Raw genomic sequence first — 232,593 nt, 5'->3', positions numbered from 1 at the left:
GGTTGGGCCACTTTTCATTAGAGTTTAGGAGAATGAGGGGTGATCTTATTAAAACGTACAAGATTCTGAGGGGGCTTGACAGGGTAGATGTTGAGATGGGTGATGTTTCTGCTAGTCGGGGGGAGTCTTGGACATAGTTACAGAATAAGGGGACACTCATTTAAAACTGAGATGTGAGGCAATTTCTTCTGAGGGTAGTGAATGTCTGGAATTCTCTATCCCAGAGAGTTGTGGAGGCTAGATCAATGAAAGTATTTAAAGAGTAGGTAGATAGATTTTTGAAATATCAGAGAGTTGGGGGCCAAGAGGAGCTGACACAAAAGAGGAGTTGAGGCCTGGGGCAGATCAGCCAGGATCTGACTGAATGGCAGGGCAGGCTTGAGGGGCCGAATGTCCTGCTCCTATTTCTTATGTTCTTGTATAAAAGCAAAAAATTGCGGATGCTGGAAATCCAAAACAAAAGCAAAAATTCCTGGAAAAACTCAGCAGGTCTGACAGCATCTGCGGAGAGGAACACAGTTAACATTTCGAGTCCATATGACTCTTCAATAGAACTAAGGAAAAATAGAAAAGAGGTGAAATATAAGCTGGTTTAAGGGGGGGTGGGGGTGGGGGCGGCGGTGGGACAGGTAGAGCTGGATAGAGGGCCAGTGATATGTGGAGATAACCAAAAGATGTCATAGACAAAAGGACAAAGAGGTGTTGAAGGTGGTGATATTATCTAAGGAATGCGATAATAGGTGACATTAAGGTGTTGCACCTTCTGCATGATGCCACCACCAAACACATCTTCCCTTCACCCCACCCCCCCCCACCGGCAGCATTCTGCAGGGATCGTTCCCTCCGGGACACCCTGGTCCACTCCTCCATCACCCCCTACACCTCAACCCCCTCCCATGGCACCTTCCCATGCAACCGCAGAAGGTGCAACACCTGCCCCTTTACTTCCCCTCTCCTCACTGTCCAAGGACCCAAACACTCCTTTCAAGTGAAGCAGCATTTCACTTGCACTTCCCTCAATTTAGTCTACTGCATTCGTTGCTCCCAATGTGGTTTCCTCTACATTGGAGAGACCAAACGCAGACTGGGTGACATCTTTGCGGAATACCTTCGGTCTGTCCACAAAAATGACCCAGACTTCCCTGTCACTTGCCATTTCAACACTCCACCCTGCTCTCATGCCCACATGTCCGTCCCTGGCCTGCTGCATTGTTCCAGTGAAGCTCAACGCAAACTGGAGGAACAGCACCTCATCTTCCAAATAGGCACTTTACAGCCTTCTGGACTGAATATTGAGTTCAACAATTTTAGATCATGAACTCTCTCCTCCATCCTCACCCGCTTTCCGATCCCCTTTTTTCCAATAATTTATATAGATTTTTCTTTTCCCACCTTTTCCCGTTATTTTTAAATGTATTTCCATCCATTGTTTTATCTCTACCTTCTAGCCTTTTTCAATCCCTTCCCCCCACCCGACCCCCACTAGGGCTATCTGTACCTTGCTCGTCCTGCTTTCTACCCTTAATGTCACCCATTTCCTTAGATAATATCACCACCTTCAACACCTCTTTGTCCTTTTGTCTGTGACATCTTTTGGTTATCTCCACCTATCACTGGCCCTCTATCCAGCTCTACCTGTCCCACCCCCCCTCTTAAACCAGCTTATATTTCACCTCTTTTCTATTTTTCCTTAGTTCTGTTGAAGAGTCATACGGACTCGAAACGTTAACTGTATCCCTTTCCGCAGATGCTGTCAGACCTGCTGAGTTTTTCCAGGTTTTTTTTTGTCTTATGTTCTTATGATGTTTTTATCATGTGGAATGAATCGAATTGGCTGAAGACTGGCACCTGTGACACTGGGGACCTTTGGAGGAGGCCAAGTTGGACATCCATTTGGCACTTCTGGCTGAAGATTGTTGCAAATGCTTCAGCCTTATTTACAAGAGGCTCACCTCCAATCTCCCAAAGCTTGCCTACCTACCTCTAGCATGTGACAAGATGGAATACCCCTCATTTGCGTGGATGTATGTAGCTCCAACAAGGCTCAAGTAATTCAACACCATCCAGTATAAAGTAGCTCCTTTAATGGACACCACATCCACTCTCATTCCCCCCACCATAGGTGCAACATGACTTTAGTGTACCATCTACAAGATTCACTGCAGCAAGGCTTTGGTAAGACCAGCTGGAGTACTGTGCAGTTCTGGTCTCCATGTATAAGGAACAATATATTTGCCTTGGAGGTAGTACAGCAAACGTTCACTAGATGGGGTTGCGAGGTTGAGTAAATTGCGTCTATACTTAGAATGAGAGGTGATCTCATTGAAACATACAAGGTTCTGGGGGCTTGATAGGTAGACACACAGGTTGTTTCTACTGACAGGGAATCTAGAATGACGGGGGGGCCAGTGGTGGTATGTCTCAGGATAAGGGGATGATCATTTAGGACTGAGATGAGGAGAAATTTTTTCACTCAACAGGTTGTAATTTTTGGAATTGTCTGCCCCAGAGGGTTGTGGATGCTCCATCATTCAAGGTCAGGATAGAAGTTTTGAGATCTGTGAATCATGGAATATGGGGAACAGATGGGAAAATGGAGTTGAAGCAGATCTGTCATGATCACATTGAATGATAGAGCAGGCTTGAGGAGTCAAATGGTTTACTCATACATACATACATATATACAAACATGCAATCTAGGAGCAGGAGTAAAACAAAAACAGCTGGAAAAACTCAGCAGGTCTGACAGCATCTGTGGAGAGGAACACAGTTAACGTTTCGAGTCTGGATAACTCTTCATCAGAACTAAAGAAATATAGAAATGTGAAATATAAGCTGGTAGAGGGGAGTGAGACAGGTAGAGCTGGATAGAGGGCCAGTGATAGGTCTAGGCAAAGAGATTGCCAAGGATGTCGTAGACAAAAGGACAAAAGGGTGTTGACGGTGGTGATATTATCTAAGGAGTGTGCTAATGGTGACATTAAGGGTAGAAAGCAGGACAAACAAGTGGCAGATGGCCTTAGTGGGCATGGGCTGGGGGGAAGGGATCGAAATGGACTAAAAGATGGAGATAAAGCGATAGATTAAAAAATAGGTGGGAAAAGAAAAATATATTTAAAAGATATAAATTATTGGAAAAAGGGAGATCAGAAAGGGGGTGGGGATGGAGGAGAGAGTTCATGATCTGAAGTTGTTGAACTCAATGTTAAGTCCGGAAGGCTGTACACTGCCTAGTAAGAAGATTAGGTGCTGTTCCTTCAGTGTGCGTTGAGCTTCACTGGAACATTGCAGCAGGCCAAGGATGGACATATGGGCATGAGAGCAGGGTGGAGTGTTGAAATGGCAAGCGACAGGGAGGTCTAGGTGATGCATGCGGTCAGACCGAAGGTGTTCTGCTAAGCGGTCACCCAGTCTGTGTTTGGTCTCTCCAAGGTAGGGGAGACTGCATTGGGAGCAGCGAATGCAATAGACTAAATTGAGGGACGTGCAAGTGAAGTGCTGCTTCACTTGAAAGGAATGTTTGGGCCCTTGGATGATGAGGGGGGAACCTAAAGGGGCAGGTGTTGCACCTTCTGCGGTTACATGGGAAGGTGCCGTGGGAGGGGGTTGAGGTATAGGGGGTGATGGAGGAGTGGACCAGGGTGTCCCGGAGGGAACGATCCCTGTGGAATGCCGCTGTGGGGGTGAAGGGAAGATGTGTTTGGTGGTGGCATCATGCTGGAAATGGTGGAGGATGATCCTTTGAATGTGGAGGCTGGTGGGGTGATAAGTGAGGACAAGGGGGACCCTATCTTGGTTCTGGGAGGGAGAGGAATGAGTGAGGACGGATGTGCGGGAGATGGACCAGACATGGTTGAGGGCCCTGTCAACCACTGTGGGTGGAAAACCTCGGTTAAGGAAGAAGGAGGACATATCAGAGGAACTGTTTTGGAAAGTGGCATCATCAGAACATATGCAATGGAGGCGAGAATGGGATGGAGTCCTTACTGGAAGCAGGGTGTGAGAGCTGTAGTCAAGGTAGCTGTGGGAGTCGGTAGGCTTGTAATGAATATTGGTGGACAGTCTATCACCAGAATTTGAGACAGAAAGGTCAAGGAAGGGGAGGGAAGTGTCAGTGATGAACCATGTGAAAATGATGGAGGGGTGGAAATTGGAAGCAAAATTAATAAATTTTTCCAGGTCCAGACGAGAGCATGCAGCAGCACTGAAGCAATCATCGATGTACCGGAGAAAGAGTTGTGGGAGGGGGCCTGAGTAGGACTGGAACAAGGAATGTTCCACATACCCCATAAAGAGGCAGGCATAACTGGGACCCATACGGGTACCCATAGCCACACCTTTTATTTGGAAGAAGTGAGATGAGTTTAAGGAGAAATTGTTCAGTGAGAGAATATGTTCAGCCAGATGGAGGAGAGTAGTGGTGGATGGGGATTGTTCAGGCCTCTGTTCGAGGAAGAAGTGGAGAGCCCTCAGACTCGGTGGGGGATGGAGGTGTAGAGGGATTGGACGTCCATGGTGAAGAGGAGGCGGTTGGGGCCAGGGAACTGAAAATTGTTGATAGGATGTAGGGCGTCAGAGGAGTCGCGGATGAAGGTGGGAAGAGACTGGACCAGGGGAGAGAGAATTGAGTCAAGATAGCAAGAAATATGAATTCCATGGGGCAGGGACACGCTGACACAATTGGTCTGCCAGGACAGTCCTGTTTGTGGATTTTGGGTAGGAGGTAGAAGTGGGCCATCTGAGGTTGGGAGACTGAGGTTGGAAGTTGTGGAGGGAAGATGAGGTCAGTGACAGTCCTGGAAACAATGGCTTGATGTTCAGTGGTGGGGTCATGATCCAGAGGGAGGTAGGAGAAAGTGTGTGAGTTGGCACTCAGCCTCTGCGAGGTAGAGATTGTCTGGCGCACTGACAACAGCACCACCTTGTCAGCAGGTTTGATGACAAAGTCAGGGTTGGACCTGAGAGAATGGAGTGCAGCAAGTTCAGAGACAGGTTAGAGTGGGTGAGAGGCGCAGAGAAATTGAGACGACTGATGTCACACCGACAGTTCTCAATGAAAAGATCAAGAGGGAGGGGTCGAGGTGGAGGAAGAATATTGGAGGCGGGTTAAAAGGATCTGTTGAACGGGGAGAGGGCTCCTGCCCAAAGAAGTGAGCACAGAGACGAAGGCGGTAGAAGAGACGAGGCACTCTACAGCCTTCCGCACTTAACATTGAGTTCAACAACCTTAGATCATGAACTCATTCCTCCATCCCCATCCCTTTCTGATCCCCTTTTCCCAATAATTTATATTTTTTTAAAATATTTTTCTTTTCCCATCTATTTTTAAATCTATCGTTTTATCTCCACCTTTTAGCCCATTTTGATTCCTTACTCCCACCCCACCCCCACTAGGGCAATCTGCCACTTATTTGACCTGCTTTCTACCCTTAATGTCACCATTAGCACATTCCTTAGATAATATCACCACTGTCAACACCCCTTTGTCCACGACATCTTTGGCACTCTCTTCTTTGCCTCCACCTATCACTGGCCCTCTATCCAGCTCTACCTGTCCCACCCCCCTCAACCAGCTTATATTTCACCACATTTCTATATTTCTTTACTTCTGATGAAGTCATCCAGACTCGAAACTTTTAACTGTGTTCCTCTCCGTTTTTGTTTTTGTTCTTGTTTCAGATTTCCAGCATCCACAGTATTTTGCTTTTATCTAGGAGGAGGAGTGGCCCTTCAAGCTTGATCTGCCATTTAATAAGATCATGGCTGTTGTGATTGTAACCTCCCACCTACCCCGATAACCTTTACCCCCTTGTTAATCAAGAATCTATCTAGCTCTGCCTTAAAAATATTCAAAGACTCTCTTCCTCAAAAGGCAGTGGAAGCAGAGTTCCAAAGACTCTCAACCCTCAGAAAAAAATTCTCCTCATCTCTGTCTTAAATGAGCAACCTCTTATTTTTAAAAAGTGACCCCTAATTCTAGATTCTTCCACAAGAGGAAATATCTTCTCCACATAAGACCATAAGACATTGGAGCAGAAATTAGGCCATTCGGCCCATCGAGTCTGCTCCACCATTCGATCATGGCTGATAAGTTTTTCAACCCCATTCTCCCGCCTTCTCCCCGTAACCTTTGATCCCCTTACCAATCAAGAACCTATCTATCTCCGTCTTAAATACACTCAGTGACCTGGCAACCACAGCCTTCTGTGGCAATGAATTCCATAGATTCACCACTCTCTGGCTAAAGAAGTTTCTCCTCATCTCTGTTCTAAAAGGTCTTCCCTTTACTCTGAGGCTGTGCCCTCGGGTCCTAGTCTCTCCTACTAATGGAAACATCTTCCCCACGCCCACTCTATCCAGGCCTTTCAGTATTCTGTAAGTTTCAATCAGATCCCTCCTTATCCTTCTAAACTCCATCGAGTATAGACCCAGAGTCCTCAAACGTTCCTCATATGTTAAGCCTTTCATTCCTGGGATCATTCTCGTGAACCTCCTCTGGACCCTCTCCAGGGCCAGCACATCCTTCCTGAGATACGGGGCCTGAAATTGCTCACAATATTCTAAATGTGGTCTAACCAGAGCCTTATAAAGCCTCAGCAGCACATCCCTGCCTTTATATTCTAGTCCTCTCGAAATAAATGCCAACATTGTCTTCCTAACTATCGACTCAACCTGCAAGTTAACCTTAAGAGAATCCTGGACTAGGACTCCCAAGTCCCTTTGCATTCCAGATTTCTGAATTCTCTCTCCATGTAGAAAATAGTCTATGCCTCTATTCTTCCTACCAAAGTGCATGACCTCACACTTCCCCATGTTATATTCCATCTGCCACTTCTTTGCCCATTCTCCTAACCTGTCCAAATCCTTCTGCAGCCTCCCCGCCTCCTCAATACTACCTGTCCCTCCAACTATCTGTGTATCATCTGCAAACTTAGCCAGGATGCCCTCAGTTCCTTCATCTAGATCATTAATGTATAAAGTGAAAAGTTGTGGTCCCAACACTGACCCCTGCACAACTCCACTAGTCACCTCTGCCCCCCGACTCTCGAACTTTGGGGATGTCACTTGTCTTCCACTGTGAAGACTGACACAAAGTACCTATTCAGCTCCTCTGCCATTTCTTTGTTCCCCACTACTACTTCTCCAGCATCATTTTCCAACGGCCCAATGTCCACTTTTGCCTCTCTCTTACCCTTTATATATCTAAAAAAAACTCTTGCAATCTTCTTTCATATTACTGGCTAGTTTACCCTCATATTTAATCTTCTCCCTCCTTATTTCTTTTTTAGTTGTCCTCTGTTGATATTTGTAGGTTTCCCAATCCCCTAGTTTCCCACTGCTCTTTGCACTCTGTCAAGACCCCTCAGTATCTTAAAAGTTTTGAGCCAAATTCCAGTGGATACAAACTTAATCTGAACAACCTGCCATTCCTGGTATTAGTCTAATAAACCTTTTTTGAACTGTTTCTAACATTTACATCTTTCCTTAAATAAGGAGACCAGTACTGTACAATGTGGTCTCACCACTGCCCTGTACAAATAAAACATAACCTCCCTACTTTTGTATCCAATTCCCCTTACAATAAACAATAACATTCTATTAGCTTTCCTAATTACCTGCTGTACCTGCATAATAGCCTTTTGTGATTCATGCATTAGGACACCCAGATCCCTATGCATCTCCGAGCTTTATAATCTCTCATTTAGATATGCTTTTTTATTCTTCCTGCCAAAATGGACAATTTCACATATGCCCACATTATATTCCATTTGCCAGATCTTTGCCCACTTAACCAATGTAGCCTCCTTATGTCCTCTTCACAATTTGCTTTCCTACCTATCTTTGTGTCATCAGCAAATTTAGCAACAATACCATCTGTCCTGTCATCCAAGTCATTTATATAAATTATAAAAAGTTGAGGCCCCAGCATTGATCCCTGTGGCACACCATTCATCACATCCCACTAACCAGAAAAAGACCTATTTATGGCTACCTTCTACTTCTTGTTAGCTAGCCAATCTTCTTTCCATGCCAATATATTATGCCATGAGCTTTTATTTTCTGTAATGACCTTTGATGTGGCACCTTATCAAACGTCTTTTAGTGCAGCACATCTACCGGCTCCCCTTTATCCACAGCATGTGGCTTCTTCAAAGAGCTCCAATAAATTGGTTAAACATGATTTCCCTTTCACGAAACCATGCTGACTCTGCCTGATTGCTGTAAACTTTTCGAAGTGCCCTGCAATAACATCTTTAATAACAACTTCTAACATTTTCCCTATGACAAATGTTAGGCTAACTGGCCCGTTGTCTCCTCCTTTCTGTATTCCTCCCTTTTTGAACAACATTTGCTCTCTTCCAATCTAACGGAACCTTCCCCAAATTTAGGGAATTTTGGAAAATTAAAACCAACTATTTCACTAGTCACTTCTTTCAAGACCCTAGGATGAAGTCCACTAGGACCTGAGGCTGTGTCAGCCCACAGCTCCAACAATTTGCTCAATACCACTTCCTTGGCGATTGTAATTTTCCGGAGTTCCTCCCTTCCTTCCATTTCCTGATTGAACAGCTATTTCTGGGATGTTACTTATATCCTCTATCGTGAAAATCAACGCAAAATTCTTGTTCAATTCATTTGCCATCTCCTTACTTTGCATTAATTCCTCAGACTCACTTCATATAGGACCAACGCGCACTTTAACTTTTTAAAAAATATCCATAGAAACTCTTACTGTCTTTACATTTCCAGCTAGCTTTGTCTCATACTTTAATTTTACCTAATTAATTTGTCATTCTCTGCTGCTCTTTATATTCTGTCCAATCTTCTGACCCGTCACCCCTCTTAGCATAATTTTTCTTTAAGTTTGATACTGTCTTTAGCTTTTTTAGTTAACCACGGATGGTGGGTCCTCCTCTTGGAAGTTCTCTCTCATTGGAATGTACCTATTCTGCGTATCCTGAAATATCCCTTTAAAAGTCTGCCAATCCTGTTCCTATTTATTTCTAAATTTTATTCCCTCCATAGGTAAGAAATTAAAAGATAAACTTTTGCATGGGGATCCAATTTTAAAATTGTTTTTGTGAAATGTTAACTCCTATTCTCCTCACACCTGCTCCGACTTTCTCAGTTTTTCCAAGGATTTATCACACAGTTGTCTACTTCTGATATGTGTATCAAATGATGGAATTTTGACCCAGATTTTTAGGATGCAGTTATCTTGCAATTAGCTTCTAGAGTTGGCTTTACAGAAATGTGGTGACAGTTCATTGGAGACAGTCTTCCACCACTTTGTTTTGACACCATGTGGAATGCAGCTCCAGTGCCAAAGCCAATTTAAACAGAATGCCAAGGACTTTCCAGGCACTCAAAGGAACTGCTTGACAATGATGATCAAGGTCTATCTGGTTCACCTTCTACCATCCTGGCAGTCATGTGATACAACAATAATGGAACTGCTGACTACTCCAATAATCAAAATCTATCACTTGGTCTACAACAGACCCAAACATGACATGAGGAATACCCCAGTGGTGTACCAGCTTTGGAAACCATAGGCCTGAAGTCACCAATACACGAATGTAAGAATATTACATTATTCTAATACAGAACAGTATATGTAGACAATTGAATTAACTTCTGCAAATTCGCTCTTTTGATCACAATGGCACTAACAATGTTGGAGAGGATGAATTTCAGGGCATCGTTCTGCAAGGATAGGCACATTTGGATTATTAAATGAATGAGCTAGTTGTCATTACTAATATAGAGCTAAATGGGATGTTAGGCTTTTGATTATCGGCAGCACAGAATTTAATCTGAAACTTCTAAGCTTTCAGTGTTACAATGGCACTGGTCATCTGATGTGCCTGTGAAGAAGTTGGGAATTACATAAAACAGATAGCTAAATATCTTTGACTTTCAACATGTCATCAACAGAATTATAGCAGCAACTGAGAGTGTCAATTTTGTCATTTTTTTAATATTCCATATACTTAAAACTTACATTATGTAGAATGGCATTAATAATACAGAAGATAAAACTGTAAAAGGTGGAAGATTATTTCAATGCATCAATATCTGTGCCACACTCAGTCCAGTGCAGAGGTTACATGTTGTGAACAAATACCAAGGTCAATCCTTAAGCAATCATTCTTGTGTTTAACAGAACATTTGATAAACCCAGGTTGCTCAAAATGTTATTCTTGGTCACTATCACTGCTGTCACTGCTGTCACTGCTGGTGGCATTGCTGTCGCTGCTGGTGGCATTCAACACTTCCAGTGATCCTCTGTTTATTTGTTTAAAAAAAAAGGAAAACAAATTAAAGCTTCACAAAATCCACAATCTTGCTTTGCAACAAATCTCAATTCTTTGCCATTTAAAAAAAATCATCCATGGAACGTGGGCATTGCTGGCTCGGCCAACATTTTTTTTTTTATATTGCCCATTCCTAGTTTTCCTTGAGAAGGTGATCGTGAATTGCCTTCGTGAACAGCTGCAGTCCATGTGGTGTTAAGAAGGGAGTTCCAGGATATTGACCCAGCGACAGTGAAGAAACAGCGATATATTTCCGAGTCAGAATGGTGAGTGACTTGGAGGGGAACTTCCAGGTAGCGGTGTTCCCATCCATCTGCTGCCCTTGTCCCTCTATATGGTAGTAGTCATGGGTTTGGAAGGCGCTAAGGAGGCTTGGTGAGTTGCTGCAGTGCATCTTGTAGATGGTACACACTGCTGCTACTGTGCGTCGGTGGTGGAGGGAGTGAATGTTTGTGGGTGGGGTGCTTTGTCCTGGATGGTGTCAAGCTTCTTGGGTGTTTTGGAGCTGCATTCATCCAGCCAAGTGGAGAGCATTCCATCATTCTACATACACCCAATGCAGAATAGGCACAGAATGTGGATTGGTGCAAGTGAGGTAGAACATGCACTTTTCCCTCTGTCACATTAAAAAAGAAAATTATGCTGAAAACACTGGTTACAAGCAGACAGACTTACTTCTCTTCATCAGTCAGCTCGAAATCCTTCATCACCCGGTCAAACAACTCTGATGTTGCGGGTAAACTGAACGCACCGGCCAGCTTCACCAAGTCAAGAGCCAGGGCCTTGTTACAGCTTTCCTTAGCGTGGTCCAAAAACTCATCCAGTAGTGCTTTACTGAATTAAAAAAAGATAGAGACACTTCAGAAAAGCACCTCTGTGGAATTTCAAAAACACAATAGCAATCGCTAAGGGAGTTTTCCTCCCTTCATTTTGAACTTTACAGATCCAAGTGGCATTAATTTGAATTGTTGAACATTGACAAGAGACAACTTACCCAGGAACCCTGTTGTTAGTTTTAAAAAGTTGCAGCATCCCCCTGGCAATAAAGACAAGAAGTTATTGCACACACATCATTGACTATTTAAAGTCAAAAAATTGCCTTTTTTGGGGTTGAAATTGTCACTGGATGAGATTGCAGGTGATCCACAAATATCAAGAGTTACGGAGCATGGGAAATGCTGTAGTTATTCAGTCGGATCTCCTGTCCACCCTGCACTCACTAAATTTAGAGCAGAGAGAGAAGTTATTTGGGATTTTGTGCCTTTGCCAGCTCTATGGCAGAGCTATCCAATTAATCCCACCCTCAGTGCCCCTGTCATTTTTTTTTCCCTTTCAGGTATTTGTCCAATTCCCTTTTGAAAGCAACCATTGAATCAGCTCCCATCATCCTTTCTCAGGCAGTCCACTCCAGATCACAATAGTCACAGTTCATTAAAAAAATTCTTATGTCACCTCTGGTCTGTCTGCCAATTACTTTAAATATGAGCCCTATGATTACCAACCCTTCTACCACTGAAAAATTTTTTCCTTAACTGCTCTTTCAAAACCCTTCATGAGTAAATTCATTTTGGGGTACCATGGGGAGATGAAACAAGTGCCCACAGCAGCTCAGGAAAAAAAATGATCTGTAGCCCTGGTCCAAAAAGAGGCTGGATAGAGGTTTTCAAAATTACAAAGGGGTTTAACAGAATTGATGTGGAGAACCAGTTTCTGCTTGTGAGCGAGTCAAGAGCAAAGGAGACCTAATTAAAAGATAGGCACTAACAGATCAAATAATTAATTTAGGACAAAAGTCTTTACATGAATAATGAGAAAATGAAGCTTGTTACCACATGGAATGGTTGAAGCTGGCATTGATACATTTAAGCAGATGTTGATACGAGTGAGGAGGAAATAGAGGGTCATGGGAGTAGGATGGAAGAATGGGAAGAGTATAAACCTTGGATCAATTGGACCGAGTGGATTCTATTTCATTCTACAGAAAGTTTCCATCATACACATTTTCAAAGGCAATTGTCCATGAGCAAGGAATGGTGGGGGAATGGAACATTTTCCGGTTTGATACCTATTGTTATGAGATCAGTTTGGATGAGAAATCACTCCACCACTAAGCATTTCCAGGACAGCCAGTGAAGCACAGGCAACGACTGAATTTAGCTCCCTCCACTTTTCCTCAAAGAAAGCTTAATTCCAAATATCTGAAGAGCATCTGCTATTGCACTGATCCCTGAGTGAGACTATCACTTGGGTATCTAGGGCAAATTTGATGTCCTAGAACTTGTGTGTTGAGTTTCCAAACTTTTAAGAGAACCCTTACAGAGAGGTGACATGATTTCCAATAGCTGATGCCGAATCCAGGCACCTGACAGAAGTGAAGGAACGGTGTTAGCCCACCAGTCAAAGACTCATTAATCTAGTCTTCTCCTCCTTTATATTATTGATATATAATTTGTGACCCTCAATTCTCACTTTCAGAACATAGCATTTTAATAGCTAATCATTCAATTCTTTCTTCTGCATTAACATATAGTCTATTAAAGTAGGTTTCAGTCAGCCATAAATTAATCTCCAGAATACTCACCATGCATCTTGAGTTCGACTTCCTCTTAAGAGCAGAGCAGTCATACTTCCCAAAGAGTTAGCTGTCCATTGTACGTTACGGAATTGGTCCCGTTTATAGGCAGCCTTTATATCCAGAGCACAGTCAGCAAATACAACTTGCAACTGTAAAGAAATCCACAGGCTAATTTAAATATCTGTATGTAGAACCTCAATGTATACTGGGGATCTCATCTCTCTTCCAGGAATGATGGAATTGGAAAAAACAGGCAGAGTTTTGACAAGATCGGAATGAGATGCCATTGATCTTTCCAATGTTAAATTCCAGAAAGGTTTGGCTCATCCACGACTTGATATCAGATAAACAACCTTTCGTACCAGAAGGATTATTTTAAGCTGGAATGTCCTATCCAAGTGGGTACAAGGTAACATTACTAAACACAATTACATTCCTGATTCTAATTGAGCAGATATGGGGCGAGACCTTCAAATTGGGTTCTACCAATTGCTCCAATTGCAAACAGTCTAGTTCAGCCTGTTTTTTAGACTCATGCCAGTCTGTAATTCCCTCCGGTTAATTGTTCCTCGTGGCACCGATACTTCAAAAACCGATAAATGTGCCCAAGACTTTTCCTATTGTAAATTATATAACGCAAGTGCCCCTGTCAAAAATCCAGCCTCATGTCCTTCACTGGTTAGTCCTCATCAACACTCATTCTAATAAAACTTTAGACTTTGTTGATACAACTGTTGGATGTTACCATTAATCACTTTATTTTCGCTTCAACTGTTGGACTATAATCATCTTGCATTTAAATTTAGTATCACAGGATAGATACAGATAAGGACCATTTGGCCCATTTAAGATCATCCAACTGGAATGAATTCATAGCATGCACTCTGCCTGGAAGTCTAATCCTCATTCTGTGAGGGGTTGAAATCAGCCATTGCTCAAACTGCACACCTTTGCAATGGACTCCATCCCTTCCTCTGTTATTGGTCAGGCTGAACCAGACTGTTTGCAAACAGAGCAACTGACAGAACCCGATTTGAAGGTCTATCCTATATCTGTTCAATTAGAGAAAAAAAATTCAAAACTTCCAAAATTGATAACGTCATCACCTCTGCCTCTGGTCATCTGCAGTGGCTACCTCCTAAGTCAAATTGCTCTTCCTTGGCTAGCCTCCCATCTTTCATCCTCTGCTCAGTTAAAACTCTGCCACCCATATCCCATCCCACACCAAGTCCTATTTTCCCCATTTTCCCAGGCCGTACTGATCAACACAGCATTCTGGCTCCCCAAGAATCCAAATTCTCCTGGTGAGGCCACCCCGACAGCTATGCCCTTCCTAAACCCGAAACCCCGTTTTACAAGCCTCAGCCCCAAACTCTCCTTTGCTCTAACTTGGTTCTTTCCAACACCACCACACCCTCATTTTTTCACCCAGCCATTGGCAGCCATGCCTTCAGTGCCCAGGTGCCAGGCTCTGGGCTCCTCCACCCTTTTCCAAATCCCTCATCCTTCATCCCCTCTCTCCTCCTCTTTGATCAATTGGTAGCCCCTTTTAAATCATGCCTTCTTTAGCCTGGCGCCCATTTTTCCTTATGGCCCTGTAGGGGATGTTTTATCCTTTAAATAGCACAAATGCAAGTGGTTAATGTTGTTGAACACAATTCTAAGTTTGCCTTTTGCATCCTTAATCCTATTCAAATGAAGAGAGCAAAGGAATGGTTGTTAAATTTGCTGATGACAAAAATAGATAGGAAAGTAAATTGTGAAGAGGGCATAAGGAGCTACAAAGGGACATAGGTTAAGTGAGTGGATAAAGATCTGGCAAGGGGAGTATAATATGGTCAAATGTGAAATTGTTCATTTTGGCAGGAAGAATAAAAAATGCTTATTATCTAAATGGTGAGAGATTGCAGAGCTCTGAGATTCAGAGTGGTCTGGATGTCCTAGTGCATGAATTACAAAAGGCTAGTATGCCGGTACAGCAGGTAATTAGGAAAGCTAATAGAATGTTTCATTTATTGTGAGGGGATTGGATTACTAAAGTTATGCTTCAGTTGTACAGGGCATTGGTGAGACCACATCTGGAGTATTGCGTACAGTACTGGTCTCCTATTTTAAAAAAGAGGTAAATGCATAAGAAACATTTCAGAGAAGGTTTACTAGACTAATATCAGGAATGGGCAGGTTGTCTTATGAGGAAAAGTTGGACAGGTTACGCTTGTATCCACTGGAATTTGGAAGAGGAGGCGGCGACTTGCTTGAAACCTTTAAGATCCTGAGTGATTTGGATAGAGTGGATGTGGAGAGGATGTTTCCTCTTGTGGGAGAATCTAGAACTAAGGGTTACTGTTTAAAAATAAGGAGTCGCTCAATTAAGACAGAGATGAGGAGAAATTTTCTATCTCGTAGGGTAGAGTCTTTTGGAAATCTTCCTCAAAAGGCAGTGGAAGCAGAGCCTTTGAATATTTTTAAGACAGAGCTAGATAGGTTCTTGATTAACAAGGGAGTGAAAGGTTATTGGGGTAGGCAGGAATATGGGGTTGAGATTAAATTCAGGTTGGCCACAATCCTATTGAATGGCGGAGTAGGCTTGAGGGGCCATCTCCTGCTCCTAAATTGTACGTTTGTTCCTACAAAATGTACTGCAGCAACTCACCAAGGCTCCTTCAATAGCACCTTCCAACCCTGTGACCTCTACCAGCTAGAAGGACAGGGGCAGCAGATGCATGGGAACACCACCATCCACAAATTCCCCTCCAAGCCACACACCCCATCACCATCCCTTCAGTGTCGCTGGAACTCCCTCCCTAACTGCACTGTGGGTGTACTTACACCACAGGGACAGCAGCAGCTGAAGATGACGGCTCACCATCACCTTCTCAAGGGGAATTGGGGCTGAGCAATAAATGCTGGCCCAGCCAGAGATATCCACACCCGTAAAAGGCCAAATTTTAAAAAATGCACCAACAATCAACAAATTCGTTCCAAGGAATCTTTCTTACCTCTGGACTATGTTTGTCACGAACCATCAGTTCAAGCACCTCCTCCACAAGATCCTGCTTGTTACTGTGACCAAGTTGCTTAATGTCTGTGTGAAAGAATCAAAATACCAACACCTCAACCTTGATTTAAGGGTTGTAAACTTTAAGTTTTCTTCATTCCTTCAAATGGTCAAACAGGCTACACTGACCTTTCCAGACACGTGGAATCAGGTGCAAATGATTCTCTGTATCCAATGCCTGGAGCAGATCCTTCATACCTTGTATGTTAGGATAATAGAGCTGTAAAAAAAAAAATTGCACTTCAGTATTTCTCAAATGAAATGTTTCCTGCAGTTTTATCAAATGTAACATTCACTAAAATATTAAAACATTGGAAACACGCAGTCAAGTAGATTCAGAAAAGACAATATCCTACGCCAAGGCTACAAACTGGAGGCTACATATCCCCCATGAACAAAATTGACACTTATATAGATCCTCTTCCCATCTCCCACATTATTGAACATAAGCCATAGCTTATTAACTCACTCCTTGCCCCCTCCACTAACAGCCTCTGATCTCCTGCTCTTTATCTACACAATGCCATTTTTTAACTCCTTCCCCAAGGTTTATAAACCTGCTGGTCCGTTCGTATCCTACCAAGCCCTTTTCTTCTTAAGAACATACACAGGAGGAGTAGGCCATTTGGTCTCGAGTCTGCTCTGTCACCCAATAAGATCTGAATGTGGCTTTAACTCCACTTTCCTGCCTGCCCCCATAACCAATCATTCCCCTGTAGATCAAAAATCTAATTAGGCCTTGAATATAGTCAATGACCAGCCTCCACTGCTCTCTGGGCTAAAGAATTCCAAAGGCTAACAGCCCCCTGAAATTGTGTTCCCTAGTTCTAGATTCCCCACAAGAGGAAACATCCTCTCAACATCTACCCTGTCAAGTCCCCATAGAATCTTATATATGTTCACCTGTCATTCTTCTAAACTCGAATGAGTATAGGCCCAAGCTGCTCTACCTTCCCTCTAAAGAAAATCCCTTCATCCTAGGAATCAACCAAGTGAATCTTCTTTGAACGGCTTCCAATGCGAGTATATCCCCCCCTTAATTAAAAGGGACCAAAACTGTTACATAATGCTCTTGGTATGGTCTCACCAATGCCCTGTTCAACTATAGCAAGAGTTTCATACTTTTAAACTCCACCCCTTGCAATAAAGGCCAACATTCCATTTGTCTTTGTAATTACTTGCTGTACCTGCATGCTAACTTTTTGTGATTCATGTGCAAGGACACCCAGGTCCCTCTGTACTGCAGCATTCTACAGTCTTTCTCCAATTAAATAATATTCTGCTTTTTTATTCTTCCTGCCAAAGTGGACAACTTCACATTTTACACATTATATTCCATCTGCCAAATTTTTGCCCACTCAATTAACATATATATATATATATATATATATATACATAAAGCTTTGCAGACTCTTGTGGGCTCCCCACAACTAGCTTTCCCTCCTATCTTTGTGTCATCAGCAAAAGTGGCTACAATACACAGTCCCTTCATTCAAGCCATTAACATAGATAGTAAATGGTTGAGACTCCAGCACTGATCCCTGTGGCACTCCAGTAGTTGCAGTTTGTCAACCTGTAATGACTCATTTATTCTGACCTTGTTTCCTGTTAGTTGTTCAATCCACTATTCATCCCAATATCTTGCCACAAATACCACGAGCTCTTATCTTATGTAGTAATCTTTTATACGGCACCTTAACGCAAGCCTTTAAGAAATCCAAATATATCATATCCACTGGCTCCCTTTTATCCACCCTGCTTGTTACATCCTCAAAGCACAAATAAATTTGTCAAACACAATTTCCTTTTCATAAACCATGTTGACTCTGCCAGTTTTTGTCTAAATGTCCTGCTACCACTTCCTTAGTAATTGATGCCAGCATTTTTCCAATGACAGATATTAGGCTAACTGGCCTACAGTTTCCTGCTTTCTGCCTCCCTCCTTTCTTAAACATTTAATGGTTTTCCAATTTGCTGGGAACTTTCTAGAAACTAGGAAATTTTGGAAGATTACAACAATGCATCCACTACCTCTGTAGCAACTTTCTTTGGATGCAGGCTATCAGTTCATGGGGAATTGTCAGTTTTTAGTCCCAATAGTATTCCTAATATGATTTCTTTAGTGATCTTTATCCCTTGTCCATTTTCTACACCCGCCCCATGCCCGCTCCGATTTTCCCAGTCACCGGGACAAAGCCCTCGCTCTGATCCTAGGAGAAGAATTCACCCAAACTTTTCTCTTTCAGACACTTAAGTGTATGTGTTCTGAGCATTTTCAGGTTTCAAAACCAGCTTCCAAATTAAAAAAAATTTAATTTATCTTCAGAACCAAAAATCAGTACTTCAGTTGCTTATCAGCTGGGAGTTGTTAACTATTAATAGGGTTGTAAAACAGACTTACCGATGGAACGAGAGCTTTATACCACTTGAGAACCACGTCAATGCTCTCCATCATGCACAAGATGTTAAAGAATCTCCCACTGAGAATTAAATTTAATAAGCATTTTAATGTTTATCAGCAACAACTACCTGCATTCATATAGCACCTTTACCACAGAATTGTTACAGCACAGGAGGCCATTCAGTCCATCATGTCTTCACTGGCTCTCTGAATGAGCGACTCACTTAGTGCCTTCTTTATCTCCTTTTCTCCTGCCTTCTCCCCATAACCCTGCATATATTCTTCCTTTTCAGATAACACTCTAATTACTTCTTGAATATACTTTGGTTGAACCTGCCCCCACCACACACTCAGGCAGACCATTCGAGGCCTTAACCACTTGCTTAATGAAAGAGCTTTTCCTCACATTGCTTTTGCTTCCTTTACCTCAATTACTTTAAATCTGTGTCCTCTGGTTCTCTATCCTTTTGAGTGAGAACAGTTTCTCCCTACCTATTCTGTCCAGACCCCTCATGATTTTGAATGCCTCTATCAAATGTCCTCTCAGCCTCCTTTTCTCCAAGGAAAACAGTCCCAACCTCCCCAATCTACCTTCATTAACTATTGTAGTAAACTGTCCAAGGCGCATCACAGGAATTATAAAATAGCTGTAATTCTTTTTTTGATTTAAAAAAAATTAATTGACGGAATGTGGATATCGCTGTAAAGGCCAATATTTATTGTCCATCTCCAACTGCCCACGTGAAGGCGGTGGTGAGCCACCTTCTTGAACTACTGCAGACTCTCTGGTGAAGGTAAACCCACAGTGCTGAAGGGAGTGAGTTCCAGTGATGAAGGAACGGCAATATAGTTCCGAGTCAAGAATGTGTGTGGCTTAGAAGTGGTGGAGTTTCCATGCACCTGCTGTCCTCGTTCTTCAAGGCAGTCAAGGTCACAGGTTCAGAAGGTGCTATCAAAGAAGCCTAGGCAAGTTGCTGCAGTTCATCTTGTAGATGGTACACAATGCCGCCACTGTGTGCCAGTGGTGAGGAAGTGAAGGTTGAAGGGGGCGGATGGGGTGCCAAACAAGCAGGCTGCTTTGTCATGGATGGTATCGAGCTCAATTGTTGTTGGAGTTGAACTCATTCAGGTAAGTGGAGAGTATTCCATCACTAAAGCCTTGCAAATGGTGGACAGGTTTGGGGAGTCAGGAGATGAGCTGCTCATTGCAGCATAACCAGCCTCTGACCTGTTTTCTGCAGCCACAGTTTTTATGTAGTTGGTTCAGTTCAGTCTCTGGTCTCCCCCAGGACGCTGATGGTGGGGAATTCAGCGATGGCACTGCCATCAAATGTCAAGGGGAGATGGTTGGGTTCTGACTTGGAAATGATCATTGCTTGGCACTTGTGTAGCACAACTGTTAGTTACCACTTAACAGCTCAAACTTTAATGTTGTCCAGCTCTTGCTGCATATGGACATGGGACCGCTTCTGACCTTATCATGGAGGGAAGGTCATTGATGAAGCAGTTGAAGATGGTTGGGCCCAGGACACTACCCTGAGGAACTCCTGCAGTCATGTCCTGGGGCTGAGATGATTGACCTCCAACAACCACTTTTTCCTCTGTGGGTGGTATGATTCCACCCAGTGAAGTATTTTTCCCCTGAACTCCACTGGCTTCAATTTTACTAGGGCTCTTTCATGCCACACTCAGTCAAATGCTGCCTTGATGTCAAGGACAGTCACTCTCACCTCACCATCAGTTCAGTTCAGCTCTTTTGTCCAGGTTTGGACCAAGGCTGTAATGAGGTCAGGAGCTGAGTTGTCCTAGCAGACCCCAAACTGAATCTCTGTGAGCAGGTTATTGCTGAGTAATTGCTTTTTGATAGCACTATCGATGACCTCTTCCAACACTTTGTTCTGGATAGAGAGTTGGTTGATCAGGCAGTAATTGACCAGGTTAGATTTGTCCTGCTATTTGTTGACATGACATAGCTGGGCAATTTTCCACATTGTCCCAGATGTCAGTGCTGCAGCTGTACTGGAACAGCCTGACCAGAGGTATCATTAGTTCTGAAGCGAGAATAAAGTGCTTGACGAACAAACTCTAATGCAAAAAATGAAAATGTTGGAATTCAGTCTGTGCACTAGAATTCTCCAACTTAATATACAAGATTGATGCACAAGAATGGGATTATCTCAGTGCGAAGCCTTCAGATCCTAATTTTAAAGTGGGTACCAAAATTAAATTGGTCTTATTCAGGATTCCTTTCTCTGATACCTAACATCCTCTTCTGTGTGCTCCTCCTATTCTGGCCTCCTGCACATTTCCGATTTCCTTTGTCCCACCAATGGTGGTCATGCGTCCAGCTGCCTTGGTCTTGAACCTTGGAAATTCTCTACCCCTCTTTTCTCTTTTTATGACCCTAAAAAGGGTGCTACTATATATAAATAGTCACTAACTATCCCTGAGGTTAAGGATTTCCTCACTCAAATTTCACTTCCTCATAACACACCCACAACATTTAAAAACAAAAATTCTTTCATGGGATGTGGGCATTGCTGGCAAGACCAACATTTGTTGCCCACCCCCAACTGCCCATGAACTGAGTGGGCCATTTCAGAGGGCTGTGGAGTCACATGTAGGCCAGACTGGGTAAGGTAATTTCCTGCGCTTTCCCAGCATTTTCTCTTTTTATTTTGGATTTCCAGCATTCGCAGTATTTTTCTTTTAAGGTAATTTCCTTCCCTAAAGGACCTTTCAAATCCAGTTCGACAGAATGACCATGTGATTCAAAACACTGTCTGGCCTTTAATTAGATTTAACCTCTGGGACTAGGATGGCCAAACTGAAGTTGATATAAAAGCAAAATACTGTGGGTGCTGGAAACCTAAAATAAAAATAGAAAATGCTGGAAAAAACCCAGCAGATCTGGTAGCATCTGTGGAGGCAGAAACAGAGTTAATGTTTCGAGTCCCTATGACTTTTCTTCAAAGCTAAAGAGAAGTAGAACGTGATGGATTTTATACTGCTTAGGAGTGTATAGAGCAAAATGGAAGGTGCATTTGATGTGGTCTACATGGACTTTAGCAAGGCTTTTGATAAGGACCCGCATGGCAGACTGATCAAGAAAGTCAGAGTCCATGGGATCCGAGGCAAAGTGGCATGTTGAATCCAAAGGTGGCTGAGTGGCAGGGAGCAAAGGGTGATGGTAGAGGGATGTTTCTGTGACTGGAAGTCTGTTTCCAGTGGGTTCCGCAGGGCTTGGTGCTGGGCCCCTTCCTGCTTGTGGTGTACATAAATGATCTGGACTTAAATGAAGGGGGTATGATCAAGAAGTTCGCAGATGACATGAAAATTGGTAGGGTGGTAAATAGTGAGGAGGATAGCCGTAAACTGCAGGATTTCAATGGACTGGTCAGGTGGGCAGAGCAGTGGCCAATGGAATTCAACCCGGATAAGTGCAAGATAATGCACTTGGGGAAGGCTAACAAGGCAAGGGATTACAATATGAATGGCAGGACCCTGAAAAGTACTGAAGATCAGAGGGACCTTGGTGTGCATATCCACAGATCCTTGAAGGTAGCAGGGCAGGTAGATAAGGTGGTTAAGAAGGAATATGGGATACTTGCCTTTATTAGCAGAGGCATAGAATACACGAGCAGGGAGGTTATGCTGGAACCGAATAAAACACTGTTAGGCCACAACTGGAGTACTGCGTGCAGTTCTGGTCGCCACATTATAGGAAGGATGTGATTGTACTGGAAAGGATGCAAAGGAGATTTACCAGGATGTTGCCTGGGCTGGAGGGTCTGAGCTATGAGGAAAGATTGTATAGGCTGGGCTTGTTTTCCTTGGAACAGCGAAGGTTGAGAGGTATAAGATAGAGACGTATAAGGTTATGAGGGACATAGATAGGGTGGATAGGAAGGCACTTTTTCCATTAGCAGAGGGGTCAATAACCAGGGGGACATAGATTTAAGGTAAGGGGTAGAAGGCTAAGAGGGGAGTTGAGGAGCACTTTTTTCACCCAGAGGGTGGTTGGAGTCTGGAACTCACTGCCTGAAAGGGTGCTTGAGTCAGAAATTCTTATAACACTTTAGTATTTAGATATTCAATTGCATTGCCAAAGCCTCCAGGGTTATGGGCCAAGCGCTGGAAAATGGGATTAGTGTAGTCAGATCTTTGTTGACCGGCACAGACATGATGGTACGACTGCCTCCTTCTGTGCTGTAAATGTCTATGAGGTGGGAACTCAGGAGAGGCTGACAAAATTGTCATGGACACAAGAAAAGGAAGTGTTAAAGACTAAAGAAGGTCCTGATAGTGGCATAAAAGGTAAGATAGTAGAATGTGTTAATTGACGAACAAAGATCAGTGAAAGCACAACACGGAAACAAGTGAGATAGCCCTGTGTGTGTGTGTGTGTGTGTGTGTGTGTGTGTGTGTGTGTGTGTGTGGGGGTGGTGGTTGGGGGAAAAAGGATAACAAAGTATATAAATAAATAAAAATGAATAAATTAAAAATTAAAAGGATTAAAAAAAACTATTAAAAACGGTGCCAGATGACCAAATAGGGGCATTGTGGCAAAGTCACTGGATGACTGAACCAGAAGCCCAAACTAATGCCCAAAGGATGTGGGTTCAAATCCCACCACAGCAGCTGGTAGAATTTAAATTCAATTAATGAATAAATCTGGAATTAAAAGCTAACATCATTGATTGTCATAAAAATCGTTCTGGTTTATTAATATCCTTTAGGGAAGGAAATCTGCCATCCTCAACCAGTCTGGTATACATGCGACTGCAGACCTACAGCAATGTGGTTGACTCTTCACTGTCCGCCGAAATGGCTAAGCAAGCCACTCAGTTCAAGGGCAATTAGGGATGGGTGACAAATTGCCAGCGATGCCCACATCCCATGAAGGAATTTTTAAAAAAGCCTGCAAACTTTAAAAACAATCTGGTGAACAAATGTCAAACGCTCTTACTAATAAATACTTTGTTGATAAGAATCACCCAATAACATCCAGTTGTTTCCAGTTTCAAGAACCTTGTGTAATCTGTAGGCCAAGTCGAGGTCTTTCAAATCAAAACACTGCAGGAAGGAAACGAAAGAAAAGAAAATGTGTCAGACTTTGCAACATTTAAATATACCTCAGTGCTCACAAAGATTTTTGCAAAAACATCATTTGCTGGAATTTGAACAGGTGGCTTGCACGCAATGGCCATCCCATCCCCTCAGTTGATGCATTTTCAAATTTGATAAGCATACAGAGCTGGTTGACTTACTGTCTCACCATCCCTCCTTATCTCCCCCCGCCCAACCCTGTCCACTGGCCTTTTCAAAGAGTCACTAAAATGAGAAACCGATCCAATTTCCCGCTTGGTGGCAGTGTGTTCCAGAAATCACCTACAAGCACGGTGCAATTCTTAAATGAAATTTTAATTAACGTCATGATACTCGGTTCTCCCATTTCAAGTTTGCACAATTATTCTTCATTCACATCAGCTTCCTTCACTTCAATGCCTAATCACGATTTTCTATTGAATAGATTCAGCTGCCTCAGCCTCAAGTTCTTGAAATGATTTCTGTAGCCCTTTTCTAAACCCTTCACAGATGTCCGTATCTCTTCATTTGGTTACAATAATCTCCACATTGCCTCAAAGCTTTAGGAAGTGTCCAACACTTGTATACCATGGATGCACTCAGGCAACCCAACATGGCTCAATTTTCATATGCTGCAATGCCTGGGCCAGCTATTATACTTCATATTTTCTGTCGATCACAAAGTATATTTTAATGACAACTACAGTGGGATGCACCTGAACAAATGCAAATGCAGGAAAGCTACTGTTAATTTTTCAGGCTATTTTGATGGCAGGAGTTGGCATGGGGAGGTGGGGTCGGGGGGGGGGGGGGGTGGTGGTTGTTGGGGAAAAGGAGTGAAAAAGTAGTTCAATAAAGTTCAATAAAGTTTCTGCAACTGCACCATCTCTTTAAACACCAATCGCATTTAGCTTCAGTTACAGAAAAACTTCAGGGCTGCTTGAAATTAGGCTGCACCAAGTCGGAAGACCATTTGAAAGGTTGAGCAATGCGGTCAACAGAGCCAGCTGTAGAGAGAAGGATTAGTTTCCCCCACTGCTCAGGATAGTATGACCCCACCCCCCCAAACTCTGGTACTACAGATAAATATATAGTATTTCATTCTTCACAAGTCTGTACGCTGGAAGCAGTTAAGAGTCACACTAAGAGCAGCCTAAACTAGCAAGTCCAATTGGAGGAGGAAGAAACAGCTGCTTCATTTATGAAAGTACAGATATACCAGAAAGAGTTAAATACTTACCAGCCTCATAGCACTGATAAAGAAGTTCACTGCAGAGAAAGAAAACAAGACCAGTTAATCATTTATTTTTAGTGAGGTCAATAGAGGAAGGCATGGTGGAAAGGCTCAAACAATGTCTTGAGATCTTTTGTGCTCATTTGGGAATTGGTTCAAATGTCTCATACACAATGCAGCACGATCTCAGTATTGTATCATTCCAATTTCCTCATGAGACTCAACTCCACAGCCCCCTTACTCACAGACGAGAATGCTACTAACTGAGTCAAGCTATCACTTCAGCAGCACTCCTTGTACAATTTACCTTATATAATTTCACCTCAATGCTACGACACAAGAAGTATTTTCGATAGCCAATGGTAATGTTGCTGCCATGCGTTGAAAGCTTTTCAACCAATGCAATCCCTGCCCCTCCTCTAGCTTTTAACTCTACATTTTCCATGACATTTTCTCACTCACTGTTACTGATCAGTGCACATGAATGTCTCTCTTTCTTTCCATTTGCGGTTCAAATACACAATCCTACTCACCCTTTCTTCTTGGAGATCCTCGCCTCATTAATTTTTTTCATGGGATATGGACATCACTGGCAAGGCCAGCATTTGTTGCCCAATCCTAATTGCCCTTGAACGGAGTGGCTTACTAGGCCATCTCAGAGGGCAGTTAAGAGTCAAGCACAATACTGTGGGCCTAGGGTCACATATGGGCCAGACCAGGTAAGGGTAGCAGATTTCTTTCCCAAGAGAACATTAATGAAGCAGATGGCGGTTGTAATGGTGGTCACCACTACTGAGACTAGCTTTCAATTCCAGATTTTTTTTTATTACTTGAATTTAAATTCCACCAGCTTCTGTAGTGGCATTTGAATCCATGTCCCCAGAGCATTAGCCTGGGCCCCTGGATTACTAGTCCAATAACATTACCACTACACCACCGTCTCCCAATGAAAATCGCAAGGAGCTGCAGTTCCCTCCCACCCTAGATCCTTATAACTACAAGTGCCTCATTCCTCTTGGAAAATTGTGAACCGTGAGGAGGATAGTGATAGACTTGAAAGGGTGTAGGCCGGTGGAATGGGTGGAAGTGTGGCAGATGAAATTTAACGTAGACAAGTGTGAAGTAGGAAGAATGAGAAGAGGCAGTATACAATAAAGGGTACAATTCTAAGGTGGTGCAGGAGCAAAAGGACTTGGGGGGCATATGTGCACAAGTCACTGAAGGTGGCAGGACAGATTGAGAAAGCAGTTAATAAGGCATACAAAATCCTGGGCTTTATAAATAGGAGCATAGAGTACAAAAACAAGGAAGTTATGAAGAACCTGTATAAAACTCTGGTTTGGCCTCAACTGTTGTATTTTGTGTCCAATCCTGGGCACCAGATGAATTAGAGAGTGTGCCGAAAAGATTCCCAAAATTTAAAAAATATATACTCGTTCAGGGGATGTGGGCATCGCTGGCTAGGCCAGCATTTATTGCCCATCCCTTATTGCTCTTGTTTAGAGGGCATTTAAGGGTTAACTGCATTGCTGTGGGTCTGGAATCTCACGCAGGCCAGGCTAAGTAAAGACGACAGATTTCCTTCCCTAAAGGACATTTGAGGGATGAGGAAATTCAGTTACCGTGGATAGGTTTAAGGTGTTGAGGCTGTCCTCCTCAGAGAAGACTGAGAAGAGATATGATAGAGGTGTTTGAGGGACAGAGTAGATAGGAAGAAACTATTCCCATTGAGGGTAGGATTGAGAGGCAGAGGATACTGACTTAAGGTGATTTTTATGCAAGTGGATAGGAGCTGGAATGCTCTGCCTGACAGTGTGAGCAGGCATATTCAATCATGTCTTTCAAAAGGGAATTGGATCATTATCTAAAGAAAAAGAATTTGCAAGGCCATGGAGGAAAAGGTAGGCTAATGGGACTAGCAGAGTTGCTCTTGCAGAGAGCCAGCACTGACATGATGGGCTGAATGGCTTCCTTTTGTGCTACGATTCCATGAATCAGCCAATTATCACTTCCTGATTCACCTGATCATTATTCTTTTCAACCTGTGACCTCATCACTGTCAACGGCAAGGATCCTTTGCGAAATGAGTTTGGGTGGTATTGAACCAATTCCATTGCAGTGCAGACTGAGGCACCTTACAGACAACGAGGGCTTGGCCTAAATAGCCAAGTGGTTATGGTACTGGGTTTATAACCCCATGGTCAAGAGTTCAGATCTCACAAGGGTAAATTATGAAACAATATAATTTTTAGGCTTGGCCGAAATAGCCAAGTGGTTATGGTACTGGGTTTGTAACCCCAAGATCAAGAGTTCAAATCTCACAATGGCAAACTATGAAACAATGTAAATTCATCTGAAACAGATGGAAATGGGTTTGTACTCGAAAGAGTTACAGACAACGAGGGCTTGGCCTAAATAGCCAAGTGGTTATGGTACTGGGTTTGTAACCCCAAGATCAAGAGTTCAAATCTCACAATGGCAAACTATGAAACAATGTAACTTCATCTGAAATAGGTGGAAATGGGTTTGTACTCGAAAGAGTTACAGACAACGAGTGACACTGATGTGGCACCAAAAAAAAAATACATTGCTAAATGTGACTATGCAAAAACCCAAAAGAAGGTTTCACTGCATTTAAAAAGGGCCACAGCCCCCAGATTTGCAAATTATAACAACATCTTGCGACAGGGACCAGATTTTATGATGCATGGATAGAAAAGGGAATGAGCATAGAAAAAGCAAGAAAGATAAAAAAAATCCTTTAACGTTAACCAAGTGGATAAACTTTGCTTACAGTGTAATTTGCTTCACAGCTCAATCTATTAGCAATTCTAAAACAAACCAGACGATGCAATAATCGAACACTGATGGATGAGTCCAACAGATTTACTTGGGGAAAAAAAGAGTCATGTTTGAATAATTCCAATTCAACCACAAGTTGTACAAGTGTTGCTTACTTTACTCCCTTACGTACCGTCATCAGGATCCTGTGGCTCAAAGTGCTTCCCTTCTATTTCATCGAGCACCTCAAAGATAATATCAGCGTGTGGTCGGTTAGCTGCGGCTGTGTGGATAAAAGGGAAAGCGTTGACACGTTGTAGCGGGGGGGGAAGTGTCTGGGTGTCATTTGTGCACAGACAGATCTTCACAATATGTTCCACTGCCTGGATCTCCAATGAAAAAGTGAAACTCTGAATCTGCTGACACAGATCAATTTGCCAAGAAACACGAAGTTAGAATCAGGAACTTGCCCGTACATCAGATCTGAATGGGACAGTACCCTAAGCTGTTTTAATTTATATTTAAGAGAACTGAAATCAGCACTGATGAAAGGCTGCAGCAAGAAAACATTCAACACGCTTTCCCTTTCAAACACTGTTCATATGTTCCCAATGATCTTCTCCCAATTTGCACAAATGTTTGAAACTGCGACTACTCATCGTGTCTAAGAGATCCAGCTTTTAAAAAACGGCAGCAGCCACGGCTCAGACATAGGCGATGTTTTTCCATGCAGGTGCTTCTTAAAGCCCACTACATGCAGGCTGAAGAAAGACCACCCACACACAGCTCCCATTATCCAGCTGAGGTCTGTACCCCTGCGCCACTCATCATTGCCAGCTGCTCCACACTAGCCACGATGCACAACAGCCACTTTAGGATTTCTCCAGCAAACGATTCATTTAGTAAAAGATAGTTAGCAAGGTGGGTCTCAGCCTGGACATCATTAATGAGGGAAATCATCTCTATTCAGGCCCAGACTTGTGGTGACGCTCTATGCTGTCTTTAATATTTAGGTTGCTTAATAGGATTAATTCTTGACATAAAGAAAGGTTTCAGTGCTGTTACACACACAACTCAATGGCACAAGCCTCGTAGCTAATCAAGGATCCTCTTAGGAACAGGAATGCTGACAAAGTCTACTTTGGAGTATATGCGGAGTGATTGTTTATTGAGTTGGTTATAAGGTTCTGACATGTGTGACCCCAGAAATTGATTTTGAAAAAAAGTGGCTGAGGGGTGACCTAATAGAGTTCTTTAAAATTATGAAAGTTTCCTCATGTGGGGAAGAGCATAATTGGAAGCTATTAAGATAGCCATAAAAAAAATCCAATAGGGAATTCAGAATGAACTTCTTTACCCAGAGTGATGAGAGCTTGGTACCTGCTAGCACAGGAAGTGGTTGAAGCGAATTGTATAGATGCACTTACGGGGAGACTGGGATTAAAGGGTTGTAATGATAGATTTTGATATGCCATGAAGCCATTAATGTATATAACATTATTGGAAAATATCTTTCTTTTAAAATAGAGGTTTAGTCTGTGGGTGTCTTAATTAGATTAAAACCAGCTAGTCTGGGTGCTTTGACGTTTACTAGTTTTGAGATGTAAACAGAGAAGTTGTTGAATAAAGCATTCAAGAAGTGGGGTGAAATCTGGTCCCTAGCTAGCAGAGACCAAGCAATATGTTTATATTACTAATAAAATTGGTACTATGACAGGGGTTTTATTGTTAGAAAAGGTGGAGTTCAAAGAGGCTGGTGATACAATGAAAATTTACATTCACTGAGCTGTGTTGATATAACAGACACCAGTTGTGTGTGTGCAGGGCAGAGGCAATGTAAAATCAAAGCAGCTGTAAGCCTCCAATTGTCTCCACAGGAACCAAAGTGAAAAGAACCTCATTTTGAATTTACACTGTGAAAATGTTTTGCCTGTTGTCTGGTTGAGTCAATGGGTGCTTTTGCCTTAATGGAGGTTAGTTTAGGAATCTGTTAAAGATTATGATAGTAGTAATTTGTAGCCATGTGTATATACTCAACTTGTGTAAATTAATAAAATGTTTCATTTAGTTTAATATAAAACCACTTGAGAACTGGTGGTCTGATTCCTGAATTTAGAGTTGCATCTCAAACATACCACTTAAAATATAGGTTATTACAGTTGTTTAAAGTTTCCCTCTGGGATTTTTAAATAACTCAGTTTTACCTACTGCTGGGTCATAACAAATAGAAAAGATGGGAGGTGACTCAACTGGACCATGGACTGGTTGGGCTGAATGGACTGTTCCTGTGACATTAACCCTATGCAATCCTATATAATCCTGTGCAATTCTATGTATGATTGCAGTTAGGTTATTCCGCACAGTGCAGGTCCCTAAAGTATTCTGTGGACAATTTAGGACGTGTTACTGTTTTTCTGAGCTGCAGCGGAAACCTCAGTTAAAAAGGTCACACTATATAAACGAAAAAAGAGCATACTTTAAAAAAACCAAATTCCACTTTCCCCAATTTATGGTTGTGGCTTTATGATTCCCAAAGATCCCAGCTTCTGCCTATACTTGTGTTTACTTACCAGGTTTATAGAATATAGCAAGAAGGTGATCGAAAGTAGCCAAACTTGGTTCTAAAAATGGGACATTTTTAAAAAAAAGGACAGGGTTAGAACTTTCATGCACTGGAATATATTTCATGCTTAGAGAATGAAACACCCGGAATGAGAGCATCCGGATATGTTGAAACTTTCAGCTAAAATACAAACGGGCCACAATACAACCCAAGACACCAAAACAGTTTATTTTCATTCACTGGATGTGGGCGTCGCTGGCTAGGCCAGCATTTATAGCCCATCCCTATTTGCCCTTGCTCAGAAGGCATTTAAGAGTCAACCACATTGCTGTGGGTCTGGAGTCACATGTAGGCCAGGTAAGGATGGCAGATTTCCTTCCCTAAAGGACATTAGTGAACCAGATGGGTTTTTACGGCAATCGACAATGGTTTTGTGCTCATCATAGACTTTTAATTCCAGATTTTTATTGAATTCAAATTCCACCATCTGCTGTGGCAGGATTCGAACCAGGTCCCCAGAGTGTTACCCTGGGTCTCTGGACTACTAGTCCAGTGACAATACCACTACGCCATTGTCTTCCCAAAACAGTTCAAAATGATGGTAATAGTCATCATGATCACGAATTCAGGACAGCCTATCTTTTGGCTTAAGTCACACTTCAAACATGTGGAGCGCTGGCTCAGACCTTGGCGTTTTTCTCGTGTGGATGCTTCTCAAACAACCCACCACATGTAAGCTGAGCAAGTAACATCCACACTCAGCTCCCATTATCCAGCTGAGGTCCGTACCCCTGCGCCAATCATCATTGCCAGCAGCTAGACGTATTTAGATTGAACACACACACATCTACCTCCAATAAATAAAAATACTGGCCTGCCTACAAAACCTCACTTCCTGTTGACATGTTTGGTCATACCTTTCCCCTTTCTAAATTCCTACATCAATTTATAATGGAAATTGCCTATGTAAACTTCTCATGGTGTAATTCCACCTTTCCACCAGTGGTGATGCTTTAGTACTCCGAGTCACATCTCTCCACTCAGTTCATAATGCAGAGAAACTCCTGTGCTCTGACCAACATTTACTACTGGGCTGTTCAAACTGCTGCAAGTTTTGTTTTAATTTACTAATATAAAATAAAAATATACAACTTTGAAACAGGTACTGAATTATACCCATGTTCCTTCATCCAATCATTCCCTGCCCTCTAAACCCTACTTCACCTCAAATTACAATTCAGCTTGACTATGGGAGTTCAACTAAGACATACAATTTTACAAGCATTTCACAAGAATGGCTGTGATTCACTTTGTGATCCTGCTCTCATTCTGCCCAAACCACCCCCCTTGCCCACATTCCTAATACCATTCACTTTCCTGAAGATGTGAACAAAAGTGATCACGTATCTACACAGTGATACGGTCAGGTGTTTTTTCCCCTTTAGTTTTCACTTCCAAGGCTCTTCTGAGGTCTGTTGAGGTCCCAAGGGAATCGTGCCCAGGTGGCCAATCTTCAAGTATGAATCTATGGCAGCACGCCAAGTCTGACGCTGTTAATATACACACCCACCAATAGCATTCAGTAGCTGGAACAGGGGCTGATTCACTCTCCCCTCTCTCCAACCTTGGGGAAGGGTGGGCCAGCAATGCTATTTGCAGTGTTCAGTTGCTATGTCAGCTCAGATAAAGTAACAGACCAGGAATCCTACAAAATATTCATTTTTGCTCCATATGCATTGCTGGCAAGGCCAGCATTTACTGCCCATCCAATGGTTACTCTCGAGAAGGTGGGGGCAAGGTACTTTCTTACACCATGTGGACTGTAGTAGTTCACGGTGCTCCCAGTGCCATTGCCAGGATTTTGACCTTGTGACGATGAATATATGGCCAAGTTGCCACTTAGTATAGATTGAGTCATGCTTTTTTACAATTAAAGTAACATCAACATACAAGATAAACACCAATAATACTGAGATACATGGCTAATACAAATATAAAAAAGGAAAAGGCTCAGTTACATACCAATATTTAGGTATTTCATTTCATTCATTATTTGGAGGGAAAGTCCTTTAGCGATTGAGCCACACTTTCGGAGACTCTTCAATGCAGAATTAAAGGTTAACAAGTTCGGCTGCACCTTTTGTTCAGCCATTTGCTTCAGCAGCTCCTGTTTTCAGAAGGCAAAAATGATAATTAAAGCCTGATATCACAACTCAAGATCTGATGGCAGTAGATTCAACAGTAATTTTCAAAAGAGAATTGGATATATACTGAAAGTAAAAAGAAAACTACAGGCATAAGAAATGAGTAGGGGAGTGAGATTAATTGGCTAGCTCCTTTAAAGAGCAGGCACAGGCATGGTGGGTTGAATGGCTTCCTTTTTTGTTTTAAACAAATGCTGGTCTTGCCAGCGACGCTCACATCCCAGGAATGAAAGATTCTATGAAAGGAAATGAAGCCATAAACACACAGATCAAGAAATGATTACATATTGTTTGGAAACCACCTTATAACGCAAAACAACCAGAAACTCAGCCTACATGTGGCAAGCATAGAAACGTGCACGATTTGCTTCATTTGCACGCAAAATTCTCTCTCATTTGAGTCCAGGGAATTGTCCACGGTGCCCAAGCAGTGGGATTGAAGAACACAGTATGCAATATTAACCTTAAGGTCCTCAGATTTTATTTCGTCGGGTCAGGATGAGAAAAGGGTTGATAAATTCACCTGACAGGTTCTAAAATTTCAGTACCCTTAGGATTAGAGGGAGTGAGCTTGTGTTTTTAGGGCCTTTTTTGAAGTCTCGATTTCCCTGTTACTGAACTGGAGTCTGTGACAATACAAATTAAGCCAAGTGGGTTTAATTGGTTCTCTTATTTCCAAGGTTGCCTCTTATTTTGGGGACATCAGGGTTGGGGAGTGAATAATTTGGCATCAGGCACTCAGCGTAAAAAGGCCAGACACTTGACATTCTGCCGACAACCTTAGAACCACTGTGACAAGTCCCATCTGTCTAAAAGACACAGAAAGCTCAAAATACAGAGTACATCGACTAATACTCAATGGGGAAAGACAGATTCATGTTCCAATTACTACTCACCACAATTAAATCCGCTTTCTCATTGTACATCTCCTTTAATTCTGGCACTGCTGATATTAGTGCATTAAAAGTATAAACATCCGCTGTAAAACAGATAGCTTATTAATAATTAAGTAACCCACTTATATATTATATAGCACCTTTAACCTAGTAAATTATCCCAAGGCATTTCATAGGAGCATTAACAAAATGTGTTACCGAGTCACATAAGGAGTTATTAAGGCAGATCCAAAAGTTTGGTCAAAAACGTGGGTTTAAAAGAGCATCTTAAAGGAGAGAGAGGCAGAGAGGTTTAGGGGGGGAATTCCAGATCTTCAGGTCTTGGCAGCTAGAGGCAACAATCAATGGCGGAGTGATTAAAAATTGGGGTTACACGAGAGGCCAGAATTAGAGGAGCACAGAGGACAAGCTTCCTGCAAGTCTGGTGGCCGCCCAGTGATCAGAAACAGGACAAACAGGTTGCACATAAACCGTGGGCTCTAAGATGTAGGTGCGGCAACCTTACAGACCATGCAGTTCAAGAAGCAAGCATTGCACAGCCAAGGGAAATTACAGAGAACATTGTGCAGCTGGAAGAGATTAAAGATAGGGAGAGGTGAGGCTGTGGAGCGATTTGAAAGCAAGGACGAGAATCTAAACATTGAAGTATTAACTGGGAGCCAATGTACGTCAGCAAGTACGAGGAAATGGGTGAACGGGAATGAGAGAGAATTAGGACACAGGCTGCAGCTTTGGATGACCTCAAGTGTACGGAGGGTAGAACGCATGAGGCAGACCAGGAGTGCATTGGAATAGTCAAGTCCTAGAGGTAACAAAAGCTTGAATGAGGGTTTCAATGGCAGATAAGCTGAGGCAGGGGAGGAATTGGGTAATGTTACAGAGGAGGAAGTAGGTGGTCTTTGCGGTTATGCGGCTGGAAGCTCATCTCAGTTCAAATACTACGCCAAAGTTGAAAGCAGTCTGGTTCAGCAATAGGTGCCAAGGAAAGGGAAGGAACTGGTGGTTAGGGAACAGAGTTCTGTGGTGGGGTCTGAAGACAATGACTTTGGGCATTACAAAATTCAGATGAAGAAAATTGCTGCTCACCCAGTACCAAATATCGGGTAAACAATCCGACAATTTTGACACAGCGAAAGAGACAAGTGAGGCAGTGGTCAGGCTGAGCTGGGTGTCATCAGGGCAACTGTGGAAACTGGTGTGTTTTCTGAAGATGATGCTGAGGGGTAGCACACAGATGAGAAATAGGAGGGAGCCAAGCAGAGGTCCAGGGGATGGGGGGAGGGGGACATCAGAAGTAACAGTGTGGGAGCAAGTAGATAAGCCACTGCAAGGTGATGCTTTGACTATAACGAGGTAGATGAGATTGGAGTGTAATCCCACCCAGGAGGAAAAAAGAGTGGAGGCATGAAGGATGGTATGAACCATTATTCATAAATATAGTAACCAGGAGGAGTAGGCCATTTGGCCCTTCGAGCCTGCTCCGCCATTCAATATCATGGTTGATCCTCTATTTCAATGCCATATTCTCGTTTTCTCTCCATACCCCTAATATCCAAAAAATTATTAATTTCTTTCTTGAATATACTCAGTGACCCAGCCTCCACAGCCTTCTGTGGTAGAGAATTCCACAGGTTGACCAGCCTCTGCGTGAAGAAATTTTTTCTCATCTCAGTCCTAAATAGCCTGCCCTGTATCCTGAGACTTTGGCCCCTGGTTCTAGACTTCCCAAACAAGGGAAACATCCTCCTTCTGTCTAGGCCTGTTAGAATTTTATACATTTCAATCAGATCCCCTCTCAGTCTTCTAAGCTCTAGTGAATACAGTCCCAGTCGAACCAATCTCTCATTATACGACAGTCCTGCCATCCCCAGTATCAGCCTAGTGAACCTTGTCTACACTCCCCCTATGGCAAGTATATCCTTTGTTAGGTAAGGAGACCAAACCTGCACACACGCACAGTCTAAATTGCCCTGACGCCTCCTTGCATTCTCCTCACAACCCTGCCCGGTTTTGTGTCAGCAAACTTGGAAGAACATAAGAAGTAGGACTGGGAATAGACCATTTGGCCCCTCGAGCCTGTTCTTCCATTCAATAAGATTTTCCTGTGTTTCAATTTCCACATTCCCATCTAACCCTGAACCTTTGAAGGATACTCATATAGAAGAAATTCGTGACTTCAGTATGAGCCATTTCAATACTGCAGGCAGGATGGGGAACATGGAGAGGTGCAAACAGAGTTCCAGGACTGATGTTACAGGTGCCCAACAGACCAGTTAACCATGGTAGTGGGGAAGATTTGAAACGATAATTCAGAACAAAATTAATAGTCACTTGGGCAAATGCAGGTTAATTTAGGAAAGCCAGCATGAACTGAAGGGAAGCTAACTAGCTGGAGTTTTTGATGAGACAACAGAGACAGTCGATAAGGGTAATTCTGTTGATGTGGTGCACATGGACTTCCAAAAGCATTTGATACAGTGCTGCAGAACAGACTTGTGAGAAAAGTTAGAGCTCATGCAATAAAAGGGACAGCTGCAACATGGATATAGAATTGGCTGTGTGAGAGGAAACAAGAGTAATGGTGAACGGTTGTTTGCGGACTGGAAGAAGATTCATTGTACAGTTTCCCAGGGATTGGTGTTAGGACCCCTGCTCTTGCTGAAATATATTAATGACCTAGACCTGTGTGTGCAGGGCACAATTTCAAAATCTGTGGATATGATAGGATACTTGGAAGCATTGTGGACGTTGTGGAGGACAGTGTAGAACTTCAAAAGGGCATAGACTGGTTGGTGGAACGGGTGGACAAGTGGCAGATGAAATTTAATGCAGAAAAGTGTGAAGTGGCTCACTTTGGTAGGAAGTCACAGAAGCACAATTCTAAAGCAGGAGCAGAAAGAACTGTGTACATGTACATAATTCATTGAAGGTGATAGGACTGGTTGAGAATGCAATTACTAAAGCATACAGTATCCTAGGCTTTGTTAACAGAGGCTTAGAGTACAAAAGCAAGGATGTTATGTTAAACTTTAAAAAAAAAAAGACTTGGTTCCATCTCAGCTGGAGTATTGTGTCAGTTCTGGGCACCACAATTTAGGAAAGATGTGAAGGCATTGGAGAGGATGCAGGAAAGATTCACGAGAATGGTTCCAGGGATGAGCAACTTCAGTTACTTAGATAGATTGGAGAAGTTGGGACTGTTCTCCCTGGAGAAGAGAAGGTTGAGGAGATTCGATATAGGTATTCAAAATCAGGAGGGGTCAGTAGAGTTGATAGGGAGAAACCGTTCCCATTGGTGGAAGAATAGAGGACCAGGTAATGGAAAAACTAATGGTGACATGAGGAAAACTTTTTTTAGGTAGCAGATGGTTGGGGCCTGGAATGCACAGCCTGAGAGTGTGGTGGATGCGGGTTCAATTGAGGCATTCAAAAGGGTCATTATCTGAAAAGGGAAAACTTGCAGGGCTACAAGGAAAAGGCAGACGAGTGGCATGAGGTGAACTGCTCCTTTGGAGAGCCAGCACAGACATGACGGGTCGAATGGCTTCCTTCTGTGCCATAATGATTCCGTGATTCAGGAGACATTAGCACGTTGAAAGTGTTGAAAGAGAAGGGAGGTTGGAGTTGGGACGGTAGTTTGCACGAACAGAGGGTGGAGCCAAGGGTTGGTATTTTGAGGAGAGGAGTGCAGGCAGTGGATTTGAAGCAGCGAAGGACAGTACCCGAGGAGAGAGAATTATTATTATTTTATTCATTCACGGAATGTGCGCTTCGCTGGCTGGGCCAGCATTTATTGCCCATCCCTAGTTGCCCTTGAGGTGGTCGTGAGCTGCCTTCTTGCACTGCTGTAGTCCATGTGCTGTTAGGAAGGGAGTTCCAGAATTTTGACCCAGCGACAGTGAAGGAATAGTGATATATTTCCAAGTCATGTTGTTGAGTGACTTGGAGGGGAACTTCTAGATGGTGGTGTTCCCATCCATCTGCTGCCCTTGTCCTTCTAGATGGTAGTGGTCATGGATTTGGAAGGTGCTGTCTAAGGAGCCTTGGCGAATTCCTGTAGTGGATCTTGTAGGTGGTACACACTGTGTGTCGGTGATGGAGGGAGTGAATGTTTGTGGCTGTGGTGTCAATCAAGTGGGCTGCTTTGTCCTGGATGGTGTCAAGAATTCCTTGAGCCCCTTCCACATGTTGGAGTTGAGGGTGGAGGAGATGAGAGAGGGGTTTAAGGAGATAGTTTTCAGTACAGAAAAGAAGCCAAAAGGGAAGTTTGGATGATTATGAATGCTCAGAGTGAGCAAGAGTACAGTGAACTGAGATGGAGATTGAAATCACTGAGGGTGAGCAGGGGTTGAGGGAGGAAAGCAGCGAAGCTGAGAATTTTTTTTAAAATTATGAGTTTTTTTTTCTTAAAAAGGATGAGTGGTACAAAACAATTGAAAGACCACTGAAACAAGGCAAGAAAGTGCCAGAGGAGTAGGGGACAAACCAAGGTGTGATGAAGACCAAGCAAGTTAATTAAACTGCACTCCATCAGCATTCAAGAAACGATATCATCACATTTAAGCCATGATTTTTCCTCTTTTGTTATTACCAAATCTTATTTCAAAAATTAGATACAGATCAGAAACAGATTTAATTTCAGCCTACCTAGTTGCTCCATGTTAAATAAAAGCAGAAATTTAAGACAAAATAGCTGCTCCCAGTCTGCTTCTCATCCCAGTTAAAACAAGGCAACAAAACAAAAAAGAGCAAAGTTCCATATATATCTGGCCTCATAACATGGAATGATTATGCAACCATTCAACAGGATTACATCTATCACATACCTCTATAAATTAGAGTATGTCAATATGCACTCAAAATTTAGGGAGCATGCGCAATCATCAAAAGCAGCTTTTTTTCAACATTCACCTTTCATTCGATTGTTCAGCAGGTCGGTGTACAAGTTCATGGCCTTTGTATAAGCACCATGCTAAACAAACAAAACAGAAGTTAACGAAAGCTCAAATCAAATGTGTGACATAAAAGTGAACGAGCACATTGGATCACTCGCAATACCTTAATCATTCCTCGAATCATTGCACAGAAGGAATGCTCATTCTGCTCAGGCATCAGGCTGAATATTCTCTCTGCATTATTGTTCTCCCTAGGAAGAAGGAAAAATATAAAGTTTCAGCTTAAACTATTTCCCAAATTTATATGGGCTTTGGTGGGGTTTTAGATGCAATAACCGGACAACCAGCAAACTGGGATAGGATTTCAAATAGTTGTAATGAATACACTTCATGAGTAGAAGCAATGATCTGGATTGTATTCTAGTACCAACAGTGAGGCCATCAGTACTTTTATTATGGGGAAAATGACAGCAACGTCTGGTGCTGCACATACACACTTAAACCACAAAGTGGCTGTCAGTAAGTCCCAGTTCCTCCACAGGGTGTGCTGTTGCAGCCCATGCCAATAGGCTTGGCACTGAAACCACTGCAAGGGCATGAACTTGGGCTAATTAGTACAAAGAGCAGCTGGAAAAGTTAGTGGTGGCATATTTAGGAATAAAGTAAGTTTTTAAATGGTGTAATAAATGATTAGTCAACAATTTACTGGCCCTAAAAAATAATGGACTTGCATTTCAAGAAAATTAATGTTGCAGATATTTTTTAAAATTAGCACTTTTTTTTTAGTACTTTTCCTGTTTTCTCTCAGCTCTCTCCCTCAATTCCATCTGTATTTCCCAATCCTCATTTCACTTTCTGTACATGATTTAAAAGTAATTTGTGCTTCCCATTTTAGACTCTGGGTGTCTCAGTGAGGATACTTCAATCTGATTGGTGGAATAGCCTTATTGTCACTTTCCCTGTGCTAATACCACAGGTCCCTTGGTAGAGGGTGTGACGTTGAGACAGATGCCAGGTAAAAATCCCCACTGACAGGTCTGCAATAAGTCTGTGGGCATTTGTACACCAGGCAAAAAATAAAAGCTGTTCCTTTGGCTACTGAGAGTTGAGAAAATTCAGGTGAATAAATTTAATTTGTCAATCGATATGATAAAATGAAGGATGAAATGTTATACCTCACTGGCACCTGAAGGCAGTCACCTCCTGCAGTCATAAACCACATGAATTTTTGCCTCCCAAAGAATTTTAAAAGAGGAAAAAAGAGGTGGGTAAACACCTCAACTGTCAGTAAAGCTCAGCTAGGTTGTCACCAACATCATTCCATCTACATATGATGATGGACATGCAGCAAATCAAATCCATTGGGAATGGGGTAGTTTTGTATGGTGGGGCTACGGTGCCTGTTTTGTTGATAGCTGAATAAACCAGTAAGAAGCATGAGTGGTTAGATGTTGTCATGTTGCAGTGATCATCATGACGATGCACACTAGACCACAGGTAAAGCTCAGCTAGGTAAACGTTTTATCGTGCCCTGGCGACCTGCACCCCTTCCACCATTTTTTTCCTCTGCCTGGCCTGAGGGGCAAACTCATATTACAGCCTGGTGATCAGGACAAAATGGGTCTCTTCTTGTCTGGAATTAATGATGACCATGAAACCGTTGTTGATTGTTGTAAAGACCCATCTGGTTTACTAATGTCCTTTAGAGAAGGAAATCTACCGTCCTTACCTGGTCTGGTCTACATGTGACTCCAGACTCACAGCAATGTGGTTGACTCTTAAAATGCCCTCTGAACAAGGGCAATTAGAAATTGGCAACAAATGCGGGCCTGACTAGCGATGCACACATGACATGAATGAATTAAAAAAAAAACTCTTCTGTGTGCTAAGATATTGCTCCAACTGTCTTCCAGGACCTCATCCAAGTGGTCATGGAGACCCTAGATATCAATTAGTGATAGGTTTTTGAATATCAGTCTGAAAGTTAATTGATTTATTCATACCTGGAGGAAAGAAACCTGTCAGCACTGCACTTGACCAACAGATAATTTTCGTCCCACAGTATGTGGTTGACAATTTTTTTTTGCCATAACTTGGTCTCAGGTTTCTCCCCAGCACTAGTTTTGACTTTAATGTTCACACTGGAACACAGATTGAGTAGTGGGCCAGTTGTCATCTGCAAGTGCAGGCAGCCCCTTGAAAAAAACCCACAGAATCCCCACCCCCAACAATTCACTTATTCCCCTGCCATAACAAACAACGATAAAGTCTCTCACAAACTATAGCTGAATTACAAAAATAAAAAACACTCAAATGGAATATAGATTAAAGAAAGCAATGAAATAAAAAAAAAACACTATTCAGAAAGACTTGGCGAAAAACTCATGAGTCCATCTTTTCAGTCAAGGAGAGAATAAAGATGCTGCCACACTGGCCGACTATTTCCAGCACTTTCTGTTTTTATTTCAGCTGATTCAATCCAGACTGGGGATTCAACTTTGGCTTGTGAAGCTGAACACTGCGCCTTTGCCAGGTGAGCCACTGTTACCAGCTACTTCTGGTTTAATTTTTGTACTAGTAGCTCAGCTGGCTTGAGGCTCGCTACTAATGTAAATGTCAGAAATTGTAAAGCCAAACAGAACTCCCTGGGCACTCTGCATTTCACTACTTCAGAGTTTAAAATTTGAACAGCTGTGAAAACCAGGTTTCACAACAATCTTACTTGTCGACAGGTGACCAAAATTAAACTCGACAGGGTGTAGCAACCCCACCAAGGGATTGCTTAAATGGCAAGTTTACAAAAGCACTAGCCCTTTACCTCCAGGTGATGCTAAGCAAATCCGAAGCTTTGCGTGGACGACCTCTTTGCTTTTTCTGCAAGACCCCAGTCTCCTCACCCTAAAGGGGATACCCATGAAATTAGTACACAAATACTTGGTAAAAAGAAAGCAGAGGTACAATTTTAAAACCAGAACACCACTCTTCAAACACCAATCACGTACCGTATGGAAAGAACTTGAACTGTACTGCGTGTTCAGTAAATGTCTAATATGAACTGTTACAGAATGTGACTTTGCAAATTTTTATGAAAACAAGTGATCAACACCTGCTCCCAAAACACCTGGCGGAAATGGCATTCTTAACTGGAGAGATGGATCAAGGAGGAAAAATGCCTTCACCCTGTTTTAAAATGAATGGTAAATGTATCAGGAACAAGGTGACAAGCTAAGCCTTTGGTGCGCAAAAGTATTTTTGAAGGAAGCACCAACAACTGGATCTTTATAGCACCTTTAATATAGCAAAACATTCCTAGGTGCTTTGTTCAAGCATAATCAGCCAAACCAATTGACACCAAGGCAAAGGAGGGAACAGTTGAACAAGTGACCAATTGGTCAAAAAGGTTATTTTGAAGGAGTGCTTAAAAGACAGAGGTTTAGGGAAGGGGTTCTAAAGCTGGGGCCTTGGCAGTTGAAGGCACAGTCACCAATGGTACCATGCAATAATGGTGTGAAGTTTTGTTTCTATGAACACTGCTGCATTCTTTTTGTTGCGAGCAGTCACAATGTGGCATCCTTCATACCTTAGCTTCAGCTTCTCTTGGCTCAAGCTGATCTTCTCTAGGTGGCTCTTTGTCTCCATAAACACATAGCAGATCTAGCAAGGTATTGGTGATTTCAAGAGACACAGGAGTCCCTGTTAAGGCAAAACAAAAATACAAACTATGATTCCCAGCAGTCTCTGCTATTATTTAATCATCAAAGCATTTACATCGATGACTTTGCTCAGCAGCAATGTTAAGTCAGTAGGCTGAAGGGAAACCTGCAGCCACAGCTGATATTCAGATTCAACACATAATGCTGCTCAGTTTTCTGCTAGGTTGCTAAGTGCCTTTAAATTTGGGAAGGAGGAAGCTACGTCACACACCATCTTTAGGTGTTTGAGGTGAAAATATCTAAATCATAACCATCACTGAATCCCCCACTATCAACATCCTGGTGGTTATAGAAACTGAACTGGACTAGCCATGAAAATACAGTGGCTGCAAGAGCAGGTCAGAGGCTAGGAATTGTGTGATGAGTAACTCACCTCCTAACTCCCCAAAGCCTGTCCACCATCTACAAGGCACAAATCAGCAGTGTGATGGAATACTCCCCACCTGTCTGGATGAGTGCAGCTCTCACAACACTCAAGAAGCTTGACATTGTCCAGGACAAAGCAACCCGCTCGATCGTAACCACATCCAAAAACATTCACACCCTCCATCACCAATGCACAGTAGCAGCAGTGTGTACCATCTACAAGATGCATGGCAGGAAAACACCAAGCCTCCTTAGACGGTACCTTCCAAACTCATGACCACTACCACCTAGAAGGACAAGGGCAGCAGACAGATGGGACACCACCACCTCCAAGTACCCCTTCAAGCCGCTCAACATCCTGACTTGGAAATATATCGCCGTTATTTCACTGTTGCTGGGTCAAAATCCTGGAACTCCCTCGCTAATGGCACTGTGGGTGTACATATACCACATGGACTGTAGCGGTTCAAGAAGGCAGCTCACCACCACCTTCTCAAGGGTAATTAGGGATGGGTAATAAATGCTGGCCCAGCCAGCGATACTCAAATCCCGTGAACAAATAAAAAAAAACATTTAACAGAGAAAGGTACAGAAAGCCTCATGTTGTGGAATAATTGATATAATTATAATTATAAAGTAATTCACAAGAGACTGATCTTATATATTGGACTGAGAACTCATCATAGAAGTTTCTGGGCCTTCAATATTTGTAGAAAAAATATTTTGAACGTATAAAAATCACAAACTACAAGTGAAAAGAGCCACCATTTCAAGCCTCCCTCTAAGGGATGTAGAGGGTCATTGGCCTCATTCATTCACTTCAGTAGAGGCCAGAAATTTCAGAAGATGCGGAAGCACCAAATCTCAGAAAAATCACATTGTTAACACATCTAAAAAGCATGCTCCCAAGAATGTCCTTCCCTTCTTAAGTACAGGAGAAAGCACATTCACATACTTTATGTAGCGAGTGGCAACAGATTACACGTGATGGAAATCAAGGATTACCTGCTTGCACAAGCTGGTCATACAGATCCACAGAAGCTGTCACTTTCCTGAGCTGAATGCGTTCTTTCAGGGCAGCCACGCTCACTTCATTTACCAGAGGCTCTAATTGCTCTGGCATTAAACACTACAAATGAAAAGATTTCAGTAAGTCACTTCGGCCAAAGGCTTGAATTTCTAAAGAGCCTTTAGCATTCCAAGATTCTTCATGGGATGGGAGAGTGGCATATACAGTGAGTCAAAGAGAGCAGGAACACGAGATTAGGAGAGATTATGAAAAGCTGTATGAAAAATATGGATTTTAAGGCGCCTTTTGGGGAAAGAAGTGGAGAGTTCAGCGAAGGAGTCCCACAAAGTAAGGCTGAAGTGACCGAAGGCTCTGCAACTAACTCGCATGATGAACGGCCACGAGCAAAATGAGGGGTATCTCCTCCTCATGAACAATAGCTCAGGATTTTGGTTAATTCTTTCATGGGATGTGGGTGCCACTGAGCATGTTGCTCAACCCTAACTGCCCTTGAACTGAGTGGCTTGCTAGACTATTTCAGAGGGATTTAAGAGTCAACCACATTGCTGTGGATCTGAAGTCATATGTAAGCCAGACCAGGTGAGGATGGCAGATTTCCTTCCCTAAAGGGCTTTAGTGGACCAGATGGGTTTTTACAACAATCAAAGATAAGTTTCTTGGCCACCATTACTGAGACCAGATTTATATTCCAGGTTTGTTAACTGCATTCATATTCCTCCAGCTGCCATGGTGGGATTTGAACCTGTGTCCTCAGAGCATTAGCCTGGGCTTCTGGATTGCTAGTCCAGTGTCTTACCACTATATCACTGTCTTCTCTTAAATGGGATGATTTAACACCTTCAGCAGAGGTTAGTGCATTGGAGCAGGGAAAGAAAGTTAAGATAAAACTGGCCAACAAGTTGCAACAGAGCAGGCTGAGATTCCAGTTTATGACCCTTAAGACAGGAATCCGATATAATACAGCACTTGAAACTAGCTACGTTGAGACAACATAATAAGGTCAAGGCCAGGCTTTATAATGGAGAGTTCATTAGTTACACTACAGTGCTTTGATTGTTTTTACAAAGGAAGGAGAAAACTTACAGGTATAGAAGGTTCAGCAATGTCCTTCTGGAAAAGGTGGGGATAGGTGTTAACAATATACTTTGCGGCATTACACCCCGACTCCTGCGACAGTGAGTAGAGACGCTGCAAGAAAGAAAAGATATTCAGATTTACAGAGTCATGCACCGTGGCCAAGGTCATCCCAAGGACACCTTTGAAAAGTAACAATAATCAAAATCATTTCCCATCAGGCCTGACCTATAGGACCCATCACTAGAACTTGAAAAAGCACGGGGACAAAGTGTGAAAACACTAAGCTGTGCTAATATTTCAATGTGTTTTTCACTTAAAACCTTGAATCTCCTCTTTTCATGAACACTCCAGCCTTTGACAAGGAGCCGCATAAAAGGTTACTACATAAGGTTCATGGTGTCAGGGTAATACTTTAGCATGGATAGAGGCTTGGCTACCCAACAGGAAATGACAGTCAGGGTAAATGGGTTATTTTAAGGTTGACAAACTGCTGTGGTGCTCCAGGATGAGTGCTGGGGCTTCCACTATTTGCAATCTACATTAATGTCTTGTGTGTCCAACAGGTCAATGTGATGTGTCTAGTGTATGGGTGAAGAAAGTTAGCTTGCTTTCCACTTCTGTGTGCCAGTTTGTTTCTCCTTTTCAACTTACACTGCTTGTAGGCAGCAATGCGAAAGATAGCACCAAGGGTGCAAGTATCTCCCTATCAATACACATCTCCATTAGCAAAGATAAAAGCAAAATACTGCGGATGCTAGAAATCTGAAACAAAAACAGAAAATGCTGGAAAAACGCAGCAGGTCTGACAGCATCTGTGGAGGGAAAAACAGAGTTAATGTTTTGAGTCCGTATAACTGGCTCTGAAGGGTCATACAGACTCGAAACATTAACTTTGTTTTTCTCTCTCCACAGAAGCTTATCAGACCTGCTGAGTTTTTCCAGCATTTTCTGTTTCTGATCTCCATTAACAAGTTCTTAGCTGTTAAAACACAGAAACTGGGCCTCACGGCCCCACAAAAAAGCTCAGAGGAGGTTTGCCCCCAAGCATGCAGTGTGTAGGCCCACTGGCAGGTGAACACGCACTGGCACTCATAAACCAAACTCCCAGCAATGGGCAAATATAGCTCCGCTGGCTTGTGGATACCTCGGGAGAAGTGAAGGCTAAGGGAGTAAACCCTGACCAAAAAATCTGGAGTGGAGCTCAAAGGTGGATAGGGTCATGACCTCCTGGGTATCCATAGATCTGCAACAAGAACACCTGCAAGTGAGATGTGACGATGGCAGACATTGACACTGACAACTGGGAGACAGTGGCAACCTCTGACTGTTTAGATGGGTATTGGAAGAGGCAATCTGAAACCAAAAGCTCAGCTGGCCAAGTAGAGGGCGTAGAGAAAACTGAGGCTGGCAAATAGTGCACCTTCTCAGCCCATTGTCTTCCTCTGCAGCAAATGCGGCAGAGACTGCCATTGCCAGAGTGGGGCTCCTGAGCCACAACAGGTAATGCTTAACACAGTTGACCACCACGGTACAAACCATCATCTCACGAGATGGAAAGCTGCCACTACTGAATGAAGGGACCAAATGTACGATAGCCAAATTTACTGGTGATTTGAAAAATCTACAAAGGATATAGAAAGATTAAGTGAGTGGGCTATAAGCTGGCAGAAAGGAAGATGGGAAAATGTCAACTTTAGTCAAAAGAATAGAAAAGCAGGTTATTTAGATAGAGAAATGGGATTGGATGCTGCGGTATTGAGGTTGTCCTTGTATATGACTCACAAAAGGTTAGCATGCCGATAGAGCAAGTAATTAGGAAGGCAAATAGAATGTTGACCTATACTGCAAGAGGAAGGAGTATACAAGTCAGGAAGTCTTGCTATAAATGTGTAGGGCAGTGAGACCCCACCGAGAGTACTGTGTAGAGTTTTGGTCTCCTTAAGGAGGGATATACTTGCATTGGAAGTTCAGGTAAGGTTCACTAGGCTGATTTTATACTGTTGAAGAGTGGGTGGGTAGGGCTCTACCACTGTGTCCCCACTGTTCAACAGTATAAAATGCATCACATTTTTACCTCTCTTCAGCTCTGAAGAGTCACGTGGACTCGAAACGTTAACTCTGTTTTTCTCTCCACAGATGCAACTGGACTTGCTGTGTTTTTCCAGCATTTTCTGTTTTTATTTCAGATTTCCGGCATCTGCAGCATTTTGCTTTTATCGCTAGGCAGATTCCTGGGATGAAGGGGGTGTCTTATGAGGAAAGGTTGAGCAGGTTGTGCACTCCTTGGGAGTTTAGAAGAATGAGACTTGATCTTATTGAAACATAGAACTCTGAGGGGGCATGACAGGGTAGATGCTGAGATGATGTTTCCTCTTGTGGGGCAATCTAGAATGGAGGGGGCACAGTTTCAAAATAAGAGGCCTCCATTTAAGACAGAGAGATGAGGCAGAATTTACTTTCTCGGAGGATCGCTAGTCTGTGGAATTGTCTACCCTAGACTGTGAACTGGGGCACTGATTATATTCAAGGCTGAGTTAGACAGATTTAAGGGAGTCAGGCAGGAAAGGGGAGTCGAGACCACAATCAGTTCAGCCATGACCTTATTGAATGGCAGAGCAGGTTCAAGATGCCTAATGTTAACATATTGCATAGCTTCTTTAGAAGCCAAAACAACATTATGTAATTTGTTTCTGTAACATAAGTTACACAAATCTCCACTCAGACTTTACAATATAAAAAGTCTGTTTATATCAAAGGGTCAAAAAAAAAAAGGCTAGTAGGTTAACTGTTTAAAAGGAGTGAGCTGGGAAATGGATATGTTTACAAAAGTGACTACGTAAGAATTATACAAAAGTTTTCTTTTGGCTTCTTTATTTCTGTTTAATTTTTACTGATATACTCAACTTTTGCATTTCATTTACCTTTTGCTCAACTATTTGCTATTAGATGGCAACAAAACCATAAATCAAATGTGTCGTTATAACAAGGGCAGTGACTTTGATGTAAGAGAAAGATGATCAGATTGTCAGTCATAGAATTACAGGCAACAGTTGCAAAAGTAAAAGTAAAGGGACTTAGAAAAAGAATTAATCGTCCGATCAGCCCAAAGTTTTTTAACAAGACTGCTACCCTGCAGTTGATTGCCACTCAGTCCATATGCAATACTCAATTCAAAGCACCCTATGTTGTTGGATCTCTGACAGGGGCCTACTCATGAAAAACAAGCAGGCACAAACAAAGTGCCAGAGCACTCACAAACTCAGGTGATGTCCTGGGAATGAGGTATGGGTCATCCTGGAACCTGTAATGTACAGCTGTGTGGTCCTGCAAAACAAAGCCAACATATATTGAACATGTGCAGCCTATACAGAGTAATTTTTTTTTCTGTAGACTATTTACTAAAATTAAATACTTACTCTGTTCACTGTGGCAGCAAGAGCTTGAAGGACTGCTAATTTGTCCCTTAAAAAACAAAAAAAAACCTGACAGCGTCAGCTGAATTCAATTCAACATTCGTTCAATATTTCAAGAATCTAGTCGTAATTCCCTCTTTACATGGGAATTACAGGCTACCCAGCCCAAATGGCCTATGTTGCACACAAGCCTCTTCCCACTTTACTTAATCTCACCCCTATCAGCATAAACTTCTATGTCTTTCGCCCTAACGCATTTATCTAGCTTCCCCATAACTATGTTTATGTTATTTACCGCCTTTTCCCTTTCAGGTAGGAAATTTCACACTCTAATGCAGCAGTCGCGACCTTAATTATATTATATACAGAATGCTGCTGTGTTGCTGTTCTGTTTTTATTGGAGTCTGGGGTCACATTGGAAAATAGTTTGTGAAGCACTGATCTAATCATTTAGGAACATTTCAACATGGTTAAGGTGTTTACAGGAATGAATGTTATTCTTCTGTTGAGATTCTTAGTGCATTGGGTTAAACAGCACACACATCAGGGAAACATTTGTATTTCACCCTACAAATACGCATCTCAAAATGCAATTTGCCAAGCAATCCATCTACAACAAGCATTCATTCCACCAGTGCGCAGTGGTAGTGATGTTTACTTTACTTCCAGAAGGCATTTGATAAGGTGTCAGATCAAAGATTATTATGGAAAATAGAAGCGCATGGTGTAGTGGGTGACATTTTAACATGGATAGAAGATTGGCTGGCCGGCAGAAAGCAGAGAGTGTGCACAAATGGGTCTTTTTCTGATTGGCAGGATGTGACAAGTGGAGTCTCAAAGGGGCCTCAACTTTTTATGATTTACATCAATGACTTAGATGAGGGGAGTGAAGACATGCAGCTAAATTTGCAGATGACACAAAGATAGATAGGAAAGTATGTTGTGAAGAGGACATGAGGAGGTTGCACTTGGATATAGATAGGTTGATTGAGGGGGCAAAGATCTGGCAAGTGAAGTTTAATGTGGGAAAATGTGAAGTTGTTCACTTTGACAGGAAGAACAAAAAAGCAGAATATTACTTAAATGGAGAACGGATGCATAGTCCTGAGGTTCAGAGGGATCTAAGTGTTCCAGTTCATGAGTCACAAAAAGTTAGAATGCAGGTACGGCAAGTAATTAAGGCGGCTAATGGAATGCTATCCTTTATCATGAGAGGGATTGAACAAAAAAGTAAGGATGTTATGCTTAAGTTATACAGGGCATTGGTGAGACTGCACCTCGAATACTGTGTGCAGCTTTGGTCTCCTTATTTAATGAAGGATGTAAATGCATTGGAGGCGGTTCAAAGGAGGTTTACTAGATTAATGCCTGAAATGAGTGAGTTGTCTTATCAGGAAAGGTTGGACAGACTGGGCTTATTTCCACTAGAGTTTAGAAGAGTGAGGGGTGATTTGATTCAAGTATGTAAGATCCTGAACGGTCTTGACAAGGTGGATGTTGAAAGGATGCTTCCTCTTGTGGGAGAGGCCAGAACTAGGGGACACTGTTTTAAAATTAGGGGTCGCCCTTTTAGGACAGGGATGAGGAGTTTTTTTTTCCTTTCAGAGGGTTGTGCGACTTTGGAAATCTCTGCCTCAGAAGGTGGTGGAGGTGGGGCCATTGAATATTTTTAAGGCAGAGGTAGATTGATTCTCTTGCCTAACAAGAACCTAAGGTTATCGGGGTTAGATGAGAATGTGGAAATTGAAACACAAGATCATTAGCCATGATCTTATTGAATGGCGGAGCAGGCTCAAGGGGCCAAATGGTCTACTCCTGTTCCTATTTCTTGTATTATGTTCCAAACCTGCAACCTTTACCACCTAGAAGGGCAAGGGCATGGGAACACTACCACCAGGAAGTTCCCCTCCAAGTCACTCACCATTCACTGTCGCTGGGTCAAGATCCTGGAACTCCCTCCCTAACAGCACTGTGGGTGCACCTACACCACATGGACTGCAGTGGTTCAAGAAGGCATCTCACCATCATCTGCTCAAGTGCAATTTGGGACATGCAACAAATGCTGGCCTAGCCAGCAATGCTCACATTCCAGGGGCGAATAAAAAAAGAAATCTGGCTGACATTTCAGTGGCAGCACTGAAGAGATACCTCCTGAAGCATCATTAGCGATTAGTTCTTTGGTGGATGTTGCAATCATCTACTATTGAAGTGTAATAAATGAATTGATTTTATTAAGATTGATATTAAAAATGTATTAATAGCTTTCGAATAGACAAATGTAGTTATGAGGGGTCTTTCTAGGTATGATGGGAAATTTAGCCAATACTATAGGTATGATGGGGTCCTTGGCCAAGGATAGTTCCAGAGGTGGCTAGCCCTACAGTCGTAACAATAATAGCTTTCACACACATTCATTGCTGAATGGGACAAGGAGGAGATAAGGGGGAAGTGAAGGCCATACCCGAGGCTGAGGGGTGAGATAATGGGAACATCTGCTGATAGAATAGTATAGTTAGTTAAGAAATTAATGAGATACATTATAATGAAAACTAGGAAGATAATTATAAATTTGTGCTACAAAGCCTGTATCATCGAGACAGGCACCAGAGCTGGATGTGGTTCTCTCTCTCCGACATAAGCTTGAATAAAACCTTTGTTTACAGGAAACTCAGATTTGAGTGCTCCCTCACACCACAACACTATACTCTAATTATATTATCATAATTCATGTAGATTAATTCTGCTGAGCAAAGTACAAAGTGACATGAGAAAATAAAAATACTTACCATGTTTTCTTTCTTGGAATGACTATTTCTTCTGCAGAATCTTAAAAAGCACAAACACAACATTGAATCTTCCAGCAAGGTTTGGCAGCTGAGTACATGACCAGAAACGTTCTGTTGGCCCAAACAACGAGGGCCTACGTCAACACCATCAGGAATGACAAAAATAAGTTACCTGTCTGTTTGGATGCTGCAGACTGACAGAGGCAAGGACTTGTGGAATATTTCCTGTCAAACAAAATTCATCAAATTAAGAATGATAAGTAGAGTGCTACCATTAAACCACCCTTTCTTGACCAATGCTTCAGGTCACTGCCTAGGTAGAACCACAAGAGCTGACATTTACATAGCACCTTTAACCTAATAAAATGTCCTAAGGTGCTTCACAGGCGCATTATAAACAAAATATGTCACCAAGCCACACAAGGAAACATTGGGTCAGAAAGCTTGGTCAAAGTAGTAGGCTTTAATTATCGTAAAGAAGGAAAGAGAGATGGTGAGGTGGAGGGAGGGAATTCCAGAATTCAGGGCCATGGCAGCTGAAGGCACAGCCACCAAAGGCAGAGTGGTCAAAATCAAAGGTGTTCAAAATTCCAGAATTAGGGGAGGGTAGATATCTTGGAGGGCTTTGGGGTTGGAGATTACAGAGACAGGGAGCGGCAAGGCCATAGGGGGACTGGAAAACAAGGATAGTGAGAATTTTAAAATCAAAACTGGGAGCAGTAGTCAGTGAGCACAGGGCGAATGGGACTCTATATATGAGTTAAGACGTGGGCAGCAGAATTTTGGGTGACCTCAAGTTTAAAGAGGGTAGAATGTGGGAGGCCAGTCAGGAGTGCACTGGAATAGTCAAGTCTAAAGGTAACAAAGGCATGAATGAGGATTTCGGCTGAGACAGGAGCGAAGTTGCGCGATGTTACAGAGGTGGAAATAGACTGCCTCAGTGATGGCATGAAGTCAGAAGCTCACCACAGGGTCAAATATGACATCAAGATTGCAAACAAAATGGTTTAATCTCAAACTATTGCAAGGGAGAGAAATTGAATCAGTAGCTAGGGAACAGGGGTTTAAAAAAAATGACTTCAGTCTTCCCAATATTTAATTGGAGTAAGTTTCTGCTTATCCGGTACTGGGTATTGGATAAACAGTCTGATAAGTTAGCAACAAGTGGAGGGGTCGAGAGAGGTGGTGGGGAGGTAGGTCGGGGTGGCGCACATGTGAAAACTAACACTGGGCTTCTGCATGATATTGCCAAGAGGCAGTATTTAGATGAGAATTAGAAGGGGGCTGATTCTTGGGGAACACCAGAGGTAATGGCGTGGGAGTGGGAAAAGAAACCATTGCAAGCGATTCCTAGGCTAAGATTAGACAGATAAGAATGGAAACAGGCGAGTGCAGTCCCACTCAGTGGGACAGAGGCGTTGGAGGAAGATAGTATGGTCACCCAGGTCAAAGGCCACAGGCAGGATGAAATGTTTAAGGAGGGACGGTTTACTTATTTCACAGTCACATAAGATATTATCTCACTTCGATAAGAGCTGTTTCGGGACTGTGGCAGGTATGGAAACCTGATTGGAGGGATTCAGAGAGTTCCAGGAAAGATGGGAATGGATTTGGGAGGTGACGTCACTTTCAAGAACTTTGGAGAGGAAATAGATGGGACGGTAGTTTGCAAGGATGTGAAGTCAAAGGTTGCTTTTTTTGAGGAGGGGGTGACGACGGCAGGTTTAAAGGAGAGAGAGAAAAAGCCTGAGGAGAATCATTTACATTATCAGCCAAACTGGGGACCAGGAGGAAAAGCTGGGTGATCAGGGCAAAAAGCTAGGTGATCAGTAGTTTAGTGGGAACAGGATCAAGGGAACAGGAGAACATAAGAAAGAGGAGTACGCCATTCAGCCCTTCGAACCTGCTCTGCCATTCAGTGAGATCATGGCTGATCTTCTACTTCAACGCCATTTTCCTACAATAGCCCTGTATCCCTCCACAGCCTCCTGGGGCAGAGAATTTCAAAGATTCACCAGCCTCTAAGTGAAGAAATTCCTCCTCATCAGAGTCCTAAATGGCCTGCCCCTTATCCTGAGACTGCGTCCCCTGGTTCTAGACTCACCAGGGGAAACATCCTTCTAGTATCTATCTTGTTGAGATCTGTAAGAATTTTGCATGTTTGTATGGACAAGATGAGCTCAGAGAGAGCATGAGGAGAGAAACTAGAGGAACATGAAAGTTCAAGGCTAGGGCAAGTAGGGGCTTTTAGAGGAAGTTTGGTCTGGTGAGCTAGTGGAAGGGGGCAGGGATGTAGCAGAAGCAGCTGATTGGGTTGCCTCGATCTTAGTGCCAAAGAAGTCCATGAGCTCCTCGCAGTTTTTGCTGGGGTGAGGAGACAGGGGAAAAGGGTAAAGGGTTTAAGAAGATGATATACAGTACAGAAGAGAAATTGGGGGTAGGTGGGAGTTGTCTTTGGATTCCTTAGCAGGCAACAGCAGGACCCAATAGTCCTTTATGTGGTCTAGCCAGATCTGGTGATGGATGGCAAAACTATTTGTATGTCCTGTCCTTTGTATGATCTATCCTTTCAAATCCCTTGGCCCTGAGGCGGAAAGATGAGGGCCATATTGGGGAACAGCCAGGGCAAGAGAGAATAATGGTTTTACTAGGGGCTGAGGCAACAAAGCTGGAGGTAAGGGAACAGTTGAGCAAGTCAGTAGCTGCAGAAATGTTAAGGCGGAGAGGGGGCCAAAGGCTAGATAGTTGGGATTTTGAAATTGCAGTTGTGAGTGAATTGTGGAATAGAGTTTTTCCCAGCTCTTAGAAAATGGTAAGGGTGGGGGAAGGACTCTGGGTGAACAGTGATCCAAGGTAAATGATCAGCAATGGCTTTACCTGTGCTCCTCTCTGTAGATGCTGCCAGACCTGCTGAGTTTTTCCAGGTATTTTTGTTTTTGTTTTGGATTGTCAGCATCCGCAGTTTTTTGCTTTTATGGCTTTACCTGTGATTGATACAATGGGACTAGCAAGACCGCGTGAGAAGGCAAGGTCAAGTGGCTGGCTATCAGTAATGGCTTGAGGAGTTCACATGGAAGGAGAGATTTAGGGAGGATAAGAGGCCTGTGAGCCCACAAGAAAGAGAACATGACAAGTTAAGATGGAGGTTGAAATCAAGGAGGATGAGAAGTGGAGAAGGTGAAGAGGCTGAGGAAGGGAAGCAGTGAAGATATCTCAAGAACGTTTATCATACTTGGGAGGGCAGTACAGAATAATGATTTTGAATGAGAGGTGAGAGGGGTGGAACTGTGCAAAGGAGGGGAAGGTGCCAGGGGACTAGCAAGTCAGGCCAAGGTGAGATTTGTGATAAGAAACACATTGCCATAGCGAGTCTTGATGGGGCAAATGATGGGAGATGTCGCCAGGCCGTGAGAATTCAATTAGGAGAAAAGCATCCCTCAGACAGGTTTCTGTTAAGGCCACAATGTCAGTGTGATCATCCACCATAAGTTCATAGAGGGCAAGGGCCTTGTACAGTGAACAGACTTTCTTGAGGAAGATGCACTGAGGGACAGAGAGAGCTGAGTTGCTGGCAGACTCCATGAGGTCAGCAGTGGGAAGGGTGAGTTGCACAGGGAGGAGATTGGCAGAATTAGCCCCCTGCTAATGCACTGGCGGGGGGAAGGCCGGTGAGAGTATGAATGGGGCTCCTATTCATGACGAACCAGCGCCAAGTGCCTCGACAAGGCTCTCGGATGATGCCGGCTGCAGGCTTATTTAACAGGCAATTAAGCCTGGGACAGTGGAAGAGAGCAGGAAGAAGGTCAAGGAATACTGAAGGGTTGGGATAGGGAATTGGAAGGACAGAGGACCTGAGAGTGAAGAAGTGAAAGGAGGCCTGATTATAAAAGAGGGATCTTTGAGGGATAGACAGAAAATAAATGTAAAAAGTGCAAGTGGCAATAACGCAACAGGCTGAGGTCCAGAGCAGCAACCAAAACAGACAAATACCCACTTAGAGGCAAGTTACATAAACGTTTTGATACATAGTTTTGTTTACTATCCGGTTTCTAAGAAATGTATAGGAGGTAACAGGATTGGGTCTCCAAGCAAGATCAGAGGTCCTCTGCCGTGATTACGATGCCGTGGGCAGGGTGGAGCATTGACAAACTGTCGTTCAAATTCAGGGACCGGTTGAGCAAGTGAAGTCCAGAAGCTAAGGCACAGCAAAAGGCTGCTTGGTCCATCATATCCATGTCAGTCCTTTGCTCCTCACAACTATAGCTTGTCATGCCTAATGAATAAGCTGAATACTCTCTCTGGCTCATAGGGGCTCAAATATATGATTAGTCTGAGACTTTGAACTATGAATGTCTTGGCCAAAATCTCAAGAATACATTACTGAGAATAGGTCATGGCAAATCCCCACATCTGGTTTTGGGCCACCATTTCTTCAAAAGCATAAGGAGGGTAGGAAAAGTTGTGCGTTCATGCAAAAAAAAACTACATTGCAGTAACTATTGAAGCAAAGTTGATGCTATTTGAGAGGGAATTTGATAATCACAAGAAAAATACAAAACTGACATAGGAATAACGGGCTAAATGACTGCATCCAGGAATGGAATAAAATTAAAAATGGCATTCGTATATAGGATTCAAAGGATGACAAAGCTAATACAAAAATAAACCCAGAACTATATGTTTTTAAAATTCCAAGAAGCACAGATAACATAAATGACTAATACATGGCAGATGCAGTTTAACGTGGATAAGTGCGAAGTTATCCACTTTGGTAGGAAAAACAGAATGGCAGAGTATTATTTAAATGGTGATAGATTGGGAAATGTTGATGTACAAAGGGACCTGGGTGTCCTTGTACACCAATTACTGAAAGCAAACATGTAGGTGCACAAGCAGTTGAGAAGGCAAATGGTATATTGGCCTTCATTGCAAGAGGACTTGTGTGTACAGGAGCAAGGCTGTCTTACTGCAGCTGTACAGGGCCTTGGTGAGACCTCACCTGGTGTACTGTGTGCAGTTTTGGTCTCCTTACCTAAGAAGGATATACTTGCTATAGAGGGAGTGCAGTGAAGGTTCACCAGAGTGATTTCTGGGATGGCAGGATTGTCTGAGGAGTATGAGGAGAGATTAGGCTGACCAGGCCTGTATTTGCTGCAGTTTAGAAGAACGATTGGGGATCTATTTGAAACGTACAAAAGTCTGACAGGGCTGGACAGACTGGATGCAGGGATGATGTTTCCCCTGGCTGGGGTGTCGAGAACAAAGGGTCATAGTCTCAGCAGGATATGGGGTAGACCCATTTTAGGCTGAGATGAGGAGAAATTCTTCAGTCAGAGGGCGTTGAACCTGTGGAATTCTCTACCACAGTGGTAAAGGCCAAGTCACTGAATATATTTAAGAAGGAAATAGATTTCTAGGCTTTAAAGGCATCGAGGGGTATGGGGAGAGGGCAGGAGTGTGGTGTTGAAATAGATCAGCCATAATCATAAAAACAAAAACAAAAAAACTGCGGATGCTGGAAATCCAAAACAAAAACAGAATTAACTGGAAAAACTCAGCAGGTCTGGCAGCATTGGTGGAGAAGAAAAGAGTTGACGTTTCGAGTCCTCATGACCCTTCGACAGAACTAGGTGAATCCCCATAATCATAATGAATGGTGGAGCAGGCTCGAAGGGCCACATGAAAAAAACTCTCTCCCCCCCAGAAAACACTGCAGAATGGGTCATTGCATTTATTCAAAGCAGAGCTAGACAGGTTTTCATATAGATAAGGGGAGGGAGGGCAGCAGACAGGAAAGTGGAGTCGAGACCACAACCAGATCAGCCATGATCGTATCGAAGAGCCGAGTGCTCCTTCCTGCAGTGGGTGCAATGGGTATGTGGGGGAGGGGGAAGAGAGAGTGTCGGGTGCAGGTCGCCGTCCTTTCACTGATGGAACGCCGCCCCGCGTGAGGACAACGGCCCAGCGTTCTAGAACCCCCGAGCGTTCCGGAGTCTAACGTCCAGGACTGAACATTCCGAGCCCACTAATTATAAAAAAAAACGCATGAACGGCTTTTGACCGACACCCAAAGCCCACCATCCAACACTCCAAATAAAATACCCTTGGACAGTCAGATATCCAGCTTGCTCTTACCAATGCGCCCCGCCGCCTCTCTGTAGCCGCTGTGCCCCGGCCGGGCCGCTCCTGCCCACCAGCCGGCGACACAAGCGGACACAGGGCGCCGCCATCTTACTCTGCAGCGCACTGCATTGTGGGAGGTGGAAGGTGGCACCTACCAACGCCGAGCGCCGTGGTGGGCGGGGGGGGGGAGCCTGCACATTACATTCCACCCGATTGAAGAAAAGCAAAGGCCCCGACTGACTCAGGTCGTGTTAAAACACTTGGCCCTCGTTGTGATTCGTAATCCCCCTTCGCTCCTCATCCTGCAGCTTGTTACTTTGGATGAGTGCTCTGGTATATTTTGTGCGACTCCCCTCCCCCACTTGTTGTTCAGAGATTCCCCCTCCATGCGGCTGGAGTGTGGAGGTTTCTCGTTTCATGTGAAATTTCTTCCTTCATCGCAGCAAAATGCTCTTTGGGAAGGAGATCCCCTGGAGACGCCTGGAGAGGATCTCCTTCAGCGTTTATTCCACCGAAGAAATCAGGTAAAAAAAAAGGGAAAAGGGGAGGAGGCAATGTGAGCAGGCAGGTCACCTGCAGCTATCTGGCCTCCACTCCTCCCCTTAACTGTAAAGTTAACCTTTCAGGTTATTCGCCAAATTGGGGCCGCTGACCTTCAACGTTCCTCTCATATTCTTTTTCTTCAGTGTGAAATGTCTAATCTTTAAAATAACTGTCCTTCAGTCCATGAACTGGTGGGCACTCAGGAAGCTGAAAGATGTATGTAAAATATAAACAGGACAAGCTGGGACTGCTACAGGATGTGTGTGTGTGTGTGTTTTTAAACACAGCAACAAAAATTAAGTTTTAAGAAAAAACCCATAAAAATCCTGAACCTCAGCAGGTCTGGCAGCACCTGTGGAGAGAGAGAAACAGAGTTAGGGTTCCGAGTTCTGCCCTCTCTCCACAGATGCTGTCAGATCTATTGAGTTTTTCCAGCATTTTCTGTTTTTTTATTTCAGATTTCCAGCATCGGCAGTATATTTTGCTTTTTATTAACATTCTGATTCTGATGTCTTAGACTGGATGCTGTGGTCCTACTTGTCTTTGTGGGCTGCAAAGGAGCCTCAGCCTATTGAGTTGCTTTCCAGATCCTTTGCACATGTTTGCAGTCTTTGAGGTCACGATTGTTTAAAAGACCTTTAAAGGCTTTTCAATGGTGTGTATGAGAAATATTCTTTTATGGAGTTATGTACATCAACCTTAAAGACTCACTCTCCCAACCACTGGTGTACTGTGGCTGCACTGTGAACCGTCTACAAGATGCACTGTAGCAACTTTCCAAAGTTTCTGTAATCTCTAGCTCCCAAACCTGTTAACTCTGCCTTCCAGGAAAACAGAAGCCAATGGGAACACTGCCACCTCCATAACTTCCCCTGCAAGCCAAACACTATCCTGATTTAGAAATATATCATTGTTCTTTCATTTTTGCTGGGCCAAAATCATAGAACTCCCTACCTTAGGCCATAGGATGTAGGAGCAGATGTAGGTCATTTGGCCCATCGAGTCTGCTCTGCCATTCAATGAGACCATGGCTGATCTGATAATCCTCAACTCCATTTTCCTGCCTTTTCCCCATAAGCCTTGATCCCCTTACTGATTAAAAATCTGTCTATCTCAGCCCGAGCCCTGTGGCCCAAGCACTGATCCCTGTGGCACTCCACTAGTTACAGGTTGCCATCCTGAAAATGCCCCCCTATCCCAACTCTCTGTCTTCTATTAGTTAACCAATCATCTATCCATACTAATATACAACCCCCAACACCATGGGCTCTTATTAAGTAGCGTTATGTGAGGTACCTTATCAAACGCCTTTGGAAATCCAAATATATCATATCTACTGGTTCTCCTTTATCTATCCTGCTAGTTACAGCCTCAAAGGATTCTAATAAATTTGTCAGGCATGATTTCCTCTTCATGAAGCCATGCTGACTCTGCTTGATTAGATTATGCAATTCTAAATGCTGTGCTATTACATCCTTTATAATAGACTCCAACATTTTCTGATCCAAGATTATTTCTTGCCATTGTACTTATTCTGCCTCGTACTAACAAAGCCAACCTTTCCTTCCTGCCTGTCCTTTCAAAAGGTCACATACCCCTGAATATTTAGTTCCCAGCTCCTTGTAATCACGTCTCCATAATGGCTATAAGATCGTACCCATTAACCTCTAATTGTGCCGTTAATTCATTTATTAATACTAAATAATACTAATACTACATGCATTTAAGTAAAGAGCCATTCATTCTGCCTTTTTACTATTTTTTTCTCCCTTTGACCTTGGTTATTTAGTTTAACGCCCTCTCTATAGCTCTAGTTATTTGATTTGCCAGAGAACTGTTCCCAGCATGGTTCAAGTGAAGCCCATCCCACTGGAACAGCTCCCTTCTATCCCAGTACTGGTGCCAGTGCCCCATGAACTGAAGCCCATTCCCCATACCAATCTTTGAGCCACGCATTTAATTCCTTGACTTTATTTACCCAATGCCAGTTTGCCCGTGGTTTAGGTAGTAATCCCGAGATTATTACCTTGTCGGTTCTGCTTTTTAATTCAGCTCCTAACTGTTCAAATTCTTTCAGCAGAACCTCCTTTCTAGTCCTATCAATGTCGTTGGTACCAACGTGGACAACAACAACTGGATCCCCCCCCTCCACTCCAAGTTCCTTTCCAGCTCTGAGGAGGCATCCTTAACCCTGGCACCGGGCAGACTACACAGCCTTCGGGGCTCACGCTCATGGCTGCAGAGAACAGTATCTGTCCCCCAAATTATACAGTTCTCTACCACTGCCACATTCCTATTTCCTCCCCCCACTTGAATGGCTCCATGTACCACGGTGCCATAGTCAGCTTGCTCATCCTCCCTACAATTCCTGCTCTTGTCCACACAGCCTGCAAGAGCCTCGTCACTGTTGGACAGTTGCAGGGTCTGAGGTTCCATGAACGCTGCCCTCTGGGTCCCCATACCTGCCTCGTCTGCAGTCACACCCTCCTGTCGCAGATCACAGACCAGATTTGAATTACCTAATCTGAGGGGTTTAACATTATCGTAGGTATGTCAACACCACGTGGATGGCAGTGGTTCAGGAAGGCAGCACACCAGCTCCTTGAGGCAATTGGGAATTGGCAATAAATGCTGGCCTTGCCAGCAATGCCCATACCCCACAAATGAATTTTAAAAATGGTTACGAGAATAGAAGAAGGGGTCACAAGTTCAAAATATAAAGGTAAATCCAGGAGTGAAATTAGGAAGCTCTTCACAGAAACAATGGTGTATGGAACAGACTGCTAGACACAGCAATGTCGGTGAAAGATATGGGATTGTGTACAGAACTGTTTGGTGGCTGCAGTGATGGTGTACAAGATTATGACAGGTTTAGATAAGGTAGACAAAGAAATGTTTTTCTCATTAGCTGATGGTACAAGGACTAGGTGACACACATTTAAGAGTTTGGGCAAGAGATGACATATAGCCCTTTCACGCAGCAAGTGCTGACGACACAGAGCTCACTGCCTATGAGGTTGATGGAAGTGGAGATGATGAATGATTTTAAAAGGAAATTGGATGGGCACTTGAGGGAAATAAACTGGCAGGGTTATGGGGATAGAGTGAGGGAATGGGACTGATTTATTGCTCTACAGAAGGCCAGCATGGACTCAATGGGCCAAGTGGTCTTGTGTGCCGTATTGACTGTACCCAATTATTTGCATGAATGAGATGAGATAGGGTGAATATTTTCCCTCTTCCATAATTATCTTCGATCTTAAGTCGTTGATACAGTATTAGCACTGGGCATGCAACCGAGAGATTGAGTCAAATCCCGCTGTGTCAGGCAGTGAAATTAAATTCTCATCGTTTGCAGGCAACTGATAAACATCATAAAATATAGCTGCTGGCTTGTCATAAAAGCCCAATTGATTAATCAGTGTCCTTCAGGGAAGAGAATCTCTGACCTACGACCTACTGACTCAGCTATAATAATGTGTCCTGTGAAGTAGCCTGGCACCACCACCAGCTTTTCTCAGAGCAACTACGGGTGGGGGAAGATACTGCCCTGCTCATCCAGTTCAGATCCCATATGGACGGCAGCGGCTCAAGAAGATGGCTCACCACCAACTTCACAAGGGCAATTAGGGATGGGCAATAAATACTGGCCTAGCCAGCAACGCTTAGATCCTGAGAACGAATAAATCCTTCTGACCTCTTCCCCCACTCCAACTCTCCCACATTCTCTCCTAGCCTCTGACCTTCCCCCCCCGCTATGAACCCTGATCTTCCCCCATACTCCCTTCCTTCTGTCGACCCTGCAAAGTCCTCCTTACTAACATCTGGTGGCTAGTGCCAAAATTGGGAGAGCTGTCTCACAAACTAGTCAAGCAATAGACTGACATGGTCATCCTCACGGAATCATACCTTACAGATAGTGTACCAGACTCCACCATCACCATCCATGGATATGTCCTGTCCCACCAGCAGAGGTGGCGGCACAGTGGTATACAATCGGGAGGGAGTTGCCCTGGGAGTCCTCAACATTGATTCTGGACTCCATGAAGTCTCATGGCATCAGGTCAAACATGGGCAAGGAAACCTGCTGATTACCACGTGCCGCCCTCCCTCAGCTGATAAATCTGTACTCCTCCATGTTGAACACCACTTGGAGGAAGCACTGAGGGTGGCAAGGGCTTAGAATGTTCTCTGGGTGGGGAACTTCAACGTCCATCACCAAGAGTGGCTCGGTAGCACCACTACTGACCGAGCTGGCCGAGTCCTAAAGGACATAGCTGCTAGACTGGTGGTGAGGGAACCGGTAAGAGGGAAAAACATACTTGACCTCATCCTCACCAACCTGCCTGCCACAAATGCATCTGTCCATGACGGTATTGGTAGGAATGACCACTGCACAGTCATTGTGGAAATGAAATCCCGCCTTCACAGTGAGGATACCCTCCATCACGTTGTGTGGCACTACCACTGTGCTAAATGGGATAGATTATGAACAGATCTAACAGCTCAAGACTGGGTATCCATGAGGTGCTGCAGGCCATCAGCGGCAGTAGAATTGTACTCAAAAACAATCTAACTTCATGGCCCGGCGTATCACCCACTCTACCAGTACCATCAAGTCAGGGAGGGGGTCAATCCTGGTCCAATGAAGAGTGCAGGAGGGCATGCCAGGAGCAGCACCAAGCATACCTAAAAATGAGTTGTTAACCTGGTGAAGCTATAAAACAGGACTGCTTGCCTGCTAAACAGCATAAGCAGCAAGTAATAGACGGAGCTAAATGATCCCACAACCAATGGATCAGATCTAAGCTCTGCAGTCCTGCCACATCCAGTCGTGAATAGTGGTGGACAATTAAACAACTCACTGGAGGAGGTGGCTCCACAAATATCCCGATCCTCAATGATGGAGGAACCCAGCACAGCAGTGCAAAAAATAAGGCTGAAGCATTCGCAACAGTCTTCAGCCAGAAGTGCCGAGCGGATGATCCACCTCGGTCTCCTCCGGAGGTCCCTAGCATCACGGATGCCAGTCTTCAGCCAATTCGATTCACTCCATGTGACATCAAGAAATGGCTGAAGGCACTAAATACTGCAAAGGCTATGGGACCTGACAACATTCTGGCAATAGTACTGAAGACTTGTGCTCCAGAACTTGCCACAGCCCTAGCCAAGCTGCTCCAGTACAGCTACAATACTGGCATCTACCCGGCTATGTGGAAAATTGCCCAGGTATGTCCTGTACACAAAAAGCAGGACAAATCCAACCCGGCCAATTATTGCCCCATCAGTCTACTCTCGATCATCAGTTAAGTAATGGAAGGTGTCGTCAACAGTGCTATCAAGTGGCACTTGCTTAGCAATAATCTGCTCACTGATGCCCAGTTTGGGTTCCACCAGAGCCACTCAGCTCCTGACCTCGTTACAGCCTTGGTTCAAACATGGACAAAAGAGCTGAACTCTCGAAGTGTGGTGAGAGTGACTGCCCTTGACATCAAGGCAGCATTTGACCGAGTGTGGTATCAAGGAGCCCTAGCAAAACTGGAGTCAATGGGAATCAGGAGGAAAACCCTCCACTGTTTGGAATCATACCTAGCACAAAGGAAGATGTTTGTGGTTGTTGGAGGTCAGTCATCTCAGCTCCAGGACATCACTGCAAGAGTTCCTCAGGGTAGTGTCCTAGGCCCAACCATCTTCAACTGCTTCATCAGTGACCTTCCTTCCATCATAAGGTCAGAAGAGGGGTTGTTCGCTGATGATTGCACAATGTTCACCATTCATGACTCCTCAGAAACTGAAGCAGTCCATGTCCAAATGCAGCAAGACCTGGACAATATCAAGGCTTGGGCTGACAAGTGACAAGTAACGTTCGCTCCATACAAGTGTCAGGCAATGACCATTCCCGACAAGAGAGAATCCAACCATCACCCCTTGATGTTCAATGGCGTTACCATCACTGAATCCCCTACTATCAAGATACTGGAGGTTACCATTGACCAAAAACTGAAGTGGACTAGCCATCTAAATAGTGTGGCTACAAGATCAGGTCAGTGGCTAGGAATCGTGCGATGAGTAACTCGCCTTCTGATGCCCCAAAGCCTGTCCACCATCTACAAGGCACAAGTCAGGATTGTGATGGAATAATCCCCACTTGCCTGGATGAGTGCAGCTCCTACAACACTGAAGAAGCTGGACACTGTCCAGGAGAAGGCAATCCGCTCGACTGGTACCATATGTACAAACTTCACTCCCTCCACCACCGATGCACAGTAGCATCAGTGTGTACCATCTACAAGATGCGCTGCAGGAATTCACCAAGGCTCCTTAGACAGCACTTTCCAAACCCACAACCACTGCCACATAGAAGGACAAGGGCAGCAGAAAGATGGGAATGCCACCAACTGGAAGTTCCCCTCCAAGTCAATCACCATCCTGACTTGGAAATATATCGCTGTTCCTTCACTGTCGCTGGGTCAAAATCCTGGAACTCCCTTCCTAACAGCACTGGGTGTACCTACATCACATGGACTGCAGTGGTTCAAGAAGGTAGCTCGCCACCACTTCCTCAAGGGCACCTAGGGATGGGCATGAAAATCTGGCCCAGCCAGCGAAGCCCACATCCCATGAATGAATAAAAAAAATACCTTGGACTTCGATCTGCTTTCAGGCCTCTGATGGATTTTCCAAACCCTCTCCGTCCACTCCCCAGCTGTGGCTTGGTGCAGAAGGCTTAGCAGCCTGACCGCTATTCCGCCTCGCAACCTGGTTGGCTGTGGCTGGGAAATGAAGGGGAAAAGAAAATGTTAAATGGGTCCTGTTGGTAAATTCAGCAGCACCTGACTGAAACTTGTTCTGATTCCTGACCTCAAAATTGAATCCACTCCTGGCTCTGTGATAAGATCAGGGTATATGGTTCTATTTCAATCAATGTATTAAAAGTTCACTCTGTCTACCACTCTTAGAATATGGAAAAACCTGATTTTTTTTTAAAGATTCACTCGTGGGATGCTGGCGTCGCAGGCTGGGCCAGCATTTATTGCCTATCCCTTGCCCTTGAGAAGGTGGTGGTGAGCTGTCTTCTTGAACCGCTGCAGTCCATGTGGTGTAGGTACACCCACAGTGCTGTTAGGGAGGGAGTTCCAGGATTTTGACCCAATATGATCTCCCTTCAAGACTTCTCATCTCAAGTGTAAACAACTGCAGTTTCCCTAGTTGTATAGAATTCAATCTTACAGACAGAAGGAGGCCTTTTGGCCCATTGCGTCTGTGCCTCTTTGAAAGTGCTGTCTCAGTTAGTGCCCTTCAAGTACATGTCCAATTGCCTTTTGATAGTTTCTATGGAGTCTGTTTCCACCACCCTTTCAGACGGTATGTTCCAGGTCCTAACAACCCTGTGTGTGAGAAGAATTTCTCCTCTGGGAAATAGAGCAATAGCGAGAAACTGTCAAAGCCCCTCATAATTTTGAACTTTCGATTAGGTCTCCCCTGAACACTTTCTGCTCTAGGGAGAACAACACCAACTCCTCCAATCTCTCCACGTCCCGATATCATCCTGGTAAACCTCCTCTGAATTCCCTCCAAGACCATGGCACCCTTCTTAAAGTATGGTGCTCAAAATGATGTACAATTCTCCAGCCGAGGCCAGACCAGTGATGTAAAGATTGAACATGATGAAAAGTTTAGCATGAGTACTCTTGCTCAAGTACGGTTCCTAAATCTCTTTCGTTACTTTTTTCAAGTTAAGTATAAAAGATCTCCAATTTGCTGGAAGAGGTTTTACAATGAAAGCCAAGGGGGGAGAGCTGATGCTTTCCTGGCAGGAAGAAGGAAAAGTACCTTCGTAGGCCAATCCTCCCCTACGAAGGACGGTTCTGAGCAAGTGTCTGGAAGCATTTTTTTTCTTTAATAAAGTTTGTTTTATTTTCTTTTGTCTCATTTTCAACTGGAAAAGATAGTGACTCATAATTGTAATACATATTACTTGGAACACTTTTTTAAAAATTTGTTCATGGCGTGTGGGCATTACAGGCTCAGCCAGCATTTATTATTCATCCCTAATTGCCCTGTTCAGAGGGCATTTAAGAGTCAACCACATTACTGTGGATCTGGAGTAACATGTAGGTAGACCAGGTAAGGACAGCAGATTTCCTTCCCTAAAGGGCATTAGTGAACCAGATGGGTTTTTACAACAATCGGAAATGGTATTGTGATATCGCCAGACTTTTAATCCCAGATTTTTATTGAATTCAAATCTCATCATCCATGGTGGGATTCGAACCCAGGTCCCCAGAGTATTACCCTGGGTCTCTGGAATACTAGTGCGGTGACAATACCACTACGCCATCACCTCCCCCAAGGGCCACAGATAAAAGGTAGTTACCAATAAATTAGCAATAGGAAATTCAGGAGAAGCCTCTTTATCCAGAGAGTAGTTCGAAAGAGGGACCCACGGCCACAAAGAGGCAGTGGCATAGTGATACTGTCACTGGACTAGTATTCCAGCAATCCAGGGTAAAGCTCTGGGTATCTGGGTTCGAAATTTGAATTCAATAAAAATCTGGAATTAAAAGTCTGGTGATATCACAGTACCATTGCCATTTGTCGTAAAAACCCATCTGGTTCACTAATGTCCTTTAGGGAAGGAAATCTGGTTTGGCCTATGTGTGACTCCAGACACAGCAATGTGGTTGACCCTGAATGAGGGCACTTGGGGGTGGGCAGTAAATGCTGGCCTAGCCGGTGACCCCCACTGCCAGTTTGAACCAGTTGGGCCGAATGACCCATTTTTGGGCTGTGCATTCTATGTAATGAAGCTGTCTTGAAGCTGTAACCCAGCTTTACTATCTGAGTGAGATAAAGGCAATTTGCACACCAATTGAATGGCGTTAGATTGGGACCTCATACTTTGAAATGAAGACATGTTTTCGGGAACTGCTTGGAATTATTTGCATTGCTCCTGCATTAATTGCATTTTAAGTAGCAATTATTAAGAAGGAACCTGAAAGGTTATCAGAGGTAGGTGGGAGGTTACAATCAGATCAGCCATGATGTTATTGAATGGCGGAGCAGGCTCAAAGGGCCGAGTGGCCTACCCCTGCTCCTAGTTCGTATGTTTGTATGTAACCTCGATCGATTTAATATATTTATTCACTCTTATTTATTAACAACCCCTTTACTTGGGTTAACTCAAAATGATCTCATTTTTTCCTTAGGAAACTGAGTGTAAAAGCAATCACTAATCCTTATTTCTTGGATAATGTGGGCAATCCAGCAGCAAATGGTCTGTATGATTTGGCATTGGGTCCAGCTGATTCCAAGGAAGTATGTGGTACCTGTGCACAAGATTACAATAACTGTCCTGGACACATGGGCCATATCGATCTCCCATTAACAGTCTATAATCCCCTATTTTTTGATGTAAGTATTCTAAACTATAAAGATACAATGATGTAATGTATACAGCAGGTATTGGATATGTGGGGATGACTGCTATTTTTGTTGTGTGTGCAGCTATATTGGAAACTTCAGCATTGGGCAATTACGAGGAAACTGGTAAATCGCTACATGTTGGTCCATTATAGCTGATTACTTTTGTTCAAGCTCCTGGAATTATAATTGATAGCAGTGGAATAATTTGTGCAATGCCCCTAACTTCCCTTTGCTCAAAATAACAGAAGTAGGTTCTAAATCGCCAGGACTCCTTCGCTGCTCTGTACTCCCTGGTACACGTGCATCATTCAAAATTGGCACAGTGACTTACCAATCCAAAAATTACTACGGCTAATGTTAGCAGATTTCGCTTAAATCTAATGTATGAAGTTCTTCTGTCTACTGTTTTATGTTTTAATATTTACATGAGCTAATAGAACAGTAACAGTTATATCTGAACACACAACTCAGGAAATAGGAGCAAGAGTAGACTATACAGCCTGCTCCTCCATTCTTTACAACCATGGCTGATCATCTGCCTCAATTCTGCTTTCCCATCTGCTCGCCATATCAGTTGATTCCCTGAGAGACCAAAAATCTGCCTATCCTGGCCTTAAATATATTCAGTGATTGAGAATTGACAATCCTCTCGGTTAGTGAATTCCAAAGACTCAAAACCATTTGAGTGAAAAAATTTCTTCTCATCTCAATCCTAAATGGTCAACCCCCTTTCCTGAGCCTGTGATCTATGTTCTCGACTCCCCAGCCAGGGGACATTACCTCTCAAGTCCTTAAGACTCATGTATGTTTCAATGAGATCACCTCTCATTTTTCTAAACTCCAGAGAATATAGAAATCAGCTACGCAGCATCTCGAGGTAGAACAATTGTCTCATCCCAGGAACTAATCTAGTGAACCTTTGCTGTACTGCTTCCAATGCAAAGTATATCCTTCCTTTAAATATGGAGACCAAAATTACCCATAGTATTCTGGATGTGGTCTCACCAATGTCCCGTACAATTGTAGCAAGAATCCTTTATTCCTATACTGCAATCCCCTTGCAATAGAAGCCAACGTGCCATTTGTCTTCTTAATTGTTTGCTGTACCTACATGCTAACTTTGTGTTCTTTTACGAGTATACCCAATTCCCTCAACATCAATATTTTAACAAATTCACACATTGAAAAATTATTCTGTTTTTCTGTTCTTATTACCAAAGAAAATAACCTCACACTTCCCCACATTATACTCCATCTGTCACCTTGTTGCCCACTCTCTTAACTTGCCTATAATGAATGTCTGTGCAGCCTCTTTGTGTTCTTCACCGAGCGTTGTATCATCAGCAAACTTGGATACCCTTGACCTCTTTGTCTTAGTCATTAATAAAGATTGTAAATAGCACTGATCCTTGCCAGATTCCACCAGTTATAGCCTGCCTGTTATATTCCTGATAGCCAGTTGGTGAAGGATGAAGCCATAGCCAATCTTTACTCTGTTTAGATTTATTCACAGGTTGAAACATTACAAGTATACCCTCCTAACTCAAAGGTGTCTTTTTATATGTGCTCTAGTAACAACCCAGTCAGTACCCTCAATAACATATGGTTCATTGCAATTGATATACAATTAACATTGCCAGCTTGAAGATGCCCCATTTATCCCAACTCTGCTTCCTAATTGCCCTTGAGAAGATGATTTGCATTTCAGATAGATTTACTTTGACAATTCTAGAAAGCCTCATTCCTTATCAAGAGTTTGAGATGAAGTGAACTGAAAGTTTAAGCTTTTGGAGCCCTCTGAAACAGCAACCAGAGCAAGGCAGAATCTAAATTTCAAGAAACTGCCAATCAGATATGTATCTGAAGAAGTAATGTAGTATGTTTGTATTTGAACGAAATTATTTGGTTTTTCCTTCAAGTCGCTGCCTGGCAACCAAATGTACAGTCACTGCAATAATGTATTGAATTAAGTCAAAGCCTAATTTTTAAGAGTGGCTTTTTATTGACCCTTTATATATCAACAGAATTAAAGCACCTAAGACCGAGCCAAATCTTAGATAAAAATGCTCCTTTTTTTCCCACGATCGTAAGCCTTGTTAAAGTCAGAAACGCACTTGGAAGTTGTAATCTGAAATGCATCGTGCAGTACTGGATTTGGTACTTCGGCTAGCACATGAATGGATATTGCAACAATTTTGCATCTTGAAATTAACTGCTTTACAGCATTCATTTAAACGTGATTAACATTAAACCTTTTAGCTTGGCTTTCTTACCCTGTTTCGTTGTGATTTTAAATTTATTTTAACTCCCTCCCTAACAGCACTGTGGGTGCATCGACACCACATGGACTGCAGTGGTTCAAGAAGACAGCACACCACCACCTCCTCAAGGGCAACTAGGGATGGGCAATTAATGCTGGCTCAGCCAGCGAAGCCCACATGTTGTGAATGAATAGAAAAAATTGCGTTCTGATTATATTGAGATAATGGAAAAATAAAAATCACTTAATTTCTGTGTTTCATCACACGCCTGTGTTATTCTAAAGATTCTTTTGTGTCTTGAAATAAATATCTTTCCGCACAGAAACTGTATCTGATGATAAGAGGCTGCTGTTTGAATTGCCACATGCTGACTTGCCCCCGTTCAGTGATGTACCTGCTGTTAAATCAGTTACAAGTTGTAAATGTTGGAGCTATTGAAGCTATTTATGAATTGGAGAAAGTACTGAACGAGGTGAGTACTTGAAAAATCGCGTGCCGTTTCACCTCGGAGGTTACATGGTCATTTTTTTTCCCCCGTTAAGATTTCAGTTCAGTTATGTGAAAGCCTTTTGACAAATTCAAGTGTCAGTTTTTGCTCAGTGACAGCATTCTTGCATTTGATTCAGAAGGTCAAAGATTCAAACCCCTTTCTGAAGAGTAGAGAATCTAGGCTGGCACTTCAGTGCTGCATTGTTGGATGTGTCATCTTTTCGAGTGTGTCACTAAGTTGAGCTCCCACCTGCATGCTTATGTGACTATAAAAGATGCCTTGGCAGTATTTGATGGAGAGTAAGGCAGTTTTCCGGGTGACCTGCCCAAAATTTATCCCTGATGGAATACCACTGAAACAGGTTCTTATTAGGTTAAACCACGATGCAAAAGCCTAACTGAGTTGTTTGCAAGATGGTCTCAGAGGCAGTAAAGAGTCAGCCACATTGGCGTGGGTTGGCAGTTACAGGCCAGACCAAGTAAAGACACTAGTGAACCAGATGGGTTTGTATGAAAATCCGATAGGTTCATGGTCACCATTACTTATACTAGCTTTTGATTGGAGATTTTTAAAAATTTAATTAATTGAACTTCAGCTACCCTCTTGGGGTTTGAACTCATGTCCCTGGATCATTAGAACAGGCCTCTGAATTACGAGTTCATTTTAACGTAACGACTATGTTACCATTCCCAAAGCTTGTCAATGTCCCTTTGACAGCACATTGCAAATCCACAAACTCTATTGCATAGAAGGACAAAGGCATCAGATAGATGGGATCACCACCTCCTGCAAGTTCACCTCCAAGCCACTTACCATCCTGACTTGGAACTATATCACCATTCCTTCACTGTCACTGGATCAAAATCCTTGAACTCTCTTCCTAACTGAACTGTGAATGTTGCTGCACCACAAGGACTGCGGTGGTTCAGGAAGGTGGCTCGCCACCTCATTCTGAAGGGCATTTAGGGATTGGCAAGAAATGCAATCTTTGCCAGTGCTGCCCACATCCCATGAATGAATTAAACATGAGTATTATCTTAACGTTTATCTCACATTGTATATGGGACAATGCTGTGAGTAGATTGGTTGTCACGTTTGCCTGCATTTACAGCAATGATTGCAGGGAGGATTTTAAGTGAGGGAAAAAGACATAAATTTTCAATATTTCTTTATTGTGGTTTGATATAATTCTGTTTTGTACAGGTGCTGGAGAAAAATGTTCAGGCCACAGTGGATGAAATCCAAATGGCACTGAATGAACATACTCAAATTGTGCTGAATAATCGAGTGAATTGCAAAGTTTCACAAGTAGGTGTAAAACTGATCAGTAAACATTGCCATGCAGACACTAGTTGATGTGCCTATTGCCTTTTCAGAAGATGTACAGTAAGATGTTAGATAAATTCAGCTGTGTGATGTAAGAAAATGAAGCACCCTGAATAGAAAGTTAGGTAAGAAGCAAAGAGTCAAGAGGAGACAGTGGCATGGTGGTAATGTCACTGGACTAGTAATCCAGAGGCCCAGGTTAATGCTCTGAGGACATGGGTTTCAATCCCACCATGGCGGCTGGTGGAATTTAAATTCAATTAATTAATCTGGAATTGAAAGTGATTGTCGATGGCAACGATAATTGTCATGGCCATCGATTGTTGTAGAAACCCAACAATTCACTAATGTCCTTTCAGGAAGGAAATCCGGAAATCCTTACCTGGTCTGGCCTACATATGACTCCAAACCCATAGCAATGTGATTGACTCTTAACTTCCCTCTGAAATGGTCTAGCAAACCACTCAGTTCAAGGGCACTTAGGGATGGGTAACAAATGCTGGCCTTGCCAGCAATGCCGACATCCCATGAAAAAGAGAAAAAGCCTGCTGTTTCTCACATTGGAGAAGGGCTGGAAGGGAATTGGTGGTGCAAGTACTCAATCCACTATTGTGAAACATATCTACAGTTATTTAACTTGGGCATGGGAAGCACAATTTTGAAGTTCGCAATTGCTAAAAAAAAAAATTAGAGAGCTAGGCCAATAAAGAGGACTGTAAAATAAAACATCCCCCAATAAAGAGGACTGTAAAATAAAACATCAAGAAAACATTAATAGAAGATTAGCAGAAGAGGCAAACAGGTGAAAGATATCACTCTTGCCTTTGAATCAGAAGGTTGTGAGTTCAAGCCATGCTCCAGGGAGTTAACCACATGATTTAGATGGACCCTTTAGTGCAGTACTAAGGGAATGCTGCACTGTCAAAGGTGCCATCTTTCAGATGCCCTCAGGTGGATGTGTGAGATCTCGTGGCACGATGTGAAGAAGAACAGGAGAGTTCTGATATCTCGGGAAAAATAGATTATCTTGTCATTTATCTCATCGCTATTAATGAGATTTTGCTGTGCATAAACTGGTTGCAGGGCCGCATCTTCCTACATTAAAACAGTGATTATACTTCATTAAATAAAAACATTTCATTGGCTGTAAAGCCCTGTGGGACGTCATGAAAGGTCATGAATGCAGATTTTTTAAAAGCAATGTTTCTTCCTTGCTTTTCTTCCCGTTTACTTTGTAATTTCTACTCCACTCCCTTAGTCAGTTATTGTCAGAGCTGGACAATAATTGGAGCTTAAGTGGTGTACGAGCATGCAGTTGTTTCACTCAATCTATAGCTATTTCTCTTTTGCAATGGAGAGTGCACCATGACTTAGCTGGCGTATTTCCCTGTACAAACCCAGCCTAAATCAGAAACTTCAATGGGAAGAAATGATGATTGAAGATTCTGAGTATTACGCCCAAAACTGTTGTGTTGTATTGTTCTTTGTGTCATTATTTTATGAGATTTCAATGGCCTTTAAGAACTGGTAAGTATCTTGTTGTAATTCAGTGATTCAGTAATCAATTTAGTCTGTTCTGTTTTTGTGATCTCTCGTTCTGAGCTTTGTTCCATTAGTACATTGCGAACATTTTTTTTATTTTTTCTTATTCCTGAAGGTACTAACTCTTGTTAGTCAATCTCCTCTAGCTCTACACCACAGATTGCTCCCTGTCTACAGATTGTTTATTTCCCCCCAAACTCTAACCCTACTCTCCACACCCCTACTCTCCACACCATCAACAGTGGTAAAGCTTTCATGAATGCTTTTCCTAAACCTTTACTACAACCCTCCTTGCTTTTAAGTTCCTTCTGCAAACCCACCTTTTCAATCACCTTCCTCCTCCTTTCAACTCCTGCTGGTGCATATTATTCCTAACCTCCTGGGAGGTTTCACTACAGTAAAGCTGCATTATAAGTGGGTGGTTTTTATATTGTTCTGTAGGTGGTTGCAGTCCCATAGTGCTTTGTTCAAGTGACTGTTTCTATCTGTGAATTTAGACTGTGGATGCCATCAGGCTATTTGAACATGGCAGAAATTCTATTCTTGTCTGACATCGACAGATGGCATTTTGGGAAAAGAAAGGGGTAAAATGAAGAAAACTGCAGAAAAATAATAAAGCTAGCATATGTTTAAAAGACGCTGACTTGGTAATAAGTGTATTCAAGTTTTTTTAACATATTAACACTATATATTTATGGTTCTGTTTTGTTACAAGGTGAAAAATGTGAGTGACTGCAAGGATAAATTAATACGAAATTTTTGGAAAAACTACATGCAATCAAAAAAGTGTCCAAATTGCAAGTAAGTGACTTATCTCCATGATGTGGGGTGATATTATTTTGTTCATTGGAATAAAAGCATGAGGTAACTGTCAATTAAAATGTAGTTCTTTGCTCATGCTCACTAAATTTCTGCTAGGATGCACTGAAGGTGATTTATGACTAAATGATATTTTTTTGGGGACAGACAAATTTCCTCATGCTTTCCTTCTAGTCAACATTATGTTCTTGGTGCTAGCTATAAAGGTGTCATTAAGGGTCACCAGAGATAGTCAAACAGCAGAGCAGGAGATATCATAATAACGAGGAATCTCATTCCTTCAATCTGCCCATTAAAATGAGGGTATAATTGAATCATAATTAATGGAGAAATAAGACATGGGGGCAAGTGAAAAAGAGGCTTGGTGAGCTATTACTAGGTATTTAGGATCTGCTACTACATGAGCCAGCATGTCAGCTGCTGCCAACAGAGAGAGATCTCAACCTCATCAAGGATCAATGTGTGAAGAGAATTGTGTCATCTCGTAGAAGCGAGAAGCAACCCTGTGATCAAAAGCACAATGTGCTGCAACCAACAGTAGGTGTGATGCTGATGCTTGGCTTTGCCAAGGTCAATTATTGCAGCCCTTCTGTTGCTCCACCTGAGGTCATATAGTTTAGTGCAAAGTAGAGAATTAAATCTTGCATCTTTGTCTCTTTTATGACCTAGTCACTGGGAACTGATGGAAAATACTTGTATTCTCATGGCCCTGCCGTTATTTATGTCTTTGCTGGATTGCAATCTGCCTTAATTCAGCAATCCATGAACTCAGTGGTTACTACTAACTAACTAACTAAGTTTGTTAGGAGTAACTTAATTGTAGAAATTTAACTCAAAGCAGAAAGTAATAAGGTGTTCATTCCTTTAAAAAAAAAGATGTATGCTTCTAATTTCAGTATTTAAGTTTGTTCATGCAGTGTGTAGCTGAGCTGAAGTTGGGGTTTTCAAAGGAATGATTAAGAAAGGACCTTGCATTCATGGAGAGAGTATTATGGAGATGTGCGACAGGACCATATGCTAAGTGCATTGGGAAGCCTTGCAGCTATTGTAGGTAGCATGCCAATTTTGAAGATATAGAGTGGGCAGGATAGGGATGTTGGGAATGGTAATGGGAGGGGAATGGTAGAAGCACAGTGAAGGTGTAAGGAGGGACCTAGGAACAGATGGTGGGCAGACAAATATCAGAAGGTTTCAGAAAATGGGAGAATGTAGGGTTCTTAGAGGCATGTAGAAAAGTGTTCATCTGGGAGACTTAGCAATAAAGAAAGCTGATTTGAGAGAGAGAGAGAAAGCCTTTCCGACTAAGTCAGTATTGTTTTGTAATTTAGCTCTTAGCTAAGTGGTCCTGTACTCTTTTTAAAAATTATTTTGTGGGATGTGGACGTTGCTGGCTGGGCCAGCACTTATTGCCCATTTCTAATTCCCCTTGAGAAGGTGATGGTGAGTTCTTGAACCGCTGCAGTCCATGTGGTGTAGGTACACACAGTGCTGTTAGGGAGGGAGTTCCAGGGTTTTGACCCAGTGACAGAGTGACAGTTAAAGAACACCAATATAGTTCCAAGTCAGGAAGGTGAGTGACTTGGAGGGGAACTTCCAGGTCGTGGTGTTCCCATGCATCTGCTGCCATTGTCCTAGGTGGTAGAGGTCACAGGTTTGTAAGTTGCTGAAGAAGGAGTCTTGGTGAGATGCTGCAGTGCATCTTGTAGATGCGTGTTTTGAGTGTGCATGTGTGTGTTTATGTTTGTGTGTGTTTGTGCCTGTCTGGTGGTACTGCGTTGATGTAAGGAGCCAGAGTTTAGCAGGGGGAGGATATAGGTTTCAGTTTGTGGTCACACCTGTGCTGTTAATGAGAAGCCAGGCATCTTGCAATGACGATTTAATTCCAGGACACAATTGTGCAAGTTGAAATATACTGTGCTCTTGGAAGCAGGAGATATGTAGCCCAGGGAGAACTGTAAAGAGTGAAATAGACAGAAGAGTAGGGTGAATTGTACCTTTTTCAAATTCTTATTAGCGGTAAAAAATTGCAGAGTAAAATTAGTGATCTGAAGCAATCTGTTGTTTGCTTCCTTTTAACCTTCAAAAACGTTTAACTGCACTCACCAAATGTACTATTGATTATGTTTGCTGAATACAATGAGGTGATATTAAAATTCTGCAATTCATGAAAAATCATGTTTATTTTCTCTGTAGAGCTGGCAGATCAGTTGTGCGGAAGGAACACAACAGCAAACTAATAGTGACGTATCCCACAGCTGCTCTGAAAGCCAAAAGCAAAGAAAACACAGATGAGGCTGTGAAAGACAGTGGAGGTAAGTCTGCACTAAAACTTAACCTGTGCACCACATCTCCCACAGATGGTGAGAGTGGATGGGAGCAGTGGTCCCTGGTAATGTTAAATTATATCATAGATAAATTAATAAAGGTTTCAGAAGACCCATTTAGAAACAGTGTAGATACACTGCTCCAAGGTGGATTTGACTGCACCAGTAGTGTGCTACAACCAGTATGAATTGCCAATACTGAGACAATCTGCTAGACGTGCTTTTATTTGAACATGTTGGTAGTCGGATTCTCGACTTAACTCCGGAGTTACATTAAAGCAAAATACTGCAGGTGCTGGAAACCTGAAATAAAATCAGAAAATGCTGGAAACACTCAGTTCTGACCTGAAACATTAGCTCTGTTTCTCTCTGCACAGATGCTGCCAGACTTGCTGAGTATTTCCAGCATTTTCTGCATTTATTCCAGAGTTATGCTTTCTCATTGTGCACCTGAGACCATTTTGCTGATGTGGACGTTTTACTTTGATTGTAACTTAAATGACTGGCACTTTTTCTCTTCTGCTTTTCAGTCTTTTACTAGTCAGTTCCTTTATTAGCATTAAAATACTTAGCATTATCTATTTGAATATTTCTCCTAAAATAGCAAAGTGAAAGATGGGGAAACCATTTTATTTTGTTTTTTTTTTAAATCATTCATTCATGGGATGTGGGCATTACTGGATAGGCCAGCATTTATGGCCCTTCCCTAACTGCCCTTGAGAAGGTGGTGGTGAGCTACCTCCTTTAACCGCTGTAGTCCATGTGGTGTAGGTACACACACAGCGCTGTTAGAGAGGGAGTGCCAGGATTTTGACCCAGCAACAGCGAAGAAAATTTGTTCTATTCCTTTTTGTTGTCATTCTTTCATTTGCTTGTGATACTTCCAGCTTTTGAGTCAGAAGGTTAAGTTCAAGTCCCACTCTACTGGTGGATTGCTATATTGGCACGTGTGGTTGTAGATGTTAAATTGAGGCCCCATTTATCTGATAGCATGAATGTGAAAGAGTCAATTGCATGTTGTTGAAGAATAGAGGGGAGCTCTCTTGGCCAACATCTATCCTGCAATCAACACCACTGAAACAGATCAACATCATCAGCAATTGGAATTTATATTGTACCATCCCAAGGCACTTCCCAAAGGTGTCATCTGAAAAATGGGACTGTGAGACAAAAAACAAGATGTTAGGAAATATGATTCCAAAGCTTTGTGCAAGAAGAGGTGGAGCAGTAAAGGGATTCAGGGATGGAATTCCAAAATGTGGAACGTAGGAGGCTGAAGGCAATGCAGCCAATGGTGGGGGTGAAAGTAGGGGGAGATTCATAAGAGGTCAGAGGACTGGAGAGTTCAGGATGGGTGGGTGGCAGGAGTGTTATATGGCTTGAAAATTTGCAGAGATATGCCGTGGTGAGGTTGAAAAGGGATTTTAAAAGGAGAAAGAGAAGCCATTGCTGGTGATGCGCTGGCTATGATTGAATAGGTAAGAGTGGATTAGCAGGTCATTTATCACATTGCTGTTTGTGGGACCTTGCTGTGTACATATTTGTCATGTTTGCCTACAGAACAGTAAGTACATTTCAGAAGTAATTCATTAACTGTGAAGTGATTTGCAACATACTGACACTGTGCTACTTAAATGCAAGCTATTACTTTTTTTTCCTCTGTCATGCACTTGTGGGCAAACATTTATTATTCTTTTTGTATCTTTTGACAAGGCCTAGATGATTCTCTATTTGGTAAACGAGGATTTCTGACTCCCTCTACTGCCAAGGACCACATGCTGGAATTATGGAAAAATGATGGTGAGTGCATTTAGGGGGAACTAATGAGAGTCAGGGAGGGAGGTAGAGAGAATTGCATTTTGTATAAAGAATCCTTCGCGAAGATGCTGGAGGTGGACAATTCTGATTGAAGAGTAAAGATGAATTTCTCTTTATGAATGCTGACATGCCTGCAATGCATTTTCAGATGTTTAGTGTTTACAGCCTTCCCTTTATGAATAGAAATAATAGTTATTCAGTGCTGAGGAGAAGAATCCATAGCAGAACTCCTCATTTTACATATACCTTGGCCTTATATCCATTTAAAGCTTGAGGTCATGCATTGTCCACTTGAAGTCTTCCATGACTAGTGAGCACCACGTGGTTGGTGCATTGTTAATCAAGCATATCGCATTTTCATTTAACCCATGTACAGTTATAGCTTTGATTATTTAATTAGAGCATTAGTGGTGCTGGTCTTCAGCTGAGGGCTTTTTCAGTCTGTATCTTAAGTGTGGTAACATTGACCTGGCTCAGTATTACTCTATTGGCTGATTTGAAGCAGGGTGTAGCAGAACTTCTGACCCTACCTCACCTGGAGAGATGAACAAGGCAGTGCGCAAAACTAATGAGGAGGTGGCAAAGAGTGCACTTAAGCATAGGAGTAGGAGTAGACGATAGGACCCTGCTCAGCCACTCATGGCTGACCTTTTGCACCAACTCCATTTTCCAAACCTATCATCATACCTCTTGATTCCCTTAGTGGCCAACTGTCTGCTGATCTCAATCTTGGACATGCTCAATCACTGAGCGTTCACAACTCTCTGGGGTACGTTACGACATGGCAGATGATGTGCGCCAGGAGGATCAAATCCACAAGAGAAACTTGGCCACACTATCACAACGATTTTGCAATTTGTATTTATTATGAAAAGAAAAGTGCACTGAATTCAGAAGTAATGAGTCCAGTGACTTAAAAAATTAAATTAAAATATTTATTAACAAAATAAAAAATTTCAAGCACATACATAAGACTACAATTACTTAACACTATAACAAATCCTAAAATTCCTAATTAACCCGACTCCTAATTACACATCGTCTTTAAGGTAACAATTCTAAATAGATTTTAGATTTAAAAAAAAAGCAAGTTAACACAGTACCCACTTGACAGTGGAATTCCAAATGGCTTTCTCCAGCTTTAGTTACTGGATACAACAGACTTATGCACAAATGGCTGGAAGCTTCTTCAAGGCTGTTTCTCACACTCCTATTAGATCTTACATGGCCCTCACCATTGCCTTTCATTCTCCTTTATTTTTGTTTCCCTCTATTTAATATGTAAATTCCATTGTTCCATATATCTTTGGAACTGTACCTTTTCAATAATATAAAAATTTGCCAATATTGTCAGTAACCTTTGGGGAAAAATAAACACACTCCTTAGTCTTGCTTATCTGGCTAGTTGTACAGGCTAACATCCCTTTGAAATCCATTACCTAAAATTGCCTATTCCCTTCACACTTTACATGCTAAAGCAGCATCCATGTTTACTCATTAGCATTTCAAGTACATTTCTACACCTAGCTTCTTTTGATAATTTCAAGCTTGCAGTCTGCTTGACTCCACGTGTAATTAAATCACACAGACAGAACCATCTACCCACATACCCGTAAACCTACCTTACAATAAACCAGAATAATATTATGAAAATTATTATACTTTCGTATCAGGTAGAGAATTCCAAAGATTTGCGATCTTCTGAGCAATGCTCCCTTTAAAATTTCATTGTGTGTGTCTGTTTTTTCAATGCGTTGTCCTTTTAAATTATGTTGAACATGGGTCAAGGTTTGCCTGGTACCTTCCAGGCTGTTGTGCATGCTTACAGCCTAGTGGGAACATTGCCTCTGAATGAAGAAATTCCTTCTCATCTCAGTTTTAAATGGCCAACCTCTTAACTCTGAGACTATAGCTCCTAGTTCTTAACTCTCCAGCCAGGGGAAGCAGCCAATTGACGGCTACTGCATCAAGTCTGTGCCCCTAAGTCTTCTAAGAATTTTATACCTTTCAATGAGAGGCCCTCATTCTTCTAACCTCCAGAGTTTATTAGTCCTGGGGAAGAGCTAAGGAAGACTAGAAGAAGTCAGGAGAGAGACATTGCACGTAGAGAGCCAAAACCAAAAATTGTGTAATTTCTTTGCAGTCAGATTGCACATTTATGTACATGGTTTTCAGCAAAACAAATGTTTGCCTTGCACTGAGTGGCACTGATTAAAATGAAATGTTTCTGATTAGTCCTCCAGTGGTAAATTTTATTTTGTGCGCTTCAAGGCCGGTAATATCCATGTTTGAGGAGTTGAACACTTTGCACTCTTTGTAGTGCAAAGAGCACCAAAGCCAGGGATGGTTCAAGGTGGGTTAAGTGTGTAGCTTCCTCTGGACTGTCCTTACAATCTGTCTTCCTATGCCGTTGAAATTCACCTACTTCCCAACCAACAATCCTCGTGGTCTGAAATTCCTAATTTTTAAAAAATTCTTTCATGGGATGTGGGTGTCACTGGCAGAGCCTGTGTTTGTTGCCCATCCCTAATCGCCCTTGAACTGAGTGACTTGCCACACCATTTCAGAGGGCAGTTAAGAGTTAACCACATTGCTGTGGATCTGGAGTCATATGTAGTCCAAACCAGGTAAGGATGGCAGATTAAAGCAAAATACTGCTGATGCTGGACATCTGAAACAAAAACAGAAAACGCTGGAAAAACTCAGCACCTGTACCTGTGGAGAGAAAGACAGAGTTAACGTTTTGAGTCTGTATGATTCTTCTTCAGAACTGAAGAAGCTCAGAGCTCTGAAGAAGGATGGCAGATTTTCTTCTCTAAAGAGCATTAGTGAACCATATGGGTTTTTACAACAATCGATGACAGGTTCATGGTCACTGTTACTGGGAGTGTGACCTAGACTTTGGTGTGCTGGCACAATTTAAGACTTTGCGGATGATAGTGTTATGAAATGTGAGGAAGATTGTGTATGACTTCAAATGGACATAAACTGGTTGGTGGAATTGTCGTACAGATGGCAGATGAAGTTCAATGCAGAAAAGTGTGAAGTGATTCATCTTGGTAGGAAGAACATGGAAAAACAATATTAAAGAAAGGGGACAACTTGAAAGGGCATGGTGGAGCAGAGGGTGTATACATAATGAGTTATGAATTCATAAATCATTGAAGTTTTAGGACAGGTTGAGAGACTGGTTAATAAAGCATATAATATCCTGAGCTTTATTGATAGAAGCATAGAGTATGAGAGCGAGGAGGTTATGGTGAATTTGTATAACTCACTAGTTCAGCCTCAGTTAAATTATTGCATCCATTTCTGCGCATCACACTTTAGGAAAGATGTGAAAGCGTTAGGGAGGTTATAGAAAAGATTCACGAGGATGGTTCCAGGGATGAGGGACTTCAGTTACGAAGATAGATTGGAGAAGTTAGAACTGTTTTCCTCAGAGAAAAGAACTTTGAGAGGAGATTTGAAGGAGGTATTCAAAATCATGAGGGGCCTGCACAGAGTAGATGGGGGACACTGTACCCTTTTGTGAGAGGATCAAGAATGAGAGGGCACAGAATTAAAGTAATTGGTAAAAGAAGCATCATTGATATGAGGAGAAACTTTTTTATGCAGCGGTTGGTTAGAGTTCGGAATGCTCTGCATGAGACTGTGGTGGAGGCAGGTCAATTGAAGCGTTCAAAAGGGAATTAGACTTACCTGAAATGGAAGAATTTGCAGGGTTACAGGGAGAAGGCGGGGGAATGGCACTAGGCGAATTGCTCATTCACGAGAACCGGTGTGGACACGATGGGCCAAATGGCCTCACGTGTTGTAACAATTCTGTGACTAGCTTTTCAATTCCAGATTTAAAAAAAAATTAACTGAATTTAAATGCCACCAGCTGCCTTGGTGGGATTTGAACCTGTGTCCCCAGAGCCTGGGCCTCTAAGTTGTTAGTCCAATGATGTTACCACTATCTCCCCCAAATTAGTGTTTGCAGTACGCATGTGCACCAAGAACTGGATTGGTATGTTCAGATTCAGCTCATGCAGGGCTCTTGGAGCAAGTGTAGAAAGGAGACATTCACATCATCAGTTTGAACTGGATTCAAACTTGCACCTTTTAAAGCTAATGCACTAATCTGTAATAAAAACAGAATTAACTGGAAAAACTCAGCAGGTCTGGCAACATCGGCGGAGAAGAAAATAGTTGACGTTTCGAGTCCTCATGACCCTCCGACAGAACTTGAGTTCGAGTCCAAGAAAGAGTTGAAATATAAGCTGGTTTAAGGTGTGTGGGGGAGGCGGAGAGAGAGAGAGAGAGAGAGAGAGAAGTGGAGGGGGTTGGTGTGGTTGTAGGGACAAACAAGCAGTGATAGAAGCAGATCATCAAAAGATGTCACCAACAACAGAACAAAAGAACACATAGGTGTTAAAGTTGATGATATTATCTAAACGAATGTGCTAATTAAGAATGGATGGTAGGGCACTCAAGGTATAGCTCTAGTGGGGGTGGGGAGAGCATAAAAGATTTTCCATTTCCCTCCTGGTGTTTGGCAAGGTGTTTACTAAAACCCGCTTTCACAGCCATATCTCCTTTCTCAGTGACTGTCTCCGTCTCCGACTTACCCCACGTGGATTTCAACTGAAATTCCACCCCTCATGTTTTGAACCCACCCAGGATTACAGGTATCTCCGGGACATGAAACATTTCTCGGACTGCTGTTCCCGTCACATTCTGAAATCCACACTCAGTGCCATGCGCCGCCATATGAACACACTCGACCTCTCCCTCCAGCAGCACCGCCGTACCCTTTTTCAAAGCTGCGCGTGCCCCCAGTTTCATTTTATTCTTCGTCTCATCCGACGCCTCAACAAGAAACTTTTTCTCTTTCTCTCAAGTGCTAAGGAACGCAAGCTCCAACAACTCATCGACACCAACACCCATCGAGGACCCTCCACCCCTGCCCGTCCCTCCGTCCCCACCCCATCTTCCAATCCCAGCCCCAGCCGTGTATTCATTATACCCCCTGACCTTCCCCTCTCCGATGCTGAACGTTCAGTGCTCAGCAAAGGACTTAGTTTCAGACCCTTACGCCCTCACCTCAATGAATTTCGGGCTCGGCGTGATGCTGAACTCTTCTTCCGCCGTCTTCGTCTCCGGGCTCACTTCTTTGGGCAGGAGTCCTCTCCCTATTCAACGCATCCTTTCACCCACCTCCAATATTCTCTCTCCACCTGGACCCCTCCCTCTGGATTCTTACCTTCTCTTGATCTTTTCATTGAGAACTGTCGGCGCGACATTAGTCGTCTCAATTTCTCTGCTCCTCTCACCCATTCTAACCTGTCTCTCTCTGAATTTATTGCACTCCATTCTCTCAGGTCCAACCCTGATATTGTCATCAAACCCGCTGACAAGGGTGGTGCTGTTGTCTGGCGCACTGACCTCTACCTCGCAGAGGCTGAGCGTCAACTCGCAGACACTTCCTCCTACCTCTCCCTGGACCATGACCCCACCACTGAACATCAAGCCATTGTTTCCAGGACTGTCACTGACCTCATCTCCTCTGGGGATCTTCCTCCCACAGCTTCCAACCTGATAGTCGCCCAACCTCGGACGGCCCGCTTCTATCTCCTACCCAAAATCCACAAACAGAACTGCCCCTGTAGACCGATCGTCTCAGCTTGCTCCTGCCCCACAGAACTCATTTCTCGTTATCTTGACTCCCTTCTTTCTCCCCTTGTCCAGTCCCTTCCCACCTACATCCGTGATTCCTCTGACACCTTACGTCACATCAACAATTTCCAGTTCCCTGGCCCCAACCGCTTCCTCTTCACCATGGACGTCCAATCCCTCTACACCTCCATCCCCCACCAGGATGGTCTGAGGGCCCTTAGCTTCTTCCACGAACAGAGGCCCGAACAATCCCCATCCACCACTACTCTCCTCCGTCTGGCTGAACTTGTTCTCACACTGAACAATTTCTCCTTAAACTCGTCTCACTTCCTCCAAATAAAAGGTGTGGCTATGGATACCCGCATGGGCCCCAGCTATGCCTGTCTCTTTATGGGGTATGTGGAACATTCCTTGTTCCAGTCCTACTCCTCCCCCCTTCCACAACTCTTTCTCCGGTACATCGATGATTACTTCGATGCTGCTTCATGCTCTCGTTGGGACTTGGAAAAATTTATTAATTTTGCTTCCAATCTCCACCCCTCCATCATTTTCACGTGGTCCATCTCTGACACTTCCCTTCCCTTCCTTGACCTCTCTGTCTCAATCTGTGGTGATAGACTGTCCACCAATATCCATTACAAACCCACCGACTCCCACAGCTACCTCGACTACAGCTCCTCACACCCCGCTTCCTGTAAGGACTCCATCCCATTCTGTCAATTCCTTCGCCTCCGTCGCATCTGTTCCGATGATGCTACCTTCAAAAACAGTTCCTCTGACATGTCCTCCTTCTTCCTTAACCGAGGTTTTCCACCCACGGTCATTGACAGGGCCCTCAACCGTGTCTGGCCCATCTCCCGTGCATCCACCCTCACACCTTCTCCTCCCTCCCAGAAACATGATAGGGTCCCCCTTGTCCTCACTTATCACCCCACCAGCCTCCGCATTCAAAGGATCATCCTCCGCCATTTCCGCCAACTCCAGCATGATGCCACCACCAAACACATCTTCCCTTCACCCCCCCTATCGGCATTCCGTAGGGATCGCTCTCTCCGGGACACCCTGGTCCACTCCTCCATCACCCCCTACTCCTCAACCCCCTCCTATGGCACCACCCCATGCCCACACAAAAGATGCAACACCTGCCCCTTCACTTCCTCTCTCCTCACCGTCCAAGGACCCAAACACTCCTTTCAAGTGAAGCAGCATTTCACTTTCACTTCCCCCAACGTATTCTACAGTATTCGTTGCTCCCAATGTGGTCTCCTCTACATTGGAGAGACCAAACGTAAACTGGGCGACCGCTTTGCAGAACACCTGCAGTCTGTCCGCAAGAATGACCCAAACCTCCCTGTCGCTTGCCATTTTAACACTCCACCCTGCTCTCTTGCCCACATGTCTGTCCTTGGCTTGCTGCATTGTTCCAGTGAAGCCCAACGCAAACTGGAGGAACAACACCTCATCTTCTGACTAGGCACTTTACAGCCTCCCGGACTGAATATTGAATTCAACAACTTTAGGTCTTGAGCTCCCTCCTCCATCCCCACCCCCTTTCTGTTTCCCCCTTCCTTTTGTTTTTTCCAATAAATTACATAGATATTTCTTTTCCCACCTATTTCTATTATTTTTAAATATTTTTAAATCTTTTATGCTCTCCCCACCCCCACTAGAGCTATACCTTGAGTGCCCTACCATCTATTCTTAATTAGCACATTCGTTTAGATAATATCACCAACTTTAACACCTATGTGTTCTTTTGTTCTGTTGTTGGTGACATATTTTGATGATCTGCTTCTATCACTGCTTGTTTGTCCCTACAACCACACCAACCCCCTCCACTTTTCTCTCTCTCTCTCTCTCCGCCTCCCCCACACACCTTAAACCAGCTTATATTTCAACTCTTTCTTGGACTCGAACTCAAGTTCTGTCGGAGGGTCATGAGGACTCGAAACGTCAACTCTTTTCTTCTCCGCCGATGCTGCCAGACCTGCTGAGTTTTTCCAGGTAATTCTGTTTTTGTTTTGGATTTCCAGCATCTGCAGTTTTTTTGTTTTTAGCACTAATCTGTAATGTTGTGCAAACAAGGCAGGTGGACTGTTAATAGACATAAGACTGAAATTGAAGTGTGACTTTAGAAATTCGAAAGCAATTTTATTGAAAATCCTTTGACAGTTTCTGATGCTCATACCAAGAAAGCCCAGTGAAACAATGGTATATGCAAAATATTCATATATCCTTCATTAAAACCAATCCATTACTTCTATTAGGTTTCTTCCTGAAATATCTATTTCCTAGCTTGAGAATACACCAAAATACAAAGACCAGCTGGAACCTGGACATGTTTTTCCTCGATGTTATTGTCGTACCTCCTTCCAGGTAAGATTGCTTCAAAGGGACAATTTGACCTGCCAATTTGGTTATAATATCTTAAAGTGGTAACTTAATTTAACTGTTTTCATATATAAAAAAATAGCTGCATGCCCACAGAGCTGTTTGTAACTTTTGAAGTTAGTTTTAGTGACGAAGAGGAACCTTTCTTTTGGTCTCAGTATAAAATGCCACAAAAGATTTTCAGCATCCTTTTAAGTTCCTATGTAGCATTATTCCTTCTTTTTTACAATTGGTAGGTTTCGTCCAATTAATCGGCTTGGAGACCAGATGTTCACCAATGGTCAAACGGTTAATCTACAAGCAGTGATGAAAGATGTTCAAGTGATGCACAAGCTCCTGGCTTTAATGGCACAGGAGCAGATCAAGACAGTGCAGTCCATTCAGACTGAGGAGATATTAAAGACGCCAGTTGTAAGAATACAGACTTTTTTTTAAGTTTGTCTAAATAAATGGAGGAGTGGTATTAATTGGCAATCAAGCGGGCTGCTTTGAAAATTAGGGATTGGTTATTAAGTCCATTTTAACTACAGCTGTACGACTTTGCACTGTGCACTGGTGGAACAGTACCGTGACTTGTGTATAACAGGACTTGTGGCCCAATGTGTCAAATCCACACGAGATCCTAACTTTTTGATAGCTGGAGCTAGCTATTATTGACATTAGTATTGTTGGATGTTTGACATCTTCTTTTCTTTCAAGGCTGTCAGCAGTATCAAGTCTGATGCTGAGTTCAAATGGTAACCTCATTACAAATATATTGTGTTTCTACACATAAAATAAGAATTGGAACAGGAGTTGGCCACGTGACTCCACAAGCCTGTTCTGCCATTCACTATGATCGTGGGTACTTTCCCACCCTCTCTCCATATCTGTTGATTCCCTAAGGGATCAAAAATGTGTCTATCTCAGTCTTGAAGATGCTTAACAATGGTCCATCCACAACCCATTGGCGTAGAGTTCCAAAGGTTCAGAACCATTCTCCTCATCTCAGTCCTGAATGATCATCCCTTGATCCTGAGTCTGTGCCTCCATGCCCTAGATTCCCCTCTGTCAGGTGAGAACAACCTCCTCAGTGTCTACCCTGTCAAGTCTCTTTCAGGACCTTTGTATGCTTCAATGAGATCAGCCGTATTTCTTCTAAACTCCAGAGACAATAGACCCAATTTACTCAATCTCTCCTCATAGGGTAACCCTCTCATCCCAGGGACCAACCTTTGCTGTACCACTTCCAATGCAAGTATACCCTTTAAATATGGAACCAAAACTGCACACCGTATTTCAGAAGTGGTCTCACCAAAGCCCTGTACAACTGCAGCAAGACTTCTTGATTTTTGTACTCCAATCCCCTTGCAATAAAGGCCAACCCCGTTTGCCTTCCTAAGTGCTTGCTGTACCTGCATTTCAGTCTCCTGAAAATCAGCATTGAAAAGGTTCACACCTAAAAAAAAATTCTGCTTTTCTATTCCTATTACCAAAGTGAATCTCACACTTGCCCATATTTTACTGCATCTGCCAATTTGTTCCCACTCACTTAATCTGTCTACATCTCTTTGCAGCCTTTTTGTGTCCTCACAGCTTATATTCCAACCTAGCTTTGTATTGTCAGCAGACATTAATCTCAGTATCGTTTTCTAAGTGATTAATATAGATTGTAAATAACTAAGGCAGCATTCCACTAGTTATAGGTCACGAACTTTAAAATGCCTGTTTGTCCCTACTCTCAATCCCTGTTCTTTAATTAATCTTCAATACATACTAATATATTACCTCCAGCAGTTAATAAAGCATATAGTATCTTAGGCTTTATTAATAGGAGCATTGAGTACAAGAGTAAGGAGGTCATATTGAACTTGTATAAGACACTAGTTAGGCCTCATCTGGAGTACTGTGTCCAGTCCTGGGTGCCATACTTGAGGAAGGATGTGAAGGTATTGGAGGGAGTACAGAGGAGATTCACAAGAATGATTCCTGGGATGAAGAGCTGTAGCTATGAAGATAGATTGGAGAGGTTGGGACTCTTTTCTTTGGAGAAAAGAAGGGTGAGAGGAGACTTGATGGAGGTATTCAAGATCCTGAGGGTTATGGACAGGGTAAATAGTGAGGAAACTGTTCCCACTCAAGAGAACATCAAGAACTAGAGGGCACAGATTCAAAATAATTGGCAACAGGAGTAATTGTGATGTGAGGAAAAATATTTTCACCCAGAGGATGGTTGGAGTTTGGAAAAAACTTCCTGAGAGGGTGGTGGAGGCAGGTTCGATTGAGATATTCGAAAGGGAATTGGATTATCATCTGAAAAGAAATAAAGTGCAAGGTTACAGGGATAAAACAGGGGAGTGGGACTAGGTAGAATGCTCTTTCAGGGAGCCAGTGCAGACTCGCTGAATGGCCTCCTTCTGCATTGTAGGGATACTGTGAACTCTATGTGCTGGATTTTACAGAGTGCCATATTCCCGGTCACCCATTTTCCCCTCCCCCGCCCCACCAGACTAAAAAGCTGGTAGGGAATCCGCCCACCAAAAAACCAGCTGCCCCACGGCCATTTTACACTGGAAGCAGCGTTAATTGCGTAAGGTCAAGAATTCTGCCCACCATCTGGGGAGGAAATCATGCCTTGGAGGGGTGCAGGCCAATCCGATTGGCCAGTAGCTCTGTAGTCTGAACTGCACCAAGTTCAGCAGTGACCGCTGCTGGGACCTGAATAAAATGAGGTTATGGAGCCAGGCTCCAACTAAGAATCGGCAAGGCCTGGCTGACAGACTTCAGCAACGGTGGTTGGGGGGTTGTGGGAGGGGATGGTGCTGGGCTTGAGAGGCCACAGGGGATTAAGGGTGGGGGGGTGGGGGATTATGACCTTCGACGGTTGGGTGCTTCCGATGGGCACAGAGAGCCCTCAAAGGAGGTTCAGCCTCTCCCTTGCCCAACACCACCCCGCACTGTAAAAGCTGGCAGGCTAGCCACCTGGTATGGGTCTCCCCCTCCTGTGGGTAAAATAGCAGTGGTGGTGGAATAAGACACTTAATTGGCCATTAGTAAGGCCTCAATCGGCCCAAGGGCGGGTGGGGCTGCCTGATGTCTTCCCTGCCCACTGTAAAATGGGAGAAATGTCAGAGAAGGGATGTGAGGTCACGTGCTTGCTGGCAGAGGCTGTAAAATCCAGCCTCATGGGCCCTTACCCTGGCACCTTATTGAATGTTTTTTGGAAATCCAAGTATATCACACCTACTACTCATCTTTATCAACATCTTTAAAATGCTTTAGCTCCTGTTACTTGAGATATCTTTTTGCCTAATTTGGCCTGTCCCACTCTCTCATGCAGACACACACACAGAGAGAGAGAGAGAGACACACACATACACACACACAAACGCACATACCATATTCTACACACTACACATCACGCCGCATGCCACACATCACGCCACACACATACCCCCCAGGAGGGAACATTTTCTGTTTGTTCTGGGTAATAAATCCACAAAAGAGTGATGAAAACCTCCCCTAATACATTTGCATCCTTTCCGACAGTTGTGATGAAAGGTTGCCCCAGCTGTCTGTCGCGCGTAGGTGCAGCTAGCTGATCTCAGCTGGAGGAGACAGGAGTTAGCTGCAGTTGGCTTCAATGCTTCTCAAGGAAACAGAAAATGGTCAGTGTTCTCGACCCTGATCTGCATTCACTGATGTCTGATGGCAGTGTGTGCGCTTGTCCGTCAAGTGGGGTCACAGTTGGGGTCTGCTGTTTTACTGCTCACAGTCTGAACATCACTATCAAGGCTCTCGCAAAGAATGGCCATTTGGATGAGGTGAGCGAGAGGCTGACAGACAAAGAAGCATGTGTGCACAGCAGAGAAACTATGGTGTGATAGCAAAAAATAAACTGCAGATGCTGGAAATCTGAAATTAAAACAGATGGAAACACTCAGCAGATCTGGCAGCATCTGTGGAGGGAGCTAACGTTTCAGGTTGATGACCTTCCGCCAGAGAAGTACAGCCTTCACTATAAACATTGTTTGCTGAACTTTCAGGCAGAAGACACGCCAGCCAGGGTGGACCTTGCCTTCTTAGCTGGCATTCCTGGGCAGACGCTGACTGACAAACTGTACAATGCCTGGATACACCTTCAAAGCCACGTCAATATTGTTTTTGACAGCGATATGGACAAACTGATTACGGACAAGTTTCCAGGCATCCGTCAGGTATGCTATAATTTGAAGCGATAGTTGCATTCTATCTTGCTCTACCTTGCTCCTTTAATTGCATTGCTTGTACAAAATGTGACGTTAGATTTTTAAAAAATACTTAATTACAAAAGCTTCCCCCAACAGATGTGTTGCTTCAGGCTGCAGTAGTCTGTTAATGTTGGTGACTGTAGCTATCAAAAGCTGGACACGCCACTGTTGCAGCTTTTAAAATTTACCATTAAAGCACAAAGAAATATAAAGATTATTATCAAGCCATTTGGCGCAGATAAATTGGTTGACACTTTCAGGCGAAAGTTAAGATAGTAATGGCCGGTATTTTAAATAAAGAAAGGTACCTGGACAAAAATTAACAACCCTTTGTGCTGTTTCATGTGAAATATTTTTGTTAAGATGCTGAGTAATCCGACACACAAAGCTTTGATGTACCTTGAAAAGTGAATCTGCATTACGTGCTCCCTGTCTTTTTTTTAGAATTAGGGACAGAATTTTACGGTAGCGGGATTTTACGTTCCCACCAAAGTCTAGAATGGCACGCTGCATTTTACAGCCTCGTCCCTGGCACAACGGGACTGTAAAATTCTGGCCTAGGTGTTCGTAGGAATCTCGTCTTGAATAATAAGCTGGACGCCATTGCGTTTAAGTCAAATAAACAAGGATGGCTCCAGCTGTTTGTGTCAGCTGATCTTTGCTGGGGAAGCAACCAATGGGGCGCTGCAGTTATCCCCCAGTAGTCCCCAGGAAATGAAGTGGAGAAGCAGCCTGCCGCCTTCATGCACATTCACTGGTCCCTGCTGCTAGTGTGTGTCCATGGACAGTGGGTAATGACAGGATCCTGTCCGCTGTCTCCCTGTGCCATGTTTGAACTTAACGGTCCAGGCTTAACGGTGTAAAGAATGCCGGTTGGTTCGAGCACCAGAGGCACCGGAACCATATCCAGCTTCGTTAGAGATGGTCCTGAGGTTAGCAGCAAAGTAAAACCAAATTCATGGATTTACAATTTTATTTCACATTCCCTTCGGAGTAGAAGAGTGGATTGGATGAAATTTTGCGTTTCGAGATCTTTGTGTGGGTGAACAAACGTGTGCTGAGATATCCTTTCTCTAAAGATCTCCCCTTTTCTTAAACTTAGATCCTGGAAAAGAAGGACGGTCTGTTCCGCAAGCACATGATGGGAAAACGTGTGGATTATGCAGCCCGATCAGTCATCTGCCCTGACATGTACATTAATACTAATGAGATTGGTATCCCAATGGTAAAAATCTTTACTTATTTAGATGTGTTCTAGTAAATAAGCAAGGGTAGATAATCTTATGGCACGATAGGTTTATTTGTGGGTTAAGAGGTGTGGGGTAAGAATAGATTAGGATTGTCCAGTACTATAAGACCATAAGACATAGGAGCAGAAATTAGGCCATTTGGCCCATTGAGTCTGCTCCGCCATTCAATCATGGCTGATAAGTTTCTCAACCCCATTCTCCCACCTTCGCCCCGTAACCTTTGATCCCCTTACCAATCAAGAACCTATCAATCTCGGTCTTGAAAACACTCAATGACCTGGCCTCCACAGCCTTCTGTGGCAATGAATTCCATAGATTCACCATTCTCTGGCTAAAGAAGTTTCTCCTCATCTCTTCTAAAAGTTCTTCCCTTTACTCTGAGGCTGTACCCTCGTGTCCTAGTCTCTCCTACTAATGGAAACATCTTCCCCATGTCCACTCTATCCAGGCCTTTCATTATCCTGTAAATTTCAATCAAATCCCCCCTCATCCTTCTAAACTCCATTGAGTATAGATCCAGAGTCCTCAAACGTTCCTCATATGTTAAGCCTTTCATTCCTGGGATCGTTCTCGTGAACCTCCTCTGGACCCTCTCCAGGGCTAGAACATCCTTCCTGAGGTATGGGGCCCAAAATTGCTCACAATATTCTAAATGTGGTCTGACCAGAGCCTTATAAAGCCTCAGCAGCACATCCCTGCTTTTATAGTCTAGTCCTCTCGAAATAAATGCCAACATTGCATTTGCCTTCCTAACTATCGACTCAACCTGCAAGTTAACCTTAAGAGAATCCTGGACTAGGACTCCCAAGTCCCTTTGCACTCCAGATTTCTGAATTCTCTCCCCATTTAGAAAATAGTCTATGCCTCTATTCTTCCTACCAAAGTGCATGACCTCACACTTCCCCATGTTGTATTCCATCTGCCACTTCTTTGCCCATTCTCCTAACCTGTCCAAATCCTTCTGCAGCCTCCCCGCCTCCTCAATACTACCTGTCCCTCCACCTATCTTTGTATTATCTGCAAATTTAGCCAGGATGCCCTCAGTTCCTTCATCTAGATCAATAATGTATAAAGTGAAAAGTTGTGGTCCCAACACTGACCCCTGCGGAACTCCACTAGTCACCGGCTGCCATCCTGAGAAGGACCCCCTTATCCCCACTCTCTGCCTCCTGCCAGACAGCCAATCTTCTACCCATGCTAGTACCTTGCCTCTAACACCATGAGCTCTTATCTTACTGAGCAGCCTCCTGTGCGGCACCTTGTCAAAGACCTTCTGGAAGTCCAAGTAGATAACATCCATTGGCTCTCCTTTGTCTAACCTACTCGTTACCTCCTCAAAGCATTCTATCATATTTGTCAGGCATGACCTCCCCTTGATGAAACCATGCTGACTTTGCCCTATTTTACCATGCACTTCCAAGTATTCTGAAATCTCATCCTTAATAATGGACTCTAAAATCTTAGCAAAGACCGAGGTCAGGCTAATCGGCCTGTAATTTCCCTGTAATTTGCTTCACTCCCTTCTTAAACAGGGGGGTTACATTAGCCATTTTCCAGTCCTTTGGGACCTCCCTGACTCCAGTGATTCCTGAAAGATCACCACTATCGCCTCCATTATCTCTTCAGCTATTTCCTTCAGAACTCTGAGGTGTAATCCATCTGGTCCAGGTGATTTATCCACCTTCAGACTTTTCAGTTTTCCTAGCACCTTCTCCTTGGTAATGGCCACCATACTCACCTCTGCCCCCCGACTCTCTTGAACTTTGGGGATGTTCCTTGTGTCTTCCACCGTGAAGACTGATGCAAAGTATCTATTCAGTTCCTCCGCCATTCCTTTGTTCCCCACTTCTACTTATGCAGTGCCATTTTTCAGCGGCCCAATGTCCACTTTTGCCTCTCCTACCCTTTATATATCTAAAAAAACTCTTGAAATCTTCTTTTATATTACTGGCTAGTTTACCCTCATATTTTAATCTTCTCCCTCATTTCTTTTTTAGTTGTCCTCTCTTGGTCTTTGTAGGCTTCCCAATCCCCTGGTTTCCCACTGCTCTTCACCGCATTGTATGCTTTCTCCTTAGCCTTTATGCTGTCCCTGACTTCCCTTGTCAGCCATGGTTGCCTCGTCCTTCCTTTAGTATGCTTCTTCTTCCTAGGGATGAATTTTTGCTGTGTCTCCCAAATTACTCCCAGAACATTTGTGTACTGTAAAGAAATATAAGATATATTTATGAGAAGAAGCCAAAGGTTTTTTTTCTGCTTTTAATGAAAAACGTAAATTGCAGAGGATGGTTTCGATCCATCCACCTTTGGGTTATGGGCCCAGCAGGCTTCCGCTGCGCCATTCTGCTACATGAACCAGATTGCTTATTTCCAGTTTTCTTGGAAAACAGACGGAAGTGTGGAACATGATCTGAAAATACTGGAAAAACATTCTATCTATAAAAGATAAATCTTGATTTCATTTGGCCACCATAAACCAGTCTCTCAAAATATCACACATGTAAACTAAATTGAAATGCCACTAGAGGGAGCTCTGCCACCCTGCTCGGTTATGAGAAACAGAAGATTGTGAAGAATTTATTATCAAAACTTAACATTCTGGTGCTCTGACTCTTCTAAATAGCATCCAGCTGCTCTTTGAAAGTCCACGGTCTTTGTCTCTCTGCTTACCGCAACCCAGAAATATTCTCAAATATCTAATGCTTTTGGAATGAAGAAGTTCTTTTAAACAGCACTGAAATTTGCGTTTTGCTGGTTTGAATTTGTATCTTCGTGTCCTGCCTTCCAACCTTAATTTGAAGAATGGTTTTGGACTATTTTATTTAAAACTCAATGCTTCATAGAACTCTTCAGTCAATTCAGTTTGCCCCACATGACGTCAAGAAACGGCTGAGTGCACTGAACACAGCAAAGATTGTGGACCCTGACACCTTGCTGGCTGTAGTAATGGTGTCCTGTGCTCCACAACTAGCCATGCCTTAACTAAATTGTTCCAGCACAGTTACAACATAAATGGCCTGGCTATGCCCTGACCACAAAAAAAGGAGGACAAATCTAACCTGGGAAGTTGCCACCCCATCGACCTGCTCTCAATCATCAGCGCAGTAACAGAAGGGGTCGTCAGCAGTATTAAGTGGCACTTATTCCTGCACTTAGACGCTCAGTTTGGGCTCCATTAGGACCACTCAGTTCCAGACCCCATTTCTGTCCTGGTCCAATCATGGAGCTGAATTCTAGAAGCGACATCAAGGCAGCATTCAATAATTTGTAACAACAAGGAGCTTTAAAGAAACTCTCCAGAGGGTGAGTCATACTTGGCACAAAGGAAGATAGTGATGCTTATTTGAAGCCAATTATCTCAGTCCCAGGACATCGCTGCATGAACAGTGCTCAGGATAGTGTCTTAGGCCCGTCCATCTTCAGCTGCTTCATCAATGACCTTCCCTCCATCATAAAGTCAAAAGTTCAATGATGATTGCACAAATTTTAGATCGATTGGCAATTTCTTAGATATTGAAGCAGCCCGTGTCCATATACAATAGGATCTGGACAACATTCAGGCTTAGGCTGATAAATGGTAAATGACATTAGTGCCACACAAGTGCCAGACAACAAGAAAGAATCTAACCATCTCCCCTTGATGTTCAAAGGCACTATCATCACTGAGACACTCATCATTTTCCTGGGGTCCCCAGTTACCAGAAGCTCAACTGGATTAGCTACATAAATGACTCCAAGAGTAGGACAGAGGCTGGGAATTCTGTGAGAACTGACTCCTCAAAGCCTGTCCACCATCGGCAAGGCACAAGTCAGGAGTGTGATGGAATGCTCTCCAATTGTCTGGATGAGCGTAGCTCCAACCACACTTAAGAGGCTCCACACCATCTAGGACAAAGCAGCCACCTTGATTGGCACTCATCCACTGGATTAAATGTTGCTGCCTCCATCACTGGCCTCACCAATACTTATTCAGCAGTATCACCCAAACCTGCGACCTCACCGCCTCGAAGGACAAGGGCAAAAAGTGCAAAGGGCAAGGGAACCTTTAGTTCTGATATGCAGACCTTACATATAAATTAGAAACAACAAAAGCCCAGTGAGTCATTTCCCCAGATCATGTTGAGCTAGACTTGATATCTTCCCAATATTAAACTGAAGCCTCAACTGGTTGTACGGGTGGATGTAAACGGTGGGTATGAGAAGCAGGGAGCCTCCTAGCCAACATTCATTCCTGCACCAACCTGTTGAGCCATCAACAAAAGAACTTCAACTGGTCCTTTTATCTCATTGCTGTTTGTGTGATCTTGCAGTGTGCATATTGGCTGTCATATTTGCCTACCAAACTGTGGTAATTCCACTTCAAAAACAAAGTTAATTTTGAACAGCTGCTTGCTACTACAGAATTTGAATATTCCTAAAAAGAGAGACATGTTGATGAAGCTTTTCATCTTGCACTCATCAGGACAGACACAAGAATGTCAAATTTCAAACAAACAAGAAAAGGGTGTTAATTGGTTGGCAAGCCGACTCTGATCAGGTTCCCTGTTGCTTTCTCCATCACCTCAGCCAATCAGAGTCAACTTTCCAACCAATCGGCACCTTTTTTCCTGTAGTATATATTACTACGTATGAAATTTGGCCGCCTTGTGTTTGTCCTGATGAGTGCAAAATGAAAAACTTCAGCAACATGTCTGTCTGTTCAGCAATATCCAAGTTAATTTTAGTTCAGTTAGAAGTATTCAATACAGAACTTTGCCAAAAGGTTTGTGGAAGCCCAAGAAACTAACACATTGGACGGGGTGTGTAAACATAATATGTCAATTTTAAGTTGTAACTGCTTTAAAGAAATTGAAGAGATTTGCAATTCCAGATGTTATTCCTGTTTAGGTTGCAAGGCCTGTAGATGCTCATGCGTGGACAGGTCCTTATAACACAGCTGAGTGCCTGAAAGCTTTGAAGATGATGCCAAATCCTGAAGACGTTTAAGATGGAGTATTGTCTCACCCGGTTCATGCTAACATGATTTACATAGTGGAAGCTAAAACCGTTTGAATTAGGCCGTCGAAAGTCTCCACTTTCCGTTTGTCTCCCGTGGTTGTTAACAGTGTGAACAGCTCACTGAAGCTGCACCAAGTCTCTATTGGCTGTCACATTGTTACCAACTACAGGAGACAGTGGGAATGTAGAAACTTTGATCAGCTTCAGTCAGCTACTTATGGAATTGCTTGAGAAAGCCAGTGTGTATGCAATTTGTTTTAAGCAGCTCCTTTGTAATTAATGCCTATGCTGATGGCAGATAGTTAGGACCATTTGTCTGATATAGGCTGCTGTTCGTGATAAGAGTAGGTGATGGGAGTGTTGGGAACTTGTCTGCAGGCATGGGCCTATGGGTGTGTCTGCGGGTGTGGGCCTGTAGGCGTGCACGCCTGTGTGTGTGTGTGTTCGTGTTCACCTGTCAGTGTGTGAGTCTGTATTTTGCAGCCACCAAGTAAAGTACTGACTTTTATTACAAGGTTTTTGCTACAAAGCTGACCTATCCTCAGCCAGTGACACCGTGGAATGTGCAGGAGCTGAGGCAAGCGGTGTTAAATGGGCCAAATACACATCCTGGGGCTTCAATGATAATCAACAAAGATGGATCTCGTACTATTCTGAGTGCCGCCAGTCCAACCCAGAGAGAGGCCATCGCCAAACAACTGCTAACACCTAGTACTGGAGAACAGAACATGGGGATGAAAATTGTAAGTTGAGGCCATTGGCAGTTCAAGCTGGATAAATGTTTGGATTATTCCTTTTGCATAAAATGACACTTGAGTACAAATAAGTTAATAATCAAACAGAAAATGCTGGAAATATTCAGCAGGTCTGGCAGCATGTGTGGAGAGGGAAACATTTAGTTAACATTTCAGGTCGATGACCTTTCTTCAGAACTGAGGAAAGATAGAAGTGTCATGGGCTTTGAGCAAATGAATGGGGGAGGAAGAACAAAGGGGAAGATCTGTGACAGGATGGAGAGAAGAACAAATTAAATGACAAACGGACGGTGCAAGGCCAAAGGGACTGGTTTAGGGACAAGTAAAGAAACAAAAGAAGTGTCTAGAGGAGATGTGAATGGCAGGATAGCTGTCATCCAAACACAAAGTAAAGGAACCAGGAGAGAAACAGGAGGAAAAAAAAACAAACAGGAAAGAAACACAGAGCAAAAAGGGGGCAGGGGTTATAAGCTCAAATTGTTGAACTCCATGTTGAATTCAGAAGGCTGTAGAGTTTCAGGTTGAAAGATGAGGTGCTGTTCCTTGAGCTTGCATTGTGCTTCATGGGAACACTGTAGCAGATCAAGGACAGAAAGGTCAGAGGGGGAGCAAAGTGGAGAATTGAAATGACAGGCGAGTGGAAATTTGGGTTCATGTTTGTGGACTGAACTTAAGTGTTCCACACAGGGGTGAGTTTTAGGAGCCTTTGAACATTGTTGGGAGCTGGGATAGTGTGTTGGGGAACTGAGGTCAGCCTTCTAACTGGCCCATCCACACTCCTCATGAACTCCAGGCCAGCTCGCAAACTGCACTGTGAGCCTGAGCCCGATCCCAGTGTGTAAAAACAAAATGGGCATGTGAACTCATACGTAGGTTGAATGCACAGCTTGCAATCCGCAATGTGCATGTCAGTATTTCCCAAGCTCAGAGGGAGATTCGGCCCAGTGGGCCAAATGGCCTCCTGTGCTGTAACCATTCGATGGTTTTATTTATTTTTTCCTCTCCTCTCTTCCTGGTTGTTACATTGCTGGTTGATCTCACATCGCATTGCTTAGCATTCATTTGGAACGTGGACAGATTTGGACAGCTGAGCTTTTTCTCTTCCATTCTGTGCTGGTATTTGTGGGGCTGTTAGAATCTCTCCAGGCAAGGCAGGATATTCAAAGCTGAGCTTTATGCAGAGCTGCAGGAATGTGGTATTTGGTATGTAAGAGGAAACTGAGCTTTAGCTATGGAGAGGATGTGGAATATCCGAAATAGTGAGGCCAAGAACATGAATGGATCCAATGGCCTGGAACCATCAAAGACAAGAGCTGTATCTGCCAGTTGTGCTTAAATCTAATGTGTCAATATAACTTAATAAAACAGTGAAGTGATATAATATTTGATATAATTTTGAAAGGTGTGCCGGCATATTAAGAACGGAGATGTTCTATTGCTGAACCGCCAGCCAACTTTGCACAGGCCCTCCATACAGGCCCATCGGGCCCGGATCCTCCCAGGAGAGAAGGTCCTCCGGCTTCACTATGCGAACTGTAAAGCCTACAACGCTGACTTTGATGGTGATGAAATGAACGCACACTTCCCACAGAATGAACTTGGCCGAGCAGAGGCCTATGTGATTGCCAGTACTGACGAACAGTATTTGGTTCCCAAGGCAAGTACATAAAATCAGCAGATAAAGACAGGAAAATTATCCTGCTTTTCCTTCAGAATGAAAAAGTAACATCTTTCAGTGTGATTACCATACAACTCCCCATCCTTCCCTTTTTCTTTTTTGCATCTTATCACTGATTCTCAGAGGCAGTGATTCATGGCCTGGGCTTTCGGTTTATACGTGCTGGCAGTCCTTCTGTATCTGGCTGAAGTGACCACTCCTAATGTGTCCTAATGGAGAATATAGGCAGATTTTTCTACTGAGTGTGGGGATACCAGCTGAGGACCTCAATGTCCTGGACAGCCTGTAGCACACTGAACTAGGACCAGCGCACGATGAGTTAAAACAGCTTTTTGCTGAACGTGGGATTGTGAAGGGATGCAGGGAACAGGCATCTCCACAGATGGAAAATGACGCACTGTGTGAAAGTAAACACTTAGCAGTGTCACTAATGGCCTGAAATATGCCACTGGCACTTCTGCGAAATGCTACTGAACTAATTAATGCAGCTTACCATGGTAGTGGGATAATTGGAAAGGATTGCAAAAGATGAAATATATTTTAGTTGTGTGCATGTATCTATGTTTATAATTCATTGGTTATACTGTCACCTGAAAGTATCTTTGCTTCACACTGATTTACTGATGTTAGGCATGAAATGTAACAATCAAAGGACACAATGGTATTTAAGTGTGAGCAAATCATTGTGAAGGGACATTCATATGGGAATCATGAGCAGGGTGTCTCAATAAAAACATGACCCTGCATTGTTACTGCTGTATGTGTACTCTGGTTAAGGTAGTGTGATGAATTTGAATGAATATACAGTCCAACACTGGATGGGGGAATGGCACTAGGTGAATTTGGGGAGCCAGCACAGACACAATAGGCCGAATGGCCTCCTTCTGTGCTGTAACAAAGAAACATAGACATAGAAACTAGGAGCAGGAGTAGGTCATTCAGCCCTTCGAGCCTGCTCCGCCATTTATTATGACCATGGCTGATCATCCAACTCAATAGCCTGCTCCCACTTTCTCCCCAGACCCTTTGACCCCTTTCGCCCCAAGGGCTATATCTAATTCCTTTTTGAAAACAAACAATAACGACTCTTGTGGGTGTGGGGGGGCAATGCATTTGAGCCCGATTGCAGCTTTACCTGATGTTACCTCACACACTTCCCAGCTCTCTTTTTTTCCCCTCGCTTTTTAAATCCAGTCTTTCCTGAGGTGGTAATATTTTACACTGGAATTACTCCACTGACCACCCCCCCATCTGATACCTTGTCCACCCCATCTTTTATCACTGATCAACTGGCTGGTTAAATGATTTTTTTTTAAATGAGTCAATTTCGTCAATGCCTTCCTCACTGGCCCCCTGAGATCAACCTCACCAGGCACATTTAGAGCTCTGCCATCTGTATGCTATCCTGTATTACCTCTCATCCCTGTCCTCCTTGACCTTCATCTGCTTTCTAGCTCCCAAAGCACTTGTTTAAAAAAAACCTCAGCATCCTTTACGATCCCTCAATGCTCTTACTCAATCCTAAATCTGCACCTCCTGCAGCCACATCTTCCACTCCACCATGCCCCCTGCTCCTGCCCCTATCAAATTACCACATGGTTTCTCTCTGTCCATCAGCAATGGCCGACCCTTTACCCATCAAGGCTCTGTATTTAGGAATTCTTTCCTGAAACACCTTTACCCTTTCCTATCTCTTTAACGTCCTCCACTCTCTACAACCCTCCCCATCGCTGTAACCTCCTCCAGCCCCGACAACCCTCCCCATCGCTGTAACCTCCACCAGCCCCTACAACCCTCCCTATCCCTGTAACCTCCTCCATAAGAACATAAGAACTAGGAGCAGGAGTAGGCAATTCAGCCCCTCGAGCCTGCCCCGCCATTCATTACGATCATGGCTGATCTCATTTCAGCCTCAACTCCAATTTCCCGCCTTCTCCCCATAGCCTTTCAACCTGTTACTAATTAAAAATATGTTTATCTCCTCAAATTTATTCAGCGTCCCGGCATCCACTGCACTCTGAGGTAGTGAATTCCACAGATTCACAACCCTTTGAGAAAGGTAATTCCTCCTCATCTCTGATTTAAATCTACCACCCCTTATCCTAAAACTATGGCCTCTAGTTCTAAAATGCCCCACAAGGGAAAACATCCACTCCACGTCTACTTTGTCTATCCCCTTTAGCATCTTATATACCTCAATTAGATCTCCTCTCATCCTTCTAAACTCTAGCGAGTATAGGCCTAAACTGCTCATTCTCTCCTCATAAGACAAGCCCCGCAGCTCTGGAATCAATCTAGTGAACCTCCTCTGAACCGCCTCCAATGCAACTACATCCTTCCTCAAGTAAGGGGACCAAAACTGTGCACAACCCTCCATATCCCTGTAACCTCTCTCTCTCTCTCTCTGTAACCTCCTCCAGCCCCTACAACCCTCCCTATCTCTGTAACCTCCCCCAGTCCCTACAACCCTCTCTCTAACCACCTCCAGCCCCTCCAACCATCCCTATCTCTGTAACCTCCTCCAGCCCCCTACAATCCTCCCTACCTGTGTAACCTCCTTCAGCCCCCTACACCCCTCCCTATCTGTGTAACCTCCTCCAGCCCCTACACCCCTCCCTACCTGTGTAACCTCCATCAGCCCTCCCTATCTCTAACCTCGTTCAGCCCCATAACTCTAATCTCTTCCAACTCCCATAAACCATCCAATCTCTCTATCCTCCTCCAGCTCAGACAACCCTTCCTTTATCTGTAACCACTCTCCAGCCCCTACAACCATCTTCAGCTGCTTCATCAATGACCTCCCTTCCATCATAAGGTCAGAAGTGGGGATGTTCGCTGATGATTGCACAATGTTCAGGACCATTTGCAACTCCTCAGATACTGAAGCAGCCCATGTCCAAATGCAGCAAGACCGGGACAATATCCAGGCTTGGGCTGACAAATGGCAAGTAACATTCACGCCACACAAGTGTCAGGCAATAACCATCTCCAACAAGAGAGAATCTAACCATCGCCCCTTGATGTTCAGTGGCATTACCGTCACTGAATTCCCCACTCTCAACATCCTGTGGGTTACCATTGACCAGAAACTGAACTGGACCAGCCATATAAATGTTGTGGCTACAAGAACAGATCAGAGGCTGGGACTCCTGCGGAGAGTAACTCACCTCCTGACTCCCCAAAGCCTGTCCACCATCTACAAGGCACAAGTCAGGAGTGTGATGGAATACTCTCCACTTGCCTGGATGAGTGCAGCTCCCACAACACTCAAGAAGCTCTGCACCATCCAAGACAAAGCAGCCCCCCTTGATCGGCACCACATCCACAAACATTCACCCCCTCCACCACCGACACACAGTAGCAGCAGTGTGTACTATTTACAAGATGCACTGCAGAAACTCACCAAGGCTCCTTAGACAGCATCGTCCAAACCCACGATCACTATCGTCTAGAAGGACAAGGGCAGCAGACACATGGGGAACACCTGGAAGTTCCCCTCTGAGCCACTCACCATGCTGACTTGGAAATATATCGGCCATTCATTCACTGTCGCTGGGTCAAAATCTGGAACTCCCTCCCTAACAGCACTGTGGGTGTACCTACGCCACAGGGACTGCAGCGATTCAAGAAGGAAGTTCACCACCGCCTTCTCAAGGAGGCAATTAGGGATAGGCAATAAATGCTGACCCAGCCAGCGACGCCCACATCCATTGAACCAATAAAGAAACACCCTCATTATCTCTGTAACCTGTTTCAGCCAGTGTTCCTGCGCACCAGGATCAAAGATGTTTAACGGCATCCTCCCATCCATGTGTAATAGGAGGAGGGGGGCTGAATGGCCTCCTGTTCCTGTGTAGCAGGCTCGAGGAGGGGGGCTGAATAGTCTCCTGTTTCTGTGTAGCAGGCCCGAGGAGGGGGGCTGAATGGCCTCCTCCTGTTCCTGAGCCAAAATGGCCTCATCTCATTGGCACAGGAGGAGGCCATTCCACCCATCATGCCTTCTGCTGTGCATCTGGAGCAGCCATCCAGTCAGCCCAACAGTCATTACACACGTCGCCCCACCCTCCTGCCCGGTCTTGCCCGCTCGTCTTCTCCCCTGGCCATGTGAACATTTCCCCTTCGCATCTTTATCAAATTCCACCACCCCCCCCCCACACACACACACACACACACACACCCCGACTCCGAGGGTGAATCTACTTCCGCTGCCCTCTCAGGCAGCGCCTTCCAGATCACAACCACTCGCTGCGTCCCAAAAAATAAGGTAAATGAGCTTGTGGCGCAGATTGAAATTGGCAGGTATGATGTGGTGGGCATCACGGAGACATGGCTGCAAGGGGATCAGGACTGGTAGCTAAATATCCAAGGATGTATATCCTATCGAAAAGATAGGCAGGTTGGCAGAGGGGACGGGGTTGCTTTGTTGGTAAGAAATAAAATTAAATCGGTAGCAAGAAACGACGTAGGGTCAGATGATGTAGAATCTCTGTGTGTAGAGTTGAGGAACCGCAAAGGTGAAAAAAACCATAATGGGAGTTATGTATAGGCCTCTGAACAGTAGTCAGGATGCGGGGCACAAGATACACCAGGAGATAGAAAAGGCGTGTAAGAAAGGCAAGGTTACAGTGATCATGGGGGATTTCAATATGCAGGTAGACTGGGAAAATCGGGTTGGTAGTGGATCCCAAGAAAAGGAATTTGTGGAATGTCTATGAGATGGCTTTTTGGAGCAGCTTGTGGTGGTGCCCACTAGGGAACAGGCAATTCTAGATTTGGTGATGTGTAATGAGGCAGATTTGATAAGGGAGCTTAAGGTGAAGGAACCCTTAGGAGGAAGTGACCATAATATGATAGAATTTACCCTGCAATTTGAGAGGAAAAAGCTGGAATCAGATGTAATGGTATTACAGTTGAATAAAGGCAACTAAAGAGGCATGAGGGAGGAGCTGGCCAGAATTGACTGGGAGATGAGCCTAGCAGGAAAGACAGTGGAACAGCAATGGCAGGAGTTTCTGGGAGTAATTTGGGAGACACAGCAAACATTCATCCCTAGGAAGAAGAAGCATACTAAAGGGAGGACGAGGCAACCATGGCTGACAAGGGAAGTCAGGGACAGCATAAAAGCCAAAGAGAAAGCATACAATGTGGTGAAGAGCAGTGGGAAACCAGGGGATTGGGAAGCCTACAAAGACCAAGAGAGGACAACTAAAAAAGAAATAAGGAGGGAGAAGATTAAATATGGGGGTAAACTAGCCAGTAATATAAAAGAAGATTTCAAGAGTTTTTTAGATATATAAAGGGTGAGAGAGAGGCAAAAGTGGACATTGGGCTGCTGGAAAATGATGCTGGAGAAGTAGTAGTGGGGAACAAAGAAATGGTGGAGGAACTGAATAGATACTTTGCATCAGTCTTCACAGCGGAAGACACGAGTAACATCCCCAAAGTTCAAGAGAGTCAGGGAGCCAGAAGTGAGCATGGTGGCCATTACCAAGGAGAAGGTGCTGGGAAAACTGAGAGGTCTGAAGGTGGATAAATCACCTGGACCAGATGGATTACACCCCAGAGTTCTGAAGGAGATAGCTGAAGAGATAGTGGAGGCGTTAGTGGTGATCTTTCAGGAATCACTGGAGTCAGGGAGGGTCCCAGAGGACTAGAAAATCGCTAATGTAACCCCCTGTTTAAGAAGGGAGTGAGGCAAAAGATGGGAAATTACAGGCCTGACTTCGGTCATTGGTAAGATTTTAGAGTCCATTATTAAGGATGAGATTTCAGAATACTTGGAAGTGCATGGTAAAATAGGGCAAAGTCAGCATGGTTTCATCAAGGGGAGGTCATGCCTGACAAATATGTTAGAATTCTTTGAGGAGATAATGAGCAGGTTAGCCAAAGGAGAGCCAATGGATGTTATCTACTTGGACTTCCAGAAGGCCTTTGACAAGGTGCCGCACAGGAGGCTGCTCAGTAAGATGAGATCCCATGGTGTTAGAGACAAGGTACTGGCATGGATAGATGATTGGCTATCTGGCAGGAGGCAGAGAGTGGGGATAAGGGGGTCCTTCTTAGGATGGCGGCCGGTGACTAGTGGAGTTCCGCAGGGGTCAGTGTTAGGGCCACAACTTTTCACTTTATACATTATTGATCTAGATGAAGGAACTGAGGGCATCCTGGCTAAATTTGCAGATGATACAAAGATAGGTGGAGGGACAGGTAGTATTGAGGAAGCAGAGAGGCTGTAGAAGGATTTGGACAGGTTAAGAGAATGGGCAAAGAAGTGGCAGATGGAATACGCCATGGGGAAGTGTGAGGTCATGCACTTTGGTAGGAAGAATAGAGGCATAGACTATTTTCTAAATGGGAAGAGAATTCAGGATTCTCCTAGTCCAGGATTCTCTTAAGGTTAACTTGCAGGTTGAGTCGATAGTTAGGAAGGCAAATGCAATGTTGGCATTTATTTCGAGAGGACTAGAATATAAAGGCAGGGATATGCTGCTGAGGCTTTATAAGGCTCTGGTCAGATCACGTTTAGAATATTGTGAGCAATTTTGGGCCCCATATCTCAGGAAGGATGTGCTGTCCCTGGAGAGGGTCTAGAGGAGGTTCACGAGAACAATCCCAGGAATGAAAGGCTTAACGAATGAGGAGTGTTTGAGGACTCTGGCTCTATATTCAATGGAGTTTAGAAGGATGAGGGGGAATTTGATTGAAACTTACAGAATACTGAAAGGCCTGGATAGAGTGGACATGGGGAAGATGCTTCCATTCGCAGGAGAGACTAGGAACTGAGGGCATAGCCTCAGAGTAAAGGGAAGACCTTTTATAACAGAGATGAGGAGAAACTTCTTTAGCCAGAGAGTGTTGAATCTATGGAATTCATTGCCACAGAAGGCTGTGGAGGCCAGGTCATTGAGTGTATTTAAGACTGAGTTAGATAGGTTCTTGATTGGTAAGGGGATCAAAGATTACGGGGAGAAGGCGGGAGTATGGGGTTGAGAAACTTATCAGCTGTGATTGAATGGTGGAGCAGACTCGATGGGCCGAATGGCCTAATTTCTGCTCCTTTGTCTGATGGTCTTATGATCTTATTCCTTCCCACCTTCAGAAACACCCTCTAATGCCAGCCGTTGAACCTCATTTTCTTCCAATCCTGTCTTGGTGCCTAATTTCCCCTCCGCCTGATGAAGCTTTTCACTTTGATAAGTGTAAGTGCTATTGTTGACACCTCTAGATGCTGAATCAGGATGTTTTATTGACGGTCAAAATTTCCTTCGATGTCAGTTTGCAACCTGCTGTCCCTGGGGCAATGGCTTTAGTCGAAACAATGAGTATGTTTTGCCTTCCACTCGCTGAAAGAAGATGTTTTTTCTCTGTGTTTATGTAGAAGGTAGTCCTGTTGTCACCTTGCCCCTGCATATTACATCAGTTAATAAATATAAAATGGTCTTTGATATTTTCCATTAGGATGGTAAACCTTTGGCAGGTTTAATTCAGGATCACATGGTTTCTGGCACTAGTATGACCATCCGTGGCCGGTTCTTCACCCGGGAGCAGTACATGGAGCTCGTCTACCGAGGCCTTACGGACAAAAAGGGCCGGGTGAAGATTCTTCAACCCGCTATGATTAAACCATATCCACTCTGGACTGGAAAGCAGGTGATTGCACTGACTATCAAGCAGCCTATCATAAATCACTAACAGAAGTTGATAAAAGATTAATTAGTGCTGGAATGATAAACTGTGTATAGTCCATGACAAAACTTAGTTCAAACGGAGTGCCACCATCTGTCTCCTCATCCCTGCCTGCAAGTTCCACAACCAAATCTTGAAAAAGATTTTTACTTCCATTTGCTGACCTTCTGTTTATTGTTTCTGAATTTAGTGATGGGAATAAAAGAACGGCTCTGTTTAATCAGTGAGTGCTGGTGACCTTGATGGGATGTGTGTGGGTGGAAAATCTTACTCACCAGACCCAGTTGGAGTGGGTGATTTTTGCAGAAGCTTTAAGTTTAAGCGCCACACAGTTTTGCTGACTTTTATTGAGCTCCTTTTGCTTAGGAACAGGGATGGACTATTCAGCCCCTCAAGCCATTTGTATTAGATCATGGCTGATCTGTATCTTCATCCACCTGCCTTAGTCTCATAACTAATAATACCCCTGTCGAACAATGCCTTGCATTTTGTTTTGGACCCAGTAGCCCTTTTAGCCAGTTCCCCTGACGATATTGTCACTCGATATTCAAAAGCAAAAATATTGGACGGAAAAAAATAATCAAATGCAGTGGGCAGATGAAAAACAAAATCCAAAGTTTTTGCACGTATTCAAAGAGACAGGATGCTCCTCCATGTGCTCTCGATCATTTTCCCCTGGAATTTCTCTGAGAGTTTTCTTGGTCCCCTGCTACTTACACAGGTTTTCTACCACGGTGAGTGTGGGTAATTGGGAGAATCTCCGAGTGATTTGTGCCCTTTTAATGTTACTGGCCTGGAATGTGTAAACTCCTGTGCTGAGCTTCCACTTGGCTGCAGTGACCAGATCCTCAGCAATCTCTGTGAATCTGCTACCTGAGATCAAAAGCTACTGTGCTACCTGGTATTACTTCTGCACTACTCTAAATTTTTGTTTTGAAAAAAAAATTTTGACAGACTGGTCGAGTATAGCATAATTTCTGCAGCCTCCCCAAGCAGGATGTATTTGATATACCCCTTAATATCAAAGTATATACAAGAGAGAAGGAAAGCTTTTGCTCCCCATAGTGAGGATCAAAAAGCTGCCTGTCATGGGGTACCAATGGCAAAAATAGAGAAACTGGCTTGCCATTTTGGTCGAATGGAATTGATATTTGTGTTAAGACCATAAGACGTAGGAGCAGAAGTAGGCCATTCGGCCCATCGAGTCTGCTCCACCATTCAGTGAGATCATGGCTGATCTGATAATCCTCAACTCCACTTTCTTGCCTTTTGCTCATAACCCTTGATTCCCTTGCTGACTAAAAATCTGTCTATCTCAGCTTTGAATATACTTAATGACCCAGCCTCCCAGCCCTCTGCGGTAAAGAATTGCACAGATTGACTACCCTCTGAGAGAAGAAATTTCTCCTCATCTAAACTCCAATGAGTACAGGCTCAACCTCTCCCTCATAAGAAAATCTAATCTTCCCCTGGATCAACCTAGTGAACCTTCTCTGGACTGCCTCCAATTTCAGTATATCTTTCCTTAGATAAGGAGACCAGAACTGTTCACAGTATTCTAGGTGTGGTCTAATGCGTGCTTGTCTAGTTTTAGCAAGACCTTTTTTACTTTTATATTCCATTCTCATTGAAGTGAAGGCCTTCTCTATTACTTGCTGAACCTGCATGCTAGTTTTTTGTGATTTATGCACGAAGACCCCCAAATCCCTCTGTGCTGCAGCTTTCTGCAGTCTTTCTCCATGTAAATAATATTCAGCTCTATTCTTCCTGCCAAAAAGCATAACCTCACATTTTCCCACATTATATTCCATCTGCCAAGTTTTTGTCCATTCACTTAACGTGTCTATATCGCTTGTAGACTCTGTGTTATCCTCACCACTTGCCTTCCCACCTATTTTGTGTCATCTGCAAACTTGGCGATAGTACATTCACTTCCCTCATCCAAGTCATTGCTATATACTGTAAATAATTGTGGCCCCAGCACTGATCCCTGTGGCACTCCACTAGTTACAGGTTACCATTCTGAAAATGCCCCCCTTATCCTAACTCTGTCTGCTATTAGTTAGCCAATCCTTTATCCATGCTAATATACTACCCCAAACACCATGTGCTCTTATTTTATTAAGTAGCTTTCCGTGTGGTGCCTTATCAAATGGCTTTTAGAATTCCAAATATATTACTACTACTGGTTCCCCTTTATCTATCCTGCTTGTTACCTTCCTCAAAGAATTCTAATAAATTCGTCAGGCATGATTTCCCCTTCGTGAAGCCATGGTGGCTCTGCTTGATTATGTTATGCATTTCTAAATGCTCTGCTATTACATCCTTTATAATAGACTGTAACATTTACCCATTGACAGATGTTAAGCTAACTGGCCTATAGTTAACTGTATTTTGTCTCCCTCCCTTTTTGTATAAGGATGTTATATTGGCAGTTTTCCAATCCTCTGGGATGTTTCCAGAATCTAATGATTCTTGGAAAATTACTACCAGTGCATCCACTATCTCTGTAGCTACTTCCTTTAATATCTGAGGATGCAACCCATCAGGTCCAGATGACTTATTGGCCTTTAGCCCCATTAGTTCCTCTAGTATCTTTTGTCTAGTGATAGTTATTGTACTTATTTCCTCCCCCCCAACTTTTGCCCCCTGATTAGTTAGTATTTTTGGAATGCTATTAGTGTCTTCCACCATGAAGACTGATGCAAAGTAATTATTCAATTCCTCGTCCATTTCCTGGTTCCCCATTTATTATTTCCCCAGCCTCATTCTCTAAGGGGCCTATGTTCACTTTGGCCCCTAAATGTATTAGAGGATGCCAAGTTTATTTTCTCCCTCTTTATTTTTTTGCTTATCTTTTGTTGGCTTTTAAAACTTTCCCAATCCTCTGGGTTACCACTAATATTTGCCACATTGTATGTTTTTTCTTTCAATTTGATACTATCCTTAATTTGCTTGGTTAACCATGATTGGTTTATCCCCTTCCTAGGAACCTTCACTGGGATATATCTTTGTTGTGAGTCACAAACTATTTTCTTAAACGCCTGCCATTGTTCATCAACCATCTTTTCTGCTAAACTCCTTTCCCGGTCCACTCCAGCCAACTCTGCCCTCATTCCATTGTAATTACTTAATTAATAAGTAATTAATTAAATAATTAATTAAGTTTAGCACAGCTGTTTCAGACCCAAATTTCTCACTCTCAAACTGAATGCTAAATTTTACCATGTTATGGTCACTGTTTCCTAGGGGATCTTGTGTGGGGGTCGGTGAGGTGTCTTAAAGAGAGAGAATAAAATAACAAATGAAGAGTATTCACCCGGCTGTGACTTAATTAGTGAGAGCGATTTCAATCAGGTAGTGAGCCACACGTAATAGGAAGGTTTTCAGGATCAACCCTCCTTTTGGTGAGTTAGCTGGCCTTGGGTGGGGTGCTGGTAGAGGATGCTGCAGGCTCACTTCAACCTCTCTTGGTTAAGGGAGTTGGGGGCATTGGAACCAGGCAGCCTCCCCACTGCCGAATGGTATGGAGTGGCCGCTTCTGCACACCACCACTGGAAAGTGTGGATGATAAAAGGGGGCAGGATTGGGCTTAGCTGTGAAACCATCCACAGCCAATAGATCCTCAGCTCTGTGTTTAGGCTCATACTTGGTTGCTTGGGCAATGTGAGAGAGTGGTGCCCGCTCGCCTTGGAATCATTATTGAGCTGAAGTTGGCACTTTCAGTGAAGGAACAGAGAACATTGAAATGAGGAAAAATGTATCCATTTTAACCCTGCTTGAACTGCATAAGAATAAAAATTTTAAGGGCTTTAATATGGTGTGACCCTGACACTGTTGGTGCTGTATGCGTATCGAATGCAGTGGATGACATATAATTATTGTGTTCATAAAATGCTATTTACTACTGGGCTATCATTGGCTGATTCCTGTTCCTCTGTGCCACATCTAAACATATTGCTGTCTTCTCAGGTTGTTTCTACGTTGCTGATTAACGTAATCCCCAAGGATCAAATACCATTAAACTTGATAGGAAAATCGAAAATCAGTGGGAAGGCTTGGGCTAAAGAAGCACAGCGCCTGGTGGTAAACTTCGATCCGGAATGGATGTCCGAGTCCAAGGTATGCATTGTGTTTTGCAATCTTTGGACTGTCCAAAATCGAATTTTGGGGCTTGATAGTTTTCCCTCTTGCCTTCTGCCCTCAAGGTGTTAACTCTCACAGGGGGTTGCATTCTGTGGGCACCAGGCACCTGTGACAACTCAACCGAGCTGTCCTCCTTCCTTTGAGAGTTTGGACGGTGTGAGATTTAGTGGGGTATTTAACATGTCGGTGAGGTGGACAGTTGTGGGCTATGAATCCCATCTGAGCCTGCTACTGTTCTTGCCACAAGCACACACTTTACAGCAGGCTCACTGGATAATGATCAGGAGTGAGTAAAACCAGGTGATTTCCCCCTTCTACAGCTTAGCTACCAGATCCAAGTGTTTCCCCAGCTGAGATCAGCTAACCTGGCTCAGACGAGGGAAACTAGAGTGGGCCCTTCTTATCTGTAGGGCACAACAGTGTCTTTATCAACTGGGTTAATCAGGAGCTTCGATTTTTAAAAATTCCTTCTTGGGATCTGGATGGCCAGCATTTGTTGCTCACCCCTAATTGCAATTGCACTGAATGGCTTGCTAGGCCATGTCAGTGGGCAGTTAAGAGTCAACCATATTGTTGTGGGCCTGGAGTCACATGTAGTTCAGACCAGGTAAGGAAGGCAAATTTCTTTCCCTAAAGGACATCAGTGAACTAGATGGGTTTTTACGACAATCAATGACCGTTTCCTGGTCACCATTACTGAGACTAGCTTTATATTCCAGTCTTATTAACTGAATTCAAGTTCTACCAGTTTGTCATTTTGGTTTGTACCAGAGTGTCATGTCTGCATAATTTGTTCAAAGCATATTGATAATTGGAAAACCTGCTTAATAATGCCTAGATCTGCAGGCTGACTAGTACTCATACAAGACATTTATCTTGATGACTGATCTCGTCAAAATATAAAGGTATACAGTGGGGGAGCTAGACCACCCCAGAGCTTTGACATTGTGAGTTCCACTTGGTGGGGATGGGGTTGGTTGAGGTGCAGCTGCAATCTGCTCAAGCCCCTTCACCCATTAGCTCTTTACCTAACTGGCTGCTTCTTATTGCTATGGAGGATTAATTACTGGGATAGTTAATTATAGAGAAGCCTTAACTGGTAACTTAAAACTGTGGAAAAGAGAAGAAAATCATTAGAAAATACCCGCTAGAGACATCTGCCAGCTGCTTCAATACAACTTAGAATGACTGCAATGCAACTTTTCCTTTACTTGGAGCTTAGCGTCATTATTGATTTCTCTGTCTTTTTAACATTGCTTGTGTTACGTTACAGACAGGGGAGAGAGGCAAACTAAACTCCTTTATTTTTATCAGCGTGTTTCCCCAAAGCCTCTGTGTGTTAACACACACACACACACACACACACACACACACACACACACACACACACACACACACACACACACACACACACACACACACACAAAACATCTTGCTGCCTTTTATTGGACCTTGCTATGTATATAACAACAGTGACCACGTCAAAGGAATTAGTTCAATGCAAAGTACTTGGGGACGTTTCTGAAAGATGTGATATGTTATTATATAAATTCAAATTATTTCTGTATAAATGCTTTATTAAATTAGTGCGTGCAATTTTGCAATGATGTTGCTAATATAGCAGAATGTGATTTCATCCCATTAATGTTTATTGTACTTACAGTGGTTTTCTTTTGGATGGCAGGTTGTCATTCTGGAAGGAGAGTTGCTCTGCGGTGTCCTGGACAAGGCACATTATGGCAGCTCAGCCTATGGCTTGGTCCACTGCTGTCAGGAACTGTATGGTGGTGAGACTAGTGGAAAAGTGCTGACCTGTCTGGCTCGTCTCTTCACAGCTTACCTCCAGCTGTACAGGGGGTTTACTTTAGGTAACAGTTTATGACTTGCCTGTCTCTCCCCTGTTTCAAACTTTTATTTTGGAACATAGGAGCAGAAATTGGCCATTTGGCCCCATGAGCCTGCTCCACCACTTAAGTAGATCATGACTGATCTTCTACCTCAACACCATCTTCCTGCAGTATCCCCATATCTCTTAACAACATTGATATCTAGAAATCTATCAACCTCTGCTTTGAACACACTCAATGACTGAGCCTTGACAGCCCTTTGGGTTAGAGAATGCCAAAGATTCAACATCCTCTGACTGAAGAAATTCCTCCTCATCTCGGTCCTAAATGGCTTATTCTGAGACTGTGTTCCCTGCTTCTAGACCCCTCCAACCAGGGAAACATCCTTCGTGCATCTACCCTGTTGAGTCCGTTCTGTTGAAGAGTCATTCGGACTCGAAACGTTAACTTTATTCCTCTCTGCAGATGCTGTCAGACCTGCTGAGTTTTTCCAGGTATTTTTGTTTTTGTTTTGGATTTCCAGCATCCGCAGTATTTTGCTTTTATGACTGTGGTAGGATGGGCAAGGATCTGGCTCACATAAGCTGTCGAAAAGAATTGTAAGCAGTCTGTAGAAGTTCCCAGGGCTCTGCTAAAATGGCTGCATGCTAGGCCATGAGTGGAGCCTTATAAGTTTGTTTCCTTTGCTAAATAAGGCAAACAGAAGTTAAAAATCCAAATTAATTTGTCAGCTTGCAATGGATTCATCATTTGTTGCACTTTACACAATGATTTCCACTGCATTTCAAAAGAAAGCAATTGGCTCTAAAGTGCTTTGAAACATCCCAAGGATTTAATAAGATATTACGTGCAGGATATAGGATGTTAACCTTTAAGAAGATGTCTCAGTTAGAGTATATGTTTTTGAAAGCTTAAGGAGACTACTGCAGTATCAGAAGAAAGATTACTCTTTAGTGAATGTATATAAAAGTTTTCTGTCCAGCTTGTCAATGTTTGCTAAATATGACTTTTCAAATTAGATGTTGAAGATATTCTAGTGAAGCCGAAGGCAAATACAAAGAGGCAGAAGATCATTGCAGAATCTACACGGTGTGGAGCCAAGGTGAAGATGCTGTTGATTTCTAATTATTTGAGCAGTTAAACAGTGCAGTGTACTTGGTTTGCATCTCATGGTAAAAAATTCAAATCAAATTGCATGTGATGGTAAAGGAGCCATTTTGGTAGTCAAGACTTGTGATTAGAAATGTGAAGTTGGGAAAATTGCCCCTTTTAAATGTTCAAAGGAGTGGCTCTGTTCTTTTGGTGTCACTGGAGGGCAGAGGAGAGAAGAAAAATTGCTGATTTGTCCTGTATGCCACTGGTAGATGCAGGAGGGACGTGGTCACACGTCTCAGAACTTATCACCAGCCTGGTCAATGAATAATTGGAGGGGCGGGGAAATTTAGTGGAAAGGTGAGAAGCACATTTATTTTTAAAAAATGAGGCACTTTTATTATTCAGTGTTATGAATTGAAGTATTTTTGTCTTTTAGAGGGCTAAATGGTGAGGAAAGGTCACTTAAACTTGGCATATTTCTTTTACTACATAGAAGAAAGTGGGATGGTCTGATCGAGGCGTTCAAAACGTGAAAAGAATTTTAAGATTATTTCCCCTTATTCTCGATGCCCCACTAGAGCGGATACTTAATCTACAGTGTTCGTTGACACTTACCATTTTAAACGCTTTGATTAGCTACCCTTCAATTTTCTAAACTCGAGGGTATGGAAACCAAGCTTATGCAGCCTGACCTCAATTTCACATTTCATTCTGGTATCAGTGTTTGCTTTATCCTCTCCAAAACCAGTTCCGCTTTTCCAATGTCTGGTGCCAGACCCTGAACACAGTTCTCCACACAGTTGGCTTCTGGCCAAGGCTTTAGAACTGAACAGCTGCATCTGAAACACAACTGGAAGGTTCCTTATGTTCCTGTTTTTGACTAAAATAAATGTGTTACAAAGAAGTTTGGGTTTTACTTAAAATAACAAGCAGAAGAAATTGTTTTGGAACTGCTAAATTAGTGTAAACAGCATACAAAATGATGCATTTAATTTATTGTGACCCTTTGTAGATATAATTATTGGCAAAAAAGTAAATTCAAGAACGTGTTTTTTTTTACAGGCTATCCGAAATGCTTTCAACTTACCTGAGTCTGCCTCATGTGATGAAGCTCGGGACAAATGGCAGAATGCTCACCTCAGTAAAGATCCCAGGGACGTGAACGTGGTGGATCTGAAATTTAAGGAAGAAGTAAATCTGTACAACAACCAAATCAACAAGGTCTGAAATGAGACAACCTAAAGGTTGATTTGTGTTTTTTTTTTGTTAACACTGCATATTTGTTCCAATGGAGATGATAAGAATGAGTGCTCAAGAATGTAACAGAGCCATGGATGTGCCTACACCTCATGGACTGCAGCAGTTCAGGAAGGCAGCTCACCAGCACCTTCTTGAAGACAATTATGGGGAGGCGATGGTGTAGTGGCATTGTCGCTGGAGTAGAAATCCAGAGACCCAGGGTAAAGCTTTGGGGACCTGGGTTCAAATCCCACCAGGGCAGATGGTGGAATTTGAATTCAGTAAAATCTGGAATTAAAAGTCTAATGACGACCATTGTAGATTGCTGTAAAAACCCGATCTGGTTCACTAATGTCATCTAGGGAAGGAAATCTGCTGTCCTTACCTGGTCTAGCCTACATGCGACTCCAGATCCACAGCAATGTGGTTGACTCTTAAATGCCCTCTGAGCAAGGGCAATTAGGGATGGGCAATAAATGCTGGTCAATGGCACTCACATCCCAAGAATGAATAAAAACAAAGTTAGGGGTGAGTAACAAATGCTGATCTTGCCATCCTGTGAAAGAATAAAAAATAAGTAATGTAACTCTTGTCCACTCCTCTTGCCCACTGTTGGTGTTGAGCACTCTCATGTCGTTGATGGAATGGATCAGAGTATCATCTTCTGTATTGCAAAACGTACACCTAACCTCAGTCTCAGAAGAGAAATCTGTTGTACAGAAGTGACTTTCTTCGAGTCCCCACAACATCTATCCTTGTGATCAACATATTATGTGGGCCTGCCTACACGCTCAACAGCTGGTATAAGTCTAGGATTCTTGTAGCCAGCAGGTAGAGGAGATGTTCATTCCACCTGCCTGAGCTGTGTTCATTGGTTCTGAGTAACTGCAACATTTGGTTCTCATTGATTTAATTTTCGATCAGTTTGATTAGTTTAACTGTAATGTGTTTGTCTTTTTTATTCCCCAGCTCCTTTAAGTAGAGACGCTCACTTATACCTGAATTATTGTGTATAGTTTTGGTCCCCCTACTGCAGGAAGGATATACATGCCTTTGCGGTGGTGCTACGATATTCACTAGATTGATTTCTGGGATGAAAGGATTGTCCTAGGAGGAGAATGGGCTTATACTTTCTGGAGTTTGGCAGAGTGGGAGGTCATCTCATTGGTCCTGAGAGGGCTTGACAGGGTAGATGCTGACAGGCTGTTTCTCTTAACTGGAAAGTCTAGAACTAGGGGGTGTAATCTTGGGATAAGGGATCAGCCATTTAGGACTTGGATAAATAGAAATTTCTTCATTCAAAGGATTACGAATCTTTGATCCTTTACTCCAGAGAGCTGTGGGTGCACAGTTGGTGAATGTATTGAAGACTGAGATCGATAAATTCCAGGACTCGAAGGGAATTGAAGGATCAGGGGATCGAGCAGGAAAGTGTAATTGATGTCAAAGATCAGCAATGATCCCATTGAATGGGAGAGCCGGTTGAAGGGTTGTAAGGCCTACTCTTGCTCCTATTTCTTGCTTCTCATGTATATATTTTTTTGTTTGAGGCAGTAATCCAGCTCTGACCACTCATGAACTAGGGTCTTAAAAGAACTGGCTAGTGAGATAGTTGATGTGTTGGTTTTAATTTTCCAAAATCCACTAGATTTGGGGAAGGTTCTATTAGATTGGAAAATAGTTTCTCTCTCCCCTTTATTCAAAAAGGGAGGGAGACAAGAAGCAGGAAACAACAAGCCAGTTAGCTTAACATCTGTCATAGGGAAAATGTTAGAAGCTATTATTAAAGACATTATAACAGGGCACTTAGATAAATTTGAGGCAATCAGGCAGAGTCAATATGGTTTCGCGAAAGGGAAATCATATTTAACCAATTTATTGGTGTTCTTTTAAGAAGTAATATGTGCTGTGAATAAAGGGGGACTGGTGGTTGTACTGTACTAGATTTCCTGAAGACAGCTCATGTGGTTCCACTTTTTAAGAAGGGTTGTAGAGATAAACCAGGGAACTACAGGCCAGTGAGACTCACATCAGTGGTAGGGAAACTATTGGAGAAAATTCTGAAGGAGAGAATCTATTTCCACTTGGAGAAGCAAGGTTTGATTAGGGATAGTCAGCATGGCTTTGTCAGAGGGAGGTCATGCCTAACAAATTTGATTGAATTTTTTGAGGAGGTGACCAGGTGTGTAGATGAGGGTAGTGCAGTTGATGTAGTTTATATGGATTTCAGCAAAGCCTTTGACAAGGTCTCACGGGAGACTTATAAAGAAGGCAAATGCACATGGGATACAGGGTAATTTGATAAGGTGGATTCAAAATTGGCTTAGTTGCAGGGGACAGAGGGTGATGACAAAAGGATGCTTTAGTGACTGGAAGCTTGTGTCCAGTGGCGTACCACAGGGATCTGTGCTGGGTCCCCTATTATTTGTCATTTATATAAACGACATAGATGACTATGTGGGGGATAGGATTAGTAAGTTTGCAGATGACAAAAAGATTGGCCGGGTGCTTAATAGTGAGGTTGAGTGTCTTGGGCTACAGGAAGATATACATACGGGATTGTCAAATTGGCAGATAAGTGGCAGATGGAATTTAACCCTGAAAAGTGTGTGGTGATACACTTTGGAAGGAGTAATTTGACAAGGAAGTATTCAATGAACAGCATGACACTAGGAATTTCTGAGGAACAAAGGGACCTTGGCATGTGTGTCCATAGATCTCTGAAGGCAGAGGGACATGTTAGTGGGGTGGTGAAAAAGGCATATGGGACACTTGCCTTTATCAATCGAGGCATACATTACAAAAGTAGGGCGGTCATGTTGGAGTTGTATAGAACCTTGGTGATGCCACAGCCGGAGTACTGTGTGCAGTTCTGGTCGCCGCATTATAGGAAGGATGTGATTGCACTGGAGGGGGTGCAGAGCAGATTCACCAGGATGTTGCCTGGAATGAAACATTTAAGTTATGAAGAGAGGTTGGATAGACTTGGGTTGTTTTCGTTGGAGCAGCGAAGACTGATCGAGGTGTACAAGATTATGAGGGGCATGGACAGGGTGGATAGGGAGCAGCTGTTCCCCTTAGTTGAAGTGTCAGTCACAAGGGGACACAAGTTCAATGTGAGGGGCAGGAGGTTTAGGGGGGATGTGAGGAAAAACCTTTTTACCCAGAGGGTGGTGATGGTCTGGAATGTGCTGCCCGGAAGGGTGGTGGAGGCGGGTTGCCTCACATCCTTTAAAAAGTACCTGGATGAGCACTCGGCACGTCATAACATTCAAGGCTATGGGCCAAGTGCTGGTAAATGGGATGAGGTAGGTAGATCAGGTGTTTCTTACGTGTCGGTGCAGACTCGATGGGCCGAAGGGCCTCTTCTGCACTGTGTGATTCTGTGATTTGATAAGGTGCCACATCATAGATTATTGCAGTAAATAAAAGTTCATGGTGTGGGGTAACATATTGGCATGGTTAGCAGATTGACTAACCAACAGGAAACCGCATAGGCATAAATGCGTCATTTTCTGGTTGACAAGATATAATGAGTTGTATGTCACAGAGACCAGTGCTGGGGTTTCAAGTTTTTACAATTTATGTAAATTATTTGGATGGAGGGACTGAAGTATGGTTGGCTAAATTTGCTGACAACACAAAGATAGGTAGGAAAGTAAATTGTGAAGAGGATGTAAGGAGGCTATAAAGGGATATAGATAGGTTAAATGAGTGGGCAAAGATCTGGCAAATGGAGTATAATGAGGGAAATGTGAAATTGTCCATTTTGGCAGAAAGAATTAAAAAGAAGCATATTACCTAAATGGTGAGAGATTGCAGAGCTCTCAGATACAGAGGGACCTGGCTGTCCTTATGCATGAAGTGCCAAAGTTTATTATGCAGGTACAGCAAGTAATTAGGAAAGCTAATAGAATGCCATTGTTTATTGCAAGTGGAATTGAATATAAAAGGGAGATTATGCTTCAGTTATACAGGGCATTGCTGGGACCACATCTGGAGTACTGTGTGCAGTGTTGGTCTCCTTATTTAAGGAAAGATGTAAATGCGTTGGAAGCAGTTCAGAGAAGATTTACTGGATTAATATCTGGAATGGGCTGGTTGTCTTTTGAGGAAAGTTTGGACAGGTTAGGCTTGTTTCCGCTGGAGTTGAGAAGAGTAAGAGGCGACTTGATTGAAACCTTTTAAGATTCTGAGGGGTCTTGACAGGGTGGATGTGGATAAGGTGTTTCCTCTTGTGGGAAAATCGAGAACTCGGGGTCACTGTTTAAAAATAAAGTGTATTCATTTAAGACAGATGTAAGGAGAATTTTTTCTATCAGAGGGTCGTGAGTCTTTGGAACTTTTTTTAAAAAGGCAATGGAAGCAGAGTCTTTTAATATTTTTAAGGCAGAATTAGATAGATTCTTGATAAGCAAGGGGGGTGAAAGGTTATTGGGGGTAGGCGGGACTGTGGAGTTGAGGTTACAATCTTGTTGAATGGCGGAGCAGGCTCGAGGGGCTGAGTGACCTATTTCTGCTCCTAATTTGTATGTTGGTGATGAAGTAAACGACCACTCCAGCTAGAGTCGGAAATGTACATCAGTCTCATTCATCTGTTCTTGGTAGCCTCTTAGTGGAGATTAATTTGGGAATTTGTTTAAAAAGTTACGATAGTAGTAATTTGTAGCCATGTGTATGTGTTAAATTTGTTGTAAATTAATAAATGTTTCATTTTGTTTGATATAAAAACCTCTCAAGACTTGGTGGTCTTATTGCTGAATATAGAGCTGCAATCAAAACATACCAATTGAAAATATAGGTTATGACAGTTGTTTAAAGTTTCCCTCTGGGATTATGAATAACTCAGCCTTTATAAACTGTTGTGTCATAACAATTGGTGTCTCCTAGCTGGGTGCAAGATTTCACCCCACCCCAGTCTTTGAATGGTTTATTCAACAAAATGCAAATGTACCCTCTACCTACTGTTTACATCTCAACACTACTATACATCGAAGCAAAAATTAAAATAACTGGAAAAACTCAGCAGGTCTGATAGCATCTGCGGAGAGGAATACAGTTAACGTTTCGAGTCCGTGTGACTCTTTGTCAGAACTGAGGAAAAACAGAAATGAGGTGAAATATAAGCTGGTTGAGGGGGGTGGGATAGGTAGAGCTGGATCGAGGGCCAGTGATAGGTGGAGGCAAAGAAGAGATTGCCAAAGATGTCATAGACAAAAGGACAAAGGGGTATTGATGGCGGTGATATTGGCTAAGGAATGTGCTAGTGGTGACATTAAGGGTAGAAAGCAGGATGAGCAAGTGGGGGCTGGGGGTGGGATGGGGGGAAGGGATCGGAATAGGCTAAAAGGTGGAGATGAAACAATGGATGAGAATACATTTAAAAATAATGGAAATAGGTGGGAAAAGAAAAATATATTTTAAAAATATATAAATAAATAGAAAAGGGGAGATTGGAAATGGGGTGGGGATGGAGGAGAGAGTTCATGACCTGAAGTTGTTGAACTCAATATTAAGTCCGGCAGGCTGTAAAGTGCCAAATCGGAAGATGAGGTGCTGTTCATCCAGTTTGCGCTGAGCTTCGCTGGAACAATGCAGCAGGCCATGGACGGACATGTGGGCATGAGAACAGGGTGGTGTGCTGAAATGGCAAGTGACAGGGAGGTCTAGGTCATGCTTGCGGACATACCGAAGGTGTTCTGCAAAGCGGTCATCCAGTCTGCGTTTGGTATCTCCAATGTAGAGGAAACCGCATTGGGAGCAGCGAATGCAGTAGACTAAATTGAGGGAAGTGCAAATGAAGTGCTGCTTGAAAGGACTGTTTGGGCCCTTGGACGGTGAGGAGGGGGGAAGTAAAGGGGCAGGAGTTGTACCTTCTGCGGTTGCATGGGAAGGTGCCATGGGAGGGGGTTGAGGTGTAGGGGGTGATGGAGGAATTGGCCAGGGTGTCCCAGAGGGAACGATCCCTCCGGAATGCCGTCGGGGGGGGTGAAGGGAAGATGTGTTTGGTGGTGGCATCATGCTAGAGTTGGCGGCAATGGAAGAGGATGATCCTTTGAATGTGTAGGCTGGTAGGGTGATAAGTGAGGACAAGGGGGACCCTATCATGGTTCTGGGAGGGAGAGGAAGGTGTGAGAGCAGATGCGCGGGAGATGGGCCAGACACGGTTGAGGTTGTCAACCACCGTGGGTGGAAACCTCGGTTAGGGAAGAAGGAAGATATGTCAGAGGAACTGTTTTGGAAAGTGGCATCATCAGAACAGATGCGACGGAGGCAAAGGAACTGAGAGAATGGGATGGAGTCCTTACAGGAAGCGGGTGTGAGGAGCTGTGGTCGAGGTAGCTGTGGGAGTCAGTAGGCTTGTAATGAATATTGGTGGACAGTCTATCACCAGAAATTGAGACAGAGAGGTCAAAGAAGGGAAGGGAAGTGTCAGTGATGGACCATGTGAAAATGATGGAAGGGTGGAAATTGGAAGCAAAATTAATAAATTTTTCCAGGTCCAGACGAGAGCATGAAGCAGCACCAAAGCAGTCATCGATGTACTGGAGAAAGAATGTTCCACATAGCCCGTAAAGAGACAGGCTTAACTGGGCCCATGCGGGTACCCATAGCCACACCTTTTATTTGGAGGAAGTGAGACGAGTTTAAGGAGAAATTGTTCAGTGAGTGAACAAGTTCAGCCAGACGGAGGAGAGTGGTGGTGGATGGGGTTGTTCTGGCCTATGTTCGAGGAAGAAACGGAGAGTCCTCAGACCATCCCGGTGGTGTTTGGAGGTGTAGAGGGATTGGACGTCCATGGTGAAGAGGAGGTGATTGGGGCCAGGGAACTGGAAATTGTTGATATGATGTAGGGCATCAGAGGAATCGCAGATGTAGGTGGGAAGAGACTGGACAGTGGGAGAGAGAATGGAGTCAAGATAACAAGAACTGAGTTCCGTGGGGCAGGAACAGGCTGACATGATCAGTCTGCCGGGACAGTTCTGTTTGTGGATTTTCGGGAGGAGGTAGAAGCCGTCTGTCCAGGGTGGGGAGACTATGCGGTTGGATGCTGTGGAGGGAAGATCTCCAGAGGAGATGAGGTCAGTGACAGTCCTGGAAACAATGGCTTGATGTTCAGTAGTGGGGTCATGATCCAGGGGAAGGTAGGAGGAGGAAGTGTCTGTGAGTTGGCGCTCAGCCTCTGCAAGGTAGAGGACAGTGCACCAGACAACAAAGGCACCACCCTTGTCATCAAAGCACCCAGACTAGCTGGCTTTAATCCAATTAATGCGCACACAGACACTCACAGACATAGACTACACCTCTATTGTAAAAAAAAAATTCCAATAACATAATACACCGGCAAAGTTATCACAAGTACAAAAAGAAATTGATTTCATGCTTCAAAATGATACCATTGATCCAATTGCAGTAACTAGAGTTCGCCTATTGTACAGGCATCGAAACCAGATAGAACTCAAAGATTGTGTGTGAACTACTAAAAAGTGAATGCGGTGACAAAAGTGGATTCATATGCTTTACCACAGTTGGAAGATTGATGGTTTGCGCCGTGGTGGTGAACTCCGTTTTAAATATGGCCTGGTGAGGCTCAGGAGCCCTGATTTGACATGGCAGCCTCTGCTGCATTTGCTGCAGAGGAAGATAGTGGTCTGAGAATACGCAAAATTCACTGGCCTCTGTTTACTCTGGGCACTCTTCTCAGGCAGCTGAGCTTTTTCTTTCTGCTTGCTTCCAAACAGTCAACCTCCGGAGGTCACAGCCCTAGTGACTGTCTCGTTCACCTATTCGCTAGCATATTAAGGGTAATGTTTACGTTCGTTGCCTTGACGCTTCTTTGACAGAAGGGACTTTGTGTTCTTTGTAGAACCTGCATGATTTTGATTCCATTGAAATCAATGACCTTGTGTTGTACTCCTCACAGTATACCTGGAAAAGATTGCAGAACATCTCGGGACATCAGTAGTTGTAGTGAGCAGCTCGATAATATTAATGCAGTATTGAGTGAACTTGAGGGGATATTTGATTACGACTGCTGTTGCTGGTAAATGTGGCTGTGATTGACCATGAGTGAATATTTAATCAGTTCTACAGAGTTCGACAAGTTGATAATTCGGATTTAAAATTTAATTTCAGATATTATAAGGATTCTGTATTCTATATCAGCCATCATCTTATTGATTGGCGAAGCAGGCTTAAGGGTTCAAGAGGCCTACTCTGGCTCCTAAATTGTATGTTCATATATATATTCTATATACATTCTGTAAAGAATGATGAAAAGAAGTGGTAATGCAAAGATTATCAATACACTATTGTACATGAATATGAACAAAAAAAGTTTTCACTTTTAATCGTTTATCTATCCTTTGAATCAGTTTTGCACCACAGAAGACGACCATTTGGTCCATTGTACCCAGCCCAGCTCTTTGGAAGTGTTGCCCAATTTGTTTTCGCTTTACCTGTGCACTTTGACATTTTTCTGTCTGTGCCATGCAGGTAAAATAATGGGTTCTCTTTGGTTAAGAAGATGGATTTTATTTACTCTACTGCTAACATCCATTGTACGGTTTGCTTTAACTGACAGGTGTGTATGCCACTGGGCCTTCATAGACAATTTCCGGAGAATAACCTGCAACTCATGGTGCAGTCTGGTGCAAAGGGCTCAGCTGTTAATACAATGCAGGTACTATTTTTCTGTAGCAGTTGAGCGGATTTTTGCGTTATATTTATGTGCATCTTTTATTTGATGTAAGTACTGAAGTGTGGAATGACTAATCTAGCTGAATTTTATTTTGAGGAAGTCACTCATATGCTGCATAGGAAAGTATCTGTGGATACTGTACTTAATTCCAGAGGTGGAATTTTTCGTTCAGTGGGCGGGCGCGCGCCACACTTGACCCAGCGTGAAATGACCCGTGTTGATGTCAGCTGAGTGGGCGGGATGAGGTTTCCAAAAGCAAATAATGAGGGGACATGTTTTATTAATTTTTTTCTGCTGTTTTAATAATTTTTTTCAATATATTCTTCATCTCCCTGAGGCAGCTGCATGCCTCAGGGAGATTATTCAGCACTCTTCTGCGTGCATGCGTGAACTGTGTGCTAGGCCTGCTTGCCCTCCTTCCCCCCCCAACCTGCAGAGGCAGCGCTCAGTGCTACCGCTCGCATATCACGCTGGGCAGGCCTTAATTGGCCCGTCAGCATGAAATCACGATGCGCTGTCGATCGCAGGCGACTGTCGGCTTCCTGACTGTCCCCGCTGATCCCGCACGCCTAGGGCAAAATTTTGCTCCAGAATCATTTGTAAGGGTTCTGCAGAAGAGATAATTAAGGACATGCAATTGCAGGTAACCCTTTGCGATAAGGGTCACAAATTGGGTGAGAGGTATAGAGAGTAGGGATAAAGGATTTGTTTGCTGGTTGACAGGATGTGACAATGATGTTCCCTAGTGTTCCTGTGCTGGGATCTCAGCTTTTAACTATCATATGGTTTATTCATGACTTGGGTGAAGGAATTGATTCTAAATTAAGAGGCATCGTAAATTTTATAGGTGGTGACAGGGTTGGGGGGGGTGCGGGTGGTTGCAAAAAGGCAGGCAATCTAAGTGATGGGCACTACCTAAGCAAATGGAGCTCAGATTGGGGAAGCCTGAGATCATCCATTTTGGAACTGAGAAAAACAGGGTATTCTCTTAATAGCGAGATACTAGAAGCTGTGGAGGAACAAAATCATTTGGATACACAAACCATAATGGCCAATCTCACTTCACTTGAAACCCTGAAAACCAGCAGAGAGAAATGTGAAAGAACCTGAAGAACAAGAAAAGAAGTGCCTTTCACAACCTCGAGAAATACTTAACACACACTGAATTTGGTCACCGTTGCAGCATAGGAAACTGGTGGAAGGCAGTGAGTGAGACGCTCTCTCTCTTTCTGAGCTTGATTTAACCTGTTCAACCTCTGTGAATCTGTGTTTCTTTTTTGTCAAATGACTCATTTAAGAAATATTTGAAATAATTAAACATTTTTAATTTGTAATGCCCTGTGACCCAACTGAATCTGCCTCTGTTTACGATTCTCATGAAATGATTTTTAAAAATTTTCACAAGTAAACTGAATGATTTGTTTATTTGTTTCCAGATTTCGTGTCTTCTTGGTCAGATTGAGCTGGAAGGAAGGCGACCTCCGCTGATGCCATCTGGGAAATCTTTGCCCTGTTTCCAACCTTATGACTTCACTCCACGATCTGGCGGTTTTGTTACTGGTCGATTCCTCACTGGGATCAGCCCTCCGGTAGGCAGAGATGCATTCTTAAGGTTTTTGCCCCCAAGTTGAAGTTGTCGATACCAATACTGTTCTTGTATGATTATCGCTTGTATAAAGTAATTGGAGGATACAGTTAGATAAGGCATCAGCTTTTTGTTTGGAGAAATGTTGGGAGCAGCAGAGTTGAGTTATGCTGCCATCTCTATGTCATTCTGTAGTGAAGCGATGTGATACTTTCCTGATGTTAGTTACTAGCTATCAGCTGTGGTTCAGTGGTAGCATTCTTACCTCTGTGTCAGAAGGTTGTGGATTCAAGTCCCACTATTTTGTACTTAAGTACAAAATCTAGGCTGATATTCCAGTGCAGTAGTGAGAGACTGCTACTCAGATAAGAACATAACAGAAGAAGTGGCCGCAGGAGTAGATCATACGGTCCCTTGAGCCCACTCCAATATCCAATATGATCATGGCTAATCTTTGGCCTCCACTTTTCCTGCTTTCCATATTCCTTGATTCCCTAAGGGACCAAAAATCTGTCCATCTCAGCCTTAAATAAACTCAACGGTGGAGCTGCAAATCTTTGGGTTAAATCAATGCTCTGTCTGCCCTCTCGTGGGTGTAAACAATTCACTGGCACTATTTTGAAGAAGAACGGGGGAATTCTCCCCTTGGACAATATATATTCCTGTACAACGTCACTTAAAAAAAACTATCTGGTCACTATCACATTATTGTTTGTGGGATCTTGCTGGGTGCAAATTGGCTACTGTGTTTACAGTACTTCAAAAGTGTTGACTTTAGTTGACCGTAAAGCACTTTATGATGTGAAAGGCGCTATATAAATGTAAGTCTGCCTTCATTTTTTACTAGTTGATTGAAGCTTTCAGGATACTGAGAGGAACAGATGATGTAAATAGAGATAAACTATTTCTGTTTGTTGGAAAGTCTAGGACTAGGGGACATAAGTCTAAAAATTAAAGCCAGAGTTTTCAGCAGTGAGATTAGGAAGCAACACAAACAATGGTAGAAGTTTGGAACTGACTTCAGCAAACCGCAGTTATGCTAGATCCATTGTTAACTTTAAATCTGTGATGTAAGATTTTTGTTATCCAGATGTATTAAGGGTCATCGGGCAAAGGCAGTTATCATAATCATCAGTATCATATGGAGTCAGTTCACAGATCAGCCATGATTTGGAATAGGTTCGAAGAGCTAAGCGGTCTCCTCATGTTCCTAAGACAGAGTGTCTTATAGCAGTTTTTAAAAGTTTATATTTTATAAAATGCAGCCAATGCAAAGCAGAAGAGGTGCGGATCCAATTCCTTGTGGCATCCCACCAGCTGTCTTGAATTCAACTTGGTCCAAGCCATGTTCTGGATTTTGCGAAATGTTTTTCCTTGACCCGTTGGAATGTCCACATGAGATAAAAGAAGCGATCACAAATGCATCACCATAATTTAATACCCAAATTCAAAAGTTTCAAAGAAATGTTATTGTTTTAAGAACTGTTATGGTTCTGTCCTTTTCTTGCATTTATAAATATCAGAGGGCTTTCTAGTGTTATGATATTTGTAAAATCTTGAACTTCTGCCCTCAAAAACAAGTATCTATGAAGTTAAATTTTGTTATGGTTTCCCTGTTGAAATAAAGGGCCCAAAACTGAATGCAGTAAAACAGATAGAGTTAGGATCATAGGACTTAGGAGCAGGACTAGGCCATTCAGCCCTTTGAGCCTGCTCTGCTATTCAATAAGATCATTGCTGACCTGATTGTGGTCTCAACTCCGCTTTCCTGTGTGGACACCGCATAAACCTTGACTCCTTTGTCTATCAAAAATCTATCTAATTCAGCTTTGAATAAATTCAGTGACCCAGTCTCCACTGCTTTTTGCAGAGGAGAACTCCACAGACTAATGACCTTCTGAAAAAAATATTTTCTCCTAATTTCCATCTTCAAAGGGAGACCTCTTATTTTTAATCTGTGTCCCTTAATTCTAGCCACTCCCACAAGACGAAACATCCTCCCGGTATCCACTCTATCAAGTCCCCTCAGAAACTTCTCTGAATTGCTCTCACGCAATGATATCTTTTTTCAACTAAGGAGACTAAAACTGTGCACAGTACTCCAGATATGGTTTCACCAAGGCCCTATACAGCTGCAGTAAAACTTCCCTACTTTTATATTCCATTCCCCTTGCAATAAACTCCAACATTTCATTTGTCTTCCTAATCACCTGCTATACATACAAGCTAACTTGTGATTCATTAAACCAAGGCTATGTACAATTGAAGCAAAACGTCTGCCTCTTTGTATTTCACCCCTTTTTTTGAGAAAAAAGACATAATCGATTAACCTTTTTGTAGCTGAGCACTAGCTTGCTGTGATTTATGTATGTGGACACCTAAATGCCTTTGCTTCACAATTCCTAGCTTCTCGCCATTTTAAAAAAAAACTATTTGTTTTCCTTGGATCCAAGGTTGATGACCTCACATTTCTCTTCATTAAGTTCCATCTGCCACCAATTTGCCCACTTGTGTAATCTGTCTCCCTTTGTAACTCCCTGCTCCTGTGTACACAGCTTGCTGTGCTTCCTAATTGGGGAGGGGAATGGGGGTGGTGGCCGGGAGTGAGAGGCAGAATTTAAGAAGTAACAAAATGATGGCAACCTTGAACACAGTAGATGGCAAATTTTGTTTCGTAAGCTTTTATGAAAGGAAAATTACTACAGTAGTTGACATGAAAGCCTGCAAGGTAAAATGAAGTATAAGTTACTTACAATTATGAAAACATGATGGGTATCCGTTTCTAGATGTTGGTTTCTTGTGCTATAGGAATTTTTCTTTCACTGTATGGCTGGCAGAGAAGGTCTGGTGGACACAGCTGTAAAGACCAGCCGTTCTGGGTATCTTCAAAGGTAAGAAACTATTTAGGTTTTAAATGCTGAAATGTGAATTTTAATCGTGTCACTTTTTTTGTCTTTCTCCTTTGTGTGTTCTTCCCCTCTTCCCCGCAACAACAGTACTAAGTTAATGTAAGGGTGGCTACGGAGAGTGTGCAGTTTGTTTTGTGAATTACTCTGTGGTACTCTGTCAGTGTGGCTCAGTGGAAGCACTCTCGACTTTGAGTTAGAAGATTGTGGGTTTGAGTTGCGCCTCAGACTTGAGTGCAATAATCTAGCCTAACACTCCTGTGCAGTGCCAAGGTTCTGCTGCTTTGTCAGAGGTGCCATTTTCAGATGAGTCATTAAACCAAGGCCTGTCTCCCTGGGATGTAAAAGATCCCATGGCTCTATTTCAAAGATGAGCAAGTGAATTAGTCCCAGTCACTATTCTTTCCTTAATTGACATTGCTTAAAACAAATGATCATCTGGTTGTTATTACATTGCCATTGTTGTGTGGAAATAGAATCATAGAATGGTTGCAGCACAGAAGGAGGCCATTCAGCCACCTTCATGATCCTGCCAGCTTCTTGCAGAGCTATGGGAAATAGTCAAGCGAGTGGGACTAGCTGAGTTGGGCTTGCGATTATTTTCCCTCCAGGTGCTTATCCAATTCCCTTTTGAGAGCCTCAACTGAATCTGCCTTGACCACATTCTCAGGCAGCATATTCCAGATCCTAACCAGTTACTGGGTAAAATAAAGCTTTTCATCTCCTTTGGTTCTTTTGCCATTTGCATTAAATCAGTGCCCTCTGGATCTCGACCATTCTGCCAGTGGGACCAGTTTCCCTCTATCTGTTCTGTCCATACTCTTCATGATTTTGAACGCCCCTCAATCTCCTCACAAACTTCTCTGCTCTAAGGAGAACAACACTTATCCATCTTATATCCCAGCTGCCATGTTCTTGCCACTCACTTAGCCTGTGCAAATCCTCTTTGCATCATTCTCACAACACACATTCCCACCTCGTTTTGTGTCATCCGCAAACTTGGAAATATTATATTTGGTACCCACATCCAAATCATTGCTAAAGATTGTGAATAGCTGGGGCCCAAGTACTGATCCTTGCGGTAACCTACTAGTCACAGCCTGCCGATCTGAGAATGACCTATTTATTCCTACTCTGTTTTCTGCCCATTAACCAATCCTCAATCCGTGCCAATAACCCTCCATCCCATGTGCTCTAATTTTGTTTACTAACCTGTGTGAGACCTTATCGAAAGCCTTCTGATAATCCAAATACACACACATCCACTGATTTCCCCCTTATCCATGTGCTAGTTACATCCTCAAAAAACTCCACAACAGGCTTGTCAAGCATGATTTTCCTTTTCATAAATTCATGTTGGGCACAGTCAACCAGATCATTATTTTCTAAGTTCCCAGTTATCACATCCTTTAGAATAGATTCTAGCATTTTCCCTACTACTGACGTCAGGTTAACAGGGTCTGTAGTTCCCTGTTTTCTCTCTCCCTCCTTTCTTAAATAGTGGGGTTACATTTGCAACCTTCCAATCTGCAGGCACCATTCCAGAATCTCTAGAATTTTGAAAGATGACCATCAGTGTGTCCACTATCTCCACAGCCACCTCTTTAAACACACTGATACATAGATCATCAGGTCCTGGAATTTATCAATTTTCCCATTAATTTATCCAGAACTACTTTTTCTTCGCTATTAATTACTTTCAATTCCTCATTCTCACTAGTCCCTTGGACCCGTATCATTTCTGGGAGATTTCTTCTGTCTTCCACTGACAGACATCAAGTAATTATTTAGCTTCTCCATCATTTCCCTATTCTCCACTTTAAATTCTCCTGTCTCTGCATGACATGGGCCCACATTTGTCTCTGCATGACATGGGCCCACATTTGTCTTTGCTAATCTTCCTTTTTAACATACCTATAGAAGCTTTTACAATCCATTTTTGTGTTTCTCACTAGTTTACTCTCATATCCTATTCGCCCTTTCTTGGTCCTCCTTTGCTGAATTCATTAAAACTTAGGGCTCGACAGGGTAGATGCAGAAAGGATGTTTCCCTAGTTGGGGTGATCTAGAACCAGAGGACACAGTCTCAGAATAAGGGGTAGGCCATTTAGTCCAGAGATGAGGAGGAATTTCTCTACTGAGTGGTTAATCTCTGGAATTCTCTACCCCAGAGGGCTGTGGAAGATCAGTCATTTAGGACAGAAATTGATAGGTTTCTAGATACTAATGACATCAAGGGATCTGAGAAAATTACGTTGAGGTAGATGATCAGTGCTGTGAGCTAGCTGAATGGTGGAGCAAGCTCAAGGGGCTGAACGGTCTACTCCTGCTCCTGTATTCTAGGTTTTTTAGCCTAGCAGCAGTGAAGGAATGGTGATGTAGTTCCAAGTCAGTATGATGTGTGGCTTAGATCGGAGCTTGAAGGCGGTAGTGTTCCCATGTGTTCTGGTGCCCTTGGCCTTCTCGGCGGTAGAGGTTATGGTTTTGGAACGTGCTGCTGAAGGAGGCTTGGTGAGTTGTTTCAGTGAATCTTGTAGATGGTTCACACCGCTGCCCCTGTGTGTGCACCCGTAATGGAGGGAGTGAATGTTTAAAGTGGTAGATAGGGTGCCAATTAAGTGGGATGTTTTGTCCTTGAAAGTGCTGAGTTTCTTGAGTGTTGTTGGAGAGTATTCCATCACACTCCTGACTTGTGTCTTGTAGACAGGCTTTGGAGAGTCAGGAGGGGAGTTGCTCACTGAAGAATTCTCAGCCTCTGACCTGCTCTTTTTATTTATTCTTTCTTGAGATTTGGGCATCACTGGCAAGGCCAACATTTATTGCCCATCTTGAAGCCACAGTATTTATGTGGTTGGACCATTTAAGTTTCTGGTCAATGATAACCCCTAGGATGTTGGTGCTGGAAGATTAGCCATTTCACAGAATCACACAGTGCAGAAGAGGCCCTTCGGCCTATCGAGTCTGCACCGACATGTGAGAAACACCTGATCTACCTACCTCATCCCATTTACCAGCACTTGGCCCTTAGCCTTGAATGTTATGACGTGCCAAGTGATCATCCAGGTACTTTTTAAAGGATGTGAGACAACCGCCTCCACCACCCTCCCAGGCAGCACATTCCAGACCGTCACCACCCTCTGGGTAAAATAGTTTTTCCTCACATCCCCCCTAAACCTCCTGCCCCTCACATTGAACTTGTGTCCCCTCGTGACTGACCCTTCAACTAAGGGGAACAGCTGCTCCCTATCCACCCTGTCCATGCCCCTCATAATTTTGTACACCTCAATCAGGTCGCCCTTCAGTCTTCTCTGCTCCAATGAAAACAACCCAAGTCTATCCAACCTCTCTTCATAACTTAAATGTTTCATCCCAGGCAACATCCTGGTGAATCTCCTCTGCACCCCCTCCAGTGCAATTACATCCTTCCTATAGTGTGGCGACCAGGACTGAACACAGTACTCCAGCTGTGGCCTCACCAAGGTTCTATACAACTCCAACATGACCTCCCTACTTTTGTAATGTATGCCTCGATTGATAAAGGCAAGTGTCCCATATGCCTTTTTCACCACCCCACTAACAAGCCCCTCCGCCTTCAGAGATCTATGGACACACAATCCAAGGTCCCTTTGTTCCTCAGAACTTCCTACTGTCATGCCCTTCATTGAATACTTCCTTGTCAAATTACTCCTTCCAAAGTGTATCACCTCACCCTTTTCAGGGTTAAATTCCATCTGCCACTTTTCTGCCCATTTGACCATCCCGTCTATATCTTCCTGTAGCCCAAGACATCCAACCTCACTGTTAACTATCCGGCCAATCTTTGCGTCATCCGCAAACTTACTAATCCTACCTCCCACATAGTCATTTATGTCGTTTATATGAATGACGCATAATAGGGGACCTAGCACAGATCCCTGTGATACGCCACTGAACACGGGCTTCCAGTCACTGAAGCATCCTTCTGTCATCACCCTATGTTTCCCACAACTAAGCCAAGTTTGAATCCAGCTTATCAAATTACCATGTATCCCATTTGCCGCCTTTATAAGTCTTCTATGTGGGACCTTGTCAAAGGCTTTGTTGAAATCCACATAAACTGCATCAACTGTACTACCCTCATCTACACATCTGGTCACCTCCTCAAAAAATTCAATCAAATTTGTTAGGCATGACCTCCACCTGACAAAGCCATGCTGACTGTCCCGGATCAAGTGGAGGTAGATTCTCTCCTTCAGGCGAGAATGGGAAATGTATATCAAGGGAAGATGGTTAGATTCTGTCTTGTTGGAAATGGTCATTGCCTGGCACTTGCATGGCGTGGATGCTACTTGCTACTTATCACCCCAAGTCTGAATGTTGCTCAGGTCTTGCTGCATTTGGACATGTACTGCTTTAGTATCTGAGGAGCCACGAATGGTGCTGAACATTGTGCAATCATCAGCGAGCATCCCCACTTCTGACCTATATGATGGAGGGAAGGTCTTGGTGAAGCAGCTGTAGATGGTTTGGCTTAGGATCCTGAGGAACACCTGCACTGATGTCCTGGGACAAAGATGATTGACCCCCAACAACCACAACCATCTTCCTTTGTGCTAGTTATGACTCCACCCAGTGGAGAATTTTCCCCCTGATTCCCATTGACTCCAGTTTGCTGGCACTCCTTGATGTCAAAGGCAGTTTGTTTCATCTCACTTCTGGATTTTAGCTCTTTTGTCTATGTATGGACCAATGCTGTAATGAGGTCAGGAGCCAAATGACCCTGGCAGAGCCCAAGCTGAGCATCAGAGAGGGGGTTATTGCTATCTAAGTGTGGCTTGATAGCTCTGTTGACAATACCTTCCACCACTTAGCCTTTGATCAAGAATGGACTCATGGAGCGCTAATTGGTCAGATTGGACTTAAATTGGAACATAGGACTTAGGAGCAGGAGTAGGCCATTTGGCCCTTCGAGCCTGCTCTGCCATTCAGTAAGATTATGGCACTTTCCTGTCTGCCCCTAATGATCCTTGACTCTCTTGTTTATCAAAAATCTATCTCACCCAGCCTTGAATGAGTTCAGTGACCCAACCTCTGCTGCTTTCAACACAAGGTAATTCCACAGACTAATGACCCTCTGAGAGAAAACATTTCTCCTCATCTTCATTTAAAAAGGGAGATGTCTTCTTTTTAAACTGTGTCCTCTAATTCGTCTCCCACACAAGAGGAAACATCCTCCCCATATCCATCCTATCAAGTTTCCTTAGGATCTTATCGGTTTCAGTAAGATTATCCCTCATTCTTTTCAACTCCAATGGGTGTAGGTCCAACCTGTTTAATCTTTCTCTATAAGATCAGCCCTTCATCTCAGTATTGAGTGAAGTGAACTTCTCTGAACTGCTCCTATTGCAGTTATATCCTTTTTCAAATAAGGAAATGAAAATTGTACACGGTATTCCAGATGTGGTCTCACCAAGGCCTTGCACAACTACAGTAAAACTTCCCTACTTAATACTCTATGCCAACATTCTATTTGCCTTCCTAATCACTTGCTGTACTTGCATACTAACGTTTTGTGATTCATGTACCGGGACACCCAGATCACAATCTCACAGTGCATAAGAGGCCCTTCGGCCCATTGAGTCTGCACCAACACATGAGAAACACCTGACCTACCTACCTAATCCCATTTACCAGCACTTGGCCCATAGCCTTGAATGTTATGATGTACCAAGTGCTCATCCAGGTACTTTTTAAAGGATGTGAGGCAACCTGCCTCCACCACCCTCCCAGGCAGTGCATTCCAGACCGTCATCACCCTCTGGGTAAAAAGGTTTTTCCTCACAACCCCCCTAAACCTCCTGCCCCTCACCTTGAACTTGTGTCCCCTCGTGACTGACCCTTCAATTAAGGGGAACAGCTGCTCTCCATCCACCCTGTCCATGCCCCTCATAATCTTGTACACCTCGATCAGTTCGCCCCTCAGTCTTCTCTGCTCCAATAAAAACAACCCAAATCTATCCAACCTCTCTTCATAACTACATTTATGCCCCCTAGTTACTGACCTCTCTGCTAAAGTAAATAGATCCTTTCTATCCAGGCCCCTCTCAATTTTGTCCATCAAATCTGCCCTAAGCTTCCTCTCTTCCAAGGAGAACAACCCCAGCCTATCCAATCTTTCCCCATAGCTGCAATTTTCCAGTCCTGGCAACATCATAAATCTCCTCTGTACCCTTTCTAATGCAATCACATCCTTTCTGTAATGAGGTGACCAGAATTACACACAGTACTCAAGTTGTGACCTAAGTAATGTTTTATATAATTCCAGCATAACCTTCCTGCTATCATATTCCATGTCTCAGCTAATAAATGAAAGGATTCCATATGCTGCCTCAACCACCTTATCAAGCGGTCTTGCAATCTTCAGGGATCTGTGGACATTCACTCCAAGGTCCCTCGCTTCCTCTACACCTCCCATTTATTGTGTAATCTTTTGCCTTTTTGGACCTCCACAAATGCATCACCTCACACTTCTCTGGGTTGAATTTCATTTGCCATTTATCTGCCCACCTGACCAGTCCATTGATATCTTCCTGCAGTCTACAGCAAATCTCCTCACTATAAATGCCACTGTCAGTTTTTTGTGCTTTCTGCTAACTTCTTGATCATTCCCTCTACATTTGCGTCTAAACCATTAATCTGTACCTCAAAAAGCAGGGATTCTAGTACCGAGCTCTGTAAAACCCCACTGGAAACAGCCTTCCAGTCACAAAAACATCCGTTAACCAATTACTCTGAGAGAATTTTGTATTCTGCTTGCTACATTCCCCTGGATTCCATGGGCATTTATTTTTTTTACCCAGTCTGTCATGTGAGACCTTGTCGAAAGCCTTGCTAAAATCCATGTACACCACATCAACTGCACTACTCTCATCAATCCTCCTTGTTACTTCCTTGAGAAATTCAATCAAATTAGTCAGACACGACCTTCCTTTAATAAATCCATGCTGACTGACCTTGATTAACCCATGTCTTTTAAGTGATGGCTTATCCTGTCCCTCAGAATTGATTCCACTAATTTGACCACTACTGAGGTCAGACTGACTGGTCTGTAATTATTCGGTCTACCCTCACTCCCTTTTAAAACAAAGGTACATCATTTTTGGATTGGAAAATGATGGTCAGACCCTCAGCAATTTTCTCCCTGGCTTCTTTTAAAAACCTGGGGTACATTTCACCCAGCCCTGGTGATTTATTCACTTTCAAGGATGCTAATCCACTTAATACTTGCTCTCTCCCTATGTTTATCACATCCAATACTTCACACTGCTCCACCTTAACTACAAAATCTGCATTGTCCCCCTCTTTTGTGAAAACAGGTACAAAGTATTCATTAAGAACCATACCCACATCCACCGCCTCCACACGTGGGTTACCTTTTTGGTCTTTTATGGGCCCTACTCTTTCCTCAGTCAATATTGAGGTAGTTAAAATCCCCTCCTATTCCTGTTCTATTGTTTTTGCAATGTCAGAGATTTGCCTACATATTTGCTCTTTTATCTCCCTTTGACTGTTTGGGGCTCGATAGTTCACTTTCAGTAGTGTGACTGTCCCTTTTTTACCCTAAGCTCAATCCATATGGCCTCAGTTGATGGTCCTTTAACCTATCATCCCTCCTCACAGCTGTAATTGCTTCTCTTTCCAAAATTGCCACCCACCTCCCTTTTTATCCCCCTTTCTATCTTGTCTGAAAACCCTGTAACCAGGAATGTTGAGCTGCCATTCCTGTCCCTCTTTAAGCCATGTTTCTGTAATCACTATAACATATTGCCACGTTTCTATCTGTACCCTCAGCTTGTCTGCTTTATTTGCTGTGCTCCTCGCAGTACCTACCCTTGAGCACTGCCAAACTTTTTTATTTGCTATCTTTTGTTTCCTGTCTTCCAGGGCCCCACCTAAGCCTGTCTCTTTATGGGGTATGTGGAACATTCCTTGTTCCAGTCCTACTCCAGCCCCCTTCCACAACTCTTTCTCCGGTACATTGATGATTACTTCGGTGTTGCTTCATGCTCTCGTCGGGACTTGGAAAAATTTATTAATTTTGCTTCCAGTCTCCACCCCTCCATCATTTTCACGTGGTCCATCTCTGACACTTCCCTTCCCTTCCTTGACCTCTCTGTCTCAATCTCTGGTGATAGACTGTCCACCAATATCCATTACAAACCCACCGACTCCCACAGCTACCTCGACTACAGCTCCTCACACCCCGCTTCCTGTAAGGACTCCATCCCATTCTCTCAGTTCCTTCGCCTCCGTCGCATCTGTTCCGATGATGCTACCTTCAAAAACAGTTCCTCTGACATGTCCTCCTTCTTCCTTAACCGAGGTTTTCCACCCACGGTCATTGACAGGGCCCTCAACCGTGTCTGGCCCATTTCCCGCGCATCCACCCTCACACCTTCTCCTCCCTCCCAGAAACATGATAGGGTCCCCCTTGTCCTCACTTATCACCCCACCAGCCTCCGCATTCAAAGGATCATCCTCCGCCATTTCCGCCAACTCCAGCATGATGCCAGCACCAAACACATCTTCCCTTCACCACCCCCCTATCGGCATTCCGTAGGGATCGCTCCCTCCGGGACACCCTGGTCCACTCCTCCATCACCCTCTACTCCTCAACCCCCTCCCATGGCACCACCCCATGCCCACGCAAAAGATGCAACACCTGCCCCTTCACTTCCTCTCTCCTCACCGTCCAAGGACCCAAACACTCCTTTCAAGTGAAGAGCATTTCACTTGCATTTCCCCCAACTTAGTCTACTGCATTCGTTGCTCCCAATGTGGTCTCCTCTACATTGGAGAGACCAAACGTAAACTGGGCGGCCGCTTTGCAGAACACCTGTGGTCTGTCCGCAAGAATGACCCAAACCTCCCTGTCGCTTGCCATTTTAACACTCCACCCTGCTCTCTTGCCCACATGTCTGTCCTTGGCTTGCTGCATTGTTCCAGTGAAGCCCAACGCAAACTGGAGGAACAACACTTCATCTTCCGACTAGGCACTTTACAGCCTTCCGGACTGAATACTGAATTCAACAACTTTAGGTCGTGAGCTCCCTCCCCCATCCCCACCCCCTTTCTGCTTCCCCCTTCCTTTTGTTTTTTTCCAATAAATTATATAGATTTTTCTTTTCCCACCTATTACCATTATTTTTAAATATTTTTAAATCTTTTATGCTCTCCCCACCCCCACTAGAGCTATACCTTGAGTGCCCTACCATCCATTCTTAATTAGCACATTCGTTTAGATAATATTACCAACTTTAACACCTATGTGTTCTTTTGTTCTATTGTTGGTGACATCTTTTGATGATCTGCTTCTATCACTGCTTGTTTGTCCCTACAGCCACACCAACCCCCTCCACTTCTCTCTTGCTCTCTCTCTCCCCCCCCCCCCCCCACACCTTAAACCAGCTTATATTTCAACTCTTTCTTGGACTCGAACTCAAGTTCTGTCGAAGGGTCATGAGGACGCGAAACGTCAACTCTTTTCTTCTCCGCCGATGCTGCCAGACCTGCTGAGTTTTTCCGGGTAATTCTGTTTTTGTTCCAGACTCACTCACTGATTTTCTGCCTCCATTACCATTTTTGATTTTGCCCCATCTGAGATGACCCTCAGGTTCCAATCCCCCTGCCAAACTAGTTTAAACCCTCTCCAGTAGCACCAGCAAACCTCCCAGCAAGGATATTGGTCCCAGCCTCATTGAGGTGCAAACCGTCCAGCTTATACAGGTCCCACCTCCTCTAGAAGCGGTCCCAGTGCCCCAGGAATCTGAATCCCACCCTCCTGAGATACAGACTGGATGCAGGGATGATGTTTCCTCTGGATGGGGGGAGGGGGATCTAGAACAATCGGTCACAATCTCAGGATACAGAGTAGGCCATTCAGGATTGGGATGAGGAGAAACTTCTTCACTCAGAGGGTGGCGAACCTGTAGAATTCTCTAGCACAGAGGGCTGTGCAGGCCAAGTCACTGAATAAATTTGAGAAGGAAATAGATAGATTTCTGGAATCCAAAGGCGTCAAGGGGTTTGGGGAGAGAGCGGGAGTATGGTGTTGAGATAAAGGATCAACCATGATCATATTGAATGGCGGAGCAGATTTTAAGGGCTGAGTGACCTACTTCTGCTTCTATTTTCAATGTTTCTGTATTTCCTGCATCATCTCTGCAGCCATGCATTCATCAGCTCTATTTCTGTGCTCACTAGTGCATGGCACTGGTAGTCATCCTTAGATTACGACCTCTGAGGGCTTGCTTTTTAACGTCTTGCCTAGCTCCTTAAAATCTGCTTTCAGGACCTTATCCCTCTTTCTACCTATGTCATTGGCACTGGCTGTTCACCCTCTTCCTTTAAGAATGTCCTGCAGCCGCTCTGTGATATCCTCAACCCTGGCACCAGTGAGGAAATGTAGCATCCTGGAGTTAAGTGTACGGCAGTCTGCTCCCCTACTACTATTCCTCTTCCACTCTTCTTCATTCCTGCCCATGCAGCTGAACCACCCATGGTACCCAGAACTTGGCTGTTGCTGCACTCCCTGAGGAACCATCGCCCTCACCAGCGTCCAAAATGGAAAACCGGTTCACGAGCCAGATAGATTCAGAGGACTCCTGCACTACCGGTCTGGTCCTCCTAGAGCTTCTGGTGGTCACCTGTCCCTCTCTGCCTTAGCGCCTCACTAAGCGTGCTATTCACATAGCCTTCAGCACTGTGAATGCACCACAGTGACCCCACCTGCCGCTCAAGTTCCTGCAGCTGGCGACACCTCCTGCAGTCATGTTCTCTAGGCCAGGTTGGGCATTTCGCATAGCTGAGCTGCCCTGCCATACCGTAAGCTTACTTACTTTTTGACTATTTACTATAAACTGGAGACTAGAAATTAAAGCAGATTTGCTCAGCAATCAGTTCCCTTTCTTGTTCTTAGTACCAGAGACTGATTTAAAAAAAAAGGTATCAGATGGAGCACCTCTTTCGCCCTGTGCATCTCTTTCACCTTGTGTACCAAATTTCCTACTCCACATTCTGTCTACTTCTCACTCAGGCATATGGGATACTTGCCTTTATTAGCCAAGGCATAGAATACAAGAGCAGAGAGGTTATGTTGGGACTGTATAAAAAGCAGTTGGGCTACAACTGGGGTACTGCATGCCGTTCTGGTCAATACATTATAGGGAGAATGTGATTGCACTGGAGAGGGTGCAGAGGAGATTTACCAGGATGCTCCCTGGGCTGGAAGGGAGTGAGCTATGAGGAAAGATTAGATAGGCTAAGATTGTTTCCCTTGGAGCAGCGAGGGTTGAGAGGGGACCTGATAGAGGTGTATAAGATTGAGGGCATAGCTAGGGTAGATAGGAAGGCAATTTTTCCATTAGTAGAGGGGTCAATAACCAGGGGGCATAGATTTAAGATAAGAGGTAGAAGGCTAAGAGAGGAGTTGAGAAACTTTTTCACCCAGAGGGTGGTGGGAGTCTAGAACTCACTGCCTGAAAGGTTGGTTGAGTCAGAAACTCTTGTAATATTTAAGAAGTATTTAGATATTCCCTTGCGTTGCCTTAGTCTCCAGGACTATGGGCCAAGCGCTGGAAAATGGGACTGGTGTAGTCAGATCTTTGTTGACCAGCGCGGACACGATGGGCCGAATGACCTGCTTATGTGCTGTAGACATCTGAGTCTATGAGGCGTAGTCTCCTGTCTTCTCGTGCGCCCCTTACTATCAGTTATGAGGGGTGGCTGAAAATGTGGTCAAAAGGTAGGTTTTAATGAGGGAGAGCACAAGAGAGAGGCGAAGGGGGTTCAGAGAATGAATTCCAGAGCTCAAGATGTAACTGCTTGAAGGCACAGTGGAGCGAGGGTAGTGAAGGATGTCAGAGTCGAAGGAACACAGATTGCTCTGCAGTATGGAGGGTGATGCTATGGTGAGCATTGTACCACTGAGCCACTCTTAACCGCAGAAAAGGGGAAGAAATAATACCATTGACTCTGATTTGAATTTTACCTTAGATGCATTATAAAACATTTGGAAGGGCTGGTGGTGCAGTATGATCTGACGGTACGAGACAGCGATGGCAGTGTTGTACAGTTTTTGTATGGTGAGGATGGTTTGGATATTCCAAAGACCCAGTTCCTGCAGGCTGAACAGTTTCCCTTTATTGCTGCTAACTATGAGGTGAGTTGTCATTCAGATGTATGAATTATTGAAAGATTTGCTTAGTAGGCTAACTCACGTAAAAATCTGCCTTACAAGAGGGCAGAAATTGTTGAACTCCCTTCCTAACAGCACCGTGGGCATACCTACAACACATGAACCGCAGAGGTTCAAGAAGGCAGCTCACCACCACCTTCTCAAGGGCAATTTGGGATGGGCAATAAATGCTGGCCTCGCCAGCGATGACCACATCCCATGAATGAATTAAAAAAAAAAATGTGAAGGCCCTGACTGGTATTCATGACCCTTGCTTGAGAGTGGCAGTGTGACACTGAGCAAGGGCCTAAGAGCGGGAGAATCCCGTTCGGCTCCTCAAACCTGTTGTGCCATTCAATAGAACATGCCTGACCTGTATCTTTAACTCCATCAACCCACCTTCCTTCCGTAACTTGCCTGCCTAACAATCTATCAATCTCAGTTTTGAAATTTTCAATTGGCCTAACCTCTGCCGTTTTTAGGCTAAGATTTCCAATCTCGACTCCCAGATGAAGAATAGGTATCCAAGGATAAAGGAAGAAGTCTGGGTTTAAGGGGGGATAAATTGAATAGGAACTCTTCAGCAAATTTGATGCAGCTGTATCTGTTGTATTTGTTAGGTCATCAAAAAGTCGAAGCATTTGGAAGAGGTTTTACGTAAAATGGATTCAAAGGCTGCAAACAAGTTACATGAAGCAATAAAGAAATGGAAGGCAAAACACCCAGCTCCCTTAACTCGTCTCGGCGCATTCCTGTTGTATTCACAGAAGAAGTTCAGTAAGATCAAGGGGATGAACCCAGAAGGAATGCTGGCAAGTTCCAGAGAACTTGCAACCCATCAAGTGAGTATGTGATCTGAATAAGGAATTCACTGTACTACAGAAAGAGCAAGAAGAGACTTTTTGTTCCATCGAGCCTACTCTACCCAGTGTCCGTGTATGACTATTCTGTTACAAGCTTCTTTCCCCATCATCTCTCCCCCCGCCAGTCCATTGACCCCTGAGGTTTATGCGAGGGAGGGCAGATCAGGGAATTTGGGTGCAGAGATTAGGTATTATCTGACCTGTTTGAAAGAACTCTCGTCAGTTTATGGGCCATGAGCTATCAAATTTGTCCTGGAACTTGGTTGGCACTCCCCGAACTCATTCTCTGTGGGACTCTAACAGATTGAGAACGCGATCACCTTACATTGTCACCTTACCACTTTCTGAATCGAGAGCCTAGAATTGAAAAGGCAGCGTTCAATGAATCAGAGAAATTTCAGCAGACAGAGTCCATTCTATAAGGGTGCTGGTTTCACACCAGAGCTACCTACTCTAATCTAACTAATCTCATTTTTCTGCACTTTCCTCATACACTTCAATATTTTTGTTTTTTCCTGTCTAAATGTCGAGGGCTGATGCAACTTCAGCAGCCACTTGTGGTAATGCATCACATGTCTTAAGAAACTGAGTTTGAAAGAATCCCTTGTGACCTGCCCATGTAAATCCAGTACAGATTCCAAATGAATGACCCATTTTATTATCAATGGAAATCATTTCTCACAACTTAGATTCTCAAGTCCTTTTTTCAAATTGTGAATGCAACAACTTCTATTTGTGTAGCACCTTTAATGCAGTAAATCACCCTAAGCCACTTGATAGGAGCATAATCAGACAAAAATTAACATTGAGCCGAAGGAGATATTTGGACATGTGGCTAAAAACTTGGCCAAAGAGGCAGTTTTCAAGGAAGGCTTCAAAGGAGGAGGGATTTAGGGAGGGAATTCCAGAGCTTTGGGCTGAGGCAGCTGAAGGCCAGGCTGGCAGTGGTGGGACCAAGAAAGTAGGGGATGCACAGAATGACTTGAGTTGGAGGAATGCAAGGCTCTTAAGAGTGTCAGAGGGCTGAAGGAGGTTACAGAGAATAAGGACTGTGGACCCAGAAACTGTTGCACTAAGTACAGGGATGTTTTAACCCATTGTACCAGCCAGGGATGCACTAAAGTGAGTTTTATTTTGTGTTGTGTTGTTTGCAATTCCTGGAGATTTGGGAGCTGCTGAATGAAAAGAGCAAATATAAGTATTTGAAGAATGCTATTGTCCTGTCCCTTGCTTTTCTGTTTTAACTCATTTAGCCAGCCAGGCATGTACTAAAATTGATTTGTTTTTCTGTTGTCTGCAGCTACTGGAGATTTGGAAGTCACTGGATGAAAAGAAAAAATTTAAATATATGAAGAAGGCTGCTCAGTGTCCTGACCCTTGCTTTTCAATTTATCGCCCAGATATTTATTTTGGCTCAGTTTCAGAAAGCTTTAGTGACACTGTGGATAAATACTTCACTGACCAAGACAGCAAAGGACTGAGTAGCTACAGCAAGTCAGAGCTATCGCTGGACCGGTATTTATCAAGTATCTTATCTGATGTACCTTTGTTTAGCTTTTCTCTTAAAAATATAAGAAAGGCCAGATGCTATACTGGTGCCTGGGAAGGTGGGGTAAATAGTATTTGGAAATGAACTCCACAATGGACAAAAGCTAGTTACCAATCGAAAATTTTTTTTAAAAAATTGCTAACTAACTACAATTATTGTGATTAATTAATTTGGAGAGGGAATGGTTTCAATTAAGTGTCCCTTAATGTTGACCAGGCCCTCAATATTCACGTTACCTTAGGCTAAGCATAGCAAAACCTAGAATCATAGAATTAATTACACACTGCCGACAACACACAAGAAGGCCATACAGCCTGTCATGTCTGTGCCGGCTCTCTGTAAGAGCAGTTCACCTTGTTCATCCATGCCTTTTCCCCATAGTCCTACAATTTCTCTTCAGATAATTATCCAGTTGGCTTTTGAAAGCCATGATTGAATTAGCTTCCACCACACTCAGGAAGTGCATTCCAGATCCTAACTACTTGATGCATTAAAAAAAAGTTTTCCCTCATGTCGCCATTACTTCTTTTGCCAGTTATCTTAACTCGGTGCTCTCTGGTACTTGATCCTTCCACCAATGGGAACAGTTTCTCCTTTTCAATTCTGTCCAAGCCCTCATGATTTTGAACACTTCTATCAAATCTGTTACTAATCTTCTCTCCTCCAAGAAGAGTAACCCCAGTTTCTCCAATCTATCCATATAACTGAAGCTCTTCATTCCTGGGACCATTTTTGGACCAGTCATATAAATACCATGGCTACAAGAGCTGGTCAGAGTCTGGGAATTCTGCAGGGAATAACTTACTTCCTGACTCCCCAAAGCCTATCCACCATCTAAAAGGCACAAGTCAGGAGTGTGAGGGAATACTCTCCATTTGCCTGGCTGAGTACAGCTCCAACAACACTCGAGAAATTGGACATCATCCAGGGCAAAGCAGCCCGCTTGATTGGCACTCCATCCACTGGCGCACAGTAGCAGCAGTGTGTACCATCTACGAGATGCACTGTCATAACACATCAAGGCTTCTTCACCAGCATCTTCCAAACCTGTGACATCAACCAAGGACAAGGGCAGCAAATGCATTGTAGCACTACTACATGCATGTTCCCCTCCAAGCCACACGCTAACTTGGAACAACATCACCGTCCCTTCACTATCACTGGGTCAAAATCCTGGAACTCCCTTCCGAACAGCACTGTGGGTGTACCTACACCACATGGACTGCAGTGATTCAAGAAGGCAGCTCAGCACCACCTTCTCAAGGGCAATTAGGGATGGGAAATAAATGCTGGCCCAGCCAGCGAAGCCCATATCCTGTGACAAAATGAAATATAAATTCTGGTGAATCATTTCTGCAACCTCCTTAATAACTTCACATCCTTGCAATAGTAAAGTCTACACATACCTTATCAGGGATGAGGAATTGAGCTGGAGGCAGAAAAGATTGGCTAAGGAACTTATCTCTACTTGATTTGATTGCAAGATTGCACAGTTGGTGAAACGTAGATCTGTCACATTTTGTTTCACTGTTGTAAAAACAGTTTTTGTTTCACTGTCATTGTAAAAAGTAGCAGTTTTTTTTTAAACCTTTGCACTGTAGCAAGTTTGAATCCTGTGGCTTTTTATTGTATAATTACTCATCATATTATGTGTATTGTGATAATCTGAATCATTTTAACCAGCATGTACAAGGAACCCTGAAGACCTTATGATTCACAGTTTCTAGCCATTGCTGCAAAGACTGGTTTCACACAGGCTCTGCTCCTCTTCATTGATAGCAAAGGCCATAGCCATTTGCACTCACGATTGTTGCATTTTGCAGCCACTTGAGATCATGTTTGACACAGGCTGTGGCCTATTTATAGTTGCCAGAAGTGCAATCAGCAGTTGTTGGTGTCGAATTGGTGGTTGATTGCTGTCATTGCTAGCACAGTACTCGGTTGCTTATGGATAATTCAACTGAGTGCTAACACAATCCAGTTTTATGTCAAGTGCATCTTGGTGCTGTTGCTAGTGAAGAACATATGTACTGCTAGCACAATTCAGCTTCACTGACAATGCAGTTACTACCAGCACAGTCCACTTTCATTTATAGTGCAGTAGAGACTGATAACAATCATGACCCATGACCACTACCATCTAGAAGGACAAGGACAGCAGGAGATGGGAACACCACCACCTAGAAGTTCCCCTCCAAGTCACTCACCATCCTGACTATATCGCCGTTCCTTCGCTGTCGCTGAGTCAATACCCTGGAACTCCCTTCTTAACAGCACTGTGGCTGTACCTACACCACATGGACTGCAGCAGTTCAAGAAGGGAGCTCACCACCACCTTCTCGAGGGCAGCCACAGATGGGTGATAAATGCTGGCTCACATCCTGTGAATGAATTTAAAAAAAGATCTGATTCTGCTGTTAGCAGAGTTGTAAAGTGCCAGTACATAGAAAGCCCAAAAAGGGAGGGGACAGTTCTGGACCTAATATTTGGAAATGAGCCTGTTCAGGTGGAAGGTGTATCAGTAGGGGAGCATTTTGGAGGTAGTGACCATAACTCAGTTAGATTTAGGATAGTTATGGAAAAGGATAAGGTTGGGCCAGGAATAAAAGCTCTGAATTGGGGAAAGGCTAATTTTACTAAGATGAGACGCTTTGGCCCAAGTGGACTGGGAGCAGCTACTTGCAGATGGAACTGTGACAGAGCAGTAGGAGGCGTTCAAGGAGGAAATAGCGAGAGTACAGGGCAAATATGTTTCCATGAAGACAAAGTGGGGGGGAAACCAAGCCTGGAGAACCCTGGATGTCAAGGGACATAAAGGTTAGGATTAAGAAAATAAAAGAAACTTATGGCAAGTACCGAGGGCTCAATACGGCAGAGTCCCTAGAGGAGTATAAAAAGTGCAGAAAGGAACTTAAAAAGGAAATTAAGAAAGCTAAGAGAGTACATGAGAAAGCATTGGTGGGTAGAATAAAGGAATACCCAAAGGGGTTTTTTAAACATATAAGGAGCAAGAGAATAACTAGGGAAAGAGTAGGTCCAATTAGGGACCATAGAGGCCGTCTATGTATGGACCCGGAAGACATAGTCCTCAATTAATACTTTGCGTCCGTCTTCACAATGGAAAAGGACAACGCAGGTATAGATACCAGGGTGGAGGACTGAAATATTAGAGGAAATTAACATAGAGAGAGAGGAGGTACTAGCGAGTTTAACGGCCTTAAAAGTGGATAAATCTGTGGGCCTGAATGAGATGTTTCCCAGGCTGTTGAGGGAGTCAAGGGAAGAGAAATCAGCGGCCCTGGCAGTAATTTTCAAATCCTCTCTGGCCACAGGTGAGGTGCCAGAGGACTGCTAATGTTCTCCCATTATTAAAAAAGGGAGAAAGGGGCAGACCAGGAAATTACAGGCCAGTCAGTCTAATCTCGGTGGTGGGGAAGTTACTAAAAAAAATCCTGAGGAGCAGAATATATCTGCACTTGGAGAGGCATGGATTCATCAGGGATAGTCAGCACGGATTTGTTAAGGGAAGGTCGTGTTTGACAAATTTGATTGAATTTTTTGAGGAGGTAACCAGGAGTGTTGATGAGGGTAATGCATCTGATGTGGTCTACATGGACTTTTACAAGGCTTTTGATAAGGTGGCAGACTGGTCAAGAAAGTAAGAGCCCATGGGATCCAAGGCAAAGTGGCACGTTGAATCCAAAGGTGGCTGAGAGGCAGGAAGCAGAGGGTGATGGTAGAGGGATGTTTCTCTGACTGGAAGCCTGTTTCCAGTGGGTTCCGCAGGGCTCAGTGCTGGGGCCCTTGCTGTTTGTGGTGTACATAAATGATTTGGACTTAAATGTAGGAGGTATGATCAAAAAGTTCACGGATGACGCGTAGGGTGGTAAATAGTGAGGAGGATAGCTGTAAACTGCAGGAGGATATCAATGGACTGGTCAGGTGGCCAAAGCAGTGGCAAATCGAATTCAACACAGAAAAGTGTGAGGTAATGCACTTGGAGCAGGCTAACAAGGCAAGGGATTACACTATGAATGGAGCACCCTGGAAAGTACTGAAGACCAGAGGGACATTAGTGTGCATATCCACAGATCCCTGAAGTAGCAGGGCAGCTAGATAAGGTGGTTAAGAAGGCACGTGGGATACTTGCCTTTATTAGCCGAGGCATAGAATACAAGAGTAGGGAGGTTATGCAGGAACTGCATAAAATGTTAGTTAGGCCACAACTGGAGTACTGCGTGCAGTTCTGGTCACCACATTATAGGAAGGATGTGATTGCACTGGAGAGGGTGCAGAGGAGATTTACCAGGATGCTGCCTCGGCTGGAGGGTCTGAGCTATGAGGAGAGATTGGATAGACTGTGTTTGTTTTCTTTGGAGCAGCAAAGGTTGAAAGGGGACCTAGTAGAGGTGTGTAAAATTATGAGGGACATAGGGTGGATAGGAAGGCACGTTTACCATTAGTAGAGCCAGGAGGCATAGATTTAAGATAAGAGTTAGAAGGCTAAGAGGGGAGTTGAGGAGAAATTTTTTGCACCCAGAGGGTGGTGGGAGTCTGGAACTCACTGCCTGAAAAGGTGGTTGAGTCAGAAACTCTCGTAACATTTAAGAAATATTTAGATATTCATTTGTGTTGCCATAGCCTCCATTGCTATGGGCCAAGTGCTGCAAAATGGGATTAGTGTAGTCAGATCTTTGTTGACTGGCGCGGACACGATGGGTCCAATGGCCTCCTGTGCTGTAAATGTCTATGAGCCTATGGGATCAAAAGGCTCTGAAATTAACTTTTGCTGTGAAAATATAGAATAATTGGTGCCTTCAAGAATTGTTTAAAAATTACAAATTTGCCTCCTTAAATTTTATTAAATACTTTGGAAACGTTCCCTTTTTGTTTGTATGTAAAGGGTGAAGGAAATAAAATCTTGCACTTATGTAAAGATTTTCAACCCATGTCCCATAGGACTCCACAAAACTCTTTTTTGTAATGTAGGAAACACGACAGCCAGTTGTGCTCAACAAGATCCCACATCATTTTGCTGTGCTCGTATAGCATGTTTAGTTAAATCATGTTGCACACGTAAGATAAAATGCTGGATTTTCCTGTTCTTTCCCTTGATCTAATTGAGGGAAGGCAATGGAGTAATGATATTGCCACTGGACTAGTAGACAGAGACCCAGGATAATGTTCTGGGGACCTGGTTTCGAAATTTGAATTTAAAAAAAGTCTTCTCATGCACCCTCTCATACAATCGCAGGAGGTCTAACACTTGCCCCTCTTACCTCCTCTTCTTCACGTCCAATCCACCAAATGCTCCCTCCAAGTGAAGCAGTGACTTACATGTACTTCTTTCGATTTAATATATTGTATTTGCTGCTCACATTGCGATCTCCTCTACACTGGGGAGACCAAACACAGACTGGGTGACCGCTTTGCGGAACACCTCTATTCAGCCCACAAGCCCGACTCTGCACTGCACTATCCCAGATCTTCCCTTTGTTCTTCCTCCCAGTCCCCCATTTATACAATTAAAAGTGTAATGATGACCATGTCATAAAAACCCATCTGGTTCACTAACTTACCTGGTCTGGCCTACATGTGACTCCAGACCCACAGCAACGTGGTTAACTCTTAAATGCCACCTGAAATGGTCTAGCAAGCCACTCATTTCTCAAGGGTAATTAGGAACGGGCAATAAATGCTGGCCTAGCCAGCGAGGCTTCCATCCCATGAATGAATATATTTTTAAAAAATACGGGGACATTTGTGTGGGTTAGCTGTCAGAAGGACAAATTTTCCCGTATTTTTCCTTCGCTCTGATCCAAACAAAGGCTGGATGAGGAAAATGCACCTGGATTATAGTCAGTTAAAAGCCTGACTGCACCTTTCTCTCCCTTCTTTAGTTTAAAGGAGCTGTTGTGTCTCAAGTGGCAGCGAGCTCTGTGTGAGCCAGGAGAGGCAGTTGGACTCCTTGCAGCGCAAAGTATTGGAGAGCCATCAACACAGATGACGCTGAACACTTTCCATTTTGCAGGCAGAGGTGAAATGAATGTCACTTTGGGTATCCCCAGGTAAGAGAGAATTATGAAATGAAGGCAAGGAATTGCTGGAAAGACTCAGCAGGTCTGGCAGCATCTGTGGAGAGAGAAACCGAGTTCACGTTTCGAGTCCAATATGGCTTCTTCAGAACTGACGAAGGTAGAAATGTTGATGAAACGGAGGAAGAACATAAGGGAAGGTCTGGGATAGGGTAGAGGACAGAGAGAGATTAAATGATCAAGCTGTCATAGAACATAAGGCAAAAGGAATGCTAATAGTTGTAGTTTTTAAAAAAAGCATTTTTCTCGAATGAGTGTGAATGGCAGAATAATGAACAGCTGTATCTGAAAGCTAAAACATGAAAAATAAGGTTCAGATATGGCAAAAATAACAGAATCAAAATGGGAAACTGGGTTCATGGTCCGAAATTGTTGAACCCTATGTTGAATCCATCAGGTTGTAAAGTGTATAATTGAAAAATGAGGTGCTGTTGCTTGAGCTTCACTGGAACAGTGTAACAGGTCAAGGACAGAAAGGTGTGCATGAGATCAAAGTAGTGAATTAAAGGCAAGCAGCCGGGAGCTTAATCACCTCCAAAACCTCATCCCCTCCCATGGCACCTTCCCATGCAATCGCAGGAGGTCTAACACTTGCCCTTTTTACCTCCCCTTCCTCACGTCCAAGCCACCAAACACACCTTCCAGGTGAAGCAGTGATTTACATGTACTTCTTTCGATTTAGTGTATTGTATTCGCTGCTCATATTGCGATCTCCTCTACACTGGGGAGACCAAACGCAGACTGGGTGACTGCTTTGTGGAACATAGTCCACAAGCACAACTCTGCATTGCACTATCCCAGACCTTCCCTTTGTTCTTCCACTTCCTTATCCCCCCTTCAATGGCATAAACCTCATCACATTTCTACCTCCCTTCAGTTCTAAAGAAGAGACATTTTGGATCGAAACGCTAACTCTGTCTCTCTCTCCACAGATGCTGCCTGATCTGCTGAGTATTTCCAGCACTTTGTTTTTTTAATTTCATATTTCCAGCATCTGCGGTATTTTATTTTTATTTAAGAATAGCCAGTGGGAATTGAACTGGTAAGTCTTTCTCTTTAATTTCTCAGTAGCCTAGTTAAAAGTTTGGTAAGGTAGCTGACTCAGCTGACTGTGTGACAGTTAAATGTCAATCACCTGAAGCCTGATTAGGGCCTGAATAGGGGTTAATTACTATGTGAAGCTTAACTAGTGGTGAGTCAGCTCAGCTCAATTTAAGAAAGGGACTATCTTGAAGCACACTACAGGTTGCTTGCATACGACCAGGGGAGAGAGCTCAACATGAGTGAGATACAGCCAGAGTGGGTATTGGCAATTTGGTACACAGTGGGAATTCGGTGCTTAGGGGACGAGGTGCTCTTTGCATTTTTTCTTTGCTATCTTCAGAGTGTGGGTCTTGCCCTGCTGGAGGCTACAAGGGAAAAGAATCACTGGTAAGTAGTGGGTAAGGTATTTACTACTTTAATCGCTTATAGTTTAAGGTTTTTTTGTGGTTTATAGTTTGTATATTCTACAGTAACGAGGATCGGGAAAGAAGGGCCCTAGAGTAATTGATTTAAAAGGTTTAATTTAAAGGGATAAGACATGGCTGGAGAGCTCGAAGCTGTGGTGTGCTCCTCATGCTCCATGTGGGAAGCTGGGGTCATTTCCAGTGCCCGGACCAGCATGCATGCAAGAAGTGTGTCCAGTTGCAGCTCCTGGAAGCTCAGGTTTCAGAGCTGGAACGGCGGCTGGGGACACTATGGAGCATCCTCGAGTCTGAGAGCATCGTGGATAGCACGTTTAGAGAGGTGGTCACACCGCAGCTGGAGGGACTTGAGGAAGGAAGGGAACGGGTGACCACCAGGCAGTCCAAGAGAAACAGGCAGGTATTTCAGGAGTCCCCTGGGGTTCCGCTCGCAAATCGGTCTTCCATTTTGGAGGCTGATGAGGGCGTTGGTTCCTCCAGGGAGCGCAGACAGAGCCAAGCTTCTGGCACCACAAGCAGCCTGTCTGTACAGGAGGGGAGGAAGAGCAATAGTAATAGGGGATTCTATCGTCAGGGGAACAGATAGGTGCTACTGTGGCCGTCAGTGTGACTCCAGGATGGTATGTTGTCTCCCTGGTGCCAGGGTCCAGGATGTCACTGAGTGACTACAGGGCATTCTGAAGGGGGAGGCTGATAAGGCAGAGGTCATGGTACACGTTGGTACCAATGACATAGGTAGAAAGAGGGATGAGGTCTTGCATCAAGAATTCAGGGAATTAGGCAGTAGACGAAAAAGCAAGACCTCTTGGGTTGTATTCTCTGGATTACTCCCAGTGCCATGTGCTAGCAAGCTCAGAAATAGGCGAATAGCACAGATGAATACGTGGCTTAAGAGTTGGTGCAAGAGGGAGGGTTTTAGATTCCTGGTTCACTGGGACCGTTTCTGGGGAAGGTGGGAACTGTACAAGCAGGACGGTCTACATCTGAACCAGAGCGGGACTACCATCCTTGTGGGTGGGTTTGCTAGTGCTGTTAGGAGGACTTTAAACTAATTTGGCAGGGGGAGGGGACACAGAATGTTAGCATAATAGGGACACATCATAATACAGTAAAACAATCAAGTCAGAGGGAGTACAGCTGCATTGGTTTTCAAGGGAATAAGGCAAGGCTGTATGGCCTCTACTTTAATGCCAGGAGTATTACAGGTAAGATGGATGAGTTATGGGTGAGGATTGACACGTGGAATTGTGATATAGTAGCCATCACTGAGACATGGTTGAGGGATGGGCAGGATTGGCAACTCAACATTCCGTGATATAGAATCTTCAGGCGAGACAGGGGAGGGGGTAAAAGAGGAGAAGGCATTGCATTATTAGTTAAGGAGTCAGTTACTGCAGTAAGGAGAGATGATATCTTAGAGGGGGCATCGAATGAAGCTTTGTGGATAGAGCTTAACAATAAAAAAGGGGCAGCCACATTGTTAGGTGTTTATTATAGACCTCCAGATAGCCAGCGGGAAATTGAGGAGCAAATATGTGCACAATTTGTGGAGGTGTGTAAAAACAATAATAATAGGGTAATTATATTAGGCGATTTCAACTTTCCCAACATTAATTGGGATAGACATAGTGTTAAGGGCTTGGATGGAGTGGATTTTTTGAAATGTGTACAGGAGAACTTTTTAGGTCAATATGTAGAGGGTCCAACAAGGGACGACGCAGCGCTGGACCTAATTCTGAGGAATGAAGCTGGACAGGTGGCTGAGGTGGTGGTGGGTGAACATTTTATTGATAGCGACTACAACATGGTACAGTTTAATAAAAGCAAAACACTGAGGATGCTGGAAATCTGAAACAAAAACAAAAATACCTGGAAAAACTCAGCAGGTCTGACAGCATCTGCGGAGGGGAATACAGTTAACGTTTCGAGTCCGTATGACTCTTCATTAGATCTAAGAAATATAGAAATGAGGTGGAATATAAGCTGGTTGAAGGGGGGTAGGACAGGTAGAGCTGGGTAGAGGGCCAGTGATAGGTGGAGGCAAAGAAGAGGTGGTGATATTAGCTGAGGAATGTGCCAATGATGACATTAAGGTTAGAAAGCTGGACGAGCAAATGACAGATAGCCCTAGTGGGGGTGGGGTGGGAGAAGGGATCGAAATAGGCTAAAAGGTAGAGATAAAACAATGGAGAGAAGTACATTTAAAAATAATGGAAATAGGTGGGAAAAATATATATATAAAAAATTATAAATCATTAGAAAAATGGGGATCGGAAAGGGGGTGGGGATGGAGGAGAGAGTTCATGATCTAAAGTTGTTGAACTCAGTATTAAGACCGGAATGAACCCAGACCTCCCTGTCGCTTGCCATTTCAACACACCACCCTGCTCTCATGTCCACATGTCCGTCCTTGGCCTGCTGCAATGTTCCAGTAAAGCTCAACGCAAACTGGAGGAACAGCACCTCATCTTCTGACTAGGCACTTTACAGCCTTCTGGACTTAATATTGTGTTCAACAACTTTAGATCATGAACTCTCTCCTTCATCCCCACCCTCTTTCCGATGCCCCTTTTTCTAATAATTTCTAATTTTTTATATATATATATATATATATATATATATATATTTCTTTCTTTTCCCACTTATTTCCAGTATTTTTAAATGTATTTCCATCCGTTGTTTTATCTCTACCTTTTAGTCTGTTTTGATCCCTTCCCCCCACCCCACCCCCACTAGGGCTATCTGTCACTTGCTCGTCCTGCTTTCTACCCTTAATGTCATCGTTAGCACATTTCTCAATTAATATCACCACTGTCAACACCCCTTTGTCCTTTTGTCTATGACATCTTTGGCAATCTCTTCTTTGCCTCTGCCTATCACTGGCCCTCTTCCCAGCCCTACCTGTCCCACCCCCCTTCAACCAGTTTATATTCCACCTCATTTCCATATTTCTTAGTTCTGATGAAGAGTCATACTGACTCGAAACGTTAACTGTATTCCTCTCCACAGATGGTACAGTTTAAGTTTGTTATGGACAAAAAAATTGACAAGTTGCAAAAAAATGTTTTGGATTGGGGGAGAGTGGATTTTAGTAAAATAAGGCATGATCTGGCCAGGGTAGACTTGGAACAGCTACTTGTGGGGAAATCTACAGAGGAGCAATGGGGGGGCGTTCAAAAAGGAAATGGGGAGGGTACAGGTTCAACATGTTCCCTCTATGGTGATAGGAAGGAGTAACAAGCCCAGAGAACCACGGATGACCAGAGATATTCAGGATACGATGAGAAGGAAAAGAGAGACTTTTAGCAGGTACAAGGGAAGCAAATCAGCAGAGGCATTAGTGGAGTACAGACAGTGCAGGGTGGAGCTTAAGAAAGCAATTAGGAGAGCAAAGAGGGGATCTGAGAAAGCACTGGCTGGTAAAAGTCGGGAAAATCCCAAGATATTCCATAAGTATATCAATGGGAAGAGGATAACCTGGGAAAGAGTGGGGCCCATAAGGGACCAAGGGGGCAATCTATGGGTAGAGCCAGAGGACATCAGTAGAGTGTTGAATGAATACTTCACATCCGTCTTCACCCAAGAGAATGGGGATGAAGGTATTGAACTCAGGGAGAGAGACTGCAAGGTTCTTAAGCAAATTGATATCGAGAGTGACAAGGTATTGGAGGTGTTGGCAGGCTTAAAAATGGACAAATCTCCAGGTACAGATGATTTGTGTCTCATACTGATGAGGGAGGCAAGAGAGGAGATCGCAGGGACTCTGACCCAAATTTTTAATCCCTCTCTGGCCACGGGGGAGGTGCCAGAGGACTAGAGAACAGCTAATGTGGTTCTGCTAATTAAGAAGGGTTGTAGAGATAAGCCAGATAACTACAGGCCAGTGAGTCTCACATCAGTGGTAGGGAAACTATTGGAGAAAGTTCTACAGGAGTGGATCTATCTCCACTTAGGCAAGGTTTGATCAGGGATAGTCAGCATGGCTTTGTCAGAGGGAGGTCATGCCTAACAAATTTGATTGAATTTTTTGAGGAGGTGACCAGGTGTGTAGATGAGGGTAGTGCAGTTGATGTAGTTTATATGGATTTCAGCAAAGCCTTTGACAAGGTCCCACATGGGAGACTTATAAAGAAGGCAAATGCACATGGGATACAGGGTAATTTGATAAGGTGGATTCAAAATTGGCTTAGTTGTAGGAAACATAGGGTGATGACAAAAGGATGCTTTAGTGACTGGAAGCCAGTGTCCAGTGGCGTACCACAGGGATCTGTGCTGGGTCCCCTATTATTTCTCATTTATATAAACGACATAGATGACTATGTGGGGGATAGGATTAGTAAGTTTGCAGATGACACAACGATTGGCTGGGTGGTTAACAGTGAGGTTGAGTGTCTTGGGCTACAGGAAGATATAGACGGGATTGTCAAATTGGCAGATAAGTGGCAGATTTAACCCTGAAAAGTGTGAGGTGATGCACTTTGGAAGGAATAATTTGACAAGGAAGTATTCAATGAACGGTATGACACAAAGTAGTTCTGAGGAACAAAGGGACCTTGGCGTGTGTGTCCATAGATCTCTGAAGGCGGAGGGGCGTGTTAGTGGGGTGGTGAAAAAGGCATATGGGACACTTGCCTTTATCAATCAAGGCATAGATTACAAAAGTAGGGAGGTCATGTTGGAGTTGTATAGAACCTTGGTGAGGCCACAGCTGGAGTACTGTGTGCAGTTCTGGCCACCACATTATAGGAAGGATGTGATTGCACTAGAGGGGGTGCAGAGGAGATTCACCAGGATGTTGCCTGGGATGAAACATTTAAGTTATGAAGAGAGATTGGATAGATTTGGGTTGTTTTCATTGGAGCAGCGAAGACTGAGAGGCGACCTGATCAAGGTGTACAAGATTATGACGGGCATGGACAGGTGGATAGGGAGCAGCTGTTCCCCTTAGTTGAAGGGTCAGTCACAAGGGGCCATAAGTTCAAGGTGAGGGGCAGGAGGTTTAGGGGGGATGTGAGGAAAAAGCTTTTTACCCAGAGGGTGGTGACGGTCTGGAATGTTCTGCCTGGGAGGGTGGTGGAGGTGGGTTGCCTCACATCCTTTAAAAAGTACCTGCGTGAGCACTTGGCATGTCATAACATTCAAGGCTATGGGCCAAATGCTGGTAAATGGGATTAGGTAGGTAGGTCAGGTGCTTCTCAGGTGTTGGTGCAGACTCGATGGGCCGAAATAGTGAAATAAATGGCCAGATCATCTGTTTTAGTGTTCAGATTGAGGGATATATGTTGGCCAGGACACCAGATTAAACTCAACTACTCTTCTTCAAATAGTGCTATGGGACCTTTTGTATCTATCTGAGAGGGCAGACATTGTCTCACTTTAATGTCTCATCTGAAAGACGACAACTTTGACAGTTCTGTATGCCCTCAGCGCTGTATAGGAGCATCAGCCTAGGCACTTGAACCCATTACAATGACTTGGGTGCATCTGCTAAATACTGATGATGGGAGAATAAGGTTAGGGATATCCATTTTGACAGATGGAACACTTTGTATCTTTTTTATCCAGTATCAGATTCAAGTGCTCTTTGCACAGGTAAAAGATAATTAGGCAATCAGTAAACACTCTCCACTCTAACAGCTTCCCCAGCTGATTATTGTCCTATTTGCTTCCGACCCACTATTCCTTGGTGTGTGTGTAACTTCTGTATAAGGTGTATTTAAAAAATACAAAGTTATGTGGGAAAATAAGCTATGAGGAGGACACAGAGGCTGCTGTGGAATATAGACCAGAATGAGCAAGTACATGCCAGACAGAACATAATGTGGTTCCCCTCATTATGCTTCTATGAAGTTATCCACTTTGGTAGGAAAAACAGAAAACCAGAATAGAATATTTCTTAAGTGGTGAGACACTAAAACCTGGGTGTCCCTGTGCAGAAAGTTGATATTTATTAAATTGTTTATCAAATTATTTTAATAAATCTTAAGGTTAGCATGCAGGTACAGAAAGCAATTAGGAAGGGAAATGGTATGTTAGCCTTTATTGGAGGGATTGAAGTGTAAAAGTAAAGAAGTCTTATGACAAATATATTAGGCCTTGATCTGTGTTTCTATGGTGATGTATTTTGGTTGCTAAAGGAATTAAGATGTATAAGGATCACGCAGAAAGGTAGAGTTGAGGTAGAAGATTCAGGTAGACCTTGCTGAATGGCAGCACATGCTTGAAAGACTGGTCTTTTTCTGCTTTTATTTGTTATGTTCTTATGCCTCCTGATTTCCTTGAAGATGCAGCCTGTTGCCCATCGAATAAAGCAAAGTATATTCAAGGCTGGGATAGAGAGTTGTATGGTCTTTCATGGAATCAGTGGATATGGGCAGTGGGTGGGGAAGTGGAGTTGAGGCAGAAAATCAACTGTGATTTTAATGAATGGTGGAGCAGGCTTGAGAGGCTGAGCGGCCTTCTGCTTCTATTTCTTATGTAAGCCTTGTGCCTCTGATTGCACAAGATTCATTCCTCATTTTCCTTAAAATCTGTTTCTGTTAAGGAGCAGAATTAATGTGTAATTGATGAATTGAGAATATTGTAACGTCTAAAATGCTTCGACCTTCTAACGTGTGTTTTATTTTTCTCTCTTTTCTGCATGCACAAAATAAACAAGTACAGCAATGTTATGTATGACGGGTGCAATGTAATCTATCTAGTTTTTCTTTTCAAAAAGGTTGCGTGAAATTCTAATGGTGGCAAGTGCCAATATTAAAACTCCAATGATGAGCATTCCTGTGTTGAACACAAAGAAAGCATTGAAGAAGGTTAAGAAACTGAAAAAGCAGCTTACAAGGGTGTGTTTGGCAGAGGTAGGCGTATTTCTTTAGGTAAAAGGTCAAAAAGACACAACTTTTAGTTTATGGACTGATGTATTTTTCATGTTATAGGTATCACGTTAAATATGAACATTAAATACTGGGGTTGATTACGTAGTTGGGTATGTGCCATGGGTTGAATGGAGATGGGAATTATATTTTCAGATGAGCAGGCATTTGGCCAGTTTCCTGTCAAATTCTGTGGCAAGGCAATGCTTTAAGAAGCTCTCTATTGAAGGCTGCCTAAGCCTGATGGGAAATTGTGGTTTTAAAGGGGAGTCCAGTGACTTATTGGCTGCCAAATTTTGTTTTGTTGCTGTAGCTATTCTCTCAGTTTGTATTATTTTATTTGTATTTGCTGACTGACTTGCTTATGCTTATGTAACTCTATGTATTTATTTGAGGCTGATATTTTCCATATATATGTTTGCAGCTGCACTCCAAGTTGTCACATTTAAAATTTTGAAGGTGAGCACCCTGTTAACTGGTGATCTAATTCTGACCTTTTTTTTATTCTTTCATGGGATGTGGGCATCATTGGCAAGACCAGCACTTGTTGCCCATCCCTTGAACTCAGTGGCTTGCTGCCCCATTTCAGAGGGCATTTAAGAGTTAACCATATTGCTGTGTGTCTGGAGTCATATGTAGGCCAGGCCAGGTAAGGACAGCAGATTTCCTTCCCTAAAGGACATTAGTGAACCAGATGGGTTTTTACAACAATCGACGATAGTTTCATGGTTACCATTACTGAGATTAGCTCTATAATTCCAGATTTATTAATTGAATTCATATTCCACCAGCTGCCATGGTGGGATTTGCACCCGTCCCCAGAACATTAACCTGAACTGGATTACTAGTCCTGTGATCAATCCTGATTTTAATCACTACCATTGGTGGTCATGCCTTCAGCTGTTGAGGCCCTAAGCTCTGGAATTTCTTTCCTAAACCTCTCAGCCTCTTTTCCTCACTTTCCTCCTTTTAGACATTACTTTAGACCAAGCTTTTGGTCACCTGCCCTAAAACTCCTTATGTGGTTCAGTGTCCAATTTTGTTTTATAATGCCCCTGTGAAGTACCTTGGAATGCTTTATTACACTGAAGGCATATGGAAATATAAGTTGTTCTTGATTTTAGAAGAAACAATTTAAGAAAAGGGGAAAAAATTAACATTTGCTTCATACGCATTAACCTCACTGCATTCAGTCTTATGTAGTCATGTCTAAGGAGATTTTTTTTTGCTACCTACACTTCAGTACAATGAAGAATCAGAGCAGAGGTTGAGGACATGCCTGCCCTTTTCACGTATCCAATAATGAGGCAGCTGTGGGAGTATGCCGTATCCCTAATGCAGCAGTTAAGTAAATTCTGTGGCTCTGCCAGAGACCATCTGACTATGGCTTTGAATCTCTACAGAACTGGATCTTTTCAAGCTGCAGCAGGTGATATTTGTTGGGCATGAGTGACAGTTGAGATTAGAGCCCCAAGGCTGTCTATAGTCCTAGTCAAAGCATCCATTATAGAAATGAGCTCCTTTGCAGGGGTAATGATCAATTATGATGGCAGTGGATGTTAAAACTCGCTGCTCATTCACTGAGTCAAGAAGGAATCTGGAATCAGTCTTTCCTTAATGTAGGTTCATTCACAAAACCCAGAGAATACAGGTACAGACTCCCCTTTCTTTCTCCCCTCTCACACAGGTGGAAACCGGTTCTTATATATACTTAAGAATAATGCCCTAACCTTTCCTCAGTTAGCAACAACTGTTCTCACGTAGAACCAGAGCATGCACTTCATTGTGACAGGATCACAAAATTAACAGTGGATAGACTAGAAGTTGTAAGAATACTAGGATATATCCTGATGAGAATATTTATCCAACTTACCAGATAAAGTCTTAATGCCCCTTCAAGGAACTGTCTGGTTTGACTGACCAGTTTACCCCGAACAGTTCATGATGTGCATGCAGATTTAGTTTGCTAAGTACGCTTACTTCAACCATAAAGGCATATTAGCCTTTATGTATCCCATCAAGATTAATTAACATCTCAATTAACAAATTAAAGTTTTCTTGCCAATTATCAAAGAAGTCATCAAACAACAAAGTCACAAACAAATAATTGTTTATTAACTTAAGGATCATAGCAGGATGAAAATGAGTTGATAGGTTACATTGACAAATTACAGAAGTTAAGTTGTGTCGTCATAATTCTCCTTGATCCTTTGCTCCTGGGTAAATTCAGTATCTGTACTGTTAGCTCTAGTTGGATTAAATCTCAAGTCACTCAACGTCAGGGAAACTTGTCATCTGCCTGTATCTTTCGGTTATTGCTGTAAAGTCTTAACTTTTATAGCCTTCTCTCTCTGTGTCAGAGATACCCTATTTGATTTTCTGAGACATCCTTCTACATATACTAAACCTGTGTTGTCCAAAGGGGTTTCAATGCTCGCCAAACTGGTGGCAATCAGATTATCATATTCGCCACATCACTCAAAGTATAAGCAAAGAATGGGGCGAATCTTGTAACAGATATGAACTGGCATTGAGGAAATGCACTAAAAGTGAGCAATAGTTCACTGCATTGTGACAGCAGCTGTCTCTGTCAAGAATAGCTTTAGTTGCAGCAACTAATCATTACACAGTTATAGTTAGCAACTAAAATATTTCAAAGTACTTTCGTTTCTTCACTGGAAGCCCCTTTTACTACATACTTTAATATAAACTAGGTTTCAGTTTTTTAATGTTAAGGATTGTTTTCCCTGTAGGATTTTCTACTTACTTTTGGCTTGGCAACGGTTTGTGCCAGACAGTGTCTGGAATTGTGTCCTCAGTGGAATGGGTTACCGCAGGGTCCTAATGTCCATCTATTAAAAATTTCTCATTTGATGAAGAGCATCAATTTGCCACATGTAGCGTGAATATTGGCCACCATTGTACTGGACAGATTATTACCAAAAGAATTAACGCCAAACTAAGCACTGAGAATGGATATTGAATGTTAATGTCAAAAATCTTATTTTATATATCTTTAATTTTTAAAGAAAGATTGGTTATATTGACCAATCTGAGTCACACCTGTGTTGGAAGAGTCCAATCTTTCTGGTCCCAGTTATTCCACACAGGTCTCTTGGTATGCTTGACATCCACATCAGTGAAACCTCTGCAGGCCCCGGGGGTCATATTTACTTCTTAACTTCAGGGCTTTGCTAACAATGGGGTCCCAGATATGGCCAAGGCAGGACATGCTCAAGTTCCCCTTAAGGAGCCATCTGCAGTCCTGTGGTCTAGGTGACTTGCCATCTGTCTTAAGTAAGGAATATTTTGCTTTCTTAAGCCTTCATGGTTAAAATAACGTTTACCCATTCCCAGCCTTCAATCTGACTACACTCTGAAGATGAATTTAAGTGTTGGGGCATTTCTCCTCTGAAGTTGGGGGTTGAACCCCATCTCCAAAGAGGTTTCTGTAAAATTCCTGTGGAGGGAAGGATATCAGTTTGGGAGAGTGCTGAGAGGTGGTGGTAGCTGTGGTGTTCTTGAGTTTATCTGGAAATCCCCCCCAAATATGCTCCTTTTACAGACCCTGCTATTTAAAGCAGGCATAAGATTTGTTCTTGGGCCACGTGGGCACCACAGCAAAAGATTCAAATGATTGCCTTACTATATGGGGCCAATGTTGAGGGAGCAGAAGAAATAAAAACTGTTTCATGTTATACTACAGTCAGCTTTTGCTGATGAGCAAAGGAGTTGGGATTAAATTTCTTGTGGCTTTGCTGACATTTGAAAAAGAAACTTCCCCTCTATACATTATAGGGCTTTCAAAATAGCACTTGCATCTTGTGCCTTTGTTACCGAATGATATCCTGTAGCATTGTTGTCTAGCCCTCTTGTCAAATGGTATAAATCTTAGCTCACTAAAGGTTTGTAGTATTGATAGAGCACCAAACTCTACCTGGGGGAAAAAAAAACAAATTTGTTGCTCCAACCCTTCAACATTCTTACCAGAATGTGTGTAGCATTTAAGGTTCTGCTTTTGCAAATGCAACAGGGCCAGTGTTATAATGGTTTTGTAAAAATATCTAAGTGAACATGCATAAGGAAGTGTCAATGGAAACCTGCTCAGCCTGCAGTCAAAATTAAAGTAGGATATGCTTTAATTAAGTCGCTAAAGTCTAACAGAGTTGTCAGAAATCTGGTTACAAACATCTGTGGTTGCCTTCTAACTGCATTATCTCATAATCACTGAAACCACAAATTAAGTGTCTATTACTTTTCTGAATTTGTAGAAAATGTAAATCTTTTCTGTACCGTGTAGTCTACATCCATTGCAGACTGTCATCTGTCCTCTATCTGATTTGTTTATTACTCTCTCTCTCTCTGCTTAATTGTATCCATTCACTGCATTCAAGGATAAATCAAACTGCTTATAATATGCAGCTTCAAAATTCTATCACAGAAATTTGAATTTGTCACTTTGCATTTTGCTACTTATTTCTTTTAACGTGGAATTGCATGTTCTCTTTTAAATAAATTCCAGGTTTTACACAAAATCAAGGTGAAGGATTCTTTTCAGGTTCAAAGCAGGCTGGAGAAGTTCAGAATTTACCAAGTAAAGTTTTATTTCCTGGATTACAAACTGTATCGGCAAGAGAAATGTTTGACACCAGATGATTTATTGCACTACATGGAAACCAGGTAATGGGTTATACAATCATAGATATTTCAGCATGGGAAGCAGCCATTATTCATGCTGTGCCGTAGCAACAATAGGAGTAGGCCATTCGGCCCTTAGAACCTGCTCCACCATTCGATAAGCTGATCTGGTTGTGACCTGAACTCTGCCTTCCTGTCTGCACCCCCACCTCCCCACCCCCATAACCTTTCAATCCTTTGTCTATCAAAAATTTAACTAACAGCTTTGAATAAATTCAATGACCTAGCCTCCACTGCTTTCTGGGGAAGAGAATTCCGCAGATCAGCGACGATCTGAGAGGAAAAAATTCTCCTCGTTGCTGCCTTAAGAGGGCAACCTCTTATTCTTAATCATCACTTAAGAAAGAAATGGGAGCTGGAGTAGGCTGTTTGGCCCTTTAGGTCTGATTTTCCATTCAACAAGATCATGGCTAATCTGATCGTGGCCTCACCTCCATTCTCCTGTGCCGGAGATCTGACATGTCCTGCTAATTCCTAATCTCATGGCACCTCTACCAACCAAAATCCACTAAACAGACAGAATCACATTGACGCTAAAAGTTATTGGGTTAACAACTTTACCTAGAGCTTGTTGTTCCCAGTAGACCAACTCTCAGGAGATGGGTCAATGACTGAAATCTTTTAAGGAGACCGTGTAGCTCCACTTTAACAGGATTTTAAAAATTTTAAACCAGGTCTCAGGTGTCCTGACAGGTAAAAGGAGGTGAGAAGGGCCAGATCCATGAGGTGGGTGTGTTTACAGCACTGCTTGTGGGCCAGGAGGAGGAGAGGTGTTTCCTCCAGATCCAACAATCTAACCTCTTTACAGACATCACGACTAGACCCAAAATTGTTCGACTTCCCCAACATTCCAATCTCCAATTTTCCCCTTTGCACCCCCCGCCCCAACCCCAAACCCCCAACCCCCTAATATTCAGATGCTCACCTGCCCCAATCTGCTACTACCACTTCCTTGATCTCCGGAGTGCTCACCCATTGCCATTTCCAAATCCCTCGGTTTATTGTCAGTCACCATTAACTGACACATTCTCCATGACAATGCCTCGACCAATCAGAGTCTGCTTGCCAATCAATCAGCACTGTCTTCTCATACAGCATAAAGTTGTTGCTTCCCCTGACATTGGCATTCTTGTGGTTGTCCTGTGAGTGCAAGACGAAAAGCTTTGAAAAAATGTCTCTTTTCAGCAATATTCTAGTTCTGTACTACCAAACGACTAATTATATTATTATACAGTGAAAGATGTGTGGAGCGGTGAGAAATAGGATCTTTAATGCAGAGTTATCATTCATTTCTTGTCTTTCAAAGATATCCTAAGGTTGTTGCAATGCTTTCAACATAAGTATGTTTGAAGAGATAGCTGGGTAGTGAGTGAATTGCTTTAGGAAACAGCTGACGGACACACTGGTTATAGAGCCACTATACCCTTTGTGGTGGAGGGCTTATTGATTGTTAGATCCTTTTACATACTAACTAATTGCCTAATGTTAAATGCAATCTCTGTATGCAAGCTCCACATACAATTAAAAAGGGATTTTTAAAGGCAAGTGATCTAATGACTTTGGCTTGTTTAATTTCCGTCGGCATGCAGTTAGAAACTGAACAGGGTTTGTGGAAGATGAGCATTATTTGAGTCGAGGGTTTCAGAATCTTCTGGTGGGATGAGATCATCAAAAAAAAGGAAGGAAAGGACATGAATGGTCTAAACCTCGAGAGTTAACTTAACTCTCTGATGACTGGTGTTTTTTGTGGTCCTCCTTTTGTAATTTGTTCCTGGAATGTGAGCAGCACTGACAAAGCCAGTGCCGATTGTTATTGCCCATCTATAATTGCCCTTGAGCAGGTGGCGATGAGTGGCTTGCTCAACCGTTTCAGAGGGCAGTGTAAGAGTCAAGCACATTGGTGTGGGATGGAGCCACGTGTAGGCCAGAAGGACTTTAATGAAGGAGGTGGGTTTTTAGGACAGTCGGGTATTTCATGATCATTATCAATGATTTTATTCCAGATTTATTAATTGATTGAATTTAAATTCCTCCAGCTGATGTGGTGGGATTTGGACTCCTGTCTTCTGAGCATTATGTAGGCCTCTGGTTTACTAGTCCAGTCACATTCCACTCTGGTACTATCCCCCTGTTCTGCCAAACATCACTGGAAGTGAAAATGTTTTTAAGTTTCTTGGCAATAAGATCTCACAAATGTCAACAGAATTTAATTTTCTCCAAAGAACAATTGAAGTTTGGAATATTCAAAATGCAGCTGGATCTCATAACTTGAGGGAAGCAGAAATTACCTTTGGGCTGCATGTTGGCCATTCTTATATTTACAATAATACTGTAACATCATGTTAACCTATCACAAATCAATTGCCACCAAGCACATGCAGGATCTGAGCTCATGTCATCAAGGTGACAGAAGCATTAACCCTTGAGCTAATACTTCTTGCCTGTGGGGTTCCCTTCATTAAGTAACCAAAAAGCTTGCACATCTATGTTTCAAACGCCCTTTTTCTTTTGTTTTTAATTGTCTTGTAGCACTGTATAGGCTGAAATATCCTCTGTCCAAGTTCATTTACAGGGCCACATATTTGGCATTCAGCTGGTAAGGAAAATAAGCAATCCTGCTCTGTGGAGAAGGAAGAGCAGAACTCTTTATGATTAATATGTTAATTTTCCAAAGCACTATTGATTTAAGAATTGCGCCTTTTAGATATGAAAAATTAGCTAATTGAATAGCAGAAGAAACCCGAGAGGCTGAATGAGCATATTGCTGTTTTTATGTTCCTAATCCATGGTTAAGCGTAAGTTTGTTGTCGGATTGAAATAGAAACCAAGTTGAACTGCTGACTACATAATCTGATTATTTTGTCAGTGGAGATAAGTAAGTTGCTAGCCATTACAATTGAACAATTATATATGAGATTGTTTACTCTTGGCTGTGGTGTTCTTAAGCGTGTAGGAATGCAACACAGATGATGAGGTCAGCATTTCTGTTGAAATTTGCAGCTTGGAAGATAACTCAATTTGTGCCCATGTTCCTTATGGTTTCCCTTTTAGCAGGTAATCACGCTTTTGATCTGGAGGTTAAAATTAAGAGAACTTCAGTAGACTGTCGGGTGTCATGTACATGTGTATTTTTTTGTGTGCGCGCTTTTTGGAGATGAGTGTAAGTGAGTTCACAGTGTGTTCTTGTATTGTTTCTCTGCCAGTAATACATGGACATTTGGATTTTTCCGACTGGCTCCAGATTTCACGTGACTCTGTATAGAGTTATATGGACCATTTAGGTTGAATGGACTGATTGTGCCCTTTATATTCTCTATAATAATGGGGAAGACTTTTATTTCACCACATCGGTCTTAAGCAGCGTATCACTGTGATACATTCCAAAATGAGCAGGCTGCGGATCTTTTATACAGAAGAGGTTTCCATTGTTGCTCTTGTATTAAAAACAGGAAATGCTGATAAAACTCAGCAGGCCTGGCAGCATCTGTGGAGAGAGAAACAGAGTTAACGTTTCGAGTCCGTATGACTCTTCTTCAGAGCTAAAGAGAAGTAGAAATATGATGTGATGGATTTTATACTGTTTAAGAGGGGATGGAGCAAGATAGAAGGTCAGGGATGGGGGACAGCTAAGGAGAGATTGACAAGGAAGTCATGGACACAAGACAAAGGGAGTGCTAAGGGTTTAAAGGTAGTGTTAAGTGTAAAGGGACTGTTGTCTTGGGTTCATGACATTTTTGTCAATCTCTCCTTAACTGTCACCTATCCCTGACATTCTGTCTTGCTCCATCTGCTCCACCTCCTTTGAGGGAACCACAGCTAAGAGTAAACAATCTCATATATAATCGTTGTTCTTGATTTTAGAGGAGATGACCTAAGGAAAGGGAAAGAATTAACATTTTTTCATACACATTAACCTCACTCACGGCATTCAGACTTATATAGTCATGTCTAAGAATATCTTTTTTTTGCCACCTACACATCAGTACAATGAAGAATTAGAGTAGAGGTTGAGGACACACCTGCCCTTTTCACATATCCAATAATGAGGCAGCTGTCGGATTGAAATAGAAACCTAGTTGAACCGCTGACTACATAATCTGATTATTTTGTCAGTGGAGATAAGTAAGTTGCTAGCCATTACAATTGAACAATTATATATGAGATTGTTTACCCTTGGCTGTGGTGTTTCTAAGTTTGTAGGAATGCAACACAGATGATGAGAGGAACGTTTGAGGACTCTGGGTCTATACTCAATGGAGTTTAGAAGGATGAGGGGGTATCTGATTGAAACTTACAGAATACTGAAAGGCCTGGATAGAGAGGACGTGGGGAAGATGTCTCCATTAGTAGGAGAGACTAGGACCCAAGGGTACAGCCTCAGAGTAAAGGGAAGACCCTTTAGAACAGAGATGAGGAGAAACTTCTTTAGCCAGAGAGTGGTGAATCTATGGAATTCATTGCCACAGAAGGCTGTGGAGGCCAGGTCATTGAGTGTATTTAAGACGGAGATAGATAGGTTCTTGATTGGTAAGGGGATCAAAGGTTACGGGGAGAAGGCAGGAGAATGGGGTTGAGAAACTTATCAAACATGATTGAATGGTGGAGCAGACTCGATGGGCCGAATGGCCTAATTTCTGCTCCTATGTCTTATGATCTTATGGTCTTATGAGGTCAGCATTTCTGTTGAAATTTGCAGCTTGGAAGATAATTCAATGTGTGCCCATGTTCCTTATGGTTTCCCTTTTAGCAGGTAATCACGCTTCTGATCTGGAGGTTAAAATTAAGAGAACTTCAGTAGACTGTCGGGTGTCATGTACATGTGTATTTTTTTGTGTGTGCACTTTTTGGAGATGAGTGTAAGTGAGTTCCCAGTGTGTTCTTGCATTGTTTCTCTGCCAGTAATACATGGACGTTTGGATTTTTCCGATTGGCTCCAGATTTCACGTGACTCTGTACAGATTTATATGGACCATTTAGGTTGAATGGACTGATTGTGCCCTTTATATTCTCTATAATAATGGGGAAGACTTTTATTTCACCACATCGGTCTTAAGCAGCGTATCACTTTGATACATTCCAAAATAAGCAGGCTGTGGATCTTTTATACAGAAGAGGTTTCCATTGTTGCAATTGTATTAAAAACAGGAAATGCTGATAAAACTCAGCAGGCCTGGCAGCATCTGTGGAGAGAGAAACAGAGTTAACGTTTTGAGTCCGTATGACTCTTCTTCAGAGCTAAAGAGAAGTAGAAATTTAACGTGATGGATTTTATACTGTTTAAGAGGGGATGGAGCAAGATAGAAGGTCAGGGATGGGGGACAGCTAAGGAGAGATTGACAAGGAAGTGGACGCAAGACAAAGGGAGTGCTAAGGGCGTAAAGGTAGTGTTAAATGTAAAGGGACTGTTGTCTTGGGTTCATGACATCTTCAATCTCTCCTTAACTGTCACCTATCCCTGACCTTCTATCTTGCTCCACCTCCTTTGAGGGAACCATAGCTAAGAGTAAACAATCTCATATATAATCGTTGTTCTTGATTTTAGAGGAGATGACCTAAGGAAAGGGAAAGAATTAGCATTTTTTCATACACATTAATCTCACTCACGGCATTCAGACCAATATAGTCATGTCTAAGAATATCTTTTTTGCCACCTACACATCAGTACAATGAAGAATTAGACTAGAGGTTGAGGACATGCCTGCCCTTTTCACATATCCAATAATGAGGCAGCTGTGGGAGTATGCCGTATCCCTAATGCAGCAGTTAAGTAAATTCTATGGCTCTGCCAGAGACCATCTGACTATGGCTTTGAACTTCTACAGAACTGGATCCTTTCAAGCTGCAGCAGGTGATATTTGTGGGACATGAGTAACAGTTGAGATTAGAGCCCCAAGGCTGTCTATAGTCCTAGTCAAAGCATTCATTATAGAAATGAGCTCCTTTGCAGGGGTAATGATCAATTATGATGGCAGTGGATGTTAAAACTCGCTGCTCATTCACTGAGTCAAGGAGGAATCTGGAACTAGTCTTTCCTTAATGTAGGTTCATTCACAAAACCCGGAGAATACAGGTACAGACTCCCCTTTCCTTCTCCCCTCTCACACAGGTGGAAACCGGTTCTTATATATACTTAAGAATAATGCCCTAACCTCTCCTCAATTAGTAACAGCTGCTCTCACTTAGAACCAGAGCACGTGACACGATCACAAAATTAACAGTGGATAGACTAGAAGTTGTAAGAATGCTAGGATATATCCTGATGAGAATATTTATCCAGGTTACCAGATAAAGTCTTAATGCCCCTTCAAGGAACTGTCTGGTTTACTGACCAGTTCACCCCTAACAGTTCATGATGTGCATGCAGATTTAGCTTGCTAAACATGCTTACATCAACCAGTTTGGACAATATTATCCTTTACATATCCCATCAAGATCAGCTTAGTAGTTACAGCAACTAATTATTACACAGTTATAGTCAGCAACTAAAATATTTCAATGTCCTTTCACTTTTTCACTATAAGCCTCTTTTACCACATAATTTAATGGAAACTAGGTTTCAGTTTTTTAATGTTAAGGATTATTTTTCCTGTCAGATTTTCTACTTACTTTTGGCTTGACAGTGGTCTGGAATTGTGTCTGCAGTGGAATGGGTTGCCGCAGGGTCCTAATGTCCATCTATTAAAAATTTCTCATTTGATGAAGAGCATGAATTTGCCACGTGTGGCTAGAATATTAGACAACATTGTACTGGACAGGTTACTACCAAATGAACTAGCACCAAACTAAGGGCTGAGAACTGATATTGAATTTTAATGTCAAAAATCCTATTTCATATATCTTTAATATAAGTTACCCAAATTAGAATAAAGTTAACATAAGGGAAGTAGAGTTAAGACGTGGTAGGGCAGCTCAGTCAAGTGGAATGCGTGTCCTGTAATATGTGTGATCACCTATCTTGCTCCACCTTCTCCAACCCCTATTGAACAGTATAAAATCCATCACATCACATTTCTACTTCTCTTTAGCTCTGAAGAAGAATCATAGGATTCAGAACGTTAACTCTGTTTCTCTGACAACAGATGCTGCCAGACCTGCTGAGTTTTACCAGCATTTTCTATTTTTATTTCAGATTTCCAGCATCTGCAATATTTTGCTTTTACGCTCTTGTCTTGTGTCAGGTTCTTCCGACTCCTGCTTGACGGCATCAAGAAGAAAAGTGCCAAGCTGGGCTCATTTAAAGTTGTGAATACCCGGAAAGCTACGCAGAAGGACCTGGATCAAGACGCTGGGGAAAGCGACGGGAAACAAGTGAGACTAGCACTGTTGCAGTGGGTCATTGTGTGAGAAATTTATGACTGCAGCTTCCATACTTGACCACATTTGTCACTTAATGTAAACATGTTGGAAGGACAGGAAGAAAGGAAAAGGAGGTAGGATGGCTTTATTAATAAAGAATGAGATCAGTACAGTAGTGAGAAGTGATCTTGGTTCGGAGGATCAAAATGTACAATCAGTTTGTGTGAAGATAAGGAAAAGCAAAGGGAAGAAGTCACTGATGGGAGTAGTTTATAGGAGCCCTGACAGTAGCTATATTGTAGGACAGAGTATAGTTCAAGAAGTAATGGGGTTTTGTACAATAAGTAGTGGAATAATCGTGGGAGATTTTAATCTTCATTTAGATTGGACGAATCAAATTGGCAAAGGTAGCCTGGAGGATAAGTTCAAAGAATGTATTCGAGAAAGTTTCTTAGAACAGCAGGTTGTGGAATTTGGATCTGAACCTAGTGTCTTAAACTTAAATAAAAGCAACTACAAAGATATGAAGACAGAATTGGTTAAAGTGGCTAAAGTTGGCTAGAGAAAATAAGTTAAAGAGTAAGACAGTTGAGAAGCAGTGGCAGATATTTAGAATCATAGAATAGAATCAGTGGAATCAGAAAGTTTACAGTACAGAAAGAGGGCACTTGAACCATTGTGCCTGCGCTGGCTGAAAAATGAGCCACCCAGCCTAATCCCACTTTCCAGCATTTGATCAGTGGCCCTGCAGGTTATGGCACTTGAGGTGCATATCCAGACACCTTTTAAATGAGTTGAGGGTTTCTGCCTCTACTACCCTTTCCAGCAGTGAGTTCCAGAGCCCCACAACCCTCTGAATAACTCTCAATAAAGATATAGTCCATTGAAAAAGAAAAGCTCTATGAGAACAATGCACCATCCGTGGCTAACTAAGGAAGTTAAGGATGGTATCCAGCTAAAAGAAAAGATGTAAAATACTGCAAATATAAGTGGTAGCCTAGAAGATTTGAAAAAAAAATTAGAGACCAGCAAAGGCTGACCAAAATAAAATAGGGAAAAATTGGAGTATGAGAGAAAACTAGCAAGAAATATAAAAGCAGACTGTAAAAGCTTCTACAAGTATATAAAAAGGGAGTAGCTAAAGTAAGCAGTCTCTTTGAGGGTGAGACTAGGGAGTTAATAATGAGAAACAAGGAAATTGTAGAGACTTTGAACAAGTATTTTGTATGTGTTCACTGTAGAAGACACAAAAAGCATCCTGAGAAAAGTGGGAAATCAAGAGGCAAAAGGGAGGGAGAAACTTTAAACAACCATAATCACAATCACTAGAGAAAAAGTATTAGGAAAACTTAATGGGCCTAAAGGCTGACAACTCTCAGGACCTGATGGCCTGCATCCTAGGGTCTTAAAAGAAGTGTCTGCAGAGATAGTAGAAGCATTGGTTGTAATCTTCCAAAATTCATTAGATCCTGGAAAGGTCTCAGTGGTTTGGAAAACCACACATGTAAAGCCTCTATTCAAGAATGGAGGGAGACAGTAAGAGGGGAACAATAGGCCCATTAGCCTAGCATCAGTCAATGGGAAAATGCTGGAATCTATTATTAAGGAGGTTGTAGCAGGACATTTAGAAAATCACAAGTCAGTCAGGCAGAGTCAACATGTTTTTGTGAAAGGGAAATTGTGTTTGACAAATTTACTAGAGTTCTTTGAGGATACTAGAAGTAGGATGGATAAAGGGTAACCGGTAGATGTAGCGAGTGGCTTGCCCAACCTTTTCGCGTAAGAAAGCATATTTCAATTTTTTTCGCTCTGGATGGGGTGGTGTGGGGCTAGGGGGCAATGTGCAACTTTTGGAAAGAAAATGAAACAGAATCAGATGAATGCAAATGTATGTCGCCATGAATCCAAACAAAAATATACAACTTTTTGAGCAAGCTTCAGATGAGAAGGCTAATTTATCCCCTTAGCTTCTCTGCACTATGTTGAACAGTGATTCAGCGAGATAGCTGGCATTGTTTTTGCTTGCACAAGAAGTTCTTGTCTGCCCATACACTTCAGGTAGTGGTGCGGGGCGTACTGGATAGATGCCTGTCTGTCAGGTGTAATCTTGATGCTTTTCATTCTTGAAAAAAGCTGTTCGCAGCAATATGTGCTACCAAACCTGGAATTATAAACCTATTGATGACCATGAAACCATTGTCGATTGTCATAAAAACCCACCTGGTTCATTAATGACCTTTAGGGAAGGAAATCTGCTGTCCTTGCCTGGTCTGGCCTACATGTGATTCCAGACCCACAGCAATGTGGTTGACCCTTAAATGCCCTCTGAAATGGCCTTGCAAGCTACTCAGTTCTCAAGGACAATTAGGGATAGGCAAAAATGCTGGCCGAGCCAGCGATGCCCCCATTCCATGAACAAATAATATTTTAAAAAGCGCAATGAAGCAAGGGGCATGTTTTGATAGGTTTGAGTAAAATCCTGAGGAAAATGTCGGCTGTAAAATGTCAGACGGTCATGCTCTGCCAAAGGCTTTCTTCAGGGCACTTATTTTTGCACCTCATGGATCTGAAAACAGCTACAGTTCATCACAATCCCCCCCTGAAATCTGTGCTTGAATTCTTCCCTCAAGCTGCCGTTCAGTGAAGTATACTTCTCATGGTTCACTGTCTCAGCGTGCATTGCTGATTGTGTTGTGAAATAGACAACTTTCTTCATGGTCAGCTGTTTTTGAAGCAGTTCCGACATGCTCATACAATTTCTTGGCAGACTGACCCTTTCCTTCCAGTAAGATAAAGGCAAGAATGTTTCACGTGCAAGTCTACAAGATAATCGGTGATATTATCTTGGAATGCCAAATCATTCAACCATTTATTAACGTCCATGAAGCTCGCCTTTTTTCCTTTGTTTGTCATGAAGGTTTTTATCTTTTCAAGTAGCGCCCAGGATCTGACTAGTGTAGCCGCCTTCCTGAGTCAACGAACGTGGCTGAAGTAAATGACGTCATCATGTTGTGATTCTACTTCTGTGAGGAAGGCTCGGAACTGTCTGTAATTACACCCCTTGCACCTGATAAAATCAACTGCTGAAATCACCTTTTCCATCACATGTTTCATCTCCAGGTTTTTACTCACAGCTGTTCTTGGTGGATGATGCAGTGACGTATGACTTCCTAGGGCACTGATTTAAGCATCAGACCATTATGTTTGCCTGTCATCGAAGGAGCTCCATCAGTTGTCAGACCACCAAGTTTGTCCTCTGGAAGATTGAATTTCACCAAGGCACTTCATTGTAAATGTCAGTTGTTGTTGGACATAGGTCGAACAGTCCCTCAATGACTTTGAAAGTTTTCACGACCCCTCATGCAGTGATGCCAGTTGAGCTGCATCATTCACATCCGTGCTGTTGCCAAGCCCTAAAACTGACAAGCATCAAGTCTTTTGATCAGGGAACTTTGAATGTTGGATGCTAGATCATCCACTCTTCTGGCATTGGTCTGATGTGAAAGGCCGTTTCTCTCCACCGTTGATTTTTTACATCAGGGCATGCCACAGATGTAAACATGTTCAAACATTCTTTCACCAATTCCCCATCAGAAAATGGTTTCCTTCTCATAGCTATTGCTTCAGCTATCATGAAACTGACGTTGGTCGCTGCCTCAAAACTCTGGTTTGCAGCTTTGAACAAAGATTGTTGCCTGATAGTGTTCTGTTTGTCAGATCACTCAGTCAATTCTCGCCTGGCCTTTGAAGCTGTCAAATCTGCCAGCGTGTTTCGTATAATAATGTCGTTTGACATTATTGTTCCTTGAAAACAGCTGTCTTTGCTTGATATATCAGGCACAATATGCCCCTGTTGTGCTCAATAATAAAGAAGTCATCGGTCCAGGAGCCTTTGAAGTCTCGGCCTTAAGCATCAATTCTCCTTTTCTTGCCTGAAACCAAGGGAGTTGTCACTGTTGTATTCATTGATAAGTATTGTGGGTGATTGATAGTGATAATTTCCAGTTCTGCTGTTGAAATGTAGTTTACATTAATTGCTGCTCCTGTCATCTGTAAGCGAGTAAGCACAAGTGAAGTGAACTCTGTCTGTAAAGGTTAGGAAAATTACAACAATGAGGTTCCCAATATATATTCCCCCACCTGCCACAGACAGGTAGCTGTGTTCTCGCAGCTTCACTTCTCCTCACCACTCCCACGCCCAACCCCCACAGCCACAAAACTACTCTCTACTCTCACAGCCTCTTTGTGTTGGCCATGGATTCAGGCATTCCTGGTGTGGATGAATGCTGGCTGAACAATGGCATATATATATATATATATATATATATATATGTATATAGCGACTCCCAGGTCTTCATCCAAGCCTTAACCCCTTTCAGCATGGAGCCAATGACCTTTTCAGCTCTTCCAGATTTCTTGGGCCCTAACTACCTGAAATCTTTACCAGCAGCACTTTTCCTGCCCAGGGACTTCTTCCTCCCCTCTTTCTTTTTAACTGGGACCTCTCTCTGTCTCCTCTCCATTTGGGACCTTCCCCTGTTCCTTCTCCCTTTGGGACTTCTCCCTGTCCTCTGCCTGGGATTCTTCTCCAATAGTGTGCCCCACTTCTGGGTCACATGACTCATTCTTTTTGCACCATATTCTATTTGCTAGCCCTGTCCTCGACCTGAAGAATTTAAAATGCTGAATTGCATATGCACATGCATAGCCCACTCCTGGGCTGCGCATGCTCAGAAACTTCCAAGGATTGCCGGGGCTTGGAGTTCCTGGCCCCCTGCTCTCTGACGAGGTAAACCTGGCTTTCATAACAATTGTAATAAACAACTGTGTGACTGGGGTAGAATCACTGCCGAGACTATTTTTGCATCTCTTGGGGAATAGTTCTGTGCGACATTTCATACAAAGATATACGAACAAGGAGCAGGAGTAGACCATTTGGCCCCTTGAGCCTGCTCCACCATTTAATAAGATCATGTTTGATCTGATAAAAACCTCAAATCTGCATCTCACCTACCCTTGATAACCTATCACCCCCTTGCAAGACTCTGCTTCCACTGCCTTTACAGGTAGAGAATTCCAAAGACTTAGGACCCTCTGAAAGGAAAGATTTTGCCTAATCTCCGTTTTAAATGGGCAACCCCTTATTTTTAAACAGTTACCTCTAGTTCTAGATTCTCCATATCCACCCTGTCAAGACCCCTCAGGATCTTAAAGGTTTCAATCAAGTCACCTCTTACTCTTAAACTCCAGTGGGTACAACCCTAGCCTGTCCAACCTTTCCTCATAACACAACCCACCCATTCCTGGTATTAGCCTATTAAACCTTCTCTCAACTGCTTCTAACGCATTTACATCCTTCCATAAATCAGGTGACCAATACTGTACACAGTACTCCAGATGTGGCCCCACTAAAGCTCCGTGTAACTGAGGCATAACCTATCTAATTTTGTATTCAATTCTCCTTGCAACAAATGATAACATTCTATTAACTTTCCTAATTGTATGCTGTACTTGCATACTAGCCTTTTGGGATTCAAGCACTATGACACCCAGATCCTTCTGCATCTCAGAGTTCTGCAATCTCTCACCATTTAAATAACATGCTTCTCTTTTATTCTTCCTGCCAAAATGGACAATTTCACATTTTCCCATATTACACTCCATTTGCCAGAACTTTGCCCACCCACTTAATCTATATATATATTTTTGTAGCCTCCTTATGTCCTCTTCACAGCTTAATTTCCTACCTATTTTTGTGTCATCAGCAAATTTGACATCCATCCCATCCATCCCTTCATCCAAGTCATTTATATAAATTGTAAACAGTTGTGGTTCCAGCACTGATCCCTGTGGCACACCACTCATTACATCTTGCCAACCTGAAAAAGAATCATTTTTGCATACACCCTGCTTCCTGTCAGCCAGCCAATCTTCTATCCATGCCAATATGTTACCCCATATACCATGAGCTTTTCAGTATTGAGAGCAAGATAAATATCTGCCTTTCTTAGCATATCATTCAGTTTATTTTTTTAAAGGCACAGGATGAGCATGACCTCGATGGCGACGATGAGGCTCCAATCGTTGATGCCGATGCAGAAGAAGGAGATGCTGATGCAACAGAAGCTAAAAGGCGCGAGAGACAGGAGGAAGAGGTATAACAAGACAAGTTGCACCTGAATTGTGATGAATGTGACTTTTGGCATCAAGCTGAGACGTGTTCAGCAAGATGGACTTCTTTCTTATCCGACTTATACCTTAACTATAATATAATTTTCAGACTCTTAATTTACTGTAACTGAGTAAGTTTTGGTTACTTGTGATCCCTGGGGTTCAGTACTCCACAATTCAGTCTGACCATAAGTATTGTACTATTTTTATAGTAATTAATTCATTTCCCTTTTTATGTCATGGGATTATGAGGTTTTTGGTGATTTAAATATTTTTGCCAACATTGCTGTTTACAATTCTGCCACCTTTTCTAATACACCAGGTGAATTGCTCAGAGTGTCAGTGCAGACACGATGGAATAGCCTCCTGTGTTGTAGCAATTTTGTGATTCTTCACCCCCCCCCCACACCCCTCAAGAAACGTCTTAGTCCTAGCTCCTTTCTGTTACTCAGCAAAGAATTTTATTCTACACATACAAAAAGCAGCACTTTGTTCAAGATTAACCCGACTTAGAGAACATTTTTACAATTGGATTTTGTTGCAGCTCTTGCATTGGACAAGCAATAGGATCTCTCCCATTAGTGGTTTCACTCCTTGAACAGTATTTAATAGACGTGATTGGGGTCTCGCCCACTGGCCGGCCCTGTGTCACCTCTTTTAAGAAAGACCTACCATATTCATGCCACTCAGGCAGTTAACAGGATGGCAACAGGCCTTTCCTGGGATTAAGGACCCTGGGGGCACTGAAGTTCCATCTGCTGAGAGCTGCCAGCCAATCAGAGTCCAGTAGCTCTCTTGACCAGCAGCGCCAGCGGAGAGACTTTGGCTGTTGCTGGTACGACACTTACCCAAGGTTTAGTATTGACTCTGGATCCCAGGCCATAGGTGAGTGACGGCGGGAGGGGTGGGTCGTGAGGTGGAGTTCACAGGAGTTGGGTTTGGCAGTGAGGGCCCTCAGCTGTCTTCCCGATGCCGGGTCCCTGATCAGGCACTCAGTGCCTTTGAACTAGGGACCCACCATGGCAGTCTGCACGGATTTGCTTGACCTGCTGCCTGCATAGTGAGCCTCCTGTCCGGTTGGATTAATACCAGTGGCAGCGTGATGAGTCCGATTAATTGCCCACTTAAGGGCCTCAATTGGTGATGGCCAGAAGGCCGTCCATGAGCCTTCCTGCCAAAGACTAAGTTGGTGTGGAGGCGGGAAGGCGTCGGGGTCCCCACCCACCACCCTCCTACCTGATTAAATTCCACAGCCCCCTCCCTCCCCACCCATAGCCCCTGCCACCAAACTCACCATGGGGGCAATAAATTCCCTTGGTTTAGAATGCACAATCGCTGTATGTTAGAGGTTCTTGAATCTGACTGACAGGACATGATTTGTTATCAGTGCAGATTAAGTTGATCAAATACTTTGAGAATGAATAATCCCCTGCTGCAGGTACTAGGGCTGAATGTTCTGTTTGGTGGCCATTAGGTTAGGGATGAGTAGTGGAAGAGGAAGAATATTCCTTAAGTCTGCATGTTCACTTTTAGAAACAAGATCAAGGTTGATCCGAATCTGAACTCCAAATAAGGCAGCAGGAAATTAGAAGGGCAGGATGGGATCAAGCCAGGAAAAATATGAGGGTTTTAAGCCTAAATCATTCCTACCCTCCATGGCCTAGTAGCACACCCAGGCAATGAGTTTACCCATTACACTATGGGGAGGATCTGATGGTATAATTATTTTCCTTATTGTGGTTAACTTTTAGATTGATTATGACAGCGAGGAAGAGGAGGCCATAGATGATGAAGAAGAACCAGAAGAGAAAGACGATGATGATTTTCCAGGTAGCGAGCAAAATGAAGTCGCAGATCAAAACTTTACAGAAAACCCTTGCAATTTTACTAAGAGCGGCAAAGGGAAGACAAGAAGCAAGCGGAATGCCACAGAGGGCATGGATGGGCTGAGAGTGAATGCGGTGTTAAATTTGCATTCTGCTATTGAAGATTATAAATACGATACAGCTGATAGCCTCTGGTGTGAGGTAAGACTAGAAGGCTCCTACATCACAAAGAGTGCAAAATGCAAAAGATCAACCTGCTGCATTTATTTTTATAACAATGGATTTAGTTCACACTTTTTACTGCTGTGTGTGGACATGCTTCTATCAGTACAGTGCCTGCTTTCCCAGTATTTGGAGGAAATTTCTGCTCATCCAGTACTCTATGTTAGACAAGCAGTCGGGCAATTTAGCGACAGCGCTTAGAATTCACTGATATCAGCAAGCTAACAGTGTTATTCAATGATGTGATCCCCATTGGGACTGCAAGCCTCTGTCAATTTGTCTATTCTTACTGCTGATTGTTAGGTGCTCTATTACAGGTGTAATAGTGCCACAATAGCCTTTTTTACATCTGTGAAATATGGCTACTTTAGTAGTGAAATTACTGTGGAAGCCTAATGGGGAACTAAGCATTAACATAGAAAATAGGAGCAGGAGTAGGCCATTGAGCCCATCGAGCCTGCTCCGCCATTCATCATGATCATGGCTGATCATCTTACTCAATAGCCTGCTCCCGCTTAGTCCCCATACCCTTTGATCCCTTTCGCCCCAAGAGCTATATCTAACTTGTTCTTGAAAACATACAATAATTTGGCCTCAACTACTTTCTATGGTAGTGAATTCCACAGGCTCACCACTCTCTGGGTGAAGAAATTTCTCCTCATCTCAGTCCTAAATGGTCTACCTCGTATCCTCAGACTGTGACCCCTGGTTCTGGACCCCCCGCCATCGGGAACACCGTTCCTGCATCTACCCTGTCTGGTCCTGTTAGAATTTCTATGAGATTCCCCCTCATTCTTCTGAACTCCAGCGAATATAATCCTAACCGACTCAATCTCTCCTCATATGTCAGTCCCACCATCCCAGGAATCAGTCTGGTAAACATTCGCTGCACTCCCTCTATAGCAAGTACATCCTTCCTCAGATAAGGAGACCAAAACTGCACACACTATTCCAGGTGTAGTCTCACCAAGGCCCTGTATAATTGCAGCAAGACATCCCTGCCCCTGTATTGGAATCCTCTCGCTATGAAGGCCAATATACCATTTGCCTTCTTTACCGCCTGCTGCACCTGCATGCTTGCCTTCAGCGACTGGTGTTTGAGGACACCCAGGTCTCATTGCACATTCCCCTCTCACAATTTAAAGCCATTCAGATAATAATCTGCCTTCCTGTTTTTGCTACTAAAGTGGACAACCTCACATTTATCCACATTATACTGAATCTGCCATGCATTTGTCCACTCACTCAGCTTATCCAAATCACACTGAAGCATCTCTGCATCCTCCTCACAGCTCATCCTCCTCACAGCTCATCCTCCCACCCAGCTTTGTGTCATCTGCAAATTTGGAGATATTACATTTCGTTCCCTCATCTAAATCATTAATATATGTTATGAATAGCTGGGGTCCCAGCACCGAACCCTGTGGTATCCCACTAGTCACAGCCTACCATCCGGAAAAAGACCTGTTTGTTCCTACTCTTTGTTTCCTGTCTGCCAATCATTTCTATCCATCTGAATACACTACCCCCAATCCCATGCACTTTAATTTTACACACTAATCTCTTATGTGGGGCTTGTCGAAAGCCTTCTGAAAGTTCAAATAAACCACATCCACTGGCTCCCCCTCATCAATTCTACTAGTTACATCCTCGAAAAATTCCAGTAGATTTGTCAAGCATGATTTCCCTTGCTGACTCTGTTTCGATTCCGCCACTGTTTTCCAAGTGCCCAGCTATTAAATCTTTTATAATGGACTCTAGAATTTTCCCCATTACCGACGTCAGGCTGACTGGTCTATAATTCCCTGTTTTCTCTCTACCTCCCTTTTTAAATAGTGGGGTTACATTAGCTACCCTCCAATCTGTAGGAACTGTTCAAGAGTCTATAGAATCTCAGAAGAGCACTTGACACGTCATAACATTCGAGGCTATGGGCCAAGTGCTGGTAAATGGGATTAGGTAGGTAGGTCAGGTGTTTCTCATGTGTCGGTGCAGACTCGATGGGCTGAAGGGCCTCTTCTGCACTGTGTGATTCTGTGATGACCACCAATGCACCCACTATTTCTAGGGCCACTTCCTTAAGTACTCTGGGATGTAGATTATCAGGCCCTGGGGATTTATCGGCCTTCAATCCTATTAATTTCCCCAACACCATTTCCCTACTAATACTGATTTCTTTCAGTTCCTCCCTGTCACTAACCCCAGTGTTCCCCAACATTTCTGCTATGTTATTATTTGTACCCACCTTTGTGAAGACAGAACCAAAGTATGTATTTAGTTGGTCAGCCATTTCTTTGTTCCCCATTATAAATTCCCCTGTTTCTGACTGAAAGGGACCTACATTTGTCTTCACCGATCTTTTTCTCTTCACATACCTTTGGAAACTTTTACAGTCAGTTTTTATGTTCCCTGCAAGCTTCCTCTTGCACTCTGTTTTCCCCTACTTAATCAATCACTTGCTCCTCCTTTGCTGGATTCTAAACTGCTCCCAATCCTCAGGCCTGTTTTTTTTTTGCCAATTTGTATGCCTCTTCCTTGGATCTAATACTATCTCTAAGTTCCCTTGTAAACCATGGTTTGGCTACCCTTCCTGTTTTACTTTTGCACCAGACAGGAATAAACAATTGTTGCAGTTCACCCATGCGTTCTTTGAATGTTTGCCATTGCCTATCCACCGTCATCCCTTTAAGTAACTTTTCCCAATCCATCGTAGCCAACTCAAGCCTCATACCATCGAAGTTTCCTTTATTAAAATTCAGGACCTAATCTCAGAATCAATTATGTCATTCTTCATCTTGATGAAGAATTCTGTCATATTATGGTTGCTCATCCCCAAGGAGCCCTGCACAACTAGATTGCCAATTATTCCTTTCTGATTACACAATACCCACTCTAGGATGACCTGTTCTCTAGTTGGTTCTTCAGCGTATTGGTCCAGAAAAACATCCCGTATACACTCCGGGAATTCCTCCTCTACGGTATTGTTACTAATTTGATTTGCCCAATCTATATGCAGATTAAAGTCACCCATAATTACAAATGTTCCTTTATTGCATGTGTATCTAATTTCCTGTTTAATGCCATTCCCAACATCATCACTACAGTTTGGGGGTCTATATACAACCCCCACTAATGTTTTTTGCCCCTTAGTTTTTCTCAGCTCTACCCATACAGATTCCACATTGTTGGAGCTAATATCTTTCCTCACTATTGCGTTAATTTCCTCTTTAACCAGCAGTGCAACTCTACCACCTTTTCCTTTTTGTCTGTCCTTCCTAAATACTGCATATCCCTGGATGTTCAGTTCCCATCCCTGGTCACCCTGCAGCCATGTCTCCGTAATCCCGACTATATCATACCTGTTTACATCTATTTGTGCGGTTAATTCATCCACTTTATTGCCTTAAGGCTTGTCTTTTTAACATTACTTGTCCTGTTCCCATTATTTTTCACTGAGGCCCTGTTTGATTCTTGCCCTTGATTTCCCTGCCTATCACTTTTCTTATTCCCCTTTTTGTCTTTTGTTCTTGTCCTTGATTCCCCCTTCTCTGACTCCTTGAATAGGTTCCCATCCCCCTGCCATTTTAGTTTAAACCCTCCCCAACCACTCTAGCAAATATTCTCTAGCAAGTATTCTCAAACTGCCTCTACACTCAACTTCTCTTTATGCCAAGTCGGATTTTATGAATAAAAATTGGCTCAAAGATAAATTTGCTGTTTGTAACTTAGGTCTTTTGTTTTAAGAACTAAAGCACTGTGTAGCTGGAGATTCCTAGAGGCTCAATGTGCAATGGGACAGGACATCTGACTGCCACTCTGTCCCAGCCTCGACAAATGCAATAACCCCCCCATCCCTCCCACCCCCTCCAATATCTAGGGACCAGTCCATTTGCATAAAGGAGGCGTGTGCCCACATCTTTTGGAGCACTCCCCAAGTGTCAGCCCCACGATCCAGAAATTTCAGGATGGCACTTTTGAGTGAGGGGGCGATCAATTCGGGATAAGAATCATAGAGTTTTATCTTTAACAAAGTTGCTGTTTTGCAGCAGGCACTTTCTTAATGACAGTTCATTGCCATTGGGAGCCAGCATTCTGGGCCCCACTTCCGCAAAGACGCCGGGATAAAGGAGGCAGAACTGGCATGACGCCTGGTAGTTAATGCCCATCCTAACCTCCTCATTTGACTGGGATGTGGATGAAAGAAACTTCCGCGTCTTCCCATCCCATTTTCCCATCGGGCAAAAAAATCATGGAGACCTGACGGAACCTGCACATGATTCTTCCCACACAGCTGTCACTGGAGTCCCATCTGCATGTTTCAAGAAGGACTTGCTGACCTCCTGTGGGTTTCCCTCATGCCTGCTCAGAAGAGCAGGTTAAGATCAGAGCCAATGCATGAAGATAGTAGAATCGATATGGTTAAGCCCATGGGCCAGTTTAAGCGCCTGCTTAACTAATATGGTCCCTAAAGAAGTGATTTTAAATCACAGGTAGAATGAGCAGAACATTATGCTCCACAACCCAGTTCCCCATAAACAGTGCCATTAATGGGCCTCCATTGTCCAACACCTATGTCTTAAAATTACAGCCTCACGCAGCCTGCGAGCCCAGATATCTTCATTATATGCATGCATGTGGTTCTTGTGATCGAGCTGTTTTTCAATATTGTTGGCTTGGAGTTTTGAAAATTCTGTTGACTCATTGGTGAATAACTCCTACCAAGACCCATTGATGCAACATTAGTGGGAACCTGGCTCAAAACTTTATATGTGACCTGTGAGGTACACCTGTGTGACCCTCAAAAACAAAAAACAGCAATATTCCACATGTTAAAGCAATTTTCATGAATTGTGTTCCAATTTAACTTGGAATTTAGTTCCAACAACATTAATAGGCAGGAGGGAAAATTGCTTTCTTTTGTGATTTTAATATGTGTGGACAGGTGCTTTTGAAATCAGGACTTGTCATTTTTATGCCAGTACTAACCCTGGGCCTGTAGCTTAAAAAAAAAAGTTTGGAATCTTAGAAGATGCTCCTGAGCATTTTTTTCTTGTTAAAACTGTCAATTAGATACATTGCAATGATTATGTATTTGCCCTGCAGGTTAAACTGAAGCTTCCCATTATGAAGGTGCACTTTGACCTGTCCTCGCTAGTTATGTCAATAGCACAAAATGCAGTTGTTCATGAAACTAAAGGAATCACTCGTTGCCTCTTGAATGAAACAGCCAACAGAAGAGGAGAGAAGGAATCTGTTTTGAACACAGAGGGAATAAACCTCACTGAGATGTTCAAGTATGGTGATGTATGTACAACATTTTGGCTGGCACTATTGTCTTGTGACTTGGAAACTATTGTCTTGTGACTTGGAAAGGGGCAAATAACAGGTTTCGTTTCTAGCTGGAGTTTGAACTCGAGAATTGTAAATGAGCATTACAACTTGTTAACCTGACTCTCAATCAGCAACCTCAGCCCCATTGCATCCATTACATTGAAATCTGGCTGTATCACCTGCCTCCTGATTAAGTGTGTAACTTGGTGTCTTTGCGTACACTCACAATTACAGTAAGGAGGCCACCGAGTTCAAGTTTATGCAGAAAGCAAGGGTTGCGGGTATGGCTTCAGAACAAACCTGTATTAGGGCAGGTTATTTCGACCATTGAGTTGTCTCAATATTCAAGTAGTACCCCAATCTGTGCTGGTGGAGTTGAACTTCATTTAGAGGTTTTCAGTTTGGAACAGTTTTGCTCTTTCTAATGCAAGCTGTGTAATACCAGACTAAACCCACTAGACCCATCTAGAAGAACAAGGGCAGCAGACAAATGGGAACACCACCACCTGCAACTTCCCCTCCCCACCCAAGCCGCTCACCACCCTGACTTGGAAATATATCGCCATTCCTTCACTGTCGCTGGGTCAAAATCCTGGAACTCCCTTCCTAACAGCACTGTGGGTGCACCTACACCACGTGTACTGCAGCAGTTGAAGAAGGCAGTTCAAGAAGGTCTCTCTAGGGCAATGGGGGATGGGCAATAAAAAATTCTGGCCGAGCCAGCGACGCCCACATCCCATTAAAAAGAATGAAAAAAAGACAAATTCTTTGATAAATCATCAAAAAAATACACCGGAAAAGAAATCAACTCTTGCTGCCTAGTTCCTGTTGAAAGCAGGTAACTGGTAACCCAATTTTTTTAAAAATGAGAATGAACAGAAGGAAATCCTTAGACCTAGCTGCTAATTACCTTGTAATTGGCACAATGAGCAATCTTGTTTATGTCTTGGACAATTTTGCATCCCTCCTTCCACTCATATACTGTCTCCTCCCTATCTGTGGCCAGTCAGAAATGTATGCTAGGTTGTAAGTGCAGAAATGAACCCTATCAAAGGGAATTGGATATATACTTGGGAATGAAGAAGAAAAAATTGTAGAACTGTGGGGAGGATTAGGGGGAATGGGACCAATTGGATAGCTTTTCAAAGGACATGATGGGCTGAAGGGCCCACTTCTTCTGTGCTGTAGGAACCTACAATTCCGTGAGGTTACGATTTGAACTAAAACACAGTGGTGTCGTCTCATTTTTTATTCGTCTGCAATATGTGGGCATTGCTGGCTGCACCAGCATTTATTGCCCTTTTATTGCCCATCCATAATTGCCCTTGAGAAAGTGTAAGTGAGCTGCCTCCTTGAACCGCTGCAGCCCCTGTGCTGTTAGGGAGGGAGTTCCAGGATTTTGACCCAGTGACAATGAAGGAACAGCGAAAGTCACAATGGTTAGTGACTTGGAGAGGAGCTGCCAGGTGGTGGTGTTCCCATGTATATGCTGTCCTTCTCCTTCTAGATGGTAGAGGTTGTGTGTTTGGAAGGTGTTACCAAAGGAGCCTTGGTGAGTTCCTGCAGTGCATTTTGTAGATGGTGCAGACTGCTGTCACTGTTCGTCAGTGGTAAGGGGAGTGAATATTTGTGGAAGAGGTGCCATTCAAGTGGGCTGCTTTGTCCTGCATAGTGTCAGGCTTCTTGAGTTGTTGGAACTGCACTTGTGCAGACAAAGTGGAGAGTATTCCTTCATGCTCCTGACTTATGCCTTGTAGGTGGTGGACAGGCTTTGGGGAGTCAGGAGGTGAGTTATTGGCCACAGGATTCCTAGCCTCTGACCTGCTCTTGTAGCCACAGTATTTATATGGCTAATCCAGTTCAGTTCCTGGTCAAAGGTAACCCCCAGGATGTTGATAGCGGGGGATTCAGCCATGGTGATGCCGTTGAATGTCAATGGGCGATGGTTAGATTCTCTCTTGTTGGTGATAGCCATTGTCTGGCATTTGTGTGGCATGACTGTTACTTGCCACTTGTTAGCCCAAGTCTGTATATTGTCCAGGTCTTGATGCATTTGGACATGGACTGCTTGAGTATCTGAGGAGTCATGAATGGTGCTGAACATTGTGCAATCATCAGCAAACATCCCCACTTCTGATCTTTTGATGGAAGGAAGGTCATTGATGAAGCAGCTGAAGATGGTTTGGCCTAGGACACTCTGCTGAGGAGCTCCTGCAGTGATGTCCTGGAACTGAGATGATTGACCTCCAACAACCACAACCATCTTCTTTTGTGCCAGGTTTGACCCCAAACAGAGGAGAGCTTTCCCCTGTAATTTCCATTGACTCCAGTTTTGCAAGGGCTCCTTGATGCCACACTTGGTCAAATGCTGCCTTGACGTCAAGGGCAGTCACTCTTACCTCGCCTCTGGAGTTCAGCTCTTTTGTCCATGTTCCAAGGCCAGAAGCTGAGTGGCCCTGGTGGAACAGAAACTGAGCTTCAGTGAGCAGGTTATTGCTAAGCAAGTACCATTTGATAGCACTGTTGATGACCCCTTCTATCACTTTACTGATGATGGAGAGTAGACTGATGGGGCTGTAATTAGCCAGGTTGGATTTGTCCTGCTTTTTGTGTACAGGACATATCTGACCGATTTCCCACATTACTGGCTAGATGCCAGTGTTGTAGCTGTACAGGACAGCTTGGGTAGGGAATGGCAAGTTCTAGAGCAGAAGTCTCCAGTACTATTGTTGGAATATTGTCAGGACCCACAGCCTTTGCAGTATCCAGTGCCTTCAGCCATTTCTTGATATCGCGTGGAGTGCATCGAATTGGCTGAAGACTCGCATCTGTGATGCAGGTGACTTCATGAGGAGGCTGAGATGGATCATCCAGTTGGCTGAAGATTGTTACAAATGCTTCAGCTTTACCTTTTGCACTGGTCTCCTCCATTATTGAGGATGGGGATATTTGTGGAGCCTCCTCCTCCAGTGAGTCGTTTAATTGTCCACCACCATTCACGACTGGGTGTGGCAGGACTGCAGAGCTTAGATCTGATATATTGGCTATGGAATCGCTTAGCTCTATCTATCACTTGCTGCTTCTGCTGTTTGGCATGCAAGTAGTTCTGTGTTGTAGCTTCACCAGGTTAACACCTCATTTTTAGGTATACCTGTGTTGCTCCTGGCATGCCCTCCTGCACTCGTCATTGAACCAGGGCTGTCCCCTGCCTTGATGGTAATGGTAGAGTGGGTGATATGCTCGGCATGAGGTTACAGATTGTGGTTGAGTACAATTCTACTGCTGCTGATGGCCCACAGAGTTGCTAAATCTGTTCGAAATCTGTCCCATTTAGCACAGTGGTAGTGCCAAACAACATGATGGAGAGTATCCTCAATTTGAAGATAGGACTTTTTCTCCACAATGGCTGTGCAGTAGTCACTCCTACTGATATTGTCATAGACAGATGCATCTGCGGCAGGCAGGTTGGTGAGGATGGGGTCAAGTATGTTTTTCCCTCTTGTTGGCTCCCTCACCAGCTCCCACAGACCCAGTCTAGCAGCTATGTCATTTAGGACTCGGCCAGCTCGGTCAGCAGTGGTGCTACCGAGCCACTCTTGGTGATGGACATTGAAGTCCTCCACCCGGGGTACACTCTGTGCCCTTGCCACCCTCAGTGCTTCCTCCAAGTGGTGTTCAACATGGAGGGGCACTGATTCACCAGCTGAGGCAGGGCGATACGTGGTAATCACTAGGAGGTTTCCTTGCCCATGTTTGACCAGATGCCATGAGCCTTCATGGGGTCCGGAGTCGATGTTGAGGACTCCCAGGGCAACTCCCTCCCGACTGTGTACCACTGTGCCGCCATGTCTGCTGGGTCTGTCCTGCCAGTGTGACAGAACATACCCAAAGATGGTGATGGTGGTGTTTGGGATATTGTCATTAAGGCTTGAGTATGACTATGTCAGGCTGTTGCTTGACTAGTCTGTGACACAGCTCTCCCAATTTTGGCACAAGCCCCCAACTGTTAGTAAGGAGGACTTTGTAGCGTCGACAGGACTGGGTTTACCGTTGTTGTTTCCAATGCCTAGGTTGATGCTGGGTAGTCCGTCCAGTTTCATTTTTTTTAATTGACTTTTTAGCGGTTGGGTGCAATTGGGGGCCTTGCTAGGGTATTTCAGAAGGCATTTAAGAGTCAACCCAGTACCGAGGATCTGGAGTCACATGTAGGCCAGAACAGGTGAGGACGGCAGTTTTCCTTCCCTAAAGGATATTCATGAGCCAGATGGGTTTTTACGACAATCAGCAATGGTTTCATGGTCATCATTAGACTTTTAATTCCAGATTTTTTCATTAAATTCTAATTTCACCATCTGCCATGGTGGGATTCGAACCCAGGTCCTCAGAGCATTACCCTGGGATAATGGCCCCCATCTCATGGTGTGACATGGGAATAATTGGAGCTTTTTCAGAGAGCCGGCACGGGCATGATGATATGAATAGCATCCTTCTATGCTATATGATCCCTTCACAGTTCAGAAGCTATTTGAATTGTACGTTGTAATGGCCTTTCCTGATAACATATTCTCCAGTGATGTGACATCTTGCAAGGGAAAAAGGCTCTTTTTTTGTTCCTTGTTTTACCATTTTTTTCATATCCCCAATGACTCAGTGATTTTCTGGTTGAGAACAGTACTGCTTTTGTGTGGCTTTTAACAGTCCCTGCTTTGACTTGCTCCCAATGCTTCAGAGTTGTTCTATTCTGTAATGCTGATATGCTGTCGTTAATTTCACCAAATTTGTTTTGCTATTCTTTTCCAAGTTTCCTATTGCAATTGTCAATTAACAAGTGGAGAGAGGCAGTAGAATGCTGTAGCACCACAGGATCTGGGTGCCCTTGTACACAGATCACAAAAAGTTAGCATGCTGGCACAGCAAGTAATTAGAAGGCAAATGAAATGTTGGCCCTCATTGCAGGAGAGATAGAGTATAAAAGTAGGGAAGCCTTGCTACAACTGTGCAAGACATTGGTGAGAACTCACTTGGAGTACTTTGCGCAGTTTTGGTCCCCTTATATAGAGTATAAAAGTAGGGAAGCCTTGCTACGACTGTGCAAGACATTGGTGAGAACTCACTTGGAGTACTTTGCACAGTTTTGGTCCCCTTATTTAAGGATATACTTGCTTCAAAGCAGTTCAGAGAAGGTTCACAGGCTGATTCCTGGGCTGAAGGTGTTGTCTTATGAGGAAAGGTGGAGCAGATTGGGCCTACACTCATTGCAGTTTACAAGAATGAGAGATGATCTTATAGGAACGTAAGATTCTGAGAGGGCATGATGGGGTTGTTAGCATGCTGGTAATTAGTATGCTTAGAGGATGTTTCCTCTTGAGGAAATCTAGAACCAGCGCTCACACTTTAAAAATAAGGGGCCTCCCATTTAAGACGGAGGTGAGGAGGAATTTCCCCAGAGAACAGTTGATGCTGGGTATTTGAATATATTGAAGGCTGAGTTAGATGTTTGATTGACAAGGGAGTTAAGTGCCATGGGACAGGCAGGAACGTGGAGTTAAAGCCGCAATTAGATCAGCCATGATCTTATTGAATGGTGGATCAGGCTCGATAGGCTGAATGGCCTACTCTTGTTCCTATTGCTTAATCAACTAACAGAAATTTAAACAAAATGTGCTTTTGAAATTGATTCACATATGTGTTCCATGCTTAAACTCAACAGGTTCGCTAATATGCTTCAGGGAAGGGAGCCTGTCACTACTAGCAATTCTGGCCTAGGTCTGACCCTTGTCCATATTAGATGGTCAACTGTAATGCCAGTTGAAGTGATCTAGCAAGCCACATAGGAAAGCTAGAGTAGGGCAATAAATGTGGCCTTTCCAGTCGCTCCATTATCCAAAGCAGAAAACAATCAAATAAATTTGCTTTAACGTTTTGGGGGTTACGACCTAACTGTGAGTTTATTGTATTTTCCCCCCCCATAGGAAGGCTCAGCCCTGAAAACCTATGCGTGTGTGTAAATATGGATTGGGAGTCAAAAAGAGCAAAGTGTGATCATTAATAACTGGTTATATTATGGTGTCATTACTGTGGTGAGAATAATTTGAATTTCAGGTCTCTGAGTTATGACTCATTATCTTTGACCCCCTTTGTTTCTCGTCATTTAGACTTTGGACCTCAATCGCTTGTATTCAAATGACGTCCATGCCTTTGCCAACACGTATGGCATTGAAGCTGCTCTAAGAGTCATAGAGAAAGAAATAAAAGATGTATTTTCTGTATATGGTAAGCCTTTCTTTTTCTCATCTAACAGTGCTGTTAGGGAGGATTTGCAGGATTTTGAGCCAGTGACAATAAAGGAATGGCAAAATATTTCCAAGTCAAGATGGTTTGTGGTTTGGTGGGGAGCTTGCAGGTTGTGGTGCTACCTGATGCCTGATGCCCTTGTCCTTCTAGGTGATGTAGGTTGTGGGTTTGGAAGGTGCTGTCAAAGGAGGCTCGGCACGTTGCTGCAATTCCTCTTGTAAATGGTACACACTGCTGCCGCTGTGCACCAGTGGTAGTTGAAGTGCTGGTCAAGTGAGCTGCTTTGTTCTGGATGGTGTCAAACTTCTTTAGTGTTTCTAGAACTACACTCATCCAGGCAAGTGGAGAGTATTTCATCACACTCCTGATTTATGCCTTGTAGATGGTGGACAGGCTTTGAGGAGTCAGGAGATGAATCACATGCCACAGAATATCTAATCTCTGACCTGCTCTTGTAGCCACAGTATTTATATGGCTTGTCCAGTTTAGTTCTTGGTCAGTGGTAATCCCCTGGATGTTGATGGCGAGGGATTAAGTAATGGTAGCTGTTTACATGTTAAGGGAAGTTGGTTAGACTCTCTCTTAGAGCATAAGATTATTGAAGATTGTCATTGCCTGGCCCTTGTCTGGCGTGGATGTTACATGCCACTTGCAGTTTGAGCCCGTTTGTTGTCCAGGTCACAGAATCATTCCAGAACAGAAGGAGAAAATTTGGTCCATCGTGCCTGTGCTGGCCCTCTGCAGGAGCAATTCACCTAGTAACATTCCCTGCCTTCTCCCTGTAATCCTCCCTGTAATCAGATAGCAATCCAATTTCCTCTTGAATGCGTCGATTGAATCTGCCTCCACCAAACTCTCAGGCAGCTGCATTCCAGATCTTAACCTCTCGCTGCATGAAAAAGTTTCTCCACGTGCCTCTATTGCTTCTATTGCCAATTATCTTACATCTGTGCCCTCTCATTCTATCTGTGCCCTCTCATTCTAGATCCTTCCACCATCAGTGGGAAATTTATGTACTCTGTCCAGACCTCTCATGATTTTGAATACCCCTGTTAAATCTCTTCTCAATCTTCTTTTCTCCAAGGAAAACTTTCCCAACTTCTCCAATCTATCTACGTAACTGAAGTTCCTCATATTTGAAACAATTCTTATCAATCTTTTCTACACTCTCTGTAATGCCTTCACATCCTTCCTAAAGTGTGGCACCCAGAATTAGACGCTATTCTCCAGTTCAGGGCAAACCAGTGTTTTATACAACTTTGCAGCCTTCCGGACTTAATATTGAGTTCAACAATTTCAGGTCATGAACTCTCTCCTCCATCCCCACCCCCTTTCCAATCCCCCTTTTTCCAATTATTTATAATTTTTTTACACTATATATTTTTTCTTTTCCCTCCTATTTTTAAATTTATTTCGATCTTTTGTTTAATCTCCACCTTTCAGCCTTTTCGATCCCTTCCCCCCCACCCTACCCGCACTAGGGCCATCTGCCACTGGCTTGCTTCCCTTAATGTCCCCATTAGCACATCCTTTAGATAATATCACCACCATCAACACCCCTTTGTCTATGACATCTTTAGCAGTCTCTTCTTGGCCTCCACCTATCACTGGCCCCCTATGGAGCTCTCCTGTCCCACCCCCTTCTACCAGCTTATATTTCATCTCATTTCTATATGTCTTAGTTCTGATGAAGGATCATACGGACTCGAAAAGTCAACTGTATGCCTCGCCACAGATGCTGTCAGACCTGCTGAGTTTTTCCAGGTATATTTGTTTTTGTTCTAGATTTCCAGCATTCACAGTATTTTGCCCTTATCTCAGTGTTTTATAGAAGTTCAACATGACCTCCTTACTCTTGTACTCTATGCCCCTATTAATAAAGCCTAGAATATTGTATGCATTATTAACCGCGCTGTCAATCTGTCCTGCCACCTTCATGGTTGACACCCAGGTCCTTCTGCTCCTGCACCCCCTTTAGAATTGTACCCTTTATTTTATTTGTCTGTCCATGTTCTTCCTACCAAAATGAATCACTTCACACCAACCTGCATTGGATTTCATCCGCCACTTGTCCATCCATTCCAACAACTTGTCTATGACCCTTTGAAGGTCTACACTATCTTCTTCACTATGATTCCAGGTTTTGTATCATCTACAAATTTTGAAATTGTCACCAAGGCCTAGGTCACTAATATATTTCAGGAAGAGCAAGGGTCCCAACACCAACTTCTGGGGAACTCCACTACAAACCTCCCTCCAGTCCAAAAAACCATCCATTAACCACTACTCTGTTTTTTCCTGTTCCTCAGCCAATTTTGTATCCTTATTACAACTGTCCTTTTTCATCATGAGCTATAACTTCGCTGACAAGTCTGTTGTGTGACACCGTATAGAATGACTTTTGGAGATCCATGTGCAGCACATCAACAGCATTACCGTCACCAATCCTCTTTATTACCTCTTCAAAAAACTCCAGCAAGATTTGCTCTTAACAAATTCATGCTGACTTTCCTTAATTAACCCACATTTGTCCAAGTGACTTTTAATTTTGTCCCGAATTATTGTTTCTAGAAACTTCCCTAGTACTGAATTAAACTGAATGACCTGTAGTTGCTAGGCTTGTCTTTACAACCTTTTTCAAACAACAGTGTAACATTTGCAATTGCGCAGTCCTCTGAGACATGACCCCCGAGTCTAAGGAAGACTGGAAAACTATGGCCAGTGTCTCCGCAATTTTCACTCTCAATTCGCTCTGTATCCTTGGAAGCATCTCATCCTTTGACAGCACCTTCCAAACCCATGACCTTAACCATCTGGAAGAACAAGGGGAAAGATGGGAACACCATCATTTGCAAGTTCCCCTCCAAGCCCCACACCATCCTGACCACGACTGTTGGATGTTCACCCTTAAATACTTAAAATTATTAACATTTTTAATCTCCCACCAGTTTAGAATCAGCCCCTAACTTTGGAGAAAAGGAAATACACCAGCAGTACTCACCAGCCAATCTTTCATCTTTCCTGTAATGTCACTTGATTTTTTTTCCACCTTTTTTAAAACTTGAGGGTGCCCTGGACACTGCTGCTGCCTCAGGTAAGCACTAGGCCCCCTTCCTAGGCCTCAATTTATCTCCTTTCTGGTGCTCCCAAATCTACCTAGGTCCCCCTGCTGCTGTTGCTGCTGCTGCTGCCTCAGGCAAGTACCTTTCTGCAACAGAGCATGAACTGCTTCATTACCTGCAGAGTTGTGAATGGAACTGATCGCTGTGCAATCAACAGCACTTCTGACCTTATGGTGGAGGGAAAGTCATTGATGAAGCAGCTGAAGATGGTTGGGCTGAGGACACTACCATGAGGAACTCCATAGAACCATAGAAAAGTTACAGCACAGAAGGAGGCCATTTGGCCCATCTTGTCCATGCCAGCCCGAGGATACCCGGGTGCCCTTTCTAATGCCACCTTCCTGCACCCGGCCCATAGCCCTGCAGCTTACTGCACTTAATGTGCAGATCCAGGTACTTTTTAAAAGAGTTTAGAGTTTCTGCCTCTACCACCAGCTCGGGCAGCGAATTCCAGACACCCACTACCCTCTGCGTAAAAAAGTTCTTCCTCATTTCCCCCCAACAACTGCAGTGATGTCCTGTTTCTAAGATATTTGGCATCCAACAGCCACAACCATCTTCCTTTATGCTAGATATGGCTCCATCAGCGAAGAGATCTCCCCACACCCCTGCCCCGTATTCCCATCGACTTCGAGTTTACTAGGGATCCTTGATGCCACGCTCAGTCAAACATTGCCTTATTGTCAAGGGAAGCCAATATTATTTTACCTCCAGAATTTAGCTCTTTTTAACCATGATTGTTCCGAGGCTGTAATAAGGTCTTGAGCCAAGTGGTCCTAATGGAACCCAACCGAGTAGCAGTGAGTGTGATGCACTGTTTAGCTATAATGGAGAGAAGCATCACAGTCAAGCTGCTTTGCACTAGATCTCAGCACTTGCACTCTTTACAGTGGGGCCGTTGGATCGGGGAGTGGGGATCCCTACTTTCTACTGTGGGAAATCCCTCTTCTAACGCCGGGAGATTGAGACTAAATATAGCAGCTCTGCTGTCATTTTTGGTTGGGATCCACTAACACAGCACATAGTTGGGACTTGCCAAGCTGAGTTGATCAGTTCACGAAACTGTTTATCGGTTGTTAGTTTGGGATAATACTTCAGATCTACTCATCTGTTGTAAAAATGTGTTTCTGATAGACAGAAATTGATGAGTAAAAATATTATTAAATTAATTAAATAAAGGTTTAGTGCCATTCAGTTTGATGTTTATCAAAAAGATCTTTGGTGAAATTGTGTTACCCTGAATTTATAAAATATGCTGTCACGTGACTGCCTCTCCTTGACATAGGAGTAGAAGCAGCCAATCAGCACCTCTAGTTGATTCTGCCATTTAGTTCAATTGTAGCTGATCTGTACCTCAACTCCATTTGCCTTTGTTCCATATCACTTGATGCCCTTGGCTTAACAAAAAGAAATAATGATCTCACAGAACACAGAGTGCAGAAGAGGCCCTTCGGCCCATCGAGTCTGCACCGACACGTGAGAAACACCTGACCTACCTACCTCACCCCATTTACCAGCATTTGGCCCATAGCCTTGAATGTTATGACGTGCCAAGTGCTCATCCAGGTACTTTTGAAAGTATGTGAGGCAACCCGCCTCCACCACCCTTCCGGGCAGCGCATTCCAGACCATCACCACCCTCTGGGTAAAAAAGTTTTTCCTCACACCCCTCCCTCCCAAACCTCCTGCCCCTCACCTTGAACTTATGCCCCCTCGTGACTGACCCTTCAACTAAGGGGAACTGCTGCTCCCTATCCACCCTGTCCATGCCCCTCATAATCTTGTACACCTCGATCAGTTCGCCCTTCAGTCTTCTCTGCTCCAATGAAAACAACCCAAGTCTATCGAATCTCTCTTCATAACTTAAATGTTTTATCCCAGGCAACATTCTGGTGAATCTCCTCTTCGCCCCCTCCAGTGCAATCACATCCTTCCTATAATGTGGCAACCAGAACTGCACACAGTACTCCAGCTGTGGCCTCACCAAGGTTCTACACAACTCCAACATGACCTCCCTACTTTTGTAATCTATGCCCTGACTGATAAAGGCAACTGTCCCATATGCCTTTTTCACCACCCCACTAACTTGACCCCCCCACCCCTCCGCCCCGCCTTCAGAGATCTATGGGCACACACACCAAGATCCCTTTGTTCCTCAGAACTTCATAGTGTCATGCTGTTCATTGAATACTTCCTTGTCAAATTACTCCTTCCAAATTGTATCACCTGACACTTTTCAGAGTTAAATTCCATCTGCCACTTATCTGCCCATTTGACCATCCCGTCTATATCTTCCTGTAGCCCAAGACACTCAACCTCACTGTTAACCACCCGGCAATTCTTTGTGTCATCCACAAACTTACAAATCCTACCCCCTACATAGTCATCTATGTCGTTTATATAAATGAACCCTGTGGTACGCCACTGGACACTGGCTTCCAGTCATTAAAGCATCTTTCTGTCATCACCCTCTGTCTCCTACAACTAAGCCAATTTTGAATCTATCTTATCAAAATACCCTGTATCCCATGTTCCTTTGCCTTCTTTATAAGTCTCCTTTGTGGGACCTTGTCAAAGGCTTTGCTGAAATCCATATAAACTACATCAAGTGCACTGCCCTCATCTACACACCTGCTCACCTTCTCAAAAAATTCAATCAAATTTGTTAGGCATGACCTCCCTCTGACAAAGCCATGCTGACTATCCCTGATCAAACCTTGCCTCTCCAAGTGGAGATAGATTCTCTCCTTCAGAATTTTCTCCAATAGTTTCCCTACCACTGATGAGAGACTCACTGGCCTGTAATTCCCTGGCTTATCTCTACATTTATTTCTTAAATAGCGGAACCACATTAGTTGTTCTCCAGTCCTCTGGCACCTCCCCTGTGGCCAGAGAGGAATTAAAAATTTGGGTCAGAGCCCCTGCGACCTCCTCCCTTGCCTCCCTCAGCAGTCTGGGACACAAATCATCTCACTCTTGAACTTTTAATTGGCCCAGCATCCACAGTGTTTTGGGGGAGATAGTTCCAAATTTCCACTGCCCTTTGCCTGAAACAGTGCTTCCTGATTCCACTTCTAAATTTTCTTGAATATCTTGCCCCCTTATCCGCCAGAGAGTTTCCTCTGCATCTAGCTCAATCAGTCATGTGACCATTTGAAAGCCTGGTTATTGTGTAGCTTCTGTCGTTAATTGGCTTTTCCTGGCAATTGTCCCAGAGGTCCTGCCCCCTTTCCTTCATGGTACACTAGTTGCCCTTTGAGAATTTACTGGCAACACCCGAGTCTTTTGGGTAAACCTTCACAGCTGGGATATATATCACTTGCAGGCACAGCAGCTGACAGGTAAGTTAAGTTGAGAAGAATAAATGCAGCAGGAACTATCACCTAGTGTAATTGTTACTGGAAGATCAGGTTACCCATTGAGTATGGCAGGTGAAGTTCTACAATTACTGCGCCCTGGTACTGCGACTTTACAGAACATCGATAAATTGCAATGAAACTGCTGGTTTCTAAGCAGATCTGAGTGATGACCAGGCAATTGTACAACCAGTGAGAGGAAAGATTCACACCTATATCGTGCCCTTCACAACCTCAGCATGTCCCAAAGTGTTTTACAGCCAACAAAGTACTTTTCAACTGTAGTCACTGTTGTAATATAGAAAACGCGGCAGCCAATTTGCACACAACAAGCTCCCACAAACAGCAATTTGATGATCACTCAGTCTATTATAGTCAAGGAATACATATTGATCAGGGCACCAAGGATAATTCTCCTGATCTTCAAAATGGGACCTTTTATACCTGGCTGAGAACAGACAGGCCTTGGTTTAATGTCTCATTTGGAAGACTGCAACCTGCACACTACAGCACTCCCTCAGTCGTTCCCTGGAGTGTCACGTAGATAATGTGGTACTTAACAGTAAATTACGTAACTCTTTACATCTCAAGTTGATAATCAAGTTTTATTTTATTACTTGTGTAATATATTTACAAATTTACTTGTATTATGAGAAATAACTTGTTTACCTTAGGACAGGTTTTCCCTATATAAAAGGCCTATTTGAAAAATAACTGGTAAGATGGCATAGTTATTCAAGTGCATTGAAGGTTCAACACACTTTGCCACAGATGTTGGGTAGGAATTCCACTAATGCTACTTTACATTAGCTCCTTATGGAGCAGGTTCTCAATTGTGGATGCTTCTTGGCTGCTTTAACAAAGAACATGCACAATGAACTGAGTGAAGCATTATGGAAATGGTACCACTAGTGAATCAGGCTGTCCGGTCGATGGGCAGTGGGCTTGCCTGGCTCACGTATTCAATTACTAAGTTTGTCATTAGTTCTGAATGCTCACTGCCAAACATATCATCTTGGAGCTGCCTCTAACCCAAGGAGTCACTACTAACCGACTTCCACTTTTTTTGGCACCCCCACCCTGGAGATCTTCCTGCCACCCATCCTGCCACCACCTGCTCCTCTCCTGTGCTTAAAATAAATAGTTGGCCATAAGGCAATTGATGAGTGTGGATTTGGGCCCTGCCTATTCAAGTATCAGGGGCTCCTCCCTAAATGGCATGATGAGAGCGCCTCTCACCATACTACGGGCGAGTACATTGCCATTATTTCCCTGATCACAGCATGGAACGTGCCATATCCTAATGGTTCCACTATTTGGAGAACTTATGCAGCAATTTCCTACTTCTCTACGGCTCAATCATAAAAGGCACTGATATAAATGAGTGCATGTTCTTGTATCACCTACAGCCCTCCTTGCCTGGAACAATGTTCAGGAACTTGTCAATGAATATTGGTCCTTTACCATTTGCCAGGCATTGCAATGCAGCATCCAATTCCTTCTGGCCAGACTGGTTCACTGGGCAATATCTGTGTACAGCAAACTGCAGTGTTCTTCTACTGCCCACACGGTTTGGTCTTTACTGCAGCCTGGGCAGAGCCGTGTCCAGATCTTGTGCATTTGTTGCAGAGTTCCAGACTTGTGGGTACTCGGTGCTAGTTCACACAAACCTTTTTAAGTGGTGACTGATGACACTTTAGCAAAGGCGATATGATTTTGAAGCATTTGGCCTAATGCGCATCAGTGCGGATGAATGCAGCCCATTGATCTGCTTCATTTCCCTAATCATCCTCTTGGCCTCATGATGTCCTGCATCATCAGCTATTTCTCAACAGCTTTCCTTTGACCTGCAAAGACATCAAATATTGTTCTAGAGGAATCCTGTTTTTGCCACAAGTACTCTTAAAATTTAACAGGGTGCTGCTTAGAAATCAGGGTCACTATTGTTGGTCAGACTTAAGCATGCATATCCAAACAGTTCTACGGCCCCATGATGGTCTTACATTGAACTGGATGCTTGTTATCACTGATCACACTCGGTGCTTTTAATGAACTGAATTGAATTTTCTTTGTCTGTCTCTCTTGCGCAGGCATTCAAGTGGATCCTCGCCATCTTTCCCTTGTGGCAGATTACATGTGTTTTGATGGATCATACAAACCATTTAATCGAATTGGCATGCAATCAAGCTCCTCGCCCCTTCAGCAGATGACCTTTGAAACCAGCTATAAGTTCTTAAAACATGCAACTATGCTAGGTAAGAAAGACCTTGTTAACAAGGAAGGCAAGTTTCTTTTCATTTTCATTTTAACTTGAGCAGGTATCCTTTACTTAAGGAAATTAAAATTTGAACTAAGTCTCAAAGTCACACATTCTATTCCAGACCATGCTTCGTGCTTCTTTTTCTATTGAGAAACTTGAATGTTGATGTGCTGCTATGGTTCTGAAAAGTAGGGAAAAGATAGGACAAATAAGAATGTATGTTTGGGTTTAGAAGTTTCTAGAGTAATGAATGAAGGGAAGGCTTAAGGAGCTTGTCAGTTTTGGATGCTGGGAACAAATGAGTTGGAGTAGGGAATGTTGCAATGAATTGTGATTCAACACAATGAAGGTACAGAGAGGAGGAATGCGTTTCAGAGAGAAACAGAGGAGGAAACATCAGTGGGAAGTGATCACACAATTAGACTAGCTTGGTTGACAATCCACATATGTCAGGCGTTATAGTCCACCTGGTTTTGAGTGATAAACGGCAGTGTTTACAAGCCAGAGAACTGAAGTCACCCCAAAACTGTAGGCTAAAAATCGTAATGCCATCCCAGTCATGTTCCATGTTGACTCAATGGGCAGAGGAGAGGTTGGGGGTGTCTTTTGGAACACTCATAGTAGCTTCCATTGCTCAATTGTCAGCCCAAAATTAGGAGGGTGTAACCTAACCTCGAATTAGATGAAGAGGGTTGGGAAGAGACTAGTACGGAGCATAAATATCAGCATAAGATCATTTTGGCCAAATCGTCAGTTTTCTGTGCTGTAAACTAGATGTGACCTAACAGCCTTTGTAACTATTCTGATTTAACACCCAACCTGCCAACGAGCTAACTTGTTTCTGTGCTGTTACCACCTAGAGCTGCAGATAAGATAACTCGATTGGCCTTCAAGTTTTCAGGTGGTGGATCAAGCCTTCATAAGGGTCTCGGCTCCACGATACACAGTGGAATGCAGGAAACATGCAAAGGGTTTAAAGATAAGCGGGAAAAATTATTAAAAATCTGAAAAAGAAATCCACACAGATTTCGTTCTGAATCTAAGTTTTAAAACTTTTTTTAGGGTGGTCTGATCTTTTTTTAAAACAAACAAACTAGTTATTGTGGTGTGGCCATCACTGGTATACGTTACCCGAGAAGGTGCTGATTGGTCTTCTTGAATAAGTTTAATTAAAACCTGAGTGACATTGCTAGCCCACTTCAGGAGGCAGCAAAGAGCCAACCAGATTGGGTGGCACTGGAAACCAAGTCAAATAAGGACAGTGGATTTCTTTCCCTGAGGGGCATTTCTGAATCCATTGCATTTTTACAGCAACCCATCAGTCTCATGGTCAATTCAACTGATGCCAGTTTTTATTCCCAGCGTTTTTTTTTTGTAAAAACTAAATTTAAATCCTCAAACTGCCACAGTGGGATTTGAATTTACATCCTCTGGATTGTTATTTCATAGCTCTGAATTATTGATATGCTAACATATCCACTACATCACAAACAGTGAATTGCTATCAAGTGCAGTTGCTCTAATGTAGATAAGCACAATAGGCACTTTATATACAGCAAATTGCAATGAGATGAATGAGCAGTTTAATTGACTTCTGGTATAATTACTTGAGGTTAGACTGTTGGCTGGGACACTGAACAAACTCTTTGTTTCTCAGATAGTGGTATTGGATCTTTAATATCCATAGGAATAGGCAGACATTCATCAAAGGACAGTAGCTCTGGCAGTGAAACATTCTCTGAATAATTCCGTGTCGACTCAGATAGTGAGTGTGGTTGAGAGTCTAGCATTTGGCTCGAGCTACAACTTTCTGATCCAGCTGCAAGAGTATCACGAACTGCTAATACACAAGAAGAGAAAGTTGGGCCATCGGATGAAGGAATATTGCAAAAGAAAGGAAAAAACATCATCTACTTTAGTTGTGATATGATTATTATAGTAATAAGGCTAGGGGGCCGAACAATTTCAGCCATGTTGTGAAATGAGTGTTTTTAAGGGCTGCCTTGGAAAAATATTGTTCCTTGAGCTGCTGGAAAATTGAAAAGGTTAAAAAGAACACTATAATAACGAGCATCGGCTAAGGGAATTTTGGTGAGGAGGTAACTTTTAAGGATTTATACCAGAGCATTAACAGCTGTTCTTACTGTGGCATTTGCATTGTGTTAAATTGTTACATGCTTTTTTCTTGTCGAAAGCCTGTTTGGTCCACAGGATGTTCTCCACTTCTGTCTTGATCCGCTGTAGGATTAGGCACACTCCTACCTTGGAGCATACTAATAGCAGAGACATTGGCCTGTAGTTTCATTGTAATTTTGGGTCTTTGCTGGTTTTGGGAGGCCAATGACTTCAGACATGCGCCAGGGTTTTGGCACTGTGCGACGGTGGTGGAGGGAGTGCATGTTTGAGGATGTGTGTCAGTCAAGCAGGCTGCTTTGTCCTTGATGGTGTCAAGCTTCTTTAGTGTTGCGGGAGCTGTACTCATCCAGGTAGGTGATGAGTATTCCCTCACGCTCCTGACTTGTGCTTTGTAGGTGGTGGACAGGTTTTGGGGAGTCAGGAGCTGAGTTTGTCTCCACAGAATTCCCAGCCTCTAACCTGCTCTTGTAGCCACAGTATTTATATGGCTTGTCCAGTTCAGTTTCTGGTCGCAACTAACCCCCAGGATGTTAATAATGGGGAAATCAGAGATGGTAAAGCCATTGAATGTCATGGGGAGATGGCTAGATTCTCTTATTGGAGGTGGTCACTGCCTGGCACTTGTGTGGCATGAATGCTATTTGCCAATTATCAGCCCAAGCCTGAATATTGTCTACATCTAGCTGCATTTCGATATGGACTGCTTCAGTAGCTGAGATGTTGCAAATGGTGCTGAACATTGTGCAATCATCAGCAAAACCCACTTCTGACCCTATTATGAAGGGGAGGTTCATCGATGAAGCAGCTGAAGATGGTTGGGCCGAGGACATCACCCTAAGGAACTCCTCCAGCGATGTCCCGTGACTGAAATGATTGACCTTCAACAACCACAACTACCTTCCTTTCTGTTAGGTATGACTCCAGCCAGTGAAGAGTTTTCCTTCGATTCCCATTGACTTCCGTTTTGCTGGGCCCCTTGATGCCACACTCAGTGCCGTTAGGGAGGGAGTTCCAGGATTTTGACTCAGCGACAGTGAAGGAACAGTGATATATTTCCAATTCAGGATGGTGAGTGGCTTGGAGGGGAACTTCCTGGTGTTGGTGCTCCCATGTGTCTGCTACCCTTATCCTTCTAGATGGTAGTGGTCATTACTTTGGAAGGTTCTGTCAAAGGAGTCTTGCTGCAATTGTACAGGGCCTTGGTGAGACCACACCTGGAATATTGTGTGCAGTTTTGGTTTCCTTATCTGAGGAAGGATGTAGTTGCTAGAGGGGAGTGCAGCGAAGGTTTGATTCCTGGGATGGCGGGACTGACACATGAGGAGAGATTGAGTCGGTTAGGATTATATTTGCTGGAGTTCAGAACAATGAGGGGGGATATCATAGAAACCTATAAAATTCTAACAGGACTAGACTGGGTAGATGCAGGAAGGATGTTCCAGATGATGGGTAAGTCCAGAACCAGGGGTCACAGTCTGAGGATATGGGGTAGACCATTTAGGACTGAGATGAGGAAAAATTTCTTCAAGCAGAGAGTGGTGAACCTGTGGAATTCGTTACTACAGAAAGTAGTTGAGACCAAAACATTGTATGTTTTCAAGAAGTTTGATATAGCTCTTGGGGCGAAAGGGATCAAAGGATATGGGAAAAGCGGGAGCAGGCTATTGAGTTGGATGATCAACTATGATCATAATGAATGGTTAGCAGGCTCGAAGGGCCGAATGGCATACTACTGCTCCTAGTTTCTATGTTTCTATGAGTCCCTGCAGTGCACCCTGTAGATGGTACACACTGTGTGTCAGCTGTGGAGGGAGCGAATGTTTGTGGTTGTGGTGCTGATCAAGCGAGCTGCTTTGTCCTAGATGGTGTCGAGCTTCTTGAGTATTGTTGGAGCTGCACTCATCCTGACAAGTGGAGAGTATTTCGTCACACTCCTGACTTGTGCCTTGTAGATGGTGGACTTGCAGCCACAGTTTTTATATAACTGATCCAGTTCAGTGGTAATCCTGAGGGTGTTGATAGTGGGGTATTCAGCGATGGTAATGTCATTGAATGTCATGGGGCGATGGTGAGATTCTCTCTTGCTGGAGATGGTCATTGCCTGACACTTGTGTGGCCTGAATGTTACTTACCGCTTGTCAGCCCAAACCTGGATATTATCCAGGTCTTGCTATATTTGGACATGGACTGCTTCAGTATCTGAGGAGTCGTGAATGGTGCTGAACATTAAGCAATCATCAGCGAACATCCCCACTTCGGACCTTATGATGGAAGCAAGGTCACTGATGAAGCAGTTGAAGATGTTTGGGCCGAGAACACTACCCTGAGGAACTACTGCAGTGATGTCTTGGAACTGAGATGATTGACCTCCAACAACCACAACCATCTTCCTTTGTGCCAGGTATGATTCTAAGCAGTGAAGAGTTTTGCCCCGATTCCCATTGACTCCAGTTTTGCTAGGGCTCCTTGATGCCACACTCAGTCAAATGCTGCCTTGATGTCACCTCACCTCACCTCTGGAGTTAAGCTCTTTTGTCCATCTTTGAACCAAGGCTGTGATGAGATCAGTGATCCTTGCAGAACCCAAGGTGGGCATTAATGATCAGGTTATTGCTAAACCTGAGCCGCTTGATAGCACTGTTGGTGACCCCTTCCATCTCTTTACTGATGATGGAGAGTAGACTTATGAGGCGGTAATTTGGCAGGGTTGGATTTGTCCTGTTTTTTATGTACAGGACATACCTGGGCAATTTTCCGCATAGCCAGGTTAATGCCAATATTGTAGCTGTACTGGAACAGCTTGGCTAGGGGGACGGCAATTTCCAGAGCACAGGTCTTCAGTACTATTGCTGGAATATTGTCAGGACCCATAACCTTTGCAATATCCAGTGCCTTCCGCCATTTCTTGATATCACATGGATTGAATTGATTGAAGACTGGCATCTGTGATGCTGGGGACCTCTGGAGGAGGCCGCGATGGATTATTCTGGCTGAAGATTGTAGCAAATGCTTCAGCCTTATCTTTTGCACCGATGTGCTGGGCTCCCCCATCATTGAGGATGGGGATATTTGTGGAGTCTCCCCCTCCAGTGAGTTTTTAAATTGTCCACCACCATTCACGACTGCATATGGCAGGACTGCAGAGCTTAGATCTGATCCGTTGGTTGTGGAATGGCTTAGCTCTGTCTATCATTTGCTGATTATGCCCTTTGGCTTGCAGGTCGTCCTGTGTTATAGCTGCACCAGGTTGGTACCTCATTTTTAGGTATGCCTGGTTCTGCTCCTGGCATGCCCTCCTGCACTCTATGCCAGGCCATGCGGTTACAGACTGCAGTTGAGTACAATTCTGCCACTGCTGATGGCCCACAGCACCTCATGGTTGCCGAGCCTTGAGTTACTAGACCTGTTGGAAATCTATCCCATGTAGCACAGTGGTCGTGCCACATAACACGATGGAGGGTATCCTCAATGTGAAGACGGGACTTCAACTCCACAAGAACTGTGCGGTGGTCACTCCTACCAATACTGTCATGGACAGATGCACCCGCGGCAGGCAGGTTGGTGAGGATGAGTATGTTTTTCCCTCTCGTTGGTTCCCTCACCACCTGCCACTGACCCAGTCTAGCAGCTATGTCCTTTAGGACTCAGCCAGCTTGGTCAGTAATGGTGCCACCCTTGGTGATGGACATTGAAGTCACCCACCCAGAGTACATTCTGCGCCCATGCTGCCCTCAGTGCTTCCTCCAAGTGGTGCTCAACATGGAAGAGCACTGATTGATCAGCTGAGGGAGGGCGGTACGTGGTAATCAGGCGGTTTCCTTGCCCATGTTTGACCTGATGCCATGAGACTTCTTGGGGTCTAGAATCGATGTTGAGGACTCCCAGGGCAACTCCTTCCCAACTGTATACCACTGTGCCAGTCCTGTTGGTGAGACAGGACATACCCAGGGATGTTACTGGTGGTTTCTGGGACATTTTCTGTAAGATATGACTCCGTGAATTGCTTGACTAGTCTGTGGAACAGCTCTCCCCAGAGTCAACAGGGCTGAGTATGAAGTTGCCAGGTGGTCCATCGGTTCCATTCCTTTTAGACTTTTTAGCAGTTTAATACAACTGAGTGGCTTGCTAAGCCAACCACATTGCTGCAGATCTGGAGTCACATGTAGGCCAGACCAGGTAAGGATGGCAGATTTCCTTCCCTAATGGAAATTAGTGAACCAGATGGGTTTTAATGGCAATTGTTTCATGGTCATCATTGGACTTTTAAATTGGATTCAAATTCCACGATCTGCCATGAGGTTTCCAGATTACTGGTCCAGTGACAATGCCACTCTGCCATCGCCTCCCCCAGGAGGGAGAGGGATTCAAAGAGAGGCATGAATTTATGAGGCTCTTGAGGAGACAACAGCAAAGTTGGAGTTGGGGAGGGTAGTTTGCAATGACACAGGGATCAAGGGTGGTTTTTTTTTGAGGAGATGGTGCTGATTGTTTTGAAAGAGAACTGGACAGTATCTGAGTTGAGGCAATGGCGATGAGGAAAGGAAGTTAGTTATTCAGAAGATTAGTGGGAATGGGAAAGATATGAGGACGTCATCAAAGATGGCCTCCTTAAGTAGAGAAGACAGTGGAGATTTCAGGGTCATGATGATGGCAATAAGTACTTAAAAAAGACTTGCATTAATATAGCAATTAATATATGACCTCAGGCCATCCGAAAGCGCTTTACAGCCAAAGAAGTACGAGTGAAGTTTAGTCACTGTTGTAATGTAGGAAATGCAGCATCCAATTTGCACACAGCAAGCACATGATAATGTCCAAATAATCTGTTTTTGTGATTGTTGATTGAGGGATGGAGTGAGACTTCCGACTCAGAGGTGAGAGTGCCACCAACTGAGCCACAACAGATGCATTTAAATGGAATATAAGGAATTAACAGCAACTCTGCTTTGAAAAGCAAACCACTGGCTGTGTGTCGCGAAAACACTCGGACCCAGGAGGTTTGTCTTGGAAGTCTTTATTAAATCATGATATCATGGAGAACCCAGTCGCATACAATGGAACGATCCAGCACTCTGCGAAGCATTAGAGTACACACATAGTATAGCAAAAAAGTACGTGACAGAGATTAGGCAGTTTCAATAGTTAGAGATTAGGCAGTTTCAATGGTTGCTTAATCCTCACTAATTATTAACATGGTATGGTGACATATCTTGGGCATACACACAATAGTTCTTTCTTAGTTTACAACCATATCTGACATCTGGCTCCCATTAGTCTGGGAAGGTAGCTGATAGTGCGACTAGTCTATTAGTTTATGTGTTGGTTGCGTGACTGCTCAAGGACACTCTGTAGTAATTTCATTATACATGTATTTTATTCTTCCACAATCCCTCCTTGTTAATCTTTTAGATTAACACCAGTGAGGAATAGTATCTTCATCATCATATGGAGGTTCATAACCATAAGGAAAAGGCCGGTCCCTGGCGGGGTAAACTTTCTCTCCCCACCAGTGGGCTTCGCTGGGGCCAGTGCGCATCATTTGGGGAATAATTGGGGCACCACCTAATCCAGTAGAAACACCATTGATAATCTGGGAGCAGCAAATCCGCAAAGCAACACCCTATAACACATGCTACGACCAACCCAATTAAAACATAGAGCAACCAACTTCCCCAACCGGAGAACCAACCTAGTATTACAGACCACCAAGAATCTTTTTTATAAAAATTACTCAAACTTTCCCCAACCTTTTTTATTTCTTGTACTTTGCCCATGACATGCTGTTCCAAGTCAGTAATATTTTCAGAGACATCGGGTACATAAGTGCAGCACTCTGAGCCTATCGTAGCACAAGTGCCGCCTTTTTTAGCTAGAAGGAAGTCAAGGGCATCCTGTTTTGTAATACGGTTAGGCGTAGTGCTATCATCTCAGTGGTACTAACTGAAATCTGCTTCTGTGTCTCAACCAGAGCATCAGCCATTGAATTAACGACTTTTTCAAGTGCAGCTGCCAGGTTGATCATTTCAGGGGAATTACGAGCAGTTCCATAAGGGGTCAAAGCAATCATCCAGAATCGTTCAGATTCCGAGGTGCCACGGCGATGTAGACGCCGATGCGGGTGACCATCTAATTTATCCATATGGCGAAGATAGGGATTCAAGTATGCTAGGTAGTAACAGCCACTCCAGGTGGGAGTGGTTCCGTTCTTTTTCAAATTTCCTACAGGCACATTAAAGAAAGAGGATAGTTGAGGCATCCCAGGCAACCAGGGGTAAGCTTTATTTCCACAAACCCAGTATGTACCATTGAGGGGATTTGGTGGATGTTCGGTACTACCAGTACCGGCGGGCTTTTGGATAGATAGGCCAAAGAGGTATGATACCGTAATATGACAGGAGCTTCGTCCCAGATCGTAAGTGCTGAGTGTAAGGTTGGAACACCAATAGGTGGCGTTTACCGGCTCTTGCGGAGGTCTGATTCTAATCCCATGTTCTGTATAGTTCCACCCATTAGCAGGTGGAGAGTGACGAAACCAACCCCTAAACATATTGCTCTGTGGTGTTACAATATTAAAAGTTTGAACATCAGCGTGCTCAGCGTCATTTAGAGGAACAGCATGCCAATGACCCATCTCACCCCCATGTTGGGGAGTCTGGGCGCATATCCAACAGACACCCTGTCCTACCTGTCTAGCGTAGGGCGGCATAGAGTCAAAAAGATGTTGGGTGAGGGTCCCTTGGGTATACCCCACGGAATATAACAAGGAGCAGTATCCAATACATAATACAAGTTAGATCACTTGGTAACAGCTGCTATACTATCGCCGGACAATATTTTTTACAGCGGGTGGCATGGACCCAGTCTTCCTTCCCTTTAACCTTCAAGGCCGTCCAAGTTGTTAGCAGCACAAGGTAGGGTCCTTTCCACCTAGGAGAAAGAGAGTCTTTGTTTAGATTTTTTGCATACACTTGATCACCTGGCTGGAAGGCTTGTATAAGAGTATCTTCTGCGGTCACCTGAGCACATAAAGGAGGCTGGGCTCCGGTAGTCATCGGACGTCCCATAAGAGCTTCATGGGGTGTTATTCCAGTGGCTCTCTTGTTTCTATTTTGCATAGCATAAAGCACTACTGGAAGTGCTTCTGGCGATGAGAGGTTATTATCCTGACAAACTTTAGATAGGGCGTTTTTTAATTCCCCATTTACCCTTTCTACCATCCCTGAGGACTGTGGCTGGTAGGGAATATGCAATTTCCACTGAAATCCCATAACCTGCACTAAGTCTTTTACTATCTTTCCGGTAAAGCGAGTTCCTCGGTCACTATTTATTCCCATTGGTATTCTGTATCTAGTTATTATTTCTTTCCACAATATTTTCACTACCGTTCGAGCATCATCTTTTCGTGTGGGGTAAGCTTCTACCCATCGGGTGAACATGTCTACTATTATTAACATATGCTTATATCCCGAGGCCGGGGGCATATGTTCAAAATCAATTTGTAAATTTTCGAAGGGCATCTTGGGCATCGGGAGGTGATCATACTTGGCTGCTGGCCCTTTGTTATTCTCCTGGCAAATCGAACAATAGCGAGTGATTTTTTGTATGGTTGGGGTTATGCCCGGTGCAAACCATAGAACCATAGAACACTACAGCACAGAAAACAGGCCATTCGGCCCTTCTAGTCTGTGCCGAAATATTATTCCGCTAGTCCCATTGACCTGCACCTAGTCCATAACCCTCCAGACCTCTCCCATCCATGTATCTATCCAATTTATTCTTAAAACTTAAGAGTGAGCCCGCATTTACCACATCAGATGGTAGCTCGTTCCACCCACTCACCACTCTCTGAGTGAAGAAGTTCCCCCAATGTTCCCCCTAAACCTTTCCCCTTTCACCCAAAATCCATGTCCTCTCGTGTTTATTTCTCCCAATCCAAGTGGAAAGAGCCTACTCGCATTTACTCTGTCTATACCCCTCATAATTTTGTAAATTTCTATCAAACCTCCCCTCATTCTTCTACGCTCCAAGGAATAAAGTTCTAACCTGTTTAATCTTTCCTTGTAACTCAACTCCTGAAGACCCGGCAACATCCTAGTAAATCTTCTCTGCACTCTCTCAATCTTACTGACATCCTTCCTGTAGTTAGGCAACCAGAACTGCACACAATACTCCAAAGTTGGCCTCACCAATGTCTTGTACACCTCACCATAACATCCCAGCTCCTATACTCAATACTTTGATTTATGAAGGCCAGTATGCCAAAAGCTTTCTTTACAACCCTGTCTACCTGTGACGCCACTTTCAGGGAATTATGTATCTGAACTCCCAGATCCCTTTGTTCCTCCGCACTCCTCAGTGCCCTACCATTTAATGTGTATGTCCTACCTTGGTTTGACCTTCCAAAATGCAACACCTCTCACTTTTCTGCATTAAATTCCATCTGCCATTTTCTGGCCCATTTTTCCAGTTGGTCCAAATCTCTCTGCAAGCTTTGAAAGCCTTCCTCGCTGTCCACAACGCCTCCAATCTTAGTGTCATCAGCAAACTTGCTGATCCAATTCACCACACTATCATCCAAATCACTGATATAGACAATAAACAACAATGGTCCTAGCACAGATCCCTGAGGCACACCACTAGTCACAGACCTCCAGTCTGAGAAGCAATCATTCACTACCACTCTCTGTCTTCTCCCACACAGCCAATTTAGAATCCAGTTTACAACCTCTCCATGGATACCAAGTGTCTGAACCTTCTGAACTAACCTCCCATGTGGGACATTGTCAAAGGCCTTACTAAAGTCCATGTAGACAACATCCACAGCCTTTCCTTCATCTACTTTCTTGGTAACCTCCTCGAAAAACTCTACAAGGTTCGTTAAACACGACCTACCATGCGCAAAGCTTTGCTGACTATCCTTAATCAGCCCTTGGCTGTCCAAATAATTATATATCCGATCTCTCAGAACACCTTCCAATAATTTACCTACTACTGACATCAGGCTCACTGGCCTGTAATTACCTGGTTTACTTTTGGAGTCTTTTTTAAATAACGGAACAACATGAGCTACCGTCCAATCCTCCGGCACCTCACCCGTGGCTAAGAACATTTTAAATATTTCTGCCAGGGCCCCTGCAATTTCTACACTAGTCTCCCTCAAGGTCCGAGGGAATATCATGTCAGGCCCGGGGGATTTATCTACCTTTATTTGCCGTAAGGCAGAAAGCACCTCCTTCTCTTTAATCTCCATATGTTCCATGACACAACTGCTTGTTTCCCTTCCTTCCTTATACACTATGCCAGTTTCCTGAGTAAATACTGATGCAAAAAAACTGTTTAAGATCTCCCCCATCTCGTGAAGCTCCACACATAGACAACCACTCTGATCTTCAAGGGGACCAATTGTGTCCCTTACTATTCTTTTACTCTTAATATACTTGTAGAAACCCTTCGGGTTTACCTTCACATTATCTGCCAAAGCAACCTCATGTCTTCTTTTTGTCTTCCTGATTTCCTTTTTTAGTATTTTCTTACATTTTCTATACTCTACAAGTACCTTATTTGCTCCTTGTTGCTTATACCTGCTATACACCACTCTCTTCTTCTTAACAAGATCGCCAATATCCCTTGAAAACCAAGGTTCCCTACGCCTGTTAACTTTGCCTTTAATCCTGACAGGAACATGCAAACTCTGCACTCTCAAAATTTCGCCTTTGAATGTCTTCCACTTACTGAACACATCCTTGTCAGAAAACAACTTATCCCAATCCACTCTTCCTAGATCCTTTCTCATTTCCACAAAATTGGCCTTTCACCAATTTAGAATCTCAACTCGAGGACCAGACCTATCCTTATCCATAATTAGCTTAAAACTAATGACATTGTGGTCACTGTTTGCCCATTGTTGGTTAATCACATGTTGTATCCCTCCTTTGCCTATGTGTGCCTGTGCATGCACTAGGCGGCACGGGGGCAAAAACAGACTTTGGGGACAGACCACCTGCCCATCCGGATGAAACCAAAAACCTTCCTTAAAACTGCATTGAGCCCGCTCCCATGTCCGCTTTTCCTGTAGGGTAGAATTTTGTTGCGCTGCCTGTAATTCAAAAGACCCTAAAGCAGGGATGGGAGAGCAACTTGAGGTGCGAAGAGCTTGCAGGAGAGGCATTTGTGCAGCAGCTACATCTTTGGCCACCTGTCCGCTCGGGCATTCCCTTGGGAAACTTTATCAGTCAAATTAGTATGTGCTTCGCATTTAACAATTGCCAGGCGCTTGGGCAACTGAATTGCTGTGAGGAGATTTAAGACAAGTTAGGAATGTTTGATGAATTTTCCTGCTGATGTAATGAAATCCCGATTTTTCCATATTTGGCCGAAATCATGGACGACGCCAAAGGCATAGCGGGAATCGGTATAAATGTTGGCCGCCCGATTCTCAGCCAGGATGCAAAGAGTTCTGCTGCCTGTGCCGAAGTGCCAGGAGGTAGTGCATAGGCTTCCACCTTGCGGTGCGGATCCACAATAGCATAACCGGCAAGGAGTATATAGTCTCTTCATCGATGAGAAGAGCCGTCGGTGAAAAAGATAACATCCGGATCGTGCAGGGGTCCATCCGCAGATCCACCCTGGGGGAAGTGGATTGTTCGACCACTGTGATACAGTCATGCTCAGCATCAGTTGAGGACTCTGGCTCAAAGATGGCAGGATTAATCGCAGGCGGTCGGCGATAAGTGTAATTGGGGTGTGATAGCAAAATTACTTCATATCCCGTATGTCATGAGGCAGTAAAATGTTGTGTAGCGGCGGAGTTTAAAAGTAGCAGAACAGCGTAGGGTACTCGCACTTCACAAGGGGAGCAAAGACTTCTTGACTATGGCAGCGGTGGCTGCTACGGCACGGAGACAAGCAGGCATTCCCAGTACTACAGCAGGGAGAGCTGTAGAGTAGTAAGCAACTGGTCTTCTTCCTCCTCCATTGTCCTGGGTAAGCACTCCTGTGGCAACCCTTCCTTTTCACAGACGTGCAACTGAAAAGGGCGCTCATAGTTGGGTAGCCCCAAAGCCAGGGCCGTTGTTACAGCTGTCTTGAGGGCTCGGAATGCCGACTCCTGTTCCTGTGTCCATTGAACGAGTGCGGGTGCTTCTTTTAGAGTAGCAGCACGGAGGACGGCATCATGCAGGCGATAATCGGGTATCCATTGTCGACAATAGCCAACCTAAAAAAGAAAGGACCTCCTTCTTTGTCTTAGGAGTGGTTATTCGTAGGATAGCCTGTACTCGATCAGGTCCTATTTGCCGAGTTCCGGCCTTCAAGTTGAATCCCAGGTACCGGACTTGCGACTGGCAGAACTGTAGTTTAGACCTCGATACCCAAGGCCTCTTGTAGCTAAGAATTGGAGTAAAGTCATTGAGTCCTCTACACAGTCCACCAGGGTAGTTGAGGCCACTAAAAGGTCATCAGCATACTGTATTAATGTAGAGTTTCCATTCAGACAGCATTTGTCCAGGTCATGTTTCACAGCGGCTGCATATATGGCTGTGTAGCCTTGGGGAAGCCGCATCCAGGTATACTGTCGTCCCTTATATGTAAAAGCAAACAAATACCGGCTATCGGGATGAAGGGGGATAGAGAAGAATGCAGAGTACAAATCAACCACAGTGTAGACCGCGGCATCAGACGGATAGAGGAAAGGATCACATTTACATCCGGCACCACCGGGGCTTTGGGAATGACAATGTTGTTTACAGCCCTTAAGTCCTGCACAAAGCGCCATTTGTTTGGCTATCCGACCTTGGGTATAGGCAGTATTGGTGTGTTGCAGGGACCGACAGTAGGCTTAAGAACCCCTTGTTGGAGCAGGGAATCTATGACTGTGGCAATGTCCACCTCGGCTTCAGGGGTCAGTCGGTACTGTCAAACGCAAGGCAGCACAACATCCTTTCGTAGTATGACACAGTGGTCTGGGGCGGTAAGCACTCGGCCTACGTGAGTCCTGTGCAGGGCCCACAAATCGCCATTGACTATGTCCAACGCTAAAGGGCCAATAGTGTCGGGCTGCTCAGGTGGCTGTTGCCACTGAAATTCAGCAAGAGGGTCAATTAATTGACAGGAAATCCCCGGGAGGTATATTCTACCCTCAGCAGGTCCAAACTACTCGAAAGATCCAATGCATTCAGAGGTAGGAGCTGACTGTAACCGCTTAAGCATGGGACCTATTTGTTTGGCATGGAAGGGGGGCCGATTGGCAAGGGTTAAGTTGGGCTCAGAGTCAAGATCTATACGGAACAGGGGCTGTTGTTCCGTGGTCAAGTGCACCGGGACACCTAGGCCCGCTTCCCCGAAATAAAGGTAGGGGTCGAGGCAAATGGAGGTTACTTGCACTGCAAGAGCGTTGGCCCTTTGGCGATACTTAGGCTCATCTTTCATTGTAATCCACGCAGTGCTGGTTGCGTGACTGCTCAAGAACACTCTGTAGTAATTTCATTATACATGTATTTTATTCTTCCACACTGTGAAGTACTTAGGAATGTACAATATATAAATGGTATATAAATATAGGTTTGTTCCTTTTCTAGAACAAGCAGTCATCATTTGAAACTAAGATAAAAGCAAAACACTGCGGATGCTGGAAATCCAAAACAAAAACAAAAGTACCTGGAAAAACTCAGCAGGTCTGGCAGCATCTGCAGAGAGGAGCATTATCACCACCTTCAACACCTCTTTGTCCTTTTGTCTGTGACATCTTTTGGTTATCTCCACCTATCACTGGCCCTCTATCCAGCTCTTGTTGTCCCATACGCCCCCCCACCCCACCCACCCCCACTAACTTATATTTCACCTCTTTTCTATTTTTACTTAGTTCTGTTGAAGGTTCATTCGGATTCGAAACGTTAGCTGTGTTCCTCTCCACAGATGCTGCCAGACCTGCTGAGTTTCTCCAGATATTTTTGTTTTTGTTTTGTCATCATTTCATGATGTTTAATCATGTTGTATGAGTAGAAATTAAGTTGTGTGTAAGCCATGGCTCAGTTGGTAGCACACTTGCCTCTGAATCAGAAAGTTCTAGGTTCAGACCCACTCCAGGTGTTGAGCACAAAAATCAAGGCTAACACGCCAGTGCAGTACTAAGGAGGCTTTGCACTGTCAGAGATGCTGGATTTCGGATGGGACATTAAACTGAGGCTCCATCAGCCAGCTTGGGTGGATATGAAAGATCCCATGGCACTATTTCGCAGAAGAGTAGCACAGTTATCCCCAGTGTGCTGGCTACTATTTATCCCTCAATCAATATCACAAAAACCCCTGATTATCTTGTCATTAACACATTGGGGGGGTTGGCTGAGTGCAAATTGGCTGCCTCATTTCTTACCTTTACAACGTTGACTGCACTTCAGAAAATACTGCATTGGCTGTAAGGTGCTTTGAATCCATTGGCCTTGACTGCAAGGTGCCCAGGAAAAGAATTATGGAAGGAAAAGGTGAGGTGTGGCGATATTAAGGTGAACATTGCAGTGCTGGAGAGAGAGGAGAACATAGCTCTAGCCAAATAGGTTAAGGGACAAAAAAAGTGCAATTACATTGCTCAGTGTAGTCAATTGGCCACCAACTAGTGGGAACAAATTTGCAAGGAAATTACAGTGGTGCAAGAATTATAGAGCATTTATAATCGGGGACTTTAATTATCTGAGCTAATTGGGATAGTACTAGTGAAAAGAGCAGAGAGGGGCAAGCGTTCCTAGAGTGTGATCAGAAAGTTTTTCTGCAGCAGTGGATTTCCAGTCCAACGAGGAAGGGGGCATTGCTAGATGTGTTTTTTGGGAATGAGGTGTGCCAGATGGATCAAGTAACAGTAGAACATTTAGGGGACAATGATCATTGTATCATAAGATTTGGGCTGCCTATGGAAAAGGACAAGGAATAATCCAGAGTAAAAATAATTAACTGGGGCAAAGTCATCTTCAATTGGGGTAAAAATGAATCCAGGCAAGATAAATTGGAATCAAACACAAGACTGTACTGAATATTGGGCTATCTGTAAAGAAGGTAGGGTTCGGGCAGTCAATGTATATTCCCATGAAAGGAAAAGCAGGGCAAACAAATCCAGAGGTCCCTGAATGATGAAAGAGAAAGAGATTAAGCTGAAGAAAAAAATGTGTGATATCAACAGATGCCAGCTGAAGAATACAACCAAGAACCAGGCTGAATGTAGAAGGTTCAGAGGGGAACTGAAAAAGCAAATTAGAGAGGACTAGGAATCCTGCAGCAAGTAACTCACCTCCTATCTCCCCAAAGCCTGTCACCATCTACAAGGCATCAGTAGGACTGTGATGGAATACTGTCCACTTGCCTGGATGAGTCGTTGGCAGCCCCTTGGAATCGAGGATGACGTCCATCAGGCTTGGTGAGAATTCAGATGATTGAGGAGCCCAATTCTGGATCCACATGTTCTTCCGCACATTGTTGCAGCCCCGAGTTGGCTTCCTCCTTCTTCCTCTGCCGCCACTGTCAAGTCTTGCTGTCGAGACTTGCTGTCAAGTCGCTGAGCCTCAAAGTGGCTTGCACCTTGTTGGACGAAGTGGTGCCATGCCAAGCGACTGGCAACATTCTCCTCCCAATCAGTGGTGTTAAGTCCTCTGTGTTTAGGGCAACCTTGAGTGTATCCTCATACTTTTTCCTTTGGCTGCCCTTTGAGCATTGGCCAACGGAGAGCTGTGAGAAGTGAACCTGCCAGGCAAAGTGGTTTTCAGGCATCCGGACGCAATCGCCCGTCCATCAGAGTTGGCTCGGCAGGAGCAGGGCTTCAATGCTGGTAGACGCAGCTTCATGGAGGATGCTCGCGTTAGTCCGGCGATCCTCCCATTTGATCTCAGGATTCGACGCAAGCACTGCTGACGGACGCTCTCAAGGATGAGTGCAGCTCCAACAACATTCAAGAAGCTTGACACCATCTAGGACAAAGCAACCCGCTTGATTAGCACCCCATCCACAAATATTCACTCGCTCCACCACCAATGAACAGTGCGTACCATCTACAAGATGCACTGCATGGACTCACCAAAGCTCCTTAGACAGTACCTTCTAAATCCACGGCCACTACCACCTAGAAGGACAAGGGCAGCAGGCACATGGAAACATCACCACCTGGAAGTTCCCCTCCAAGCCACTCACAATCCTGACTTGGAAATATACTACCGTTCCTTCACTGACGCTGGGCCAAAATCCTGGAACTCCATCCCTAACAACGCTGTGTGAACACTTACACCACATGGACTGCAGTGGTTCAAGAAGGCAGCTGACCACCATCTTCTCAAGAGCAGTTAGAAATAGGCAATAAATGCTGGCCTAGCCGGTGATGCTCACATCCCAAGATGAATTCAAAAAAGGAAACAAACAGCAAGTGTGAGAAGAGACTGGCAGCTAACATACAAGGGAATCCAAAAGTTGTCTTTAGCGATATAAATAGAAAAAGACTACACATGGAGAAGGTTGATCAGGATAATGCTGTTGATGTGATGTATGTGGACATTCAAAAGGCATTTTATAAAGTGCAACACCGCAGACCTGTGAGCAAAGTTAGAGCTCGTGGATTAAAAGGGATAGTAACATGGATGCAAAATTGGCTCAGTGACTGGAAACAGACAGTAGTGGTCAACAGTCGTTTTTTGAATTGGTGGAAGATTTGCAGTGGTGCTCCTCAGAGATTGGTGTTAGAATCCCAGGTCTTCCTGATATATTAATGACCTAGACCTTAGTGTAAAGGGCGCAATTTCAATACTTGCAGGTAATACAAAATTTGGAAGTATTGTGAACTGTGAGGAGGATAGTGTAGAACTCTAAAAGGAAGTTGATAGTTTGGTGGAATGTGCACACAAGTGGCAGATGAAATTCAATGCAGAGAGGTGTAAAGTGATTTATTTTGGTAGGAAGAATGCAGTGAGCTGGTATAAAATAAAAGGTACAATTCTAAAGTGGGTGCAGGAGCAGAGGGATCTGGGTGTAAATGTGCATAAATCATTGAAGGAGTGCAGGAAAGATTCACAAGAATGATTCCAGGAATGAGGAACTTCTGTTACTGAGATTGGAGAAGTTGGGACTGTTCTCCATGGAGAAGAGAAGGTTGAGAGGAGATCTGATAGAGGTGTTCAAAATCATGAGGGGTCTGGACAGAGCATATGAGGAAAAATGTTTCCATAGATGGAAGGATCAAGAACCAGAGGACACAGATTTAAGGTAATGGGCAAAAGAAGCAATGGCGACATTTGGAAAATCTTTTTCACACAGCGAGTCGTTAGGATGTAGAATGCACTGCTTGACAATGTAGCGAAGGCAGGTTCAACTGAGTGATTCAAGAGTGATTTGGTTTATTATGTGAAAAGGAATATACAGGGCTACGGGGAGAAGGCAGGGAGCGGCTGTAGGTGAATTGTTCATTCAGAGAGCCAGCATGGACATGAGAGACCAAATGGCTGCCTTTGTGTAGTAACCATTCTATGATTCTATGATAAATGTGAATCCGTGTTTCTTTTTAAATGTAAAGAAATCTGATGTTAATTTAAAAATAAACACTGTAGATGGCATAACACCACTGAGTTTTTATTACATAAATACGTGTCTAAAAGTTATTACAGGGTAGTAATTTCAAGAATTGTTCAGCGATCAAACTATGAAAACAAAGTTGGCATGAGTTTTGTCTGTCATTGGCAGAGTCCTGCACTGTGAACCTTTGCCCTTCACCTTGACTTCTTAATAAATTAAAGTTTCTGAGATTATTTCATGCTCCTTAACAGGATTGTTGGGCTGAAGGAGAGTTTTAATTCCTTATTGAGTGATGAGCCATGGCAGAAAGTGCCCCATGTGCACTGTTACCTCCACTGTCCTGCATGTACCCACCCACCCCAGAAACTGATTCACTTGGAGGTGATTTTTTAGTATGAACATTGTGTGGCGTTTCACAATTAATTGTTCTGCTACAATTTGCATGGAAGGTGGAATTTGCATTGATAAATATCTTACATTTCCTCGGGACATTTCCTGGAATTTAACCCTGAAAAGTGTGAGGTGATACACTTTGGAAGGAGTAATTTGACAAGGAAGTATTCAATGAACGGCATGACACTAGGATGTTTTGAGGAACAAAGGGACCTTGGCACGTTGTCCATAGATTTCTGAAGGTGGGGGGACATGTTAATGGGGTGGTGAAAAAGGCATATGGGACACTTGCCTTTATCAATCGAGGCATAGATTACAAAAGTAGGGAGGTCATGTTGGAGTTGTATAGAACCTTGGTGAGGCCACAACTGGGGTACTGTGTGCAGTTCTGGTTGCCACATTAGGAAGGATATGATTGCACTGGGTGCAGAGGAGATTCACCAGGATGTTGCCTGGGATGAAACATTTAAGTTATGAAGAGAGATTGGATAGACTTGGATTGTTTTCGTTGGAGAAGACTGAGGGGCGACCTGATCAAGGTGTACAAGATTCTGAGGGGCATGGACAGGGTGGAAAGGGAGCAGCTGTTCCCCTAAGTTGAAGGGTCAGTCACGAGGGGACATAAGTTCAAGATGAGGGGCAGGAGGTTTAGGGGGGATGTGAGGAAAAACTATTTTACCCAGAGGGTGGTGACGGTCTGGAATGCACTGCCTGGGAGAGTGGTGGCGGCAGGTTGCCTCACATCCTTTAAAAAGTACTGCGTGAGCACTTGGCAAGTCATAATATTCAAGGCTATGGGCCAAATGCTGGTAAATGGGATGAGGTAGGTAGGTCAGGTGTTTCTCACGTGTCGTTGCAGACTTGTAGGGCCTCTTCTGCACTGTATGGTTCTGTGATTCTGTGAAATCTCAAAGTTATATCCAGTAGATTACTTTTCAACAGTCATTATTGTTATACAGACAAAAATACTGGGGCTTAATTGCAAACAGTAAGATATCACAAACAACAAACAAGCTGAAAGAACAATGTGTCTCATTTAGATGATGTCTGAGGGAGGAATGTGTGCCGTTACAGCTGGAGAACTACCCTGCTTTTCAGAGTAATACCATTCATGCAATCTAAGCAGGGTGTTAGTTCAGCCTAAAAGCTGTCATTTCCCTCAGTACTGCACCAGTACTGTCAGCCTAAATTAATCCCTGAAGTTATTAAATTGTGAAAGTCTGCTACCTGAAACTAAGATGTGTTTACAGGCAGGAATCGACTCTTTTGGGATTTAGAAGATTCATTAAGTTTACCTATTATGGTTTGAGATGTTGTCTGAAGGCCTAATTACATGAAGCCGGTCTATTAGCATAACCTCAGGAAATTCAGGTCGTCACAGACTGGACTCATGGGTGAAGTTACCTTATGACTTCAGTTTAAATCCCATCCAAACCTTGGCATCTCCGACAGTGCATACTTCCTCAATACTGGACTGGAATGTCAGCCTAAACTTTGTGTTCAAGTATCCAGATTGGGACTTGAACCCATAACCTTCTGACATGAAAGAATTCTGCAGCCTTGACTTCATTAGCTCCATTGCCGTGTGTATGTATTTTGCTTGTGTCTCCATTCACACATGCTCTCTGTATTTTCATGCTTTGTTTGTTTAATGGACGTCATTTTTGAGACAGCAAAAGCTTGCATTCATGTCGCACTTTTCACACCCTCAGATCCCAAAGTCTTTGCAGCCAATGAAGTTGTAATTTTGAAGTGTAGCCATTGTTATAATGTCGAAAATGCAGCAGCCAATATGCTCACAGAAAACTCTGGCAAACAGGAATGACATAATTCACCAGGTGTTCTGTTCTTAAGTGACTTTGAGGAGATAAGTATTGACTTAGAAAATATGGAGAAAATACACTGCAATTTTTTAAATGACGCCATAGTTTTTAACGTCACTTGAGAGAGTCACATCCATCAGTGTAAAGGCTCCCTCTGGAATGGGCCTGGAACCTGTAAGCTTCTGACTCGTCAAGTGAGTTACCAACTGGGCCAAAGCCGATACAAGGCTGACCGAGAAAAAGTAAGAACTTGCATTTGTACAGCACCTTTCACAACCCAAGGGCGAACCAAAATGTTTTGCAGACAATTAAGTCCTATTTTGAAACGTGGAGCAAGTTGTACACAAGATCGCACAAACAGCAATGTAAAAATGATCAGTTGTCTTTTCAGCTTCCAGTAGTGTGCTGCTGCCAAGCCTACACTGTAATGGAAACTGGTTTTCCTTCACATCTGCCTAATGCATGTTAATTTTGCTTTGTCTCTTTCTTTCTACATTTAATGGGTACGGCAATGCCTGGGTCATGGTCTGTATTTCACCATCCTTTGTGGAGGCTGGGTTAATTGTCCTGCAGCAGCACAGTAACCGATTGGCAAAATGAAAGACTGAACCTGTAAAGTGCCAATTGAAACAGCCATGGCTCAGTTTGGAGCACTCTTGTCTCTGAGTCAAAACTTTGTATGTTCAAGTCCCACACCAGGGAGGAGCACAAAATCCAGGCTGACATTCCAGAGTACTACCGAACAAGGGCTGCATGGGCCAGCGTGCTGTCTTTCAGATAAAATGTTAAAGAACAGAGGCCACGTTTGTTATCTCAGGTGAATGTAAAAGATCCCATGGCACTGTTTTGGAGACAACCAGGTTTCCTGGGCAATATTTACCCTTCAATCAAACATCATTGTCTGGTCATTATCACATTGCTGTTGTGAGATCTTGCTGTGGGCAAATTGCTGTCACGTTTTCCTACATTACACAGTGCTGCCACTTCAAAAAAAATGTACCTAATTGGCTGTAAAACATTTTGGGACATCCTCAGGCTGTGAAAGGCATTATATAAATGCAAGGTTTTTTTTCTTTTTATTGTATCTGTCAGAAATACCTGGACTAGAGAATTGCAAACATTACACCCTTGTTCAGAAAAGGGTGTAAAGATGAGCCTTGCAACTATCAGCCTGTCAATTTAACTTTGGTGGTAGGGTAACTTCTAGAAAAATAATTAGGGACAAAATGAATAGTCACATGGAGAAATGTGGGTTAATTATGGAAAGCCAGCATAGATTTCTTAAAACTAACTTGCTTAAGTTTTTTTGAAGAGGTGACGGAGAGGGTTGATGAGGGCAATGCTGTTGATATGGTATACATGGGTTTCCAAAAGGCACTTGATACAGTGCCACACAACAGGTTGTAAGATAAGTTATAGCCCATGGGATAAAAGGGAAAGTAGCAATATAGTTTCAAGTCAGGATGGAGGAGAGCTTGTAGGCGGTGGTGTTCCCTTGCGTCTGCTGCCCTTGTCCTTGTGGGTGGTAGAGGTTGCGTATTTGGAAGGTGCTGTTGAAAGAGGCTTGGTGAGTTGCTGCAATGCACTTTGTAGATGGTACACACTGTTGCCACTGTGCGCCAATGGTGGAGGGAGTGAATGTTTAAGGTGTGGATGGGGTGCCAATCAAGCAGCTGTTTTATCTTGGATGGCATCAAGCTTCTTGAATGTTGCTGGAGCCATTCTAATCCAGACAAGCGTGATGCATTCCATCATGTTGCTGACTTGTGCTTATAGATGGTGGACAAGTTTTGGTGGTGTCAGTAGTTGAGTTACTCGCTGCAGAATTCCCAGCCTCTGTCATGCTCTTGTAGCCATGTTTCTGGTTAATCCCAACCATTAGAATTTAATAGCGGAGAACTCGGCAATGGTAATGCGGAAACATTTTCTCTTTTGCTGTCCTCTTGAATCTCTTCATAATGTTGGAGACCTCTATCAGGTCATCTTCCAGTCTGTTCTTTTCTAGAGAAAAGGGCCCCAGTCTGTTTAATGCTTCCTGATAGATAAACCTCCTAAATTTTAGTATCAACGTGGTAAATCATCTTTGCAATTTCCTCAGTGTTTCCATATCTGTTTTGAAGTATTGGAAACCAAAAGTGTGCACTGTACTCTTGTTTGTGAAGTAACTGAAATTTTGTGCAAGTTTAATAGAACTCTGCTTTGAATTCTATCTGATCATTATCAACTTGCTATCCATACTGTCACATTCACTTTCTTGTTATGAGCCTCAACTATCCTGCGATTTGGTAGCTTATCAAATGCCTTTTGAAAAACCAATTTTATGCATGTACTCTTGTTACAGGTAGTATACCTCAAACCCGGCAACCTTGGGACAGAGGCTGTGCGAGATTTTGGAACTTGCCAGGTTTGGGGGAAAAAAATCAGAACCCTTTAATTCAGTCAATAGAGAACACAGGAAAACCAAATGACCCAATTGCACAGCACCTTAGGTTAATGGCCATGTCGCTGCTCACATTAATTCACTTCACACGTGTTGGATTTAATATCTCTTTCATGCCTCCCCTACTTCCCGACGGCTGGGGTCAAGCTTTGCTAAGCCACTGGGAGCGCGGGAAGCATCAGGCACACGAAGGTCCTCGGCATGCTACGGTGCCGATGCAGCAGCTGGGTCAGGTGGGGTCAAGGTTTGCTGAGCCACTTGGAGCACGGGGGAAAATATATCCTGCTTTTGGAATCTGCTGGTTTTCAGGTTGCCGGATTTGAGGTACTGTATCTGTATTTCCATATAAGTGGTTTAAATACAGAATTAATCACTTGATGAACTACTTTTGTTGGAACATAAGTTAAGGGTATTGGAAATTTGATTTACCCATGTGTTACCATGTGTTTTCATCTGTTGCTCATAGTGACCAACAGGATCAAACCTGTTAGACAGCTATGCTATCCCTGTTACTGTTGCATCTGACTACACCCTTTTATATTGTTTCAAAATGGAAAGAGAATCTCAAGACTGGATATTTGCAGCAATGCAATTGCAACACTTAATTCCAGCATTTCATTCAACCTTATACTCTCACCTTCACCTTTTTTAGTTTACCAAAATTTTCCACTTACCATGGTGAAACAGGAGCTATCATCTTTTGTTTTACCCCACTTTCTCTATTTTTAAATTATTGATGGTCCCCTGGATTAAGAACTTCACTAAAATCATGCCTCAGATGAAAGAATGAATTTTATTACAGAATTTTTGCTAAACTTTTTGCAACCAAGTGATGAAATGATTGTCTTTTGAGGAACAATTGACCCAATACTCATTGGGGTTTAGAAGAATGAGAGGTGATCTTGTTGAAACATGAGATTCCGAGGGAGCTTTACAGGGTAAATGCTGAGGGGATGTTCCCCCTTGTGGGGGAATCTAGAACTAAGGAGCGTAGTTTCACAATCAGAGGTCTCCCATTTAAGACTGAGATGTGGAAGCATTTCTTCTCTTAACGAGTCATTAATCTTTGTAATTCTCTACCCAAGAGAGCAGTAGAGGCTGGGGTATTGAGAATATTTAAGGCTAAGTTAGAGAGATTTTTGATCTATAAGGAAGTTGAGAATTATGGGGGGGTGTCAAATAAGAAAGTGGAGTTAAGGTCACAATCGGAACAGCCATGACCTTTTCAAACGGTGGAGTAAGCGCAAGAGGATAAATGGCCTATTCCTGCTCCTATTTTTTATATTTTTGCATGATACCTGGTTCCTGTGTTTTTTCCCTTACTTTTCTTGTTATATTGCAGTCGCTCTAGTCTACTGGTTAATCCATTTCCAACATTGTGTCTCCACCCCACACATGTCTCCTTATTTGGGGTATGTGGAACATTCCTTGTTCCAGTCCTACTCCGGCCCCCTTCCACAACTCTTTCTCCGGTACATCGATGATTACTTCGGTGCTGCTTCATGCTCTCGTCAGGACTTGGAAAAATTTATTAATTTTGCTTCCAATCGCCACCCCTCCATCATTTTCACGTGGTCCATCTCTGACACTTCCCTTCCCTTCCTTGATCTCTCTGTCTCAATCTCTGGTGATAGACTGTTCACCAGTATCCATTACCGACACCCACAGTTACCTCAACTACAGCTCCTCACACCCCGCTTCCTGTGAGGACTCCATTCCATTCTCTCAGTTCCTTCGCCTCTGTTTCATCTGTTCTGATGATGCTACCTTCAAAAACAGTTCCTCTGACATGTCCTCCTCCTTCCTTAACCGAGGTTTTCCACCCACAGTCGTTGACAGGGCCCTCAACCATGTCCGGCCCATCTCCCGAGCATCCGCCCTCACGCCTTCTCCTCCCTCCCAGAAACATGATAGAGTTCCCCTTGTCCTCACTTATCACCCCACCAGCCTCCGCATTCAAAGGATCACTTCCGCCATCTCCACCAACTCCAGCATGATGCCATCACCACACACATCTTCCCTTCACCCCACCGGCCACATTCCGTAGGGATCGTTCCCTCCGGGACACCCTGGTCCACTGCTCCATCACCCCCTACTCCTCAACTACCACCTATGGCACCTCCCCATGCCCACGCAAAAGATGCAACACCTGCCCCTTCACTTCCTCTCTCCTCACCGTCCAAGGACCCAAACACTCCTTTCAAGTGAAGCAGCATTTCACTTGCATTTCTCCCAACTTAGTCTACTGCATTCGTTGCTCCCAATGTGGTCTCCTCTACATTGGAGAGACCAAATGCAGACTGGGTGACCGCTTTGCAGAACACCTTCGGTCTGTCTGCAAGCATTATCAGACCTCCCTGTCGCTTGCCATTTTAACACTCCATCCTGCTCTCTTGCCCGCATGTCTGCCCTTGGCTTGCTGCATTGTTCCAGTGAAGCTCAACGCAAACTGGAGGAACAGCACCTCATCTTCCGACTAGGCACTTTACAGCCTTCCGGACTGAATATTGAATTCAACAACTTTAGATCTTGAACTCCCTCCTCCATCCCCACCCCCTTTCTGTTTCTTCCCCCTTCCTTTTGTTTTTTCCAATAATTTATATAGATTTTTCTTTTCCCACCTATTTCCATTATTTTTAAATCTTTTATGCCCTGCTAGCCTTTCCACCCCACCCCCACTAGAGCTGTACCTTGAGTGCCCTACCATCCATTCTTAATTAGCACATTCGTTTAGATAATATCACCACCTTCAACGTCTGTGTTCTTTTGTTCTTTTGTCTGTGACATCTTTTGATTATCTGCTCCTATCACTGCTTGTTTGTCCCTACAGCCACGCACCCCCCCCAAACCTTAAACCAGCATATATTTCACCCCTTTCCTAAGATTCACTCAGTTCTGTTGAAGGGTCATGAGGACTCGAAACGTCAACTCTTTTTTTCTCCGCCGATGCTGCCAGACCTGCTGAGTTTTTCCAGGTAATTCTGTTTTTGTTTTGGATTTCCAGCATCCGCAGTTTTTTGTTTTTATCTCATTATTACTTGTATTCCTATATTTTATTGATTTTTTTTCTGTAGTCATTGCCCCTCTTAAGTTGCAAAGAAAACCATTCTGCATAGTTTTCCTTCTTGTACCCTTTCTGTGTTAAAATCAGGACTCATTGCCATGTCTGCGCCAGCTCACTTATCTGACCATTTGGAATGATGAAACTTCTTACCTCCCTGAACCTTACCTTCCAATTGTAGTTTTCAAGATTTCAAAATCTAAGCTTGACTTCACTCAATCGCTATTAAATTTATGTCAGCTTTTCAAGTCTTGTTTGGGATACCAGGTTGCCATTTATTCCACCTTGTTTAGTTCTTCCAGTATATTCATTTAGTTGTTCAGATATTATGCACATTGCCGATTTACCCAGCAAAAATCCATGCACTAATAATTCGGTGGATGCTGGATGCCAGCCCTTAAAACCTTGCATGACTTGTGGCTGTTCAGCTATTGGACTGCAAATACATAACAACCAAACGCAGTTCTGTCTCCAGTGATAAATGCATGTGTACTTTTCAACAGGGTTCACTGGTTAACCATCAGGAGCAGGAAACCCTGAGCAGTTTTTATTTTTCCCTTCTCTAATGCTAGTGCTGTTGGGAGGAGTTTAAACTAATTTGGCAGGGGGAGGAGACACAGAATGTTAGCAGGATAGGGACACATCATAATACAGTTAAACAATCAAGTCAGAGGGAGTACAGCTGCATTAAGTTTCAAGAGAGTAAGGCAAGGCTGAATGGCCTCTACTTTAATGCCAGGAGTATTACAGGTAAAACGGATGAGTTAAGGGTGACGAGTGACATGTGGAATTGTGATATAGTAGCCATCACTGAGACATGGTTGAGGGAGGGGCAAGATTGGCAACTCAACATTCAGGGATATAGAAGCTTCAGGTGTGACGGGAGGGGGTAAAAGAGGAGGAGGCATTGCATTATTAGTTAAGGAGTCAGTTACTGCAGTAAGGAGAGATGATAACTTGGAGGTGTCAGCAAATGAAGCTTTGTGGGTAGAATTTAGGAATAAAAAAAGGGCAACCACATTGTTAGGTGTTTATTATAGACCCCAGATAGTCCGTGGGAAATTGAGGAGCAAATATGTGCACAATTTGTGGAGGTGTGTAAAACAACAACAATAGGATAGTTATATTAGGTGATTTCAACTTTCCCAACATTAATTGAGATAGACATAGTGTTAAGGGCTTGGATGGAGTGGATTTCTTGAAATGTGTACAGGAGAACTTTTTAGGTCAATATGTAGAGTGTCCAACAAGGGATGGCGCAGTGCTGGACCTAATTCTGAGGAATGAAGCTAGACATGTGGCTGAGGAGGTGGTGGGGAAGCATTTTAATGATAGCGAATGCAACATGGTACAATTTAAGCTTGTTATGGACAAAGAAATCGACAAGTTGCAAAAAAATGTTTTGGATTGAGGGAGAGCAGATTTTAGTAAAATAAGGCAGGATCTGGCCAAAGTAGATTGGGAACAGCTACTTGTGGGGAAATCTACAGAAGAGCAGTGGGGGGTGTTCAAAAAGAAAACAGGCTCAACGTGTTCCTTCTAGGGTGATAGGAAGGAGTAACAAGCCCAGAGAACCATGGATGACTAGAGATATTCAGAATACGATGAGAAGGAAAAGAGAGGCTTTTAGCGGGTTCAAGAGGAGCAAATCAACGGAGGCATTAATGGAGTACAGAAATTGCAGGGTGGAGCTTAAGAAAGCAATTAGGAGAGCAAAGAGAGGATATGAGAAAGCTCTGGCTGGTAAAAGTAGGAAAAACCCCAAAATATTCCATAAGTATGTCAATGGGAAGAGGATAACCAGGGAAAGAGTAGGGACCAAGGGGGCAATCTATGGGTGGAGCCAGAGGACATTGGTAGTGTGTTGAACAAATATCTCACATCCTTCTTCACTCAAGAGAATGAGATTGAAGGTATCGAGCTTGGGGAGACAGACTGCGAGGTTCTTGAGCAAATTGATATCGAGAGTGACAAGGTATTGGAGGTGTTGGCAGGCTTAAAAGTGGGATTTGTGTCCCAGACTGCTGAGAGAGGCAAGGGAGGAGATTGCAGGGGCTCTGACCCAAATTTTTAATAGCTCTCTGGCCACGGGGGAGGTGCCAAAGGACTGGAGAACAGCTAATGTGGTTCCGCTATTTAAGAAATAAATGTTAGGCAGAAAGTTAAAAAACAGGTCCTCTAGGGTTGTTATCTCAGGATTACTCCCTGTGTCACGTGCCAGTGAGGCTAGAAATAGGAAGATAGTGTAGCTAAACACGTGGCTGAACAGATGGTGTAGGAGGGAGGGTTTCCGATATCTGGATCATTGGGATCTCTTCCGGGGCAGGTGGGACCTGTGCAAGAAGGACGGGTTGCATCTAAACTGGAGGGGCATCAATATCCTGGCTGTGAGGTTTGCTAGTGTCACTTAACAAGAGTTTTAACTCTTAACATCCAGAATATCAACCAAATTCTGCTGAAAGAGATGTTTCTTTCACTCCAGCTTGTTCTAAGCTCTCAAACTAAACTGCTTGAACGGAGAGCCACCCCGGGAACCTACCTACCTCTATTCCAACTTGTTGACCCTTTTTTCCCTAATGTTAATCCTCCAGGCAAACTGGTCACACGATCATTTCCGGAACACTTTTTTTTAAACCAGGAATCAGACCCTAGTTCTTAACTGGACCCCCATCGCCACATAAAATATAGGGTTTTTCCCCTAAAGCACATGGTCATCACAGTATATATTTGAAGACACTTGCAGTTATCAAGTTCTCACCTAATTTGTGCCCTCTACACCAGCACTTCCAAAACTATTTCCCAATGTGATGCCATTTTAACCTTCTCACTCACTCACTCACTCCCCCCGCCGCCACCACCACTCACCCCCCCACTCCCTCACGCACTCTCACTCACTCACGCGTTCTCTGTCAGTGTCTGAGAAGCATAGTGGCTTGCCCAGGTTAAGCAGCCTGGAGAGGATACAGTGTATAAGAATGAGACTGAAAGGAATGGGGCTTTTTCTTTTTAAAAGTGATTTGTGAAGAACATTATGGCATTCCAGTGGTCATGTCCCAGGAGATTCAGGAAAATCTATGGTGCTCAGCACTCATTCTTTCAACATTGATTCCTTAATTCTAATTTCTTTTCCTTTAGGTGCTCATGATGAATTGAAGTCTCCATCAGCCTGCTTGGTGGTGGGGAAAGTCATCCGTGGCGGCACCGGCCTTTTTGATCTGAAGCAACCTCTTAAATGATTACTTCTTTCTGATTTCTCGTCTGATTAAAGAGTGCTATTGGAAGTGGACAAGAATGGGGTATTATGTTGTGTATATTTTTATATATTCTGTAAAATACAGGATCCAAAGAGGCAAATAAAGAGAAGGGAGTGTGTACCACAGACCTCTTTACAGCAACAAGTGATGAGCCAGTGAATACAACTTGATGTTGCTTTGAGCTACTTGCCAATTGCAGTACAACAGAGGAGCCAAATTTCCACCTTTTCCGTAAGCAGGAAGAACAGATGGAATGAGGTCTCATGGGAGTTAAACACAAATGACAGAACCTGGTTTGAGCAAAGCAGAGGAGTTTTCACTGTCTGTTGAGCGAAGAAGCAAGAACTGCATTACTGTGTGCGCCCAGGAACGTTGAACTAAATTTCACTGGTCATCGAGAATCACATTAAAATTAAAGTTGGCTTTTTATTAAATTATTGACACAGTGCAAGTTTTGTTGTAAAGTCGGCTTCACATTTGTGGAATTGAATGCAAGTTTCTGCTTCATATTCTTAACTGTATTTGACAGATTTTTAACAGGATTTTAATAGGACTATAAATGAAGAGCTGTCCAGCTAAATACAGTCAGTTCAGTAGCTGTGCTTCCCATATACTCACTATTGGGACATTAACCAAGTCTTAAAATAAATCATTAATCAGTGTCATAACTGCTGCTGTCTCGGTCTCCAACTGCAATATTAGTTCAACATTTTTATTGCTTCCTTTTTAGTTTTTTAATTGAAAATGAAGATGTTAACTGGTTATAACGAAACAGCAAAGTATAACACAATATAGCATTTAGTAGAGGCTGCAATTACTAATTGAGTTTAATCATAGAAGGGTTACAGCACAAAGACGAGGTCTTTCAGCCCACTGTGTCATGTTGGCTCCCTGCAAGAGCAACTCTCATAGTCCCACTTTGAAGCCCTGCAAAGTTTTTCTCTTCAGGTAATTATCCAATTCCCTTTTCAAGGCCTTGATTGATCTGCTTCCACCATGCTCTCAGGCAGTGCCTTCCAGATCCTTACCACCCACAGCGTAAAGAAGTTTTCCCTCATTATTTTTGCTGCTTTTTCCAATTGGTATCCTCTGGTTCTCGTTCCTACCACCAACAGGAACTGTTTCTCTCTACCAATTCTGTTCAGACCCCTCGTTACACTGAGCCCATCCATCCAATCTCCACTTCACCCTCTCCTCTCTGAGGAGAGCAGCTGCCAGCTTCTCCACACTCTATCCACGTAACTGAAGCTCTTCATTCTTGTGAACCTTTTCTGCACTCTCTTCACCGCCTTTGCATTCGTACTGAAGAACGGTGCCCAGAGCTGGATGCAATACTCCAGCTGAGGCTGAACCAGTGTTTTATAAAGGTTCACTATAACCCTACTGCTTTTGTACTCCCTGTCCCTATTAGTAAGGCCCGATTTCCTGTCTGCTTTATTCACCACTTTCTCAACCTGCTCTGCCACCTTCACGAATTTGCTCCCTGTGTTGGATGGGAAAAGTTTCCAAGATTCCTGATTGCTATTCATCCACCAGTGTTGGAAGTGAAAATCGGGGTGAGAATGGGGTCAACCTTTGTTGTAATATTCTTCCCGATTCGCAGACTGCTTGTGCATGAATAATAACTCCTTGAGGTCTGACGTCAGGAGTAGGTAAATTATTGGAAGTTGTTCTGAGAGATCGATATACAATTATTTGGACAGCCAAGGGCTGATTAAGAATAGTCAGCATAGCTTTGTGCGTGGTAGGTCGTGTTTAACGAACCTTGTAGAGTTTTTCGAGGAGGTTACCAAGAAAGTAGATGAAGGAAAGGCTGTGGATGTTGTCTACATGGTCTTTAGTAAGGCCTTTGACAAAGTCCCACATGGGAGGTTAGTTCAGAAGGTTCAGACACTTGGTATCCATGGAGAGGTTGTAAACTGGATTCGAAATTGGCTGTGTGGGAGAAGACAGAGAGTGGTCATGGATGATTGCTTCTCAGACTGGAGGTCTGTGACTAGTGGTGTGCCTCAGGGATCTGTGTTGGGACCATTGTTGTTTGTTGTCTATATCAATGATCTGGATGATAATGTGGTAATTGGATCAGCAAGTTTGCTGATGACACTAAGATTGGAGGCATTGTGGACAGCGAGGAAGGCTTTCAAAGCTTGCAGAGGGATCTGGACCAACTGGAAAAATGGGCCAGAAAATGGCAGATGGAATTTAATGCAGAAAAGTGTGAGGTGTTGCATTTTGGAAGGACAAACCAAGGTAGGACATACACATTAAATGGTAGGGCACTGAGGACTGCAGAGGGACAAAGGGATCTGGGAGTTCAGATACATAGTTCCCTGAAAGTGGCGTCACAGGTATACAGGGTTGTAAAGAAAGCTTTTGGCATACTGGCCTTCATAAATCAAAGTATTGAGTATAGGAGTTGGGATGTTATGGTGAGGTTGTATAAGACATTGGTGAGGCCAACTTTGGAGTATTGTGTGCAGTTCTGGTCACCTAACTACAGGAAGGATATCAGTAAGATTGAGAGAGTGCAGAGAAGATTTACTAGGATGTTGCTGGTTCTTCAGCAGTTGAGTTACAAGGAAAGATTAAACAGGTTAGAACTTTATTCCTTGGAGCGTAGAAGAATGAGGGGAGATTTGATAGAAGTTTACAAAATTATGAGGCGTATAGACAGAGTAAATGCGAGTAGGCTCTTTCCACTTAGATTAGGAGAGATAAACATGAGAGGACATGGCTTTAGGGTGAAAGGGGAAAGGTTTAGGGGGAACTTCTTCACTCAGAGAGTGGTGGCAGTGTGGAACGAGCTACCATCTGATGTGATAAATGCGGGCTCATTCTTAAGTTTTAAGAATAAATTGGATAGATACATGGATGGGAGAGGTCTGGAGGGTTATGGACTGGGTGCAAGTCAATGTATCTAGCGGAATAATATTTCGGCACAGACTAGAAGGGCCGCATGGCCTGTTTTTCTGTGCTGTAGTGTTCTATGGTTCTATGGAGTATTGGAGCTTGTGGAATTGCCCCTCGCAAGAGGCCATTCCCTTCAGTGGAGCAGGGGTATGGAAACAAAATCATTATTCAGACTGCATGTGCTGAGGAATGAAGCTTTTGCACCCACTGCTTCCTAAATTGCTTTCTTTTCAAAAGCAGTCATAAAGACTGATTTCCTGCATATTGCCTCAACAGGATTTTAATAGGACTATATATGAAGAGCTGTCCAGCTAAATACAGTCAGTTCAGTAGCAGTGCTTCCCATATACTCACATGATGGGGATTTGAAACATTAACCAAGTCTCAAAATAAATAAATCATTCATTAATCAGTGTCATAACTGCAGCTGCCTCGGTCTCCAACTGAAGAACATTGCAAAATTAATTCAACATTTTTATTGCTTCCTTTTTAGTTTTAGATCTATTCTTAGATAAGCATACCTTTTACTACAATGCTGTGACTTCCTGTACCAATTGTAAGGGAAAACTACTATTTTAATATGAAATATTATTTAATATCATTTTGCACTGAATTATGGGCACATTTGTACCCAGTTGTACACCCAATTAGCTCCACTCCCCTGGTATTTTCTATTTAATATAAGATGGGCACAAACAAGTGGCTGAAACATTCGCAACAATCTTCAGACAGAAGTGCCAAGTGGATGATCCATCTTGGCCTCCTCCGGAGGTCCCCAACGTTACAGATGTCAGCCTTTAGTAAATTCGATTCACTCCACGTGATATCAAGAAATGGCTGAAGGCATTGAACACTGCAAAGGCAATAGGCCCTGACAACATTCGGCAATAGTACTGAAGATGTACTCCAGAACGTGCTGCGCCCCTAGCCAAGCTGTTCCAATACAGCTACAACACTGGTACCTACCCGGCTATGAGGAAAATTGCCCAGGCATGTCCTGTACACAAAAAGCAGGGCAAATCCAACCCGTCCAATTACTGCCCCATCCGTCTACTTGATCATCAATAAAGAAATGGAAAGAGTAACCAACAGTGCGATCAAATGGCACTTGCTTAGCAATAGCCTGCTCACTGAAGCTCAGTTTGGGTTCTGCCAGGGTCACTCAGCTCTTAACCTCATTACAGCCTTGGTTCAAACATGGGAGAAGAGTGGTGATCTCCAGAGGTGAGGTAAGAGTGACTGCCCTTGACATCAAGGCAGCATTTGACTGAGTGTGGCATCCAGGAGCCCCAGCAAAACTGGAGTCAATGGGAATCAGGGGGACAACTCTCCACTGGCTGGATTTATACCTAGCACAAAGGAAGATGGCTGTGGTTGTTGGAGGTCAATCATCTCAGTTCCAGGACATCACCGCAGGAGTTCCTCAGGGTTGTGTCCTCGGCCCAATCATCTTCAGCTGCTTCATCATGACCTTCCTTCCATCATAAGGCAGAAGTGGAGATTTTCGCTGATAATTGCACAATGTTCACCATTTGGGGCTCCTCAGATACTTATGCAGTCCATGTCCAAATGCAGTAAGTCCCGGACAATATTTAGGCTTGGGCTAACAAGTGGCAAGTAACAGTCATGCCAGACAATGACCATCTCCAACAAGAGAGAATCTAACCAGCGCCCCTTGATATTCAATGGCATTACCATCACTGAATCCCCCATTATCAACATTCTGGGGGTTACCATTCATCAAAAACTGAATTGGACTAGCCATATAAATACCGTGGCTACAAGAACAGGTCAAAGGCTAGGAAATGTGAATCGAGTAATTCACCTTCCGACTCCCCAAAGCCTGTCCACTATCCACAAGGCCCAAGTCAAGAGTGTGATGGAATACTCCCCCCTTGCCTGGATGATTGCAGCTCCAACAACACTCAAGAAGCTTGACATGATCCAGGACACAGCTCGCTTGATTGGCACCCATTCCACAAACATTCACTTCCTCCACCACCGACAACAGTAGCAGCAATGAGTACCATCTAGAAGATGCACAGCAGAAACTTGCCAAAGCTCCTTAGACCGCACCTTCCAAACATCACGAGCTCTACCAACTAGAAGGACAAGGGCTGCAGATAGATGGGAACACCACCACCTGGAAGTTCCCCTCCAAGTCAGTCACCATCCTGACTTAGAAATATATCACCATTCCTTCACTGTCGCTGGGTCAAAATCCTGGATCTTCCTCACTATAAAAGCCTGTGGGTGTATCTACACCACATGGACCGCAGTGGTTCAAGAAAGCATCTCTCACCACCACTTTCTCAAGGGTAATTAGGGATGGGCAATAAATGCTGGCCCAGCCAGCGATGCCCACATCCTTAAATGAATTTAAAAAGACATGCTATGAGAATAGAATTGTAGTTTCTAAGCTTATTGTTTTTGCATCTGGTTGTTGTGGTCTGGCACCAAATAGGAAAATCTGCCCTCATATGATACCTTTGACGCAATAGTTGTTTAAGAAGCTGCCTCAGAATTGTTTGGTCTTGTTTTGTGTTTGTTGGTGTCAGGCACTGGAACCTGACTTCAGCATATTCACTGTTGTCGTCCTGCCTGGTGCGACAAAAATCTTTCACTAGTGTGAATCCCATGTGACTTGTATACTGTTAAGCAAAACTTTTTTTTTTGGCACTGATGCTGGTTCTGGTTTTTTTTGATTGCTTTCAGATTCTCATATCGTAGATAATAAACTCTGATTTTACAAGAGAAAAGATACAATTCCTGACCCTAACCTGCCAGTCGACTATCTAAGGTCGGTTTCATAAAATAAAATAAAAACAAACAAAAAAAACTCACCTATTTTAAAGCATTGGTGGAAAAGGATTAATCAATATGGAAACAGTAACTGATGAGATGTCCTTAAAAAAATGGCTATAAATTGAGAGAGGAGAATGTGCAATGAGACCTGGGTGTCCTTGTACACCAATCGCTGAAGGTAAGCATGCAGGTGCAGCAGGCAGTAAAGAAGGCAAATGGTATGTTGGCCTTCATAGCCAGAGGATTCGAGTACAGGAGCAGGGATGTCTTGCTGCAATTATACAGGGCCTTGGTGAGACCACACTTGGAATATTGTGCGTAGTTTTGGTCTCTTTATCTGAGGAAGGATAGAACCATAGAAAAGT

General features: G+C 43.4%; 2 protein-coding genes and 2 non-coding genes across 4 annotated transcripts; 1 reads left to right on the top strand and 3 right to left on the bottom strand.

Annotated features, from left to right (window-relative positions):
- Positions 1-9,962: 9,962 nt before the first annotated feature.
- ptcd3 (pentatricopeptide repeat domain 3) lies at positions 9,963-56,642 on the bottom strand. Its single transcript, XM_041190540.1, has 24 exons — positions 56,535-56,642; positions 50,572-50,624; positions 50,400-50,439; positions 47,617-47,662; positions 47,456-47,524; positions 44,207-44,311; positions 43,099-43,222; positions 41,595-41,707; positions 40,833-40,912; positions 38,178-38,265; positions 38,031-38,091; positions 33,120-33,202; positions 32,042-32,186; positions 30,027-30,077; positions 27,650-27,739; positions 24,682-24,710; positions 23,323-23,429; positions 18,354-18,432; positions 16,082-16,172; positions 15,894-15,979; positions 12,901-13,043; positions 11,314-11,355; positions 10,995-11,153; positions 9,963-10,290 (listed from the first exon to the last, which is right to left on the bottom strand). The coding sequence occupies exons 1-24, from the start codon at positions 56,627-56,629 to the stop codon at positions 10,200-10,202; spliced, it is 2,070 nt and encodes a 689-aa protein (XP_041046474.1). The 5' UTR covers positions 56,630-56,642; the 3' UTR covers positions 9,963-10,199.
- On the bottom strand, positions 28,156-28,293 carry LOC121285946. Its single transcript, XR_005944848.1, has one exon. It is a non-coding gene; the product is annotated as a small nucleolar RNA SNORD94 (small nucleolar RNA).
- LOC121285940 lies at positions 30,695-30,832 on the bottom strand. Its single transcript, XR_005944845.1, has one exon. It is a non-coding gene; the product is annotated as a small nucleolar RNA SNORD94 (small nucleolar RNA).
- An 81-nt stretch (positions 56,643-56,723) lies between the features above and the next one.
- Positions 56,724-227,181, top strand: polr1a (RNA polymerase I subunit A). The gene is made up of 34 exons (XM_041192484.1): positions 56,724-57,046; positions 66,275-66,479; positions 69,075-69,224; positions 70,446-70,550; positions 72,826-72,911; positions 75,123-75,241; positions 76,967-77,053; positions 85,000-85,108; positions 85,360-85,534; positions 89,149-89,319; positions 90,455-90,577; positions 96,116-96,343; positions 97,758-98,012; positions 105,492-105,683; positions 109,692-109,841; positions 111,550-111,733; positions 112,732-112,814; positions 113,870-114,028; positions 122,631-122,729; positions 124,184-124,336; positions 127,141-127,223; positions 139,272-139,437; positions 140,073-140,294; positions 141,616-141,830; positions 147,765-147,932; positions 156,144-156,279; positions 160,817-160,974; positions 168,171-168,300; positions 174,327-174,443; positions 176,211-176,486; positions 181,611-181,811; positions 187,994-188,111; positions 196,701-196,865; positions 226,395-227,181. Exons 1-34 carry the CDS (start codon positions 56,970-56,972, stop codon positions 226,493-226,495), a joined length of 5,166 nt encoding a protein of 1,721 aa, XP_041048418.1. The 5' UTR covers positions 56,724-56,969; the 3' UTR covers positions 226,496-227,181.
- The last annotated feature ends 5,412 nt before the right edge of the window (positions 227,182-232,593 follow it).

The sequence above is a fragment of the Carcharodon carcharias genome, chromosome 1 (assembly GCF_017639515.1).
Source record: "Carcharodon carcharias isolate sCarCar2 chromosome 1, sCarCar2.pri, whole genome shotgun sequence".
Taxonomy (NCBI): Eukaryota; Metazoa; Chordata; class Chondrichthyes; order Lamniformes; family Lamnidae; genus Carcharodon; species Carcharodon carcharias.
The sequence above is the reverse complement of the archived record's forward strand: the minus strand, read 5'-3'. Positions and strand labels throughout refer to the sequence as shown.

Bases quoted from the DNA above. Each gene is read 5' to 3' on its own strand.
- ptcd3 (XM_041190540.1), bottom strand. From the start codon at position 56,629: ATGGCGGCGCCCTGTGTCCGCTTGTGTCGCCGGCTGGTGGGCAGGAGC. The intron at 38,266-40,832 runs GTAAAGGGCTAG...CCTTCTTCCTAG, and splicing joins TTGCTTAGCATCACCTGGAG to GGAGAACAATAATGCAGAGA. The intron at 30,078-32,041 runs GTATGTAACTGA...TCCCATTTTTAG, and splicing joins AATGAAATACCTAAATATTG to AACCAAGTTTGGCTACTTTC.
- polr1a (XM_041192484.1), top strand. From the start codon at position 56,970: ATGCTCTTTGGGAAGGAGATCCCCTGGAGACGCCTGGAGAGGATCTCC. The intron at 70,551-72,825 runs GTAGGTGTAAAA...TTTTGTTACAAG, and splicing joins TGAATTGCAAAGTTTCACAA to GTGAAAAATGTGAGTGACTG. The intron at 160,975-168,170 runs GTAATGGGTTAT...GTCTTGTGTCAG, and splicing joins TTGCACTACATGGAAACCAG to GTTCTTCCGACTCCTGCTTG.